The sequence below is a fragment of the Gambusia affinis genome, linkage group LG05 (genome assembly GCF_019740435.1).
Source record: "Gambusia affinis linkage group LG05, SWU_Gaff_1.0, whole genome shotgun sequence".
NCBI lineage: Eukaryota > Metazoa > Chordata > Actinopteri > Cyprinodontiformes > Poeciliidae > Gambusia > Gambusia affinis.
Genome location: NC_057872.1, coordinates 30327985 through 30566280, shown reverse-complemented (window position 1 = coordinate 30566280; position 238296 = coordinate 30327985). Strand labels below are relative to the sequence as shown.

At 40.6% G+C, this 238296-nt stretch overlaps 6 protein-coding genes and 2 long non-coding RNA genes across 23 annotated transcripts; 3 read left to right on the top strand and 5 right to left on the bottom strand.

The window, feature by feature from the left end:
- Nucleotides 1-2317: 2317 nt before the first annotated feature.
- Nucleotides 2318-15403, bottom strand: LOC122831858 (golgin subfamily A member 6-like protein 22). The gene is made up of 7 exons (XM_044118378.1): nt 15119-15403; nt 12617-12684; nt 10249-10344; nt 4575-6482; nt 3693-3856; nt 3295-3407; nt 2318-2499 (listed from the first exon to the last, which is right to left on the bottom strand). The coding sequence occupies exons 1-7, from the start codon at nt 15226-15228 to the stop codon at nt 2352-2354; spliced, it is 2607 nt and encodes an 868-aa protein (XP_043974313.1). The 5' UTR covers nt 15229-15403; the 3' UTR covers nt 2318-2351.
- LOC122831859 lies at nt 13842-18404 on the top strand. 3 transcript variants are annotated; one of them, XR_006370775.1, is made up of 4 exons: nt 13842-14198; nt 16917-17083; nt 17173-17223; nt 17384-18404. It is a non-coding gene; the product is annotated as an uncharacterized LOC122831859 (long non-coding RNA). The 3 variants fall into 3 exon arrangements; XR_006370774.1 differs by lacking the exon at nt 13842-14198 and adding an exon at nt 14238-14878; XR_006370776.1 differs by lacking the exon at nt 13842-14198 and adding an exon at nt 14238-14878 and having other exon boundaries at nt 17163-17223.
- A 5167-nt stretch (nt 18405-23571) lies between these two features.
- On the bottom strand, nt 23572-44306 carry LOC122831848 (trichohyalin-like). Of its 3 annotated transcripts, none has more exons than XM_044118353.1 (8): nt 44135-44306; nt 39517-39584; nt 38873-39010; nt 36012-36110; nt 31689-33527; nt 31103-31266; nt 25061-25176; nt 23572-23837 (listed from the first exon to the last, which is right to left on the bottom strand). In XM_044118353.1, the coding sequence occupies exons 2-8, from the start codon at nt 39581-39583 to the stop codon at nt 23690-23692; spliced, it is 2571 nt and encodes an 856-aa protein (XP_043974288.1). In that variant the 5' UTR covers nt 39584; nt 44135-44306; the 3' UTR covers nt 23572-23689. The 3 variants fall into 3 exon arrangements, with proteins under 3 accessions (XP_043974288.1, XP_043974289.1, XP_043974290.1); XM_044118354.1 differs by lacking the exon at nt 44135-44306 and adding an exon at nt 40748-41042; XM_044118355.1 differs by lacking the exon at nt 38873-39010 and having other exon boundaries at nt 44135-44303.
- Nucleotides 43754-69891, top strand: LOC122831854 (golgin subfamily A member 6-like protein 7). 6 transcript variants are annotated; one of them, XM_044118370.1, is made up of 7 exons: nt 43754-43894; nt 47483-47550; nt 57111-57206; nt 64234-65565; nt 66447-66607; nt 68410-68525; nt 69667-69891. In XM_044118370.1, the coding sequence occupies exons 2-7, from the start codon at nt 47484-47486 to the stop codon at nt 69815-69817; spliced, it is 1923 nt and encodes a 640-aa protein (XP_043974305.1). In that variant the 5' UTR covers nt 43754-43894; nt 47483; the 3' UTR covers nt 69818-69891. The 6 variants fall into 6 exon arrangements, with proteins under 6 accessions (XP_043974305.1, XP_043974307.1, XP_043974304.1 ...); XM_044118369.1 differs by lacking the exon at nt 43754-43894 and adding an exon at nt 45322-45436; XM_044118372.1 differs by lacking the exon at nt 57111-57206.
- A 3251-nt stretch (nt 69892-73142) lies between these two features.
- On the bottom strand, nt 73143-152734 carry LOC122831849 (golgin subfamily A member 6-like protein 7). The gene is made up of 10 exons (XM_044118356.1): nt 152716-152734; nt 150249-150333; nt 149966-150033; nt 143857-143952; nt 140360-141733; nt 139776-139939; nt 119319-119431; nt 75290-75416; nt 73302-73380; nt 73143-73177 (listed from the first exon to the last, which is right to left on the bottom strand). The coding sequence occupies exons 2-10, from the start codon at nt 150320-150322 to the stop codon at nt 73158-73160; spliced, it is 2115 nt and encodes a 704-aa protein (XP_043974291.1). The 5' UTR covers nt 150323-150333; nt 152716-152734; the 3' UTR covers nt 73143-73157.
- Nucleotides 76306-101125, bottom strand: LOC122831857. The gene is made up of 3 exons (XR_006370773.1): nt 100911-101125; nt 97631-97698; nt 76306-76419 (listed from the first exon to the last, which is right to left on the bottom strand). It is a non-coding gene; the product is annotated as an uncharacterized LOC122831857 (long non-coding RNA).
- Nucleotides 152735-168649: 15915 nt separating the features above from the next.
- Nucleotides 168650-202341, bottom strand: LOC122831852 (golgin subfamily A member 6-like protein 7). Of its 5 annotated transcripts, XM_044118364.1 has the most exons (8): nt 198367-198448; nt 197659-197726; nt 191988-192083; nt 177415-178770; nt 176834-176997; nt 171512-171624; nt 169389-169473; nt 168650-169237 (listed from the first exon to the last, which is right to left on the bottom strand). In XM_044118364.1, exons 1-7 carry the CDS (start codon nt 198438-198440, stop codon nt 169437-169439), a joined length of 1908 nt encoding a protein of 635 aa, XP_043974299.1. In that variant the 5' UTR covers nt 198441-198448; the 3' UTR covers nt 168650-169237; nt 169389-169436. The 5 variants fall into 5 exon arrangements, with proteins under 5 accessions (XP_043974299.1, XP_043974298.1, XP_043974295.1 ...); XM_044118363.1 differs by lacking the exon at nt 168650-169237 and having other exon boundaries at nt 169296-169473; XM_044118360.1 differs by lacking the exons at nt 168650-169237; nt 169389-169473 and adding an exon at nt 169977-170224.
- A 901-nt stretch (nt 202342-203242) lies between these two features.
- Nucleotides 203243-230984, top strand: LOC122831853 (golgin subfamily A member 6-like protein 22). 3 transcript variants are annotated; one of them, XM_044118367.1, is made up of 7 exons: nt 203243-203356; nt 204337-204404; nt 207117-207212; nt 221665-222942; nt 223339-223499; nt 229465-229580; nt 230758-230984. In XM_044118367.1, exons 2-7 carry the CDS (start codon nt 204338-204340, stop codon nt 230906-230908), a joined length of 1869 nt encoding a protein of 622 aa, XP_043974302.1. In that variant the 5' UTR covers nt 203243-203356; nt 204337; the 3' UTR covers nt 230909-230984. The 3 variants fall into 3 exon arrangements, with proteins under 3 accessions (XP_043974302.1, XP_043974301.1, XP_043974303.1); XM_044118366.1 differs by having other exon boundaries at nt 221665-222996; XM_044118368.1 differs by lacking the exon at nt 207117-207212 and having other exon boundaries at nt 221665-222996.
- The last annotated feature ends 7312 nt before the right edge of the window (nt 230985-238296 follow it).

Here is a 238296-nt window from a genome sequence, read left to right as displayed (position 1 = left end):
CCGGACCCTAAGCAGCTGTTACCGGACCGGACACAGAGCTACAGAACCACTTACCAGATCAGAGTCACATGAAGTCATAGAACACACAATTAAAAATTGAAGCATTACAAGAATGCTTCAAGTGTTGAAGCAATCAACATCATAATGTTGACTGAGGAAAAATTTTTAGGCTGACCTATAAATACACTGTTACAGTAATCAGTGTGACTAAAGATAAACACATGGTGAGTTTCTCTAGATCTTGCTGGGACGTTAGTCCTTTTACTCTGAAAATGTTCTGCAAGTGATAGAAGGCCGACTTTGTAACTGTCCTTATGTAGCTATGAAGGCTCAGGTCAGAGTCCATCACTACTTCCAACTTTTGGGCCTAGTTGCTGGTTTCTACATGTAACTACCTCTGCTAGGTATATATATATATATATATATTTAGAGAGAGAGAGAGAAATTGGTCCTGTTTTATTATTCAGGCCAGGTGATGGCGAGCTTAAAGTCCAGACCTAGAGCCCACAGAAAGATTTGCACCTTTGGGTGCTGGAAGACTTCTGCTCTCCTGCCAGGCTGGTAGGAGGCTCCTTGCAGCAAATGAACAATTTTGTCCCCACTCTCACTTGACTCTTGTCAGCCCAGGATGTGCAACAAGCACTTTAGTTATCCTCTAATCAACCCCAGCTTGGGGAAGATGAACTGAAGGGTGTGGGTTCATTTATGATGGAGCTGTGGGATTGATAAATTGTGGATTTTTTTTATTTAGTTTTTTTCTGTATTGCGCATTTTTATATGGCCATTTGGATGTTGTCACTGATCTAAATATGCATATAAATTTTCATACTATAAATACAAGGCATTCGCAAAAGCAACCTTCTAGTCTGTCTGCTCCTTCATGAGTCGTATCTACCTTCTGAGAAAACTAACCCATTGACCTCATTGGTCACAATCCATTTACATTGACTGAAAATATAGTATATTATTGATGGGTATTTTTCCTATATACCTAAATAAAAGAACTACAGACACGTAATATGAATTTTATGAAAAAGCTTTTGCAAAAGGAGAAGTCTCCGAAGCAGCTTCTCCAAGCTGTTTTTCAGAGAGTTCTGATTTCCTTTTACGCGAGCTCCTGTTTTATTGTCAAAGAAAAACAGTCAAAACAGTCAAAGGGGCAGAGGTCGTAAAAAGAACAGAGGTTGTAAACGTGTAGCCTAATCAACATGTAACCTAATCAACTAGAAAACTACTCAACTGCTCACATGAAGATAAACAGACATCCTGACCTCCACGTCAGAAAATACACATAAGGAAAGAGAACACTTTAATTAGACTGAATTTCACCTAAAGTAAAAACAAAATGATAATTCCGAAAATTCTCTAACATTTATCTTTACAAATATGCTACAACACTCATAAAAGGGATAATCATATCTTACTGTACTTGCTTAGCCAATTATTTTTATACATTTCTTTTCATTTAAAGGGATTTAAGGATTGAAGAATTGTTTTGTCATTATATTTCACAACAGATTGTGAAATATTAATATTAAAAGATTGTCTGCATAAAGCGATGCCTTATGTTCCACATCGTTGCTCTGAATGCTGGATTTGTCCTTACTGGTATTAATTGAAATGGTGACGGCCTCTGTGGCCAGGGGGCTCAGAGAGCAGCCCTGACAGCTGCCAGTTTATAATTTAAATGGTTTTGAGGTGTGAAAATTGGAACAAACTGTAGCAGACGGCTGATGGTACAATCATTCAATCCATGAAATGACTTTTCCCCAAAGCCAAATCTACTAAGGACTGCAACAGGATAGTCAGAGACAACACACTGTTAAGCAGCCGTCTAACTTTAAAATATGAGGCTGACCTTTAATGAAACATATTTGGCTTTTTGAAATAACTGATGGTAGAACGATTTCCAGCCTGCGACCAAATATTTTGGCTAAAACTTTGACGCCTGTATTCACAAGAGAAATAGGCCTGCATGAGGTGCAATCCGTTGGATCTTCCCCTTTTTGCAATAAGTGTGATACAAGCTTTGTAAAATGACTGAGGGACGGATCCTTGTTTAAAGAAATTGGTAATGGTGGCCAGGGTTGTACAGAAAGTAGGTTTGAGAATTGATTGAAAGATTCTGATGGGAGACCATCTGGACCTGGGCTTTTGTCAGATTGTATTGAGGCTGTTGCGAGGGAGACTTCGGACATCTTGTTTTCAAATTTTAGAAATAATGTCCCTTCAGCAGGGTTGCTAATGGTTTATCGGACTTGTCGCTGTGGACATAAAATTTAGATTTGTTGTTTAAAAGCAAAAATTGATGACAGAGTTGAGTGATCCTTGTTGAAACTTTAATAGAACAGTTAGTTATAGGGCCAAACGGTCATCGGACGCTCACAGATGAAACCGTTGTACTTTTTTTTGTCTTCTGCTCTCCAGCTCTCTGTGGCTTTACTTTGTGGCATATGCAGTGCTGCTCCTGAAGTATGGGCAATCCCTTTCATCCAGAAGCTTTAAGACAGAAACATAGATATCAGAACATTTATGATATAAAAATTGTACAGCAGCTTTTAGACATCAAACTGATATCTGTCTAAATGTGACAGTTATAGTTGTCTCTATAAAAAACGACACACTTGAAAAGACATTAAACTCACAGTAAATCAAAGGTGTTTTGCAAACTTGGAAGATTGGATTGGAGATCTAAATGTTTTAAAATTTCAAATTTTTAAAGGACTTTCTTGGCTCAGTGATCTTTATTTGACTTTGAATGGACAGGAAAGTGGGCTGTGAGGTAAAGGGAGGAAATATGAAAAAGGCCAACAGTCCTGGGAGATCCTGGAGTCGTTGTCACTCTCCATATTTTACTCTTCCACACGCTTGTGGAAAATATATTTAAATATATTTACATTTCTACCTATGTAACCTTTACAAACAATGTGTTCTACATCTTTGCTAAAACTGTCACCATGTTGTGACAGTTTGGTATGAGCTAGATGATCCATGTAAAGATCGACCCCTTCCACCTCCTCCATGACATATTATTGCACTCTGAAGAAATGCTCCGCCCCCTAAGAAGGTTAGGGTGATTGACAGCGCTAAGACCCGCCCCCAGGCTCTGATTGGTTGCTTCTAGTTAGCACTCAGAGCATTGGGAGAAGGCAGAGGAGCCCAATGTTTCCACATCTTATTAGTCTGATTCCATACTGTTAGGACATGATAGCAGTTTCAACAAATATGAAAAAATATTTTTATAAAAGTTACATACTGCAGCTTAAAATAATATTTTTAGATAACAGTTCTTACTCATGGGTTTTCTTTCGTCCATCAACCCAAAACCATCCGCCTGCTGTATGATGTAACCCTATCCAGAATCCTTTCGAAGTTTCATAGTATTTGATTTGAAGGGTGATAAATTCCTGTGAACAGATTTTATTTCTGACTTACTTCAGACGATCAATCAATCAACTTTATTTGTACAACACATTTCAACAACAAAGCAGTTCAAAGTGCTTTACATCATAGAAACAAATCTACAACGTAACACCTCCTCCTCTTATGTTTTCTATTGTGACTTAAAAAATTGTAATTAGGAGACGTTGATTCATCTAGCATGTATGATACAATATGGCCAAGGCATTAATCAACCCGAGACTTCCAGATTAGTTTTAAACTTAAAGAGTACAGGTGGCGTTTTGTTTTACCTGCTCCTCCAGATCATCAATTACAACCAAATCTGAACCATATAAATTGCACCACTTTCGACCTAGATCCCAGGTCATCAAACTTTTTACATCATCCTGAATCCAGTAGCAGTGTCCCTTGTATGATGGCTCTTTTACCCTGCAATCCTCACACTTTGGTCTCACTAGACAAGGGAAAAGAGCAGAATAAAGTGAAACTTTGGTAAAATAATCTCTAAAATAAAAAACATTTCTAGAAGAAATCCATCCATCCATTTTCTAACACCCTTGTCCCCAGTGGGGTCGGGAGGAGCTGCTGCCTCTCCAGCTGACGTCCTGGGTGAGAGGCGGGGTCACCTGGACAGGTCGCCAGTCTGTCGCAGGCCAACACAGAGACAGACAGGACGGACACACACACACACACACACACACACACACCTAGGGAGAATTTAGAGAAACCAATTAACCTGACAGTCATGTTTTTGGACTGTGGGAGGAAGCCGGAGAACCCGGAGAGGCAACAGTGCTACCAACTGCGCCACTGTGCAGCCATAGAAGAAATCCATGCAGACTTATTTAATATTTCAATCATCAAAATTATTCAAGCAAAGCTTTTAAAGGTAGAGTGCAGATCAATATTGGAAGGTGATTAAATTACGATATCATTCTAGTCAGAAGTAGTGTACCACAGTGTTCACTAAAAAAACAACAAACCAAAACTTGGCTGTTAACTTGTTGCTAATGAATCAATTTTACTGGCTCACTTTGTTGTCAGAAAAGTGACCTTCAGCACTCTACCTGTGCTAATAATGGTCAGCTACGTCATGAAAAACTGATAACTGAATAGTTCAAAAATAAAATGAATAATAAAGAGTTTCAAAGGTAATATAGAAATATAATTACTATCTAGAGGACACAGCTCTACAACTGGAAATCTTTGAAATTTCATGACGTAGTCGTAGAAGGTCTTCAGGGCATCTCTCTCTTTGCATTGATTCTCTGTCTCCATTCTCAATATGCTCAGCTTTCCTTTCTCTTTATTCAGCTCCTGTTTCTCTTTGTTCAGCTCCTGTTTCATTTTGATCAGATCCAGTTTTATTTTATTCAGGTCCGCTTTCTTTTCGTTCAGCTCCTTTGTCTCTTTGTTCAGCTGCTCTGTCATTTTGCTCAGATTCACTGTCTCTTTGCTTAGCTCCTCTTTCTTTTTGTTGAGATCCGTTTTCACTTTGTTCAGATCCACTTTATTTTTACTAAACTCCTGTTTCTCTTTGTTCAGCCCCGCTGTCTCTTTGCTCAGATCTGCTTTCTTTTTGTTCAGTTCCTGTTTCTCTTTGTCCAGCTTTGCTTTCTCTTTGCTCAGATCCACTTTCTTTTTGTTCAGATCTTCTTTCTCTTTGTTCATCTCCAGTTTCTTTTTATTCAGATCCTTTTCCTCTTTGTTAAACTCCTCTGTCTTCCTGCTCAGCTCGGCTTTCGTTTTGCTCTGGTCGCCTTTATTTTTGTCCAGTTCCTCTTTCTCCTTGTCCAGCTCCTTTCTCTTATTTCTCAGTTCATCATTTCCTTTGTTCAGCTCCATTTTTTTTTTGCTCAGCTTATCTTTGTATTTGCTCAGTTCATCATTTTCTTTGCTCAGCTCCTTTTTTTCTTTGCTCAGGTTGTCTTTGTACTTGTTCAGTTCATATTTCTGTTTGTCCAGTTTGTCTTTCTCTTTGTCCAGCTCCCTTTTGTTTTTGCTCAACTCGTCTTTCTCTTTGTTCAGCCCTTCTTTCTCCTTGCTCACCTCATCTGTTGTTTTGCTCAGCTCTGCTCTCTTTTTGCTCAGATCATCTTTGATTTTCTTCAGCTCCTCATTCTCTTTGTTCATTTCCTTTGTCAGCCCCGTTTTCTCTTGGCTCAGTCCTGCTTTCATTTTTTTCAGCTGATCTTTCCTTTTGTCCAGCTCCTCTCTTTTTTTGTTCAGCTCTGTTGTGTTTTTGCTTAGCTGTTCTTTCTTTTTGTTCAGCTCATCCTTCTCTTTGTTCAACTCCTCTGTCTTTTTGTTCAGCTCAGGTTCCTCTTTGCTCAGCTCCACTGTTAAATTCTTTAGGTCGCCTTCCTCTTTGAAAAGTTCCTTTTCATCTTTGCTCACCTTATTTTTGTCTTTGGTTAAATCATCTTTCTCTTTGTTAAGTTTGTCTTTCTCTTTGCTCAGCTCTTTCTTGTCTTTGCTTAGTTTTTCTTTCTCTTTGCTCAGCTCTGCTTTGTTTTTATTCAGCTGTTCTTTCTCTTTCCACAGCTCCTTTTTCTCTTTGTTCAGTTTCTCTAGCTCTTTTCTGAAATCCTCATTTCCTTTGCCTGGCTCTTTTGCATTTTTTCTCAGCTCCTCTTTCTCTTTATTCAGCTCCTTTCTATCTTTTATCAGCTTATCTTTCTCTTTGCTCAGCTCTTCTTTCTTTTTGCTCAGCTCCTCTTTTGCTTTGCTCAGTTCCTCTTTCTTTTGGTTCACATCCTCTCTCTCTAAGTTCAACTTCTCTGCCTTATCCTTCAGCTTGTTTTTGTCTCGGCTCACCTCCTCTTTCTGTTTGATCACCTCCTCTTTCTCTTTGCTCAGCTCGTCTCTCTCTTTGTTAAGCTCCTCTATCATATTGCTCAGCTTCTCTCTGTGTTGAGTAAGCCTCTCTCTGGCAAGCCTCGCTTTTACTTGGATCGACTGTTTGTCTCGGTTCACCTCCTCAATCTTTTTCTCCATCATTTTTCGTTCCTGAATCAGTTGGTTTTTTTCTGTTGCAAGGCTTGTGATATTTTCCTGCTGACTGGTCGTCGTGAAACTCACTAGAAAAACACACAAATTGGATATAAAGTCAGGGAAACTGTCATTATCTGAAAGCATCAATATTTTTCAGTTTCTCTCTCAAACCCTCAGAACATTTTCTCAGGATAGGTAGTCCTACTTTTTCTCAAAGACCAAACACAAGAGTATTAGGCTAACTGGTCTCACTAAACTGCCCGTAGGTGTGAGTGTGTGCATGGATGTTTTCTCTGATAGTATCTGTGTTGTCCTGTGATGGACTGGCGAACTGGCGCAGCAACAAATCCTGTCGTGAGGAACTACAACGCTCTGAGTGAATGGAGACGTTTGATTGTTGCAGTGGAAAATTACCTCGTCAAAATGCATCAACACAACAAATCTAATATGACATTTAAAAAACAAGCACTCGACTGAGTTTGGCTACATCGAGGTTCACTGCAGGAAAAAAGGACATCCGGAGCGGCCAGATCAGGGGTGGGCAGTCCTGGTCCTCAATGGCCAGAGTCCTGCAACATTTAGATGTCTCCCTGGTAGTGATGGTCTATCTGAAGCCAGGCTTCAATGCTTGTGTCGTCTTGCTGAAAACCACGTGACTGAAAACAAACGAGGCTTCGCTTTGCATGGGTCACGTGACTGCTTCATTTTGTGTGTCGGTTTTCAAAATAAAAGCGTGATGAGCCGCTGCTTGATCGCATCAGAGGATCAAGCAGCGGCCACTGCTGTCTTCAGCAGTGGCCGAAATAAAAGGAACCTTTTATAGTTCATGTGTATTAATGATTTGGATGATGGTGCTCATCAAAATGTAATGTTTGTTACCAGTTTTCTCAATGGTTGAGAAAACTGGCATGTTGTGGACAGGCGGAGCGTGGGATCACGTTGGGTTATTAGAGTTTATAGATCACCTGTTGTGCACCTGGGGACTGGAGTGAGTGGGTGATGGGGGAGGTTTTACTTTTTGCTGATCGCCGCGGCTGTAACGTCATATGTTGTCCTTGATCACTGTTAAACTGTCGGATCCGGTTTTTTATGCCTTTTGGACACCTTTCTGTCTTGGATGTCGATAAAATAAACCATCTTAAACTGCATTCTGGATTTGAGTTTTGATCAGCTGGCGCGTCAACAAAGATTCCCCTATTCAGCCGCTCAGCGACTTTGACAGTTGCTAATATGGCATATTCTGTGACTTTATATTTATGTGCTTTTATTATGTAAAACATTTTGAAACTGCACTGTTGCTGAAATGTGCTACACAAATAAACTTGATTGAAAAGGAGCCAGCAAGAAGAAAAAATCTGACATCAGGGAAAACTTGAGATGATCGATAAAATGATTCTTAAATAAAAATATTTAAACCTTTCACCTCCAAAATTCTCACCTTCTGGAAATTTCCACTATTTCTTTGTTCTGCAAAAATATATCAGTCTCTAACAGCAGAAACAGACTTAAAGCTGTTGGAAAAGTAAAATCCTGGCTGATGAGTAAAAATATAAGGGATCAGATCAGAGAGCCAATAGAAATCCAAGAAAAAGTGAATTTTTGAAGAATTTTAGATTTTCAGGAGGCAAATCAAAACTAAAAGAAAACTGTCTGCCCCAACAAGCTGCACTCTGAATTCACTAAAACAAATGTCTGTTGTTAAATCAGTCAGTGACAGAAGAAAACAGCCACTGACAGTCAACATATACCAGGATTGGCTACAAATCATTTTAATAACTAAAAAAGATTAGTTAAATAGGATGTAATTTACTCTCCTGTTACTAAACGTGAGTTTGACAAAAACTTTGTGACAATATTGCATTTACTAATTGTTTTTAAATATGTCTGTCTGAGTAACAAGGCTGTCACAGTTTCACCAGCAGATGTCACTAGTGAGGAATGAATGAAGCATCGAGTGATGAACCTTTGGGCAAAACAACGGACCGGGAAGCTTCATTGCTTCATGAGACTTCATTTGGTCATCACTGCTCCCTGGTCCAATACAGGTTCTCCAGAGTCCTGCTAATGACTTCATTATTTGACTCAGGTGTGTTGAAGTAGAGAAAAGTTTCAGGAGACCGGACCTCCAGGCCTAGAATTGGGCTAGACAGCAAGTAATGCAGTGCAGCTACCAACACTCACCCGGATTAGCATCACGGTCAGAAAGCTAAACAAATAACCCAAAAAATAATTAAAGTCTTTGAGCTGGCGGTGTAAGACACTGGTTCTGCCTACGCGCTACTGGTAGTAATATTTCAGACATAGTGCCTCTCAACCTCCACCAGACAGTGAACGTCTGCTTAAAGCTGCGTCATGTAACTTAAAAAAAAAAAAGGATTTTAGATATGCATTAAAATATGATATTATGTCTAAATTAGGTGAATGTATTGCCAGATAACAAAGAATCATTTATATCTAAAGTGAAAAATTAACAGCCATTCCAGGCGATCTGCAAAGATCGGTGATTGGCCGAGATCGGACTAATGAATGATTGGTATCACAATCTGCATCAAAAAATCCGATCGGAGCATCTCTACTAAAAAGTAGAGATAGAATTGTTCTAAAAAGTGAGTAGTCCACAAATGAAAGTTGTTTCTCTGGATTCTAAGTTTGTTCTAATTCCTTTTCTAGATTGAAATTGAGTACTCCACAGTTTCTAAATAATAAAAGGGGAATGAAATTAAAAGAGGAAAGGACACATTAGCGCGCATAATAACATTCAGACAAAACAAAGACATGACAAGAGTGAAGGCGGTGACATCTGGGACCATGAAACCACGTTGCTCAGTCTCCCTCCAGAAGTCCGATAAGATGTTGTTATCGAGGAATGTCCTTGGAAGAGCTCAGCTCCACAGCTGCATGGATAACAGGAGGGGGTGAGGAGGGAAGGAGCAATATATTTACATGTTGACAGGTTTCAGGCTGGGCAGCATTAAGTTGAACTGATTCTTGGTAACACTTCAGTGTCCCTGACTTTTTGTCAACCCTTAGAACTCCTCCTACTGCTGAACGCTTGCATCCCAATGCTTTAAATACTTGTTATAAAGGAAGCTACTTAAAATTTATTCTGTTGAAATGTGCGATGGAGGAGCCGTCACGAGCTCGGACTTAATTAGAGTCTGTGTCAGCATGCAGGCGCGCCCGCACATATACACACACACAATCACTGACTTACTTTTTGTTGCAGCTTAAACTGAGGCGGTTCATCCCGGGTGCACACGCGGTGTTCCTGCTTCAGTTAAACATTCATCCTAACCTGTTTTCAGCATCAAACATTTTGCCGGTTTTATTTTCAAGTAGGGTTGTTTCCAGATTGTGGCTTGCTGGGAGGGAGTCACCTGATGACTTGGTGATGTCATCAGAATGTACCAAGTGTTTTCTATTAAACTGAGTAATATATTTTTGTTTACAAGTTTATTTATGTATTTCTATTATTATTATTATTATCATTATTATTTTGTATAGTTTAAGACTTTATTTGAGTTGGAAGTAATTGCTCAGTTTTTGATTGTTTTGATTGTTCAGTGGGCGGAGCCTGTGGCTTTAAAAGCAGGGCTCTGCTCCACAGGCAGGCAGTCTGAGGTTAGATTCCTGGAGAAATCACACTGGAGGTGATAAACTGTTGATGGACTGTTGCACTGAAGGTACTGCTGGTTATTTGATTTTCAACCTGCTCTGGATATCTTTTGTGTGTGTCATGCACCTGCCATCTTTGTCCGAGCTGAATAAAATCCTCTAAAACGATCTCCGACCTGGACTAGTCATTATGTTTGACTAAATCATAATAGAACCCCGTCACAAAATGAAACTCACTGTAGACGATGTTTGCAGTCAGTACGGCACAAAGCAACCCCAAACACATCAACATCAGAGAAGAGAGGCGGACTGTTGATGATGCCACTTCTTCAGCTGAAAAAAACAACAATGGAATCAATAGATTATTGATTAATCAATCAATAAAGTTTATTTGTACAGCACATTTCAGCAACAAGGATGTTCAAAGTGTTTTACATCATGAAAGCCATCATAAACATCTTGCTGTAACAATTGTGAAAGCAGAAACACATTTTAAATTTTGCCAAGTTCAATCAATAAAATCATCAAAACACATTGAATGTGTTGGTCAATGTTCCAGTGATTGCTGGTCAATAGAAGCTTTAAATAGGTGGGGGGTTTATCCCTGTTTTAAATTAACTCAGTGTTTCAGGTGTGTTGCAGTTTTCTGGAAGTTTGTTCCAGATTTGTGGTGCACAGAAGCTGAAAGCTGCTTCTTCATGTTTGGTTCTGGTTCTGGGGATGAAGAGCAGACCAGAACCAGAAGATATGAGAGGTCTGCAAAGTTGATACAACAAGTCATTAACATATCATATTTTTCACACTATAAGGCACACCTAAAAACTTTCAATTTTCTCAAAAGCCGACAGTTCGCCTTATAATCCGGTGTACCTTCTTTATGGACCAATACTGAGCCACAACAGGTCTTGCAACTACAGTAACCAGCCGCCGACTTCATTTTACCCCGTAGAAGAAGAAGAACTCCAGCCGCTACATATCGGTGTCACAGGGCATCCAAAGCTAAACTGCAAACTGCGTGGGAACAGTAGATGACAGAAGGCGAACACACGTTGACCAAGACGGGGAGACGGCGCTGGACAACATGCGCCACTATCTGCCAGTGGATCGTAAATGCTTGGGCTGATAGATCATTTTTGGTCCGAGCTTTCAGGAAGGCAGGAATTATCACTGAACTGCTGGACAACAGCGACACTGACTCCATTAATGACGACTTTGACGAGACGGAGCCGGGCATGTTGGATGTATTCACCCAACTGTTTAATTCAGACACTGAAGAAGAAGAATTTGAGGGATTCGTGGACGAGCAATAAATTAATAAAATGAGCTTCACATGTTTATTTTGTGTGTTTACAGCTGACCAAAGGTTGGTCATATTGTGAATATGGACATTAACGTTTGAACAACGTTGAGTTGTTGATATATTGTTATTGATTTGCACTATTTAAGAATGTTACTATATTGTGATTGCACTAAGGTTTGATTTACCGTTACAGTATCAGACTGTTTTTACGTGTTCATTGAATCAAGGAAAAGTTCCCCTCCACTATGTGATATAAATGTTGCTCTACATGTTACCACGTCACTGACTTTACCTCGGGGAAAATAATAAAACAGCTGTTTATTCATTTTGGAAGTGAACGGAGATGTCAGAACGCTGGTTTGTGATCTATTAATAAAGTTTGACTGACCTATCTGACTGTTGTTGACATTTCCTTTAGTGCAGCTCCATTTAATGGATGAATAATGTAACCCCAGCCTCTACTGTAGCGTCTCTTCTATGCGCCTTATAATGCGGTGCACCTTATATATGAAAAAGGTTTTAAAACAGGCCATTTATGGAAGGTGCGCCTTAAAATGTGGAAAATACAGTAGCTTGGATGCCAAGCCTTTCAGTCTGTCTATCAACTAGCAGAAATCTTGAAAGTCTATTTTTTAAGCAACACTGAGCCATTGTAAGGACTTTAGAACTAGGTGATGTGCTCGATCCTCGTGGTTTTAGTGAGAACACCAGCAGCAGCATTCTGGATCAGCTGCAGAGGTCCAGACTGAGGCGCGCACACGCCGATGCAGCCTGTGGCCAGAGATACCGCCTGCTACCCCTAGACGTATTTTATGAATAAATTAATCAAAAAGGCTGAAAATGTCTTTTGGTGTTGTATCCCACCCCTTGATTTTGTTGAGGTCTTCCGAAACGGGTCGTAAGACAACATTAAAAACATGTTTGTTTAGAGTTGATATCAGATTATTCAGAATAATAAATTAAACATCACTAATTTTATACCACACTAAAATTGTGTTTATTTCTCCTTTATTGCACATCTGCAATCTAGCTATTCTCCATTTTATTGTTTTCATCATGTAAAGGACTTTGAATTGTTGCTGAAATGTGCTATACAACTAAACTTGGCTTGCAGAGAGATTTCTCAGATGAGAGAAGAAAATTAAAGCTTCAGGTTTACACTTGACATAAAAACAACTCCTGATACAACCCATGTTAAGAAACTATAACTTCCTACAGAGGGAATAAAAATGTATGAAATGCATTAGGGTAGTATTACTACTTTTTAATTCTCAAAAACCGTAAAATACTTAGAAAGTCACTTACATTTAGGAGGATGTTTGGCATTGTTGACATTGACAGTAGAAGAGTCTTCATCCCTGTTGTTCTCCATCCTTTGCAGGAAAAACAACAAAGATTTAGATATTATAAAATGTCCAACAGCTGATTGAGCGGTTTCAGCTGTAGCTCATGCGGATTCTTCTTCCTCTTCTTAAAAGTCGTCAGGATCTGATGCAGCATCTCTATCGCTGCTCTGTGGGTTATTTACTTTCTCAAACAGTTTTGGGAAACAAGTTTGCTTCTGTAACAAACCTTTCATGCCAAGAAGTTAGTTCTCACTCTGTCTCCTAAACGTTGCTGCAATTTTCCTGTTCTTGGTTGTAAAATATATCTATTCACTCCATAAAGAATTTACACTCTGATGCATATAATATGTTTTATATGTTTGCTCTTGTAGAAGATATATTAATAAATCAACCACAATTTCTCATTTGGTGATCAGACCAACTGTAAAACATTGACTTTGTCCAGCCAGCATAGAAAGAGAAATGACTAAGTGATCATTGGTATATAGAAGAACAAATAGTTCAGTGTTGGAAAATATATAAAAAGACACGACAAAGCCTAAACCTTTTAGTAAAAAATAACTGACTATTTCTACCCACTCTGCATGGTGTTGGTTCTTTTCACTGATGTTTCTAAAAGCATTTTTAGAAACATCAGAAAAAGAAAAACTAAAAAAAAGAAAGAACTATGTCTGCTGTGCAGACCAGCAGGCCGGTGTGTGTTAGAATCACAGCAGCAAAACAGAAAAAGACAAATAACTTTGCAGTTTTTTCTCCAGTGAGTTGAACAGATAATTTTAGCCAGATGATGACTGAGTTGAACAACAACAGGATAATAATTTTGTTATCTATGTTCAGATAGTACTAGTTACATTTACTTCAGCAGTTTCTAAAAGGACTTATGTGAAAAGGGAAAGTACTTTTACTACACTGTACTAATTACATTTACTCAAGTAATATTATAAATTTTTGATAATCTTGACTAGATTGATTTTCAGTAATAGAAAAAGACCTCAGAGATTGGAAACATTCGTTTCTTAGATTTCTGTAATGCATGAGCTGTTTATGCAAATATGAGTATAATTACAAAGCATTTTATACATGTCACTGTTTACATCATTATTTATTTTGTGTTAATGAACATGGTCATTTTATTTGAAAGGTTACATAAATGTATGTGTGTATTTACTACTTTAAAACCTTGTTTACTCTGCAGCATTCCTCCCACTGGGCATCTCTTCTTGAAATCCCAGAAGAATCCCAATCAGGCTATAAAAATCAGCTCAGCTATCTCTTCTTCTGTTGCCTCAGAAAAATGACAACGCGTTTCTGTTGTAAAGTTATGAGGCAGCATGTGGAATAGGACGTCTGGAGGTGGGGCTCAATACTCTCCACCGCCACGAGGTGTCGCCCTGCTACAGGCCCAGCAGGGTCTGTGAAAACCCGATCACTACGGAGGAGAGCGGAGCGAGGCCGGGTACGGTACAGCGGGACTGCCGAAGTAGAGCTAGGGGAAAAGACGCAAAAGTTGTTGACCTGCTCTGCTCATCTTCACTGTTACAGTTCATAATTTTTGTTGTTACTTTTCACAGCAGCAGCTCTGCTATTTCAGCGTTCTCAACCAGACATTATTCTCCTCTCTATAGTGCATAATTGCGCATTCAGGAGGCTGATTCTGGTTCTGCTGCGTTCAAGCGGATGCTTCACGGTTGTGTTCTGGACGGAACCAGTGAGGCATAGACTACATCCTGTTTTGCCTTTAACCCCACAGAAATAGCCTTAAATGACAAACCCTACTGGAAACAGCAATGGGCCTCACAGGTTCCTAAATAGATGGAGAATAAATCAATCTGGGAGCTGATTGTCCGCTCTGTGACCGTTATTTACACAGACCGGAAGGGCGTCCATTCAGCAGGTGGACTGAAGTTTTTCAGTGTTGCGCTGGGTACAAGGGGTAAAGCCACTAGCAACAGCCTTAATTTGGGATTAACACACAAGAAACGGATTTTACTGTTGAATATTGATATAATAGTGTAACTGTTGTCAGTCATTTCTATGGCAACGGGTCTGCGTAGCGTAGCAAACACAGGGACCGAGAAAAATGAACGAGTGGTTTGGAGCTGTTCTTCAACGGTTTTTCAGCGTTATTTTCCCTTGAAGCGGCGAACTGCCCTAAATTAATAATACCTACATCTCAATGTTTCATTTTATAAATGGAATTGTTTTGAGGCGGAAGCGGCAGGTAAACGGTTGTCTTTTTGTTCTCCAGCGTTGTGCGCATGCCCGAAATTTCTGGACGTAAACAATAACATGCAACGTGTCTATAGTAACGGTAGTTAGCATTTAGGCTAACCGGCAGTAACAAGTCACTTCTAATACACAAAAATATCTTAAAATATAATCGATGTGAACAAAACACTGTTTTGAACTTACAAATACTTTTTAAAATGAGACATATCTCTTACTTGTGCTCTTAACCCACCTGTGAAAACAGATATCAGTATTCAGTAATGGCTTTGCTGCGATGCTGACTTCTTCTTCTTCTTCTCTGATGGTTAGTGGCGGTTGGCAACCAACGAAATAACATTTCATACCGCCACCGGCTGGTATGAAATGTGGAACAGAATATCACTAAAAGATTATATTTCTGTTCATTCAATTTAGCGAAACATTATCTGATAACTTTAACTTTTCGAGTTGTTACTAAATAAGTCAATCAAACTTAGTTTAAGTTTCATTATTTAAAAAATTTTAAATCAATTGTTATTTTTCCAAGTGATAGCGCATGTTCTATTGTCTCATCATCCCCACTGTGTCTCCAGGTAGGGTAACGGAATTGTTTATTGTTAACGGAATTGTTTTGAAGCGGAAGAGGTAGGTAAACGGTTGTCCTTTTGCTCTCCAGCATTGTGCCCCTTCCCGAAATTAAACAATAACATGCAACGTGTTTCTTGTAACAGTAGTTAGCATTTAAGCTAGCGGCATTAAATAGTCACTTCTATCACAAAAAATATCTTAAAATATAATCTTTGTCAATAAAACAATAACTTGAACTTACAAAAACTTTTAAATATGAGACATATCTCTTACTTGTGCACTTAACCCACCTGTGAAAACTGATATCAGAGTCTTCAGTAGCGACTTTGCTGCGATGCTGACTTCTTTTTCTTCTTCTTCTTCTTCTTTGATAGTTAGTGGCGGTTGGCAAGCAACGAAATTGGTGTATTACCGCCACCGACTGGTATGAAAATATTACCTGATAAATTTGACTTTTCAAGTTATTAATAAACGAATAAATCAAGTCTAGTTTTGCTTTAATTCTATTAAATCTTAAATCAACGTATATTTTTTTCATCATAATTATGACAGCGTAATATGTTCTATTGTCTCATCATCCCCATTCCCCAATGTGTTTCCCTGAAACAAAGAGTGCTGTGTAGCCCAGTAAACCCCAATCTGTGGCGACAAGTAATTGTCTCTTCTCCTCGTCTTCCATTTACTTCTCATTTCTTTACTTTTCTATTGGATTATATAGAAGCAACATTCTTTTTTTTTCTTTCTCCCATTGCTTTTGCATTTTCACCTTTTGTTTAATTACAATTTTTATTTCTGTTTTACTAAAATGTAAAACTAATTCATTAATTTAGCTGCCTCTTTTGCAGCCTCATCAGTCATTTTGTTTGCTTACAATAATGATCTGGTGTCCATAAAAAGTTGATTAGGTCCATCAAATTTCTATTGTGAATGTTTGTTGAATTTCTATTAAGATATCTGGTCTGTTTTCTGAATTGTTGAATTGCAATCTGACTAGTGATGAACTGGAATCTGAACGAATTGCTGATCCTAATGGTATTTTTTTTTCCAATTAACTGAACGGCTGATAATATTCTGAGAATTTCTCATGTGTATCTGAAAGTGCATTTATTCTTTTTCCCTACTTTGATGTTAAACTCTGGTACAATTAAAGCAACTCCAACACTATTTTATAATTGATCATTTATTTATCTTGGTCATTTTTCAACTTTTCCAAATGTTAAACATGGGAAATGTCTAAAGAGAAAACATACAATGCTATAACAAAAAACAAATAAAATGAAAAAGTAAAAGCAACAAAAGAGACAAAACTAGTACAGAAATAGATATTTAAATTAATGTCAGCACAAGAATACAAAATGTAAATCAAATAAAGTGTACCAAGGAGCACAAGCTTATTACTTTTATACATGCAGCATCATCAACATTAAAACAAATTTTTTCTGAAACTTAATATCCTTATCTAGATATGTTGCTTTTCAACTGGCTTCACTGCAGTTGGCCTCTACCTGGCCTCTACTCGGCCTGGCCGGGCTGCTCTACTTCGGACTGAACGCGTTTCCTCAGCCCCGGCTCAGTCTGGAGCATCATTACGCAGCCTCCAGGCGCCATGCTTCATTACTGCACCACCAAAGTGAGTTGTTGTTTTTCCCAGACAAAGGAAGAAGAGAGAGCTGGGCTACTTTTTATAGCCTGATTGTGATTTTTCTGAGATTTTGGTAGGAATGCTGGGATTGTGGTGATGAGGACAGATGATCGCTGGTGGCGTTGCAGGTGAGCTAACGATGATTTTTGTTTTCCAACTACTAAAAGTTGCAATACAGTGGCATATATACATGCTCTAATTTTAATTTTAATAAAGGTGTTGGACATAACTTATGGAGTCAGAATGGTCACATGTTGGCATTCATAATATGTTCCAATGTGTTTTCAGATGTTGGTAAACTGCCGCTGCAGACCATCGTGGTTCTTCCTGCAGCCTCTGACTTGGAGGATGTCTCATCAGTGTCCATCTTCCTGACTGCCAGTCGGTGTTTACCTTCAGGATGTCCAGAGACCTTCCCCTTTCTGGAGCAGGGATCACATGAGCTCAAAGTGCCGATGAAACATTTCTAATAAAAAAAATGTGTCTGATGTTCTTACAGAGTTGAAGCGCATTAACAATCAGTTGTTTTTAACTTCCCAATACGTTTAATGAAGATTCATCTGCTGTTCAAATTATACTGACAATGAATAAAGCTGCATTCCTTATAATCTGAGCTTTCCTAGTTTTCCTAGTTTTAATCCTAGTTTTAAGCTTTCCTGTTTTCATATTTTGGTCACTAAGAATTGATTAGGGGCTTAAAAAGTTTAAATTCAATCTTGTTTATCACTAATTAGGTTACAAGTTTTAGACACATTTTCTCTTTCTTACACTGAAGATTCTCCAGAAAAACAGCTAAACAGTGAGTGGATAGAATGATGCTGCATGAAGTAGAAATGAACAAACATGATTTGTAATTTACTACAAATCATGTTAATAGCAAACCTGATAATACTGGCAAAATGTCTGGTTTGCTGAATAATTTATTCACTTTTGGATACCTTCATTCAGGGGCGGATCTAGAAAAAATATTTATGGGGTGGCAGCATATGCAATAAAAACTAGACAAAAACACTGATATTCTGTTTTTTCTCGCTTTGTGTCGGCATTACCCTACACACGGACCCGTTGCCATGGCAACCGACAGACAACAGTTAGAGCAGAGATTTCCGATCAGGAGAATCAAAACAAAAAAGTAGCAAAAACACCAAACCAGATCATTCGGTCTGTTACATTCTGTTGTCAGGCTTGATGTCTATATTGTCATTATTCATATATTTTCACCTGAACACAGCGGTGGTTGATTAGCTGATTTAAACACCTGCTCTACTGATGACTGGGTGTGCAGGTTGTCCTATTTTAGAGCTAACGGAACCAAAACACATCAAACTGCACAGCACATGTTAAGGTTATCAGAGTCAATAGCAGGCTAGCAACAGTTAGGTACTATAACTAACTCACTGCTCACGTTTTCAATATTTTCTCTAAATTAAAACTTTTTCCTTACCTGTTAAATGTGAAACGGTTGAACCTTGTTATCTATGGCTGTCATAGAGTTGAATTAACCGCTAAACATTACGTCCTTTTTTCAGATTCTTTGCATGATTGTGGTATTTCAACCAGTTCTCACTCCCAACTCATCATATATTGACGCATGGGACGTCTTTCCTCGTCACATATTGACGCGAGGGGTTTTACCTTATGCCTTACCGTAATTTTTGCCCTAAACCTAACCAATTTGTGGGGTTTTGAAGTGTCGGCAGTGTTTGCGAGGACCCTTCACGTGAATAATCCATGTCAAACATGTGACTTTCCGAAATCGTCAAAATCGTCAACATTTTACGGTGAAGGAACCTGCCCAAGTCGTCAAGTATTGCTACCCTTCGCATCAATACTTGACGCATGGTCAGACGGCGTACCGACTCGTCAATATGAGTTGCAACGGTATTTTCCTGACCACCGACAATCCTGACTCAATGGACAGCAATGGCGTGTGGCAACAGGGGTGGCGTGGCTCTCAGTTGGGGTGGCAGCTGTCACCCAGTACCACCCCAGTAGATCCACCCCTGCCTTCAATGTTAAATGTCAATGAAATATGTATATAATATTTTCACTGTCTAAAGCTCCTCACATTTTTGGGAGGATTGTCTTAGGACTTTGATGTCTTAAACTACAGTATGTACAATAATATGAGGAATGGCCTCTTGCCCAAAATGTCTCGCTGGACCAGCACCAATCACAATCAATGAGATCAAAGTTTCATACGCAGGCAACACAAACTTGAAGATTGTTCTGTATGATTTATTTTAGCAAGCAAATTACAAAGTTCAAACTTTTCATTGTTTTCCTGTTGCCTCTCCTGCTCTGGTAAAAACCCAATGCATGCTGGTTCTATACCAGTCCATATACTTACAGAAAAAATGGATCCACAGTTCTTCCTGTCTTACTTAGAAAATCTATTACAAAACTAATGAAAAATAAATAAATAAAATCAACAATCAAACTCCTTAAATAATGCAAAAAATATGAAGTAAACTAAGAATAAATTAACAAAATCCTAGTTGATAAAGAAATAAAGTATAAATAGCTCCAACATTAACAAAATATGTATTTGCTCAAGTGTACCAATGAAATATGCTTTTAAAGATACTTTGTGTATATTTTGAAATACATGCTCAAAGTAGAATTTTTTTTTAAATTCACTTAAAGCTTACTTTAAAAGTAAACTATTAAATATACTGAAATTTCAGAATGTTTTAAATTACATCTCAGTGTATACTTTAGGCTAATAGAGTATGCTTTCATAGGTGCCTTAATAATATTTTACTATTTTGTTAAAATGGCAAAGAATAAAATAAATGAACAATCCTTATAGTGGAACTTAATGTAATGTTGTTTAACAAAGTAAATAATGTGTTCATGCCTCAAAGCATCATCTTCAGTTTTTTTGAAAAGTGCCATAAAAAGAACAGCCATGAATCTGGTGAAGGTAACAGGCGCTGCTCAAATTTACCATTTTTACTCGCATAATCCTGCCTTAAAAGTAGAGAGGGCCTTGATAATAATTAGTAGTTTTGGTCAATTCAATGAACCTTGAGTCAATATGTCACTGTTTCACAATTTCCAATTTAAATCATATACCCAGTCCTATTTATTATATCTATTCTGTCACCTTCTGTTGAACAACTTAAAGTGACTGATTTCCATAGAGAAGCAAGCTTGTTTTTATCAGAGGATAAAATAAGAAACTTTTTTTTAGAATAAAAACATGATGAAGCAAATGTCACCCGGGTTTTAACATTACCTTTAAAATCTTAATTAAAAATCTTCTCACTGTACAAGTAGATGAGTCTGCTAAAAATAAAATTTGATATCAAATGGTCATTTATCATTATTGTTTTATAATTCTTTTGCAGTATTTGTCAAAATAGAGTTATCCAGTGCTGGTCACAGTCACATGTGTAACAGTTAAATTTTTTCTGAAATCATACCACTGCACAGCAATTTTGTTGCTGTTTTTCTTTTTTTTTTCTCCAGATTTTCTGCTCACTCAACGATCTATGTAAATAAAAGACCACTCTGTAAGTTTTCTTGGATTTATCTCTATTTTGGTTATAAACAAAACGTTTACCGTTTCTACAAAGTTTGAAAATAAGAAAAAAATCACTACATCTATTCACTATAGGCAGGACAATAAAGTGATGTCAAAGGTACATAATGCTTCATCAAACCCATCAAAGCCTCTCCACCCTAAGACCAGTCACTCCCAGTCACACTCATTCATTCTGTTCCTCCAGGACGCAACAGCAGCGTCAGGCTGACCGCAACTGGATGGGGGTTATTGACCACTCAACCAAAAATAAAGCAGCTTTATTCTCAGTAATTTAAGGTATATTTTCACATCAGTTGATCTTTACTTTCCAAATAGTCCATCTGAATTTTATCTTTTCAAGAACATCACCCAGAAGCATTAGTTCATTTCCTTATTTTACAGCATCTCAAAAGATTCTCATTTTACCTGTTTAAGTAATTTTTATTTTTTGTTTCTTACACTAACGTTTGGGACAAAGATATTTGTTAACTATGATTTTGGAGTTTCCCAGTTTTGTATTAATTTTGTTTACCAAATAATCAAAAGGTTGTTCTTCCTATTTACCTTCAAGCTAAAAAGTTTTGTTTGAAATTTTGCATGTAATTTTCCTTTTATATTCTTCTATTAAACATTATTGTAGCTTAGTTCTAAGATTGCTTTGTTTTGACCAATTCTATTTTAAATACTTCAAATTATTCATTCAATCTTTTTTTTTTTTTTGTAAACCATGAATTATACAATGGCCAATTTTTAATCTAGACTCCTTAATGGAGTCCCTTATAAAGGTTGCTACAATCGATAGTAGCCTCACAGGGACACCCAGTAGAAGGAAACAAACGCACCCAACACTTTCATTCTACTGGCTGAGAGGTTGCCAGGCAACAGTGCCAAAAGACGTTTCCAAAAGCGAGCAGACTAAAAGTGAACGAGAAGTTTTGAGCACAATCATTACAAGTTTTGAGAAGAAACACATGAAGTCCTGCTTCCAGAGTGAAAATGTGAGTACTTGGACTAGGACAAATAGTCCTAGTTTAATTTAACAGGGAAAATGTTAAATTCCCCTGTAGTTGTTCTGTGGACCGAAGTTAGATCAGCTGGTTTCTGTCTCCTGTCTTTGTCTCTTATGTTTGTCTTTATGTTTCTTTAGTGTTACACTTCTATACTGTTTTTTATTTTTATTTTTGCTGAGTAGGCAATTATCTGGGCTCTGATGTAGGCCTTCAGCCCAGTTCACATTGTATGATTTTTTGCCCTTACCAATAATTTTAACTGATCATCCTGTAGTGTGTGGTGTTATGGCTGATCGGGTCCAGTCAGTAGAACGTTGGGACCGCTCTGATCTAAAATCAGGAATATTCAACATGTTTGCCTTGACCCGGTGATCTCAGTGTGTGTGGTGGCCCCCACCTGGGAGCGAGAACGCAGCCTGTTGAGTGTGACAAGTAGTAAATGAGAAAAATTTAAAAAACAGAAAAATTGTAAACTTTTCGCACAGAGTTCATCTGATTTAGAAGCACATTCTAACGTTTGGTTGAAATGGCACATTTAATTTCTCTCCAGTAATAAATAGATAATAAAATACAGAAAATGTTATGTTGTGTCAACCTATTTGTAGTCTAAATAGAAGGGCAAATAGAGAAAAATAAAGGTGCAGAAGTTCATTAAACTGTGACAAGCGAAGTGCAGAAATATTGTGCAAGCGGCTCCAAGAGCGGCGGAGGTGAGGCCAGAAAATTTGCAATTCCCTCACCATGCGGTTTCAATAAATGGAGCTTGAAGACCTTCCATGATCAGTTGGGAAAAAATAAGTACAACTGGCATCTGGTTTTCTAAAAGCGAATACGCACAACATGCACTCTTCCAGCTCAATCTGCTCGGATCTTTCAATTATTCAGCTTTCTGAAACAAGGCCCAGTACCTGCACATATTCTACAACATCAACTTAAAGACGTATAATTAAACAGTTTCGGTTAACGAAACAACAGAGCAGAAAAGAAATTAAACCCAGTTTGTTACACAGGGGAAAAAATACAACTCACCTCCACATCGTAGTGCAACAAATATAACCCTTGATTGCGCTCTGATCTCCAGTTCCTAATCCAAAGCTTTAACTTTTTAAAAAAATAAACTACAGTTACTGCTTCAACGTGTTGCCCATGTTTGCTTACTCTAAATTCAGGTGTGGTATCGTGGAATTTTACGGGATTTCATCTCTGGAGTTGGAATGTTTATGAGTGAAACCACACTCTGAAATCAAACACGTTATACCTGCAATTTTAATCGGCTAGTGTGTCATCTCTCAAGTTCTGAAAATCAGCCGGCAATTCTAAAATCGTGCCTCGTTAACTGGGCTTTAAAGGCATTCCATACATGCTGGAGGCGTCTTGGGAGAAAGTCGCAAACAAGACATGTATCTCATCCTAAATGAACTTTAGGAAAGCGAGGAAGGAACAGGAACAGAGTGAGTGGGGCGCAGTCTGAAATAGGTATCCTTTGATAGCCACAGGAACGGATCTGCAGCAGGCATTTAGTATCAGTGATAAAATAATCAATTCTTCAATAACACGAGAGAAGTACAAGTACTCCCTCTGGTCGGGATTTAAAGTACATCACACAGTCTGCGTTCAGATAAAACAGTTTGGATGACCTCTGCAGACTTGCTTATGACATTCATTTTAATGATGAGAGGTTCATCAAGCCAACAGTTGAAACCGCCCACTAAACCAGAGTGTATTTATCAAGATCAAGTAAAGAAGAAAATAGTTGTTTAGAAAATACTCATCACCTGTATAAGGAGCATAAAGGTTTATGACTGCCACATTATCGGCCTGAAATGGAATATTCTGCTTTAACCTGACAAGGTTAATGAAAACATTGTCCCTTCCAGCATGCCAGGAGATGCACACCGCCACAACTTCTGATGTGAGTCTCCTGTCGAAACGCCACGTCTGTATTCAATCATTTAATGTGGGAGAAAACCTTCAGAAATTGTGCTTTCATTCATGACATTTGTCAAAAAATGGTGACACAGTAGAGTATTCCTCACTGAAGCTTTAAGAGAAGTTTTAGTTATAGGGCCAAACAGTCATGGGATGCTCACAGATGAATCTGTTCTTCACTGCATTGTCTTCTGCTTTCCAGCTCTCTTTGGCTTTTTTTTCTGGCATATGCAGTGCTGCTCCGGAAGTATGGGGAATCCCTTTTATCCAGAAACTTTTAAGACAGAAACATGAACCTCAGAACATTTGTAAAATAAAAAATGTACAGCAGCTTATTGACATCAACTGAATACTGCCAGCATGTGTTGTTGTCTCTACATAAATAAAGACACACTTGAAAAGAAACTAGACTTGTAGTAAATAAAAGGTGTTTTACAAACTTGGAAGATTGGATTTTAAAGCTCTAAATGCTTTACCAAAGATCTAGTCTTTTAAAGGATTATCTTGGATCTAGTCGTACTAATTTGACAAGAAATCATGTTGTGAGAAAGATGGAAGACATGCAGCAAAGGTCAACAGGTCGGGACTCAACCTGTGATAACTGATTAGACTGAGGAGTCGAACGTTTCACTCCAGCGCCACCGCCGCAACCTAAATGTTCTTGTTTCTACAGTTGAATCTAATTATTCAACTGCAACAGCAACTTAGGATTTTGATAAAACTGAAATTTTCTCAGATGTTTTCAAGAAATAAATGACACTTCAAGGAGTTAAACATTTAAATAAACCAATGAAACAACAATATTTTATCCAAATCCAACATAAAGAAGTACTTCCAAAGATGAAGTCTAAGAATTATTCATCCCTCTGAACAGAATGCTTCATGAGAGCATGTGTTTGCAAATCAGGGGTTTTTCTTGATCACCCCTCATTTAACCAATGAAGGCCTTCACCAATCCGGAGTGAGGAAGAACTTTGTGTTTCATTGCATGTTACAATAATGGCCTAGTCAAAGGACTTGCCATTAACAGAAGCAAAAAGGTAGCAAATGCCCTGAATGTTCATAGATTTACAGCTGGAAGAATAAACCCAACTTTAAAGTTAAAGGGACAATGGCTACGCCAGGAGGAGGGTCTTAACGTTGTCACTCAACCTCATCTAGATTCTGCTAAATGTGCTAACGGCAGAGAAACAACTTACTGTTACAGTAAAACTGTATCCGCTGCCATCAGTGGCTATGCTAACTAGCCTGAGCATTCACAGCTGGATCTGCTGATTGGGAAAAGCAGTAGCAGAGAGCAGCCGCACTAGATTGTGACTGACAGCGCTAAGACCCGCCCCCAGGCTCTGATTGGTTGCTTCTAGTTAGCACTCAGAGCATTGGGAGAAGGCAGAGGAGCCCAATGTTTTCACATCTTATTAGTCTGATTCCATACTGTTAGGACATGATAGCAGTTTCAACAAATATGAAAAATTATTTTTAGATAATAATTCTTACTCATGGGTGTTCTTACGTCCATCAACCCAAAACCATCCGGGTAACGTATGATGTAACCCTATCCAGTATCCTTGGTTTTTAGAATTGTAGGGTTTGGCGTGCTTGGTGATAAATTTCTGTGAACAGATTTTATTTCAGACTGTCATAAATCTTTTTTCCTTCAACCTGTCAATCCATCAAGTTTATTTGAACAACACATTTTAGCAACGATGCAGTTCAAAGTGTTATATCATAAAAATACAAAAATACAAAGTCATACAACACAGTTAACTGAAGCGTTACATTTTGTCAAGTGCCATCGTTACTAAATGGTAATCAAAATGTTTGTTTCATTTTAATGTTTTAAAGCAACTCTAAACAGGTGGGTCTTTAGATTTAAAGGAACTCAGTGTTTCGGCTGTTTTACAATTCTACAGAAGTTTGTTCCAGATTTCTGTTGCGTAGAAACTGATTGTTGCTTCTCATGTTTGGTTCTGGGGATGCAGAGCAGAACCAAAACCAGAACCTAAGGGTTCTGAAGGGTTGATATAACAGCAGCAGATCTTTCATGTGGTGCTAAACAGTTCAGTGATTTATACAGAGCTACATGGAGCCAGTGGAAGAACTGTAGAACTGGGTGATGTGCTCCATCTTCCTGGTTTTAGTCAGAACGCCAGCAGCAGCGTTCTGGATCAGCAGCAGCTGGAGGATTGACTTTTTTAGTCAAACTTGTAAAGCCTGTTTCAGTAATCAGTGTGACTAACAATAAACGCATGGATGAGTTTCTCTAGATCTGGCTGAGACATTACTCCTTTAATCCTGAAATTATTCTTCAGGTGATAGAAGGTCGACTTTGTAACTGTCTTTATGTGGCTTTTAATGTTCAGGTCTGAGTCCATCACTACTCTCAGGTTTCGGCCTGATCGCTGGTTTTTAGTTGTAATAACTGAAGCTGTCCGTTGACTTTACATCAGTGTTTTCCTACTCTGGTCCTCAAGGCAGACTGCCCTGCATATTTTAGTCTCCCTGCCTTTATACTCCTGATTCAGGTGATTGCAGTTCAGCAAATACCTGTTAATCATCCATCAATTGAAATGAGCTGGGCTGAAGCAGGGAAACTCCTAAAACATGCAGGGCAGATTCCCTTGAGGAGCAGGTGTGGGAAACACTGCTCTAGATCGTTCCTCTTTCGGCCCAAAGATGATAATTTCAGCTTTGTTTCTGTTCAGCTGGAGAAAGTTTTGGCTCATCCACACATTTATCTGTTCTAAGCATCTAATCAGTGACTGGATGGGTTCAGAGTCACCTGGTGACATCATAATGTAGAGCTGTGTTACTGACGTTGGACCACTTTTATTCACTAACAAGTAATCTAACGCGTTGCTATTTCAAATCCAGTAGTCAGATGACATTTACTTTTTGAAATCACTTTGCATTGTGTTACAATTTTCTTTTGTAGTTTAATTTTATTTCCTCTAGGTGTCTTGGGGAGTAACCGCCGTTTTTATGCGACAGTATGAGCAGCGACCCCAATGATGGATTCAAACTTTGGACTACGTGTTCCCTCGCCCGGACGCGGGTCACCGGGGCCCCACTCTGGAGCCAGGCCTGGAGGGGGGGCACGACGGCGAGCGTCTGGTGGCTGGGCTTTTACCCATGGAGCCTGGCCGGGCACAGCCCGAAGAGGAAACATGGGTCCCCCCTCCCATGGGCCCACCACCTGTGAGAGGGGCCAACGGGGTCGGGTGCATTGTGTTATGGGTGGCAGCCAAGGGAGGGGACCCTGGCGGTCCGATCCTCGGTTGTGGAAGCTCTTGGGACGTGGAATATCACCTCTCTGGTGGGGAAGGAGCCGGAGCTAGTGTGTGAGGCTGAGAGGTTCCGGCTAGAAATAGTCGGTCTCACCTCGACGCATGGCTCTGGTTCTGGAACCAGTCTCCTTGAGAGGGGCTGGACATACTTCCACTCTGGAGTTGCCCAAGATGAGAGGCATCGGGCAGAAGTGGGCATACATGTTGCTCCCCATCTCGGCGCCTGTACGTTGGGGTTTACCCCAGTGAACGAGAGGGTAGCCTCCCTCTGCCTACGGGTGGGGGGACGGGTCCTGACTGTCGTTTGTGCTTACGGGCCGAACGACAGCTCAGATTACCCACCCTTTTCGGAGTCCCTAGAGGGGGTACTGGAGAGTGCTCCACCTGGGGACTCCCTTGTTCTGCTGAGGGACTTCAATGCTCACGTGGGCAACGACAGTGAGGCCTGGAGGGGCCTGGTTGGGAGGAACGGCCCCCCCGATCCGAACTCGAGTGGTGTTCTGTTGTTGGACTTCTGTGCTTGTCATGGATTGTCCATAACGAACACCATGTTCAAGCATAAGGGTGTCCATATGTGCACTTGGCACCAGGACACCCTAGGCCGCAGTTCGATGATCGACTTTGTCATCGTTTCATCGGATCTGTGGCCGTATGTCTTGGACACTCGGGTGAAGAGAGGTGCGGAGCTGTCCACTGACCACCACCTGGTGGTGAGTTGGCTCCGCTGGTGGGGGGGGATGCCGGTCAGACCTGGCAGCCCAAACGTGTTGTGAGGGTCTGCTGGGAACGTCTGGCGGAATCCCCTGTGAGACGGAGCTTTAACTCCCACCTCTGGCAGAACTTTGAACACTTCCCAGGGGAGGTGGGGGACATGGAGTCTGAGTGGACCGTGTTCCGTGCCTCCATTGTCGAGGCGGCTCATCTGAGCTGTGGCCGCAAGGTTGTGGGTGCCTGTCGCGGCGGCAACCCTCGAACCCGTTGGTGGACACCTTCGGTGAGGGAAGCCGTCAGGCTGAAGAAGGAGTCCTATCGGGCCTTTTTGGCCTGTGGGACTTCGGAAGCAGCTGATGGGTACCGGCGGACGAAGCGGCATGCAGCTCGGGTGGTTGCTGAGGCAAAACCTTGAGTATGGGAGGAGTTTGGAGAGGCCATGGAGAAAGACTTCCGTACGGCTTCGAGGCGATTCTGGTCCACCATCCGGCGTCTCAGGAGGGGGAAGCAGTGCAGCACCAACACTGTCTATGGTGGGGATGGTGTGCTGCTGACCTCAACTCAGGATGTTGTGGGCCGGTGGGCAGAATACTTCGAAGACCTCCTCAATCCCACCGACATGCCTTCTATTTTGGAAGCTGAGCCTGGGGACTCTGGGTTGGGCTCTCCAATTTCTGGGGTCGAGGTCGCCAAGGTGGTTAAAAAGCTCCTCGGTGGCAGGGCCCCGGGGGTGGATGAGATCCGCCCGGAGTTCCTCAAGGCTCTGGATGTTGTGGGGTTGTGTTGGCTAACGCGACTCTGCAATATTGCATGGACATCGGGGGCAGTTCCCCTGGATTGGCAGACCGGGGTGGTGGTGGTGGAGCGGAGGGTGTGCTCCAATTATAGGGGGGTCACACTCTTAAGCCTCCCTGGCAAGGTCTATTCGGGGGTTCTGGAGAGGAGGGTCCGTCGGATTGTCGAACCTCGGATTCAGGAAGAGCAGTGTGGTTCTGGTTCTGGTCGTGGAACAATGGACCAGCTCTACACCCTCAGCAGGGTCCTGGAGGGTTCTGGGAGTTCGCCCAACTAGTCTACATGTGTTTTGTGGACTTGGAGAAGGCGTTCGACCGTGTCCCTCGGGGAGTCCTGTGGGGGTTCTCCGGGAGTATGGGGTACCGGGCTCTTTGATACGGGCTGTCAGGTCCCTGTATGACCGGTGTCAGAGTCTGGTCCGCATTGCCGGCAGTCAGTCGGGCTCGTTTCCGGTGAGAGTTGGACTCCGCCAGGGCTGCCCTTTGTCACCGATTCTGTTCATTACTTTTATGGACAGAATTTCTAGGCGCAGCCAGGGTGTTGTGGGGATCCGTTTTGGTAGCCTTAGGCTCAAATCTCTGCTTTTTGCAGATGATGTGGTCCTTTTGGCTTCATCAGGTTGTGATCTGCAGCTCTCGCTGGAGCGGTTCGCAGCCGAGTGTGAAGCGGCGGGGATGGCGATCAGTGCCTCCAAATCTGAGGCCATGGTCTTGAGTCGGAAAAGGGTAGAGTGCCTTCTCCGGGTCAGGGGGGGTGTCCTGCCCCAAGTGGAGGAGTTCAAGTATCTCGGGATCTTGTTCACGAATGGGGGAAGAAGGGAGCGGGAGATCGACAGGCGGATTGGCGCAGCGTCTGCCGTCAAGCGGGCACTGTACCGGTCCGTCGTGGTGAAGAGAGAGCTGAGCCAAAAAGCGAAGCTCTCGATTTACCAGTCGATCTACGTTCCCACCCTCATCTATGGTCATGAGCTTTGGGTCATGACCGAAAGAACGAGATTGCGGATACAAGCGGCCGAAATGGGTTTTCTCCATAGGGTGTCTGGGCTCTCCCTTAGAGAGAGAAGCTCAGTCATCCAGGAGGGACTCAGAGTAGAGCCGCTGCTCCTTCACGTCGAGAGGGGCCAGTTGAGGTGGCTCAGGCATCTGGCCAGGATGCCTCCTGGACGCCTCCCTGGTGAGGTGTTCCGGGCACGTCCCACTGGGAGGAGACCCCGGGGAAGACCCAGGACACGCTGGGCTGGCCTGGGAACGCCTTGGGATTCCTCTGGAGGAGCTGGTGGAAGTGGCTGGGGAGGGGGAAGACTGGGCCTCCCTTCTGAAGCTGCTACCTCCGCGACCCGACCCCGGATAAGCGGATGAAGATGGATGGATGTATGGATGGAGTATGAGCAGCGACAGAAACAAACAACGGAGGGCAGAGTGAGGTGTGCATTTTGTTCCTGGTAAAACAGGAACTATTTTGAGTTTTGCTCGCCAAGTCCGATTATCATAAGCAGCTTTGGGCTTGTTTTTTAGTAAAGTCGCTTGCAGATTTAATGAGTAGCAGGTTGCGGTTTTTGGGCTTGCAAATAAGCAGACATAAACCCCAGAATTTGTCTGACATCCAGTTAGTTTTAGTCAGTCTCTCTCTGTTCATCATTTCCCGGATGATCCGAACTGTTGTGTCTTTGTTAATGTCAAGTTAATATATTACCTGTGAATTATCTCGAACATCAAGACTAATATGAAATAAACGGGAAAACAGCCACAAATGAACGAGTCTGTAAAGTTCTGCCACTAAACGCCTCTATAATTATTAATATTAAGACAAGTGTCACAAATCTATGCAGCAGGACATGCGAGTTGTGGAGCCGCAGGTGGAGCCCTGACAGCAAACACAGGGCCGTAACACACAACCTGGACACCGGGGCTGGGGGGGGGAGCTAAAATTCTAGACAATACTGGAACACAGAAAAACATCCACAATTTACTAAAGTTTCTGTTCCAACCATTAAACCATCTCCTTTTCAGTTCTACCTTAAAAGTGGAGATACATTGTTGATGTTATCATTATAAATTAACTTGCAATTAAGTTTTGGCAAAAATCAATGTGATTTTCACAGGTGGTGGAGCATTGCTGAAAAGTTTTTAAAAAGTTACTTTTACTGTAACTGAGTTACTTTCCAATTCAAGTAATTAGTAAGTTACTTTTTCAAGGAGTAATCAGTAATCCGATCAGTTACTTTGCAAAGTAACTATGCCATCACTGGTTGTGTATCATCTGTGTAGTTATGGTAGCTGATCTTATTGGGAGTGAATACATGTTGAACCAGAGGGGACCTGGGATTCAACCTTGATTCCTTCCTAATGAATCACATATAGGCTTCAACGAAGCAGTAATGCAGACATTGTTAAACCGTCACAATTGGTGCATATAAGACATAAAACTCATTAAAGCAAATTAAGATGTTTTCCACAAATATTGGGGTTTTGCATAGTTAGTATCAGACCTTGTTTATGGTTTTTAACCCTAATCCCCAGATATTCAAAAGAGTGAAAATGACCTAAAAATATTTTTTTGCAATTAAAGAAATCCTTATGTATTAGGGCAACACCTCCTCCTCTTTGGTTTTCTATTCTCACTTGATTTTACTTAGGAGGTGTTGATTCAATTTATATGTGCAATTCAGTATTGTCAAGTTATCAATCTACCAGAAACTTTCAGATTAGTTTTCAATTTCAAGAGTAGAGGTGACGTTTTGTTTTACCTGCTCCTCCAGATCATCAATTACAACCAAATATCCACTATCAAACTGACAGAAATCTCGAGACATGTTCCAGAAGTTTGAATATCGTTCTGCATCAGAAAACCAGTAGCAGTGTCCCCTGAAGGAAATCCAGCCTTTCCTGCAATCCAGACATTTTGGTCTCACTAGACAAGGAGAAAGAGCAGAATGAAGTGAAACTTTGGTTAAATAATCTCAAAAGAAAAAAATATATTTCTAAAAGAAATCCATGCAGACTTATTTAATATTTCAATCATCAAAATTATTCAAGCAAAGCTTTTAAAGGTAGAGTGCAGATCAATATTGGAAGGTGATTAAATTACGATATCATTCTAGTCAGAAGTAGTGTACCACAGTGTTCACTAAAAAAACAACAAACCAAAACTTGGCTGTTAACTTGTTGCTAATGAATCAATTTTACTGGCTCACTTTGTTGTCAGAAAAGTGACCTTCAGCACTCTACCTGTGATAATAATGGTCAGCTACGTCATGAAAAACTGATAACTGAATAGTTCAAAAATAAAAGGAATAATCAAGAGTTTCAAAGGTAATATAGAAATATAATTACTATCTAGAGGACAGAATTTTTCAACTGTAAAGGACGGAAATGTCATGACAAAATTGTAAAAGATTTTCAGGGCATCTTTGTCTTTGCATCGATTCTCCGTCTCCTTTATCTGTACTTTCATCTTGTCTTTCTCTTTGTTCAGCTCCTCTTTCTCTTTGTTCAGGCCTGCTTTCTCTTTGCTCAGCATATCTTTCATTTTGTTCAGCTCCTCTTTCTCCTTGTGCAGAGCTACTGTCTTTTTGCTCAGCTCCTCTGTCTCTTTGCTCAGCTCTGCTTTCATTGTGCTCAGCTCTGCTTTCCGTTTGTTCAGCTGTTCTTTCTCTTTGTTCAAGTCCGCTTTCTGTTTGTTCAGCTCCTCTTTCTCCTTGTTCAACTTTCCTTTATTTTTGTTCAGCTCATCTTTCTCTTTGTTCAGATTCACTTTCAATTTGTTCAGCTCCTCTTTCTCCTTGTTCAACTTTCCTTTATTTTTGTTCAGCTCATCTTTCTCTTTTTCCATATTCACTGTCAATTTTTTCAGCTCCTCTGTTTTTTTGATCAGCTCTTTTATCTTTTTGCTCAGCTCATCGTTCTCTTTGCTCAGCTCCTTTGCCTTTTTGTTCAGCTCCTCTTTCTCTTTGCTCAGCTCTCCGTTTTTCTTGCTCTGCTCCACTTTCATTTCGTTTAGTTCGCCTTCCTCTTTGTTCAGTCCATCTTTCTCGTTGCTCAGCTTCTTTTTGTCTTTGCTCAGCTCGTCTTTCTCTTTGTCCAGTTTGTCTTTCTCTTTGCTCAACTCCTTTATCTCTCTGCTCATCTTATCTTTCTCTTTGTCCAGTTTTACTTTCTCTTTGCTCAGCTCATCTTTCTCTTTGCTCAGCTCTGCTTTCTCGTTGTTTAGCTCCATTATTTTTTTGCTGAGCTCCTCTATCCTTTTGATCAACTCTCCTTTCTCTTTGCTCAACTTATCTTCCTCTGCTTTCAGCTCGTCTTCCTCTTTGTTTAGCTGCTCTTTCTTTTTGATCAGCTCCTCTGTCTTTTTGCTCAGCTCATCTTTCTCTTTGTTCAGCGTATTTATTTCTTTGTTCAGCTCCTGTGTTTTCTTGCTGAGCTCCTCTTTCTTTTTGATCAGTGCCACTTTCATTTTGTCCAGGTCTCCTTTCTGTTTCTTCAGTCTGTCTTTCTTTTTGCTCAGCTCTTCTTTGTCTTTGCTCAGCTTGTATTTTTCTTTGCTCAGTTTGTCTTTCTCTTTTCTCATCTCCTCTTTCTCTTTGTTCAGCTCGTCGTTCCTTTTCTTCAGTTCGTCTTTCTCAATGTTCAGCTCCTTCTTCTCTTTGAGCAGCTTGTCTTTCTCTTTAATAAGTCCTGCTCTCTCATATCTTTCTTTCAGCTCCTCTTTCTTTTTGCTCAGCTCCTCCTTCTCATTGCTCAACTCTTTTTTCTCTTTGCTTAGCTCTTCTTCCTCTATTTTTAGCTTCTCTTTCTCTTTGCTCTGTTTCGCTTGCTCTTTACTCAGCTCGTCTCTCTCTTTCTTCAGCGCCCGTGTGTTACTAATCAGCTCCTCTCTGTCTTGGTTCACCTCCTCCCTCTTTATGTTCAACTCCTCTTTCTCTTTGCTCAGCTCGTCTCTCTCTTTCTTCAGCTCCTCTGTCTGTCGTTTCAGCTCCTCGGTCTTATTGCTCAGCTCCTCGTTGACTTGAGCAAGCCTCTCTCTGGTAAGCCTCTCTTTTAACAGGCTCAGGCGTCTGTCTCGGATCACCTGCTCAATCTGCTTCTCCATCATCTTTCGTCCGTCAACCAGTCGCTTTTTGTCTGTTATAAGGGTTTTGATATTTTCCACCTGATTGGCCGACGTCATACTCACTATAAACACACAAATTAGTCAGAAAGTCAGTGAATCTATCTGTATCAGAGAGCATCAAAATTTTCAGTTTCTCTCTTAAACCTTTTTAGGATATCAGACAATATTCTTAGGATAGAACCAAAGAACACTTAACTGATTTTAATATTTCATTAAGTCATTTATTTTTGGGAGCTGCCTGTTGGTAGCACAGTTGCCTTGCAGCAATAAGGCTCATTGACTGAGTCAGTGGGGTCCATATTTGCTGACTTTGCATATCCTCCCTGTTCATGTGTTGATGAACCCTGTTCTGCGGTACTTTGGCTTCTGAGAGGAAGCTGAGAGCCGACAGTCATGAGCCTGACAGCCTCATGACTGTCGGGCTAATTTCTCTCACTAAATTGTAATTTTCCTGTAGGCTGTTTAGTTTCAATACATTTTAGTGACCTCCACGGGTAGAAAATATAACAAGACATACATTTTTTAACTAATATGAGTTTTGATGCATGTTAAATGTGGGGTCATGTGATGTGCTCTGCAGGATAGATGCATGGTTGCTGGTCTCCTAATCTTCATGTGAAATATATCCTAACCAAGAACCTGGCAGTGGAGACTGTGTCTAAGTGTGTAGTGACAATGGAGATGTCTCAGTGTCCATTTCTTTTGCATGCTCAAGAAAGACGTCCAAAAGAAAAAGAAATAACCCAATGCCAAAGCTAAGCTAAGAAACCATGAAAATAGGGCAGCACTGGCAAACCGAGACTGGGAGTGGGACTTGTTTTTCTCCAATATATATATATACACAGACTACATGTGCGCAAACTAAGGCTAAAGCAAATGACATGTTAGGAGACACCCTCAAAGCTAAGGTTGAGGGAAATGACGCCTAGCTTAGACAGAGACTAACAAAAGGAAATACAAACTGTTGTTTGGTGCCATTTTGCTCTGCTAGCCCATAAGGACAGCATGAACAATGTATTTTAATATTAATAAATGGAATTCAACTCATTGACTCTTCCTCAACCTCACACATCAAGAACCTAGATGGAGAAAGGATAATTCTCCGAACAAGATGGAGGCACTGCTGGGATGTATGAAGGTTAGTCAAACTCTTGGTCGACCCACAGAAACAAAATGTACATAGAAATTTTTATTTGTGCAATTGAACTTAACCAAATTGAGAGGACTGGTGTTTGAGCTGTTCTGCCATGTAGTTTTATGGTGAAATAAAGGATTTAATGGAATAAAAGGAAAAAGGTGCATCTGGGCTTTGCAGCCCTGTGTCCGGCGAACCTGAAGCGGCCCGGCGGATGTGTCCTTCCAGGGCAGAGTTGGACACTGGAAGTCAAAGTGCAGCTCAGACATGCCTCTAATTTTATAGAGTTTCTGAGAAGCACCAACACTGATTATTTGGGATATGGTACCAATGAGGAGGCTGACCTCATCAGTGGACAGGAGATGCTGGCATGCTGACCCCGCCAATCTATCTCCTATGTGCGCATAACTTGTTTCAGTGTGTACAGTTATTATTTCATTTCTAAACATGAGCTTGCTGACCAGATTATCTGAATCTTTTTAACATACGCAGAAGCCATTTCTACTTTCTGCGTCTCTGCTTGCTTTTGGTGTTGAGGTGACCTCTGCGCTTGCTGTATGTTTGCGCTGCTGTAAGTTTTGTATGCTTGTTGTCTGTACATGGATGTACAAGGAGAGAAAGGAATACATTTGCGTGCAGCTGTGAACTTTGTGAGTTTTCATTAATAAATTTTGTGATTAGTGTATGCGCTTGAAAATTAGGAGAAATATGTGATTGGGAAAATAGATTATTGGTTATTTCCTAAATAAAATCAATACAAATTGGGAAACTCCAAATATATAGTTAACCAATATCTTTAGGCCAAACATTAATGTGACAAACAAAAATTTACTTAAACAGGTAAAATGAGAATCTTTAAAAAATGCTGTAAAATCAGTGAATGACGGACTGTTTTTGGGTCATGTTCTTAAAAAGATGTAGTTCAGATGGGCGATTTGAACATTAAAGATCAACTGATGTGAAAAAATATCTTAAATCACAGAGAATAAAGTTGTATTCTTTCTTTTATCAGGTGGTTGATAGTTCAATAAAAACCCTCCAACCAGTTTTGGTCAGACTGCAGCTGGGCTAACATCCTGTAGCTTCTTGGAACAGAAATGTGAGATTACTGGTGGGAGCAACCAGGCACTGGAGTGCTCATCTATGAAAAGCAATAAATTCCTGCAGTTCACAAGCCAGACATCCTCCTCTACTCAACTACACCTGAGCTCTTCCATAAAAACTTTAAGACCTTGACAGGTTTCAAGCTGGGCAGCATTAAGTTGAACTGATTCTTGGTAACACTTCAGTGTCCCTGACTTTTTGTCAACCCTCAGAACTCCTCCTACTGCTGAACGCTTGCATCCCAATGCTTTGAATACTTCTTATACAGGAAGCTACTTAAAATTTATTCTGTTGAAATGAAACTCACTGTAGATGAATTTTACAGTCAGTACGGCAGAAAGCAACCCCAAACACACCAACAACAGAGAAGAGAGCCGGACTGTTGATGATTTCACTTCTTCTTTAGCTGAAAAAAACAACAATGGAATCAATAGATTATTGATTAATCAATCAATAAAGTTTATTTGTACAGCACATTTCAGCAACAAGGATGTTCAAAGTGTTTTACATCATGAAAGCCATCATAAACATCTTGCTGTAACAATTGTGAAAGCAGAAACATTTTAAATTTTGCCAAGTTCCATCAATAAAATCATCAAAACACATTGAATGTGTTGGTCAATGTTCCAGTGATTGCTGGTCAATAGAAGCTTTAAATAGGTGGGGGGTTTATCCTTGTTTTAAATTAACTCAGTGTTTCAGTTGTGTTGCAGTTTTCTGGAAGTTTGTTCCAGATTTGTGGTGCACAGAAGCTGAAAGCTGCTTCTTCATGTTTGGTTCTGGTTCTGGGGATGAAGAGCAGACCAGAACCAGTCACTCTTAATATGGCTCTTTCAAATGTTTGCTCTCTCTTAAACAAATCTTTAATTGTAGATATCTTATTTTAGATGCTAAACTGGACTGCTTGTAATTATCAGAAACCTGGTTGGACACAGAGGCATCGGTTGTGCTCACTGAGGCCTGTTTTAAATTTTCTTTTTGTGTTCAAAGTGGCAGGAAAGGTGGTGGTACTGCTTCAATATTTAATAATTCACTGGGTGCTAAAGAGATTTCACTTGAGCAATACCCTCCCTTCTTTGGAGCAACATGGCTTTGTTTCTAGCAACTTGCAAATAGTTTGCTTTACTGTCTACAGACCCCATGGAGTTTTTATCTTTTATTCATGCTAAGTATAATAAGATTATTGTGACTGGTGATTTAATCTACACGTTGGTAGTCCATTTGACTCTGTCTAAACAGTTTCTAAAACATTAAACTGTATGAATTTTATCCCGCATGTCAACCAACCCCCTCACAACAGGGGGTCCTCTGTTGTTGACCTGGCTGTCTCACCATAACTGTGTGTTCTTTACTGTCACTGATTTGATTCAGTGTGAGACTACGGCTCGAACTGTTACGTGGCACCATCTTACCTCTGAAGTAATTGATCCTTTTATTTAGGGTGTTACCCAAAATTTCTCTGTTATTTCAGCTGATTCTTGTGATTCTATGGTCAGCCCATATTTCAACAAACTGAAATCTAACCTGGACCATGTACCGTAATTTTCGGACTATAAGCCGCGACTTTTGTCTCACGCTTTCGACCCTGCGGCTTATACAACGATGTGGCTTATTTATGATTTTTTTCTAACGGCCAGTAGGGGGCGCTGGAGCAGAAAAGGGAAGCCTGAAACAGCTGGAATATATCTGTAGAGGAAGACTAATGTAACATCGTGCTTTGTGCATGAATAAAATTAGCTTGAACAGACCCTCATCATGGAGAATGCAAGAAGAAATGCATATGATGCAACTTTCAAGTTAAAAGCAATCGAGCCGATAAAGAAGGAAACAGACAGTGAGGAAGAAGACTTCCATGGTTTCAGTGCACAGGAGGAAGGGGATGACGGCTCTCCGTGACTTTTAACCGTATGTTATTTAAACCAGCCCTGTTAGTGTTGTTTTGCTATATTGCTGCTGTTCAGAAAGAAAAGCTACAGCATATTATTAAAACTTTAAAAACACTTTCTGTGTACCGTCTTTCTTTGTAAATATCTCATGTTTCAATGTAGGCACATGTGGTTTATACACCGGTGCGGCTTATGTATGTACAAAATGTGTTTCCTTTAAAAATGTAGGGGGTGCGGCTTATAATCAGGTGCGCTCTATAGTCCGGAAATTACAGTACTTCTGTCAGTTTCAAAAAACGTTCTTAATAAACAACTATGCTCATGGAAAAATGAAGACAGAAAGAAATTCAAAAGAAACTGCAGGAAAGCAGAGAGAAAATGGAGAAACAAATTGACAATTGACTACCAAACTACTACTAAAATTGTTAATGGTGGCTGGGTTTGTTCTGCAGTCTGTAGGCTGGAACAGGCTTAGGAACTTTTACACTTTTTAATCGGAGGGGGTGTTTGGTTGTAGGCGCTAAATACGTGTTACACGGTTTCCCACAGTGCATTACAATCCTGGTGGGCCACCAGGCTTTCTTGTGCCCCCAACAGGCTTGGCATAGTTTTATTTTAGTTTTTTTAATTATTGTCTTTTTTTAAAGACTTTATAGTTGGTGTTTCAGTATTCCTCTTCCAGTCTTCCGATAATGCAGAACTGCCAAGTGACATTTTCAAATTTATTGTTAACTTTAAAAATATTTTAACTCAAAAACACAACGGGCCGCTGGATGAATGACTGCACCCAAACCACCTGGCTTAGCAAGTTTTCTGCAGGAAACCCTGATGCTATATTCCCTGGTTGGTCACTAAATGATGCTGTAGGCTCTTGGCCTACTACTTGAGCCAAAGGGCGACAAGAAGTAGACAGGTGATGAACCTGGAAGGGCAAACAAACAAGGTTTTGACCATTATACAGGAGTCTGTGTGAATACTGTTTAAATGTATTTTGAGAGGTGAGTAAATTACTCAATTTGCAATCCAAGAAGGACTTTGTTGTATCTGCTACAGCAAATATAATTTTTTACTGTTTAGGCTGTCAAAGCAAAGCAGCAACAAATCAACATGTCACTAGCACAGTATTAGACAGCCTAAGAGACCGTACATAAGGAGTGCTTGTTCCATTCATGGCATACACACAAACATTGTGGGGCGTGTCGGTCGCTTGACACGGTGTGGGACGAGGTCCTGTGGGAGCCAGTTCAGAGGTTCTGACTGAACACATGAGGGAGTATTGTACCTGACAGAGGTGTACCCCTGGGAGCAGTCTCTGGGGTCGGCCGGTCCATGTCTGAGGAAGACCAGCGCCTGACAGAGGACCAGACTGAGGCGCGCACACGCCGATGCAGCCTGTGGCCAGAGATACCGCCTGCTACCCCTAGACGTATTTTATGAATAAATTAATCAAAAAGGCTGAAAATGTCTTTTGGTGTTGTATCCCACCCCTTGATTTTGTTGAGGTCTTCCGAAACGGGTCGTAAGACAACATTAAAAACATGTTTGTTTAGAGTTGATATCAGATTATTCAGAATAATAAATTAAACATCACTAATTTTATACCACACTAAAATTGTGTTTATTTCTCCTTTATTGCACATCTGCAATCTAGCTATTCTCCATTTTATTGTTTTCATCATGTAAAGGACTTTGAATTGTTGCTGAAATGTGCTATACAACTAAACTTGGCTTGCAGAGAGATTTCTCAGATGAGAGAAGAAAATTAAAGCTTCAGGTTTACACTTGACATAAAAACAACTCCTGATACAACCCATGTTAAGAAACTATAACTTCCTACAGAGGGAATAAAAATGTATGAAATGCATTAGGGTAGTATTACTACTTTTTAATTCTCAAAAACCGTAAAATACTTAGAAAGTCACTTACATTTAGGAGGATGTTTGGCATTGTTGACATTGACAGTAGAAGAGTCTTCATCCCTGTTGTTCTCCATCCTTTGCAGGAAAAACAACAAAGATTTAGATATTATAAAATGTCCAACAGCTGATTGAGCGGTTTCAGCTGTAGCTCATGGAAAGCAGGCGGATTCTTCTTCCTCTTCTTAAAAGTCGTCAGGATCTGATGCAGCATCTCTATCGCTGCTCTGTGGGTTATTTACTTTCTCAAACAGTTTTGGGAAACAAGTTTGCTTCTGTAACAAACCTTTCATGCCAAGAAGTTAGTTCTCACTCTGTCTCCTAAACGTTGCTGCAATTTTCCTGTTCTTGGTTGTAAAATATATCTATTCACTCCATAAAGAATTTACACTCTGATGCATATAATATGTTTTATAATGTTTGCTCTTGTAAAAGATATATTAATAAATCAACCACAATTTCTCATTTGGTGATCAGACCAACTGTAAAACATTGACTTTGTCCAGCCAGCATAGAAAGAGAAATGACTAAGTGATCATTGGTATATAGAAGAACAAATAGTTCAGTGTTGGAAAATATATAAAAAGACACAACAAAGCCTAAACCTTTTAGTAAAAAATAACTGACTATTTCTACCCACTCTGCATGGTGTTGGTTCTTTTCACTGATGTTTCTAAAAGCATTTTTAGAAACATCAGAAAAAGAAAAACTAAAAAAAAGAAAGAACTATGTCTGCTGTGCAGACCAGCAGGCCGGTGTGTGTTAGAATCACAGCAGCAAAACAGAAAAAGACAAATAACTTTGCAGTTTTTTCTCCAGTGAGTTGAACAGATAATTTTAGCCAGATGATGACTGAGTTGAACAACAACAGGATAATAATTTTGTTATCTATGTTCAGATAGTACTAGTTACATTTACTTCAGCAGTTTCTAAAAGGACTTATGTGAAAAGGGAAAGTACTTTTACTACACTGTACTAATTACATTTACTCAAGTAATATTATAAATTTTTGATAATCTTGACTAGATTGATTTTGCAGTAATAGAAAAAGACCTCAGAGATTGGAAACATTCGTTTCTTAGATTTCTGTAATGCATGAGCTGTTTATGCAAATATGAGCATAATTACAAAGCATTTTATACATGTCACTGTTTACATCATTATTTATTTTGTGTTAATGAACATGGTCATTTTATTTGAAAGGTTACATAAATGTATGTGTGTATTTACTACTTTAAAACCTTGTTTACTCTGCAGCATTCCTCCCACTGGGCATCTCTTCTTGAAATCCCAGAAGAATCCCAATCAGGCTATAAAAATCAGCTCAGCTATCTCTTCTTCTGTTGCCTCAGAAAAATGACAACGCGTTTCTGTTGTAAAGTTATGAGGCAGCATGTGGAATAGGACGTCTGGAGGTGGGGCTCAATACTCTCCACCGCCACGAGGTGTCGCCCTGCTACAGGCCCAGCAGGGTCTGTGAAAACCCGATCACTACGGAGGAGAGCGGAGCGAGGCCGGGTACGGTACAGCGGGACTGCCGAAGTAGAGCTAGGGGAAAAGACGCAAAAGTTGTTGACCTGCTCTGCTCATCTTCACTGTTACAGTTCGTAATTTTTGTTGTTACTTTTCACAGCAGCAGCTCTGCTATTTCAGCGTTCTCAACCAGACATTATTCTCCTCTCTATAGTGCATAATTGCGCGTTCAGGAGGCTGATTCTGGTTCTGCTGCGTTCAAGCGGAGGCTTCACGGTTGTGTTCTGGACGGAACCAGTGAGGCATAGACTACATCCTGTTTTGCCTTTAACCCCACAGAAATAGCCTTAAATGACAAACCCTACTGGAAACAGCAATGGGCCTCACAGGTTCCTAAATAGATGGAGAATAAATCAATCTGGGAGCTGATTGTCCGCTCTGTGACCGTTATTTACACAGACCGGAAGGGCGTCCATTCAGCAGGTGGACTGAAGTTTTTCAGTGTTGCGCTGGGCACAAGGGGTAAAGCCACTAGCAACCAGTGGCAGCTGGCCAGTAGGGGGCGCTTGGGCGCCGCCCCCTTTAAATTGTTTAGATAATAAATGATTTCTGAACTGCAAAATACTTAGAAATGTATTTATTCATACTGTGTGTCCAATAGACATGTTATAATTTATTCAAATAGTAAATACATAATTCTATTTAATTGATCACATCGTGCACACTTCCTATCCTATGTGCAGGGCGCTGTTCTAATGAGAGTGTATGTAGGCGCATCAACTTTTGGCAAGCAGGTGATCTGAGGCTGACTTTTAATTGGTTATTTAAGGTTTTCCACAGGGCGCAGCGCTCTGTGTCCCAGACACACCCATTCTGTTGTGTCATTACTGGTAGAGTGTCAGTACTGGCTAATTTTTTTTAAAACATTGTGTGATTGGACAATCCCCGATTCGACTCATTAGCGCAGCTGCAGTTCGTTAGGTCGATTCACGTTTACGTTTGCAAAGTGGAGTAGTTTCAAAATGAGAGAAAATTCTGTTTTGTCTTTACAAAAAAATGCTTTTACAAAGCGTTCACTTGAAGAAAAAAACAGGATAAAGGAGCTTGGACCGGATCGTCCCAATTTACAAATTCAGCAGCGGGCAAGTGATCGTGGACGATCCTACACACGGGCTTTTTCCAGCTCTTCTTATGACAAGCGGAGTTGGCTAGCTGGATGTGATGTAAGCAATGCCTTTTACTGCTTTCCGTGTTTGCTATTTCAAAGTTCTGGCACGGAGGCAATGTGGACAACTGGGGTAAGAGACTTAAAACATCTTTCAGAAAAATGCAAACGGCACGAAAACAGCCGCAGCCACCTAGACAATGCAATGAAGCTAAGTTTTTGGGGGAAACTTAGCAATGCTCAACAGCTAGATGAAGGCTACAGGATTGCTGTTAGAAGGCACAATGAAGAGGTGACAAAAAATCAGCACATCCTTTCTAGAATAATAGACTGTGTTAAGTTTTGTGGAGCCTTTGAGCTGGCCTTGCGTGGTTGTAGTAGGCAGCCAGTGAAGAAGCGTCAGTGTAGAAGACCATGAAAGGATTGCTGCAGAGGTGAGTTGTGGTGGAAAATCACTGTTACACTGGTTTATAGTAGTGTTATTTAATATATTAGGAAGATGTGCGTTGTAGTTAGAAAAACCTTTAGTTGTGTCTATGCTGTGTAGGTATGTTGATGTAATGTTTGTCAGCAAAATATTTTATTATTTAAGTTGTACTGAAGTTTATGGGTAATGAGGAATAAAACATTTGGTTACTGAATTTTGTATAATCTTGTCCCACAAAAATGCTGTAACACATTTCATAACACAGCCTTAAAAAATGGCAGCAAATGTTATTAAAATCAGTAAGTTTATAAATAAAATGTGTTCCTTCTTTCTATGACTTAATAGAAAGGACAAAATAACATTTCATATTTAGAATGAAAAATGTGATTATAAAATCATAATCTTCATGTTTGTCCTTCTCTCTTAAGGTCTGTGATATCATACTGGAACACACCAGGGAGCGCTTTTCTTTCACAAACCACCTTGTTAGTGCCACACTCCTGCAGGGGGACAGATTTGAACAATACAACACAGCATTTCCTGAAGATGCACTGAGCAACACCTTAAAAGCCTATCCAGTGCTCAATCGAGGTAAGCTGAAGACAGAGCTTACTCTCATCTACAGCAAGGAAGAGTTCAAAGCCTGTTGTGGTGCTGTGGGCCTACTCCAGCTGTTTATGGAAAACAATGTAGAAGAAATCTTTTCAGAAACTGTCACGCTCTTGAAGATCCTCATCACCACACCCATGACCACAGCAGAAGCTGAAAGGTGCTTTTCAACTCTGAAAAGAATCAAGACTTTTCTGAGAAACTCAGTGACTCAGGACAGGCTGAATGCATTGGCCATGTTGTCAATGGAGAAAAGACTAGTCACAGAGATGACTGGCTTTAACAAGAATGTAATTGAGAAATTTGCAGGGCAGAAGGAAAGGAGGGCAAAATTCATGTTCAAATAGTGCTATTTTTTAACATTTGTTTTGTTTGTTTTTCATTTGTTTGTTTGTGTGCGCCCCCCTCAGTTTTTTTAGCACCAGCCGCCACTGCTAGCAACAGCCTTAATTTGGGATTAATACACAAGAAACGGATTTTACTGTTGAATATTGATATAATAGTGTAACTGTTGTCAGTCATTTCTATGGCAACGGGTCTGCGTAGCGTAGCAAACACAGGGACCGAGAAAAATGAACGAGTGGTTTGGAGCTGTTCTTCAACGGTTTTTCAGCGTTATTTTTCCTTGAAGCGGCGAACTGCCCTAAATCAATGATACCTACATCTCAATGTTTCATTTTATAAACGGAATTGTTTTTGAAGCGGAAGCGGCAGGTAAACGGTTGTCTTTTTGTTCTCCAGCGTTGTGCGCATGCCCGAAATTTCTGGACGTAAACAATAACATGCAACGTGTCTATAGTAACGGTAGTTAGCATTTAGGCTAACCGGCAGTAACAAGTCACTTCTAATACACAAAAATATCTTAAAATATAATCGATGTGAACAAAACACTGTCTTGAACTTACAAATACTTTTTAAAATGAGACAGATCTCTTACTTGTGCTCTTAACCCACCTGTGAAAACAGATATCAGTATTCAGTAATGCCTTTGCTGCGATGCTGACTTCTTCTTCTTCTTCTCTGATGGTTAGTGGCGGTTGGCAAACAACGCAATTGGTGCATTACCGCCACCGACTGGTATGAAATGTGGAACAGAATATCACTGAAAGATTATATTTCTGTTCATTCAATTTAGCGAAACATTATCTGATAACTTTAACTTTTCGAGTGATTACTAAATAAGTCAATCAAACCTAGTTTAAGTTTAATTATTTTTAAATTTTGAATTAATTGTTATCTTTCTAAGTGATGGAACATGTTCTATTGTCCCATCATCCCCACTGCGTTTCATTGAGTGCTGTGTAGCCCACTATCCCCAAATCTAAGGCGACAAGTAATTGTCTCTTCTCCTCGTCTTCAATTTACTTTTCTTTTCTCTAGTTTTCTTTTTTTTTTTTTTTTTTTTTTTTGGGGGGGGGGATTTTATAGAACTAATATTTCTTCCTATCTCCCATAGCTTTTGCATTTTCTCCTCCATTTTCTGTTTTATTAAAAAAATAATCTGTTTTTATAAAATGGAAATTTAAACCCACAAGCGAGTTTCTATCTGCCTCTTTTGCAGCTTCATCTGCCAGTTTGTTCCCTTGGACACCATGATGATCCGGTACCCATAAAATATCATTAGACGCATCATATTCTGTAAAATGCTTTTTGAATTTCTTTAAGATATTTGATCTGTTTTCTGAATTGTTGTATTGCAATCTGACTAATGAACTGGAATCTGAACGATTTACTGATCCTAAATATCTTTTCTTCAATTCACTGGCTGATAATATTTTGAGCATTTCTCATGTGTACCTGAAAGTTCATTTATCCTTTTTCTTAACTTTGATTAAACTCTGGTAAATGAAAGCAACTCCAACACAAAGTTATAATTGATAATTTATTTATTTAGGTCATTTTCATTTTTTCTCCAAGTTAAAAATTGGAAATGTCTAAAAAAAAAAATCTCCTGAAGAAGCAGACGTTTTATTGGCATAATTGGTTAAAGTTAGCAGAAGTAGTTAAACGCAGTAAAATGTGCGGAAGTCAGAAAATAATAAAGAAAAACAGGAAACTAATAGGTGAGATATTTCGCTCTCTTGAATTAACGGTTACAAAATCCTTGACTGACATTCAGTTCCACAATCACCAGTTGGTGGCGATAATGCGTTAATTTCGTTGCCTGCCAACCGCTAATAACCGTCAAAGAAGAAGACGAAGTCAGCATCGCTGCAAAGCCATTACGGAAGACGACTCCGATTTCTGTTTTCACAGGTGGGTTAAGTGCACAAGTAATAGATAGGTATCATTTTCACAACTGTTTTGAAGTACAGGACTTTATTCATATTGATTCTATTTTGAGATATTTCTGTGCATCGGAAGTGACAGTTAACTGCCGTTAGCTGAAATGCCAGCTACCGTTGTGCCCCTTTTTCACGGGATCAACTTTATCCGGCCTGTTTTGTGAGCGTCTCACTGTCAACTGCTGTTTTTCCAGTGGTTGACCTGATTTTAAGGTCCCTGCTTAAAATCAGGGACCTTAAGAGGAGAGTCAGTGACGTGCGGTGAGGTTCATAGCTGGTGAGGCACTGACGTCATCAGAATCAGATTTGCAAATAGATGCATAGATTGACAGCAGTTTACAGGTTATGTTTCACTTCTGCATCCTTACACATACAAACTGTAGCTCACAAAACACACATTTCCTTAAAAAACAAAACAAAATAAATGTCGAAAGTCGGGATAAGCGAGAGGAAAAAAATCACTATCTCTATTATAATCTATCGCTGCACTTGACTTGCTTCCCGAATCGTTTAGCCTAGCTCGCTGTCACTTACTCGGCAGTTGAGGAGTGAACAAGGCGTAACGTCCTGGGATCTTGATCGCCCCTGCCATGAGGCAAGAGAACTGCCTGCCTCACCTCGAACCTGTTCTCTGCCGTTTATAATCGCTCATTACACGAAACACGTTACACAAACACAGTTGGTGACAAAAAGCACTGTACATTATTTACATAAGCTAAATTATTGGAAATAAGTTCACATATTAAATGTGTTTAAACCATTTTATTGACGCCGTACAGCAACATGCTCTCTCCGCTTAGCAGCCAGCGCAGAGCCAGGGGTTGCGCAATCCAAGGTGAGGCAGAGCTCGCTGCTGCCTCACCGGCATCGCTTCCAAGCATTTGAATGGGAAAATAAGAAAATTCAGCGATTTTGAACAAATAAAAATCGAAATTGGTGAAGCTACATGAAAAATAAATATTTTTTAGTACAAACCACCGGATGAATATAACAATTTAAATTACTTTATGATTATATATTTTCTTTCTTTCCATGATGGCTGGTGAGGCACTGCCTCACCTGCCTCCCCTGACCGCACGTCACTGAGGAGAGTAGATACTTGATGGTTTGAAATAAACATCCTGGTTGGCCGTGATCAGCTGTGAAAGTAAAGAGAACAGAAAACAAACCGCCGCCGTTCTCCAAAGAGGGAAGCATGGAGTCCTCCCTAACTCTTTGAAGAATCTGAATTGATATGAGTTGTAACATTTAATTTCCATTTAGGATCAATGAAGTATTTTTGAATTTGGATGTCTTTTACAAAACCTTCCAGCACTGCCCTATTTGTCCTTTTATAGCAAGGATAATTTAGTCATTTATTTATTTTTCCTCTTTCTATGCTGGTAAGACAAAGGTAATGTTTTACAACTGGTCTGATCACCAAATGAGTCGATTTATCAAATATTATTGTACAAGTGCAAATACTGTAAAACACATACATCAGCTCTTGTGGTATGAATAGATGAATATGAATCCGCTTATATTTTATAACCAAGGACAGGAACATTGGGGAAGTGTGATGATCTCGGATTTTCTTGACACTATGCTGGCTGGACAAAGTCAATGTTTTACAGTTGGTCTGATCACCAAATGAGCAATTGTGGTTGATTTATTTACATATCTTCTACAAGAGCAAACATTATAAAACATATTATATGCATCAGAGTGTAAATTCTTTATGGAGTGAATAGATATATTTTATAACCAAGGACAGGAACATTGCAGAAAAGTTTATCAGACAGAGTGAGAACTAACTTCTTGGCATGAAAGGTTTGTTACAGAAGCAAACTTGTTTCCCAAAACTGTTTGAGAAAGTAAATAACCCACAGAGCAGCGATAGAGATGCTGCATCAGATCCTGACGACTTTTAAGAAGAGGAAGAAGAATCCGCCTGCTTTCCATGACCTACAGCTGAAACCGCTCAATCAGCTGTTGGACATTTTATAATATCTAAATCTTTGTTGTTTTTCCTGCAAAGGATGGAGAACAACAGGGATGAAGACTCTTCTACTGTCAATGTCAACAATGCCAAACATCCTCTTAGTAGTAAGTATATATTTTATAAGGATTAAAATCTAACAATATTACCCAAAAGCATTTCAGACATCTTTATTCCCTCTGTAGGAAGTTGCAATTTCTTGACACGGGCTGTAGAAGGAGTTGCTTTTATGTCACATGTAAACCTGAAGCCTTAATCGTTTTGTCTCATCTGAGAAATCTCTCTGCAAGCTAGGTTTAGTTGTATAGCACATTTCAGCAACAATTCAAAGTCCTTTACATGATGAAAACATAAAATAGCTAGATTTTAGTGGTAAAATAAAAGAAAAATTAACATATTTTGAAGTATGGACTAAAATGAACACTGTTTAATTTATTATTGTAAATCAGTCATTGTGAACTCTAAACAAAAATGTTGTTTGTTATTACGCAATAGCCAGCCACGCCCTCTCCTCACAACTCCTCAGGGCTGACTACTGACCAGTTCTCTGTCTAACAGGTCCGGAAAATCTCTAAGACCTGGGTCTTACCCTGAACAAGATCTATAAGAGATAATCTGTTTAAACCGGTGGCGAAAGGGACTCGTTTAGCTCTAACTACCTCTAATCCAGAAGTTACGACCCTTTTCAGTTACGAAACAATCAGCTGAGTAGCCCTCCCAGCTGCATAGCTTCAATAACCACTTCTGTTAACGGTAGCCCCCTTTCTAAAATAACGTGTATTTGGAACTGGCTAGATTATATTTAGTGATTTAGATTTAAGTCCCAGGGTCATTATTTACACTCACTAAAGGAAAGTCCGAAGCCACCACATTTCTGGAATCATGTACACTGGTTTTACCATAAATAGAAGAACCGTGATTCAAATGACTCAATTAATTTCAATGTCCACAAACCTCATCAGAATTTTAAAGTATATATATTTATTAAGCAAGCTTTAGCAGGGTAATTGACAAGCATATAAATTCATTGGAGATTACACCATCCATCCATCCATCCATTTTCTTTACACCCTTCTTCCCTAATGGGGTCAGGAGGGTTGCTGGTTCCTCTCCAGCTATGTTCTGGGCGAGAGGCGGGGTTCACCCTGGACAGGTCGCCAGTCTGTCGCAGGGCAACACAGAGACATACAAGACAAACAACCATTCACACACACACACACACACCTAGGGAGAATTTAGAGAAACCAATTAACCTGACAGTCATGTTTTTGGACTGTGGGAGGAAGCCGGAGAACCCGGAGAGAACCCACCATGCACAGGGAGAACATGCAAACTCCATGCAGAAAGATCCCGGGCCGGGAATCGAACCCAGGACCTTCTTGCTGCAAGGCAACAGCTCTGGAGATTACACCATTCAAATAAAATCAATATTATTTAGATCAATTTAATCTTTACCCAACAACCTCCCTACACTGTCAGCTATCTGTCAAATAAGGCTTTGGGGTGCAACTCTACTCATACCCATTGATGAAATTGGATCTTGGCAACAGAAGTCCTTGTAGTCCTTGGTCAGAGTCTCATTGTGATGGAGACCAGGGGCTCCATCCCTATTAATTGACATTTATTTATAGAATAGATACTTTTTGTTTCATTTCTGTATTTCAGTTGTGTGTTGTGTTAATTGAGGTTTACCTTCCAGGTGTGTCTCCTTAGAAGGGTGGAGCATACCATGTGAGCCAAGAAGGATAATGCTCTAAAGTTATATTAAGTTTGATTTAATTTCTTGATTGACTTTAGGATTAGTTGTTTCTAAGTTGCATGTATGTAAATATTTATTTGTACCATTTATTTTGTGTTGAGTTTGTAAATAATTTATTGTTGTTTGTCACCCCTTCACCTGGTGTGGGTGGAAGTGGCCAAAAGATAAAGCCAGCTGCTGTGCTTTGCAGTAGAGAAATGGGTGTCGGTGTATTGGTGAACTGCAGCACCAATAAAGTTTTTCCACCAAATCTTGTTGCATTGCCTCACCTCCTTCGAACGCAGTGCCACCCTCGGAGGGTGACAAGTGGTGTCAGAAGTGTGGCTTGGAGGAACAATGAGGTAATGATGACCAGAGGTGGAAAAAGAAATAATGAGGCTGAGACTCAAGACAGTACTACAACTATGAGTGGAGCTGAGGCTGCTCCTGGTGCTAGCACTGATGACAAATTGGATCAGCTGGCAAGCCTTGTCCAATCATTGATGCAATCTCAAACTGCCCAAGACCAGCAGGTTGAGAAGGAATCAGCACGCCAAGAAGTGAGATGGATGAATTTACAACATCAGTTTCGACAACTCCAGGCTCATGTGGAGGAACTGAAAGAGGAACGACAGCATGATGGTGACAACATGGAGGAAGATCCTCAAACTTATGATGATCAAGGAGATGACGATGAACAAAGTCAGATGTCCTACCAACTACCAGCTGTACAGAGGGAGCCACAGCTACTTCCACTGACTTCTGATGATGATGTGGAGCACTTCTTAACAACTTTTGAAAGGATGGCTAAGGTATGTCAGTGGCCTAAAGAAGAGTGAGCGGTCCGACTGGTTCCACTACTTACTGGGAAAGCACATAGTGCTTATGTGCTGATGGACATTGCACATTCTCACATTTATGACAAGGTGAAAGATGCCATATTGACCAAATATGAGATAACTGCCGACACCTATAGAAGGAGGTTTCGATCCCTGGACGTTCATCAGGGTGAGACACCAAAAGAACTTTATGTTCGACTCAAGGACATGTTCTATAAGTGGGTCAAACCAGAGAAGTCAACAGTGAAGGACATTTCAGAACTGATGATCATGGAGCAGTTCCTCAGGATGGTGAATCCAGACTTGGAGGTGTGGATCAGAGAACGAGCCCCAAAGTCTGCAGACGAGGCTGCAAGTTTGGCAGAAGTCTTTTTGTCAGCAAGGACGGGAGCCAGAAGAACCAACTTTGGGCGTGACAACTTTCCTACAGGAAGAAGTAAGTCTGATGGGGGTGAAAGGGGTGGTGCTATAGGTCAGACTAGGCGTTTTTCAGCTACAAAGTCATTTTCTGTGGCTAAACCCAATCCTGTTAAGAATTACTCCTCCTCAAAGCAAGATGTAAGGTGTTTTCAGTGCAACAGGACAGGTCGTACACAGTACACATGTCCTGCCACTACACGGAGTAAGCCCTCCCTTCTATGTTCGGTTCCCAGACCACCTTCCCCATCCCCCGCCCATGAACTTGCTCACACAGTCCCCGTGCTAGTAAATGGTCAACGTGAAACAGCTTTATTAGATACAGGAAGTTTCAAATCTGTAGTTCTTTCTAGCTTGGTGCCAAGAGAGCAGTGGAGTGATACTAAGACAAAAATAAGTTGCATCCATGGTGACGAAATGGAGTATCCTGTAGCTGAGATTTATTTAACTATAGGAGGTCAAACATTTTTATTACCTGTAGCATTAGCACCAAGGCTACCCTATGCTGTCATTTTGGGCTTGGATGTTCCCACATTAACTGATTTAGTGTCAAGCACAGAAGCTGAACATTTGACTCTCGTTAGAAGCCATGAGGACACACAGTTCAGGACCCAGAACACTGTACCCTTGCAGATAAATGTCCCCAAAATAACAGAAGCAGATCTTTCTTCTCCAATCTGGAGTTTGGTCACAACTAGAGCTCAGAAAGCACAGAACCCACTTCAAGAATTACCATTCTATGATGTGGGACCAGTAAAACCATCTAAATCCAGAGCTGAAAGGAGAAAGGACAAGTTTTCAGCTACAGTCAGAATGGAGGTGGATGAAAGGATGAAACCCTGCCCTTTATTTGACTTTGATATCCCTTCAGATATTTCTGCCTATCAGAGGTCAGACCCAACATTAAAACCATGGTTTGATAAGGTTACTGAAGTTGAGGGAAAGAAGCAGGGAAAAGTAAGTGTCTTGGAAGATGCAACTTATGTTGTGTGGAATGGTGTCCTTTATCAGGTCAAAGGTGAATCAGAAGCCATTGCTTTGCCACAGCAGCTGAGGGAAAAAGTGATGGAACTCGGTCATTCAGTTCCTTGGGCTGGGCACCTTGGGTTCCAGAAATCCCTTCATAGAATAGCCAGTCGGTTTGTGTGGCCAGGCATGTACACACAAGTGCAACAATTCTGCTCTTCTTGTCACACATGTCAGTTGACGACCAACAGAGGTGTAGAGCTCATCTACAGCCATTACCTATCATAGAAACACCATTTGAAAGGATAGGAATGGATGTTGTAGGTCCCCTGGAGAAAAGCTCCTCCAGTAACCGCTACATTCTGGTTATCTGTGATTACGCTACTAGATACCCCGAGGCTTTTCCTTTAAGATCAGTGAAAGCTAAACAAGTGGCTAACTGTTTGCTGCATCTGTTTTCACGTGTAGGCATCCCTAAAAAAATCCTTACAGACTGTGGGACTAATTTTCTGTCAAAACTCTTAAAGCAGGTTTATCAGTTGTTAGGTATAAAGGGTATAAACACCACCCCATACCACCCCCAGTCAGATGGACTGGTTGGACGTTTTAACCAAACGCTGAAGAACATGCTGCGGAAGTTTGTTTCAGAGACTGGCACAGACTGGGACAAGTGGCTGCCCTATATGCTTTTTGCATATAGAGAAGTTCCACAGGCATCAACTGGATTCTCTCCATTCGAGTTGCTGTATGGACGACAGGTGAGGGGACCATTGGATCTTCTTAAAGAACAATGGGAGAGCCCAAGTCCATCGGGTGAGCATGTGGTGTCCTATGTGATAAAAGTGAGAGAGAAACTGGAGCAAATGGCTGTATTGGCACATCAGCACATGAAAGCAGCTCAAACTAAACAGAAAACCTGGTATGATAAAAATGCCAGGGAGAGGAGCTTGCATCCTGGACAGCAAGTGTTGTTGTTGCTCCCCACTAGTGACAATAAGCTTCTTGCTAAATGGCAGGGCCCGTATGAGGTCACGCGACGTGTCGGGAAGCTTAATTATGAACTGTATATGCCTGAAAGGAAGAAGAAACATCAAACCTTCCATGTTAATCTTCTGAAACAATACCACAGGTCTCCACAACAGTTTGCTATGTCATCTGCTTCATAGTCATCTCAACAGGATCCATTGCAGAGTGAGGAGCATGCAGAGACTGTTTTGCCCCACCTCTTTGTGCGTGTGGTGGATGATGAAGAGGAAGATGAGCTATTTTTTCCAGCCTGTAGCTCTGTACCGGTTTCAATTTCTCTCTCTCATCTCCAGCATTCTCAGCAGCAGGACATAAAGCCCCTTTTGGATCCAGAGCTGTTTCAGGAAAAACCGGGGTTCACAAGCCTGATACAGCACAAGGTTCACCTCAGAGATGACGCTGCACCTCGCAGGAAGTTCTACAGGGTTCTAGAACGTCTTGTCCCACAACTCAAGAATGAGATGCAGTTCATGTTGGAGCTGGGGATCATTGAGCCCTCTGTGAGTGAATGGTGCAGTCCAGTAGTGCTAGTACCAAAAAAGGATGGCACTTTAAGATTTTGTATTGATTTTAGATACCTCAATAGTGTCTCTAAGTTCGACCCCTATCCAATGCCTCGCATTGATGAACTTTTGGAGAGAGTTGGGAGGTGTAATTTTATTACCACACTTGACCTCAGCAAGGGCTACTGGCAACTGGCCCTGGCATCAGAGGCGAAAGAGTTGACTGCTTTTAAAACACCTTTTGGGGTTTTCCAGTTCAAGGTGATGCCCTTTGGCCTACAGGGAGCACCAGCAACGTTTCAGCGCCTCATGGACCAGGTGCTGATGGAGGCCTCTGACTTTGCTGCAGCATACTTGGATGATGTGGGAGGAGCATGTTAATCATCTGCAGCATGTTTTACAGCTCATCAGATCTGCAGGGCTCACAATTAACCCTCACAAATGTAAGTTGGCTCAGAGGCAGGTAGAGTACCTAGGCTATGTAGTGGGACATGGACAAGTTAGACCTCAAGTAGGGAAAGTAGAAGCTATTCACGCATACCCAGTTCCTACAACTAAAAGGAAGGTCCGTGCTTTTGTTGGCTTAGTGGGGTGGTACAGTAAGTTCATTCCCCATTTTGCAGAGAGGGCTGCTGTTCTTACAGATTTAACAAAAGTCTCTGCACCAAATAAAGTCAAGTGGACTGAGGAGTGTGATAAAGCTTTTAAGGACCTGAAGTCTGCAATCTCCAGTGACTCTGTTTTCTACAGTCCAGACTTTGATGTCCCGTTTATACTGCAAACTGATGCCTATGGAGTAGGCCTTGGTGCAGTGTTGATGCAGGACATTGATGGTGAGAGACATCCCATTGTTTTTCTCAGCAGGAAACTTCAGGACAGAGAGACCAGGTATTCCATAGTTGAAAAAGAATGCCTCGCAGTTAAGTGGGCTGTGGAATCACTGCGGTATTATCTGTTGGGCCGCCATTTTACCCTTGAAACATAAATCCTCCTTGTAATTGAAACAAAGTGAACTGTCGTGTTATATCCAACCGCACAGCTCTTCATCACTTCAGTGACCTCTGTTCAGTTCCCCAAGTCTGTTGCAATGTATTTTGAGATCATCGGGTCGAGCACAATGTTGAAATCCAATCAGGAACCGAGGCAGTGGGTCGGTGGATCCCGTCCCTTTGCTCCAGCGTGACGTACTCCTTGTTCCCCTTGGCTCCAGGGTCTGGCTCTCAGCGCCGGGGACGAAGAACATCGTATCACCTCGTCCTCATGGTTTTATACTTTTCTCCCTCTCTATGGGAGTGTACCAAGAGAGAGAGAGAGAAAGAACATTGTGCGCAACTTCATGATGGCGCAACCAGGCCCCAACCATCAACTCAGGCCTCTGCCCTGGTGACTGAGGATGATTGTGAAATAATTCACTTGTGACCCGGTCCTGCTGGACAATACTTCTTTTTCGAGAAGTCTGCTGATTCTGAGCAGCCAGCTGCATCCTCCAAACTCACACCCTCAGCCTGAAATTTGCTGAACACGCAAAGTTGTTGAACTCGCACCCAAACCCTGACCTTACTTCTCCTTATGATTCTGTAATGCATTTAAACGTATAATCACCTTTAATCAATCAAGTTTCCTTTATATAAGTATTAATTCACTGCATTCCAACAATCATAGTTTATTTGGTTTTGGTTCATCGTCACAATATATTAAAATACAGAGAATACACATTATATAATCATTATTAATCAACATACAAGGCTGCGGCAGTCTCTCAAGCCTTTTATGATCTGTTTTTCTGCATGTGCCTGGACAGATCTCACTCCCACATGCCAGATTTCTTGACAATGTTTCTAACCTTGATTATAAAGAAGTCATGTTAAATAATGTTAAATAATTTTTCTAGTTTTTTGGAAGTTTATGCCAGTTTAGTGAAGAATAAAAACTCACAGCCACCTCTCCATGTGTGGTTCTGATTCCGGAGATGCAGAGTAGACCTTAACCTAAAGACCAGGGGCCACATGTATAAAGCGTGCATACACACTAAAATGTGTGGCACCATATTTTACTCACTAGTCAGCATGTATAAATTTAAAAGTGTCATGAAAGTTTGCGTAAATATACACAAACCTAAATATTTAAATATTGTTTTACCGATTGCACGTGTTTCTGTTGTCGCAGAATACTTGCTGCATTGTGCTTGCAAGTGTTCTGCATGTTTTTATCTACGTTAGATGATTTTATGGTCCTATTTTGACAGATCACATAGCATTTATGCCTCAAGAGAAATATTAACAGCCAATCCATGTGATCGGTATCGGAATTGGCAGAAAAAAATGTGATTGGAGCACCCCTAGTATATTGTGATTAATGGCATGAAAGGCTTTTTAACTTTATGCATGCCACACTTTTCAAACACTTGTAGACATGAGGTCCCAGGATATCGGCATGGAAAGTGGATAACTTTTGATCTTCAATGCCTCAAGGCTGTACTGATTGTGAAGCCTGTATGTCAAAAGCCGTACGAGGATTTCGCTCAGATTCATTAAGTGTAAAAAAGACAAAATGGTGGTTTTGATTCAAAATGGCCGACTTCCTGTGGGATTTGGGCCATGTGATAGGTTTTCACCATGGTTCCACGAGACTTTTAGGTTTGCCCTTACAAGATACACACGTGTTCTGAATTATGTAAATCTTGGTAAAAGTATGGCTTTTACCATTGTGGCAGATATTTTGGGTGCTTTGGAGAAATTAGACAACACCCACCAAATATTATACTGGATTTCTGTTGGGGGTTGGACTAGGACTAATGATGGTGAGTTTGGTGCAGTTATCCTGAAATATGTGCAAGTTGGAGCCAAATATATGTCAACGGCATGACCTCTGTCTTTGTCACACCAACTTGTGACCAACTTGTTATTTGTCAAATGACACAAGATCATATTTATTAGGTCAGGAGCATTCGAGGGGTTCCAAGGAAAAAAAGTGATTTCCTGCAGTTCAGTGTGAACCACAGTATAACCAGTAGCCACGCTTTTGGAGGTGGGTATTGAGTGTGCCATGAGAATGATATGTCTTTGGGAACAAAGAATTATGTGCGATGTGCATTTACGTCTCACTCATGCTGCCCAGCGTGTGGCTCTGTGTCTGCGTTGATGAAGTTCATGTTTGTGGTCCCGGTTAGCCGGTGCACTAGAACCACTGGTTTGGGCCTGTGGTTCAGGCCATGGAGGAAATACAGTCATGCAGCAAGTTGGTTTTACGTTTTTAAAATGTTTTTATTGCTATTGCAGTGAAACAATACATCAAACTGCTCCATATCAAATGCTTTGTCTACTTACAGTCAGGCAGAGTTGAGTCGCGCGGCCATAAATGTTGGGCAACCAAAACAGTCTCTGTGGCGCTTATTAATTTAAAATCTTTTAATGTATCTATGCTGAAGCCATTAAGTCGAATGTAACTCCATTGATATTGATAAACAGATGTTCCATTTCTGTGTCTGTGGTCTGTGTTAAAATGTCAGAAATTATGGGGCTCCTAAATGCCTGGAGGGACTTAAGCACCTGCTGACTTTATTTGGATTTAACAGAAGTGCAAATACTTTATATTAGTTTTATTTTCTTGATTTGTTGTGTCTGAGACTCTATAGTTGTTGGTCTAAATAGCATTTCCCCTAACATGTATAATAATCCAGAGATAATTTTACATTTCCTCTCAACTTATCATCTTTTAATACAAAAACATGGTGAACCGCCTCGGCGCCCCGACCACCAGGCTTAGCAAGTTTCCTGAGGGAAATCCCAGCAGCCTACATCACTCATGCCAAGTTTGATGCCAGTTGACCTTTTTCTGTGAAAGTTATGGCGTTTGCTTGTTTTGGCGAGTAGAGCATGTTCGATTAAAGTTCAGTTTGGTTAAAGCTTGAAAAGACTTCTGTTAATTTATGAATAACTGAACGACTTTGTACGGCACTACATTAAAACTCGTATCAACCTTCCAGACCACTCAGATCCTCTGGGTCTGATTCTGCTCTGCATCCCCAGAACCAGAACCAAACATGAAGAAGCAGCTTTCAGCTTCTGTGCACCACAGATCTGGAACAAACTTCCAGAAAACTGCAAAACATCAGAAACACAAACAAATAAACTTGATTGATTGATCAATAATGATATTGATTCCATTTTTTCTTTCAGCTCGAAGAGTTTTATCAGCAACAGACCAGCACTCTTTTCTGTTGTTGGTGTGTTTGGGGATGTTAAGTGTCGTGCTGTCTGCAAAAGTCGCTTACAGTAAGTTTCATTTCAACAGAATTAATTTTAAGTAGCTTCCTTTATGTGGAGTTTTTACAGGTTTAGAGACGATTTAGTGCAAACTTTCAGGCTGAGGACCACTTTACACATTTAACAAACACTCATGGACCAGCAAACTTGAAAATGTCCCACAATAACACAACCTGAAATGAAAATATTAGTGATGTGTTTATGATGGCTTCACGAAAATATTAGTGTCTTAACAATAACAGACTTATTGTTATTTTCTCTGTTCATTCTAATGAGAAGAGTGGTGTTGTTTTGTAAATGTGACTGGCCACAACAAAACAATGAACCCGTCTACCTGTTTTGACTTATTTATAGTCTGAAAGTGTGGATTCTAAGCTTTCCAATGATGTCAGACACAGTCAAAGAAGTTGTGTGTATTAATAACGTTTTAGGGATATTTGTAATTTAGAATCACAATAAGAGAAAAATGAACTTGAATTGCTTTGGCAGAAACAAAAATCTTTATCTGCACCAATAAGTCTAAAAATGTTCCACTAATTTCTATCAATTGTATTTGTTTACTGGTTAAATATTTTTTAATTAAATAAAAAAACCAGCTGATGTGTGAGCAGAGCATTATGAGCAAACAAAGTGGTAAAAAACAAAGACCAGCTCTCACTAATTGAGACTGGAGTCTTACCATTCAGCAAACAGAAAAGAGGAGGTTAACAAATAATTTAGTTCTTGGTAATATTTGCACATCTTCTCTCTCTCCTACCGATTGCTTATTTTGAAAACCTGTTGGAAATAAATAGTCAATCTAATCAAAGAGCCATTCAAATGAATCGAATCACTCATGAATGACACATCAGTGCTCTCTCAGCAGGTATGATGGCGCACCAGGTGAATGGCATGATGAGTGAAGATGGTGAGCGCCAATAAAAACAGGAAGCAAACTAATAAGAGAGAACCTAAAGAGGACAAAACAATAAACTTAATGAAAGAAAACTAAACGGAAATGCACAAAGAACCAAATGCATTTAGGTTTGGAAAAAATAATAAAACCTTCTCATTTCTGTCCTGGATTGATAGATTGTTGGATGTTTTTCTGGTGGTATAAAATTTAGTATTTGAATTCCTGCTCTGAATAAACTAAGAAACTAAACTAAATACAGAGGAATAAATCTATATGACTTAATGTTGTGTTTTATTGTTGATTCTATGTTGCATTGTGTTTTTGTGTATGATGTAAAGCACTTTGAAATGCCTTGCTGCTGAAATGTGCTATTCAAATAAAATTTGATTGATTGATTGATGACAAGGCCTTTAAAGCAAAAATTAATACACAGGCAAGAACAGACAGACACTGTTTTCAGATTAAAGGTAATGTTGTTGAAGTGCCATGGGTTTGTTGAGACCATAGCTAGTACTAAGAAGAATTATATTTTACCAAACATAACAGTCAGGAACTTATCACTTATTTATGTTTTTTTATGTAATTATTTCTTCAGTATTATTTTTCATGTTGGCGTTAATGTCATGATGTTGTTTAGTGACTCCATGACACTTTCAGTTCATTAGGATTTGATTAAGATTAAGATGCCACAGAGCTGGTTAATCTATTATTATAGATTAATAGTTTTACCTTAAAACTATAAATCTATAGACAGGTTTATTGAAAAATATCATCCATGTTTCTGTCCCATATTTGTGTGGCATTAAAAGGATCTGGAACGTTTGTTTTTCTACTGAAAGCTCTGGTTTGCACAGTAAATGCCATATGGGTGAAATTTTTTAGATGATACTCTGATGTCCCATTCTCCTGAAGGCAGCACAGAGCTGCACCACCAGAAATAAACACTGAAGATAAGAAGAGCTATGATTGATATCGTCGCAGTTCGATCCGTGTTTTAATGTTGCAGAGCAAAGTGTTTTCACAAATAGTTCAAAGTTTTAACTGGTGTTGTTGTACATCTTTTATCTGGCCATTTTGTGCAAGGTTTAGCAATTAACATCAGAAAAAGATGTTTTTTTTCCACTCTGATTGACGGCTGATAGGCCTACCGATTTTAAATTGAATGTTCCATGCGCGTTGTGAGGATCGAGCGAAGTGCGCTGTGAGGATCGAACGGGGGTGCGCTGTGAGGATCGAACGGGGAACGGGTGCGCGTTGTGAGGATCGAACGGGGCAGCGTTGTGAGGATCGAACGAAGTCGCGCTGTGAGGATCGAAGCAGAAGTCTGGCGTTGTGAGGATCGAACGAAGTGCGCGCTGTGAGGATCGAACGGGGGGGGGGTGCGCGCGCTGTGAGGATCGAACGGGGGGTGGGGGGGGGGTGCGCGCGCTGTGAGGATCGAACGGGGGGGGGGGGGGTGCATCTCGCATTTTTTCAGACGGGGTGCCGGCTTGCTGCGGGCCGGTTCTAATAATAAATCAAGATCATCCCAGGGGCCGTAGAAAATCTTCTCGCGGGCCGGATGTGGCCCGCGGGCCTTGACTCTGACATATGTGCCTTAGAGCTTGAGGCCCCACCAGTTTCTCAGATCTTGTTCTCCCACACTGAAGATAAAGTAACCCATCTCTAAGGATATAACCTTACCCATCAAGATGTCTAACGATTTCTCCATCTGTGATTGAAATTGCTTGATCAAAAACACCCATCAGTGAGTCATCATGCTGTTGTAGCCTCTCGAAGTGACCCTGTGAATCCACAATGTCCCCGTCAAAATCTGGCAATCCTTGTGATGTTTGTCTAACCGTGCCTGCCATTTTATAAAGCGTCTTTGTTGTTTGGTTTTTCTCACTTTATCTAAGCTCTCAGCAGGAATATCCTAGATAAAGAAGGGCAGTTCTTGTAGAGAATTTAGTTCATCAACAATCTCAGGTTTTGCTGGCCCGTTCCCATAGCATCAGCTATAGGTTCAGATGCATCATCCCAACTGTTTAGCCAGTCTTTGTGATCTGGTTGCAGCATAGACTGGCTGACAAGATTGGATCTGTTCTGGTAAAACTGGAACAAAATAATTTAAAAGATAAGTTTGGTTTGGAAGATCTAATGCTTAAAGGCAAGTTGTTCCACATATTAGGAGCAGTAACAGCTAAAGCCCGGTCCCCTCTGCTTTTCAGTCTGGTTCTGGGAATATGTCTGGGCAATTTATTATTTGACTAAAGTGTTCTAGAGACGGAATGGTTATGAAGAAGGTCTTGAAGATAAGCTGGGGCTAGGCTACGTGGAGCTTTAAAAACCAATAAAAGAATTTTATAATCAATCTGATAAGAAACTGGCAGCCAATGCAGAGACGCCAATACTGGCGTTAAATGCTCTGATTTCCAGGTTCCAGTTAAAGGTCTTGCTGCGTCATTTTGAATCATTTGGAGACACTGTTAAGAAGAGTGGTCCATATTTTTATGAGTTGCAATATCCATGGAGGCATGGATAAGTTTCTCAAAGTCTTTAGGAAAGAAGCGAGATGTAACCTTTGCTAGAAGGCGTAGATGAAGAAAGCTTGATTTGACAACAGAGCTCACCTGCTTATCCAAATTAAGACAAGTGTCAAAATGATACAGAGATTCCTAACGGAAGATTGATAATAGAAAGGAAAAGTGAAAAGATATATTAAATTTCTTAAAAATATGTCCAAGAGGCAGCAAATACAAAATAAATAAAATAGGGCCTAAAATTGAACCTTGAGGTCGTCCATAATTTAGAGGTGCTGCCACAGTGATCAACATGAACAGAAAAACTTCTGTCTTTCAAATATAACAAGAACCTATCTAAAACTGGACCCTTAAGACTAACACAGTGTGTCAATCGAAATAAAAGGATTTTGTGCTCAATGGTATCAAACGCTGCACTTAAATCTAACAACAATAAACCACAATGTCCCCTGAATCAACTGTTAGAGAGAGATCATTAAATACTCCAAGCAAGGCGGTTTCTGTACTTTGTCCACATTTAAAATTGGACTGAAATTTCTCAGATATATCATGATCTGTTAGAAAAGACTGGAGTTGAGTAAAAACAATCTTCTCTTAGCTAGACCATTGTGGACTAAGTTGGGTTTTTTAATAAGTGGGTCTACCACAGCATGTTTGAAAGCAGCTGGGACACATCCAGTCGAAAGAGAGGTATTTATTAAGGTGGCATGAAAAATATCTCAAAATAAGCGAGCAGGGAGACAATGGACAATTTGATGGCTGTAGATGTCTAACAAAGCGTTCGAAGGTAATATCACCTAGAGGTGTTTCCTGGGGATCCAACACTGGCAGAATAGTAGATGCCCCAAGGCTGAAATGTTGTCAGCGGACAATTCTAAGAATCTGTTACAAAGTTCAACAGAAGCTGTAAAAGCAGGTGCATTCGGTGGGGTTAATGAATTTATCTAAGACTTTATAAAGAACCTGAACATTCAATGACATTCACAACAAACATCAAATAGGACAAATGTATTTCATAAAGTATTCAACAAACAAATGGCTCCTACCAGGATAGGATACCCTAACCCTATACCTCAACCAGAAACCCTGGATGAACCGAGACGTTCATCTCCTACTGAAGGCCCACAACATCGCCTTCAGGTCAGGGGATGCACAGACTTACAGTGCAGCCAGGGCTAACCTGAAGAGGGGAATCAAGAAGGCCAAATACCACTACAAAAGGAAGGTGGAGTATCATTTTTCTAACTCCAACCCCGACGTATGTGGCAAGGCCTTCAGATTCTCACAGACTACAAGAACCCTAATACCAGCACCGCTTCGTCTGACTACCAAGCGGTAGTCAGACTCAATGACTACCGCTCGGTAGCCCTTACCCCCATCATTACCAAGTGGTTGGAGCGGCAGGTCCTAGCACACCTCGGCTCCTGTCTTCCTCCCACACTAGACCCCCACCAATTTGCATACAGGCAGAACAGGAGCAGACAGGATCCAGTCTCCATAACGCTACACTCTGTCCTTTCTCACCTGGACAGCAAGAACACTTACGCCAGACTGCTGTTCTTAGATTTTAGTTCAGGATTCAACACTGTCATTCCATCACAACTCATTACCGAACCCACAGACGTTGTGCAACTGGTTGCTCGGCTTCCTGACCTGTCGACCTCAACATGTCCGGCTGGACAACCACTTCTCATCCACCATCATCATAAACACCGGAGGGCCACAAGGCAGTGTGATGAGTCCCTTCCTCTACTCCCTCTTCACCTACAACTGCAGACCGGTCCACAGCTCATACGCCATCATCAAGTTTGCAGACGACACCACGGTGATCGGCCTCATCAGAGATAATGATGAGGCAGCTTACAGGGAGGAGGTAGATCATCTGGTTGAGTGGTGCGTCAAAAACAACCTGCAGCTGAACCCCGAGAAGACCAAGGAGCTTATCTTGGACTTCAGGAAGAACCACCTGTCCTCAGAGATCCTCACGAACTTCTACCGCTGCACCATTGAGAGCATCCTCACCAACTGTATTACAGCTTGGTTTGGGAACTGCTCTGTCTCCAACCGGAAGGTGCTGCAGAGGGTGGTGTAAACTGCCCAGTATATCGCCGGAGCACCGCTCCCTGCCATCAAGGACATCTACAGGAAGCTGTGTTTGAAAAGGGCCGGGAAAATCACAAAGGACTTCACTCACCCAGCACACACACTCTTTTCCCTCCTGCCCTCTGGGAGGCGCTACAGAAGTCTACGGACCAGAACCACCAGAACCATAAGGCACCGGAACAGCTTCTTTCGCACAGCTGTCACGCTTTTGAACGCCTCCTGACCATCAGCTCGCCATTGACCTGGCCTGCATAATAAAACAGGACCATCGTTTCAATAAATAGATGTAATCAAATTATTCCAGTCTTCACAAATTTGGCCGATTATGATTGGCGGCCAGTCGATCGTCACACCTCTAGTTTAAATTAACCAGTTACAAATGCAGGGATGCTAGGCGGGTTGTTGTTTTTCACGTGGTCACTGGGCGAGAGATAAGCTACACCTTTAACAAGTCATCAGCCTGTCAAATAGCAACACAGATACTGTTCTGCCCAAGGCTAGTAGTTAGTAGTATGCCTTAATAATTTAGTTTAAAAAACTTCTACAGTATTGGTTTAACTGTATTTTATGTTGAAGGGGAATTTTGAGGTAGCAGTGCATTGTGGGTAGCAGAGGCAGTGGCAGTTGGAACAAGTGTTTGCAGAAAGAAAGCCTGGATATTAATGTACAAACTTCGCCTCCTGTTTCCTTAAACTTTTCCAACACCTCCAAAAGCAATGGCTGTAAGTTTAATCTGTGTTCTGTTGGTGTTATATGTTTTATTAGAATTTATTTAGAGATCGTTTCTCAAAAGTGTTTATTCCAGTAATTAGCCATGTCCCAATCGGGTTTTTTGCATTGTAATGATTGTGACTGTTTCTTAACAACAGCTAAGATTAATTGTAATTAATGTTTTGTGATATTAGAAGTTTATTCTGTGCATTTAGAGCTGATGCATATTTATTTTCTGTTTCTGTTTATAGTTTCACTCAACGCTTTCATTGAGCTTCTTACAATTATATAAAAATTGTAAGAAGACGGTAATAAAGGAGCAAGACGTTCGGCTACCTGGCTCAGGAAAATTGAGTTTGGCTTGCTGTTAATCTACGTTAACATACACGGTATATCCAACACGTAGGGATAACAGTATAGATAGTATCGGGGCAAGCAAACTGTGCACACACACATTCCTGACGGCAGTTTAGAGAGACGGCTTATAGTCGTGTGTTTGGGCTCTGAGAGGAAGCCAGAGTACTCAGAGAAAACCTGCACATCAACCCGGAGGACATGCAAACTCAACACATATGGACTTGAGGGTTTCAATCAATAGACCTTATTGCTGCAAGGCAACAGTGCTATCACAATGCAGTCACCAACAATAAACAAGTTAATCAAATATTACAGTTTACTGTCCTTTGGTTCTACCCTAAGAATACTGTCTGAGATATAAATGAAAAGGACTGAGAAACTGAAAATGTTAATGCTTCTCTGATAAAGATAGTTTGAATGACTCTGACTAATTTGTGTGTTTTTATAGTGAGTGTGATGACAACCAAGCAGCATGAAAATATCAGCAACCTTACAACTGAAAAACGTCAACTGTTTGAGGCAAAACAGGTGATGAAGAGCCAAATCAACCAACTGGGCGAAGACAAAAACTGGCTCTTGGTCAGAGAAAAATTGCAACAACTCAGAGAGAAGCTTACCAAAGACAGAGAGAAGCTGGGCAGAGAATTACTATGGATGGCCCAAGAGAGAGAGAAGCTGAGCCAAGAAAGAGAGGAGTTGAGACTAGGCTTAAATGAGCTGATCACAGACAGAGAGAATCTGACCCAAGAGAGAGAGAAGCTGGCCCGAGAGAGAGAGAAGCTGACCCAAGACAGAGAGAAACTGAGCCAAGACACAGAGAAGATGAGCCTAGAAAGGGATGAGCTGAGTCGAAAGAGGATGGAGCTTAGCAAAGCAGAAGAAGAACTGAACAAAGAGAAAGAGGAACTGGACCGAAATATAGACAATTTGAAAAAAGAGAAAGACAAGCTGAGGAAAGAGAAAGGTGTTCTGAACAAAGCAATAGATAAGGTAATGAGTGATAGAGAGAGAGTGAGGAAAGAAAGAGAGAGGGTGAGACAAGAGCAAGAGAAACTGGGCTCATACAAGGAACTACTCAATAGAACAGTGGACCTGGAAAAAGAGAAAGAGAGACTGGAAAAGGAGAAAGAAGAGCTGAGGAAAAACAGAACAGAGATAAACAGCCAGAAAGAGGAGCTAGAGAAAGAAAGACAGAAACATAACAAAGCTGTAGAAGAACTGAAGAAAAGGAAAGAGGAGCTGAACAAAAAGAAAGAAGAGCTGAGGAAAAAGAAAGAGGAGCTGAACAAAAAGAAAGCAGAGCTGATAAAAGCGAAAATGGAGCTGTACAAGAATGAAGATCAGCTGAACAAAAAGAAAGATCGGCTGGGAAAAGAGAAAGAGAGGCTGAGCAAAAAGAAAGAGAGGCTGAGCAAACAGAAAGAGGAGCTGAGCACAAAGAAAGAGAAGCTGATCAAAACAAAAGAGGAGCAGAACAAAGAGAAAGAAGAGCTGAACAAATTAAAAGTAGAGCTTGCCATAAAGACAGAAGAGCTGAACGAAAGGAAAATGGAAATTAACCAAGGGAAAGAGAGGCTGCTGAAAAACAAAAATGAGCTGAGCAAGATGGCAAATGAGCTGAACAAAGAGGAACAGGCGCTGAATGAAGAGCGTCAGAACCTGAGAGAATTGATAAGAAAGGAAGGCGATCGATGCAAGGAGAGAAACTCCCTAAAAGTCTTCAAGAGTGACATCTTGAAGTTTAAAGTATTTCCAACTGCAGAATTCTGTCCTCCAGATAGTAATTATATTTCTACATGATCTTTGAAACTCTTCATTTTAATTTTGAAATATCCTACTATAAATTGTTTTTCAAGACACAGATGACTGTTATCATCACAGGTAGAGTGCTGAAGGTCACTTTTCACCAAGTGAGTCAGCTGTCACAATAACGAATTTTGCTGAGCGAATAATTGTCTCAAAAACTATTGTGATAAACAATAATATTGTTTGAAGACCTTTGTACACTGATTTAATGGAAATGACATAATGCATGCTATTTCCTGCCAAAGATAGATACACTTTATTTTCAAAAGAACATTTAACACTGGAACTGATAAAATAAACAAAACAATCAAAAATAAAATGGATTCTCAGTCTCCATTAACAAAAATGTACTTGAATAAAAACACCAAAGTGTAAATAAATACTGGATTCAACCAAAAGAGTTCAGATTATGAAGTCTGTAAACCATATAGTCCTTCAGTAATCATTAGATTTAAATAGAGAAGATGGAACATCGACTACCTGATGCAATAGTTCACACTACACGTTAGTGGAGCGGAGTTGAGCCTTTTTTCATTCACTGTCATCAACAGAAAGAGAAAAAGGCTGGAAGAGACGATAATGCCTATAATTAAAATGACGTCGATAGTTTTAATTTATCATACGATTAATTTATCGTTTATTGCGACAGGCCTACTCATTAGCAATAGGTTAACAGCCAAGTTTTGATTTCAGAGAATATTTCTCACTAAAATGATATTGTAACTTAATTACCTTCCAATATTGATCTGCACTTTAAAAGCTTTGAGTAATTTTGACAACTGAAATATTAAATAACACAGATTCTCTATATATATATACATTTTCCACTTTATTCTGCTCTTTCCTCTTGTCTAGTGAAACCAAAATGTCGGCCTTGCAGGGACGGATGGCTTACCTTCATGGAACACTGCTACCTTATTTATACTGGACAAGATTGGAAGTCTTGGAATGAAAGTCGAGAGATCTGTCAGGAAAATGGTGGAGACTTGCTTATAATTAATTTTCTGGAAGAGCAGGTAAAATATAATGTCACCTGTACTCTTGATGTTTAAAGCTAATCTGGAAGATTAATAGGTTGACAACTGGAATCACACATACTAGATGAATCACTGTCACCTAATTTTTTAAGACACAATAGAAAATATAAAGGAGGAGGAGACGTTGCCTCAATACATAAGAACTTCTTAAATTGCAAAAAAAGAGAAAAAACTTCAACTGTTAGGTCATTTTAACTCTTGAATGTCTGGCAATTGAGGTAAGGGGTTAGGGTTAGGGTATACATGAACTCGGATACTAACTCAGTCCAAAACCCCAACGTCTTTGACTTTAATGAGCTTTTATCTCTTACATGCACCAATTATGACTGTTTAATAATTGTGGGAGATTTTAACATCCATGTTGACAAGCCCAAAGACAGAGGCAACAACCTGTGATATTCTTAATCATTTTGGTCTAATTCAGCATGTTAAACAATCAACACACAATCTAGGAGACACTGGACGTGATTATCAGTAAGGGTGTGAATATTTCCAGTGTCTCTGTAACTGATGTCATCCTGTCTGATCATTTTGCTGTTATGTTCTAAAAACATCACACCTGCTCCTCAAGGGAATCTGCCCTGCATGTTTTAGGAGTTTCCCTGCTTCAGCCCAGCTCATTTCAATTGATGGATGATTAACAGGTATTTGCTGAACTGCAATCACCTGAATCAGGAGTATAAAGGCAGGGAGACTAAAATATGCAGGGCAGTCTGCCTTGAGGACCAGAGTAGGAAAACACTGATGTAAAGTCAACGGACAGCTTCAGCTATTACAACTAAAAACCAGCGATCAGGCCGAAACCTGAGAGTAGTGATTGACTCAGACCTGAACATTAAAAGCCACATAAAGACAGTTACAAAGTCGACCTTCTATCACCTGAAGAATAATTTCAGGATTAAAGGAGTAATGTCTCAGCCAGATCTAGAGAAACTCATCCATCTGTTTATTGTTAGTCGCACTGATTACTGAAACAGGCTTTACATGTTTGACTAAAAAAGTCAATCCTCCAGCTGCTGCTGATCTAGAACGCTGCTGCTGGCGTTCTGACTAAAACCAGGAAGATGGAGCACATCACCCAGTTCTACAGTTCTTCCACTGGCTACCTGTAGCTCAGAGAATAGACTTTAAAATACTGATGTTAGTTTATAAATCACTGAACGGTTTAGCACAGTGCTTCTCAATTCCAGTCCTCAGGCCCCCCTGCCCTGCATGTTTTCGGTGTTTCCCTGCTGCCACACACCTGAATTGAATCTATGAGTGATTAACAGGCTTCTACAGTACTTTTTTTTTTTCCCCTCCAGGGGTCTTTTGTGGGCTCTAGTGTCTCATATGACAGTAGGCTGACAGGAAAGGGTGAGAAAGAGGGGGTAAGACATGCAGCAAATGTTGCCGGGTCCGGGAATCTGCTCTGCATCCCCAGAACCAAACATGAGAAGCAACATTCAGCTTCTATGCAACAGAAATCTGGAACAAACTTCTGTAGAATTGTAAAACAGCCGAAACACTGAGTTCCTTTAAATCTAAAGACCCACCTGTTTAGAGTTGCTTTTAAAACATTAAAATGAAACAAACATTTTGATTACCATTTAGTAACGATGGCACTTGACAAAATGTAACGCTTCAGTTAACTGTGTTCTATGACTTTGTATTTTTGTATTTTTATGATAAAACACTTTGAACTGCATTGTTGCTAAAATGTGTTGTTCAAATAAACTTGATGGATTGACAGGTTGAAGGAAAAAAGATTTATGACAGTCTGAAATAAAATCTGTTCACAGGAATTTATCACCAGGCACACCAAATACTACACGTCTGTGGAGCACGGATACTGGATAGGATTATATTACATGACAGGCATGTGGTTCTGGGTTAATGGAAATAGGAACTTCCATGAGTAAGAACTATTATCTAAAGATATGTATATTTAAATCTGCAATATGTAACTTTCATGGAAAATAATTTTTCATATTTGTTGAAACTGCTATCATGTCCTAACAGTATGGAATCAGACTAATAAGATGTGAAAACATTGGGCTCCTCTGCCTTCTCCCAATGCTCTGAGTGCTAACTAGAAGCAACCAATCAGAGCCTGGGGGCGGGTCTTAGCGCTGTCAGTCACAATCTAGTGCGGCTGCTCTCTGCTACTGCTTTTCCCAATCAGCAGATCCAGCTGTGAATGCTCAGGCTAGTTAGCATAGCCACTGATGGCAGCGGATACAGTTTTACTGTAACAGTAAGTTGTTTCTCTGCCGTTAGCACATTTAGCAGAATCTAGATGAGGTTGAGTGACAACGTTAAGACCCTCCTACTGGCGTAGCCATTGTCCCTTTAACTTTAAAGTTGGGTTTATTCTTCCAGCTGTAAATCTATGAACATTCAGGGCATTTGCTACCTTTTTGCTTCTGTTAATGGCAAGTCCTTTGACTAGGCCATTATTGTAACATGCAATGAAACACAAAGTTCTTCCTCACACCGGATTGGTGAAGGCCTTCATTGGTTAAATCAGGGGTGATCAAGAAAAACCCCTGATTTGCAAACACATGCTCTCATGAAGCATTCTGTTCAGAGGGATGAATAATTCTTAAGACTTCATCTTTGGAAGTACTTCTTTATGTTGGATTTGGATAAAATATTTTTGTTTCATTGATTTATTTAAATGTTTAACTCCTTGAAGTGTCATTTATCTTCTGAAAACATCTGAGAAAATTTCAGTTTAACCAAAATCCTAAATTCCTTTTGGGGTTGAATAATTTATGTATGTCCTCCATCTTTCACACAACCCAGTTTCTTGTCAAATAAAGACCACTAAATCCAGGACAATCCTTTAAAAACTTTGATCTTTAAAATATTTAGATCTTCAAAATAATATCTATAAAGTTTGTAAAACACCTTTTAATTACAAAGCATTGTCTTTTCAAGTGTGTTATTCATATAGAGACAACAACACATGCTGACTGATATCAGTTTGATGTCAATAAGCTGCTCTACAATTTTTATTTTATAAATGTTCTGAGGTCCATGTTTCTGTCTTAAAGCTTCTGGATACAAGATATTGACCCTACAAGAGGAGCAGCACTGCATATACCAGAAAGAAACCCCAAAAGCAGCTGGAAAATGACTCTTAACACAGATCTCAAGAACAGATACATCTGTAAGCATGACGTGATTAACCTTGTCTATCACTGACACAGTTCTCAAGTTTCAATGAGGAATACTCAATTGTTTCTTCAGTTTTTCTCATAAATAAAAACATAATCTCATCTGTTGGACTGTTGAAGCAATTTTTTAAGATTCCTAAACTTCCTCTGTTTCCTGTTTGCTCATCTGAACAAACTGTTAAAATTAATATCTCATCATTTAGTTTCTTAATTTTGTTTATTGTATTAAATTTAGGGCCTCATTTATTTTTTTTATTTAAATGCAGGCACTTTTTCATGTGCTTAAGAAGTATTTAACACATTGGGGCTGTGTTCACACTGCAGGTCTTCATGCTCACTTCAGATTGTGTCATAAAATCAGATTTGTTTGGTTGTGAACATTCCAAATATATGCAACTTGTATGTGATCCTCCATGTGAACCGCAAACGACGTAAAAGTGACCTGCATGCACAGTAAAGAGCGTGTTCAGTATTTGTGGAAGTAAAGATGGATGCTCATGGTGGAGCCTATCTGGTGATTTTAAAGTTGTTGTCCAACCGGAGCCATCACATTAACAACTTAATCCTCATTATCGTCCACCGTGGTTGTTGTTTTTCTAACGTTTTCCACGTATCAGAACACAGAATAGTGGAGTATCAGTAATGTTCAGGTCGTATGAATGTAACCTGCCAGTACAGACACAGGTCACATTCAAAAGGAACAGATACGAATTGGATTTAGAACCAAATATCCAAATTGCCTGGGTTGCATTTGTGAAAATCAGATCTGTGTTGTTGAGACTGTCATAAAAAGATCAGGTGCAGGTCGCATTTAGGGAAAAAAATCAGATTCGGTTGACTTCAGGCTGCAGTGTGAACGTAGCTTAGGAGAAATATTCTATGCGTTTAATATCAATAGTAGTACTATAGTGCTAGTTTAATTTAAAACAAAACCACAATGCAACATAGAATCAACAATAAAAACACAACATCAAGTCAGACGTGATTTAGACCAAATGTTCCTCAGTATCCTCTCAAAGCAGAGGCTGAGGCAGGAATTGAGCCAGTTTTCCACTCCCTGTTGGAAGCTGGAGTGATTGTTCCATATACCAACTCACCAGTCAGAACTCCAATTTTTCCTGTGAAAAAGATCAGGGATAAACCTCCGGATGAATGGAGATTTGTCCAGGATCTCAGACCAGTAAATGCAGCTGTACATGTCAGAGCACCTGTTGTTCCAAACCCTTACACCATCCTATCACATATTCCAGCAGGCAGTAGATATTTCACAGTTGTTAATTTGGCTAATGCATTTTTTAGTGTTCCAGTCCACTCAGATATCCAATTCTGGTTTACATTTGAGTTCAAAGGTCGTTCCTATACATTCACCAGGCTCTGTCAAGGTTACTGTGAATCACCCACCATTTTTCACTAGGCTCTTAATGATAATCAGGTTTTACACTAACAGACACATGTTCTTTGTTGCAATATATTGATGATCTACTTCTAGCAGCACCCACTGAAGAAGCCTGGAGCTCCTAATTTTCCTAGCACAAAATGGCCATAAGGCCTCCAAAACGAAATTGCAGTTTGTGCAAGCCACTGTAACATTTGTGGGACACATGATCTCTCGTGAAGGCAGGGACATTGCTGAGAGCAGAGTGAAAGCTATTGTCTCTCTGCCATTGCCTGAGACTACAAAACAGCTGATGTCCTTCTTAGGACTTTGTGGCTATTGTAGGCATTTCATTCCAAATTATGCTGAGTTTGAGAAACTATTAAGAGAAGTGTGCCATGAAAAAGGGTTACAAATGAGCTCAAGGGTTACATGGAAGTCTGAAGCATTAACATCATTTGAAGCGCTGAAAAAACAACTGCAATGTGCTCCCACTCTGGGTATTCCCGATCCATCTAGTCCGTTTATGCAGACAGTGGATGAGCGAGGAGGTTGCATGACTTCTGTTTTGCTCCAAAAACATGGTGACAGATTGAAATCAGTCGCCTATTTTTCTTCCAAATTGGATGCAGTTGCAGTAGATCTGCCACACTGCTGTAGCATCCAGGGACATCGTGGGATATTCTGATCTGACCCTACTCGTTGATGACTTGTTTCGTTTATGACTTGTTTCGTTTATGACTTGTTTCGTTTATAACTTGTTTTGTTTATGACTTGTTTTGTTTATGACTTGTTTTTTCATCCTTATGCACAACCCATCAAATAAAGTGTTATCAAAATGGTAATATATTGAAAGCCCAATGTAATTAGTTTACCTGTAAAGTGTTGTAATTGATATTTCTGTGTTCTGGTGGCTGATGTGTTTGCAGTTCTGTAGTGTGTATGAAGCATTAATGTACAAAGTGGCAAAGCAGAATAATAAGACATTAAGTAACTAAAACATTACTTCATTAGCAATTATAATAAACCCAAAGTGTAATTGTACCATACTGTAATCACACTACTAATAAATATAAAATATGTTACGGCCGGCTCGGCTGGCTGCAACAAAAAATAGGGAGGACACGGAAACCAGACAAAGTTTTAGCCTTTTAGAGGCATTTTATGTTAAAAGAACCTAATTGTCTATGGGATCCATAGAAAGCAGCCCAAGATGTGATAGACCCGCGCTCCTTCAACCTGGAGCCTCCCCACCTGGGAGTCCGGTTCTAGGCGAGGCCTGGATCTCCGTGTTGTCTGCGTCTGGTACTTGCATCGGCCAACCTGCAGCTTGACCAGTGGAACGGCGCTCCTTATATACCATCCAGGTGTCCATGTAATTAGAAGCACCTCCCACAGTCGAGGACCTAATTGATAAACAGTTTACCGCTACAGAGCGCGCACAGGACCGCGCAGCAGGGGCCGTCACAAATATGAAATGTCAATATAATGGAAATACATTCTAAGCATATTTTAAATGTAATTCTATGACAAAAATGGCATACTCAAAATATACTAATCAAGCACATTTATATTACATAAAAAGCAATAAACTTAAAGTATACTAAGTTCAACTTAAGTTGTCCAAAAAAAGTATGTTAATGTACACTTAGTACACTTTAAATTGTGCTTTAATACAATTTACTACTAAAATACACTAAGCACAAAATTAGTTGTTCCAAAATGTCAGTTAACTAATCCTAAGTGAACTTGAAATGTACTTATGATTAGTCTGCAATGTTAAAATTTAACATACTTGGTAGATTAATTTTTCACCAGGGAACAGATGATCAGATAAATAGTTTATTTTAACAATGATGAAAAGTGAGATTGTGTGGTTCTTGTCTTTGTGGATGGCAACCAGGGTCTGTACTCTGAAGAAACGGTGAGAATGAAGTTGTCGGAAAGTGAAACTTCAGGAAGAATTGGACTGATCTTACTTGAGAATATTATTCTACCTCTCTGCACCCACGACTGTAGCCAAACACACACCCAAACAATACCATCATGATGGAAAACAAAGATAATGATAATGTGATGAAACAATGGGTTAGATCTCTTAACTCGTTTAATTGCTGGAGGAGGTGAGACCACTTACAGTGGAAGTGGAACGACTGTCTGGTGCACCACCAGCAACCTCTGTTTGAAAACCTCCCAGTTGAAGGAACTGATTCAGCCTATCATGATAAATAGGAACAAAATGTCACAAAAACATTATTGAAAATACTGTCCCAACAACTTGCATAGCATTGAGTGGTCTAAATCAAGATCCAAAATCAATACCTATACATGTCAAATTTGAACAAAAAGTGTGATGTGTCAACCAAATTAATCTATGTTTATCTTGAAAAATAAATACAAGAATATATTTTTAATTTTACAAATTGGATCATGTCTGAAGTCGTACTTCAAGACGAGGCAGTTTGTTTGTGGCCTATAGCACGTTAGCCAGTGGTGGACCTTGAGCCGGGGAGTTTCCTCTGAGACTTGAGGAATGGATTCCAGGAATTTGTCGGAGTAGTGATGGGCCTTCTGAAGCCAGGCTTTGATGATTGTGTCATCTTGCTGAAACCACGTAACTGGCAACAAACGGTGCCTTGCATTGCATGGGTCACGTGACTGCTTCATTCTGCTTGTGGGTTTTCAAAATAAAAGCGTGAAGAGCAGTGCTTCTTCATGGCATGGGTTATTGTATTTGATCGCATCAGAGGAGTATTTGTCTTCAACAGTGGCCCAGGGGTAGCAGCTTCAGAAGGGAGGCCCAGACTTCCCTCTCCAGCCACTTCCACCAGCTCCTCTGGAGGAATCCCAAGGTGTTCCCAGGCCAGCCAAGAGACATAGTCCCTCCAGCGTGTCCTGGGTTTTCCCCAGGGCCTCCTCCCGCTGGGACGGGACCGGAACTCCTCACCAGGGAGGCGTCCAGGAGGCATCCTGACCAGATGCTCCTCAACTGGCCCCTCTTGACGATAAGGAGCAGCGGCTCTACTCTGAGTCCCTCCTGGATGACTGAGCTTCTCTCTCTAAGGGAGAGCCCAGACACCCTGCGGAAAAAAACAATTTCGGCCGCTTGTATCCGCGATCTCGTTCTTTCGGTCATGACCCAAAGCTCATGACCATAGATGAGGGTGGGAACGTAGATCGACTGGTAAATCGAGAGCTTCACTTTTTGGCTCAGCTCTCTCTTCAACACGACGGACCGGTACAGCGCCCGCTTGACGGCAGACGCTGCGCCAATCCGCCTGTCGATCTCCCGCTCCCTTCTTCTCCCATTTGCAAACAAGATCCCGAGATACTTGAACTCCTCCACTTGGGGCAGGACACCCTCCCTGACCCAGAGAAGGCACTCTACCCTTTTCCGGCTCAAGACCATGGCCTCGGATTTGGAGGCACTGATCGCCATCCCAGCCGCTTCACACTCGGTTGCGAACCGCTCCAACGAGAGCTGCAGATCACGACTTGATTAAGCCAAAAGGATCACATCATCCGCAAAAAGCAGAGATGCAATCCTATGGCCACCAAAACGGATCCCCTCAACACCCTGGCTGGTCCAGAGACTCTGTCCATAAAAGTAGTGAACAGAATCGGTGACAAAGGGCAGCCCTGGCGGAGTCCAACTCTCACCGGAAACGAGCCCCAACAAGCTGCACTCTGAATTCACTAAAACAAACGTCTGTTGTTAAATCAGTCAGTGACAGAAGAAAACAGCCACTGACAGTCAACATATACCAGGATTGGCTACAAATCATTTTAATAACTAAAAAAGATTAGATAAATAGGATTTAATTGACTCTCCTGTTACTAAATGTGAGTTTGACAAAAACTTTGTGACAATAATACATTTACTAATTGTTTTTAAATATGTCTGTCTGAGTAACAAGGCTGTCACTTGTCACTCAGTGGCAGCTTTGTCAGTGATATTCAGATGAGAAAACAGGAAACAGAGGAAGTTTAAGAACCTTAAAAATTGCTTCAACAGTCCAACAGATGAGATTGTTTTTATTTATGAGATTTACCAAAAACTGAAGAAACAGTTGAGTATTCCTCATTGAAACTTTAGAACGGTGTTAATCAGGAAAGCCAATTAACCTTCTCATTCTCACAGATGAATCTGTTGTGCATCCTTTTATGTGTTGCTATCCAGCTCTCTTCAACTTTTTCTCCTGGCAAATGCATTGCTCCTCCGAAAATAAAGATAACTTTCTTTTTCCAGAAGCTTTAAGACAGAAACATGAACCATTAGAACATTTATTAAATAAAAATTGTACAGCAGCTTATTGACATCAAACTGATAACTGTCAGCATCTAAATGTGTTGTTGTCTCTATATGAATAAAGACACTTTAAAAGAAGTCAGACTCAAAGTAAATAAAAGGTGTTTTACAAACTTGGAAGATTGTATTTTAAAGATATAATGTTTTAAAAAAGATCTAATTTTTTAGATTTTTTTTGGCTATAGTGATCTTTATTTGGCTTTCAGTGGAGAAGAAACCAGGTTGTGAGAAAGATGGAAGACATGCAGCAAAGGTCAACAGGTCGGGACTCAACCTGTGATAACTGATTAGACTGAGGAGTCAAACGTTTCACTCCAGCGCCACCGCCGCACCCTAAATGTTCTTGTTTCTACAGTTGAATCTAATTATTCAACTGCAACAGCAACTTAGGATTTTAATAAAACTGATTAATCTAGATTCTGCTAAACGGCAGAGAAACAACTTACTGTTACAGTAAAACTGTATCCGCTGCCATCAGTGGCTATGCTAACTAGCCTGAGCATTCACAGCTGGATCTGCTGATTGGGAAAAGCAGTAACAGAGAGCAGCCGCACTAGATTGTGACTGACAGCGCTAAGACCCGCCCCCAGGCTCTGATTGGTTGCTTCTAGTTAGCACTCAGAGCATTGGGAGAAGGCAGAGGAGCCCAATGTTTTCACATCTTATTAGTCTGATTCCATACTGTTAGGACATGATAGCAGTTTCAACAAATATGAAAAATTTGTTGAAATAAAATTTTTTATTATAAAATTATGTAACTTTTATAAAAGTTTAGAAGTCATGTATAAGTCATGCAGCTTTAAAAATGCATATTTTTAGATAATAGTTCTTACCTGATGGTGAGCGGTTGTCCATTAACCCAACGCCAACTGCCTTGACTATGATGTAACCCTATCCAGTATCCATGCGAAGATTGGTAGAATTCGGTTTGATGGTCGATAAATTCCTGTGAACAGATTTTATTTCAGACTGTCATAAATCTTTTTTCCTTCAAGCTGTCAATTCATCAAGTTTATTTGAACAACACATTTTAGCAACGATGCAGTTCAAAGTGTTACATCATAAAAATACAAAAATACAAAGTCATAGAACACAGTTAACTGAAGCGTTACATTTTGTCAAGTGCCATCGTTACTAAATGGTAATCAAAATGTTTGTTTCATTTTAATGTTTTAAAAGCAACTCTAAACAGGTGGGTCTTTAGATTTAAAGAAACTCAGTGTTTCGGCTGTTTTACAATTCTCCAGAAGTTTGTTCCAGATTTCTGTTGCATAGAAGCTGAATGTTGGTTCTGGGGATGCAGGGGTGTCTCTTTCTTTTCCACGACAAAATATCCATTGACAGGCAGTCAATATCGAACAGGCTACAGCTGAAGTTTGCCAGATTGACACAGTGCATATTGGAACAACCCAAAATATTGACTTGAGTGGGTTTGGTGGAATATTAATATTCCACGACTCACACAGGGTCTTAAATACGTTCTCCAGAAAGCCTGCAATCTTTCGCATTCCCAGAGCGTATGACCGAGTGTGTCTTTCTCACTCTTACATCTTGGGCAAGCCTCATCTGACCCTGGAAACAACTTTGCAAGTTTACTATCTGACAAATAGAGCCTGTGAACAACCTTACACTTGATACCCCTAGTGCCCTTTCTGAGCTTTTTTTTCTTAAATTATTTTTATCTGTGTGTGAGGAAGCATGGTTGAGCCCCTCAACAATAATATTTAGCTAACGATAATAATTTAGCAAAAATAAATGAGTCTGGCTGCCTTCAGTCTAATAATGATTCTCAGTTCCTCCATGTTGCTCAGACTCAGGGCCCATAGTGAGGAGGAGGGGGGCGGATCTGCGCCCTCTAAATATCCAATTATGGGCAAGAATATATTTCTTTCCTAACATACACTTGTTTATGAATAAAAATGTAGATCTGATGTTGAAGTTAGAAAAACAGTTTCTATTTATGTTTTATAATTTTTTGATCGTGCAGAACAGACGATCAAAAAATAGAGACGCATTACAGACGGGTTACGTCTGAAGAGACACTAAAAGCTCTAGAAGCGGAGTTGTTGGTCTACGATTGGAGATTAATATATAAAATGAATGATGTGAATTCAGCATATGAAGAATTTGTAAAAACATTTAAAATATTATATAATAAGCACTGCCCAATCAAACAATATAACAGGAAAAGCAATCAAAAAAATGAACAGTGGATCACAAAAGGAATACAGAAGGCATGTAAAAAGAAAAACAAACTTTACAGAGAATTTTTAAAACATAGAACGTCTGAATCAGAAAACAAATATAAGAAATATAAAAATAAGTTAACTAATATTATAAAAACATGTAAAAAGGACTATTATCATAAATTACTGGATAGGAATAAAAACAACATTAAGGAAACATGGAATATTTTAAATAGAGTTATTAGAAAAGCTAACAATAATAACTATCCAGACTATTTTATAGATAAAGAACAGAATATTACTGATTTGAAAAGTGTCGTCAATAAATTCAATAGATTTTTTGTTAATATAGGACCTCAATTAGCAGAAAAAATACCGACTACAAAAACTGCAACTCAGCAATATCTAATTGAGAATAATCCCAGCTCCTTATATCTCAACCCTGTACTAGAAGAAGAAATCATAAACATTGTGAATAACTGTAAAAATAAGACTTCCACTGACTGTGATGATCTGGACATGAAAACTATTAAAATAGTAATTAAAGGAATCTCAAAACCACTAACCTTTATTTGCAACTTATCATTTCAAACAGGATCATTTCCCAACAAAATGAAAATAGCGAAGGTCAAACCAATGTATAAAACTGGCAACAAACACCTCTTCACTAACTACAGGCCTGTTTCTCTTCTCCCACAATTTTCTAAAATCCTGGAAAAACTCTTTAAGAAAAGACTGGAACAATTCATAGAAAAACATTCGCTACTTATCAGCAGTCAATATGGATTCAGAGCAAACCGGTCAACATCGCTGGCCGTAACTGACTTAATAGAAGAAATAACCAACGCAACAGATAGTAAGAAACTGGCAGTAGGAATATTTATAGATTTAAAGAAAGCTTTTGATACAATAAATCATGAAATCCTACTTAAAAAATTAGAACGCTATGGAATTAGGGGAGTAGTTTCTGACTTGTCAAGAAATCTGGTATGTAAATATGAGATCTGTCCAGGTCCATGCAGAACAACGGATTATAAAGTGCCTAGGAGATTGCTGCAGCCCTGTATGTTGATTAAAAATGATTGCTTATTGTGTACTCTTTGTATGAGAATGTGTTCTCTTACTTCAATCATTAAAATCATATAAAATATTAGTACACTAGATGATTCGATCCTATTTTCTTGTTACAACATCAATAGAATACAACTTGTATGATTAAAGTTAAGTATAGAACAAGGAGAAGTAATGTTGGGGTGTGGAGGCTGACACATGCTGTTGTTGCAACTCGGAAAGTCCCAAAAAGTCCTAGGCTATGACACATACCACTATAGCAACTCGGAAAGCCCCAAAAAGGCACACACACATAGTTTCGCAATAGGGTCATTGTGTCTCAAGTTGGAGTCTATTGCTCTTGGAAAGTCCCAAGATTCACAAGCACATTACCTCACGAGTGAGTCATCGTGCCTAAATTTGCAGATGGGCGGGTTGCGCAACTATGAAGTTGCGCACAAACTGTTCTTTGTCTTTCTCCCTCTCTCTCCCTCCCTCGGTGTACTCCCCAGGGAGGGAGAAAAGTATAAAAACATGAGACCGAGGTGATACGATGTTCTTCGTCCCCGGCGCTGAGACTCGACACAAGAGCGGCAAGAAGACCAGCAGAGGACTACGCCCTGGAACCAAGAGAGCAAGAAACACCGAGGATCATCTCACGCCGGACAGAGGACAAGTTCCACCGACCCAATCTCTTGGTTCCTCATTGGATTTCCACACTCTGCACTCAACTCCACGATCTCAAAATACATCGCAACGGACTTGGGGAACTGAACAAAAGTCACAGGATTGATCGCGAGCTGTTCGGCTGGATGGCAGACAGTTCATTTTGTTTCGGTTCCGAGGAGGATTTTATGATTTAAAGACAAAGATTCTTACCAAGGACTACAAGGACTTCTGTTGCCGAGATCTAGTTCCACCGAGGGGTATGAGTTATGCCGCATCCCAAAGCCTCATTTAACTGATAGATGACAGTGTAGGGAAGTTTTTAGAGAAAGGTTGAATTAATCTAAATTTTATTAATTTCTTTTGTATGGTAATCCTAGAGCAGATTCTGTATGCCTGTCTTTTCCCCTGCTAAAGCTTGCTTAATAAATACATACATTTTAAAATTCTGATTAGGTTGTGGACATTGAAATTAATTGAGTCAATTGATTCAAAGTTCTTCTGTTTATAGTAAAATCAGTATGCATGATTCTAGTAAAGTGGTGGCTTCGGACTTTCCTTTGGTGAGTGTAAATAATGACCTTGGGGCTTAAATCTTAGCCACTAAATAAAATCTAGCCGGTAACAAGTGCCCGTTGCAATTTAGAAAGAGAACTACCGTTAACAGAAGTGGTTATTGGAATTATACAGCTGTGAGGGCTACTCAGTTGGTTGTTCCTTAACTGAAAAGGGTCATAACTTCTGGATAGGAGGTAGTCAGTGCTAGACGAGTCTCTTTCGACACCAGTTTAAACAGATTATCTCTTATAGATCTTGTTCAGGGTAAGACCCAGGTCTTAGAGATTTTCCGGACCTGTTAGACAGAGAACTGGTTCAGTAGTCAGCCCGAGGAGTTGTGAGGAGAGGGCGGGGCTGGCTATTGCGCAGTAACAAACATGAGGAGTTATTTAAAGAGCCGGAAACAATTTGGGAAATTGGGAGATGTGGAATCTGATTGGCAGGAGACTGTCTGTGGAGTACCACAAGGATCAGTATTGGGACCAGTTTTATTTAATCTTTATATAAATGATATCAGTAAAGTGTCCAATGTATTAAAATGTATCTTATTCGCTGATGACACAAATATTCTAGCCTCAGGAGACAATTTAGAGCATCTTCTCTCAACAGTCACTTCAGAGATTAGTAAGTTAAAGATATGGTTTTACCATAACAAATTATCCCTAAATTTGGACAAGACGAAATTCATGGTCTTTGGGAACTGTTATAAAAATACTGAAATCCAAGTTCAAATAGAGGACGCAACTCTAGAAAGGGTTTTTGCTAATAAGTTCCTCGGTTTAATAATAGATGACAAAATCAGTTGGAAACCTCATATTCAACATTTACAGAGTAAACTCAGTAGAAGTATATCCATATTGGCTAGAGCTAGACATGTATTCAATGCTAAATCACTTCATATTCTATATAACTCTCTGATTTTACCATATCTATCATATTGCTGTGAAGTGTGGGGAGTTAATTACAAGAGCTCTTTACATCCGGTAACCGTCCTGCAGAAATGAGCCATTAGAATCATCCATAATGTCGGTTATTATGAGCATACAAACCCGCTCTTCATAATATCCAGAATTCTCAAATTTGACGAGCTTGTAGAATTTAAAATGGCTCAATTTATGTTCAAGGTATCTAAAAAGTTGTTACCTGAGCACATACAGAGCACGTTTTCTGAAAGAGAAGGGGGGTATAACTTAAGGGGTCACTCAAACTTCAAGATCCGCAATTTTAGAACAACAAGAAAAAGCTTCTGTATTTCAATTAAAGGTGTAAAGTTATGGAATAAGTTACATGAAGATTTAAAACAAAGCAATAGTTTAACACAATTCAAAAGAAAGTACAAAGAGGTAATTTTCAATAGATACTCATATGGGTGACAGAAAGCAATAAGGTGTGTATTGCAGATAACTTGGTGTAAGGGTTTAGAAAGATAAACCAGTATAAAATGGGAAAAGGTATGGTAAATGTTAGTAACTTCAACTTCTGACTGCCATCTTGACTTTGTTTTTGATTTTTTAATGACAGTAGGACTTTAAAGTCTCAAGTGTTTAGGGGTAGGAGTTTATAAGTTCTTACTTCTTCCTACCCCATTTTGAGCATGATATGTTAACTGAAATAAAAAAAAATCGGTATTTTCTTTCTTTTTTATGCACTTCTTGCTACTGTGCACTATTTTATTTTTATATTTGTATCATGTTCGAATAAATTCTTTTTTAATTCTTTTTAATAATTGTCCTGGGAAAAACCCTCCTTGCCCCTAAACACAGAAATGCTTTGGCTTCAGAGAAAACTTCCAACTTTAATTTCATCATTCTGCTCCAGTGGCGGACTAAATTCTTGGTTCGCTACAGGCAGCCTGAATCGGTCCAACCACTGCTGGTCAGAACCAGATAACCGGATATAAAGAAACGATACCAGATTGTCACCGCAATGCAGCTCAAAGCTCCGGTACCACCACCCGGTACCACCACCCTGTACCACCACCCGGTATCACCACCCGGTACCACCCTGTACCACCACCCTGTACCACCACCCGGTATCACCACCCGGTACCACCCTGTACCACCACCCGGTACCACCACCCGGTACCACCCTGTACCACCACCCGGTACCACCACCTTGTACCACCACCCGGTACCACCCTGTACCAGCACCCGGTACCACCCTGTACCACCACCCGGTACCACCACCCTGTACCACCACCCGGTACCACCCAGTACCACCACCCGGTACCACCACCCGGTACCATCCTGTACCACCACCCGGTACCACCACCCTGTACCACCACCCGGTATCACCCCCCGGTACCACCCTGTACCACCACCCGGTACCACCACCCTGTACCACCACCCTGTACCACCACCCGGTACCACCCTGTACCACCACCCGGTACCACCACCCGGTACCACCCTGTACCACCACCCTGTACCACCACCCGGTACCACCCTGTACCACCACCCGGTAACACCACCCGGTATCACCACCCGGTACCACCCTGTACCACCACCCGGTACCACCACCCGGTATCACCACCCGGTACCACCACCCTGTACCACCACCCGGTACCACCACCCGGTACCACCCTGTACCACCACCCGGTACCACCACCCGGTATCACCACCCGGTACCACCACCCTGTACCACCACCCGGTACCACCACCCGGTATCACCCAGTACCACCACCCGTTATCACCACCCGGTACCACCACCCGGTACCACCCTGTACCACCACCCAGTACCACCCTGTACCACCACCCGGTACCACCACCCGATACCACCACCCGGTACCACCCTGTACCACCACCCTGTACCACCACCCGGTACCACCACCCTGTACCACCACCCGGTATCACCACCCGGTACCACCACCCGGTATCACCACCCGGTACCACCCTGTACCACCACCCGGTACCACCACCCGGTATCACCCAGTACCACCACCCGTTATCACCACCCGGTACCACCACCCGGTACCACCCTGTACCACCACCCAGTACCACCCTGTACCACCACCCGGTACCACCACCCTGTACCACCACCCTGTACCACCCTGTACCACCACCAAGTACCACCACCCGGTATCACCACCCGGTACACCACCCTGTACCACCACCCTGTACCACCACCGGTACCACCACCGGTATCACCACCGGTACCACCACCCTGTACCACCACCGGTACCACCCGGTATCACCCCGTACCACCACCCGGTATCACCACCCGGTACCACCCTGTACCACCACCCGGTATCACCACCCGGTACCACCCTGTACCACCACCCGGTACCACCACCCGGTACCACCACCCGGTACCACCCTGTACCACCACCCGGTACCACCCTGTACCACCACCCTGTACCACCACCCGGTATCACCACCCGGTACCACCCTGTACCACCACCCGGTACCACCACCCGGTACCACCCTGTACCACCACCCGGTACCACCCTGTACCACCACCCGGTACCACCCGGTACCACCACCCGGTACCACCCTGTACCACCACCCGGTACCACCACCCGGTACCACCCTGTACCACCACCCGGTACCACAACCCTGTACCACCACCCGGTACCACCCTGTACCACCACCCGGTACCACCCTGTACCACCACCCGGTACCACACTGTACCACCACCCTGTACCACCACCCGGTATCACCACCCGGTACCACCACCCGGTACCACCACCCGGTATCACCCAGTACCACCACCCGTTATCACCACCCGGTACCACCACCCGGTACCACCCTGTACCACCACCCGGTACCACCCTGTACCACCACCCGGTACCACCACCCTGTACCACCACCCGGTACCACCACCCTGTACCACCCTGTACCACCACCTTGTACCACCACCCGGTACCACCCTGTACTACCACCCTGTACCACCACCCGGTACCACCACCCGGTATCACCCAGTACCACCACCCGGTATCACCACCCGGTACCACCACCCGGTACCACCCTGTACCACCACCCGATACCACCACCCGGTACCACCCTGTACCACCACCCTGTACCACCACCCGGTATCACCACCCTGTACCACCCTGTACCACCACCCGGTACCACCACCCGGTATCACCACCCGGTACCACCACCCTGTACCACCAATCTGCACCACCACCCGGTTCCACCCTGTACCACCACCCGATACCACCACCCGGTACCACCCTGTACCACCACCCTGTACCACCACCCGGTACCACCACCCGGTACCACCACCCTGTACCACCACCCGGTATCACCACCCGGTACCACCACCCGGTATCACCACCCGGTACCACCCTGTACCACCACCCGGTACCACCACCCGGTATCACCCAGTACCACCACCCGTTATCACCACCCGGTACCACCACCCGGTACCACCCTGTACCACCACCCAGTACCACCCTGTACCACCACCCGGTACCACCACCCTGTACCACCCTGTACCACCACCTTGTACCACCACCCGGTACCACCCTGTACCACCACCCGGTACCACCACCCTGTACCACCACCCTGTACCACCACCCGGTACCACCACCCGGTATCACCACCCGGTACCACCACCCTGTACCACCACCCGGTACCACCACCCGGTATCACCCCGTACCACCACCCGGTATCACCACCCTGTACCACCCTGTACCACCACCCGGTACCACCACCCGGTATCACCACCCGGTACCACCACCCTGTACCACCACCCTGTACCACCACCCGGTATCACCACCCGGTACCACCACCCGGTACCACCACCCGGTATCACCACCCGGTACCACCCTGTACCACCACCCTGTACCACCACCCGATACCACCACCCGGTACCACCCTGTACCACCACCCTGTACCACCACCCGGTACCACCACCCGGTACCACCACCCGGTATCACCACCCGGTACCACCCTGTACCACCACCCGGTACCACCACCCGGTACCACCACCCGGTACCACCCTGTACCACCACCCTGTACGACCACCGGTACCACCACCGGTACCACCACCACCTGTACCACCACCGGTATCACCACCGGTACCACCAGTACCACCACCAGGTATCACCACCCGGTACCACCCAGTACCACCACCCGGTATCACCACCCGGTACCACCACCCGGTACCACCCTGTACCACCACCCGGTACCACCCTGTACCACTACCCGGTACCACCACCCGGTACCACCCTGTACCACCACCCGGTACCACCACCCGGTATCACCACCCGGTACCACCACCCGGTACCACCACCCTGTACCACCACCCGGTATCACCACCCGGTACCACCACCCGGTATCACCACCCGGTACCACCCAGTACCACCACCCGGTACCACCACCCGGTATCACCCAGTACCACCACCCGGTATCACCACCCGGTACCACCACCCGGTACTACCACCCGGTACCACCACCCGGTACCACCTGCTGACTATTTGCTCTGCTTTACGTTTCTACCAGGCAGGTTAAAGCCGCTGTTGACGGGATCTGGGCTGGAGGTTTGCGGCTGTCAATAAAAGTTACTGCAGAACCTCAAAGATTCGGCCCGTTGGGTTTGGAGCTCACAAAACATCCCATAAACATCAACAAGAATACTGTAGCAATAATTAGAACTGCAGCATGAAGCCAAACATGCTACAATTAAACAAATCAAAATGTCCTAAAAGCATTGGTGGACTGACATAGAGGCCACTGGGGGATTCCAGGTAGATTCCAGGTAGATTCCAGGTAGATTCCAGCTCAGAGATGCAGCGGCTCTTCATGCAGGGCTGGCCCAAGGTAATATGGGGCCCTGGGCAGAATCATAATTTAGGCCTCTGCCCCTCCTACTAAGAACCTCAGCATGAACTTTTGACAAAAAAGTTACAGATCATTGACTTTTTTCCCTTTTAGTAAAGTTAATTCCGAAGTAATTACTTCACACTTATATAATTACAATAATAAACCTTTACTGTCTAAAAGAAAACTTGACAGTTGGTTTGTCGTAAAAACAAAAGTGTAATACTGTTGCTCATCTTTTTGTGTTGTGTAACAAAAAATACATGATAAAAATTGAATTGATAAATAACAGATTGTTTCATTATGCAAAATAGATTTTGGATTTCAAATTTATGTAAGCTGCTTTATTTTGGGGCTTTTGTTAGGGCGGGTCATTTTGGACCTGTAGGACAAGGGGAGTAGACAGAAAATTAAGACTGTACAAGTATTAAAAGTGTTGAAATCAAATCTGACAGAGTTAATTTGAGCTTGATGGATTTGCTGTGTTTGAATCGTTCTGGGTCTGCCGATTTTAGTCATTTACATTTTTGTTTCTTTAATCTGGACTCATCCAGGGTATTTTTATTTTGTAATTTTTATGTTAAATGCACCTATTTTCAGCAGTGTGCAAAAGACTGTTAATTATTTGTTTTCAGTCCTCTAGTTTTCCTTCATCAAGGTGTTTTATATGTGGTATTTATTTTCCGTCACTAAGTAGCTGCTCTCGGCTATCAACACAGCAGGGTTTCCCCCAGTGAATTATAACCTGGTGGTCAGCCAGGCTTTGCTTGCCCACCCACCAGGTTAAGCGTTGCTTGGTTTTGTTTTAATTAAAAAAGCAGCTGGGTCTGTGAAGTTTACCTTGGTGTGGAAAGCGTGCGCCTCCTTCCACAGGCTGACCTATATTGATATGAGTGTCAGCCCTCGGCGAGGACTCATGCTTCTTTGCAGAATTTTCCATTAAGGTAATAATTGATACTCATTTTAGTTAGATTTTCTTAATTTCTTTTTAAGACTCTATAGTTGCAGGTTTAAATAGCATTTCACTGACAATGTCTTCCTGTAACATTCAATCACCCAGTAATATTTTTACATTTCCGGTCAACTTAACATCTATTAATAGAAAACACGGTGGGTTATTGGTGGACCGCCTCGTGTCCCAGACACCCGGCTTAGCAAATTTTCTGGGGGAACCCTTGAACACGGACATCGTTTATTACATCTTCTCAACTGTGTGCATCCATTCAAAGTAAGTAATGCTGTTGGAGATTTAGCTCTGTCTTTTAAATGCCAAACAGCTGTTTTGCACTTTATATTGTAGAAAATTATGGTCATTTTGTTGCATGTTAGAGCCATAAATAAGAAATATTTAGATTATTTGTAAAATGCTTTGTCTTTTAATTTAGTCATTTTTAGTAAAGAATGTTAATATTTGATCAGAACTTTATTTTATTTTCAAAGTTTACTTCCTGTTGAACCTCATATTTCATTAGAAAAACACACAGACGGAAGAAGAATTGCATAATCACGGAGCAATACAGTTTTTGACCGTGTATGCCGTGTATTTTTTGGAACGAAAGAAAAGGAATTGTATAACTGATTTTGTATGGTCATTTTTTATTTACTTTTTTTTTTTTAAATCATTTTGTTAAATTTATGGTTTTGCACGAATTCTTTACTTTTTTCCTAGAGTGTCCACAGAATGACACTCTGAGGTATCGGGTCTGTTTTCATAACAGTGTAGTTTATGCATACTGTGAAGAGTTAACAGCTAGTCGTTTAGCATTACATAATTAGGCTCGGTTTAATGTAATTTGATGCAGCTGTTTGTGGTTCTCATTTTCCAATTGAAATGCCTTATTTTGCTTTTATATTTTATCGTGTGACACATTAGCAGGATTGGTAATTATTTATGTGCCATAAGGATTTACATTTTCATAGTTAAGTATTAAACAGCTTTTAGCGTTGTTACAGACTTCAAGCACATGTTAATTTTTGGTTGTCTTTGTGAAAGGAGTATTTTCAGACTAGTACTTATAATTTGTATTTGTTTATTTATCTTTATAGAAACCACACACACACATTCATCCACTAACTGACCATCTTCAGTTTTCATTACAAGCTGTTTGCGTTTCTGTGTTGATTCTTGCTTGGTGATTTTTATGTATTTATTTTTATCTTGCTTATTAAAGGTCTAGTGTTGACCACAGAAAGAGGCAGTGGTAGTAATTTCAGTAGTGAAAAATATCTTTGTGCAACTGATGATTACAATAAAATATTTACAGTTATTCTGATTTTGTATGCAAATGTAAAAAAAAATAACAGCCATTAATGGTCCATTTGAAAAGAGTACCCCAGAAACATTTTACATACTACATAGCTTAAAACAACTGCAGATTTAAAAATATTGTGATATATTTATTGTGTATCGTAACATATATACTGGGATATTAGATTTTCCTCATATCGCCAAGCCCTAGCACAATGAAATCAATGATATCTGAAACTTTGGAATGGAGGTTATTTACCAACACATCTTCATAGTTACAGCACAAATAAAGTGAAGACGTATAACTGATTAAACGTTTCTGCTGTCTGTGAAAGAACATTTTGTGATAGTGGCTGTTTTACTAAGTGAGTCGATGGAGAAAGAATTTTAGAACATAACAGCAAAATGATCAGACAGGATGACATCAGTTACAGAGACACTGGAAATATTCACACCCTTACTGATAATCACGTCCAGTGTGTCCTAGATTGTTCAACATGCTGAATTAGACCAAAATGATCAAGAATATCACAGTTGTTGCCTCTCTGTCTTTGGGCTTGTCAACATGGATGTTAAAATCTCCCACAATTATTAAACAGTCATAATTGGTGCATGTAAGAGATAAAAGCTCATTAAAGTCAATAATATCATATTGCATATATGTTGAGGTTTTGTATAGTGAGAGTCAGACCTTGTTTATGGTCTTTCACCTCAATTCCCAGCTATTCAAAAGTTAAATTACCTAAAAAGTTGTTTTTTCTTTTAATTGAAGAAATTCTTAAGGATTAGGGCAACACTTCCTCCTTTCTTGTTTTCTATTCTCACTTAAAAAAATTTCATTAGGAGGTGTTGATTCAATTTACATGGGCAAGTCAGAATGGACCTTCCTAAGCTCCGCCCACAACCGACCCACGTGACCACAAGTCTCACAAACAAAGCCTGGCAGCGCGTTGTTTCTATGGAAACATGACCGGATTAGTGCATCATTTCTACCGGATTTTCACAATATATCAGCTACTAGAATGAACAGAGGAACTAACAAGTTCATGTCATCATCTGGGAGGAGGTTACTGGTTTCTCAGTCACAAGATGCTTGCAAACCTGAGGCCAGCAGGTGTCAGGCAGTTATGGTAGATCTGAACTTTGACCTCAATATGAGAAGCTACAGACTAATAGGAGGAACCAAAGAGCTCTGTAAAGGTAAAGGCAAATCTTCTGAAGTTGGGATATCATTTATTTAATTTCACATAATTATTGCGGTAGAAGCCACTTGTTTCTTAAAATTTGATGAAATCTATTTGTTCTACTTGATGTTTGTCGTCAATGATGTAAACTCACAAAAGAACGAGGTAATTAGTCCAACGTTTAGGAACTACAGCGGCTGTAATGAGCCACAGCAAAGGTAAACAAAGGTAAAATAACCCAAACAGGTGATCAACTCAAAACCACTCCTAACTTTTTAATCTCTCTCTCTTAAGCACACCTGTTACCGTGGCAACCGCCTGCGTCCCGCAAGGCGAGCAAAGATTACGTTAAAAACAAAACATTCCGTCCGTTACGATACCAAGTTTATTTCTGGATTATTAATCGTTGGTTCCCTGAACCCAGCGATGGTTGACTGACCAGCTGTACTTGGTGCTAGAGAGGCTAACAGGAGGAACAGTTTAGTCCAAAGCATTTTCTGCTAAAATAAAATCTTCAGTGTGTGTCAGATACACGTTGCATATTGATCTGTTTAGCTAACGTGAGACTGTAGCAGACAGGCTACAAGGTGTAGAAGTTGTATCAGTGCTATTTTGCTGTACTTAGCTAACAGGAAGCCTGTTTGTGAGACGGCCAATCACGTGATCACATAGAACGGGCATCAGCCAATGAAAAGCGGCCCCTCTGGTAAGGTCCATTGTCAAGCCATTAATCTTCCAGAAACTTTCAGATTTGCTTTAAACTTCAAGAGTAGAAGTGGCATTTTGTTTTACCTGCTCTTCCCGATCATTAATTATCACCAAGTCTGCAGCATTATCCTGGCAGTACCGTCGACTATCGTACCAGTTAAACCAAAAAACACCCATTTCATAAAACAAGTAGCAGTTCTCTCTGAAGGAAAGCCATCCCATCCTGCAATCCAGACATTTTGGTCTCACTAGACAAGGGGAAAGAGCAGAATGAAGTGAAACTTTGGTTAAATAATCTCAAAAGGAAAAATAAATTCTAAAAGAAATCCATGCGGACTTATTTAATATTTCAATCATCAAAATTATTCAAGCAAAGCTTTTAAAGGTAGAGTGCAGATCAATATTGGAAGGTGATTAAATTACGATATCATTCTAGTCAGAAGTAGTGTACCACAGTGTTCACTAAAAAAACAACAAACCAAAACTTGGCTGTTAACTTGTTGCTAATGAATCAATTTTACTGGCTCACTTTGTTGTCAGAAAAGTGACCTTCAGCACTCTACCTGTGATAATAATGGTCAGCTACGTCATGAAAAACTGATAACTGAATAGTTCAAAAATAAAATGAATAATCAAGAGTTTCAAAGGTAATATAGAAATATAATTACTATATAGAGGACAGAATTCTTCAACTGGAAAACTGTTATGGCTCAGGATGAAAGTGTAGAGACGTTTTAGGATATCTTTCTCCCTGCATCGATTCAATGCCTCATGTTTCGCTAAGACCAGATTCTCTTTCTCTTTATCCCTCTCTATTTTGTCTCTGTCCAGCTTTGCTCTTTTTTCCTTCAGCTCCTCTCTTTTTCTCTCCAGCTCCCGTTGCGCTTCCATCAGGGCCGCTTTCTCTTTGTCCAGCTCTTCGCTCTCTTTGGCCAGCTCCTCCTTTTTTTTGTTGAGCTCTTCTTTCTCTTTAGTCAGCTCATCTTTCGTTTTTCTGAGCTCCTTTTCCCTTTCCCTCACCTCCTCTTTCTCTTTCCTCAGCTCAGCTTCCCTTTTGTTCAGCTCCTCTTCCTCTTTCCTCAGCTCAGCTTCCATTCTCCTCAGCTTCTCTGCCATTGTTTTCAACTTTTCTCTTGCTTCTCTCAGCTCCTCTTCCTCTTTGTTCATCAGCTCTACCTGCTTGTCCAGCTCTGCTGTCTGTGTTCTCAGCTCATCTGTCGCTTTGTTCAGCTCATTTGTCTCTTCGCTCAGCTCCTGTTTCTCTCTTCTGAGTTGATCTTGTTGATTGATAAGCTCATCTATTTCTTTGTTCAACTCATCTTTTAGTTTTCTCAGTTCATTTTCCTTTTTTCTCAGCTCCTCTATCATATTTCTCATCTCCTTTGATGTATACAACTCCTCTCGCTCTCTTTCCAAGGCCTCTATTTCTTTTCTCAGCTCCTCTTGCAGTTTTTTCAACTCCAATTGCTCTTTTCTCAGCTCCTCTTTGTCCTTCTCCAACTTCTCCATTTCTTCATTAAATTTCTGTTTCTCTTTGATCAGCTCCTGTTTCTCTTTGTTTAGCTTCTCTGTCTTCTGCCTCACCTCCTCTTTCTCCAGTGTCAGTTGCTCTCGGTCTTTGTTATACTTCATTATCTTTTGATTCAGCTCCTCTTTCTCTCGGTTCAGCTCCTCTCTGTCTCGCCTCAGCTCATCTTTCTCTCGGTTCAGCTCCTCTCTGTCTCGCCTCAGCTCCTCTTTCTCTCGGTTCAGTTCATCTCTCTCTCGTCTCAGCTCCTCTTTGTCTTTTCTCATCACATCTATGTCTTTTTTCAGTCTCTCTTTCTCTCGTTCCATTTCCTCTAACTCTTTTTCCAGCTGCTTTAAATCTTTGATCAGTTCCTCGTTTTCTTTGTCAATTTGTTCTCTCATCCAGATCGACTGTTTCTCTTCTGCCAGGATCTTGATCTGGTTATTCATGGCCATTTGTTCATCAACCAGTTGACGTTTTTCTGTTGTAAGGGTGTTGATATTTTCATGCTGCTTGGACATCATTATAGCCACTGTAAAAACACACAAATTAGTCAGAAAGTCATTCAAACTATCTTCATTAACATTTTCAGTTTCTTAGACCCTTTCAGGATTTTAGACAGTTTTCTTATGGCGCATTCAAAACTGAAGATACCAGTGGAAAGAAATCAATGCCAGGACTGTAGAATCTCGAATCATCAAACCAAAGTGGTGAAAACTTATTTTCCCATGGCGAAGCGCAAAATGACTAGCTAGTCTCAACACGTTAGGCGGTTCCAACACAACGCATGCACACAGCAGCTTGGAGTCCTGCCAGTACGATAGTACTAGAGGAAGCCAAGTTATACCTGCTGAGAGAGCACTGATGTGTCATTCATGAGTGATTCGATTCATTTGAATGGCTCTTTGATTAGATTGACTATTTATTTCCAACAGGTTTTCAAAATAAGCAATCGGTAGGAGAGAGAGAAGATGTGCAAATATTACCAATGTCAAGAAAATTCGAGATCATCCCACTTCCCCATGCTGGAGATTTTAGTTTAACAGTAACAATAAATAGTTATCTTTAAAATTAATTACTCAAGTGAAATCTAGACCCAACAGTAGACTTAAATGTCAATAAAATGAATGTGGTTGTGTGTTGTTTTAGTCTCCTGCAAACTTTGCTTTAATTCTACTTTTTTCTATTTAATCATAAGAAATCATAGTCAAGACAGTAAGAGTCATGAAACAGGAAAAGTAGGTTTCCTGGAAAAAGAGGAAGTAAGTTTCCAGCCTGCAGATTTATAAAAATAGTTCAGACTATTACTTATCTCAAAGCATGAAAGTTTTAAAGAAAGAAATCTAAACATTGTGAGTAATTGTATAAGATTCAAAGTAAAATACTTATATTAATATTGGGTTACTTGTAATAATACTTACACTTACCACTTACATTAGTGGGAACTCTTACAGGTAAAACAAGTAACTGTAACTTTGATATCAAATAATAAGAATCATGAATTATTCTTGGTTTCTTTTCAGAAAACATTTGTAATAACTCACATTAAGATTATAATAAGAGTAACTGATAAATTATGGTTATCATAACATTATAAATGAATGATAAATCAGAAAAGCTAAAGAAGTTATAAATGTGATTTTTACTCTGAACTTGAAATGGTGTAAAAGGTGTAACTGCAATTTAACATCACTGATATGTTTGAGGTGGATGGTAGGTGAAAGGTTAAGGGAAAAAGGGGAACTAACAGGAGAGCAGAGATGGTCAACGCCTTATTTGGAAACAGGTTTTTAAGCAACCTGAGACATTAGTACAGACATCAGGACACAATGTCTCTAAGACAGTGATGGATATGAGATCATCTGTCCAAGCAGTCAGCCAATGAAATAAGCACAGCAACAGTGCTAGCCAATGCAAATGAACCAAAATCAAATCATCTAATGTAATGACATTTTTATATAATCTTATTGATTGAAGGTACTTGTATGGTTAAATTTAGTATAGAATCAAAGGAGAAGTAAGGGTGTGGTGCAAGTCGCAAATGTCACAAGTATGCCTGCTGCTGACAGGAAGTGGGTTTAGGTGTGCAGCTGCCTGTTGCTGTTTCTCGGAAAGTTTCCACAGTCACAAGTGTCACAAGTACATTATCTCGCAAACGGGTCATTGTGACCCAAGTTACAAATGTCACAGGAACGTTATTGCAATCTTCAATAGATACACTCCCATAGAGAGGGAGAAAAGTATAAAAACATGAGACCGAGGTGATACGATGTTCTTCGTCCCCGGCGCTGAGACTCGACACAAGAGCGGCAAGAAGACCAGCAGAGGACTACGCCCTGGAACCAAGAAAGCAAGAAACACCGAGGATCATCTCACGCCGGACAGAGGACAAGTTCCACCGACCCATTCTCTTGGTTCCTCATTGGATTTCCACACTCTGCGCTCGACTCAACGATCTCAAAATACATCGCAACAGACTTGGGGAACTGAACAAAAGTCACAGGATCGACCAAGAGCTGTTCGGTTGGATATAACAGACAGTTCATTTTGTTTCAGTTCCAAAGGGGGGTCATTTTACACGGAGAAGGATTCTGACCAAGGACTTCCGTTGCCGAGATCTAATTCCATCGATGGGTATGATTTGTGCCGCACCCCAAAGCCTTATCTAATAGATAGATGACAGTGTAGGTTAAAGTTAAATTGATCTAAATTTTATTGATTTTCTTTGTATGGTAATCTCAAGTAAATTCTGTATGCCTGTCATTTTCCCTGCTAAAGCTTGCTTAATAAATACGTATATTTTAAAATTCTAATTAGGTTGTGGACATTGAAATTAATTGAGTCATTTGAATCACAGTTCTTCTATTTATAGTAAAACCAGTATACATGATTCTAGTAATGTGGTGGCTTCAGACTTTCCTTTGGTGAGTGTAAATAATGACCCTGGGACTTAAATCCTAGTCACTAAATAATATCTAGCCGTTAACAAGTGCACGTTGCAACAGGAAGGAAACTACCGTTAACAGAAGTGGTTATTGAAGCTATGCAGCTGTGAGGGCTACTCAGTTGATTGTTTCTTAACTGAAAAGGGTCATAACTTCTGGATAGGAGGTAGTTAGAGCTAGACGAGTTCCTTTCGCCACCAGTTTAAATAGATTATCTCTTATAGATCTTGTTCAGGGTAAGACCCAGGTCTTAGAGATTTTCCGGACCTGTTAGACAGAGAACTGGTCAGTAGTCAGCCCGAGGAGTTGTGAGGAGAGGGCGTGGCTGGCTATTGCATAGTAACAAACACCAAGAACTAAATTATTTGTTAACCTCCTCTTTTCTGTTTGCTGAATGGTAAGACTCCAGTCTCAATTAGTGAGAGCTGGTCTTTGTTTTTTACCACTTTGTTTGCTCATAATGCTCTGCTCACACATCAGCTGGTTTTTTTATTTAATTAAAAATTATTTAACCAGTAAACAAATACAATTGATAGAAATTAGTGGAACATTTTTAGACTTATTGGTGCAGATAAAGATTTTTGTTTCTGCCAAAGCAATTCAAGTTTATTTTTCTCTTATTGTGATTCTAAATTACAAATATCCCTAAAACGTTATTAATACACACAACTTCTTTGACTGTGTCTGACATCATTGGAAAGCTTAGAATCCACACTTTCAGACTATAAATAAGTCAAAACAGGTAGACGGGTTCATTGTTTTGTTGTGGCCAGTCACATTTACAAAACAACACCACTCTTCTCATTAGAATGAACAGAGAAAATAACAATAAGTCTGTTATTGTTAAGACACTAATATTTTCGTGAAGCCATCATAAACACATCACTAATATTTTCATTTCAGGTTGTGTTATTGTGGGACATTTTCAAGTTTGCTGGTCCATGAGTGTTAGTTAAATGTGTAAAGTGGTCCTCAGCCTGAAAGTTTGCACTAAATCGTCTCTAAACCTGTAAAAACTCCACATAAAGGAAGCTACTTAAAATTAATTCTGTTGAAATGAAACTTACTGTAAGCGACTTTTGCAGACAGCACAACAGTTAACATCCCCAAACACACCAACAACAGAAAAGAGTGCTGGACTGTTGCTGATAAAACTCTTCGAGCTGAAAGAAAAAATGGAATCAATATCATTATTGATCAATCAATTAAGTTCATTTGTACAGCACATTTTAGCAACAATGAAGTCTTCTACACCAGCTTATACATCTCTCTAAAGCCTGCTTTAGGGTAATACTCAAAGGTTTAGAGGTTTTCCGGACCCGTTAAGCGGAGAGCTGGTCAGCAGTCAGTCCCTGGATGTTGTGAGGTTTAGGGCGGGGCTGGCTATTGCGCAATAACAAGATGGTTTACATCGTGAAGCCATCATAAACACATCATGCTGTCACCAATTGTGAAACCAGAAACAGATATTACATTTTGTCAAGTTTCATCATTAAAATCATCAAAACACATCAAACATGTCGGTCAATGTTCCAGTGGTTACTGGTGGGGGTCCAGACGGGCCTCAAAGGAACTCAGTGCTTCTGAGGTTTCACAGTTTTATGGAAGTTTGTTCCAGATTCGTGGTGCACAGAAGCTGAAAGCTGCTTCTTCATGTTTAGTTCTGGTTCTGGGGATGCAGAACCAGAACCAGAACCAGAACCAAAACCAGAACCAGAACCAGAACCAGAACCAGAGGATCTGTTAAAACCTGTTGATATAACAGGTTTTAAAGTAGTGCGGTACAAAGCCATTCAGTTAGTCATAAACTAACAGAAGACGTCTGAAGTCTGTTCTCTGAGCTACAGGGAGTCCATTTAAGGACTCAGAACTGGAACCAGATGTGCTCTGTCTTCCTGGTTTTAAGTGAGAACGTCAGCATCAGCATTGTGGATCAGCTGCAGCTATTTAACTAACTGTTTAGTCAGACCTGTAAAGAAACTGTTGCAGTAATCAATACAACTAAAGATATGCATGGTTAGTTTCTCCAGATCTTGTTGGAAAATTGGAAATATTCTCCAGGTGATAGAAAGGCGACTTTGTAACTGCCTTTATGTGGTTCTGAAGGTTCAGCGCTAAGTCTATCACTTAGGGGTGGACAATATTGCCAAAAGATTATATTGCAATATATTTTTTAAATACCTTGATAATTTGTGTATTTTTTTGTCACTACATAAAAAGAATCACATATAAATATGTTCATAATACACCTTATGTTTAATGCATCAAAGAAAACTAGGTTACAGCAAACTTGGTGTGAAAACATACAGTCCCCAAGGCCAAATCTGACCCATGCATACTTAGTTTTTCTGCTGGTTCTCTTCCTTTTTACTCTACAATTCATAAAAATTCGAAGATGTGTTTAATAACAACATCAGGCTAAATCGTTCTCTGAACACTGGCTGGTGGATGAAACATGTGGGTGTGGCTGAATGGTGGATTCCAATACCACTTTCCTCAAGACTAAAAGTGTTTGAAAAGTGTGGCACACGTAAAGTTAAAAGGCCTTTGATGCCATTGCTCACATTATATTGCTAGAAAAGTTATGTTAACACTGTATAGAGGCCTTAAATATGAATGGATCTCCAATTATTTTGAAAACAAAAAAGTAGAGTTGTAGAGATAAACAATGTCTGATCTGACTCACATTATATAAACTGTGCAGATTTTACTAACATTTACTAACATTAAAAACTATTTCAAAGAAAAACATCTCAACAGACCAAGTTACATGGTTACAAGGTTTACATGTGACATGATGTTACGGCCCTGGGCCTTATGGGCTGAGTTGCAGGTGCCTTGTTGTCTGTCTTTGTGCTCCTCCCCTTTACAGATGCTGCTGATTAGTTCATTTGGAGCACAGATCATTTAAACCTGGTCGTCTTCACCTTCTGTCGCCTTGGCGTCCGCTCTGCCGCTTGACGCTTGTTGTGTTTTGGTGCCAGGCCTCAGCTCCTCCTTCTGCACATTTAAGTTTGTCTTTGTTTTTGCACTTCAACACTTCCATATGCACTCATGCACCACATCCAAACATTTGCATTACACCACTGATACCGACATTCACAATACATTGTTGCTTTTGTTAATAAATATTTCTTGTTGAGCACTTTAACCACTGCATGGTCTCCCATTTTTGTTATGACCTTGAGCCAGTCGTAACACATGAAAACAATTCCTGTTCCAGCCCATGTTAAGAAACTATAACTTCCTTCAGAAGGAATAAAAATGTATGAAGTGTATCTGAATAGCATTGTTATTTTTAAATCCGCATAAAATTTTAAATATGTATAGAGTCACTTACATTTAAGAGGATGTTTGGCATTGTTGACATTGACTGTAGAAGAGTCTTCATCCCTGTAGTTCTCCATCCTTTACAGAAAAAAATAAAGATTTAGATATTATAAAATGTCCAACAGCTGCTTGAGTGATCTCAGCTGTATCTCATGGAAAGCAGGCAGGTTCTTCTTTCCTCTTATTAAAGTCATTAGCGTGTGATTAAGAACAGCTGAATACAGATCGGCGATTATTAAAACACTGTGTTTGTATGAAGGTTTGTCATTATTACATCATTTGTGTGAACGCACCAGTAGCAGGTTAAACAGTTGTCCAACCGGGTGTTGGACTCTTCAGTTCGCCAAACCACACACAAAGCTCATAAACGGTGACCTGCCAGAATCGTGAACACGGTAAAAAGCTCTGGCAGGATCTAAACGACAGAGCTTTTTACCGTGTTCACGATTCTGGCAGGTCACCATGAAAACCTCAAGGTCCACACAGTGCGTACAGCTGCAGGCGTCCCTCTGCTCAACTACTTATTTCAGGACCAAAATATGCACGATACAACTATGCCGAGGACAGATCGATATGACAAAAGTCCTGACTGGTCAAATATTTGAACATAATAATAAAACAGAAGTTAAATATTCTCCAGCAATATCAATTTAGAGCAGCAACCTAATGGTTCCAGTGCATTATCACGTTCTGGATGTTGTGGGTCTAACACCAAAAGGCAGCGCAGATTATATTTGCTGCCTGTTCCACAAATTGTGGGGGAAAAAGATATCTGAGAGGGACAGATAACCTGCCAGACAGCTGACGATATTTCTGCATTACAAACAAAATTAAAAACACCATGAATAAACTTTAATGTGCTTGTTACTTAGCAGACAAAAATAAATTTCAACAGCCAACAGAGACTTGAAAACTGTCAGTAGCCATTGATATTTATGGCTACTGATAGTTGATTGGTTTTTGGAAGAGCCAGGAGGAAACAAAACACATTCAACCAATTATTTTTCGACCTGACCAAAAATGATCTGCTCTGGGCAAAGTGTGGGTGAGCATTTGGTCCGGACCTGTAAACGGTCATGGGCCTGATGTCCTTTTTTTCATCCCAACGCCATTAGAACGAAAACATTGTCATACTTTTATAAATGGTGACAAATACAGAAATCTCATTTAATTTTTAGGCAGAATTGGTTCAGACGTGGACCGGATCAGAGTCAAAGCCTTTTTTCTGACGTCAGACCAGTTCATGATCCCAATCCGACCCGGAGCTGCCGCATTTGCGTAAACCTTTGGGTGACAGTTATTTGCTCTGGAGTCTTAGATTTGGTCCAGATCTCAATGCTGTAGGTTTTATCTGTACCTCTGTCTGCATATAAACACAGAGAGATGTCAGTCATGGATTGTGAGAGTTGCTTGCAGCCTGTGTAATGTCTAGCGGGACCAGCGGCCGGGCAGGGCAGGGCTGTGAAGTGGGGGTTGGGGGGGCAGTGGCCCCCTGGGCCCCCACTATTCCGGCGCCTATGGTCTCTTGTTATAAAATATATCTATTCACTCCATAAGGGTTCACAGTCTGATGCATATAATATGTTTTACAATCGACCACAGTTACTCATTTGATGATCAAACCAGATGTAAAACATTAACTTTGTCCTGCCAGCATTGAAAGAGAAATCTATGGCTCTGTTTACATGACAACAAAATGGAAGTTTTGTTGTGTTTGTGCTGCATATTTACACAAAAATAGCGAATGTTTCCTTTGACAATGGCACGATTTGAGAACGGGTTCCAGAGTGGTTCTAAAACATTCTGGTGTCCGTTATCTTGTAAACAGAATAAATGGATCTTTTCTGAAAGCAGCTCATGCGTACTATGATTCAAAACATATTATCTTCCTACAATCCACAGAAGAAGAAACTACCGATAATGCCAGATACCAGAGTATTGTTTGTGCTTCTGATTCTTATGAGGCCTCATTGGGTGTATGGCACATTTCCCATACTGTGTCGACATTGTGTTGAAACTGTGTTGTTGTGTCACTTGCAGTGACATCTTCTGGATTTAAAAAGTAATTGCAGGCAAATTTATTAAAGACTGGGAACAGACTGAGCAAAGTTCGTTCACATTTTTTATTTAGAAACATCAGCTGCTGTAACAGCTTTGGGCTGAGGCGATTGTGCCATTTACAAACTATTTCATTGTAATTACGTAGAGTGATTTGCAAGAATAATAAAATACAAATAAATACAATTAGCAATCATGATAAACCTGAACTGGGTGCAGATGGTTGAGTTGAAGGTCCAGTTAAATTGCCTGCTTTCTGTAAAAACCAGAGTTCACCTAAGGAGTGTTAAGCGGTTCATCCCCCTCATACCATAAGTTGTTGACCTGCTCTGCTCATCTTCACTGTTACAGTTCATAATTTTCGTTGTTACTTTTCACAGCAGCAGCTCTGCTATCTGGTTATCGTTCTCAACCAGACATTATTCTCCTCTCTATAGTGCATAATTGCGCATTCAGGAGGCTGATTCTGGTTCTACTGCGTCCAAGCGGATGCTTCACGGTTGTGTTCTGGACGGAACCAGTGAGGCATAGACTACATCCTGTTTTGCCTTTAACCCCACAGAAATAGCCTTAAATGACAAACCCTACTGGAAACAGCAATGGGCCTCACAGGTTCCTAAATAGATGGAGAATAAATCAATCTGGGAGCTGATTGTCCGCTCTGTGACCGTTATTTATACAGACCGGAAGGGCGTCCATTCAGCAGGTGGACTGAAGTTTTTCAGTGTTGCGCTGGGCACAAGGGGTAAAGCCACTAGCAACAGCCTTAATTTGGGATTAATACACAAGAAACGGATTTTACTGTTGAATATTGATATAATAGTGTAACTGTTGTCAGTCATTTCTATGGCAACGGGTCTGCGTAGCGTAGCAAATACAGGGACCGAGAAAAAGCGTTATTTTATTCAGCGTTATTTTCCCTTGAAGCGGCGAACTGCCCTAAATCAATGATACCTACATCTCAATGTTTCATTTTATAAACGGAATTGTTTTTGAAGCGGCAGCGGCAAGTAAACGGTTGTCTTTTTGTTCTCCAGCGTTGTGCGCATGCCCGAAATTTCTGGACGTAAACAATAACATGCAACGTGTTTATAGTAACGGTAGTTAGCATTTAGGCTAACCGGCAGTAACAAGTCACTTTTAATACACAAAATATCTTAAAATATAATCGATGTAAACAAAACACTGTCTTGAACTTACAAATACTTTTTAAAATGAGACATATCTCTTACTTGTGCTCTTAACCCAACTGTGAAAACAGATATCAGTATTCAGTAATGGCTTTGCTGCGAAGCTGACTTCTTCTTCTTCTTCTTCTTCTTCTTCTCTGATGGTTAGTGGCGGTTGGCAAACAACGAAATTGGTGCATTACCGCCACCGACTGGTATGAAATGTGGAACAGAATATCGCTGAAAGATTATATTTCTGTTCATTCAATTTAGCGAAACATTATCTGATAACTTTAACTTTTCGAGTGATTACTAAATAAGTCAATAAAACCTAGTTTAAGTTTAATTATTTTTAAATTTTGAATTAATTGTTATCTTTCTAAGTGATGGAACATGTTCTATTGTCCTATCATCCCCACTGCGTTTCACTGAGTGCTGTGTAGCCCATTATCCCCAAATCTAAGGCGACAAGTAATTGTCTCTTCTCCTCGTCCTCCATTTACTTTTCTTTTCTCTAGTTTTCTTTTTTTTTTTTTTTTTTTGGATTTTATAGAACTAATATTTCTTCCTATCTCCCATAGCTTTTGCATTATCTCCTCCATTTTCTGTTTTATTAAGAAAATAATCTGTTTTTATAAAATGGAAATTTAAACCCACAAGCGAGTTTCTATCTCCCTCTTTTGCAGCTTCATCTGCCAGTTTGTTCCCTTGGACACCATGATGATCCGGTGCCCATAAAATATCATTAGACGCATCATATTCTGTAAAATGCTTTTGAATTTCTTTAAGATATTTGGTCTGTTTTCTGAATTGTTGTATTGCAATCTGACTAATGAACTGGAATCTGAACGATTTGCTTGTAGCCCGTGTTATATTTTGGGTTCATTCATTTCAATTCATGTGGAAGTTAAATATTTAAAAACAGGTTAAGATGTTTAAAAACGTTTAAAAAGCAATTTCCAATCAATAGTAATATTCCTATGTCAAATGCCTTTGTTATGTACAATTTTGTATTTTATTTCTGTATTTAATAATTGCTAAATTATTTTACTAATTTCTAATTGGTTAAGGATACTGATCCGTAGAAGGAAATAATAGAAAAGATTTGGTATTAGAAATTCATCATATTTTATTTAGATTATATAGGGGTGGCATTGATGTTTGGTTTTGTTGGGTGCCAGCACATGAAGGAGTAAAAGGCAATGAAAATGCAGATAAATTAGCTAAAAGGGCTTTAGAGGGGGAAATAACAATTTCAATTCCTTTTGGGAAAGGGGAAGGGAAATCACTTATTAAAAGTAAAGAAATGGAGGAATGGCAAAAAATTTGGAATGAAGATAAGAAAGGAAGAAGATTATATGAAGTGCAAAAGTCAGTTCAAATTCGAAGCATTAATGAAAGAAACAGAAGAGAAGAAATAATAATTAGTAGATTAAGAATACCTACTTAAATGACATGCTTAATTTAATAGGGAGGAAAAATAGTGATAAATGTGAGAGATGTGGAGAAAAAGAAAATGTAGAACACATACTGATGAACTGTAAGTCATATGAACTTGAAAGGGAAGAATTAAAGAGAATAGTTAGAAGTATAGGGCATGAATGGAATCTTAAAGGTATATTAGGAAATAAAGGAAACATAACAGATATTCATAAATTAAGGAAAGCATTGTTTATCTATCTTAAGAATACAAAATTAAAAAATAGAATCTAATAGATGTGAAGTAACGCTGCTACACACTCATGCACAGTAGGTGGCAGTATGCACCTTAAAGTTGCTTGTGATCCGCCATAATAGAAAAGAAGAAGAAGATACTAATCATTGAACTGTTGCGTAATTGGAAGGGGAGGGGAAAAAAGAGAGAGTTCGACGGAGGGTGGTGAAGGAGACGGTCTGCTCGGTTGTTCCTCCCAGTTAGCAAATGCTAAGCTAAACTTTTCCCAGCTAAGGAAAGGCAGCTGCAGTCAAGTGTTCGGCCAGGACATTTATAAAAGCAGTGGACTTTAGTTATGTGCGGTGGGACACTTTTCCTCTGTTTTTTTCAAGAAGTCGCAGCTTGGACTGTTGTGAAAACTGACGACACGCGCGAGAGCACGCTAGGTTAAAAGACAGCGAGGAGGGTTGGCTACCAAGTTGGTGAGCTACACGACTGCTGTTCTTTGTGAACTTGGAGGCGAGAATCGTCTTGGACACCGGAGGAGTTGTGGTTTCGTTTGGAAAAGAAGACCGAGATCAACTACAAGGTGGGGACCGGGAGATTCAGTGCTGCGTGAGTCCATGCAGGAGACACGTGCGGAGCCACGAGCCACGACAGGTCCACGCTGTGAGCACATGAACGCTCTACTCTTCACTTCCAAACGCAACGAGTCAGGTACAGAGTCAATTTATTTTGTTTGCTTATTGAGTGAAGCGGCCAGTGTTTAAGTTTCCAGGCCCCAACGCACCCAAGCGACGTTCAGGCCTGCAACGGGTACTTTTTTTTGGGTCATTTTAGTTATTATAAAGCCGGCATAGCTTAGGATTTACTAGTGACTGATGTTTTTGCTTATTGTGTTTGTTTGTTAATGCCCTGAAAGTGACTGATGGACACCGAGGGTTTGATTTTTGAACTTTAAAGGGAAACTTTAATTGTAAGGTTTTGAGTTAAGACACATTCTTTATTGACTGTACATTGCTATACAGGTATTTTGAGTTATTTTAAGTTGTGCCCACTTCTTCGAGTGTGTTTATGGTTTATTTACAAATGTAAGGTATTTCATTTTACTAAATTCAGGGTAATTTCATTTGAAATATATTTTCATAAGTAAAAAGAAGAAAGACATTTACTGTTTCAATTCATCATTTCATTAACAGATTTCTCCTTGGGTAAAAGAAAGGTATATTTATAAGGGAACTCATAACTAATCCGATAATAACGACTACAGTTTTATCACCTTTTAATGATAAGAACTCAGGGCGCCCCATATTTGGTTATTTTACATGATTTTGGATGTTTTGCCAGTAATGTAGGCAAAGGGGCGCTACACACTGATCCTAAATATCTTTTCTTCAATTCACTGGCTGATAATATTTTGAGCATTTCTCATGTGTACCTGAAAGTTCATTTATCCTTTTTCTTAACTTTGATTAAACTCTGGTAAATGAAAGCAACTCCAACACGAAGTTATAATTGATAATTTATTTATTTAGGTCATTTTCATTTTTTCTCTAAGTTAAAAATTGGAAATGTCTAAAAAAAAATCACCTGAAGAAGCAGACGTTTTATTGGCATAATTGGTTAAAGTTAGCAAAAGTAGTTAAACGCAGTAAAATGTGCGGAAGTCAGAAAATAATAAAGAAAAACAAGAAACTAATAGGTGAGATATTTCACTCTCTTGAATTAACGGTTACAAAATCCTTGACTGACATTCAGTTCCACAATCACCAGTTGGTGGCAATAATGCGCTAATTTCGTTGCCTGACAACCGCTAATAAGCGTTGTTAAGGAAGCTTAATATAAAATTAATTAACTTTGGAAAAAAGTTTGGCTCTCTCTTCCTAATGATCCCAGGTCCTCTCGGCGGGCGACGTGTGGCCACAAAGAAAACAACAATGCGTGATGACGTCACAGAATTACAGAGTTTAATCCCATACAAAGCAACGTATGAATTAATAACAAAACCGCAGAATTACAGAGATATACATTCTTTACCTGAGACAGAAAAAAGATAGAGAAAGAAAAGACAAAGAAAAGTAGGCAAAGACATGTCTGTGGAGAGAGCTCGTGCCAAAAAAGGCAAAATAGTGGCAGCTATCTGAATTATTATTCCTGTGCTCGAACTCTTATACTGAAGGTGTTTCCTTCCTTGTTAATATATTCAATTAAGGCGTACCTCTGGTTGACCAACCAGAAGCTACCTTGGACACTCAGAAAAACTTAGAACTCCCCCTAATTTACGCCAAAGATCAAAGGCCATCTGCTCTCTGGTTTAACAAAAGAGCAAACAGCTGCATCCTGGCCTTCTGGGTTCTACGGTAATTTGGGTAAAGAAAAACATAAGATAAGATTTCACAGATACCTGTGGAATCCGGAGTCTCTCCCGTTATCTCTCCTTACATAAATTCTCAGGGCAAACTTAAATCCAGTAATTTGGTTCAAGGAAAGGTTATCTTCACAAAACCCAGTTTTGCTCTTCTGCACTCAGGACCTCAAAAGATTGAGTCTTGCCTTAAATAACACATAAAATCAACAGAACAAAAATGGGGTACAATTCCTTTTCTAACCTATGAAACATAATATTCAATCCTAAGTATACAAGTTAACACAATCATTTTCCAAAACCCCATTTAGCATAAATCCTGAGCAATTTTCTAATACTAAACAAAACATTTTCATTCAAACATTTTCCATTTGATTCTGATATTGTCACAGATAGTACAATTTTCAAATACATTCATCATTTAGTACTTAGAAAAATGTCTTAGAAATTAAATGTTAGTGGTTTTAACATTCTATGTTGTATTCAGTTTTAAACCATCCCAGATGTTGGTTCTGGGAGACTTTTGATGTTCTGTGAACCAAACAGACTTCTCTCCTCCAGGCTCAAGTGATACTGCCCTCCAGAAGATGCTAATTTCATGGCCTCCTGCCCTCTGATAACACAACAAGAGCCTCATTGAGAGATCCCCTTTGATCTGCATCTGGTTCCTGTACTTTGAATACTTAGCCATCAATAGTTTAGTTTTAAATCCTTAACACAAACCTGTACAAAATTAAGAAATTTGTTCAAAATAAGAATGTTCAATATACTTTTTACACATGCCGTAAGATTAACTGTATTAAGCACTAAAAATAATCATTTTTCCTCAACACCGTCAATGAACAAGACGAAGTCAGCATCGCTGCAAAGCCATTGCGGAAGACGACTCCGATTTCTGTTTTCACAGGTGGGTTAAGTGCACAAGTAATAGATAGGTATCATTTTCACAAGTGTTTTGAAGTACATGACTTTGTTTTATTCATATTGATTCTATTTTGAGATATTTCTGTGCATCGGAAGTGACAGTTAACTGCCGTTAGCTGAAATGCCAGCTACCGATGTGCCCCTTTTTCACGGGATCAACTTTATCCGGCCTGTTTTGTGAGCGTCTCACTGTCGACTGCTGTTTTTCCAGTGGTTGACCTGATTTTAAGGTCCCTGCTTAAAATCAGGGACCTTAAGAGGAGAGTAGATACTTGATGGTTTGAAATAAACATCCTGGTTGGCCGTGATCAGCTGTGAAAGTAAAAAGAACAGAAAACAAAGAGGGAAGCGATGGAGTCCTCCCTAACTCTTTGAAGAATCTGAATTGATATGAGTTGTAACATTTAATTTCCATTTTGGATCAATGAAGTATTTTTGAATTTGGATGTCTTTTACAAAACCTTCCAGCACTGTCCTATTTGTCCTTTTATAGCAAGGATAATTTAGTCATTTATTTATTTTTCCTCTTTCTATGCTGGTAGGACAAAGGTAATGTTTTACAACTGGTCTGATCACCAAATGAGTCGATTTATCAAATATTATTGTACAAGTGCAAATACTGTAAAACACATACATCAGCTCTTGTGGTATGAATAGATTAATATGAATCCGCTTATATTTTATAACCAAGGACAGGAAAATTGCAGAAAAGTTTATCAGACAGAGTGAGAACTAACTTCTTGGCATGAAAGGTTTGTTACAGAAGCAAACTTGTTTCCCAAAACTGTTTGAGAAAGTAAATAACCCACAGAGCAGCGATAGAGATGCTGCATCAGATCCTGACAACTTTTAAGAAGAGGAAGAAGAACCTGCCTGCTTTCCATGAGCTACAGCTGAAACCGCTCAATCAGCTGTTGGACATTTTATAATATCTAAATCTTTGTTGTTTTTCCTGCAAAGGATGGAGAACAACAGGGATGAAGACTCTTCTACTGTCAATGTCAACAATGCCAAACATCCTCTTAGTAGTAAGTATATATTTTATAAGGATTAAAATCTAACAATATTACCCAAAAGCATTTCAGACATCTTTATTCACTCTGTAGGAAGTTACAATTTCTTGACATGGGCTGTAGAAGGAGTTGTTTTTATGTCACATGTAAACCTGAAGCCTTAATCTTTTTGTCTCATCTGAGAAATCTCTCTGCAAGCTAGGTTTAGTTGTATAGCACATTTCAGCAACAATTCAAAGTCCTTTACATAATGAAAACATAAAATGGGGAATAGCTAGATTTTAGTGGTAAAATAAAAGAAAAATTAACATATTTTGAAGTATGGACTAAAATGAACACTGTTTAATTTATTATTGTAAATCAGTCAAAGTGAACTCTAAACAAAAATGTTGTTTGTTATTACGCAATAGCCAGCCACGCTCTCTCCTCACAACTCCTCAGGGCTGACTACTGACCAGTTCTCTAACAGGTCCGGAAAATCTCTAAGACCTGCGTCTTACCCTGAACAAGATCTATAAGAGATAATCTGTTTAAACCGGTGGCAAAAGGGACTCGTTTAGCTCTAACTACCTCCTATCCAGAAGTTATGACCCTTTTCAGTTAAGAAACAATCAACTGAGTAGCCCTCACAGCTGCATAGCTTCAATAACCACTTCTGTTAACGGTAGCCCCCTTTCTAAAATAACGTGTACTTGGAACCGGCTAGATAATGTTTAGTGACTAAGATTTAAGTCCCAGGGTCATTATTTACACTCACCAAAGGAAAGTCTGAAGCCACCACATTTCTGGAATCATGTACTCTGGTTTTACTATAAATAGAAGAACTGTGATTCAAATGACTCTATTAATTTCAATGTCCACAAACCTCATCAGAATTTTAAAGTATATGTATTTATTAAGCAAGCTTTCGCAGGGTAAATGACAAGCATATAAATTCATTGGAGATTATACCATTCAAATAATATCAATATTGTTTAGATCAATTTAATCTTTACCTAACAACCTCCCTACACTGTTATCTATCTGTCAAATAAGGCTTTGGGGTGCAGCACAACTCATACCCAATTGGTGGAATTGGATCTTGGCAACAGAAGTCCTTGTAGTCCTTGGTCAGAGTCTTATCCTTGAAACATAAATCCTTCTTGGAATTGAAACAAAGTGAACTGTCTGTTATATCCAACCGCACAGCTCTTCATCACTCCAGTGACCTTTGTTCAAATCCCCAAGTCCGTTGCGATGTATTTTGAGATCGTTGGGTCGAGCGCAGAGTGTTGAAATCCAATAAGGAACCAAGGCAGTGGGTCGGTGGATCTCGTCCTTTTGTTCCGGTGTGAAGTACTTCTTGTTCCCCTTGGCTCCAGGGTGTGGTGCTCTGCTGGTCTTCTTGCTGCACTTGTGTCGAGTCTCGGCGCTGGGGACGAAGAACATCGTATCATCTCGTTCTCATGGTTTTATACTTTTCTCCCTCTCCATGGGAGTGTACCGAGAGAGAAAAAGAACATTGTGCGCAACTTCATGATTGCGCAACCAGACCCCAACCATCAAATCAGGCCTCTGCCCTGGTGACTGTTGAAGATTGCGAAATAATTCACTTGTGACCTGGCCCTGGTCACGTCGACCTGGTCACGTAGGACACGACTCCTTTTCCGAGAAATCAGCTGATTCTGAGCAGTCAGGAAGTCATCTGACTCTGAGCAGGCAGCTGCATCCTCTAAACTCACACCCTCAGCCTGAGAGTTGCTGAGCTCGCATATTTGTTAAACTCGCACCCACACCCTGACCTTACTTCTCCTTATGATTCTGTAATACATTTAAACATATAATCACCTTTAATCGTATATAAAACATCAATTCACTGCATTTCAACAACCATAGATTATTTGACTTTGGTTATCGTTACAACATATTAAAATACAGAGAATACACATTAAGTAATAATTATTAATCAACATACAAGGCTGCGGCAGTCTCTTAGGCCTTTTATGATCTGTTTTTCTGCATGAGCCTGGACAAATCTCACTCTCACATACCAGGTTTCTTGACATGTTGTAATTAGTGGGTTGGAAATCAAGCCCCGATCATATGTCTGGGCCGTGACAGTTATATTCTTCATAAAGAAGCTAATGCTGTTTTAAATTGAAGCCCGCTGCAGTTGCTAAGGGAATTCCCGGGCTTCGGAGTTTCAGAGCTGCTGCAGAACAGACACATGCTAGTCAGCGTGGCTTCTGCATATCATCTGACTTCTATGCCTCTGATGTTTTCCTGCTAGCGCATTGTTCTGAGAAGAGCGTTGGGAGGTGTTCAAGTGCCTGCAGAGGAGAAAGAAGAGGCTCCTGAGTTTTTTTTCGTGCTTGTGGACACCGGCTGCCATCATCATTCTGGGTCCCTATCCCAGTCAAGACAGCTTTTTCCTTAGTATGCACCAGACACAAGGACCTTGTTACACTCATGTTTGGAGTGAATGTTTTGTTTTGTTTACAAGTAGGCTCTGATCGAGTTGAGATGAATTGAATGTATTTCAGTTCAGTAATATGTAATAAACAAACTGGTTGATAGTAAACTGCTATCTGAACCCGACTAAATTCTATTCCTTGGTTACATCCAAAGTAGTAGGAAAAAATTGGTGCCCGAACAGGGACTTGAAAGGCATTCATCTCATCTCTAATATTTTTGAACAAACTATATTTTCACAAGTTAACGTCTGAGTCGGAAAAAAATAAAAATAAAAAATGGAGTTTTGCGAAATATATGGTTTTGACCCTGAGTACACTGTAATTCTTAAGGGTGTCCCAGGTACAACTAAACTGGATGATGTGAAAAGGGCCTTTGTAGCCCTTGATGATGTTATCAAAATGCAATGCATTGACAGTCTCCCTGATTCCATTCTGTGCCAGTTCGGTGAAGGTATTACTCCTATGTTGTTGGACTGTGAGTACTCAGTTGCTCATTCATTATGGGAGGTTGTACAGATTGATGACTACTGCTCCCCTAAATGTGAAAATGAGTCATTCAGTCAGGGTGTAGTACCTCTTGCACGTGCCATTGGTAACATGACCACGTGTTTTCAGGAACAAGTGCACGAGTTGGCCTTAACATACAAAATGGACCCTGCTACAATAAGTCAGGTAGCTGCAAGTCATATTTGTGGAAAACATGAATTTAGAAACATTGTATCATCAACTCCAGCATCTGCAATCAAAACCCAGCCAGTCACTCATTCAAGACCAGCTGTTGCAGATGATAACCATACCTCAAATCGTACACAGGCAGCAAACGAGACTGTATTAATCAGCCCTCTGCCTGCTGATGTCCAAAAATTATAGTAGAACATATTGTAAAACATGACTCACCAGTGCACCAGTCTCTTCCAAGAGAGCTTCAACTTTTCTCTGGCAACTCTCCAAAACCTCCAACAGAAGTAGATTTTAGCATATGGTGGCTTCGAGCTAAGCAAGTGATAAACGACATTAGCCTATCAGAAGGGCAGCAGCGCCTTATGATACTCAATAGTTTACTTACCCCTGCCTTAAATGTGGCTCTTTTCATTGGAGCCCAGGCCACACCAAGTGCTTATCTTCAAGAATTAGAGAAAGCATATGGTAATGTAACAGGAGGGGAAGAGCTGTATATGCAGTTTCTAGAGACTCATCAGAACAGTGGGGAGAGGGTGTCTGACTACCTCCGTCGACTTCAAACTCTGCTGCAGGAAGTTGTAGAAAGCAACGGTGTGGCCGAGCAAGACTACAGAGATATACATTCATTACCAGAGACAGAAAAGGGGGCAAAGACGCGTCTTTGGAGAAAGCTGGTGCAAAAAGCAAAATAGGGCAGCTATCTGAATTATTATTCCTGTGCATGAACTCTTATAGTGAAGGTGTTTCCTTCCTTGTTAATATATTCAATTAAGGTGTACCTCTGGTTGACCAACCAGAAGCTACCTTGGACACTCAGAAAAACTTAGAACTCCCCCTAATTTACGCCAAAGATCAAAGGCCATTTGCTCTCCAGTAGAAGAAAAGAAGTGAGCAGCTACATCCTGGTCTTCTGGGTTCTAGGGCCATTTGAGCCAATAAAAGCTTAAGATAAGACTTCACAGATACCTGTGGAATTCGGAGTGTCTCCCATAAATTCTCAGAACAAACTTACATCCAGTAATTTGGTTCAAGGAAAGGTTACCTTCACAAAACCCAGTTCTGCTCCCCTGCACTCAGCCCTTCAACAGATTGAGTCTTTGCCTTAAGCCAAAAATTAACACATAAAATCAACAGAACAAAATGAGGTACAATTCCTTTTCTAACCTATAAAATATAACATTCAAACAATTTCCATTTCATTCTGATATTGTCACAGATAGTACAATTTTCAAATACATTCATCATTTACTAGATTAGTAGTTCTAAAATTAGATAATACCCTTTTAGTTAAACACATGCTATTAATACTTAGAAAAATGTCTTAGAAATTAAATGTTAGTGGTTTCAACATTCTGTGTTGTATTCAGTTTTATACCATCCCAGATGTTGGTTGGAAGACTTTTGATGTTCTGTGAACCAAAAAGGCTTCTCTCTTCCAGGAGATGCTAATTTTATGGCCTCTTGTCCTCTGATAACACAACAGGAGCCTCATTGAGAGATCCCCTTTGATCTGCATTTTCCTTCCTGAATTTTGAATACTTACCCATCGAATAGTTTAGTTTTAAATCCTTAACACAAACCTGTTCAAAATTAAGAAATTTGTTCAAAATAAGAATGTTCAATATATCTTTTACACATGCCGTAAGATTAACTGTATTAAGCACTAAAAATAATAATTTTTCTTCAACAGTAGCTAGTGATGTAAAAGTAGCACTAACATCTGAAGCTCTCGATCTAGACTTTGGTGACAGCCCCATATCACCCCAATTAAAAGAACACATGCAACGTAGAATCCACACTGAAGTTGCTAGGGCCTTTTCTAGGCATGAGCTAGATGTTGGTAGCGTTGTAGGTGTCTCTCACCGTATTGAACTAGAACCTCATGTGCCCTTCAAAGAGAGAACAAGACGGGGCTCACCAGCAGACTTTGATGATTTGAAACGGCATCTTCAAGATCTTCTGGCTGTGGGTGTAATAGAAGAACCTCATAGTCCCTATGCCTCTCCCGTTGTTTTAGTCCGTAAAAAGAATGGAGAGTTGCAAATGGTGGTGGATTACCACAGACTGAACAATTTAACTAAAAAAGATGCTTACCCATTACCTCAGATAGAGGAGACATTTTCGCTGTTGTCAGGTTCAAAGTGGTTCACTGTGTTGGATCTTAAAAGTGGGTATTATCAGCTGGATGTTGAACCTGGAGATGGACCAAAAACAGCATTCACCACGCCCTTTGGTACCTGGCAGTTCCGCAGAATGCCACAAGGTTTGACTAACTCTCCAGCCACATTTCAGTGAACTATGGAGAAATGATGGAAGGAATTAACCTCTGGGAGGTTGTTGCCTTCTTAGATGATCTTATATTCTCAAGTTTGATTGAAAAACATGAGGAGAGATTAATGAAGGTCCTCAAACGCATTGCTGGTTTTGGCCTCAAACTGTCCCCTTCTAAATGCAAATTCTTTCAGACTTCTGTGAAGTATTTGGGGCATGTGATATCTGCCCAGGGGATAGAACCCGATCCAGAAAAAGTAGCTGCTGTGAAAGAATGGCCTCAACCTAAAACAGTTAAAGAGCTGCGGTCATTCTGAGGTTTCACTGGCTATTACCAACGTTTTGTTAGGGATTATGCCAAAGTGGTTAGACCTCTGAATGATTTGTTGAAAGGAGACTGGAGTCCTAGGCATAAAAATTTTAGCCATTGGCCTCGCAAACAGTCACATCCACTTGGGGACAGATGGACCCCTATGTGTCAAACTGCATTTGAGCTCATCACTGAAAAGCTAACATCAGCTCCTGTGCTTGCTTTTTCCAACTGGCAGCTCCCATATCTGCTTCATACAGATGCTAGCATGACAAGGTTAGGCACAGCTCTTTATCAGGTTCAGGACAGTCAGACCAGAGTGATAGCTTATGCAAGTCGTGGTCTCTCTAAAAGTGAAAGAAATTATCCTGTGCACAAATTAGAGTTTCTCGCACTTAAATGGGCGGTCAGTGAGAAGTTACATGACTATTTGTATGGGGCTAGTTTCAAAGTACTGACAGATAATAATCCTTTAACATACGTGCTGACCAGTGCAAAGCTTGATGCCACAAGCCATAGGTGGCTTGCAGCATTGTCGTTGTACAACTTTGACATTCATTACAAGTACGGCCAACATAATGTTGATGCTGATGGGCTCTCTAGGAGGCCCCACGAGCCACCTCAAGATGATGATGAGTCTCAAGAGATAGACAGGAGAATAACTACCCTATTGGATCGTGCCAGCCCATCCTCTGATGAGTTTAAGGTTTTGGACAGAGAATTAGTGAACAGTTTGTACATGTGCCTTGGGGTGACAGATGTTGCAGATGCAGAGGATAGGCAGGGAATGGATGGGGAAATACGTGCAGTTGAGACACTTTTGTGTGATGAAGGTGCTGTCCCAGAGGACCTGGAAGACCCAGTCTTAAGGCCAGGTCTCAGCATTGCCTGAAATTTCTAGAGAGGATTGGTATTATTTGCAAAGAAATGATCATTCTTTGGCTAGGGTTATCCATTTTCTAGAAAATGAGCCCGATGCTACAACACTAAACACGGTTGAAGAGTCAGAAGTATCTTTACTTCTGCGGGAGAGGTCAAAACTAGTTTTGATGGAAGGACTATTGTACCGTAAAGTTTTCAACAAAAGAGGTGAAACTTTTCATCAGCTTGTGCTGCCCAGCAGCCACAGAGAAAGAGCTTTTGAAGGTGTCCATACAGAGACTGGGCATAGAAAGAACTTTTGAGCTTGCTAGACCAAGATTTTTCTGGCAAAAGATGGCTAAATACATTGAGGCAAAGTGTAAAATCTGTGAAAGATGTGTGAGGAAAAAGGCAAGGCTACAGAAAGCATCTAAATTAGTAAACATCAAAGTCAGTTGTCCTCTTGAACTTGTTTGCATGGATTTTTTTGTCTTTAGAACCTGACTCCAAAGACACTCGAAATATTTTGGTGATAACAGATCACTACACCAAATATGCTCAGGCATATCTGACTAGAGATCAGACTGCCAAGACTGTCGCTGCAGTGTTGTGGGAGAATTTCATCAGTCACTATGGCTTTTCCCGCCGGCTGCATAGTGATCAGGGAGCCTGTTTTGAGTCTGAAGTTGTTGCTGAGCTCTGCAAACTTGCAAAATTTCCAAATCTCGAACTACGCCCTACCATCCAAGAGGTAATCCAGTAGAAAGATTTAACAGAACTCTGCTCGACCTCTTGGGGACATTGGACCAGCCTAACTCTGTGACTACCAGGTTGGCCCTAAAGTTCATCATCAACAACACAACTTATGTTCCCCGACACAGCAGACACTGGTTTGTAGTTTTTTGGTGTCCTTGCAACAACAACTTGCAGGGTTAGTTCAGTCCCTGACTACTGGTAGTGATGTGGACATCACATTTTATGTGGGGGAGGATGTAACCCTGCTGTATTTGTATATTTTGGGGGTATTTTGTATTCTTTTATTTTATGGGTAGTGTCCCTTTAAGAGAACTGAACAACATTACTTTACGGCAGCATTCCCGCTGCAGTTGCTAGGGGAATTCCCAGGCTTTGGAGTTTCAGAGCTGCTGCAGAACAGAGACATGCTAGTCAGCGTGGCTTCTGTATATCATCTGACTTTTATGCCTCTGTTTTCCTGCTAGGTGAGCATTACTGGAGATTTGTGATGTTGTATATGTTCTAATTTTATGTAATAAGTTTGTCGTTAATGCGGTAATATTTTAGAAACCAATTTCCTGTTCTACCATGGGTATTGTGAGTTAAAATGACTGTTAAGTTTGTCATGTTAAGTGAAAAATGTAATTTTCATTTATGTTAATAAGGTGCATATTATTTTATGGAGTTATATTCTTCATAAAGAATCTAATGCTGTTTTAAATTGAAGCCCACTGCAGTTGCTAGGGGAATTCCCGGGCTTTGGAGTTTCAGAGCTGCTGCAGAACAGAGACATGCTAGTCAGCGTGGCTTCTGCATATCATCTGACTTTTATGCCTCTGATGTTTTCCTGCTAGCACATTGTTCTGAGAAGAGCGTTGGGAGGATGTTCAAGTGCCTGCAGAGGAGGAAGAAGAGGCTCCTGAGTTTTTTTTTTCGTGCTTGTGGACACCGGCTGCCATCATCATTCTGGGTCCCTATCCCAGTCAAGACAGCTTTTTCCTTAGTATGCTAGTATGCTTAGTATGCTTCATTTTGCTTGTCGGTTTTCAAAATAAAAGCGTGAAGAGCAGTGCTTCTTCATGGCATGGGTTATTGTATTTGATCGCATCAGAGGAGTATTTGTCTTCAACAGTGGCCGAAATAAAAGGAACCTTTTATAACTCGTGTATTAATGATTTGGATGATGGCGCTCAGAATATTTTATTTGCTAGTTTTGGAAAAAGTTTGGCTCTCTCTTCCTTCCTGGTTCCCAGGTCCCCTCAGCGGGCGACGTGTAGCGACAAGGAAAACAACAATGCGTGATGACGTCACTGAATTACTGAGTTTAATCCCATACAAAGAAGCGTATGAATTAACAAGAAAACCGCAGAGTTACAGAGATATACATTCTTTACCTGAGAGAAAAAAGATAGAGAAAGGAAAGACAAAGAAAAGAAGGCAAAGACATGTCTTTGGAGAAAGCTGATGCCAAAAGGCAGAATAGGAACAGCTATCTGAATTATTATTCCTGTGCACGAACTCTTATAGTGAAGGTGTTTCCTTCCTTGTTAATGTATTCAATTAAGGCGTACCTCTGATTGACCAATCAGAAGCTACCTTGGACACTCAGAAAAACTTAGAACTTCCCCTAATTTTACACCAGAGATCAAAGGCCATTTGGTCCCTGGTAGGACAAAGGAGCAGGGGCAGCTGCATCTTGGCTTTCTGTGCTCTAGGGCCATTTGGGCAAATAAAACCATAGAATAAGACTTCACAGATGCCTGTGAAATTCGGAGTGTCTCCCGTTATCTCAGAACAAACTTAAATCCAGTAATTTGGTTCAAGGAAAGGGTACCTTCACACACTCAGTTTTGCTCTGCTGCATCCAGCATCTCCAAAGTGAGTCCTTACCAAAAATAACACAGAAAATCAACAGTACAAAATGAGGTACAATTGCTTTTCTTAACCTATGAAACATAACATTCAATCCTAAGTATTGTTAACACAATCATTTTCCAAGACCCCATTCAGCATAAATCCTGAACAATTCTCTAATACTAAACAAAACATTTTCATTCAAACATTTTCCATTTGATTCTGATATTGTCACAGATAGTACAATTTTCAAATACATTCATCATTCAGTACTTAGAAAAATGTCCTAGAAATTAAATGTTAGTGGTTTTAACATTCTATGTTGTATTCAGTTTTACACCATCCCAGATGCTGGCCCTGGGAGACCTTTGACGTGCAAACCAAAAAGACTTCTCTCCTCCAGGCTCAAGTAATACTGCCCTCCAGGAGATGCTAATTTTATGGCCTCCTGTCCCCTAATTTAACAACAGGAGCCTCATTGAGAAATCCCCTTTGATCTGCATTTTCCTGTTCTTTGAATACTTACCACAAACCTGTTCGAAATTAAGAAATTTGTTCAAAATAAGAATGTTCAATATACCTTTTACACATGCCGTTAGATTAACTGTATTAAACACTAAAAATAATAATTTTTCCTCAACAGTAACAAGTGGCACCATTAGGTGTCGCTCCCTCCACAGCCTGAACTTCTACAAAAGGGAAGCTGGAAGGTGGTGGCCAAGTGTTAATTTCCTGTGTGTGAGACCAGGTGTGTGTTGGGCCCATGCTGTTTGCTGGCTGTGGTAGTTTTGGAGGAAAACTGTTTTAAATTGATCCTCTGAAATAAGTTTGTGCTGCTCAGATGTTTTTATACGGGGCTGCATTGTTAATGACGTTCCGGTGGCAGCGTTATCCTGGCATGTGGTTGTTCGACGCCACAGGTAGGCTTATATATTTCTCTTTTATCCATCCATCCATCCATCTTCTTCCGTTTATCCGGGTCAGGTTGCGGGGGTAGCAGCTTCAGAAGGGAGGCCCAGACTTCCCTCTCTCCAGCCACTTCCACCAGCTCCTCCAGAGGAATCCTAAGGCGTTCCCAGGCCAGCCAAGAGACATAGTCCCTCCAGCATGTCCTGGGTCTTCCCCGGGGTCTCCTCCCGCTAGGACGTGCCCAGAACATCTCACCAGGGAGGCGTCCAGGAGGCATCCTGACCAGATGATCCTCTCGACGTGAAGGAGCAGCAGCTCTACTCTGAGTCCCTCCTGGATGACTAAGCTTCTCTCTCTAAGGGAGAGCCCAGACACCCTGCGGAAAAAACCCATTTCAACCGCTTGTATCCGCGATCTCGTTCTTTCGGTCATGACCCAAAGCTCATGACCATAGATGAGGGTGGGAACGTAGATCGACTGGTAAATCGAGAGCTTCGCTTTTTGGCTGAGCTCTCTCTTCACCACGACGGACCGGTACAGCGCCCGCTTGACGGCAGACGCTGCACCAATCCGCCTGTCGATCTCCCGCTCCCTTCTTCCCCCATTTGCGAACAAGATCCCGAGATACTTGAACTCCTCCACTTGGGGCAGGACACCCTCCCTGACCCAGAGAAGGCACTCTACCCTTTTCCGGCTCAAGACCATGGCCTCAGATTTGGAGGCACTGATCGCCATCCCAGCCGCTTCACACTCGGTTGCGAACCGCTCCAACGAGAGCTGCAGATCACGTCCTGATGAAGCCAAAAGGATCACATCATCCGCAAAAAGCAGAGATGCAATCCTATGGCCACTAAAACGGATCCCCTCAACACCCTGGCTGGTCCAGAGACTCTGTCCATAAAAGTAATGAACAGAATCGGTGACAAAGGGCAGCCCTGGCGGAGTCCAACTCTCACCGGAAACGAGCCTCAACAAGCTGCACTCTGAATTCACTAAAACAAACGTCTGTTGTTAAATCAGTCAGTGACAGAAGAAAACAGCCACTGACAGTCAACATATACCAGGATTGGCTACAAATCATTTTAATAACTAAAAAAGATTAGTTAAATAGGATTTAATTGACTCTCCTGTTACTAAATGTGAGTTTGACAAAAACTTTGTGACAATAATACATTTACTAATTGTTTTTAAATATGTCTGTCTGAGTAACAAGGCTGTCACTTGTCACTCAGTGGCAGCTTTGTCAGTGATATTCAGATGAGCAAACAGGAAACAGAGGAAGTTTAAGAACCTTAAAAATTGCTTCAACAGTCCAACAGATGAGATTGTTTTTATTTATGAGATTTACCAAAAACTGAAGAAACAGTTGAGTATTCCTCATTGAAACTTTAGAACGGTGTTAATCAGAAAAGCCAATTAAGCTTCTCATTCTCACAGATGAATCTGTTGTGCATCCTTTTAAGTGCTGCTATCCAGCTCACTTCGACTTTTTCTCCTGGCAAATGCATTGCTCCTCCCAAAATAAAGGTAAGGTTCTTTGTCCAGAAGCTTTAAGACAGAAACATGAACCATTAGAACATTTATTAAATAAAAATTGTACAGCAAGCTTATTGACATCAAACTGATAACTGTCCGCATCTAAATGTGTTGTTGTCTCTATATGAATAAAGACACTTTAAAAGAAGTCAGACTCAAAGTAAATAAAAGGTGTTTCACAAACTTGGAAGATTGGATTTTAAAGATATAATGTTTTAAAAAAGATCTAATTTTTTAGATTTTTTTTTGGCTATAGTGATCTTTATTTGGCTTTCAGTGGAGAAGAAACCGGGTTGTGAGAAAGATGGAAGACATGCAGCAAAGGTCAACAGGTCGGGACTCAACCTGTGATAACTGATTAGACTGAGGAGTCGAACGTTTCACTCCAGCGCCACCGCCGCACCCTAAATGTTCTTGTTTCTACAGTTGAATCTAATTATTCAACTGCAACAGCAGCTTAGGATTTTAATAAAACTGATTAATCTAGATTCTGCTAAACGGCAGAGAAACAACTTACTGTTACAGTAAAACTGTATCCGCTGCCATCAGTGGCTATGCTAACTAGCCTGAGCATTCACAGCTGGATCTGCTGATTGGGAAAAGCAGTAACAGAGAGCAGCCGCACTAGATTGTGACTGACAGCGCTAAGACCCGCCCCCAGGCTCTGATTGGTTGCTTCTAGTTAGCACTCAGAGCATTGGGAGAAGGCAGAGGAGCCCAATGTTTTCACATCTTATTAGTCTGATTCCATACTGTTAGGACATGATAGCAGTTTCAACAAATATGAAAAATTTGTTGAAATAAATTTTTTTATTATAAAAGTAATGTCACTTTTATAAAAGTTTAGAAGTCATGTATAAGTCATGCAGCTTTAAAAATGCATATTTTTAGATAATAGTTCTTACCTGGTGGTGAGCGGTTGTCCATTAACCCAGCGCCAACTGCCTTGACTATGATGTAACCCTATCCAGTATCCTTGCCAAGATTGGTAGAATGGGGCTTGATGGTTGATAAATTTCTGTGAACAGATTTTATTTCAGACTGTCATAAATCTTTTTTCCTTCAAGCTGTCAATTCATCAAGTTTATTTGAACAACACATTTTAGCAACAATGCAGTTCAAAGTGTTGCATCATAAAAACACAAAATACAAAGTCATAGAACACAGTTAACTGAAGCGTTACATTTTGTCAAGTGCCATCGTTACTAAATGGTAATCAAAATGTTTGTTTCATTTTAATGTTTTAAAAGCAACTCTAAACAGGTGGGTCTTTAGATTTAAAGAAACTCAGTGTTTCGGCTGTTTTACAATTCTCCAGAAGTTTGTTCCAGATTTCTGTAGCATAGAAGCTGAATGTTGGTTCTGGGGATGCAGGGGTGTCTCTTTCTTTTCCACGACAAAATATCCATTGACAGGCAGTCAATATCGAACAGGCTACAGCTGAAGTTTGCCAGATTGACGCAGTGCATATTGGAACAACCCAAAATATTGACTTGAGTGGGTTTGGTGGAATATTAATATTCCACGACTCACACAGGGTCTTAAATACGTTCTCCAGAAAGCCTGCAATCTTTCGCATTCCCAGAGCGTATGACCGAGTGTGTCTTTCTCACTCTTACATCTTGGGCAAGCCTCATCTGACCCTGGAAACAACTTTGCAAGTTTACTATCTGACAAATAGAGCCTGTGAACAACCTTACACTTGATACCCCTAGTGCCCTTTCTGAGCTTTTTTTTCTTAAATTATTTTTATCTGTGTGTGAGGAAGCATGGTTGAGCCCCTCGACAATAATATTTAGCTAACGATAATAATTTAGCAAAATAAATGAGTCTGGCTGCCTTCAGTCTAATAATGATTCTCAGTTCCTCCATGTTGCTCAGACTCAGGGCCCATAGTGAGGAGGAGGGGGGCGAATCTGCGCCCTCTAAATATCCAATTATGGGCAAGAATATATTTCTTTCCTAACATACACTTGTCTATGAATAAAAATGTAGATCTGATGTTGAAGTTAGAAAAACTGTTTCTATTTATGTTTTATAATTGTCCTGGGAAAAACCCTCCTTGCCCCTAAACACAGAAATGCTTTGGCTTCAGAGAAAACTTCCAACTTTAATTTCATCATTCTGCTCCAGTGGCGGACTAAATTCTTGGTTCGCTACAGGCAGCCTGAATCGGTCCAACCACTGCTGGTCAGAACCAGATAACCGGATATAAAGAAACGATACCAGATTGTCACCGCAATGCAGCTCAAAGCTCCGGTACCACCACCCGGTACCACCACCCGGTACCACCACCCGGTACCACCACCCCGTACCACCACCCCGTACCACCTGCTGACTGTTTGCTCTGCTTTACGTTTCTACCAGGCAGGTTAAAGCCGCTGTTGACGGGATCTGGGCTGGAGGTTTGCGGCTGTCAATAAAAGTTACTGCAGAACCTCAAAGATTCGGCCCGTTGGGTTTGGAGCTCACAAAACATCCCATAAACATCAACAAGAATACTGTAGCAATAATTAGAACTGCAGCATGAAGCCAAACATGCTACAATTAAACAAATCAAAATGTCCTAAAAGCATCGGTGGACTGACATAGAGGCCACTGGGGGATTCCAGGTAGATTCCAGGTAGATTCCAGGTAGATTCCAGCTCAGAGATGCAGCGGCTCTTCATGCAGGGCTGGCCCAAGGTAATATGGGGCCCTGGGCAGAATCATAATTTAGGCCTCTGCCCCTCCTACTAAGAACCTCAGCATGAACTTTTGACAAAAAAGTTACAGATTATTGACTTTTTTCCCTTTTAGTAAAGTTAATTCCGAAGTAATTACTTCACACTTATATAATTACAATAATAAACCTTTACTGTCTAAAAGAAAACTTGACAGTTGGTTTGTCGTAAAAACAAAAGTGTAATACTGTTGCTCATCTTTTTGTGTTGTGTAACAAAAAATACATGATAAAAATTGAATTGATAAATAACTGATTGTTTCATTATGCAAAATAGATTTTGGATTTCAAATTTATGTAAGCTGCTTTATTTTGGGGCTTTTGTTAGGGCGGGTCATTTTGGACCTGTAGGAATAGGGGAGTAGACAGAAAATTAAGACTGTACAAGTATTAAAAGTGTTGAAATCAAATCTGACAGAGTTAATTTGAGCTTGATGGATTTGCTGTGTTTGAATCGTTCTGGGTCTGCCGATTTTAGTCATTTACATTTTTGTTTCTTTAATCTGGACTCATCCAGGGTATTTTTATTTTGTAATTTTTATGTTAAATGCACCTATTTTCAGCAGTGTGCAAAAGACTGTTAATTATTTGTTTTCAGTCCTCTAGTTTTCCTTCATCAAGGTGTTTTATATGTGGTATTTATTTTCCGTCACTAAGTAGCTGCTCTCGGCTATCAACACAGCAGGGTTTCCCCCAGTGAATTATAACCTGGTGGTCAGCCAGGCTTTGCTTGCCCACCCACCAGGTTAAGCGTTGCTTGGTTTTGTTTTAATTAAAAAAGCAGCTGGGTCTGTGAAGTTTACCTTGGTGTGGAAAGCGTGCGCCTCCTTCCACAGGCTGACCTATATTGATATGAGTGTCAGCCCTCGGCGAGGACTCATGCTTCTTTGCAGAATTTTCCATTAAGGTAATAATTGATACTCATTTTAGTTAGATTTTCTTAATTTCTTTTTAAGACTCTATAGTTGCAGGTTTAAATAGCATTTCACTGACAATGTCTTCCTGTAACATTCAATCACCCAGTAATATTTTTACATTTCCGGTCAACTTAACATCTATTAATAGAAAACACGGTGGGTTATTGGTGGACCGCCTCGTGTCCCAGACACCCGGCTTAGCAACCCTTGAACACGGACATCGTTTATTACATCTTCTCAACTGTGTGCATCCATTCAAAGTAAGTAATGCTGTTGGAGATTTAGCTCTGTCTTTTAAATGCCAAACAGCTGTTTTGCACTTTATATTGTAGAAAATTATGGTCATTTTGTTGCATGTTAGAGCCATAAATAAGAAATATTTAGATTATTTGTAAAATGCTTTGTCTTTTAATTTAGTCATTTTTAGTAAAGAATGTTAATATTTGATCAGAACTTTATTTTATTTTCAAAGTTTACTTCCTGTTGAACCTCATATTTCATTAGAAAAACACACAGACGGAAGAAGAATTGCATAATCACGGAGCAATACAGTTTTTGACCGTGTATGCCGTGTATTTTTTGGAACGAAAGAAAAGGAATTGTATAACTGATTTTGTATGGTCATTTTTTATTTACATTTTTTTTTTTTAAATCATTTTGTTAAATTTATGGTTTTGCACGAGTTCTTTACTTTTTTCCTAGAGTGTCCACAGAATGACACTCTGAGGTATCGGGTCTGTTTTCATAACAGTGTAGTTTATGCATACTGTGAAGAGTTAACAGCTAGTCGTTTAGCATTACATAATTAGGCTCGGTTTAATGTAATTTGATGCAGCTGTTTGTGGTTCTCATTTTCCAATTGAAATGCCTTATTTTGCTTTTATATTTTATCGTGTGACACATTAGCAGGATTGGTAATTATTTATGTGCCATAAGGATTTACATTTTCATAGTTAAGTATTAAACAGCTTTTAGCGTTGTTACAGACTTCAAGCACATGTTAATTTTTGGTTGTCTTTGTGAAAGGAGTATTTTCAGACTAGTACTTATAATTTGTATTTGTTTATTTATCTTTATAGAAACCACACACACACATTCATCCACTAACTGACCGTCTTCAGTTTTCATTACAAGCTGTTTGCGTTTCTGTGTTGATTCTTGCTTGGTGATTTTTATGTATTTATTTTTATCTTGCTTATTAAAGGTCTAGTGTTGACCACAGAAAGAGGCAGTGGTAGTAATTTCAGTAGTGAAAAATATTGTCAAGAAATCTGGTATGTGAGAGTGAGATCTGTCCAGGCTCATGCAGAGAAAGAGATCATAAAAGGCCTAAGAGACTGCCGCAGCCCTGTATGTTGATTAATGACGATTACTTAATGTGTATTCTCTATAGTTAATGATGATTACTTTTTTTTTTTAAGAAATATTTTTATTGAATTTTATAACAAAAGAAAGAGCAAGTGACAGTGATACACTTAACACAGATTCTTATTAAATAACTTGGTCCCCAAAGCAAACAAACACAAATAAACAATAATGAACAATGAGAAAAAGAAAAAACAAACAACAAAAACAAACAAACAAAACAAAACAAACAAAAAAAACCCCAGCAATCTCTGCACAGTTCTCTTAATGTCCTTTGTAACGTTTCAGAAACTCGGTCAACGGTGACCATGTCTTTTCAAATTTCGCTCCTTTTCCTCTGACAATATAAGTGAGTCGCTCCATAGCCATACAGGATGACATCTCCTTCACCCACATGTGCTTTGATGGTATATCTATTTTTTTCCAGTATAGAGATATTAATCTCCTGGCCTGCAGGAGTCCAAAGTCAATCAATTTTAACTGTCTGGAATTAAAAGCACAGTTCTCTGAATAAATACCCAAAACACACAATTTGGCCTCAGCAGGTACATTCACTCCAACGATCTCTGACAAAGTTTTCGTAACCAAGTTCCAATATTGTTGTAACTTTGGACACTCCCATACACAGTGAAAGAGAGTACCCCTTCCAACCAAACATTTGCAGCAAATATCTGGGATGTTAGGTGACCAGTGGTTCAATTTGACTGGAGTGATGTAAGTTCTCATCAACCACTTGTACTGAAGGAGTTTCATGCTTGTATTGATCGATTGCTTTTGGGCCTTTACACATTGTTACGGAAAATTATTATTTTGGAGTGCTTAATACAGCTAATCTTACCCCAGATGTAAAGGTTATAATGAACAGTCTGATTTTGAACAAATTTCTTAATTTTAAACAGGTTTGTGTAAAGGATTTGAAACTAAAACTACTCTATCGGTAAATATTTAGAAGTAGGTCAAATCTGTGATCTCTCTGTGAGGTTCCTCCTGCTGTGTTATCAGAGGTCAGGAGGCCATAAAATTAGTATTGCCTGTGAAACAGAACTCGGTTGGGTTCACAGAACATCAAAGGTCTTTTAATCACATCTGGTATGGTTTAAACTAAAATGCAACATAGAATGTTGAGATCATTAACATTTTTCTAAGTATTAATAGCAAGTTTTTAACCAAAGTGTATTTAAGTTTAGAATGGTGAATGCTGAATGTATTTGAAAATTGTACTGTCTATGATAATTTCTGAATCAAATGGAAATTGTTTCAATGAAAATGTGCTGTTTAGTATTAGAAAATTGTTCAGGATTTATGTAATAAGGCAAAGATTCAAATCTTTTGAGATGCTGAGTAAAAAACTTGGTTTGTGAAGATAATCTTTCCTTAAACTAAATTACTTGATTTGGCCGGGAGGCACTCCGAATTCCACAGGTATCTGTGAAGTCTTATTTTAGGTTTTATTTGTCCAGGTGCCCCCAGAGCCCAGGAAAATCAGGAAGCAGCTGCTTGCTCCTTTGTTTTATAGGAGACCAAAAGGGCCTTTGATCTTAGCTTGAAATTAGGGGAAGTTCTAAGTTTTATTGGCGTCCAAGGTAGCGTCTGATTGGTCATACAGAGCTACGCCTTGATTGAATACATTAACAAGGAGAGAAACGCCTTCACTATAAGAGATCGAACACAGTGATAATAATTCAGACAGCTGACCTGTTTTTGCTTTTTGCATCAGCTTTCTCCAAAGACGCATCTTTGCCTTATATTTTTGTCTGTCTCAGGTAATGAGTGTGTATCTTCGCTGCTTTGCAGCTTGTGTTGTTACTTCATTGTGGTTTTCTATTGGATTAAACGCTGTAACTCTGTGACATCATCACGCATTGTCGCTCCTGATTGGCACACGCTGCTTGCTGGAAGAACCCGGGAAATAGGAAGAAATAGAGAGAGCCAAGCTTTTTCCAAATTAAGCTAACATAGTAATTCTTCCTTCAATAACATGCAGTATTCCAGTCCGATATTTGTATCTCTTCTCGAATGTCAGCTCTCCATGCATCCAATTTATCTGCAGTGGATTCTTCATCGTGCCTTAGTAAAGCTGTATAAAATAAAGAAATATGACCTATCCTCTCTAAGTTTCCTAGCACAATATTCTCTAGGTATGATAGTGGTGGTTTGGATTCAATCGTTTTATGTTTTGACATAATAAAATGTTTAATTTGTAAATACTTATAAAAGTGTTTCTGTGATAAGATAATTTATTATATTCAGTTCTCAAACGTAACAATTGTCAAGAAATCTGATATGTGTGTATGAGATCTGTCCAGGCTTATGCAGAAAAACCGAGCATAAAAAGGCCTGAAGAGATTGTTGCAGCTTTGTAGGTTGATTAATGCTGTTTATCAAATGTGTAGTCCCTTATTTACTTGATATGTAGTCCCTCTATTGATAAAGAGAAAGGAAAAGTTATAATGATGAACTAAAATCAAATAATCTATGGTTGTTAAAATGTAATGAATTGAGGTTTTACACAGGAGGAGAAATAACCCTTTGCAGCGACAGGAAGTGGTTAGAAGTCAGAGCGTGTGCGGATTCTCAGAGAGTTCTAAATATTCATTAAGAAACGGCAGATTTATAAAAATAGTTCAGACTATTACTTAGCATGAGAGTTTAATTATAAATTTTATGATAAATTCTAGTTATCATAACATTATGAATGATTGATAAATGTAGAGGAGGAGAACGGCTGAGTTGTGTGTGCACGGAGCTGCTGACATCCTGTCAGTTGCAACAGGGAGCAGCAACAGGAAGTCAGCGAAGGTGCTTGTTGCCGCTGATTCTCCAGTTTTTAAATAGAAACGAAATGTCATTTGTCAAGAAAAAGTCTAAGTCAAGAAGATGCTGGAGATTTTAGTTAACAATAAACAAAGTTATCTTTAAAATGAATCATTTAAGAGGAATTTATACTCAACAGTAAACTTAAAGTTTAATAAATAAATATTCTGTTTTCAGCCTGCAGATAGGAAAGACTATTATTTCCAAGCATGAAAGTTACAAAGAATGAAATCTAAAACATTGTGAATAATTGGATAAGATTCAAAGTGAAATGCTTTCATTAATATTGGTTTGCTTGCAGTAAACATTTACTCTTGTATTGAAACAAGTAACTGTAACTTTGATGTCAAGTAATTAGAATTATGGATTATTCCTAGTTTCTTTTCAGAAAACTTGTAGTAAGCTCACGTTAAGTTACAACTGATGAATTATGGATATTATAATGAATTGGTAGATGATGAATTGGAGAGGTAGAATAAGTTATAAATGTTATTTGTACTCTGAACTTGAAATGGTGGAAGGATGCAGCTGCCTGTGAAAGATCAGAGGAAGGGCGTGAGGTGTGAATGGAGCAGATCTCGGGTTGCAGGTGTCACAAGTGCATTAGTTCAACCGCCCACGTGGAAAAAGAGACACGTGGAGAGTTGGGGCCTGGTTGGGCCACCGTGGGTTGCATGCGCAGATGTTCTTTGTCTTGGAGAGAGAGAAAAGAAAGGTATAAAGCCACGAGACTGAAGGAACACGAGGCTCTTCGTCCTCCGGCTGAGACTCGACAAGTGCAGCACCGGCAGAGGACCACATCCTGGAACCAAGTAAATCACCTCTTAAGGAGTACGACGGAGCACCTCACGCCGGATTAACAGGACGAAGATCCACCGACCCACTGCCTTGGTTCCTCATTGGATTTCCCTACTCTGCACTCGACCCAGCGATCTCAAAATACATCGCACAGACTTGGGGAATTGAACAAAAGTCACAGGATTTACTTTTTTAAAGATAAAGATTCCGATCAAGAGCTGTTCGGTTGGATATAACAGACAGTTCACCTTATTTCAATTCCGAGGAAGGATTTACTTTTTTAAAGATAAAGATTCCGATCAAGAGCTGTTCAGTTGGATATAACAGACAGTTCATTTTGTTTCATTTCCAAAAAGGATTAATTTTTCACGGTCACAAGTGGAAGGATTCTAACCAAGGACTTCTGTTGCCGAGATCCAATTCCATGGATGGGTATGAGTTTGCTGCACCTCAAAGCCTTATTTGATAGAAAGATGACAGTGTAGGGAGGTTATTAGGATCTAAATTTTATTGATTTTCTTTGTATGTTAATCTCAAGTGAATTCTGTATGCCTGTCATTTACCCTGCTAAAGCTTGCTTAATAAATGCATATAATATAAAATTCTAATCAGGTTGTGGACCTTGAAATTAATTGAGTCATTTGAATCAAAGTTCTTCTATTTATAGTAAAACCAGTATACACGATTCTAGTAATGTGGTGGCTTCAGACTTTCCTTTGGTGAGTTTAAAATCATGGCCTTGGGACTTGATTAATCCTAGTCACTAAAGATTATCCAGCCGTTATCAAGTACTCGTTACATTTTAGAAAGAATACTGCCGTTAACAGAAGTGGTTATTTAAATTATGCAGTTGTGAGGGCTATTCAGCTGATTATTTATTAACTGACGAAGGCCATAACTTCTGGACGAAGGTAGTGAGAGCTGGACGAATTTCTTTCGCCACCAGTTTAAACAGATTATCTCTTATAGATCTTGATCAGGGTAAGACCCAGGTCTTAGAGATTTTCCGGACCTGTTAGACAGAGAACTGGTCAGTAGTCAGCCCCGAGGAGTTGAGAGGAGAGGGCGAGGCTGGCTATTGCGTAGTAACAAACACAATTCACTCTGCTTTGTTGGGTCATCATTGGTATTTAATTCTAATTCCAAGAATTTTATTTGTTTATCCAAAATTTCCATTCGCTTCTTTAGTTGTTTGTTATTTTTACTTGTATAGCTAAGAATTTCACCTCGAATGTATGCTTTGAATCCTTCCCATCTCACTGAGGCGCAAGTCTGATCTGTATTTAATTCAAAATAAGTATTTATCTTCTCCCCTATCAATCTGACAAAGTTTTGATCTTGTAGCCATTTTGCTTGAAACCGCCAACGAGGTGTATTATGCACCAACTTTTCTATGTGAATATTCAGTGAGATAGGTGAATGATAACTGATCACTATGCTGTCATACTGACTAATGATGATTACTTAATGTGTATTCTCTATAGTTAATGATGATTACTTAATGTGTATTCTCTGTAGTTTAATGATGATTACTTAATGTGTGTTCTTTGTATTTTAGTATGTTGTAGCAATGAACCAAAATCAAATAATCTTAACAAACATGTAAGTTAAAGGATGCAGCTGCCAACGAATTGATGTTCTATGTGAGGAAAGGTTAGGGTGTGGATGCGACCTTTATAAACATGTAAGTTCAAGGATGCAGCTGCCGGATCAGAATCAGATGACTTCCTGTAAGGAAATGTCAGGGTGTGGGTGAATGGCAAGGAGTTATGTGGAAAGACCAGGGCCCAGGGAATCATGTAATACTCCACCCTATCTCGGACTGGCCACCGTGAGAGGGGTGGTTGTAATTAGAAGAACAACTTCAGGGATTTGGACAGGAAGAGCCCTGAAGAAATTGGAGTGGGCCAAAAATGGGATCCTGTCGACGGAGAAAGAAATGGTGATGTGGAGTGGAACTAAGAACTGCTGCCCTGTTTGTTTAACGGCCAACCAGCTCCCTACCACCTGGGAAGGACCAGGCCGTGACAAACCCAGGCGACAGGAGGCAACGGCGGGGGTACTGGACTCCCTTCCTGTCTCTCCGGTCGTCGTTTTGAGCACCATGATCTGCGGGAACTGCCGGATAGGCTACCTGCCCCGGCTTACGGTGATGGCCCAATGGGGATGGCAGGAGGAGGAACTGAAAGGATGTCAGTGCATGTGGGACGGTGAAGAACTGTGCTACTGTGCTGTCTGTTATGACCTGATTCAGAGGGCAGGAGTGTCTCCAACGGGACAGGCTGAAGGCTGGCAGGTAAAGAGATACTACAGCGCCCTACGCCTGTTTAAATCGAATGGCGGTGCACGGTCGACTTATGAGAGCCCCATACCAGCACCCCCTTGGTTCCCCGGACCTTCTGCTCCTCCTAATACTCCAGAGGACCCGACGGGGACAGAAGAAGGGGTGTGGAAGAAAGCAGAGGGGCCCCATGATGACTTGTGGGCATCTGTTCAAGCTGCCTGGCCATATGACCCTTCTCGGACGCATGTACCGTTCCTACCGGTAGGCACCCAACATTCCCCAGTGATTTTCCGGGTGTATCGGCCTCATTTGAATCACCCTGCCGGAGAGTTAAATCTACTCCCAGATGACACCAAAGTGCAGGCTGTCAACGGGGGGTGGACAGGCCCTTGGGAGCTGACCACCTGGGCACATCTAATCTTGGAAATCATCAATGACTGCACCGTCCCGGTAACAGATCTACCAGACGTACCAAGGGAGAGTGGAGTACGCACGTCGAACGTATACTACTACAACACCGAGCTGGATGGATGGGGCAGTAATGCCTCGAGACCCAAGGAAAAGTCATCTCTTTTCTGGGTGACAGCAGTCATCTTTCCGTGATGGAGTACTGCAAGTTCCCGGAGGCGTGGCTCATAGGGTGAGAACGCCCTCCGACTCAAGCACCACCCGTCAAGTTCAACTGTCGGTGAGGATGGTCATCATCCCTTATAAGGGGATCTACTCAGTCGGAGCAACACTCAAGACGGTGCCGGATGAACAGGTTTATGCCATCGTGTCCGGTACTGAGCCGGAGCCACCTCATAAGAAAATCAAGACCAGCGCCTGGCAGGCACTCACCTCCACATTACCATGGAAGAAGAAAAGTCAGAAATAACGGACACACAGGCAAGAGGAACACGAGTCGTCAAACCTAAAGGTCAGCAAAGAAATGAAAAACGAGATGGAAAGAAATATTTTGTAAGTAAACTATTTAAAGTAGGCACGGGGGCTTGGTCAGGGACCTCAAAAAGAGGGCCTTTTTTGAAACTCCCCCAAGGCTCCGTTTTATTAGATAAACCAAGAGAAGATTTCACTACTTCGTTCCCACTTTCTGAAGCTTATTATTTCCAACATTTGATCTACCTACGCCCAACCGATCTTCAGGAAATAGGGAAAGTGGGAGATGGCGATGAAAAGGTGCCGAGATCATGGCACAGCATGTATTACTTTTCCCCGTCAGAGCCTGTGGTCTGGAGGGGGCGAGAAATGACTAGTGTGGTGAAACAAGCAGAGATTTCCCCGGACTGCCGGAGACATCTCCCCTGGATCTTCAACACTGTATACTGGATGTCAGCAGGAAAGGAAGTAAGAATCAGATGGGGACCCCATTACTTGGAGCCAGTACAGGGATTATTCTGTGAAATTGCGTTGAACGGCTGCATCATCTGGGCATCATCCCCCGGCATGGCTAAAACTCTGGTGAGGATGGAGGGTGACCCGGACCGTTTCATCTTTAACAACACTCGACTGCCGCTGAGGCTGGAGATAGACAGGGTCTACCCCAATCCTCCACATCAGAGGATTTTTACTCCACCACCTATGGGGTACCACACCCGGCTCACGCTGCAGGGCCAATCTTTGTGCACATACATCACCGTGCCAATCCCCGTGGGGCACAAGCATGGTGCCTGGAAGGATAAGGCGTTAACAAGCGGTAGTGCACAGGGCCCACTTCCCAGGCCCGACTGTTGGAGGATGTTCTTATGGAAGTGGGTGTGGAGGGGGTTGGAACCAGATTTGCCCTACCCCTCTCCAATATATACCACGCTGCAGCGAGGAAGAACCATTAGACGGGTTGCGAGGAACCCTGCTGCCCAGCGACACACCAACGCATTAAAGAAGATCGGCGTAACTCCAAGTGAAGCAGATCCCAGAGAACAACTGATTCATCACATGATAGAACCGAAATGGAAGACATCCATCTGAAAAGAATGCCTACAGAACCAAATCTACTGGCCGACATATCATCTCCAGAAGACTCTGATGACGACGACTCGGAAACCTCTGAAGGACCCCTGCTACGGAAAACGACTACGATTATGAATAAATCCCTTTGTTGTAAAAGCTTTCTTACGCTCTTCGCCCTGCTAGTTGCTTCTGCTACTCTCATCACTATCCTATACTTCGTTGGAGTTGGGCCATGGCATCTTACACACTCAAGAGTCACCTATGGTCACTCCAAGTATGCTACCTTCAATTGCTGGAATATAAGTACAACATCCATTTTCGTACCATGGGAAAAAGAGACTTCTACCAAGAACATGACCGCCGTATTTGCCAAGGATTATGGCAAAAAGTATATGGAAAGTCGAGCATTCAGCTTGAACGATTCCAACATTGATGTTCTCATGAATCGGACCTGGGAAATCTACAACTACAACTTCCTCACTGATGGAGTGCTCTGCTGGATAAGGATCCTACACCACAAGGAACGTCGAACCGTCCGATGCAACTGGATCCACCCAGACCTAGGGGTGCCAGAATGGCACTGCAACATGGCTTGTCGACCTTTGATCCTGTTGCCACTTCAAGGATACTGGGATACAGAAGTAGTCTATGCGGCCCCGCATAGATCCTCAGGCTGCCGAGCCTGGCTCCCACGATGGGACTTCTGGGGAGATTACCACCTGAACTGTGTGAAAGATGTTGTCACCAGACGACCACCTGTGGTAAGACCTCCAAAGAACAAGACGCAACCACGTCCTACATCAGAAAGTTTTATGAACATCACTGCTTTTCTGATCAAACAAGGTCCCAGACGATTCATGTTTCAAGTAGACCAGATGGACTGTTATAGACATAAGTTTAATTTGTTATCCAGTTGCTTGTGGAACAAATACGTGAAATGTAACGGCAAAAATTACATGGTTTCAGGCATAGAAGAATACCAGTCTGTCTCATGGATTCGTGCGAGAGTAGTCCGCACTGAGATAGAAACCTGGTTGAACAACTCGTTCCCATGGACTGAAATAGCAGTGGACCAGCCATACTTCATTGGAGATTTTCCCGAGGGAGCTGGCCGTTCTCCCACCGGGCTAAAAGGACCATATATTGCCAACCTACGCACACAACGGCTCCCGACTCCTGACGATCTTCTAAATGATCCTAAAGATCAGTTTGCAAAAATTGACAAGTGTGTAGCCAAAAAGATTTTTGATAGCCTCAACGACACCACCTTTGTGAAGACACTCTCCTCCCCACGATGCGACATCTGGCAGACCATTAACACCCTTTACGCCACATGGACCTATCACTGTCCCGACCCTGAAGTCGTCCCTACAGCGAAACTTGCTCTACAAGGCTGGTATGAGGATTACCATCGGGAGTGGGATTGGGAATTTTGGGGGTTCCAACGAAAGGAGTTTCAAGCCTGGGTGTTACCTTGCCTCAGTCAGTCAAACAATTATTGGATAAAGTATCAGTATGTTGCCACTGTCTACTCCAAGGAGGTCACCATATGGCCGTGAGTTTTTTGGAGACCCGACCCATATGTGAATCCGAGACCCTGGCGCATGACGTGTCGACGCAACAACACTGAATGTGTCATAGGACTGGCTAGGAAACCCTGCCAAACCGTCTTGGGTTGGGAAGACTACTGCAAAGACCATTATGCAGATGAGTATGATACCCATTCCTCAGAGGTTACTTGGAGGAAAATTAATGGAGTATGGCGGAGGGCAATTGTAAGTGGAAAAACATGTACTGATGCAATCCTGGGCTATCACCTCCAGAAGCGTAAAAGCATTCTTAACGCCCCGGTTCCCTTCATCCCACATCCCCTCATCACCATTGCAGAGGGGCATGCATTCCGGAAAAGTCTGTGCAAGGGGGAAGTAGACCACAGGTTCGACTGGGTTGGACCTAACCTTCTGTATTCCAACCTCACCTGCTATGTAACCAAAGAGACATGGCAGCAGTGCGGAGATGAAAAACATCGGCATGATTGTTACTGGTATGAGGTCCTAGGCTCCACTGTGGTTACCACAGTCACCGACGTTGTGGAAGGAGTTGCAGACGTGGTGGGAGGAGGGCTCTCGATTGTCGAGGGTTGGATACTCAGTGCCCTGAGTATGTTGTGGCCATATTTGCTAGGCCTCCTGGGCGTCGCCGTGGTTTTGATCATGGGCAAAGTCGTCTTGGAGGTGTGGCTAAAGGAACTCTGTCGTTGCAGGGGGAAGGACTATAAGCCCCTCCCCCCTAAGGAGGAGCGTAAATCCGCATAAAAGACAGCTGCTGTGTGCCAACGAGCCATTCCTCTTCACGGCTGCGGTGGGGACCTGACCTAAAGAACGACCATCATCAGAGATCATGGCATCTAACTCACCTGCTAACTCCTCTGCTCCGACATCACTCTTTGCGCCCATTCAAGTGAGTACCGTGGAGCAAATCAGTGTCATCTTTGCCTGGGTGGTTTACTGCCACACCGGTTCCTGGTCTACTGAGCAGCCACTAAGGGTAGTCGTCGCTCTGCAAGGATATATGAAGATCATCCTACGACCCATCCTTCTCCAAAGATGGGATTGTGCTCTATCCCTCTTTGCTTGTTATTTAATGGGCCGGACCCGGATCAACTGGCGCAAAGGTATCGTCGCATGTCTCTGGCTAACCCTGGACACGGCTGCCATGGTGGTGGAGTTGGTGTGTGGAGGAGCTCATGCCACCCGGGCCGGTCCTCTCAAAATCATCACTGCTATCGTAGAGGGGCTCTTGGCTGTCTACATCCTCGTCTACCTGGCACACCAGGCTTATTCCATCAAGGGTAGCAGCAAGCGTTGTTGGCTCCAGAGATGGGCACTTCTGGTCCTTTGGGCAGTATGCTGGGGGGTCCTGGTGATCCTTTATTGGATAAAGAAGACCTCTACATTGCCCCTCATTGCATGGCTCATGACCTACTCTGCCATATTTCATGATTCCATTCAGGAGCCTCAAGCCCCCATCTACGATCCCCCCGTGATCAATTCCCCATGGCTCGCAGCTCAATCTGGCACACCAGCTTAGTCTAGTTCACATCTTTCTTCTCTGCTTTGGCATCTTGGCTAATTATTTGTGTAAATATTTTAATCAGTTGCAACTAATCATGAAGTTACCTGGGTTGCTATTTCTCTCTAGGTACCGATCTGCTGTGTGGGGTGTGGAATCCCCGCAGAATCCTATGGATTCCTTTGGGTTGCATCGTCAACTCGGTGGTGTCACAAGTGCGTGCACACCCATTTCAGTTATGTAACAGCACTCTTCTGCGTCGAAGGACGGGGGGCGCCGTACATTGCGGCTTCCACATCTAGAAACCTGGAGCGAGAACACAAGATCGTGTGGACCTCTGCCTTGGGCCAAGACGACGACGAGTTATCATCGTCCAAACTGGGCAACGGGTGGCTGTACCCCATAGTTAGGAAATTGTGGGAGAACCAAGTATCCCGTCGTTGCCTACCTACTCTTCATCTGTTGAATGGCAAGGTGGTGGCAGTAGGAGAATATATTCCCCCTGTTTGTCCAGTATCCCCGGATATGTTCATCGACGTCGGTACCCAAACCAGCATAGCAACACAAGATCAGTGTTCCCAAACTGAGCCTCTCAGTTCATCTCACCAACCCTGCCAGACGACTGACACTGGTTCTTCATCGTCCACCTACGAGGAAGAATTCCAGGAGCTGTTGGCGGAGTTATGTTTCCCCACACCTCCCCAAGAGGTGAATGCGACTGGTTCTGCTCCAGCTCCTCCACCTCGGCTGAGTCCACCACATCCTCAGTCCCAGCCCTGCTCTACATCTGGCGAGGATATGGACACGGATGTCTGGCTCCCACCACCATCGAATCTGATGGGGTACGACGTTGTGGACGCGTGGACACCGTCTCCTTCTCCTACGGTCGACAATGAAGAGGATGTTCTCTTTCTTTGCTGTGATGATGGACTGGACGACGGCCTTGATCTATTTTGAGTAGGACTGTGCGGGTTCTGCTGAGCACTGTCCGATCTCAAGGAGGGGGTGTTAAGAAATCTGGTATGTAAATGTGAGATCTGTCCAGGTTCATGCAGAACAACGGATCATAAAGTGCCTAGGAGATTGTTACAGCCCTGTATGTTGATTAAAAATGATTGCTCATTGTGTATTCTTTGTATGAGAATATGTTCTCTGTATTTTATTAATGTTGTAACGAGAAATTAGGATCAAATCATCTAATGTACTAATATTTTATATAATTTTAATGATTGAAGTAACTTGTATGATTAAAGTTAGTATAGAACAAGGAGAAGTATAAGGTTGGGGTGTGGAGGCTGACACATACCGTTGTTGCAACTCGGAAAGTCCCAAAAAGTCACAAGCCATGACACATGCTGCTGTTGCAACTCGGAAAGTCCCAAAAAGGCACAAGCACATAGTTTCACCATAGGGTCATTGTGTCTCAAGTTGGAGTCTATTGCTCTCGGAAAGTCCCAAATTTCACAAGCACATTATCTCACAATCGAGTCATTGTGCCCCAAGTTGCAGATGGTCAGGTTGCGCAACCATGAAGTTGCGCACAAACTGTTCTTTATCTTTCTCTCTCTCTTCCTCCCTCGGTGTACTCCCCGGGGAGGGAGAAAAGTATAAAAACATGAGACCGAGGTAATACGGGGTTCTTCGTTCCCGGCGCTGAGACTCGACACAAGAGCGGCCAGAAGACCAGCAGAGGACTACGCCCTGGAACCAAGAAAAGCGCCTCACAAGGAGGACAACGGAGCTCCTCACGCCGGACCAAAGGGCGAGATCCACCGACCCACTGCCTTGGTTCCTAATTGGATTTCCAAACTCTGCACTCTACCCAGCGATCTCAAAACCACATCGCAACAGACTTGGGGAACTGATCAAAAGACAAAGGATCGTCTAAAGAGCTGTTCAGCTGGATATAGCAGACAGTTCATTTTGTTTCAGTTCCAAGGTGGATTTATGTTCAAGGATAAAGACTCTGACCAAGGACCACAAGGACTCCTGTTGCCAAGATCCAATACCACCGATGGGTATGAGTTGTGCCGCACCCCAAAGCCTTATTTGATAGACAGATGACAGTGTAGGGAGGTTGTTAGGTAAAGGTTGAATTGATCTAAATTTTATTGATTTTCTTCGTATTGTAATCTCGAGTAAATTCTGTATGCCTGTCATTTTCCTTGCCAAAGCTTGCTTAATAAATACATATATCTTAAAAATTCTGATTAGGGTGTGGACATTGAAATTAATTGAGTCATTTGACTTAAATTTCTTCTATTTATAGTAAAACCAGTATACATGATTCCAGTAATGTGGTGGCTTCGGACTTTCCTTTGGTGAGAGTAAAATAATGACCCTGGGACTTAAATCCTAGTCACTAACCAAGTTACGACAGGAAGAGAACTACCGTTAACAGAAGTGGTTATTGAAATTATGCAGCTGTGAGGGCTACTCAGTTGATTGTTTCTTAACTGAAAAGGGTCATAACTTCTGGATAGGAGGTAGTTAGAGCTAGACGAGTCTCTTTCACCACCAGTTTAAATAGATTATCTCTTGTAGATCTTGTTCAGGGTAAGACCCAGGTCTTAGAGATTTTCCGGACCTGTTAGACAGAGAACTGGTCAGTAGACAGCCCGAGGAGTTGTGAGGAGAGGACGGGGCTGGCTATTGCGTAATAACAAACATGGCATCCCTGGGTGGGCCCAAGTCCAACGGAGTCGGAGGGCCTCAGGTACTAAGTCAGTAAAGACAGATGTGATTCTGAATAGCTCACTTAGTGGCTAGCTCTTAGGGAGAAGAGCTAGTGGTGACTGATAAGGCCGTCAGTCACAACCCTTGCAGTAACTGTATGGCATACAGGTGAGGGAAAGCTTCTACTGAGGATAAATGACCAGATCCAGACAGTGAAGCCAGTAGCCAAACCGGCTTAGACCCATCCCTGCTCGATAACGTTAAGAGAGGCTTTGGGGGATAGGCAACTCGAAGACAAAGAACAGACATGGATAATAAAGAAGATGGATACTCGAAAGTTAAACCGATGCAAGAAAATCCACAAGGAAGTGGCTCTGGCCACGAAGATGGTGGACAAAGTAGAGGAGGGGAGCGATCTATGCTCTCCAAATCCCAACTACAGAGAACTCCAATGAAGTTGCTGCTGCTTGGTGATGGATTCGGTACATGGACCGAAGTAAACCAGCGTATGTTTTATGATCATCACTACGCACTCAAGCGGGACAATCTACCGGAGTTCATGAAACTCCTGGTGGACACCCAAGGCATCTACAGCTGTTACAAACTGGACCATGGCACTCGGCTGGGTGTTGTTTCGTGTTCAGTGGGGGTCAGCAAAAAAGGTGAGGAGCCCGTGGGACATCAAGGGTGATGGACTGATCGCGTTCACCAACTACAAGTACATGATTCACAACCGGGAGTTCCAAGAGGACCTCAGACCTTTGTGCAACTGATGATTACAATAAAATATTTACAGTTATTCTGATTTTGTATGCAAATGTAAAAAAAATAACAGACATTAATGGTCCATTTGAAAAGAGTACCCCAGAAACATTTTACATACTACATAGCTTAAAACAACTGCAGATTATAATAACTGCAGATTTAAAAATATTGTGATATATTTATTGTGTATCGTAACATATATACTGGGATATTAGATTTTCCTCATATCGCCAAGCCCTAGCACAATGAAATCAATGATATCTGAAACTTTGGAATGGAGGTTATTTACCAACACATCTTCATAGTTACAGCACAAATAAAGTGAAGACGTATAACTGATTAAACGTTTCTGCTGTCTGTGAAAGAACATTTTGTGATAGTGGCTGTTTTACTAAGTGAGTCAATGGAGAAAGAATTTTAGAACATAACAGCAAAATGATCAGACAGGATGACATCAGTTACAGAGACACTGGAAATATTCACACCCTTACTGATAATCACGTCCAGTGTGTCCTAGATTGTTCAACATGCTGAATTAGACCAAAATGATCAAGAATATCACAGGTTGTTGCCTCTGTCTTTGGGCTTGTCAACATGGATGTTAAAATCTCCCACAATTATTAAACAGTCATAATTGGTGCATGTAAAAGATAAAAGCTCATTAAAGTCAATAATATCATATTGCATATATGTTGAGGTTTTGTATAGGGTTAGACCTTGTTCATGGTCTTTCACCTCAATTCCCAGATATTCAAATGTTAAATTACCTAAAAAGTTGTTTTTTCTTTTAATTGAAGAAATTCTTAAGGATTAGGGCAACACTTCCTCCTTTTTTGTTTTCTATTCTCACTTAAAAAAATTTCATTAGGAGGTGTTGATTCAATTTACATGGGCAAGTCAGAATGGACCTTACTAAGCTCCGTCCACAACCGACCCACGTGACCACAAGTCTCACAAACAAAGCCTGGCAGCGCGTTGTTTCTATGGAAACATGACCGGATTAGTGCATCATTTCTACCGGATTTTCACAATATATCAGCTACTGGAATGAACGGAGAAACTAACAAGTTCATGTCATCATCTGGGAGGAGGTTACTGGTTTCTCAGTCACAAGATGCTTGCAAACTTGAGGCCAGCAGGTGTCTGTCAGTTATGGTAGATCTGAACTTTGACCTCAATATGAGAAGCTACAGACTAATAGGAGGAACCAAAGAGCTCTGTAAAGGTAAAGGCAAATCTTCTGAAGTTGGGATATCATTTATTTAATTTCACATAATTATTGCGGTAGAAGCCACTTGTTTCTTAAAATTTGATGAAATCTATTTGTTCTACTTGATGTTTGTCGTCAATGATGTAAACTCAAAAGAACGAGGTAATGAGTCCAACGTTTAGAAACTACAGCGGCTGTAATGAGCCACAGCAAAGGTAAACAAAGGTAAAATAACCCAAACAGGTGATCAACTCAAAACCACTCCTAACTTTTTAATCTCTCTCTCTTAAGCACACCTGTTACCGTGGCAACCGCCTGCGTCCCGCAAGACGAGCAAAGATTACGTTAAAAACAAAACATTCCGTCCGTTACGATACCAAGTTTATTTGTGGATTATTAATCGTTGGTTCCCTGAACCCAGCGATGGTTGACTGACCAGCTGTACTTGGTGCTAGAGAGGCTAACAGGAGGAACAGTTTAGTCCAAAACCTTTTCTACTAAAATAAAATCTTCAGTGTGTGTCAGATACACGTTGCATATTGATCTGTTTAGCTAACGTGAGACTGTAGCAGACAGGCTACAAGGTGTAGAAGTTGTATCAGTGCTATTTTGCTGTACTTAGCTAACGGGAAGCCTGTTTGTGAGACGGCCAATCACGTGATCACATAGATTGGGCATCAGCCAATGAAAAGCGGCCCCTCTGGTAAGGTCCATTGTCAAGCCATTAATCTTCCAGAAACTTTCAGATTTGCTTTAAACTTCAAGAGTAGAAGTGGCATTTTGTTTTACCTGCTCTTCCAGATCATTAATTATCACCAAGTCTGCAGCATTATCCTGGCAGTACCGTCGACTATCGCGCCAGTTCAACCCAAAAAAACTCATTTTATAAAACAAGTAGCAGTGCTCTCTGAAGTAAAGCCATCCCATCCTGCAATCCAGACATTTTGGTCTCACTAGACAAGGAGAAAGAGCAGAATGAAGTGAAACTTTGGTTAAATAATCTCAAAAGGAAAAATAAATTCTAAAAGAAATCCATGCAGACTTATTTAATATTTCAATCATCAAAATTATTCAAGCAAAGCTTTTAAAGGTAGAGTGCAGATCAATATTGGAAGGTGATTAAATTACGATATCATTCTAATCAGAAGTAGTGTACCACAGTGTTCACTAAAAAAACAACAAACCAAAACTTGGCTGTTAACTTGTTGCTAATGACTCAATTTTACTGGCTCACTTTGTTGTCAGAAAAGTGACCTTCAGCACTCTACCTGTGATAATAATGGTCAGCTACGTCATGAAAAACTGATAACTGAATAGTTAAAAAATAAAAGGAATAATCAAGAGTTTCAAAGGTAATATAGAAATATAATTACTATCTAGAGGACAGAATTCTTCAACTGGAAAACTGTTATGGCTCAGGATGAAAGTGTAGAGACGTTTTAGGATATCTGTCTCCCTGCATCGCTTATATGCCTCATGTTTCGCTAAGACCAGATTATCTTTCTCTTTATCCCTCTCTATTTTGTCTCTGTCCAGCTTCGCTCTTTTTTCCTTCAGCTCCTCTCTTTTTCTCTCCAGCTCCCGTTGCGCTTCCATCAGGGCCTCTTTCTCTTTGTCCAGCTCTTCGCTCTCTTTGGCCAGCTCCTCCTTTTTTTTGTTGAGCTCTTCTTTCTCTTTAGTCACCTCATCTTTCGTTTTTCTGAGCTCCTTTTCCCTTTCCCTCACCTCCTCTTTCTCTTTCCTCAGCTCAGCTTCCCTTTTGTTCAGCTCCTCTTCCTCTTTCCTCAGCTCAGCTTCCATTCTCCTCAGCTTCTCTGCCATTGTTTTCAACTTTTCTCTTGCTTCTCTCAGCTCCTCTTCCTCTTTGTTCATCAGCTCTACCTGCTTGTCCAGCTCTGCTGTCTGTGTTCTCAGCTCATCTGTCGCTTTGTTCAGCTCATTTGTCTCTTCGCTCAGCTCCTGTTTCTCTCTTCTGAGTTGATCTTGTTGATTGATAAGCTCATCTATTTCTTTGTTCAACTCATCTTTTAGTTTTCTCAGTTCATTTTCCTTTTTTCTCAGCTCCTCTATCATATTTCTCATCTCCTTTGATGTATACAACTCCTCTCGCTCTCTTTCCAAGGCCTCCATTTCTTTTCTCAGCTCCTCTTGCAGTTTTTTCAACTCCAATTGCTCTTTTCTCAGCTCCTCTTTGTCCTTCTCCAACTTCTCCATTTCTTCATTAAATTTCTGTTTCTCTTTGATCAGCTCCTGTTTCTCTTTGTTTAGCTTCTCTGTCTTCTGCCTCACCTCCTCTTTCTCCAGTGTCAGTTGCTCTCTGTCTTTGTTATACTTCATTATCTTTTGATTCAGCTCCTCTTTCTCTCGGTTCAGCTCCTCTCTGTCTCGCCTCAGCTCATCTTTCTCTCGGTTCAGCTCCTCTCTGTCTCGCCTCAGCTCCTCTTTCTCTCGGTTCAGTTCATCTCTCTCTCGTCTCAGCTCCTCTTTGTCTTTTCTCATCACATCTATGTCTTTTTTCAGTCTCTCTTTCTCTCGTTCCATTTCCTTTAACTCTTTTTGCAGCTGCTTTAAATCTTTGTTCAGTTCCTCGTTTTCTTTGTCAATTTGTTCTCTCATCCAGATCGACTGTTTCTCTTCTGCCAGGATCTTGATCTGGTTATTCATGGCCATTTGTTCATCAACCAGTTGACGTTTTTCTGTTGTAAGGGTGTTGATATTTTCATGCTGCTTGGACATCATTATAGCCACTGTAAAAACACACAAATTAGTCAGAAAGTCATTCAAACTATCTTCATTAACATTTTCAGTTTCTTAGACCCTTTCAGGATTTCAGACAGTTTTCTTATGGCGCATTCAAAACTGAAGATATCAGTGGAAAGAAATCAATGCCAGGACTGTAGAATCTCGAATCATCAAACCAAAGTTGTGAAAACTTATTTTCCCATGGCGAAGCGCAAAATGACTAGCTAGTCTCAACGCGTTAGGCGGTTCCAACACAACGCATGCACACAGCAGCTTGGAGTCCTGCCAGTACGATAGTACTAGAGGAAGCCAAGTTATACCTGCTGAGTGAGCACTGATGTGTCATTCATGAGTGATTCGATTCATTTGAATGGCTCTTTGATTAGATTGACTATTTATTTCCAACAGGTTTTCAAAATAAGCAATCGGTAGGAGAGAGAGAAGATGTGCAAATATTACCAAGAACTAAATTATTTGTTAACCTCCTCTTTTCTGTTTGCTGAATGGTAAGACTCCAGTCTCAATTAGTGAGAGCTGGTCTTTGTTTTTTACCACTTTGTTTGCTCATAATGCTCTGCTCACACATCAGCTTGTTTTTTTATTTAATTAAAAATTATTTAACCAGTAAACAAATACAATTGATAGAAATTAGTGGAACATTTTTAGACTTATTGGTGCAGATAAAGATTTTTGTTTCTGCCAAAGCAATTCAAGTTCATTTTTCTTATTGTGATTCTAAATTACAAATATCCCTAAAACGTTATTAATACACACAACTTAATCAAAGCGGCATGGGAAGAGGACTTGGGTTTTCTGTTTCCAGATGACTTGTGGGATAGAATTCTTTACCGTGTCCATGGTTCGTCACTGTGTGCCAGACATGGACTAATTCAGTGTAAGGTCCTGCATCGCACTCACTGGACTAAGGCCAGGCTTTCTAAAATATACCCAAACGTTAGTCCGGAGTGCGATCGTTGCCATCGAACACCTGCCTCACTGATCCATATGTTTTGGTCATGCCCATCACTAAAGCAATATTGGACAAACATTTTTGCAGCCTTGTCTGAAGTAGCTCATATGTCCATCCAGCCTGATCCACTAACTGCATTGTTTGGTGTACTTTCTGAGACGGTTTCTTTGTCAAGACTTGAGGCTGATCTGGTTTCATTTCTCACTTTGTTGGCGAGGCGTAGAATATTGCTGTGCTGGAAATCAGCTTCACCTCCCTCATTTGAAATCTGGATTAAAGATGCTTTACACTTTAGTAAACTTGATAAGATTAAATTTACCCTACGAGGTTCCACAACTAAATTTTTAAAGATTTGGCAGCCGTTTTTTGATTTTGTTCAGACATTGCCGTCCCGTATGGTGCCCAACTAAATTTTGCTTTTGCCTGACCTTTTTATTTACATTATCATATTATTTGTCAAATTATTTATTTTGTCATTAATACCCATTGATGTGCCTTTTTTTTTTTTTACTCCTTCCCTTTTATTTCTTCTTCTAACATATCTACTTTTTGTTTTTTGTTTTTTCTTGTTTTTTTTTTCTTATTCCTCTGGATTTTATTTGGGAAGGCTTATCCATGTGTTCTGTACGACTTATGTTCGGTTCTGTTATAGAAAAAACTCTACATATGTTGTTCATATATTTTTGCACATTTTGTATTTTGATGTTAAAACCTAATAAATAAATAAAAAAAAAAAAAAAAAAAAAATTAATACACACAACTTCTTTGACTGTGTCTGACATCATTGGAAAGCTTAGAATCCACACTTTCAGACTATAAATAAGTCAAAACAGGTAGACGGGTTCATTGTTTTGTTGTGGCCAGTCACATTTACAAAACAACACCACTCTTCTCATTAGAATGAACAGAGAAAATAACAATAAGTCTGTTATTGTTAAGACACTAATATTTTCGTGAAGCCATCATAAACACATCACTAATATTTTCATTTCAGGTTGTGTTATTGTGGGACATTTTCAAGTTTGCTGGTCCATGAGTGTTTGTTAAATGTGTAAAGTGGTCCTCAGCCTGAAAGTTTGCACTAAATCGTCTCTAAACCTGTAAAAACTCCACATAAAGGAAGCTACTTAAAATTAATTCTGTTGAAATGAAACTTACTGTAAGCGATATTTGCAGCCAGCACGACACTTAACACCCCCAAACACACCAACAACAGAAAAGAGTGCTGGACTGTTGCTGATAAAACTCTTTGAGCTGAAAGAAAAAATGGAATCAATATCATTATTGATCAATCAATTAAGTTCATTTGTACAGCACATTTTAGCAACAATGAAGTCTTCTACACCAGCTTATACATCTCTCTCAAGCCTGCTTTAGGGTAATACTCAAAGGTTTAGAGGTTTTCCGGACCCGTTAAGCGGAGAGCTGGTCAGCAGTCAGTCCCTGGATGTTGTGAGGTTTAGGGCGGGGCTGGCTATTGCGCAATAACAAGATGGTTTACATCGTGAAGTGTTAAGGAAATATGACTATTTTGAGTGCTTAATATAGTTAATCTCATGCCATGTACATTTAGGTAGAATGAACATTCTTATTTGGACAAATGCTAAACAGATGTAAGCCAGCCAGGAGACAGGAGATAAATATTCTCTTGGAGGAGTTTAACCAAAACACTATTCTCTTGAAAGGCTTTAAATCAGGTAGGCCATAAACCATATCCTCCCTGGCTCAGAAGTCAAAGGTCGGGGGTTTCTCAGAGAGGAGAGCTGCATCTGGAGTTGATCACAGCCTGGAATTTTAGGAACTTCTGATTTTTTAATACATTCTTAAATATTAATAGCGTGTGTTCGATTAAAGTATATTACCCAAGTTAGAAGTATTAATCTAGTAGATGACGAATGTATTTGAAAAGTGTATTATCAGTGATAATTTCAGAATCAAAAGGAAAATTGTTTGAATTAGAAAAGGAATTCTACCTCATTTTGTTCTGTGACAAGACAAAAATTTAAGTTTTTGGAGATGCTGAAAACAGAAAAGCAGAAAACTAAGTTTGATGAAAATAACTTCTAATTTTAACAAGTAGTAAATGACTTTTGATTTCTGCCGTAAATTTAGGGGAAGGTCTAAGTTTTTCCAAGGTAGCTTTTGGTTGGTCAAAACAGGGAACGCCCTATTTGCATATATTAACAAAAAGAAACGCCTTCACTAGAAAAGTGAATGCTCAATAATAAGAAGTCAGATAGCTGCTCAATTCTGCTTTTCCTGCATCAGCTCTCTCCAAAGACATGTCTTTGCCTTTTCTTTCTCTGTCTTTCTTTCTGTCTTTTCTTTTCTTTTAATTCTCTGACTCAGGCAAAGAATGTATATCTCTGTAACTCTGCAGTTTTCTTGTTAATTCATACGGTGTTTTCCTATTGGATTAAACTCTGTAAAACTGTGACGTCAGCACGCCTCGTTGTTTCCTGGCCGACGTGAAGCCATCCGCTCAGGGACCCGGGAAGGAAGAGAGAGAGAGCCAAACTTTTTTCCAAAATTAAGCTAACTTAAAATATCTCTTTCTTAATAGAAGCCATCATAAACACATCATGCTGTCACCAATTGTGAAACCAGAAACAGATATTACATTTTGTCAAGTTTCATCATTAAAATCATCAAAACACAGAATGAAATAATGACATCAGACATTACAGAAAAAGAATTGAAAAACACAATAAGTAGATTAAGACCATGTAAATCACCTGGGTCGGATGGATACACGGCAGAATTTTATAAGGAATTTCAGAAAGAGTTGATTCCAATCCTCCTCCCTTCACTAAATTGGATTCTGAAAAAAGCTCAAACACCTCCGAGCTGGAAGGAGGCAATTATCTCAGTAATACATAAAGAGGGCAAAGACAAACTGGATTGTGGCTCATACCGACCGATATCTGTTTTAAATATTGATTACCGACTTTTTACTTGTATAATGGCCAGACGATTAGAAGAATTTCTCCCTTTCGTAATACATAACGATCAAACTGGTTTCATACGACAACGCCAAACACAGGACAATATAAGAAGGACGCTACATGTTATAGATCACATACAAAAAAATAAACTGGAAGCCATTATTATCAGCATAGATGCGGAAAAAGCATTCGATTCAGTGGATTGGAATTTTCTCTTCAGGGTTTTACATAGATTTGGACTACATATTACAATAATAAAAACAATACAAGCATTATACAATAATCCCACAGCGAGGATTAAAGTTAATGGATATTTATCAGACAGAATTAACTTAGAAAGAGGGTCAAGACAAGGTGTGCGTGGTCACCATTACTGTTTGCATTATATTTAGAGCCATTAGCCCAATCGATAAGACAAAATAAGGACATCAAAGGAATAATTATCAAAGGGATAGAACATAAATTGGCTTGTTATGCAGATGATATATTGATTTATATGGAACAACCCACCCACTCCCTCCCAGCCTTGCTGCAATTATTCGAACAATTTGGTCGACTATCAGGATACAAAATTAATATTAACAAAACTCAGTTACTGTCTTATAATTATACTCCAACTCAGGAAATCCAGAACAAGTACCCTTTAACCTGGCACACTGACCACTTCAAATATCTAGGCATTACTATACCAAAGGACCTTGGAAAACTATTTGAATATAATTATGTCCCCATACAAAAAAGAATTAAAGAAGATATCACAAGATGGAATCTTACTCCTTTTCTAAGTTTTAGCTCAAGAATTAACTCGATTAAGATGAACATACTGCCCAGATTGTTATATTTATTCCAAACTTTGCCAATTGAAATAAATCCAAAAGTTTTTCATGAATGGGACAAACTACTATCAAGATATATTTGGCAAGGTAAAAGACCTAGAATTGGATATAAGGTATTGCAACTGGAAAAGAAAATGGGAGGTTGGGGTTTGCCTTCCCTTAGAGATTATTATTTAGCAGCACAAGCAAGAACATTGATATACTGTTGCGACCCAACATATAATGCTCAATGGAAAACTATTGAAACAAAGGCGACACCCATTCCTGTGCAGGCAATTCTAGCTGATGCAAATCTACAGGGTTTCATAAATAATATAGATAACCAATGGATGAAAACAACCCTTAGAGCATGGAAGACTATTGTTAAAGAAAATGCACTTGAGAACGACTTGACAATCATAAAATGGATCGCATATGATTCAGACTTCAAACCAAACAAACTGGATGCCAGATTTAAGGAATGGACAGCCAAGGGAATCACTGCTCTGTGCACAATAATGAACAACAACATCTTAAAAGATTTCGAAACACTCAAAAGAAAATATTCTTTGGACAAACAGGACTTTTATCGATATTTGCAAATAAGGAATTTTGTTAACTTAAAAATTAAACCAATCACTGACAAGAAGATGAACTTAATGGAAATTTTTATTAATGCCTATAAATCAAAAATTAAAGGGAAAATTATCTCGCTTATTTATAAAAACCTTATAGACCTAAAAAACAATTCAACCCTACATATCAAAACAAGATGGGAGAGAGAGGGCAATTTGACAATAACAGAGGAGGAATGGACAATAATATGGAGATATCAATGGACATATAATAAATCACTACAATGGCAAGAATTTGGATGGAAAAATTTGGTAAGATTCTTTATCACACCTGTTCAGAAATGTCACTATGATGGAAATCCTCCTGCATGTTGGAGAAAATGTAGAAATCAAAATTCAAACCATTATCATGTCTTCTGGGACTGCCCAATTATAAAACATTACTGGAAAGAGATAAAAAGTGCTCTACAAGACATTTTTAAGCAAAACATTCCTTTGGAGTTCAAGCTTATGTATTTAGGTATAATTCCTCAAGACGCCATAAAAAGAAACAAATATCTGATGACTATTTTATTAACAGCAAGTAAGAAAAACATTACAAGAAAATGGTTATCACATGACAAACCAACATTAGACGACTGGATTAACATAACATTCAACATCTATGAAATGGAAAAAATAACAGCCTCTCTCAATCACAGGACTGAACAATTCGATCAGTGTTGGAAGATTTGGGTAGACTATGTAAAACCTAAAAGACCTGATTTCATTTTTAAAGACCAAACTTGTTAAACTTCCTCAGCAATCCACTCTCCTAGAATAGCCACGCTTTATAATTATTTTATATTATAATGTTTTGTTACTGTATTCCCCTTTTTTTTCTTTCTTCTTCCTTAGTTTTTTTTTTCTTTCACACTTTCTTTTCTTTATAATCACTTTAAAATCTTTCTCAGAGAAGTGTAGTTACATTTTTGATTTGACTGTTATAAGGCAATGGTCTATATGTTCATCTTATTTCAAATGTTGAAGTTAGTTTGGTGATGCCTATTGTCATGTAAATGATACTTTCTCGAGAATCAATAAAGATATAATAAAAAAAAAAAAAGAAATCATCAAAACACATCAAACATGTCGGTCAATGTTCCAGTGGTTACTGGTGGGGGTCCAGACGGGCCTCAAAGGAACTCAGTGCTTCTGAGGTTTCACAGTTTTATGGAAGTTTGTTCCAGATTCGTGGTGCACAGAAGCTGAAAGCTGCTTCTTCATGTTTAGTTCTGGTTCTGGGGATGCAGAACCAGAACCAGAACCAGAACCAGAACCAGAGGATCTGTTAAAACCTGTTGATACAACAGGTTTTGAAGTAGTGCGGTACAAAGCCATTCAGTTAGTCATAAACTAACAGAAGACGTCTGAAGTCTGTTCTCTGAGCTACAGGGAGTCCATTTAAGGACTCAGAACTGGAACCAGATGTGCTCTGTCTTCCTGGTTTTAAGTGAGAACGTCAGCATCAGCATTGTGGATCAGCTGCAGCTATTTAACTAACTGTTTAGTCAGACCTGTAAAGAAACTGTTGCAGTAATCAATACAACTAAAGATATGCATGGTTAGTTTCTCCAGATCTTGTTGGAAAATTGGAAATATTCTCCAGGTGATAGAAAGGCGACTTTGTAACTGCTTTTATGTGGTTCTGAAGGTTCAGCGCTAAGTCTATCACTTAGGGGTGGACAATATTGCCAAAAGATTATATTGCTTTATATTTTTTAAATACCTTGATAATTTGTGTATTTTTTTGTCACTACATAAAAAGAATCACATATAAATATGTCCAAAATACACCTTATGTTTAATGCATCAAAGAAAACTAGGTTACAGCAAACTTGGTGTGAAAACATACAGTCCCCAAGGCCAACTCTGACCCATGCATACTTAGTTTTTCTGCTGGTTCTCTTCCTTTTTACTCTACAATTCATAAAAATTCGAAGATGTGTTTAATAACAACATCAGGCTAAATCGTTCTCTGAACACTGGCTGGTGGATGAAACATGTGGGTGTGGCTGAATGGTGGATTCCAATACCACTTTCCTCAAGACTAAAAGTGTTTGAAAAGTGTGGCACACGTAAAGTTAAAAGGCCTTTGATGCCATTGCTCACATTATATTGCTAGAAAAGTTATGTTAACACTGTATAGAGGCCTTAAATATGAATGGATCTCCAATTATTTTGAAAACAAAAAAGTAGAGTTGTAGAGATAAACAATGTCTGATCTGACTCACATTATATAAACTGTGCAGATTTTACTAACATTTACTAACATTAAAAACTATTTCAAAGAAAAACATCTCAACAGACCAAGTTACATGGTTACAAGGTTTACATGTGACATGATGTTACGGCCCTGGGCCTTATGGGCTGAGTTGCAGGTGCCTGGTTGTCTGTCTTTGTGCTCCTCCCCTTTACAGATGCTGCTGATTAGTTCATTTGGAGCACAGATCATTTAAACCTGGTCGTCTTCACCTTCTGGGTCGCCTTCGGCGTCCGCTCTGCCGCTTGACGCTTGTTGTGTTTTGGTGCCAGGCCTCAGCTCCCCTCCTTCTGCACATTTAAGTTTGTCTTTGTTTTTGCACTTCAACACTTCCATATGCACTCATGCACCACATCCAAACATTTGCATTACACCACTGATACCGACATTCACAATACATTGTTGCTTTTGTTAATAAATATTTCTTGTTGAGCACTTTAACCACTGCATGGTCTCCCATTTTTGTTATGACCTTGAGCCAGTCGTAACACATGAAAACAATTCCTGTTCCAGCCCATGTTAAGAAACTATAACTTCCTTCAGAAGGAATAAAAATGTATTAAGTGTATCTGAATAGCATTGTTATTTTTAAATCCGCATAAAATTTTAAATATGTATAGAGTCACTTACATTTAAGAGGATGTTTGGCATTGTTGACATTGACTGTAGAAGAGTCTTCATCCCTGTAGTTCTCCATCCTTTACAGAAAAAAATAAAGATTTAGATATTATAAAATGTCCAACAGCTGCTTGAGTGATCTCAGCTGTATCTCATGGAAAGCAGGCAGGTTCTTCTTCCTCTTATTAAAAGTCATTAGCGTGTGATTAAGAACAGCTGAATACAGATCGACGGTATTAAAACACTGTGTTTGTATGAAGGTTTTGTCATTATTACATCATTTGTGTGAACGCACCAGTAGCAGGTTAAACAGTTGTCCAACCGGGTGTTGGACTCTTCAGTTCGCCAAACCACACACACAAAGCTCATAAACCGGTGACCTGCCAGAATCGTGAACACGGTAAAAAGCTCTGGCAGGATCTAAACGACAGAGCTTTTTACCGTGTTCACGATTCTGGCAGGTCACCATGAAAACCTCAAGGTCCACACAGTGCGTACAGCTGCAGGCGTCCCTCTGCTCAACTACTTATTTCAGGACCAAAATATGCACGATACAACTATGCCGAGGACAGATCGATATGACAAAAGTCCTGACTGGTCAAATATTTGAACATAATAATAAAACAGAAGTTAAATATTCTCCAGCAATACCAATTTAGAGCAGCAACCTAATGGTTCCAGTGCATTATCACGTTACGGCGCAGCAGCGCTATCTGGATGTTGTGGGTCTAACACCAAAAGGCAGCGCAGATTATATTTGCTGCCTGTTCCACAAATTGTGGGGGAAAAAGATATCTGAGAGGGACAGATAACCTGCCAGACAGCTGACAATATTTCTGCATTACAAACAAAATTAAAAACACCATGAATAAACTTTAATGTGCTTGTTACTTAGCAGACAAAAATAAATTTCTACAGCCAACAGAGACTTGAAAACTGTCAGTAGCCATTGATATTTATGGCTACTGATAGTTGATTGGTTTTTGGAAGAGCCAGGAGGAAACAAAACACATTCAACCAATTATTTTTTGACCTGACCAAAAATGATCTGCTCTGGGCAAAGTGTGGGTGAGCATTTGGTCCGGACCTGTAAACGGTCATGGGCCTGATGTCCTTTTTTTCATCCCAACGCCATTAGAACGAAAACATTGTCATACTTTTATAAATGGTGACAAATACAGAAATCTCATTTAATTTTTAGGCAGAATTGGTTCAGACGTGGACCGGATCAGAGTCAAAGCCTTTTTTCTGACGTCAGACCAGTTCATGATCCCAATCCGACCCGGAGCTGCCGCATTTGCGTAAACCTTTGGGTGACAGTTATTTGCTCTGGAGTCTTAGATTTGGTCCAGATCTCAATGCTGTAGGTTTTATCTGTACCTCTGTCTGCATATAAACACAGAGAGATGTCAGTCATGGATTGTGAGAGTTGCTTGCAGCCTGTGTAATGTCTAGCGGGACCAGCGGCCGGGCAGGGCAGGGCTGTGAAGTGGGGGTTGGGGGGGCAGTGGCCCCCTGGGCCCCCACTATTCCGGCGCCTATGGTCTCTTGTTATAAAATATATCTATTCACTCCATAAGGGTTCACAGTCTGATGCATATAATATGTTTTACAATCAACCACAGTTACTCATTTGATGATCAAACCAGATGTAAAACATTAACTTTGTCCTGCCAGCATTGAAAGAGAAATCTATGGCTCTGTTTACATGACAACAAAATGGAAGTTTTGTTGTGTTTGTGCTGCATATTTACACAAAAATAGCGAATGTTTCCTTTGACAATGGCACGATTTGAGAACGGGTTCCAGAGTGGTTCTAAAACATTCTGGTGTCCGTTATCTTGTAAACAGAATAAATGGATCTTTTCTGAAAGCAGCTCATGCGTACTATGATTCAAAACAAATTATCTTCCTACAATCCACAGAAGAAGAAACTACCGATAATGCCAGATACCAGAGTATTGTTTGTGCTTCTGATTCTTATGAGGCCTCATTGGGTGTATGGCACATTTCCCATACTGTGTCGACATTGTGTTGAAACTGTGTTGTTGTGTCACTTGCAGTGACATCTTCTGGATTTAAAAAGTAATTGCAGGCAAATTTATTAAAGACTGGGAACAGACTGAGCAAAGTTCGTTCACATTTTTTATTTAGAAACATCAGCTGCTGTAACAGCTTTGGGCTGAGGCGATTGTGCCATTTACAAACTATTTCATTGTAATTACGTAGAGTGATTTGCAAGAATAATAAAATACAAATAAATACAATTAGCAATCATGATAAACCTGAACTGGGTGCAGATGGTTGAGTTGAAGGTCCAGTTAAATTGCCCGCTTTCTGTAACAACCAGAGTTCACCTAAGGAGTGTTAAGTGGTTCATCCCCCTCATACCATAAGTTGTTGACCTGCTCTGCTCATCTTCACTGTTACAGTTCGTAATTTCCGTTGTTACTTTTCACAGCAGCAGCTCTGCTATTTCAGCGTTCTCAACCAGACATTATTCTCCTCTCTATAGTGCATAATTGCGCATTCAGGAGGCTGATTCTGGTTCTACTGCGTTCAAGCGGATGCTTCACGGTTGTGTTCTGGACGGAACCAGTGAGGCATAGACTACATCCTGCTTTGCCTTTAACCCCACAGAAATAGCCTTAAATGATAAACCCTATTGGAAACAGCAATGGGCCTCACAGGTTCCTAAATAGATGGAGAATAAATCAATCTGGGAGCTGATTGTCCGCTCTGTGACCGTTATTTATACAGACCGGAAGGGCGTCCATTCAGCAGGTGGACTGAAGTTTTTCAGTGTTGCGCTGGGCACAAGGGGTAAAGCCACTAGCAACAGCCTTAATTTGGGATTAATACACAAGAAACGGATTTTACTGTTGAATATTGATATAATAGTGTAACTGTTGTCAGTCATTTCTATGGCAACGGGTCTGCGTAGCGTAGCACATACAGGGACCGAGAAAAAGCGTTATTTTATTCAGCGTTATTTTCCCTTGAAGCGGCGAACTGCCCTAAATCAATGATACCTACATCTCAATGTTTCATTTTATAAACGGAATTGTTTTTGAAGCGGCAGCGGCAAGTAAACGGTTGTCTTTTTGTTCTCCAGCGTTGTGCGCATGCCCGAAATTTCTGGACGTAAACAATAACATGCAACGTGTTTATAGTAACGGTAGTTAGCATTTAGGCTAACCGGCAGTAACAAGTCACTTCTAATACACAAAATATCTTAAAATATAATCGATGTAAACAAAACACTGTCTTGAACTTACAAATACTTTTTAAAATGAGACATATCTCTTACTTGTGCTCTTAACCCAACTGTGAAAACAGATATCAGTATTCAGTAATGGCTTTGCTGCGAAGCTGACTTCTTCTTCTTCTTCTTCTTCTTCTTCTTCTTCTTCTCTGATGGTTAGTGGCGGTTGGCAAACAACGAAATTGGTGCATTACCGCCACCGACTGGTATGAAATGTGGAACAGAATATCACTGAAAGATTATATTTCTGTTCATTCAATTTAGCGAAACATTATCTGATAACTTTAACTTTTCGAGTGATTACGAAATAAGTCAATAAAACCTAGTTTAAGTTTAATTATTTTTAAATTTTGAATTAATTGTTATCTTTCTAAGTGATGGAACATGTTCTATTGTCCTATCATCCCCACTGCGTTTCACTGAGTGCTGTGTAGCCCATTATCCCCAAATCTAAGGCGACAAGTAATTGTCTCTTCTCCTCGTCCTCCATTTACTTTTCTTTTCTCTAGTTTTCTTTTTTTTTTTTTTTTTTGGATTTTATAGAACTAATATTTCTTCCTATCTCCCATAGCTTTTGCATTTTCTCCTCCATTTTCTGTTTTATTAAGAAAATAATCTGTTTTTATAAAATGGAAATTTAAACCCACAAGCGAGTTTCTATCTGCCTCTTTTGCAGCTTCATCTGCCAGTTTGTTCCCTTGGACACCATGATGATCCGGTGCCCATAAAATATCATTAGACGCATCATATTCTGTAAAATGCTTTTGAATTTCTTTAAGATATTTGGTCTGTTTTCTGAATTGTTGTATTGCAATCTGACTAATGAACTGGAATCTGAACGATTTGCTTGTAGCCCGTGTTATATTTTGGGTTCATTCATTTCAATTCATGTGGAAGTTAAATATTTAAAAACAGGTTAAGATGTTTAAAAACGTTTAAAAAGCAATTTCCAATCAATAGTAATATTCCTATGTCAAATGCCTTTGTTATGTACAATTTTGTATTTTATTTCTGTATTTAATAATTGCTAAATTATTTTACTAATTTCTAATTGGTTAAGGATACTGATCCGTAGAAGGAAATAATAGAAAAGATTTGGTATTAGAAATTCATCATATTTTATTTAGATTATATAGGGGTGGCATTGATGTTTGGTTTTGTTGGGTGCCAGCACATGAAGGAGTAAAAGGCAATGAAAATGCAGATAAATTAGCTAAAAGGGCTTTAGAGGGGGAAATAACAATTTCAATTCCTTTTGGGAAAGGGGAAGGGAAATCACTTATTAAAAGTAAAGAAATGGAGGAATGGCAAAAAATTTGGAATGAAGATAAGAAAGGAAGAAGATTATATGAAGTGCAAAAGTCAGTTCAAATTCGAAGCATTAATGAAAGAAACAGAAGAGAAGAAATAATAATTAGTAGATTAAGAATACCTACTTAAATGACATGCTTAATTTAATAGGGAGGAAAAATAGTGATAAATGTGAGAGATGTGGAGAAAAAGAAAATGTAGAACACATACTGATGAACTGTAAGTCATATGAACTTGAAAGGGAAGAATTAAAGAGAATAGTTAGAAGTATAGGGCATGAATGGAATCTTAAAGGTATATTAGGAAATAAAGGAAACATAACAGATATTCATAAATTAAGGAAAGCATTGTTTATCTATCTTAAGAATACAAAATTAAAAAATAGAATCTAATAGATGTGAAGTAACGCTGCTACACACTCATGCACAGTAGGTGGCAGTATGCACCTTAAAGTTGCTTGTGATCCGCCATAATAGAAAAGAAGAAGAAGATACTAATCATTGAACTGTTGCGTAATTGGAAGGGGAGGGGAAAAAAGAGAGAGTTCGACGGAGGGTGGTGAAGGAGACGGTCTGCTCGGTTGTTCCTCCCAGTTAGCAAATGCTAAGCTAAACTTTTCCCAGCTAAGGAAAGGCAGCTGCAGTCAAGTGTTCGGCCAGGACATTTATAAAAGCAGTGGACTTTAGTTATGTGCGGTGGGACACTTTTCCTCTGTTTTTTTCAAGAAGTCGCAGCTTGGACTGTTGTGAAAACTGACGACACGCGCGAGAGCACGCTAGGTTAAAAGACAGCGAGGAGGGTTGGCTACCAAGTTGGTGAGCTACACGACTGCTGTTCTTTGTGAACTTGGAGGCGAGAATCGTCTTGGACACCGGAGGAGTTGTGGTTTCGTTTGGAAAAGAAGACCGAGATCAACTACAAGGTGGGGACCGGGAGATTCAGTGCTGCGTGAGTCCATGCAGGAGACACGTGCGGAGCCACGAGCCACGACAGGTCCACGCTGTGAGCACATGAACGCTCTACTCTTCACTTCCAAACGCAACGAGTCAGGTACAGAGTCAATTTATTTTGTTTGCTCATTGAGTGACGCGGCCAGTGTTTAAGTTTCCAGGCCCCAACGCACCCAAGCGACGTTCAGGCCTGCAACGGGTACTTTTTTTGGGTCATTTTAGTTATTATAAAGCCGGCATAGCTTAGGATTTACTAGTGACTGATGTTTTTGCTTATTGTGTTTGTTTGTTAATGCCCTGAAAGTGACTGATGGACACCGAGGGTTTGATTTTTGAACTTTAAAGGGAAACTTTAATTGTAAGGTTTTGAGTTAAGACACATTCTTTATTGACTGTACATTGCTATACAGGTATTTTGAGTTATTTTAAGTTGTGCCCACTTCTTCGAGTGTGTTTATGGTTTATTTACAAATGTAAGGTATTTCATTTTACTAAATTCAGGGTAATTTCATTTGAAATATATTTTCATAAGTAAAAAGAAGAAAGACATTTACTGTTTCAATTCATCATTTCATTAACAGATTTCTCCTTGGGTAAAAGAAAGGTATATTTATAAGGGAACTCATAACTAATCCGATAATAACGACTACAGTTTTATCACCTTTTAATGATAAGAACTCAGGGCGCCCCATATTTGGTTATTTTACATGATTTTGGATGTTTTGCCAGTAATGTAGGCAAAGGGGCGCTACACACTGATCCTAAATATCTTTTCTTCAATTCACTGGCTGATAATATTTTGAGCATTTCTCATGTGTACCTGAAAGTTCATTTATCCTTTTTCTTAACTTTGATTAAACTCTGGTAAATGAAAGCAACTCCAACACGAAGTTATAATTGATAATTTATTTATTTAGGTCATTTTCATTTTTTCTCCAAGTTAAAAATTGGAAATGTCTAAAAAAAAATCACCTGAAGAAGCAGACGTTTTATTGGCATAATTGGTTAAAGTTAGCAAAAGTAGTTAAACGCAGTAAAATGTGCGGAAGTCAGAAAATAATAAAGAAAAACAAGAAACTAATAGGTGAGATATTTCACTCTCTTGAATTAACGGTTACAAAATCCTTGACTGACATTCAGTTCCACAATCACCAGTTGGTGGCGATAATGCGCTAATTTCGTTGCCTGACAACCGCTAATAAGCGTTGTTAAGGAAGCTTAATATAAAATTAATTAACTTTGGAACCGAGGCAGTGGGTCGATGGATCCCGTCCCTTTGCTCCAGCGTGAAGTACTTGGTTTCCCCCTCAGTTCCAGGGTGTGATCCTCTGCTGGTCTTCTTGCTGCACTTGTGTTGAGTCTCAGCGCCGGGGACGAAGAACATCGTATCACCTCGTCCTCATGGTTTTATACTTTTCTCCCTCTATGGGAGTGTACCAAGAGAGAAAAAGAGAGAGAGAGAGAGAGAAAGAACATTGTGCGCAACTTCATGATGGCGCAACCAGGCACCAACCATCAACTCAGGCCTCTGCCCTGGTGACTGAGGATGATTGTGAAATAATTCACTTGTGACCCGGTCCTGCTGGACAATACTTCTTTTTCGAGAAGTCTGCTGATTCTGAGCAGCCAGCTGCATCCTCCAAACTCACACCCTCAGCCTGAAATTTGCTGAACACGCAAAGTTGTTGAACTCGCACCCAAACTCTGACCTTACTTCTCCTTATGATTCTGTAATGCATTTAAACGTATAATCACCTTTAATCAATCAAGTTTCCTTTATATAAGTACTAATTCACTGCATTCCAACAATCATAGTTTATTTGGTTTTGGTTCATCGTCACAATATATTAAAATACAGAGAATACACATTATATAATCATTATTAATCAACATACAAGGCTGCGGCAGTCTCTCAAGCCTTTTATGATCTGTTTTTCTGCATGTGCCTGGACAGATCTCACTCCCACATGCCAGATTTCTTGACAATGTTTCTAACCTTGATTATAAAGAAGTCATGTTAAATAATGTTAAATAATTTTTCTAGTTTTTTGGAAGTTTATGCCAGTTTAGTGAAGAATAAAAACTCACAGCCACCTCTCCATGTGTGGTTCTGATTCCGGAGATGCAGAGTAGACCTTAACCTAAAGACCAGGGACCACATGTATAAAGCGTGCATACACACTAAAATGTGTGGCACCATATTTTACTCACTAGTCAGCATGTATAAATTTAAAAGTGTCATGAAAGTTTGCGTAAATATACACAAACCTAAATATTTAAATATTGTTTTACCGATTGCACGTGTTTCTGTTGTCGCAGAATACTTGCTGCATTGTGCTTGCAAGTGTTCTGCATGTTTTTATCTACGTTAGATGATTTTATGGTCCTATTTTGACAGATCACATAGCATTTATGCCTCAAGAGAAATATTAACAGCCAATCCATGTGATCGGTATCGGAATTGGCAGAAAAAAATGTGATTGGAGCACCCCTAGTATATTGTGATTAATGGCATGAAAGGCTTTTTAACTTTATGCATGCCACACTTTTCAAACACTTGTAGACATGAGGTCCCAGGATATCGGCATGGAAAGTGGATAACTTTTGATCTTCAATGCCTCAAGGCTGTACTGATTGTGAAGCCTGTATGTCAAAAGCCGTACGAGGATTTCGCTCAGATTCATTAAGTGTAAAAAAGACAAAATGGTGGTTTTGATTCAAAATGGCCGACTTCCTGTGGGATTTGGGCCATGTGATAGGTTTTCACCATGGTTCCACGAGACTTTTAGGTTTGCCCTTACAAGATACACACGTGTTCTGAATTATGTAAATCTTGGTAAAAGTATGGCTTTTACCATTGTGGCAGATATTTTGGGTGCTTTGGAGAAATTAGACAACACCCACCAAATATTATACTGGATTTCTGTTGGGGGTTGGACTAGGACTAATGATGGTGAGTTTGGTGCAGTTATCCTGAAATATGTGCAAGTTGGAGCCAAATATATGCATGACCTCTGTCTTTGTCACACCAACTTGTGACCAACTTGTTATTTGTCAAATGACACAAGATCATATTTATTAGGTCAGGAGCATTCGAGGGGTTCCAAGGAAAAAAAGTGATTTCCTGCAGTTCAGTGTGAACCACAGTACAACCAGTAGCCACGCTTTTGGAGGTGGGTATTGAGTGTGCCATGAGAATGATATGTCTTTGGGAACAAAGAATTATGTGCGATGTGCATTTACGTCTCACTCATGCTGCCCAGCGTGTGGCTCTGTGTCTGCGTTGATGAAGTTCATGTTTGTGGTCCCGGTTAGCCGGTGCACTAGAACCACTGGTTTGGGCCTGTGGTTCAGGCCATGGAGGAAATACAGTCATGCAGCAAGTTGGTTTTACGTTTTTAAAATGTTTTTATTGCTATTGCAGTGAAACAATACATCAAACTGCTCCATATCAAATGCTTTGTCTACTTACAGTCAGGCAGAGTTGAGTCGCGCGGCCATAAATGTTGGGCAACCAAAACAGTCTCTGTGGCGCTTATTAATTTAAAATCTTTTAATGTATCTATGCTGAAGCCATTAAGTCGAATGTAACTCCATTGATATTGATAAACAGATGTTCCATTTCTGTGTCTGTGGTCTGTGTTAAAATGTCAGAAATTATGGGGCTCCTAAATGCCTGGAGGGACTTAAGCACCTGCTGACTTTATTTGGATTTAACAGAAGTGCAAATACTTTATATTAGTTTTATTTTCTTGATTTGTTGTGTCTGAGACTCTATAGTTGTTGGTCTAAATAGCATTTCCCCTAACATGTATAATAATCCAGAGATAATTTTACATTTCCTCTCAACTTATCATCTTTTAATACAAAAACATGGTGAACCGCCTCGGCGCCCCGACCACCAGGCTTAGCAAGTTTCCTGAGGGAAATCCCAGCAGCCTACATCACTCATGCCAAGTTTGATGCCAGTTGACCTTTTTCTGTGAAAGTTATGGCGTTTGCTTGTTTTGGCGAGTAGAGCATGTTCGATTAAAGTTCAGTTTGGTTAAAGCTTGAAAAGACTTCTGTTAATTTATGAATAACTGAACGACTTTGTACGGCACTACATTAAAACTCGTATCAACCTTCCAGACCACTCAGATCCTCTGGGTCTGATTCTGCTCTGCATCCCCAGAACCAGAACCAAACATGAAGAAGCAGCTTTCAGCTTCTGTGCACCACAGATCTGGAACAAACTTCCAGAAAACTGCAAAACATCAGAAACACAAACAAATAAACTTGATTGATTGATCAATAATGATATTGATTCCATTTTTTTTCTTTCAGCTAAGGAAGTGGAAGCATCAACAGTCCAGCACTCTTTTCTGTTGTTGGTGTGTTTGGGGATGTTAAGTGTCGTGCTGTCTGCAAAAGTTGCTTACAGTAAGTTTCATTTCAACAGAATTAATTTTAAGTAGCTTCCTTTATGTGGAGTTTTTACAGGTTTAGAGACGATTTAGTGCAAACTTTCAGGCTGAGGACCACTTTACACATTTAACAAACACTCATGGACCAGCAAACTTGAAAATGTCCCACAATAACACAACCTGAAATGAAAATATTAGTGATGTGTTTATGATGGCTTCACGAAAATATTAGTGTCTTAACAATAACAGACTTATTGTTATTTTCTCTGTTCATTCTAATGAGAAGAGTGGTGTTGTTTTGTAAATGTGACTGGCCACAACAAAACAATGAACCCGTCTACCTGTTTTGACTTATTTATAGTCTGAAAGTGTGGATTCTAAGCTTTCCAATGATGTCAGACACAGTCAAAGAAGTTGTGTGTATTAATAACGTTTTAGGGATATTTGTAATTTAGAATCACAATAAGAAAAATGAACTTGAATTGCTTTGGCAGAAACAAAAATCTTTATCTGCACCAATAAGTCTAAAAATGTTCCACTAATTTCTATCAATTGTATTTGTTTACTGGTTAAATATTTTTTAATTAAATAAAAAAACCAGCTGATGTGTGAGCAGAGCATTATGAGCAAACAAAGTGGTAAAAAACAAAGACCAGCTCTCACTAATTGAGACTGGAGTCTTACCATTCAGCAAACAGAAAAGAGGAGGTTAACAAATAATTTAGTTCTTGGTAATATTTGCACATATTCTCTCTCCTACCGATTGCTTATTTTGAAAACCTGTTGGAAATAAATAGTCAATCTAATCAAAGAGCCATTCAAATGAATCGAATCACTCATGAATGACACATCAGTGCTCTCTCAGCAGGTATGATGGCGCACCAGGTGAATGGCATGATGAGTGAAGATGGTGAGCCAATAAAAACAGGAAGCAAACTAATAAGAGAGAACCTAAAGAGGACAAAACAATAAACTTAATGAAAGAAAACTAAACGGAAATGCACAAAGAACCAAATGCATTTAGGTTTGGAAAAAATAATAAAACCTTCTCATTTCTGTCCTGGATTGATAGATTGTTGGATGTTTTTCTGGTGGTATAAAATTTAGTATTTGAATTCCTGCTCTGAATAAACTAAGAAACTAAACTAAATACAGAGGAATAAATCTATATGACTTAATGTTGTGTTTTATTGTTGATTCTATGTTGCATTGTGTTTTTGTGTATGATGTAAAGCACTTTGAAATGCCTTGCTGCTGAAATGTGCTATTCAAATAAAATTTGATTGATTGATTGATGACAAGGCCTTTAAAGCAAAAATTAATACACAGGCAAGAACAGACAGACACTGTTTTCAGATTAAAGGTAATGTTGTTGAAGTGCCATGGGTTTGTTGAGACCATAGCTAGTACTAAGAAGAATTATATTTTACCAAACATAACAGTCAGGAACTTATCACTTATTTATGTTTTTTTATGTAATTATTTCTTCAGTATTATTTTTCATGTTGGCGTTAATGTCATGATGTTGTTTAGTGACTCCATGACACTTTCAGTTCATTAGGATTTGATTAAGATTAAGATGCCACAGAGCTGGTTAATCTATTATTATAGATTAATAGTTTTACCTTAAAACTATTAATCTATAGACAGGTTTATTGAAAAATATCATCCATGTTTCTGTCCCATATTTGTGTGGCATTAAAAGGATCTGGAACTTTTGTTTTTCTACTGAAAGCTCTGGTTTGCACAGTAAATGCCATATGGGTGAAATTTTCTAGATGATACTCTGATGTCCCATTCTCCTGAAGGCAGCACAGAGCTGCACCACCAGAAATAAACACTGAAGATAAGAAGAGCTATGATTGATATCGTCGCAGTTCGATCCGTGTTTTAATGTTGCAGAGCAAAGTGTTTTCACAAATAGTTCAAAGTTTTAACTGGTGTTGTTGTACATCTTTTATCTGGCCATTTTGTGCAAGGTTTAGCAATTAACATCAGAAAAAGATGTTTTTTTTCCACTCTGATTGACGGCTGATAGGCCTACCGATTTTAAATTGAATGTCCATTGCATTTTTCTTACACAACTTTAAAAATTATTTCTATTCACATGGCTTTTTATTCAGTAATCTGTTTTTCTTTAAAGGCTTTTTGTTGATAAATAAAGACACAACAATACAAATCAAGATGGCAACAATAATGATGGTAATATTAATCATAAAATAATATTCAGCGCAAGTAGCCTACAACTTCTTTGATGGGGCAATAAGGGGCCACTGATAATGGATAGGCAGGCGCTGGTCCAAAAAAGGTTGAGAAGCACAGCGACCTCTCTCTCCATAACCAGCTGTCTGACAAGCATACTTTTCTTTTTGTATGAGCCATGTTATATAAGAAACCCTGTAATATGTGCAGAACCTGGCACAAATTCGGTCATAGAGCTTGTTAAAACCCATGTGTCCTGCCCAGGGAACACCGTGACCCAACTTTAGCACTTGTCCCCTTAGAGCTTGAGGCCCCACCAGTTTCTCAGATCTTGTTCTCCCACACTGAAGATAAAGTAACCCATCTCTAAGGATATAACCTTACCCATCAAGATGTCTAACGATTTCTCCATCTGTGATTGAAATTGCTTGATCAAAAACACCCATCAGTGAGTCATCATGCTGTTGTAGCCTCTCGAAGTGACCCTGTGAATCCACAATGTCCCCGTCAAAATCTGGCAATCCTTGTGATGTTTGTCTAACCGTGCCTGCCATTTTATAAAGCGTCTTTGTTGTTTGGTTTTTCTCACTTTATCTAAGCTCTCAGCAGGAATATCCTAGATAAAGAAGGGCAGTTCTTGTAGAGAATTTAGTTCATCAACAATCTCAGGTTTTGCTGTTCCCATAGCATCAGCTATAGGTTCAGATGCATCATCCCAACTGTTTAGCCAGTCTTTGTGATCTGGTTGCAGCATAGACTGGCTGACAAGATTGGATCTGTTCTGGTAAAACTGGAACAAAATAATTTAAAAGATAAGTTTGGTTTGGAAGATCTAATGCTTAAAGGCAAGTTGTTCCACATATTAGGAGCAGTAACAGCTAAAGCCCGGTCCCCTCTGCTTTTCAGTCTGGTTCTGGGAATATGTCTGGGCAATTTATTATTTGACTAAAGTGTTCTAGAGACGGAATGGTTATGAAGAAGGTCTTGAAGATAAGCTGGGGCTAGGCTACGTGGAGCTTTAAAAACCAATAAAAGAATTTTATAATCAATCTGATAAGAAACTGGCAGCCAATGCAGAGACGCCAATACTGGCGTTAAATGCTCTGATTTCCAGGTTCCAGTTAAAGGTCTTGCTGCGTCATTTTGAATCATTTGGAGACACTGTAAAGAAGAGTGGTCCATATTTTTATGAGTTGCAATATCCATGGAGGCATGGATAAGTTTCTCAAAGTCTTTAGGACAGAAGCGAGATGTAACCTTTGCTAGAAGGCGTAGATGAAGAAAGCTTGATTTGACAACAGAGCTCACCTGCTTATCCAAATTAAGACAAGTGTCAAAATGATACAGAGATTCCTAACGGAAGATTGATAATAGAAAGGAAAAGTGAAAAGATATATTAAATTTCTTAAAAATATGTCCAAGAGGCAGCAAATACAAAATAAATAAAATAGGGCCTAAAATTGAACCTTGAGGTCGTCCATAATTTAGAGGTGCTGCCACAGTGATCAACATGAACAGAAAAACTTCTGTCTTTCAAATATAACAAGAACCTATCTAAAACTGGACCCTTAAGACTAACACAGTGTGTCAATCGAAATAAAAGGATTTTGTGCTCAATGGTATCAAACGCTGCACTTAAATCTAACAACAATAAACCACAATGTCCCCTGAATCAACTGTTAGAGAGAGATCATTAAATACTCCAAGCAAGGCGGTTTCTGTACTTTGTCCACATTTAAAATTGGACTGAAATTTCTCAGATATATCATGATCTGTTAGAAAAGACTGGAGTTGAGTCAAAACAATCTTCTCTTAGCAAGACCATTGTGGACTAAGTTGGGTTTTTTAATAAGTGGGTCTACCACAGCATGTTTGAAACATCCAGTCGAAAGAGAGGTGTTGTGACTTTTTACACTTATATGTTAAGCATAATTTACATGATGATTATTATTAATTGTATTGAACATGATTGTATATAATTACAAAGGTGAAGTGAAATATATTTGAGTGCAAGACATGATTTATTTGAATAGAGGAAGTCCTTTAATTTGAAGAATTCTTAAGGATCTGTTACTGTTTTGTCACTATCTTGTTTTGTTGACTTTTGGTTGCTGTTGGTTACGAACGTTGTTTGGACCGTTTTTTACTTTCACATCTTCTCTGCTGAGGTCGTTCTTTTTCTCTTCAATAAATACTGAACGGAAAGGTTCAGTAAAAGAAATACGAGACTCCGTCTTGTTTGAGAAGAAGCTTTACTCCGTAACAAGAGGTATTTATTAAGGTGACAGGAAAAATATCTCAAAATAAGCGAGCAGGGAGACAATGTCCAATTGTCCAATGGACAATTTGATGGCTGTAGATGTCTAACAAAGCGTTCAAAGGTAATATTACCTAGAGGTGTTTCCTGGGGATCCAACACTGGCAGAATAGTAGACGCCCCAAGGCTGAAATGTTGTCAGCGGACAATTCTAAGAATCTGTTACAAAGTTCAACAGAAGCTGTAAAAGCAGGTGCATTCGGTGGGGTTAATGAATTTATCTAAGACTTTATAAAGAACCTGAACATTCAATGACATTCACAACAAACATCAAATAGGACAAATGTATTTCATAAAGTATTCAACAAACAAATGGCTCCTACCAGGATAGGATACCCTAACCCTATACCTCAACCAGAAACCCTGGATGAACCGAGACGTTCGTCTCCTACTGAAGGCCCACAACATCGCCTTCAGGTCAGGGGATGCACAGACTTACAGTGCAACTCATCAAGAAGGGGCATCAGCGCCTCTTCTTCATGAGGACCCTGAGGAAGAACCACCTGTCCTCACAGATCATCACGAACTTCTACCGCTGCACCATTGAGAGCATCCTCACCAACTGTATTACAGCTTGGTTTGGGAACTGCTCTGTCTCCAACCGGAAGGTGCTGCAGAGGGTGGTGTAAACTGCCCAGTATATCGCCGGAGCACCGCTCCCTGCCATCAAGGACATCTACAGGAAGCTGTGTTTGAAAAGGGCCAGGAAAATCACAAAGGACTTCACTCACCCAGCACACACACTCTTTTCCCTCCTGCCCTCTGGGAGGCGCTACAGAAGTCTACGGACCAGAACCACCAGAACCATAAGGCACCGGAACAGCTTCTTTCGCACAGCTGTCACGCTTTTGAACGCCTCCTGACATAAAACACAAACTATAAGGACTGTGCTCCCCTATCCTCTCAAACAACAGTAACACATGGACTATCCTCACACACACACACACACACACACACACACACACCACGGGCTGTTCTCCTCACACACATATACAATCTGTAAATCTTATCTGCCTTTATTTATCTTGTATTATAAACCTACTAATACATATATAATCCATTTCCTAACATTCTTGTATATTCTGTATAATCTGTGCATATAGCTCCCATATTTATATTTATATTTAGTCTTGTACACCTGTAAATAAATATTTATATCCTGTATAGCACTTTGGCCGATTATGATTGGCGGCCAGTCGATCGTCACACCTCTAGTTTAAATTAACCAGTTACAAATGCAGGGATGCTAGGCGGGTTGTTGTTTTTCACGTGGTCACTGGGCGAGAGATAAGCTACACCTTTAACAAGTCATCAGCCTGTCAAATAGCAACACAGATACTGTTCTGCCCAAGGCTAGTAGTTAGTAGTATGCCTTAATAATTTAGTTTAAAAAACTTCTACAGTATTGGTTTAACTGTATTTTATGTTGAAGGGGAATTTTGAGGTAGCAGTGCATTGTGGGTAGCAGAGGCAGTGGCAGTTGGAACAAGTGTTTGCAGAAAGAAAGCCTGGATATTAATGTACAAACTTCGCCTCCTGTTTCCTTAAACTTTTCCAACACCTCCAAAAGCAATGGCTGTAAGTTTAATCTGTGTTCTGTTGGTGTTATATGTTTTATTAGAATTTATTTAGAGATCGTTTCTCAAAAGTGTTTATTCCAGTAATTAGCCATGTCCCAAACGTTGTTGTTTTTTGCATTGTAATGATTGTGACTGTTTCTTAACAACAGCTAAGATTAATTGTAATTAATGTTTTGTGATATTAGAAGTTTATTCTGTGCATTTAGAGCTGATGCATATTTATTTTCTGTTTCTGTTTATAGTTTCACTCAACGCTTTCATTGAGCTTCTTACAATTATATAAAAATTGTAAGAAGACGGTAATAAAGGAGCAAGACGTTCGGCTACCTGGCTCAGGAAAATTGAGTTTGGCTTGCTGTTAATCTACGTTAACATACACGGTGTATCCAACACGTAGGGATAACAGTATAGATTGGCGGTTTTCAAAGTGTGAGGCGCGCCTCCCCTGGGGGGCGCCAGAGCAATTTAGGGGAGGCGCGGTGCGAGGGAAAAAGTAAACCGGAAAAGCTATCTGCTTGCTGTCTACTGATGTGAGAGAAACGTCTTTTACGCACACGATCAACTCTGTGTATTTAGGAAAAAGTTGGTACTGTGGGGTGCGCGTGTGGAGCGGGGATCAGTGGAAATGTTTCCCCCCTTAGAGGATGTTTTGGCCAGTGATGTCAGTAACGTTATTGACGTCGGATCACTTTTTTCAGTAACCAGTAATCTAACGCGTTGCTATTTCAAATCCAGTAGTCAGACTACAGTTACTTATCAAAATCATTTTTGCGTTACTGCGTTACTATTTTCTTTTGTAATTTAATCGTATTTCCTCTACTCGTCTTGTCGAGTGACCGACGTCTCTATGCGACAGAAATGTAAACAATGGAGGGAGATGCGCATTTTGTTGGTGGAAAAACTGGAACTATTTTCAGTTTCTGTCGCCAAGTCCGATTATTATAAGCGGCTTTGGGCTTCATTTTTTAAGTCGCTTGCAAATTTAATGAGTGACGGGTTGCGCCTTTTTGGGCTCGTTTTTGAACGTGAAGTTGCTCATTTGGGTTTGGAAATAAGCAGAGACTCATAATAAATCCCAGAATTTGTCCGTCATTAAGGTAGTTTTAGTGAGTCTCTCCTTGTCCATCATTTCCCGCTGTGTCTTTGTTAATGTCAACTTAATGTTTTACCTCTGAATGACGTCGAGCTTCGCGTTGCGCTCCAGAAAACTGCAAACATCGAGACTAATATGAACTGCGCAATAAACGTGAAAACAGCCACGAATAAACATGTCCGTAGTTGGCAATAGTTATAATGACAAGTTAGCACCGTTATAATTATTAATATTACGGTAAGTGTCGCAGCCATCTGAGCTGTGGAGCTGCAGGAGGAGCTCTGTGCGCTGCGACATCAAACTCAGGGCCGTAACGCAGAATCTGGACGCTGGGGGAGGGGGGCTTTAAAATCCTTCTTAGAGTTTTCCAGACAACAGTGGACCACACAAATTACTCACGTTTTTTATTTTTTGTACTGTTTATTGTACAATCTCCTCTTCAGTTCAATCTTATAAGTGGAGACACATTGTTGATGTTACCATTATAAAATAGCTTACAATTAAGTATTAGCAAAGATCAATGTGATTTTCACAGGAGGTGGAGTGTTGTTGTTAGCAGCTGCTGAAAGTAACTAAAAAGTTACTTTTAGTGTAACTTAGTTACTTTCCAAGTCAAGTAGTCAGTAATCTAACTAAGTTACTTTTTCAAGGAGTAATCAGTAGTCCGATTAAAGTTACTTTTTCAAAGTAACTATGCCAACACTGGTTTTGGCCAGATGTCAGTAGTGCAACAATAATGGATCCAACTTGCTATTAAAATCTAAAGAAGTCCTGAGCCAGGCCTACCACACCTAATCATCAGATTTTGTCAGTATAAACCGAAATGTCAAAAAGAAATATGAAGCAAAACCGATCAATGACAGAGGAAGAGTTTGAGGAAATAAAGAAATCCTTAAATTTTATGTCTGAGATATCAAAAATCTCACAGCAACAAAAGCAAATAATGAACTTAATGGGGGAGGTTAAAAAGTTGAAGAGACAGAATGTTGAGAAAGACAAGCAACTAGCTCTCCTGGAACATCGTGTGGCTGACTTCGAACAAAACAGTTGAATGAATGATGTTTTAATTAGTGGGTTGGAAACCAAGCCACGATCATATGTCTGGGCCGTGACAGAGGCAAACACTAATGAAGAAAGGGATGAAGGTCAATGATCTCTAAATAGCAGATAACATTATATAGCAAGACGAGCACGTTTTCTCAGTAAACAAAAGAAAATACAGCCAACATGGGCCTCAAACTGCAAGATTTACATCAAATTAAACGGTTCACCGGAGGAAGCCAAGGTCCTGCCCATCAGACAAATGGAAGAGCTGGATAAATATCAGAGAAACTAGAAGACAACAAGGCAACTTCTGCTGTAAAATCCAGTAATAAATCAAAAATATACACATGATTATAGACAGATATTGATCCAGACAAGCATTTCCTTGATTATTTGAACAACTGCCATTACTACACTGATAACTATATCCAATGCTTTAATTCAGATCAAGAAAGGTCAATTTTTCATCTCAGCAGCCACAGCCTTTATGTTAACTATCAAAATATCAAAGAATATTTATATCAACTAAAAAAGTCCTTCAGTGTTATAGCAATATCTGAATCCTGGCTCACCTCTGAGAAGGCAACAGATTTTCCAATGAAGGATATGAGTTCAATTATATTAACATAAATAATAAAAAATGGGAGGTGTAGCTTTGTACATAGATAATTAATTAAAATACAAGGTGGTATTAGACATGTCAGTGTCAATTGATGATGTAATGGAATGCATTACTATTGAAATCCAGTTTGAGAAGCAGAAAAATATTATAATCAGTTATGTGCACAGAGCAGCAGCATCTGACACTGAAGTCTTCACAAACTACATGGAAACATTGTTTGCTAAGATTTACCAAAAGAGAATTGTCTTCTGTGGAAACTTGGATACACTGAATCCAAACAAGGTTAAAGGGACAGATAACTTTATTGATACTACGCACAGTTTTGTTAGGATTCAGTTTGGTGTGAGAACTCTTCCCATAGATGATCTTTGTGGGAGAGTTCTGACGGGCTGGCGCACCTGAAGCGGATTCCACCAATCGGCTGATGACCTCTTAAGAAGCGGTGGAGCTGTCAGTCGTCGCTCGATGGTCCCCACTTGTTGGTCAGAGTCAACCTGAAGATCTTGTCACAGTTATTTCAAGTTATTCTGTCTTCTGCTATCCACAGACCCCGATTGTCGGTCTGGATCCAGCCCGGAGCCCCGTCAAGCCAAGGCTCGAATCACGGACTGATCACCGCCTCCAGCCCGGAGACTTGGCACCTACCTGCATCCTCTCCTCTTCCTCTGCGCCCCCCTCCGCCTGGGAAACCCGTTAAGCCGGCGAGCCGCTCACGACTCCAGAGAGCGATCTGGAATAAATCCGATCAAGGCTGATTGTAATAAACTTCCGAAATAAGAAGTCTCTGGTCTGATGTGTGAACCTGCATGTCAAGAAACTTAAATCCAACATGACAAGTTTAGGTTTGTATCCATTAGTTAGTAGTGCATACAAACATGATGGGTCCTAGTTTCTTTACCCACATAGAGAACACCACCAGGAGAACCCTAGTAAAGAAAGTATACTTTAGTATATTTCAAACATACTTACATTTGTGAAAGTATATTTTGAGTATGCTAAGTATTAAGTGTACTACCTATAAATATATATGAAGTGTAGTAAAAGTATGCTTGTACCAATTTTGACATTATAACTTTAAACACACTTAAATATAACTGGACCCATTTACTAATTGTTTTTAAATATGTCTGTCTGAGTAACAAGGCTGTCACTTGTCACTCAGTGGCAGCTTTGTCAGTGATATTCAGATGAGCAAACAGGAAACAGAGGAAGTTTAAGAACCTTAAAAATTGCTTCAACAGTCCAACAGATGAGATTGTTTTTATTTATGAGATTTACCAAAAACTGAAGAAACGGTTAAGTATTCCTCATTGAAACTTTAGAACGGTGTTAATCAGGAAAGCCAATCAACCTTCTCGTTCTCACAGATGAATCTGTTGTGAAATTCCTTAGAATATGATACCCAGCTCTCTTTGAATTTTTTTCCTGGCATATGCAATACTCCTCCTCCCAACATAAAGATATGTGCCTTTGGAAGGAAGCTTTAAGACAGAAACATGAACCATTAGAACATTTATTAAATAAAAATTGTACAGCAAGCTTATTGACATCAAACGGATAACTGTCAGCATCTAAATGTGTTGTCTCTATATGAATAAAGACACTTTAAAAGAAGTCAGACTCAAAGTAAATAAAAGGTGTTTCACAAACTTGGAAGATTGGATTTTAAAGATATAATGTTTTACAAAAGATCTAATTTTTTAGATTTTTTTTTGCTATAGTAATCTTTATTTGGCTTTCAGTGGAGAAGAAACCGGGTTGTGAGAAAGATGGAAGACATGCAGCAAAGGTCAACAGGTCGGGACTCAACCTGTGATAACTGATTAGACTGAGGAGTCGAACGTTTCACTCCAGCGCCACCGCCGCACCCTAAATGTTCTTGTTTCTACAGTTGAATCTAATTATTCAACTGCAACAGCAGCTTAGGATTTTAATAAAACTGAAATTTTCTCAGATGTTTTCAGAAGATAAATGACACTTCAAGGAGTTAAACATTTAAATAAACCAATGAAACAACAATATTTTATCCAAATCCAACATAAAGAAGTACTTCCAAAGATGAAGTCTAAGAATTATTCATCCCTCTGAACAGAATGCTTCATGAGAGCATGTGTTTGCAAATCAGGGGTTTTTCTTGATCACCCCTGATTTAACCAATGAAGGCCTTCACCAATCCGGTGTGAGGAAGAACTTTGTTTCATTGCATGTTACAATAATGGCCTAGTCAAAGGACTTGCCATTAACAGAAGCAAAAAGGTAGCAAATGCCCTGAATGTTCATAGATTTACAGCTGGAAGAATAAACCCAACTTTAAAGTTAAAGGGACAATGGCTACGCCAGGAGGAGGGTCTTAACGTTGTCACTCAACCTCATCTAGATTCTGCTAAATGTGCTAACGGCAGAGAAACAACTTACTGTTACAGTAAAACTGTATCCGCTGCCATCAGTGGCTATGCTAACTAGCCTGAGCATTCACAGCTGGATCTGCTGATTGGGAAAAGCAGTAGCAGAGAGCAGCCGCACTAGATTGTGACTGACAGCGCTAAGACCCGCCCCCAGGCTCTGATTGGTTGCTTCTAGTTAGCACTCAGAGCATTGGGAGAAGGCAGAGGAACCCAATGTTTTCACATCTTATTAGTCTGATTCCATACTGTTAGGACATGATAGCAGTTTCAACAAATATGAAAAATTATTTTTTATAAAAGTTTAGAAGTCATGTATAAGTCATGCAGCTTTAAAAATGCATATTTTTTGATAATAGTTCTTACCTGATGGTGAGCGGTTGTCCATTAACCCAGAGCCATCTGCCTTCACTATGATGTAACCCTAACCAGTATCCATGCCAATGATGGTAAAATTCGCCTCGAAGGGTGACAAACATCTGTGAACAGATTTTATTTCAGACTGTCATAAATCTTTTTTCCTTCAAGCTGTCAATCCATCAAGTTTATTTGAACAACACATTTTAGCAACGATGCAGTTCAAAGTGTTATATCATAAAAACACAAAAATACAAAGTCATAGAACACAGTTAACTGAAGCGTTACATTTTGTCAAGTGCCATCGTTACTAAATGGTAATCAAAATGTTTGTTTCATTGAAAGCAACTCCGGGCCGTGCTGTGGTGGCGCAGGGGGTTAGCACGCCCCACGTTTGGAGGCCTCAGTCCTCGACGCGGACGTCGCGGGTTTGACTCCCGGTCCCGGCGACCTTTGCCGCATGTCTCCCCCCCACTCCTTGCCCTCATTCCTGTCTGTCTACTGTCGCAAAAATGAGCCACTAGCGCCGTAAAAACTGTTCAGAGAAAAAACTGGGAAAAATAAATAAATGACTGAATGAATTAATAAATAAATTATTGTTTATGTCACAATAATAATTTTAAAAAAGCAACTCTAAACAGGTGGGTCTTTAGATTTAAAGGAACTCGGTGTTTGGGCTGTTTTACAATTCTCCAGAAGTTTGTTCCAGATTTGTGCTGCATAGAAGCTGAATGTTGCCTCTCACGTTTGGTTCTGGGGTTCAGGTTTAAATAGCATTTCACTGACAATGTCTTCCTGTAACATACAATCATCCATCCATCCATCTTCCGTTTCTCCGGGGTCGGATCGCGGGGGTAGCAGCTTCAGAAGGGAGGCCCAGTCTTCCCTCCCCAGCCACTTCCACCAGCTCCTCCAGAGGAATCCCAAGGCGTTCCCAGTCCAGCCGAGAGACATGGTCCCTCCAGCGTGTCCTGGGTCGTCCTCGGGGCCTCCTCCCAGTCGGACGTGCCCGGAACACCTCACCAGGGAGGCGTCGAGGAGGCATCCTGACCAGATGCCCCTCAACTGGCCCCTATCGACGTGAAGGAGCTGCGGCTCTACTCTGAGTCCCTCCCGGATGACTGAACTTCTCACCCTATTTCTAAGGGAGAGCCCAGCCACCCTACGGAGAAAACGCATTTCGGCCGCTTGTATCCACAATCTCGTTCTTTCGGGAACGTAGATTAACTGGTAAATCGAGAGCTTCGCTTTTTGGCTCAGCTCTCTCTTCACCACGACGGACCGGTAGAGCGCCCACTTGATGGCAGACACTGCGCCAATCCGCATGTCGATCTCCCGTTCCCTTCTTCCCCCATTCGTGAACAAGATCCCGAGATACTTGAACTCCTCCACTTGGGGCAGGACACCCCCCCTGACCCGGAGAAGGCACTGGGTGATTGTATCTCCTTGGGCTGCCAACTTATCGTGGTGGAGGGGTTTGAGTGCCCCAATGATCCTGGGAGCTATGCTGTCTGGGGCTTCATGCCCCTGGTAGGGTCACCCAAGGCAGACAGGTCCCAGGTGAGGGGTCAGAGAAAGTGCAGCCCGAAGATCCCGATGATGAGTAAAAACATTGGACTTGGCGTTCCCTCGCCCGGACGCGGGTCACCGGGGCCCCACTCTGGAGCCAGGCCTGGAGGGGGGGCACGACAGTGAGCATCTGGTGGCCGGGCTTTTACCCATGGAGCCTGGCCGGGCTTAGCCCGAAGAGGAAACATGGCTCCCCCCTCCCATGGGCCCACCACCTGTGAGAGGGGCCAACGGCGTCGGGTGCATTGTGTGTTGGGTGGAAGCCGAGGGAGGGGACCCTGGCGGTCTGATCCTCAGTTGCAGAAGCTCTTGGGACGTGGAATGTCACCTCTCTGGTGGGGAAGGAGCCGGAGCTAGTGTGTGTGAGGCTGAGAGGTTCCGGCTAGAAATACTCGGTCTCACCTCGATGCATGGCTCCGGTTCTGGAACCAGTCTCCTTGAGAGGGGCTGGACATACTTCCACTCTGGAGTTTCCCAAGGTGAGAGGCATCGGGCAGAAGTGGGCATACATGTTGCTCCCCATCTCCGCGCCTGTACGTTGGGGTTTACCCCGGTGAACGAGAGGGTAGCCTCCCTCTGCCTACGGGTGGGGGGACGGGTCCTGACTGTCATTTGTGCTTACGGGCCGAACGACAGCTCAGATTACCCACCCTTTTCGGAGTCCCTAGAGGGGGTACTGGAGAGTGCTCCACCTGGGGACTCCCTTGTTCTGCTGGGGGACTTCCAACACTCACGTGGGCAATGACAGTGAGGCCTGGAGGGGCGTGGTTGGGAGGAACGGCCCCCCCGATCTGAACTCGAGTGGTGTTCTGTTGTTGGACTTCTGTGCTCGTCATGGATTGTCCATAACGAACACCATGTTCAAGCATAAGGGTGTCCATATGTGCACTTGGCACCAGGACACCCTAGGCCGCAGTTCGATGATCGACTTTGTCATCGTTTCATCGGATCTGTGGCCGTATGTCTTGGACACTCGGGTGAAGAGAGGTGCGGAGCCAACTCACCACCTGGTGGTGAGTTGGCTCCGCTGGTGGGGGGGGATGCCGGTCAGACCTGGCAGGCCCAAACGTGTTGTGAGGGTCTGCTGGGAACATCTGACAGAATCCCCTGTGAGACAGAGCTTTAACTCCCATCTCCAGCAGAACTTCAAACACGTCCCGGGGGAGGTGGAGGAGAGTCTGAGTGGACCGTGTTCCGTGCCTCCACTGTCAAGGTGGCTCATCTGAGCTGTGGCCGCAAGGTTGTGGGTGCCTGTCGTGGCGGCAACCCTCAAACCCGTTGGTGGACACATTCGGTGAAGGAAGCCGTCAGGCTGAAAAACGAGTCCTATGGGGCCTTTTTGGCCTGTGGGACTCCGGAAGCAGCTGATGGGTACCGGCGGGCGAAGCGGCATGCGGCTCGGGTGGTTGCTGAGGCAAAAACTCGGGCATGGGAAGAGTTTGGAGAGGCCATGGAAAAAGACTTCCGTACGGCTTCAAGGCGATTCTGGTCCACCATCCGGCATCTCAGGAGGGGGAAGCAGTGCAGCACCAACGCTGTCTACAGTGGGGATGGTGTGCTGCTGACCTCAACTCAGGATGTTGTGGGCCGGTGGGCAGAGTACTTCAAAGACCTCCTCAATCCCACCGACATGCCATCTATTGTGGAAGCGGAGCCTGGGGACTCTGGGTTAGGCTCTCCAATCTCTGGGGTCGAGGTCGCCAAGGTGGTCAAAAAGCTCCTCGGTGGCAGGGCCCCGGGGGATGAGATCCGCCCGGAGTTCCTTAAGGCTCTGGATGTTGTGGGGTTGTGTTTGTTAACACGACTCTTCAATATCGCATGGACATCGGGGGCAGTTCCCCTGGATTGGCGCAGCGTCTGCCATCAAGTGGGCGCTGTACCGGTCCGTCGTGGTGAAGAGAGAGCTGAGCCAAAAAGTGAAGCTCTCGATTTACCAGTCGATCTATGTTCCCACCCTCATCTATGGTCATGAGCTTTGGGTCATGACCGAAAGAACGAGATCGCGGATACAAGCGGCCGAAATGGGTTTTTTCCGCAGGGTGTCTGGGCTCTCCCTTAGAGATAGGGTGAGAAGCTCAGTCATCCAGGAGGGACTGAGAGTAGAGCCGCTGCTCCTTCATGTCGAGAGGGGCCAGTTGAGGTGGCTCGGGCATCTGGTCAGGATGCCTCCTCGACGCCTCCCTGGTGAGGTGTTCTGGGCACGTCCCACCGGGAGGAGACCCCGGGGAAGACCCAGGACACGCTGGAGGGACCATGTCTCTCGGCTGGCCTGGGAACACCGTGGGATTCCTCTGGAGGAGCTGGTGGAAGTGGCTGGGGAAGGAAGACTGGACCTCCCTTCTGAAGCTGCTACCCCCACGACCCGACCCCAGATAAGCGGAAGAAGATGGATGGATGGATGGATAAGAGATAAAAGCTCATTAAAGTCAATAATATCATATTGCATATATGTTGAGGTTTTGTATAGTGAGAGTCAGACCTTGTTTATGGTCTTTCACCTCAATTCCCAGATATTCAAAAGTTAAATTACCTAAAAAGTTGTTTTTTCTTTTAATTGAAGAAATTCTTAAGGATTAGGGCAACACTTCCTCCTTTTTTGTTTTCTATTCTCACTTAAAAAAATTTCATTAGGAGGTGTTGATTCAATTTACATGGGCAATTCAGAATGGACCTTACTAAGCTCCGCCCACAACCGACCCACGTGACCACAAGTCTCACAAACAAAGCCTGGCAGCGCGTTGTTTCTATGGAAACATGACCGGATTAGTGCATCATTTCTACCGGATTTTCACAATATATCAGCTACTAGAATGAACGGAGGAACTAACAAGTTCATGTCATCATCTGGGAGGAGGTTACTGGTTTCTCAGTCACAAGCTGCTTGCAAACCTGAGGCCAGCAGGTGTCAGGCAGTTATGGTAGATCTGAACTTTGACCTCAATATGAGAAGCTACAGACTGATAGGCGGAACCAAAGAGCTCTGTAAAGGTAAAGGCAAATCTTCTGAAGTTGGGATATCATTTATTTAATTTCACATAATTATTGCGGTTGAAGCCACTTGTTTCTTAAAATTTGATGAAATCTATTTGTTCTACTTGATGTTTGTCGTCAATGATGTAAACTCAAAAGAACGAGGTAATGAGTCCAACGTTTAGAAACTACAGCGTCTGTAATGAGCCACAGCAAAGGTAAACAAAGGTAAAATAACCCGAACAGGTGATCAACTCAAAACCACTCCTACCTTTTTAATCTCTCTCTCTTAAGCACACCTGTTACCGTGGCAACCGCCTGCGTCCCGCAAGGCGAGCAAAGATTACGTTAAAAACAAAACATTCCGTCCGTTACAATACCAAATTTATTTCTGGATTATTAATCGTTGGTTCCCTGAACCCAGCGATGGTTGACTGACCAGCTGTACTTGGTGCTAGAGAGGCTAACAGGAGGAACAGTTTAGTCCAAAGCCTTTTCTGCTAAAATAAAATCTTCAGTGTGTGTCAGATACACGTTGCATATTGATCTGTTTAGCTAACGTGAGACTGTAGCAGACAGGCTACAAGGTGTAGAAGTTGTATCAGTGCTATTTTGCTGTACTTAGCTAACAGGAAGCCTGTTTGTGAGACGGCCAATCACGTGATCACATAGATTGGGCATCAGCCAATGAAAAGCGGCCCCTCTGGTAAGGTCCATTGTCAAGCCATTAATCTTCCAGAAACTTTCAGATTTGCTTTAAACTTCAAGAGTAGAAGTGGCATTTTGTTTTACCTGCTCTTCCCGATCATTAATTATCACCAAGTCTGCAGCATTATCCTGGCAGTACCGTCGACTAGCTTCCCAGTTCAACCCAAAAACACCTATGTGCTTAAACCAGTAGCAGTGCTCTCTGAAGGAAAGCCATCCCATCCTGCAATCCAGACATTTTGGTCTCACTAGACAAGGGGAAAGAGCAGAATGAAGTGAAACTTTGGTTAAATAATCTCAAAAGGAAAAATAAATTCTAAAAGAAATCCATGCAGACTTATTTAATATTTCAATCATCAAAATTATTCAAGCAAAGCTTTTAAAGGTAGAGTGCAGATCAATATTGGAAGGTGATTAAATTACGATATCATTCTAGTCAGAAGTAGTGTACCACAGTGTTCACTAAAAAAACAACAAACCAAAACTTGGCTGTTAACTTGTTGCTAATGAATCAATTTTACTGGCTCACTTTGTCAGAAAAGTGACCTTCAGCACTCTACCTGTGATAATAATGGTCAGCTACGTCATGAAAAACTGATAACTGAATAGTTCAAAAATAAAATGAATAATCAAGAGTTTCAAAGGTAATATAGAAATATAATTACTATCTAGAGGACAGAATTCTTCAACTGGAAAACTTTTATGGCTCAGGATGAAAGTGTAGATACGTTTTAGGTTATCAATCTCCCAGCATCGCATATATGCCTCATGTTTCGCTACGACCAGATGTTTCTGTTTCTCTTTATCCCACTCTATTTTGTCTCTGTCCAGCTTCGCTCTTTTTTCCTTCATCTCCTCTCTTTTCCTCTCCAGCTCCCGTTCCGCTTCCATCAGGGCCGCTTTCTCTTTGTACAGCTCTTCGTTCTCTTTGGGCAGCTCCTCCTTTTTTTTGTTGAGCTCTTCTTTCTCTTTAGTCAGCTCATCTTTCGTTTTTCTGAGCTCCTTTTCCCTTTCCCTCACCTCCTCTTTCTCTTTCCTCAGCTCAGCTTCCCTTTTGTTCAGCTCCTCTTCCTCTTTCCTCAGCTCAGCTTCCATTCTCCTCAGCTTCTCTGCCATTGTTTTCAACTTTTCTCTTGCTTCTCTCAGCTCCTCTTCCTCTTTGTTCATCAGATCTACCTGCTTGTCCAGCTCTGCTGTCTGTGTTCTCAGCTCATCTGTCGCTTTGTTCAGCTCATTTGTCTCTTCGCTCAGCTCCTGTTTGCCTTTTCTTAGTTGACCTTCTTCATTGATAAGCTTGTCTTTGTCTTTGTTCAACTCATCTTTTAGTTTTTTCAGTTCCTTTTCCTCTTTTCTCAGCTCCTCCTTTGATTTATCCATCTCCTCTCGCTCTCTTTCCAAGGCCTCTATTTTTTTTCTCAGCTCCTCTTGCTGTTTTTTCAACTCCAATTCCTCTTTTCTCAGCTCCTCTTTGTCCTTCTCCAACTTCTCCATTTCTTCATTAAATTTCTGTTTCTCTTTGATCAGCTCCTGTTTCTCTTTGTTCAGCTTCTCTGTATTCTGCCTCACATCCTCTTTCTTCAGTGTCAGTTGCTCTCTGTCTTTGGTATTATTCATTATCTTTTGATAATTTAGATTCTCTCGGTTCAGTTCATCTGTGTCTCGCCTCAGCTCATCTTTCTCTCGGTTCAGCTTCTCTCTGTCTCGCCTCCGCTCCTCTTTCTCTCGGTTCAGTTCATCTCTCTCTCGTCTCAGCTCCTCTTTGTCTTTTCTCATCACATCTATGTCTTTTTTCAGTCTCTCTTCCTCTCGTTCCATTTTCTTTAACTCTTTTTGCAGCTCCTTTAAATCTTTGTTCAGTTCCTCGTTATCTTTGTCAATTCCTTCTCTGGCCCAGATCAACTGTTTCTCTTCTGCCAGGATCTTGATCTGGTTATTCAAGTCCTTTTGTTCCTCAACCAGTTGACGTTTTTCTGTTGTAAGGGTGTTGATATTTTCATGCTGCTTGGTCGTCATTATAGCCACTGTAAAAACACACAAATTAGTCAGAAAGTCATTTAAACTATCTTCATTAAGATTTTCAGTTTCTTAGATCCTTTCAGGATTTCAGACAGTTTTCTTATGGCGCATTCACACCAAATGCAATTTGAGCATCATGGGTATCTGTTTTACATTCAAAGCCTACATATAGAGGTGCGCCGTGGTGCATTTTGCACTCCTACTGCTCCACGTTTTAAGCATTTCAGGCATGAGAAGCACGTCCAAAGCCAGAGTTGGAAAATCTGAAATTCTGCTGCTGGATGCGGAGCGTAAACCGATCAGAGAGACTCTGCTCTGCGCCGTAGTGCTCTGCAGTTCATGTGCTGCTAGGACATGCAGGCACCGATGCGGGTTGGCAGGTTGTCAAATGGCTCGGGTGAGACGAAAATAGAGCTGATAGCGACTATCGTTACTGCCCAGCTAGCTTGTGAAATACACCAAACTCATAACATCTCTGAATTATCTTACAATTTCAAACACGTTGCTGACGACTGTTGCTTTTAGTAAATAAAGCCAAGTCACTCAATATTTCATCCGCCATTTTTCAAAGTAACCGGGGAAAAACCGGGATACGGAAAAAAGTTTCTTAAATCAAAACTGAACACAAAATGTTCACCAAAGATATCTGAGCCTCCACTATGAATGCAGGAGCTATCACTACGTAATATTTTGGTGACACTCTCTCAATTTCATCCATCATTGCACAACAAAACTGGCAACGGAAAACAACAGCTCGTTCCAACGCAACGTGAACGTTCGTTAGGATAGAACAAAAGTTAAGTTAACTGATTTAATATTTCATTAACTTGTTTATTTTGGGGGGTTGCATGGTGATAGCACTGTTGCCTTGAGGTCCATTAATTGAATTATGTTTATTATGTCCAGGGATTCAACACCCATCCATACTCAGGTGTAGAGTTTGGATGATCTCCCCGTTGGTGTGCAGGTTCTCTCTGGTATACTCTGGCTTCCTCTGAGAGCCCAAACACATGCCTATTAGGCTTTTTAGTCTCTCTAAGCTGCTCTTAGGAATGTGTATGTGGATGTTAGTATCTGTGTAGCCCTGTGATGGACTGATGGCCTGTCACAGGTGTCTGTTGCCCATCGATCACTACAAACATGCACCAGCCTGCCTAGCAACCGGTTAACTTAAACCTCATTAAATATGATTTGGTTCATAGAAATCACCATAGAAATATAGGACAAGTGATTCATAGAAAATAAATAAATAGAGAATTTATGGGTATCAAGACAGTTAAGAGAATCATACAGACGCTTTCCAAAAAATTAGAGACTCATGGAAAAGTTGTTTATTTCTCATAATTCCATTCAAAAAGTTAAATTTCATATGTTATAGATTCAGAGCTCACAGTTTAAATGATTTCAAGTATTTGTCTGTTTATTTTTACAGAATTTGGGCTTCCAGCTCATAAAAGACACAAAAACAGAAATTCAAAAAATTTGAATACTGGGAAGAAATATGCCCAAACTACTTAGTTTCTGCAGAAGAAAATGAAAGAAATTAAATTCAAACATTTTGTTTTTAAATGACATGTTTAAAAAGTATATGTATATTTTCAATACTTAGTTGGCAAATCCCTCTGCCTTAATCACTGCCTCTGTGTGAAGTAGCATTCAAGCAATCAGTTTGTGGCATTGCCTGGGAGTTTTGGAAGCCCAGATTTTCTCTGATGCTTGCTGTCAGCTCTTCTATGTTGTTGGGTCTGGTGCCCCCCATTTTCCTCTTGAGAATACCGCAGAGAAGTGCAATGGGGTTTAGGCACAACGAGTTGGCAGGCCAGTCAAGCACTGTGACACTGATAATCTGAATCTGAATCCCCCTCCCCTGGCCAAGACTCCGTTTCCAACCTCCTTCCTCACTTCTTTACTGACTCTGCTGCATAACATTGCCCTGCATATTTTTTAATGACTTATTTTGTAATAAATTATTGTCAGTCTTTAACTGGCTCATTATTAAGACTTCCTCACACTTGCTACAGTTTTAATTATATCAATATTACCACTCGGGTCCTACACTACCAATATCTGAGCTCTGTTAAGGAAGAGTATTTTAAAATTAGCTTAATTTGGAAAAAGTTTGGCTCTCTCTTCCTTCCTGGATCCCGGGTCCTCCCGGCGGGCGGCGTGCAGCGACAAAGAACAACAATGCGTGATGACGTCACTGAATTACAGAGTTTAATCCCATACAAAGCAGCGTATGAATTAACAAGAAAACCGCAGAGTTACAGATATACATTCTTTACCTGAGACAAAAGAATTAAAAGAAAAAGAGAGGGACAAAGACGCGTCTTTGGAGAGAGCTGGTGCAAAAAGCAAAATAGGGCAGTTATCTGAATTATTATTATTGTGCATGCACTCTTATAGTGAAGGTGTGTCTTTCCTTTTTAATATATTCAATTAAGGCGTACCTCTGTTTGACCAACCAGAAGCTACCTTGGACACTCAGAAAAACTTAGACCTTCCCCTAATTTTACGGCAGAAATCAAAAGTCGTTTGCTACTTGGTAAAACAATGGAACAAGCAGCTGCATAAATTCTCAAGACAGAGCTACATCCAGTAATTTTCACAAAACCTAGTTTTCTGCTCATCTGCTTTCGGCATCTCCAAAGACTTACATCTTTGCCTTGTCACATAAAATCAACAGAACAAAATGAGGTACAATTCCTTTTCTAACCTATAAAACATAACATTCAAACAATTTCCATTTGATTCAGATATTGTCACAGATAGTACAATTTTCAAATACATTCATCATTTACTAGATTAGTAGTTCTAAACTTAGATAATACACTTTAGTTAAAAACATGCTATTAATACTTAAAAAGATGTCTTAGAAATTAGATGTTAGTAGTTTTAACATTCTATGTTGTAATTAGTTTTATACCAGATGTTGGTTCTGGCAAACTTTTGACCTCCTGTGGTCTCTTGTGAATCAACCAGCTCAAATGTTACTGCCCCTCAGGAGATGTTAATTTATGGCCTCCTGACCTCTGATAACCCAACAGAAACCTCATGAGAGACCCCCTTTTGCTCTGCATCTGTTCAACATTAAGAAATTTGTTCAAATAAGAATGTTCAATATACCTTTTACACATGGCGTAAGATTAACTGTATTAAGCACTAAAAATAATCATTTTTCCTCAACAGCTCCTTGCCTCAGATATTGTGCTGCCTGGATTGTGTATTTTGTCACTTATCATTAAATCATCAATTCTCTCACTTCAACCTGGGTCCACTGCGTCTACCTCACCGCCTACTACCGCAATTCTTGACAAATTGTCCACAACATCTTTTAGATTTTTCTTTAGGCAATGTTTTGGGTCAGAACAGCTTATTTCAGTGTCAGAAATAATTAAATGATAAAAATCACTCTTCTTAACCTAACCCTTTACTTTCCTAATGCTGAGACAGAGAGCTAAAAAGAAGCTTTGAGAGATGGAGTATGGAATTTGAACCCCAGCCTGATGATGAAGAATGTGTCCCCGCAGGAGGAGGCTCATAGCACTGACTGATGCAGGTCTGATGAGCTTCCCCCCATGTGGATGATGAGGTTACTGTTGAGGAAAAATTATTATTTTTAGTGCTTAATACAGTTAATCTTACGGCATGTGTAAAAGGTATATTGAACATTCTTATTTTGAACAAATTTCTTAATTTTTGAACAGGTTTGTGTTAAGGATTTAAAACTAAACTATTTAATCGGTAAGTATTCAAAAACAGGAATTAAATGCAGATCAAAGGGTATCTCTCAATGAGGCTCCTGTTGTCTTATTAGAGGACAGGAGGCCATAAAATTAGCATCTCCTGGAAGAGAGAAGTCGGTTTGGTTCACAGAACATCGAAAAGTCTTCCAACCAACATCTGGCATGGTGTGACGGCCCTGCTGTGCGGTCCGGTATGAATGTGTGCTATGCTGTCAATTAACCTATCAATTAAGGTCCTCTAAGTGGGAGGTGCTTCCATCATCCGGCCACCTGGGTGGTATTTAAGGAGCGCCGTTCCATTCACGACAGGCTCTCGTCCTCCGCAAGTTTGCCCACTGCGCGCGTCCTCTGGTAGCGCGTCCCCAGAAGCAAGCCCGCCGCAGACAGCCATCCAGTCCAGATTGGGTTGGGGTCCAGACTTCCTGGTGTGAAGGGACCGAGCATGGTCGCCCCATCCAAGCTGCCATTTGATTCTGATGCCTAGACATTTTTTGACCTTTTATATGACCTTTTATATGCTTAAAACACTGCCTGTTTTCCGAGTCCCCCCAGTTTTTTGTTGCGACCAGTCGAGCCGGGTCGTAACAAATGGGGGCTCGTCAAAAACTAAATTTATAAGTTTGTAAATTTGTTTGTTTGACTACATGACGTGTTTCATTCATCTTGTTCCTATTTGTAGGAGTGAGCACTGACATCACCGTTGTGGGTGGGGCACGGCTTTGTTAACCAGTTTGTTGTGAGCAGCTGTGGCATGTTTGGTTGAGTGATTCAATATGCAGGTGAGTGAAATGTTGTGCATCAATGTTGGGTCTGTTTTAGTGACTGTGTCTCCTGCTAGGCTAAGTGGTGCTGTCGCTTTAGACTTCACCTGTTTGTTGTTTTGGTAGTGTCGTGGGGGTTTGCGGTTGGCGTTCACTGCGCAAGCAGTGATCTCGGGGGCAATCCGTGAGATTAATTTCTTACTGGTTTGGTGCTTAATAAACCCGCCGCCGATCCACGTGAAGAGCCAGGAATCAGTTAGGCAGGTGAGTCGTGTCAGGCAGGTAAAGTATAGTGGGGACATGGTTGCGTTGGGCCCGTTGTGCACTTGTTTCAATTTGCTTTCACTTTACACTGTTTTTGCCGTTTAACTTGGGTGTTTTCCTGTGGCGCTTGACTACAGTTTTGCATAAAAATGGAGTTTGATCTGGATGGTTTTGTAGCTGAACCTTCTTTGGAGAAGTTTATTGGTGCTACTAAAAACGATCTCATAGCTATTGCTGCTCAGTTTGAAGTACCTGTGGTTAAACAGGAGAAAAAGGAGATTATAAAAAGGCGACTGTATGTGTTTTGCCACCTCCCGAACCAACCACCCAAAGTGAAGTTGGGGCGTCTAACGCTGAGGTGCGTAAAATGGAGTTGGAGTTGGAGATGCGTCGTTTGGAGCTCCGAGAGAAAGAGCTGCAGCATCAAGTTGAAATGCATAATTGGAATTAGGCAGCTGCTGCCAGGCCGATTTTGGCAGCGTTTCTGTTGATCAGGCCGGCAATTCTGCTGGGGCAGAATTTGACATTAACAAATGTATTCGCTTGATTCCACCGTTTACTGAATTAGATGTAGATAAATATTTCATCTTCTTTGAACGTGTGGCAAAGACACTGAAGTGGCCTAGGGAGGTTTGGCCGCTGCTTTTGCAGTGTGTATTTACCGGTAAAGCGCAGGAAGCCTATGCCTCGCTGTCACCTGGTGACAGCTTAAATTATGACAAAGTGAAGAGTGCAGTCGAAAAAGCTTATGAACTTGTGCCTGAGGCATATAGACAAAAATTTTGCCGCTATAAAAGAGCCTACAATCAAAGTTACACTGAATTAGGTCGTGTTAAAACTGCTTTATTTGATCGGTGGTGCTCTGCACAAGATGTTAAAAACTTCGATCAGCTCCGCGATCTGATTTTGTTGGAGGAATTTAAAAATGGCTTACCGGAAAATATAGCAACCTACATTAATGAACAGAAAGCTAAGAACATCTCAGAGGCTGCAGTGCTGGCGGACGAGTTCATGCTGACTCATAAGGATTATTCGGGTCCTGCGAGTCTTAAACAACATTTTGGTCAAAATGTGAGCCACAGTGATCGGGTTGGTGTCGCTAAGCAACTGGAGGTGAGACAGTTTAAAAATCCGCTGGTTCGCAATGATGAGCGGGTTTGTCATTTCTGTCACAGACGCGGACATATTAAAGCAGATTGTCATCGGCTGAAAGTTGAAACGAAAAAGTTTCAAACTGCTCCTAAAGGAGTAGGTTTGGCTGCACCGGTGCGGAGTTCTTTGGAGGACACGAAGGAAGATCGTTCTTCTGAAGTGGGTGTCTCGTATCTGCCTTTCATTCGTGAGGGTTTTGTGTCGCTGCCAAACTGCGAGGAAAAGGTTCGAGTTAAGATCCTGAGAGATATGGGAGCGTTTGACTCTTTCATTAGAGCTGACGTGTTGCCGTTTTCGGCTGAGTCTGAGACGGATGCCTGTGTCCCGATTCGGGGAATGGGATTAAATGTAATGTTTGTTCCGTTACATAAAGTGTCTCTAGAGTGCGAACTGTTTACTGGTGTCACACAATTGGCTGTCCGCCCTGCTTTGCCAATTGACGGCGTTTCTGTGATTTTGGGAAACGGTTTAGCTGGAACGCGTTTGTGGGCAGATTCTGTGCCGTTAGATGGGCTGGTTACATCGGACCCCATTGAGCAAGTGATTTCTCAGTCTGAGAATAACGGAGAATTCGCAGATGTATTTACCGCATGCGCGGTTACGAGGGCCATGGCGCGCGCTCAAAGCGAGAAAGAGGACAAATGTGCAAGGAAAATTAAATTGCTTTTGTCTAATTTTCCGATCTCTCTATCTCGCAGTGAGTTCGTCGCGGAACAGCAAGCCGATGTTTCTTTGAAGAATCTTTTCGATCAGGTTCGCCCGCTGAGTGAAATAACGGACTGTGCATGTGGATACTTCCTGCAGGACTCGTTGTAGGTGAGGAAATGGTTACCACATGTTGACATTGTGGGGGAACCGGTGTTTCAAATAGTGGTTCCCATTAAACTTTGCTCCGCAGTGTTAAAAGTTGCTCATGACGAGTCTGGCCATTCTGGTGTACGTAAGACGTATGAAAGAGTTCTGAGAAATTTTTTCTGGCCACGTCTGAAAAAGGACGTTTCATCTTATGTTAAAATGTGTCATGTCTGCCAGGTTATTTCCAAGCCTAATCAGGTTTTGAAACCGTTCCCTTTGAGCCCAATTATTGCCGCATCTGAGCCATTTGAGCATTTGATAATCAACTGCGTGGGCCCGTTACCCCGCTCAAAGGCTGGGTCATCATATCTGCTCATGGTGATGTGTCAAACTACACGTTACCCAGCAGCTTATCCATTACGTACAATAACAGCTAGGTCGGTGGTACGTGCACTCACTCAGTTCTTTTCGGTGTTTGGGATCCCTAAAGTAATACAGTCTGACCAAGGCACTTACTTTTCATCACATTTGTTCACTCAGGTTCTGAAACAGCTACGGGTGCGACACAGTAAAGCGACAGCGTATCATCCAGAGAGTCAGGGGGCGTTAGAGCGCTTCCACCAGACTCTGAAGTCTCTCCTGCGCGCTTACTGTACAGAACTGGCGGGTGACTGGGAGGAAGGATTGCCTTGGCTGATGTTGGCCGCCAGGGAGGTAACCCAGGAAAGCACCGGATTTAGCCCAAATGAATTGGTTTTTGCACATACCGTGAAGGGTCCGTTGGCTGTGGTGGCGGACGGGCTGAAAGAGCCTGTTCCACCGAAAAACTTGGTGGATTATGTTAATGGTTTTAGAAGACGCTTGTATCTGGCACGGGAACTCGTTAAAGAGAAGTTGACTGTGACGCAGAAAAAAATGAAAAGCTTGTTTGATCGGCGTGCGGAGGTGCGCGCATTTCTGCCGGGTGATCAAGTGTTGGCTTTGTGTCCAGTTATGACTTCTCCTTTTCAGGCAAAATTCACTGGTCCATATACAGTTCTGGAGCGGGTTTCCGATCAGAATTATTTAATATCTATGCCAGAGCGGAGAAAGAAAACCCAGTTATGTCATGTCAACATATTAAAACCATATTATGCTTGTGATGATTTATTTCAGTCACAGGGTGATGTTGCCACGCCTGTATGTGCCGTAAACAACCTTGCTGGGAGAAGCGAGACTTTCAGCACCACGGACAGCGCACTGTCACCTGTGGGGGATGACAGTGACGTGAATGTGTTGGACAGCTCTCTGATTCATGGGCGTCTTAAAAATTCTGAAACTTTGGGCAAATTGGACACGTTGTTGGCTCATTTACCTGCAGGACGTGCTAAACAGTTAGCAGAGTTGATAGGGGATTTTCCATGTCTATTTTCGGACACGCCTGGTCGCACACATTTGATCGAACACGATGTGGATGTGGGCGACTCTAAACCAATAAAGCAGCGGTTTTACAGGGTGAATCTGGAGAAGCGTAAGCACTTGGATGCTGAAGTGGATTATATGCTTCAAAATGGGATTGCAGAACCAAGTATGTCCAGTTGGGCATCGCCATGTATTCTAGTCCCCAAGTCTGATAACACTTTACATTTCTGTTCAGATTTTCGTAAGCTTAATGCTGTTACAAAACCAGATTGTTTTCCGTTGCCAAGAATGGATGATTGCGTCGACCAGGTGGGTTCTGCTAACTTCGTCAGTAAATTTGACCTTTTAAAGGGTTACTGGCAGGTGCCATTGACAAAGCGCGCACGTGAAGTGTCGGCATTTGTTACACCTACAGGCTTGTATTCTTACACTGTAATGCCGTTCGGTCTGAGAAATGCGCCGGCGACGTTTCAAAGACTAATGAATAGAGTGGTTGGTGACATGACTGGTTGTGCGGTTTATTTGGACGACGTGGTGGTGTACTCTGACACGTGGGAAGAGCACGTGGAGCGCATACGGGAGCTTTTCACTCGTTTGGCGGGGCGAGGTTAACGGTCAACCTGGCCAAATGTGAGTTTGGAAGGGCAACTGTTCCCTATTTAGGTCGTGTGGTTGGCCACGGTGAGGTCCGCCCTGTTGCAGCAAAGGTTCAGGCGGTAGAGCAGTTTCCTGTTCCAGCTACAAAGAAGGAGCTAATGCGTTTTCTTGGGCTGGTGGGATATTACAGATGTTTTTGTCGAAACTTCTCATCTGTGGTGGTGCCGCTAACAAACTTGCTGCGCAAAGATGTAAAGTTTGAGTGGTCTACCCTTTGTCAACAGGCTTTTGAGCAGGTGAAAAGGCTCCTCTGTGCTGCTCCTGTATTGGCTGCACCACGTCTTAAACATCCTTTCCAACTTTACGTGGATGCCAGTCACGTGGGGGCTGGAGCTGTCCTTAAACAGACTGATGATCTGGGTATTGTCAGGCCGGTGAGTTATTTTTCAAAAGAGTTCAATAAGCATCAGTTGAAATACTCCGTGATCGAGAAGGAGACGTTCGCCCTGATCGTAGCCCTAAAACATTTCAATGTTTATTTAAGTGGTGGCGCTAACATCGTGGTGTTTACAGATCATAATCCGCTGACGTTCCTGTCTTCCCTGAAATGTCCAAATCAGCGTTTGATTCGCTGGTCATTGTTCCTGCAGTCGTACAATCTGGATATTCATTACATTACAGGAAAAGACAACGTAATAGCTGATGCGTTATCTCGCGCTCCACTCTTGTAGCACGTGTTGTTTTTTTGCGCTTGTTTTTGTCCCTGTTTCGTTTCTATGTGCCTTAAAGACACTTCTGAGTGCACCAGTTGCTGGTCTAGAGAGTGAGCAGAGGGAGAAACCTGTACATTAAACGAATCCGGCTGAGTATAACGTGGGTAAGAGCAATATGTTAAGGGTGGCTGGGTTTACTTTACACGTTTGGTGAATTTGGCACAGGGTTCCATATAGAACCTGCTTTTTTATGGGCGGGGGTGTGACGGCCCTGCTGTGCGGTCCGGTATGAATGTGTGCTATGCTGTCAATTAACCTATCAATTAAGGTCCTCTAAGTGGGAGGTGCTTCCATCATCCGGCCACCTGGGTGGTATTTAAGGAGCGCCGTTCCATTCACGACAGGCTCTCGTCCTCCGCAAGTTTGCCCACTGCGCGCGTCCTCTGGTAGCGCGTCCCCAGAAGCAAGCTCGCCGCAGACAGCCATCCAGTCCAGATTGGGTTGGGGTCCAGACTTCCTGGTGTGAAGATGGAAGTGTTCATGGTCGTCCCATCCAAGCTGCCATTTGATTCCGATGCCTAGACATTTTTTGACTTTTTAAAATAAATGCCTTTTATAGGCTTAAAACACTGCCTGTTTTCCGTGTCCCCCCAGTTTTTTGTTGCGACCAGTCGAGCCGGGTCGTAACACATGGTATAAAACTGAATACAACACAGAATGTTGAAACCATTAACACTTAATTTCTAAGACATTTTTCTAAGTATTAATAGCATGTTTTTAACTAAAGTGTATTATCTAAGTTTAGAACTACTAATCTAGTAAATGATGAATGTATTTGAAAATTGTACTATCTGTGACAATATCTGAATCAAATGGAAATTGTTTGAATGTTATGTTTTATAGGTTAGAAAAGGAATTGTACCTCATTTTGTTCTGTTGATTTTATGTGAAAAGGCGAGACTAAATCTTTTGAGAGTGCTGAGTGCAGATGGGAAAAAACTGGGTTTTGTGAAGGTAACCTTTCCTTGAACCAAATTACTGGATTTAAGTTTGTTCTGAGAATTTATGGGAGAAACTCAGAATTCCACAGGTATCTGTGAAGTCTTATCTAATGGCCCTAGAAACCAGAAGACCAGGATGCAGCTGCTTGCTCCTTTGTTTTACCGGGGAGCAAATGGCCTTTCATCTTTGACATAAATTAGGAGGGAGGTCTAAATTTTTCTGAGTGTCCAAGGTAGCTTCTGGTTGGACAGCCAGAGGTACACCTTAATTGAATATATTAACAAGGAAAGAAACACCTCCACTATAAAAGTTCGTGCACAATAATAATAATTCAGATAGCTGCCCTATTTTGCCTTTTCGCCATCGGCTTTCTCCAAAGACATGTCTTTGCCTTTTTTCTATCTTTTCTTTCTCTATCTTTTTGTCTCAGGTAAAGAAAGTATATCTCTGTAACTCTGCGGTTTTCTTGTTAATTCATACGCTTCTTTGTATGGGATTAAACTCTGTAATTCTGTGACGTCATCACGCATTGTTGTTTTCCTTGTCGCCACACTGGGAACCAGGAAGGAAGAGAGAGAGCCAAACTTTTTCCAAAAACTAGTTAATAAATTATTCTTCCTTAACATTACTCAGGGCTTGGATGTTGGCAAGTCTCTGGCCCGATCCTCAGCTTATTTTTTTGCCCCTGTACTTCGAAACTTGAGGCACTGAATATCCAGGGCAGGTGCTCCAGATTTCAGGGTAAAATAGTTTCCAGGTCCTGGGGGAAAGTGTCTCTTTCCATTTGCAGATTAAAGTTTGATAAGGGTGGAAAAACAGTTCATTTTGGATGCAATCCATTGTGTAGGGCACAGTTAAAACTAAATGCATTTAGTTTGCAATGTCGTACTACTGTAAGCAAGTCATTATTTGGCAGTTAATCAGAACAAAATACATTGTTTTTTGGGCTATTTTGTCCTTGTATTTTAAAATATTTTAGTTTAATTACACTCTTTTTTATTATTAAACTTTGATAAATAGATGTTGGTAGCAATACTATGTGGGATTGAAGCTGTGTAATGGCAGTGTAATATTAATCATATCCTATCATTTCAGGAGTAACCTGTGCAGTTCAGTGACTCATCGTGGCTGCATCTGATTACAGACATACAAAGTATTAATGTGCAACAGTTGCAGTGATCTGTATTTGTCTGTGTTTCATTTAATTCCAATAAAAACATATTTCCCTTGTCAGATACTGTTTTATTCTTACAAACACCTTTGTATTCAAAACATTTTTTACCAGGTAGGATATTCTAGTAAAAGGATTAGTGCATACATCTACAACTTTTCATTTTAAACGGGTAGGATATTCAGATGAAGGAATATTCTTGTGATTTCATCATGTATGTCAATTATTCCATTGCTATGCTAAGCTTCCACTCCTGTCCCGTCACTCCAATAATGTTATCCAATACATTTAACATTAACAAAACCCGCTATAGCTTTCTGTTTGTAAACATGACGGTAGCAGTTTTGGATGTGAAGCACTGACAGATAGACTTAGCTATCTATGTGTGCTACGGTAGGAAAATCTGATGAGGTAGCACTGATAAACAGAACACCGGTGTTCTGTTTATCAGTGCTACCCGTAAATCCGTCCTACCTCGTGGTAATGCGCACATTGATACTACGTCACATACTGATAACTCAGCAGATTTCTTATAAATACATTCTACCTGTGGAAGTTTCGTTTCATGTTTTTTATTTCATCACAGATTACGGTAAGCTTTATTTAATTTATTTTAGACAGATTTCATTAAGCTGCTGTATTACTTCATGGTTTTAGTTTACATGACAGGCAGCTTGTAAATATATTTATATATATATTATACAACCTGATGCTTGTGTAGCAATTTTTTGTTGGAAGTCTTGACAATAATTGGACTGATTTTCCATCACTCATGAACAAGATGCCAAGATCCTTAAGCTCCTCCACTTAAGGCAGATACTGCACTGAACTGAGAGCATGCAGTGCAGAATCATGGCCTCAGACTTAGAGGAGTTTACTGTCCAGTGCATGGTGGAAACCATGGCCAGAACAAACCAAAAGAACCACATCATCTTAGAAAAGCAAAGATGAGATCCTGAGGTTCACAATTAGTGAGAGCTGGTCTTTGTTTTTTACCACTTTGTTTGCTCATAATGCTCTGCTCACACATCAGCTGGTTTTTTTATTTAATTAAAAATTATTTAACCAGTAAACAAATACAATTGATAGAAATTAGTGGAACATTTTTAGACTTATTGGTGCAGATAAAGATTTTTGTTTCTGCCAAAGCAATTCAAGTTCATTTTTCTCTTATTGTGATTCTAAATTACAAATATCCCTAAAACGTTATTAATACACACAACTTCTTTGACTGTGTCTGACATCATTGGAAAGCTTAGAATCCACACTTTCAGACTATAAATAAGTCAAAACAGGTAGACGGGTTCATTGTTTTGTTGTGGCCAGTCACATTTACAAAACAACACCACTCTTCTCATTAGAATGAACAGAGAAAATAACAATAAGTCTGTTATTGTTAAGACACTAATATTTTCGTGAAGCCATCATAAAGACATCACTAATATTTTCATTTCAGGTTGTGTTATTGTGGGACATTATTAAGTTTGCTGGTCCATGAGTGTTTGTTAAATGTGTAAAGTGGTCCTCAGCCTGAAAGTTTGCACTAAATCGTCTCTAAACCTGTAAAAACTCCACATAAAGGAAGCTACTTAAAATTAATTCTGTTGAAATTAAACTTACTGTAAGCAACTTTTGCAGACAGCACGACACTTAACATCCCCAAACACACCAACAACAGAAAAGAGTGCTGGACTGTTGCTGATAAAACTCTTCGAGCTGAAAGAAAAAATGGAATCAATATCATTATTGATCAATCAATTAAGTTCATTTGTACAGCACATTTTAGCAACAATGAAGTCTTCTACACCAGCTTATACATCTCTCTCAAGCCTGCTTTAGGGTAATACTCAAAGGTTTGGAGGTTTTCCGGACCCGTTAAGCGGAGAGCTGGTCAGCAGTCAGTCCCTGGATGTTGTGAGGTTTAGGGCGGGGCTGGCTATTGCGCAATAACAAGATGGTTTACATCGTGAAGCCATCATAAACACATCATGCTGTCACCAATTGTGAAACCAGAAACAGATATTACATTTTGTCAAGTTTCATCATTAAAATCATCAAAACACATCAAACATGTCGGTCAATGTTCCAGTGGTTACTGGTGGGGGTCCAGACGGGCCTCAAAGGAACTCAGTGCTTCTGAGGTTTCACAGTTTTATGGAAGTTTGTTCCAGATTCGTGGTGCACAGAAGCTGAAAGCTGCTTCTTCATGTTTAGTTCTGGTTCTGGGGATGCAGAACCAGAACCAGAACCAGAACCAGAACCAGAACCAGAACCAGAACCAGAGGATCTGTTAAAACCTGTTGATACAACAGGTTTTAAAGTAGTGCGGTACAAAGCCATTCAGTTAGTCATAAACTAACAGAAGACGTCTGAAGTCTGTTCTCTGAGCTACAGGGAGTCCATTTAAGGACTCAGAACTGGAACCAGATGTGCTCTGTCTTCCTGGTTTTAAGTGAGAACGTCAGCATCAGCATTGTGGATCAGCTGCAGCTATTTAACTAACTGTTTAGTCAGACCTGTAAAGAAACTGTTGCAGTAATCAATACAACTAAAGATATGCATGGTTAGTTTCTCCAGATCTTGTTGGAAAATTGGAAATATTCTCCAGGTGATAGAAAGGCGACTTTGTAACTGCCTTTATGTGGTTCTGAAGGTTCAGCGCTAAGTCTATCACTTAGGGGTGGACAATATTACCAAAAGATTATATTGCTTTATATTTTTTAAATACCTTGATAATTTGTGTATTTTTTTGTCACTACATAAAAAGAATCACATATAAATATGTCCAAAATACACCTTATGTTTAATGCATCAAAGAAAACTAGGTTACAGCAAACTTGGTGTGAAAACATACAGTCCCCAAGGCCAAATCTGACCCATGCATACTTAGTTTTTCTGCTGGTTCTCTTCCTTTTTACTCTACAATTCATAAAAATTCGAAGATGTGTTTAATAACAACATCAGGCTAAATCGTTCTCTGAACACTGGCTGGTGGATGAAACATGTGGGTGTGGCTGAATGGTGGATTCCAATACCACTTTCCTCAAGACTAAAAGTGTTTGAAAAGTGTGGCACACGTAAAGTTAAAAGGCCTTTGATGCCATTGCTCACATTATATTGCTAGAAAAGTTATGTTAACACTGTATAGAGGCCTTAAATATGAAGGGATCTCCAATTATTTTGAAAACAAAAAAGTAGAGTTGTAGAGATAAACAATGTCTGATCTGACTTGTAGCATATTTGTAAGAATAACAATATCCTATATTATCATTCAATATAATTGGATTTTGACCAATTAAGTAAATGGGTAGTTTTTTTCTCAAGAGAAAAGTATGACTCAAAAAGGAGCAGGTAAGCTAAAAGTTGCAGTTGCGAGTGTTTTTATATTTGAAATGTGAATAATATATATACATATTTACAACAACACTGGGAACATCCAAATGGCCATTGACAAAACATGGGGGAGAAAAAAAAATAAATAAATAAAAACACAACAACAAAGGAACTAAATCAATCAATTGTTCCCAAAGTTCTACAATTAAGAGCCCACACCTGTTAGTCCATTAATCCCAAATTGGGATTAATTAGGGCTCTCAACCAATAAAATCCTGCAGTGCTTGATTAGAGTCCTGGGTGAACAAAAGTCGGATCCAAGTAGAAAGAGAATCATTCGTTTGGTACCAAATTGAAGTACCAAATTACTTCAATTTGGTAATTGAAGCAAAAGTCTTCAATTACCAAAAAGTGAATTCTTTCCTGGGCTCTATGTCTGGTCTTCTAGCTCGCCATCAACCTGGCTTGAATAACAAACAGGACCATTTCCTTAATATATATATATATATATATATATATATATATATATATATATATATATATATATATATATACATATATATAATCTAAATATTCCTAGTGTATACACAATCCAATAAATGGCACTCTTTATACTATAAATAATTCTAAATAATCATGTTTAGTCAATTACAATAAATCTAAGATTCAGTATAAATTACATTCATGAAATATTCAATAAATATACACATAATAATCAATAACCATGAAATGTAAAAATTTAATTTAAACCAGTGCTTAATAAATATTTAAGCCACCTCTTTATCAACAGGAGTGTACAATCAATAATTTAACGGCTATACAATAGCAGTGATTATAAAGTCACTGACGAAAACACTCACCACTTCCGCCGTTTTATCTCACACTACTGGGTTTTTTTCCTCTCCCTTCTGACTCACACCAGTTGGCTCCTATGGTTTAACACAGGGGTCACCAAAGTCAGTCCTCGAGGGCCGGCATCCAACACGTTTTAGTTCTCTCCCTGGTGGCACCAACAACCTTTTCAGCATGTCAATGTTCTTCTTAGGTCTTCTAACGAGCCATCATCTGATTCAGGTGCGTTAAACCAAGGAGAGAACTAAAACATGCAGGAGGCCGGCCCTCGAGGACCGAGTTTGGTGACCCCTGGTTTAACACATTAAGTGAACATTGTACCGATTTACGAGAAATGAGTAACATGACGCTTGACTGACCTGCAGCTCTGCTCCCTCCCACATGTTCTAACCTTCATACTTCCCGCTCCAGCCAATATAGCTAGCAGGTAATACTGCAGTGGTACACATGAACCCAATACTCAATCGCAATTGGCTAATTAATAGTCTCACGAGAGTCGCTAATCATTCTATTAAAAACATTGTGAAGTTTGAGATAAAAGGTTAAAAGACTGGAAAATCGGAGAAAGAGGAAATAAAGCTTAAAATTTACACCCGGGTTACAGGACCCCAGGGGTCAGTCATTGCAGCAAAACATTTTATTTTATACATCAATGATCTATTTCACGTACCTACACATTTTAATAGTATTCTCTGTGCAACTGACACCACTTGTTTCTGTTCTGGTGAAAAGCTGATAAATGTGTTGGATGTAGTGGTGTGCCGATTAGGGATGGGTACCGAATTTGATACTTTGATAAGTACCGATCAAATTCTGTCGGTACTACAGAGTACCTATTCACAGAAAATCAAACGGTACCATGTCTCTGTTTCAGTGCATCACTGTGACAGAATGGATGAACAGTGGGGGATTTTCCATGCTTGTCCTTAACGCAGCATAGCACGTGCAAAAGTGAAATGACGTTAGCAGCCGCCCTTCAGTAAACAAAGCAAGCATAGCTGGTAGAAAATGCTCAAAGGCAGGGCTCCACTTTTCGAAATGAGAGCCAAATTATGCTCGTTGTAATATTTGCGATGCTAAATACAAGGCCAGTGGTGGAAACACATCTAGTTTGAGAAAGCATCTATTAAGCACAAGATTTTTTTTAAGGGTTAAGAGTGCACAATTTTCCACAGCCCACAACTCCCGCATTAGCCTCCCTGGGCATGCCTGCATCTATCAGAGACTCTCCATCTATAGCAAGCAACATGGAAGAAAAAATGTTTAATACATTTGGTGACATTTACAATGAACGTGAAGGAAAAAACAAATAGGAATACATGGATTTTAATTTGGGAAGGAGCTGGAGCTCGTGTGTGAGGTTGAGAGGTTCCGGCTAGAAATAGTCTCACCTTGATGCATGACTCTGGTTCTGGAACCAGTCTCCTTGAGAGGGGCTTTGGGGAGTCCTCAGGAGTATGGGGTACCGGGCCCTTTGATACGGGCTGTCAGGTCCCTGTATGACCGGTGTCAGAGTCTGGTCCGCATTGCCGGCAGTAAATCGGCCTCATTTCTTGTGAGACTTGGACTCTGCCAGGGCTGCCCTTTGTCACCGATTCTGTTCATTACTTTCATGGACAGAATTTCTAGGTACAGCCAAGGTGTTGAGTGGATCCGTTATGGTGGCCTTAGAATCGCTTCTTTGCTTATTGCGGATGATGTGGTCCTGTTGGTTTCATCAGGTCGTAATCTGCAGCTCTCGCTGGAGCGGTTCGCAGGCGAGTGTGAGGCAACCGGGATGAGGATAGGGCCTCCAAATCCGAGGCCATGGTCTTGAGCCGGAGAAGGGTAGAGTGCCTTCTCCGGGTCAAGGGGGGGTGTCCTGCCCCAAGTGGAGGAGTTCAAGTATCTCGGGATCTTGTTCACGAATGGGGGAAGAAGGGAGCGGGAGATCGACAGGCGGATTGGCGCAGCGTCTGCTGTCAAGCGAGCGCTGTACCGGTCCGTCGTGGTGAAGAGAGAACTGAGCCAAAAAGCGAAGCTCTCGATTTACCAGTCGATCTACGTTCCCACCCTCATCTATGGTCATGAGCTTTGGGTCATGACCGAAAGAACGAGATCGCGGATACAAGCGGCCGAAATGGGTTTTCTCCGTAAGGTGCCTGGGCTCTCCCTTAGAGAGAGAAGCTCTGTCATCCAGGAGGGACTCAGAGTAGAGCCGCTGCTTCTTTACATAGAGAGGGGCCAGTTGAGGTGGCTCAGGCATCTGGACAGGCCCCGTGGGAGACCTAGGACACTACATTTCTCGGCTGGCCTGGGAATGCTTCGGGATTCCCTGGAGGAGCTGGAATAAGTGTCTGGGGAGAGGGAAGTCTGGGCCTCCTTTCTTAGGCTGCTACCCCCAAGACCCAACCCCAGATAAGATGGATGGATGGATGGATGGATGGATGGATGGATGGCAAACAAAACACTTAGTTGCTCTGAAGAGTTTTCACTTTAAAGACATTTGTTAAATAACTGTGATGTTACAATGTAAGAGTTGGATCTTGACTTGATATAACTGTTAAATTTTATATATTTACAAATAAATATGTTAAATGAAAAAAATTATTTATTATTACAAAACAACACACACAGAAGTACTGAAGGTTGAGTACTGACACCGAATCCCAGGTACCGGATATTGGAACCGAACCGATTCAAGTGTCAAAGGTATCCATCCCTAGTTGTGATTAATCAGCTACCAATCATAATCGGGCAATTTTTGTGAAAAATACAAACTACTTTTTTTCAAAAATAAACTCAAAACGCACTCTTCCAAATTACTATGCACAGCAGATTTTCAAAACATTTTATGGATTATACAGAACTGCAAATGGTCAATCTTTGAATGTGCAGCATTAAGTGGTCACATTTACTAACATTAAATCTATTTCAAAGAAAAACATCTCAACAGAGCAAGTTACATGGTTACAAGGTTTACATGAGACATGAAAACAATTCCTGTTCCAGCCCATGTTAAGAAACTATAACTTCCTTCAGAAGTAATAAAAATGTATGAAGTGTATCTGAATAGCATTGTTATTTTTAAATAAATAAAATTTTAAATATGTATAGAGTCACTTACATTTAAGAGGATGTTTGGCATTGTTGACATTGACTGTAAAAGAGTCTTCATCCCTGTAGTTCTCCATCCTTTACAGGAAAAAATAAAGATTTAGATATTACAAAATGTCCAACAGCTGCTTGAGTGATCTCAGCTGTATCTCATGGAAAGCAGGCAGGTTCTTCTTCCTCTTATTAAAAGTCATCAGCGTGTGATTCAGCAGCTCTGCCCAAAACTGTTGCACAAACAATTTTGGAAAACAAGTCTGCTTCTGTAAGAAACCTTTCATGCCAAGAAGCCAGTTCCCACTCTGTCTCATAACATTTCTGCAATTCTCCTTGTTACGCACTTGTTCAATTGACATGATGGCACCTGTCAATCAATTTGGTGGGTTTGCCGCAATTTGTCCCGAAGTAAACAGTAAACAGCTCTTTTGGGTCTACCATGTGCTGCGGTCTGGCTAGATTTGATGATTGTTAGCTAGTAAATGCGCTGTGGTCATAGAGATTTGGTGGAAAATAATCAGAAAAAAATGTTAAAAGTTTTCAGTGGGGAACATGCAAAAGGCAGCTTTTCATAGAACATTTATATATATATATATATATATATATATATATATATATATATGCCTGCAGCCGACCTAAGAACAGCTGAATACAGATCGACGGTATTAAAACACCGTGTTTGTATGAAGGTTTTGTCATTATTACATCATTTGTGTGAACGCACCAGTAGCAGGTTAAACAGTTGTCCAACCGGGTGTTGGACTCTTCAGTTCGCCAAACCACACACACAAAGCTCATAAACCGGTGACCTGCTCTGGCAGGACCTAAACGACTGATCTTAGAACTAAGGGAGGATTCAAACGCCGCTTATTCATTTTTAGCTCATAGAAAAAGCGCCAAGCCGCCAAATTTACAAAAGTACACTAACCGATAACATTTAGCCTTTAGCATGCGCACCTCCACGGACTCACAGACTCGCTACGTACAAGATGTTTTGACACAATAGATCTTTTTTTCTCCTAAATGTTGTTAATAGTAAAAAGGGTTAGATAATAAATTCAAAAATTATTCTTTTCTTTTATTCAAAGGAAAACCTCAAGGTCCACACAGTGCGTACAGCCGTACAGCTGCGGGCGTCCCTCTGCTCAACTACTTATTTCAGGACCAAAATATGCACGATACAACTATGCCGAGGACAGATCGATATGACAAAAGTCCTGACTGGTCAAATATTTGAACATAATAATAAAACAGAAGTTAAATATTCTCCAGCAATACCAATTTAGAGCAGCAACCTAATGGTTCCAGTGCATTATCACGTTACGGCGCAGCAGCGCTATCTGGATGTTGTGGGTCTAACACCAAAAGGCAGCGCAGATTATATTTGCTGCCTGTTCCACAAATTGTGGGGGAAAAAGATATCTGAGAGGGACAGATAACCTGCCAGACAGCTGACAATATTTTTGCTTTACAAACAAAATTAAAAACACCATGAATAAACTTTAATGTGCTTGTTACTGAGCAGACAAAAATTAATTTCAACAGCCAACAGAGACTTGAAAACTGTCAGTAGCCATTGATATTTATGGCTACTGATGGTTGATTGGCTTTAGGAAGAGCCAGGAGGAAACAAAACACATTCAAACAATTATTTTTTGACCTGACCAAAAATGATCTGCTCTGGGCAAAGTGTTGACATTGTGTTGAAACTGTGTTGTTGTGTCACTTGCAGTGACATCTTCTGGATTTAAAAAGTAATTGCAGGCAAATATATTAAAGACTGGGAACAGACTGAGCAAAGTTCGTTCACGTTTTTATTTAGAAACATCAGCTGCTGTAACAGTTTTGGGCTGAGGCGATTGCACCATTTACAAACTATTTCATTGTAATTACGTAGAGTGATTTGCAAGAATATCCATCCATCCATCCATCTTCTCCTCCACTTGAGGCAGGACAACCCCCCTGACCCGGAGAAGGCACTCTACTCTTTTCCGGCTCAAGACCATGGCCTTGGATTTGGAGGCACTGATCACCATCCCAGCCACTTCACACTTGGCTGCGATCCGCTCCAGTGAGAGCTGCAGATCACGTCCCGATGAAGCCAAAAGAACCACATCATCCGCAAAAAGCAGAGATTTGATCCTAAGGCCACCAAAACGGATCCCCTCAACACCCTGGCTGCGCCTAGAAATTCCGTCCATAAAAGTAATCAATAGAATCGGTGACAAAGGGCAGCCCTGGCGGAGTCCAACTCTCACCGGAAACGAGCCCGACTTACTGCCGGCAATGTGGACCAGACTCTGACACCGGTCCTACGGGGACCTGACAGCCCATATCAAGGAGCCCGGTACCCCATACTCCCGGAGAACCCCCCACAGGGCTCCCCGAGGGACACGGTCGAACGCCTTCTCCAAGTCCACAAAACACATGTAGACTGGTTGGGCGAACTCCCAGAACCCTCCAGGACCCTGCTGAGGGTGTAGAGCTGGTCCAGTGTTCCACGACCAGAACCAGAACCACACTGCTCTTCCTGAATCCGAGGTTCGACAATCCGACGGACCCTCCTCTCCAGAACCCCTGAATAGACCTTGCCAGGGAGGCTTAAGAGTGTGACCCCCTATAATTGGAGCACACCCTCCGCTCCACCACCACCACCCCGGTCTGCCAATCCAGGGGAACTGCCCCCGATGTCCATGTGATATTGCAGAGTCGCGTTAGCCAACACAACCCTACAACATCCAGAGCCTTGAGGAACTCCGGGCGGATCTCATCCACCCCCGGGGCCCTGCCACCGAGGAGCTTTTTAACCACCTCGGCGACCTCGACCCCAGAGATTGGAGAGCCCAACCCAGAGTCCCCAGGCTCAGCTTCCACAATAGAAGGCATGTCGGTGGGATTGAGGAGGTCTTCGAAGTATTCTACCCACCGGCCCACAACATCCCGAGTTGAGGTCAGCAGCACACCATCCTCACTGTAGACAGTGTTGGTGCTGCACTGCTTCCCCTCCTGAGACGCCGGATGGTGGACCAGAATCGCCTCGAAGCCGTACGGAAGTCCTTCTCCATGGCCTCTCCAAACTCCTCCCACACCCGAGTTTTTGCCTCAGCAGCCACCCGAGCCGCATGGCGCTTCGCCCGCCGGTACCCATCAGCTGCTTCCGGAGTCCCACAGGCCAAAAAGGCCCGATAAGACTCCTTCTTCAGCCTGACGGCTTTTTTCACCGAAGGTGTCCACCAACAGGTTCGAGGGTAGCCGCCACGACAGCCACCGACAACCTTGTGGCCACAGCTCAGATGAGCCGCCACGACAATGGAGGCACGGAACACGGTCCACTCAGACTCCATGTTCCCCACCTCCCCCGGGACGTGTTTGAAGTTCTGCCGGAGATGGGAGTTAAAGCTCCGTCTCACAGGGGATTCCGCCAGACGTTCCCAGCAGACCTCACAACATTATTAAAATACAAATAAATACAATTAGCAATCATGATAAACATGAACTGGGTGCAGATGGTTGAGTTGAAGGTCCAGTTAAATTGCCTGCTTTCTGTAAAAACCAGAGTTCACCTAAGGAGTGTTAAGCGGTTCATCCCCCTCATACCATAAGTTGTTGACCTGCTCTGCTCATCTTCACTGTTACAGTTTGTAATTTTCGTTGTTACTTTTCACAGCAGCAGCTCTGCTATTTCAGCGTTCTCAACCAGACATTATTCTCCTCTCTATAGTGTATAATTACACATTCAGGAGGCTGATTCTGGTTCTACTGCGTCCAAGCGGATGCTTCACGGTTGTGTTCTGGACGGAACCAGTGAGGCATAGACTATATCCTGTTTTGCCTTTAACCCCACAGAAATAGCCTTAAATGACAAACCCTACTGGAAACAGCAATGGGCCTCACAGGTTCCTAAATAGATGGAGAATAAATCAATCTGGGAGCTGATTGTCCGCTCTGTGACCGTTATTTATATGTTGCCCTGGGCACAAGGGGTAAAGCCACTAGCAAAAAGCCTTAATTTGGGAGTAACACACAAGAAACGGATTTTACTGTTGAATATTGATATAATAGTGTAACTGTTGTCAGTCATTTCTATGGCAACGGGTCTGCGTAGCGTAGCAAACACAGGGACCGAGAAAAATGAACGAGTGGTTTGGAGCTGTTCTTCAACGGTTTTTCAGCGTTATTTTCCCTTGAAGCGGCGAACTGCCCTAAATCAATGATACCTACATCTCAATGTTTCATTTTATAAACGGAATTGTTTTTGAAGCGGAAGCGGCAAGTAAACGGTTGTCTTTTTGTTCTCCAGCGTTGTGCGCATGCCTGAAATTTCTGGATGTAAACAATAACATGCAACGTATTTATAGTAACGGTAGTTAGCATTTTGGCTAACCGGCAGTAACAAGTCACTTCTAATACACAAAAATATCTTAAAATATAATCGATGTGAACAAAACACTGTCTTGAACTTACAAATACTTTTTAAAATGAGACATATCTCTTACTTGTGCTCTTAACCCACCTGTGAAAACAGATATCAGTATTCAGTAATGGCTTTGCTGCGATGCTGACTTCTTCTTCTTCTCTGATGGTTAGTGGCGGTTGGCAAACAACGCAATTGGTGCATTACCGCCACCGACTGGTATGAAATGTGGAACAGAATATCACTGAAAGATTATATTTCTGTTCATTCAATTTAGCGAAACATTATCTGATAACTTTAACCTTTCGAGTGATTACTAAATAAGTCAATCAAACCTAGTTTAAGCTTAATTATTTTTAAAATTTGAATTAATTGTTATCTTTCTAAGTGATGGAACATGTTCTATTGTCCTATCATCCCCACTGCGTTTCACTGAGTGCTGTGTAGCCCATTATCCCCAAATCTAAGGCGACAAGTAATTGTCTCTTCTCCTCGTCCTCAATTTACTTTTCTTTTCTCTAGTTTTCTTTTTTTTGGATTTTATAGAACTAATATTTCTTCCTATCTCCCATAGCTTTTGCATTTTCTCCTCCATTTTCTGTTTTATTAAAAAAAATAATCTATTTGACACCATGATGATCCGGTGCCCATAAAATATCATTAGACACATCATATTCTGTAAAATGTTTTTTGAATTTCTTTAAGATATTTGGTCTGTTTTCTGAATTGTTGTATTGCAGTCTGACTAATGAAGTGGAATCTGAACGATTTACTGATCCTAAATATCTTTTCTTCAATTCATTGGCTGATAATATTTTGAGCATTTCTCATGTGTACCTGAAAGTTCATTTATCCTTTTTCTTAACTTTGATTAAACTCTGGTAAATGAAAGCAACTCCAACACGAAGTTATAATTGATAATTTATTTATTTAGGTCATTTTCATTTTTTCTGTAAGTTAAAAATTGGAAATCTCTAAAAAGCAAAAAAAATCACCTGAAGAAGCAGACGTTTTATTGGCCTAATTGGTTAAAGTTAGCAAAAGTAGTTAAACGCAGTAAAATGTGCGGATGTCAGAAAATAATAAAGAAAAACAGGAAACTAATAGGTGAGATATTTCGCTCTCTTGAATTAACGGTTACAAAATCCTTGACTGACATTCAGTTCCACAATCACCAGTTGGTGGCGTTAATGCGCTAATTTCGTTGCCTGCCAACCGCTAATAACCGTCAAAGAAGAAGACGAAGTCAGCATCGCTGCAAAGCCATTACGGAAGACGACTCCGATTTCTGTTTTCACAGGTGGGTTAAGTGCACAAGTAATAGATAGGTATCATTTTCACAAGTGTTTTGAAGTACAGGACTTTGTTTTATTCATATTGATTCTATTTTGAGATATTTCTGTGCATCGGAAGTGACAGTTAACTGCCGTTAGCTGAAATGCCAGCTACCGTTGTGCCCCTTTTTCACGGGATCAACTTTATCCGGCCTGTTTTGTGAGCGTCTCACTGTCAACTGCTGTTTTTCCAGTGGTTGACCTGATTTTAAGGTCCCTGCTCAAGAGGAGAGTAGATACTTGATGATTTGAAATAAACATCCTGGTTGGCCGTGATCAGCTGTGAAAGTAAAGAGAACAGAAAACAAACCGCCGCCGTTCTCCAAAGAGGGAAGCGATGGAGTCCTCCCTAACTCTTTGAAGAATCTGAATTGATATGAGTTGTAACATTTAATTTCCATTTAGGATCAATGAAGTATTTTTGAATTTGGATGTCTTTTACAAAACCTTCCAGCACTGCCCTATTTGTCCTTTTATAGCAAGGATAATTTAGTCATTTATTTATTTTTCCTCTTTCTATGCTGGTAGGACAAAGGTAATGTTTTACAACTGGTCTGATCACCAAATGAGTCGATTTATCAAATATTATTGTACAAGTGCAAATACTGTAAAACACATACATCAGCTCTTGTGGTATGAATAGATGAATATGAATCCGCTTATATTTTATAACCAAGGACAGGAACATTGCAGAAAAGTTTATCAGACAGAGTGAGAACTAACTTCTTGGCATGAAAGGTTTGTTACAGAAGCAAACTTGTTTCCCAAAACTGTTTGAGAAAGTAAATAACCCACAGAGCAGCGATAGAGATGCTGCATCAGATCCTGACGACTTTTAAGAAGAGGAAGAAGAATCCGCCTGCTTTCCATGACCTACAGCTGAAACCGCTCAATCAGCTGTTGGACATTTTATAATATCTAAATCTTTGTTGTTTTTCCTGCAAAGGATGGAGAACAACAGGGATGAAGACTCTTCTACTGTCAATGTCAACAATGCCAAACATCCTCTTAGTAGTAAGTATATATTTTATAAGGATTCAAATCTAACAATATTACCCAAAAGCATTTCAGACATCTTTATTCCCTCTGTAGGAAGTTACAATTTCTTGACACGGGCTGTAGAAGGAGTTGTTTTTATGTCACATGTAAACCTGAAGCCTTAATCTTTTTGTCTCATCTGAGAAATCTCTCTGCAAGCTAGGTTTAGTTGTATAGCACATTTCAGCAACAATTCAAAGTCCTTTACATGATGAAAACATAAAATAGCTAGATTTTAGTGGTAAAATAAAAGAAAAATTAACATATTTTGAAGTATGGACTAAAATGAACACTGTTTAATTTATTATTGTAAATCAGTCAAAGTGAACTCTAAACAAAAATGTTTTTAACCTTGATTATAAAGAAGTCATGTTAAATAATGTTAAATAATTTTTCTAGTTTTTTGGAAGTTTATGCCAGTTTAGTGAAGAATAAAAACTCACAGCCACCTCTCCATGTGTGGTTCTGATTCCGGAGATGCAGAGTAGACCTTAACCTAAAGACCAGGGACCACATGTATAAAGCGTGCATACACACTAAAATGTGTGGCACCATATTTTACTCACTAGTCAGCATGTATAAATTTAAAAGTGTCATGAAAGTTTGCGTAAATATACACAAACCTAAATATTTAAATATTGTTTTACCGATTGCACGTGTTTCTGTTGTCGCAGAATACTTGCTGCATTGTGCTTGCAAGTGTTCTGCATGTTTTTATCTACGTTAGATGATTTTATGGTCCTATTTTGACAGATCACATAGCATTTATGCCTCAAGAGAAATATTAACAGCCAATCCATGTGATCGGTATCGGAATTGGCAGAAAAAAATGTGATTGGAGCACCCCTAGTATATTGTGATTAATGGCATGAAAGGCTTTTTAACTTTATGCATGCCACACTTTTCAAACACTTGTAGACATGAGGTCCCAGGATATCGGCATGGAAAGTGGATAACTTTTGATCTTCAATGCCTCAAGGCTGTACTGATTGTGAAGCCTGTATGTCAAAAGCCGTACGAGGATTTCGCTCAGATTCATTAAGTGTAAAAAAGACAAAATGGTGGTTTTGATTCAAAATGGCCGACTTCCTGTGGGATTTGGGCCATGTGATAGGTTTTCACCATGGTTCCACGAGACTTTTAGGTTTGCCCTTACAAGATACACACGTGTTCTGAATTATGTAAATCTTGGTAAAAGTATGGCTTTTACCATTGTGGCAGATATTTTGGGTGCTTTGGAGAAATTAGACAACACCCACCAAATATTATACTGGATTTCTGTTGGGGGTTGGACTAGGACTAATGATGGTGAGTTTGGTGCAGTTATCCTGAAATATGTGTAAGTTAGAGCCAAATATATGTCAACGGCATGACCTCTGTCTTTGTCACACCAACTTGTGACCAACTTGTTATTTGTCAAATGACACAAGATCATATTTATTAGGTCAGGAGCATTCGAGGGGTTCCAAGGAAAAAAAGTGATTTCCTGCAGTTCAGTGTGAACCACAGTACAACCAGTAGCCACGCTTTTGGAGGTGGGTATTGAGTGTGCCATGAGAATGATATGTCTTTGGGAACAAAGAATTATGTGCGATGTGCATTTACGTCTCACTCATGCTGCCCAGCGTGTGGCTCTGTGTCTGCGTTGATGAAGTTCATGTTTGTGGTCCCGGTTAGCCGGTGCACTAGTGAACCACTGGTTTGGGCCTGTGGTTCAGGCCATGGAGGAAATATAGTCATGCAGCAAGTTGGTTTTACGTTTTTAAAATGTTTTTATTGCTATTGCAGTGAAACAATACATCAAACTGCTCCATATCAAATGCTTTGTCTACTTACAGTCAGGCAGAGTTGAGTCGCGCGGCCATAAATGTTGGGCAACCAAAACAGTCTCTGTGGCGCTTATTAATTTAAAATCTTTTAATGTATCTATGCTGAAGCCATTAAGTCGAATGTAACTCCATTGATATTGATAAACAGATGTTCCATTTCTGTGTCTGTGGTCTGTGTTAAAATGTCAGAAATTATGGGGCTCCTAAATGCCTGGAGGGACTTAAGCACCTGCTGACTTTATTTGGATTTAACAGAAGTGCAAATACTTTATATTAGTTTTATTTTCTTGATTTGTTGTGTCTGAGACTCTATAGTTGTTGGTCTAAATAGCATTTCCCCTAACATATATAATAATCCAGAGATAATTTTACATTTCCTCTCAACTTATCATCTTTTAATACAAAAACATGGTGAACCGCCTCGGCGCCCCGACCACCAGGCTTAGCAAGTTTCCTGAGGGAAATCCCAGCAGCCTACATCACTCATGCCAAGTTTGATGCCAGTTGACCTTTTTCTGTGAAAGTTATGGCGTTTGCTTGTTTTGGCGAGTAGAGCATGTTCGATTAAAGTTCAGTTTGGTTAAAGCTTGAAAAGACTTCTGTTAATTTATGAATAACTGAACGACTTTGTACGGCACTACATTAAAACTCGTATCAACCTTCCAGACCACTCAGATCCTCTGGGTCTGATTCTGCTCTGCATCCCCAGAACCAGAACCAAACATGAAGAAGCAGCTTTCAGCTTCTGTGCACCACAGATCTGGAACAAACTTCCAGAAAACTGCAAAACATCAGAAACACAAACAAATAAACTTGATTGATTGATCAATAATGATATTGATTCCATTTTTTCTTTCAGCTAAGGAAGTGGAAGCATCAACAGTCCAGCACTCTTTTCTGTTGTTGGTGTGTTTGGGGGTGTTAAGTGTCGTGCTGGCTGCAAAAATTGCTTACAGTAAGTTTCATTTCAACAGAATTAATTTTAAGTAGCTTCCTTTATGTGGAGTTTTTACAGGTTTAGAGACGATTTAGTGCAAACTTTCAGGCTGAGGACCACTTTACACATTTAACAAACACTCATGGACCAGCAAACTTGAAAATGTCCCACAATAACACAACCTGAAGTGAAAATATTAGTGATGTCTTTATGATGGCTTCACGAAAATATTAGTGTCTTAACAATAACAGACTTATTGTTATTTTCTCTGTTCATTCTAATGAGAAGAGTGGTGTTGTTTTGTAAATGTGACTGGCCACAACAAAACAATGAACCCGTCTACCTGTTTTGACTTATTTATAGTCTGAAAGTGTGGATTCTAAGCTTTCCAATGATGTCAGACACAGTCAAAGAAGTTGTGTATTAATAACGTTTTAGGGATATTTGTAATTTAGAATCACAATAAGAGAAAAATGAACTTGAATTGCTTTGGCAGAAACAAAAATCTTTATCTGCACCAATAAGTCTAAAAATGTTTCACTAATTTCTATCAATTGTATTTGTTTACTGGTTAAATATTTTTTAATTAAATAAAAAAACCAGCTGATGTGTGAGCAGAGCATTATGAGCAAACAAAGTGGTAAAAAACAAAGACCAGCTCTCACTAATTGAGACTGGAGTCTTACCATTCAGCAAACAGAAAAGAGGAGGTTAACAAATAATTTAGTTCTTGGTAATATTTGCACATCTTCTCTCTCTCCTACCGATTGCTTATTTTGAAAACCTGTTGGAAATAAATAGTCAATCTAATCAAAGAGCCATTCAAATGAATCGAATCACTCATGAATGACACATCAGTGCTCTCTCAGCAGGTATGATGGCGCACCAGGTGAATGGCATGATGAGTGAAGATGGTGAGCGCCAATAAAAACAGGAAGCAAACTAATAAGAGAGAACCTAAAGAGGACAAAACAATAAACTTAATGAAAGAAAACTAAACGGAAATGCACAAAGAACCAAATGCATTTAGGTTTGGAAAAAATAATAAAACCTTCTCATTTCTGTCCTGGATTGATAGATTGTTGGATGTTTTTCTGGTGGTATAAAATTTAGTATTTGAATTCCTGCTCTGAATAAACTAAGAAACTAAACTAAATACAGAGGAATAAATCTATATGACTCAATGTTGTGTTTTATTGTTGATTCTATGTTGCATTGTGTTTTTGTGTATGATGTAAAGCACTTTGAAATGCCTTGCTGCTGAAATGTGCTATTCAAATAAAATTTGATTGATTGATTGATGACAAGGCCTTTAAAGCAAAAATTAATACACAGGCAAGAACAGACAGACACTGTTTTCAGATTAAAGGTAATGTTGTTGAAGTGCCATGGGTTTGTTGAGACCATAGCTAGTACTAAGAAGAATTATATTTTACCAAACATAACAGTCGGGAACTTATCACTTATTTATGTTTTTTTATGTAATTATTTCTTCAGTATTATTTTTCATGTTGGCGTTAATGTCATGATGTTGTTTAGTGACTCCATGACACTTTCAGTTCATTAGGATTTGATTAAGATTAAGATGCCACAGAGCTGGTTAATCTATTATTATAGATTAATAGTTTTACCTTAAAACTATTAATCTATAAATCTATAGACGGGTTTTTTGAAAAATATCATCCATGTTTCTGTCCCATATTTGTGTGGCATTAAAAGGATCTGGAACTTTTGTTTTTCTACTGAAAGCTCTGGTTTGCACAGTAAATGCCATATGGGTGAAATTTTTTAGATGATACTCTGATGTCCCATTCTCCTGAAGGCAGCACAGAGCTGCACCACCAGAAATAAACACTGAAGATAAGAAGAGCTATGATTGATATCGTCGCAGTTCGATCCGTGTTTTAATGTTGCAGAGCAAAGTGTTTTCACAAATAGTTCAAAGTTTTAACTGGTGTTGTTGTACATCTTTTATCTGGCCATTTTGTGCAAGGTTTAGCAATTAACATCAGAAAAAGATGTTTTTTTTTCCACTCTGATTGACGGCTGATAGGCCTACCGATTTTAAATTGAATGTCCATTGCATTTTTCTTACACAACTTTAAAAATTATTTCTATTCACATGGCTTTTTATTCAGTAATCTGTTTTTCTTTAAAGGCTTTTTGTTGATAAATAAAGACACAACAATACAAATCAAGATGGCAACAATAATGATGGTAATATTAATCATAAAATAATATTCAGCGCAAGTAGCCTACAACTTCTTTGATGGGGCAATAAGGGGCCACTGATAATGGATAGGCAGGCGCTGGTCCAAAAAAGGTTGAGAAGCACAGCGACCTCTCTCTCCATAACCAGCTGTCTGACAAGCATACTTTTCTTTTTGTATGAGCCATGTTATATAAGAAACCCTATAATATGTGCAGAACCTGGCACAAATTCGGTCATAGAGCTTGTTAAAACCCATGTGTCCTGCCCAGGGAACACCGTGACCCAACTTTAGCACTTGTCCCCTTAGAGCTTGAGGCCCCACCAGTTTCTCAGATCCTGTTTTCCCACACTGAAGATAAAGTAACCCATCTCTAAGGATATAACCTTACCCATCAAGATGTCTAACGATTTCTCCATCTGTGATTGAAATTGCTTGATCAAAAACACCCATCAGTGAGTCATCATGCTGTTGTAGCCTCTCGAAGTGACCCTGTGAATCCACAATGTCCCCGTCAAAATCTGGCAATCCTTGTGATGTTTGTCTAACCGTGCCTGCCATTTTATAAAGCGTCTTTGTTGTTTGGTTTTTCTCACTTTATCTAAGCTCTCAGCAGGAATATCCTAGATAAAGAAGGGCAGTTCTTGTAGAGAATTTAGTTCATCAACAATCTCAGGTTTTGCTGGCCCGTTCCCATAGCATCAGCTATAGGTTCAGATGCATCATCCCAACTGTTTAGCCAGTCTTTGTGATCTGGTTGCAGCATAGACTGGCTGACAAGATTGGATCTGTTCTGGTAAAACTGGAACAAAATAATTTAAAAGATAAGTTTGGTTTGGAAGATCTAATGCTTAAAGGCAAGTTGTTCCACATATTAGGAGCAGTAACAGCTAAAGCCCGGTCCCCTCTGCTTTTCAGTCTGGTTCTGGGAATATGTCTGGGCAATTTATTATTTGACCAAAGTGTTCTAGAGACGGAATGGTTATGAAGAAGGTCTTGAAGATAAGCTGGGGCTAGGCTACGTGGAGCTTTAAAAACCAATAAAAGAATTTTATAATCAATCTGATAAGAAACTGGCAGCCAATGCAGAGACGCCAATACTGGCGTTAAATGCTCTGATTTCCAGGTTCCAGTTAAAGGTCTTGCTGCGTCATTTTGAATCATTTGGAGACACTGTAAAGAAGAGTGGTCCATATTTTTATGAGTTGCAATATCCATGGAGGCATGGATAAGTTTCTCAAAGTCTTTAGGAAAGAAGCGAGATGTAACCTTTGCTAGAAGGCGTAGATGAGGAAAGCTTGATTTGACAACAGAGCTCACCTGCTTATCCAAATTAAGATAAGTGTCAAAATGATACAGAGATTCCTAACGGAAGATTGATAATAGAAAGGAAAAGTGAAAAGATATATTAAATTTCTTAAAAATATGTCCAAGAGGCAGCAAATACAAAATAAATAAAATAGGGCCTAAAATTGAACCTTGAGGTCGTCCATAATTTAGAGGTGCTGCCACAGTGATCAACATGAACAGAAAAACTTCTGTCTTTCAAATATAACAAGAACCTATCTAAAACTGGACCCTTAAGACTAACACAGTGTGTCAATCGAAATAAAAGGATTTTGTGCTCAATGGTATCAAACGCTGCACTTAAATCTAACAACAATAAACCACAATGTCCCCTGAATCAACTGTTAGAGAGAGATCATTAAATACTCCAAGCAAGGCGGTTTCTGTACTTTGTCCACATTTAAAATTGGACTGAAATTTCTCAGATATATCATGATCTGTTAGAAAAGACTGGAGTTGAGTAAAAACAATCTTCTCTTAGCAAGACCATTGTGGTCTAAGTTGGGTTTTTTAATAAGTGGGTCTACCACAGCATGTTTGAAAGCAGCTGGGACACATCCAGTCGAAAGAGAGGTATTTATTAAGGTGGCATGAAAAATATCTCAAAATAAGCGAGCAGGGAGACAATGGACAATTTGATGGCTGTAGATGTCTAACAAAGCGTTCGAAGGTAATATCACCTAGAGGTGTTTCCTGGGGATCCAACACTGGCAGAATAGTAGACGCCCCAAGGCTGAAATGTTGTCAGCGGACAATTCTAAGAATCTGTTACAAAGTTCAACAGAAACTGTAAAAGCAGGTGCATTCGGTGGGGTTAATGAATTTATCTAAGACTTTATAAAGAACCTGAACATTCAATGACATTCACAACAAACATCAAATAGGACAAATGTATTTCAAAGTATTCAACAAACAAATGGCTCCTACCAGGATAGGATACCCTAACCCTATACCTCAACCAGAAACCCTGGATGAACTGAGACGTTCGTCTCCTACTGAAGGCCCTGTTTGTTATTATGCAATAGCCAGCCTCGCCCTCTCCTCACAACTCCTCGGGCTGACTACTGACCAGTTCTCTGTCTAACTGGTCCGGAAAATCTCTAAGACCTGGGTCTTACCCTGTACAAGATCTATAAAGATAATCTGTTTAAACCGGTGGCGAAAGGGACTTGTCTAGCTCTAACTACCTCCTATCCAGAAGTTACGACCCTTTTCAGTTAAGAAACAATCAACTGAGTAGCCCTCACAGCTGCATAGCTTCAATAACCACTTCTGTTAACGGTAGTTTCCTTCCTGTTGTAACGTGCACTTGTTAACGGCTAGATATTATTTAGTGACTAAGATTTAAGTCCCAGAGTCATTATTTACACTGACCAAAGGAAAGTCTGAAGCCACCACATTACTGGAATCATGTATACTGGTTTTAATATAAATAGAAGAACTGTGATTAAAATGACTTAATTAATTTCAATGTCCGCAACCTAATCGGAATTTTAAAATATATGTATTTATTAAGCAAGCTTTAGCAGGGAAAATGACAGACATAAGAATTCACTTGAGATCACACCATACAAATAAAATCAATACAATTTAGATCAATTTAACCTTTACCTAACAACCTCCCTACACTGTCATCTTATCTATCAAATAAGGCTTTGGGGTGCGGCACAACTCATACCCATCGGTGGAATTGGATCTTGGCAACAGAAGTCCTTGTGGTCCTTGGTCAGAGTCTTTATCCTTGAAACATAAATCCTCCTTGGTGTTGAAGCAAAGTGAACTGTCCGTTACATCCAATCGCACAGCTCTCAATCACTCCTGTGATCTTTGTTCAAAACCCCAAGTCTGTTGCGATGAATTTTGAGATCGTTGGGTCGAGCGTTGAAATCTAATGAGGAACCAAGGCAGTGGGTCGGTGGATCTCGTCCTCTTGTCCGGTGTGAGTCGCTTTCATTGGTTCCAGGGTGTGGTCCTCTGCTGGTCTTCTTGCTGCACTTGTGTCGAGTCTCAGCACCGGGGACGAAGAACATCGTATCACCTCGGTCTCATGGTTTTATACTTTTCTCCCTCTCTATGGGAGTGTACCTGTTGAAGATTGCGCAATAACGTTCCTGTGACATTTGTAACTTGGGTCACAATGATCCGATTGCGAGATAATGTACTTGTGACACTTGTGACTGTTGGAAACTTTCTGAGAAACAGCAGCAGGCATACTTGTGACATTTGTGACTGTTGGAAACTTTCTGAGAAACAGCAGCAGGCATACTTGTGACATTTGTGACTGTTGTAAACTTTCCGAGCAGCAGCAGCAGGCAGCTGCACATCTTAACCCACTCTCACATCCTGACCACATCCTGACATTTGCAACTTGCAAGCACACCCCAACCTTACTTCTCCTTTGATTCTATCATTCATTTATAATGTTATGATAACCATAATTTATTAGTTGCTCTTATTGTAATCTTAATGTGAGTTATTACAAATGTTTTCTGTAAAGAAACCAAGAATAATCCATGATTCTTATTATTTAATATCAAAGTTACAGTTACTTGTTTTACTTGTAAGAGTACCCACTAATGCAAATGTAAGTGTAAGTATTATTACAAGCAAACCAATATTAATATAAGTATTTTACTTTGAATCTTATCCAATTACTCACAATGTTTAGATTTCTTTCTTTAAAACTTTCATGCTAAGTAATAGTCTGAACTATTTTTATAAATCTGCAGGCTGGAAACTTACTTCCTCTTTTTCCAGGAAACCTGCTTTTCCTGTTTCATGACTTTCTCTCTTGACTATGATTTCTTATGATTAAATAGAAAAAAGTAGAATTAAAGCAAAGTTTGCAGGAGACAGAAACAGCACACACAACCACATTGATTTTATTGACATTTAAGTCTAATGTTGGGTCCAGATTTTACTTGAGTAATTAATTTTAAAGATAACTTTATTTATTGTTACTGTTAAACTAAAATCTCCAGCATGGGGAAGTGGGATGATCTCGGATTTTCTTGACAGCCCACAACATCACCTTCAGGTCAGGGGATGCACAGACTTACAGTGCAGCCAGGGCTAAGCTGAAGAGGGGAATCAAGAAGGCCAAATACCACTACAAAAGGAAGGTGGAGTATCATTTTTCTAACTCCAACCCCGACGTATGTGGCAAGGCCTTCAGATTCTCACAGACTACAAGAACCCTAATACCAGCACCGCTTCGTCTGACTACCGAGCGGTAGTCAGACTCAATGACTACCGCTCGGTAGCCCTTAACCCCATCATTACCAAGTGCTTGGAGCGGCAGGTCCTAGCACACCTCGGCTCCTGTCTTCCTCCCACACTAGACCCCCACCAATTTGCATACAGGCAGAACAGGAGCAGACAGGATCCAGTCTCCATAACGCTACACTCTGTCCTTTCTCACCTGGACAGCAAGAACACTTACGCCAGACTGCTGTTCTTAGATTTTAGTTCAGGATTCAACACATTTCATCACAACTCATTACCAAACCTACAGACGTTGTGCAACTGGTTGCTCGGCTTCCTGACCTGTCGACCTCAACATTTCCGGCTGGACAACCACTTCTCATCCACCATCATCATAAACACCGGAGGGCCACAAGGCAGTGTGATGAGTCCCTTCCTCTACTCCCTCTTCACCTACGACTGCAGACCGGTACACGGCTCATACGCCATCATCAAGTTTGCAGACGACACCACGGTGATCGGCCTCATCAGAGATAATGATGAGGCAGCTTACAGGAAGGAGGTAGATCATCTGGTTGAATGGTGCGACAAGAACAACCTGCAGCTGAACCCCGAGAAGACCAAGGAGCTTATTTTGGACTTCAGGAAGAACGCTGACCTACATCCACCCATCCACATTAAGGGGACAGTGGGGGAGTGTGTGGACACCTTTAAGTTCCTGGGAGTCCACATCTTCAAGGACCTGACTTGGATGACCAGCTGCTCCAAACTCAAGAAGGCGCATCAGCGCCTCTTCTTCATGAGGAAGAACCACCTGTCCTCAGAGATCCTCACGAACTTCTACCGCTGCAACATTGAGAGCATCCTCACCAACTGTATTACAGCTTGGTTTGGGAACTGCTCTGTCTCCAACCGGAAGGTGCTGCAGAGGGTGGTGTAAACTGCCCAGTATATCGCCGGAGCACCGCTCCCTGCCATCAAGGACATCTACAGGAAGCTGTGTTTGAAAAGGGCCAGGAAAATCACAAAGGACTTCACTCACCCAGCACACACACTCTTTTCCCTCCTGCCCTCTGGGAGGCGCTACAGAAGCCTACGGACCAGAACCACCAGGCACCGGAACAGCTTCTTTCGCACAGCTGTCACGCTTTTGAACGCCTCCTGACATAAAACATAAACTATAAGGACTGTGCTCCCCTATCCTCTCATACAACAGTAACACATGGACTATTCTCACACACACACAGTGATGGCATAGTTACTTTGAAAAAGTAACTTTAATCGGACTACTGATTACTCCTTGAAAAAGTAACTTAGTTATATTACTGACTACTTGATTTGGCAAGTAACTAAAGTTACACTAAAAGTAACTTTTTAGTTACTTTCATCAGCTGCTAACAACAACGCTCCGCCTCCTGTGAAAATAACATTGATCTTTGTCAATACTTAATTGTAAGCTATTTTATAATGGTAACATCAACAATGTGTCTCCACTGATAAGGTTGAACTGAAGAGGATATTGTACAAAAAAAAACGTGACTGATTTGTGTGGTCCACTGTTGTCTGGAAAACTCTAAGAAGGATTTTAAAGCCCCCCCCCCCAGCCTCCAGGTTCTGCGTTACGGCCCTGCGTTTGATGTCGCAGCGCACAGAGCTCCTCCTGCAGCTCCACAACTCGGATGGCTGCACAGATTTGTGACACTTATCTTAATATTAATCATTATAAAGGTGTTAAGTTGCCATTATAACTATTGGCAACTACGGACATGTTTATTCGTGGCTGTTTTCACGTTTATTGCGCTGTTCATATTGGTCTCGATGTTTGGAGTTTTCTGGAGCGCAACGCGAAGCTCGACGTCATTCAGAGGTAATACATTAACTTGAAATTAACAAAGACACAGCGGGACGGATCATCCGGGAAATGATGGACAGGGAGAGACTGAGTAAAACTACCTTAATGACGGACAAATTCTGGGATTTATTTTGAGTCTCTGCTTATTTCCAAGCCCAAATGAGTAACTTCACGTTCAAAAACGAGCCCCAAAAGGCGCAACCCGCCGCTTATTAAATTTGCAAGCGTCTTTAAAAAAAATGAAGCCCAAAGTCGCTTATAATAATCGGACTTGGCGACAGAAACTCAAAATAGTTCCAGTTTTTCCACCAACAAAATGCGCATCTCCCTCCATTGTTTACATTTCTGTTGCATAGAGACGTCGGTCACTCGACAAGACGAGTAGAGGAAATACGATTAAACAACAAAAGAAGATAGTAATGCAAAAATGATTTTGATAAGTAACTGTAGTCTGACTACTGGATTTGAAATAGCAACGCGTTAGATTACTCGTTACTGAAAAAAGTGGTCCGACGTCAGTAACGCGTTACAAATTAACGTGTTACTGACATCACTACACACACACACCATGGACTGTTCTCCTCACACACATATACAATCTGTAAATCTTATCTGCCTTTATTTATCTTGTATTATAAACCTACTAATACATATATAATCCATTTCCTAACATTCTTGTATATTCTGTATAATCTGTGCATATAGCTCCCATATTTATATTTATATTTAGTCTTGTACACCTGTAAATAAATATTTATATCCTGTATAGCACTTTGGCCGATTATGATTGGCGGCCAGTCGATCGTCACACCTCTAGTTTAAATTAACCAGTTACAAATGCAGGGATGCTAGGCGGGTTGTTGTTTTTCACGTGGTCACTGGGCGAGAGATAAGCTACACCTTTAACAAGTCATCAGCCTGTCAAATAGCAACACAGATACTGTTCTGCCCAAGGCTAGTAGTTAGTAGTATGCCTTAATAATTTAGTTTAAAAAACTTCTACAGTATTGGTTTAACTGTATTTTATGTTGAAGGGGAATTTTGAGGTAGCAGTGCATTGTGGGTAGCAGAGGCAGTGGCAGTTGGAACAAGTGTTTGCAGAAAGAAAGCCTGGATATTAATGTACAAACTTCGCCTCCTGTTTCCTTAAACTTTTCCAACACCTCCAAAAGCAATGGCTGTAAGTTTAATCTGTGTTCTGTTGGTGTTATATGTTTTATTAGAATTTATTTAGAGATCGTTTCTCAAAAGTGTTTATTCCAGTAATTAGCCATGTCCCAAACGTTGTTTTTTTTTTGCATTGTAATGATTGTGACTGTTTCTTAACAACAGCTAAGATTAATTGTAATTAATGTTTTGTGATATTAGAAGTTTATTCTGTGCATTTAGAGCTGATGCATATTTATTTTCTGTTTCTGTTTATAGTTTCACTCAATGCTTTCATTGAGCTTCTTACAATTATATAAAAATTGCAAGAAGACTGTAATAAAGGAGCAAGACGTTCGGCTACCTGGCTCAGGAAAATTGAGTTTGGCTTGCTGTTAATCTACGTTAACATACACGGTATATCCAACACGTAGGGATAACAGTATAGAACAGGGGTTCCCAAACTTTACCATGCCAAGGCCCCCCTACACCAGTACACTTTCAGCTGAGGCCCCCCTCAGCTGAAAATGAGCTGAGGGGGGCCCCCCTCATTTCATGCGAGTGTTTACGCATGAAACATGCGTAAACACTCGTGTAAGTTACAACAGAATTAAAAAATGAGTGAACAAACCATCTAAATAAAAACACATTTATTTTGTAAAGATGAAGTCACAATTATATTTTATTAACCTTTAATTAATTTAATGAATAAAATATAATAACATAGGCCCACCACTTAAATTTTAATAACCTTTTTTTAAACAATGAACTTCTTTATACTGTTGAGGAAGAGAATTACTAAGTTAGCTTAATTTGGAAAAGCTTGGCTCTCTTCCTTATGGTCCCGGATACCTGGCTCTTCCGGCAGGGCGGCGTGTGGCAGCAGGAACAACGATGCGTGATGACGTCACAGAATTACAAAGTTTAATCTCACAACAAGCAACGTATGAGTTAACAAGAAAACTGCAGAGTTACAGAGACATACATTTGTTACCTGAGACAAAAGAATTAAAAGACAAAGGGACAATGACAGAGAAAGAAAAGGCAAAGACATGTCTTTGGAGAAGGCTGATGCCAAAACGGCAAAAATATAACAGCAATCTGAATTATTAACATTGTGCACTAACTTTTATAGTGAAGGTGTTTCTCTCCTTGTTAATGTATTCAATTAAGGCGTACCCCTGGTTCAACCAACCAGGAGCTCCCCTGGACACTCAGAGGAACTTAGACCTTCCCTTAATTTCACGCAAGAGATCAAAGGCCACTTGCTCTCTGGAAGAACAATGGAGCAAGCAGCTGCATCCTAGTCTTCTGGGCTCTAAGGCCATTTGGGCAAATAAAAGCATAAAACAAGACTTCACAGATACCTGTGAAATTCGGAGGGTCTCCTTCACAAAGTTAAGCTCAGTAAAAGATTATCTTCACAAACCTAATTCTGGTCTACTGCATTCAGCATTTTCTCCAAAGATTTAAGTCCTTGCTTTATCACATAAATCCTGAACAGTTTTCTAATACTAAACAACACATTTTCATTGAAACAATTTCCATTTGGTTCAGATATTATCATAGACAGTACAATTTTCAAATACATTCAGCATTCACCATTCTAAACTTAGATAATGCACTTTGATTAAAACTTGCTATTAATACTTAGAAAAATGTTAATGATCTCAACATTCTATGTTGCATTTTAGTTTAAACCATGCCAGATGTGATTAAAAGACCTTTGATGTTCTGTGAACCCAAAAGAGTTCTGTTTCACAGGCAATACTAATTTTATGGCCTCCTGACCTCTGATAACACAGCAGGAGGAACCTCACAGAGAGATCACAGTTTTGACCTACTTCTAAATATTTACCGATAGAGTAGTTTTAGTTTCAAATCCTTTACACAAGCCTGTTTAAAATTAAGAAATTTGTTCAAAATCAGACTGTTCATTATAACCTTTACATCTGGGGTAAGATTAGCTGTATTAAGCACTCCAAAATAATAATTTTCCGTAACAATACCTTGCAAAAACAGAAAGATTTGTGAACAAAATAAAAGTTTGTCCCAAAGTAAACATGCAGGCATTTTATATAATGCAGACCTAACAACAAATGTAGGCTACATGAGAGAGAGAGAGACAGAGATATACCATGCTAATGGGTGCAGTGGGCCTGATGGCTTCTACACAGTTTGTCAAGTCTGGGCTTGATGTCTGTCAGAGCAACACGCATGTCATTCTCCACATTCAAACGTGATCTGTGTTTAGTTTTCAGTACTTTTAAAGTTGAAAAGCCAGACTCACACAAGTAAGTAGTTGCAAATTGAAGGAGACATTTCAGAACCCTTTCAGCTAGGGTGGAAAACTCTTGTCTTACATACAGCCAGAAGTTTGGGAGAGAAAAGGTTTCAAATTTGACTTTTAAGTCCCATGAGGTGGACATATCAATCAGTTCCTCCTGTGCTTTTAAGTCCAGAGAAGAGCCAACATCATTGGCAAAGGGGGTCCTGACCCAGTTTAGCTGAGAGTTGTCAAGGTCAGGGAAATAGTCTCTGAAATATCACTGGAGGTGTTCCAAGTGTGACAGTATCAAAGGGGAAATGGTGTCCAAATCACCACCAGATGACAACTCTTGGTGTAGTTGTGGGACCATTTCTGTAGTCCCTTCTTGCACCTTGCTTGCCCATAGGTCGACTTTCATGGAAAACCCACGTAGTTTGTCTTGCAGATGCAGTATGTATGTTTCACGTCCTTGCATGCTTTGGTTCAGTACATTTAGATGGTGAAATATGTCTGCCAAATATGCAAGCTTGAGAAGCCATGGTGCATCTGTGAAACGGCTTGCCAGCTGATGTTTTTCAGACTCAAGGAATTCAGCGATCTCTGTCCGCATCTCGTATACACGGTTTAAAACTGCCCCTCGAGAAAGCCAGCGTACATTTGAATGCAGCAGCAATCCTTTAAACGGAGCTCCCATTTCGTCACACAGAATGCCAAAGAGTCGGTCCTTCACGGGGTGACTTTTAATAAAGTTAACCACCTGCACGGTCTCCTGCAGTACTTGGTTAAGCTCGTCATCAATGCGTTTAGCCACAAGGGCTTCGCGATGGAGCATACAGTGTGTGAAAATGACGTGTGGGGCTTTCTGTTTTATTAGCGCAGTCACTCCGCTGTGTCTCCCTGTCATAGCTGCAGCCCCATCCGAACATACTCCAACACAACGGGACCAATCAAGTCTATTTGTCCTCATATAATTGTCCAAGACACCAAAAATCTCCCTCCCTGTGGCCCTACGTTCAAGCGCTTTGGAGAACAGTATTTCCTCTGCAAACTTTTCTCCTTGAAGGTACCTAACGTAGACGAGCAGCTGCGCGGCATTAGCCACATCAGTGCTTTCGTCCAGTTGCAATGCGAAATAGTCACTTGCTCGTACCTGGTCCAAAAGTTGATTAGAAACGTCCCCTGCCATGTCACTTATTCGCCTACACACCGTGTTGTCCAAAAGTGGTATAGCATCCATTTTCTTTGCCGCATCCTCACCAAGCATTTCCCGAACCATGTCTTTGCATGCTGGAAGTAAGAAATCTTCTCTGTCGGTGTGGGGCCTCTTTGCCCGAGCTATGTGGTACGATGCCGCATAGGATGCTCTCAGTGCTCTCTCGGGGACGTTAGCTTGCTGCACAAATGTTGTCGTCTGCTTCGTTATTTGTTCCTCCTTGCGTTTGAAATATTCCACTGACTTTTCAGCCTGCGCTGGATGTTTCTGTTGTAAATGCCGTTTAAGTTTGGACGGTTTTAAGCACTCGTTTGAAAGAATTTCGAGGCATAGCACACATTTAGGGCACTCCTGTCCATTTTTGTGTGTGACTGTAAATCCATAGTTAATATAGACCTTTTCATACTTCCTCAACCTTTTTGGCCAGTTGCAGCTCCTGTGTTTGATCAGATGTTTGTGGATTGGTGGGGTCTTCGCCAGGTCTTTTTCTTTTCAAAAACTTGACCATGTTAACTGTTTGCCTCCTATCTGTTTAGCACTATAATTTTCACGAAGATAATGTCGGCGCAAGCTAGTCAGGTTTGTTTACAAGTGCGTCATGGTCATGGCTATGCCAACCAATTAGAAAGAGATGCAAAAAAGAAAAAAAAAGAAAGAGATGCATTATTTAAAAATATTATTTGTAAGCTTTATGTGAATGATTTTCATAATGCAGTTATACCCAGACAGGAATATTTTAATTATTTTTATTTTATAAAATAATTTCATGTATAACTTTTTTTCTTCTTCTCCGTCTTCCCACGGCCCCCCCAGGCACGGCCCCCACTTTGAAAACCACTGGTATAGATAGTATCGGGGCAAGCAAACTGTGCACACACACATTCCTGACGGCAGTTTAGAGAGACGGCTTATAGTCGTGTGTTTGGGCTCTGAGAGGAAGCCAGAGTACTCAGAGAAAACCTGCACATCAACCCGGAGGACATGCAAACTCAACACATATGGACTTGAGGGTTTCAATCAATAGACCTTATTGCTGCAAGGCAACAGTGCTATCACAATGCAGTCACCAACAATAAACAAGTTAATCAAATATTACAGTTTACTGTCCTTTGGTTCTACCCTAAGAATACTGTCTGATATCGTAGAAAAGGACTGAGAAACTGAAAATGTTAATGCTTCTCTGATAAAGATAGTTTGAATGACTCTGACTAATTTGTGTGTTTTTATAGTGAGTGTGATGACAACCAAGCAGCATGAAAATATCAGCAACCTTACAACTGAAAAACGTCAACTGTTTGAGGCAAAACAGGTGATGAAGAGCCAAATCAACCAACTGGGCGAAGAAAAAAACTGGCTCTTGGTCAGAGAAAAATTGCAACAACTCAGAGAGAAGCTTACCAAAGACAGAGAGAAGCTGGGCAGAGAATTACTATGGATGGCCCAAGAGAGAGAGAAGCTGAGCCAAGAAAGAGAGGAGTTGAGACTAGGCTTAAATGAGCTGATCACAGACAGAGAGAATCTGACCCAAGAGAGAGAGAAGCTGGCCCGAGAGAGAGAGAAGCTGACCCAAGACAGAGAGAAACTGAGCCAAGACACAGAGAAGATGAGCCTAGAAAGGGATGAGCTGAGTCGAAAGAGGATGGAGCTTAGCAAAGCAGAAGAAGAACTGAACAAAGAGAAAGAGGAACTGGACCGAAATATAGACAATTTGAAAAAAGAGAAAGACAAGCTGGGGAAAGAGAAAGGTGTTCTGAACAAAGCAATAGATAAGGTAATGAGTGATAGAGAGAGAGTGAGGAAAGAAAGAGAGAGGGTGAGACAAGAGCAAGAGAAGCTGGGCTCATACAAGGAACTACTCAATAGAACAGTGGACCTGGAAAAAGAGAAAGAGAGACTGGAAAAGGAGAAAGAAGAGCTGAGGAAAAACAGAACAGAGATAAACAGCCAGAAAGAGGAGCTAGAGAAAGAAAGACAGAAACATAACAAAGCTGTAGAAGAACTGAAGAAAAGGAAAGAGGAGCTGAACAAAAAGAAAGAAGAGCTGAGGAAAAAGAAAGAGGAGCTGAACAAAAAGAAAGCAGAGCTGATAAAAGCGAAAATGGAGCTGTACAAGAATGAAGATCAGCTGAACAAAAAGAAAGATCGGCTGGGAAAAGAGAAAGAGAGGCTGAGCAAAAAGAAAGAGAGGCTGAGCAAACAGAAAGAGGAGCTGAGCACAAAGAAAGAGAAGCTGATCAAAACAAAAGAGGAGCAGAACAAAGAGAAAGAAGAGCTGAACAAATTAAAAGTAGAGCTTGCCATAAAGACAGAAGAGCTGAACGAAAGGAAAATGGAAATTAACCAAGGGAAAGAGAGGCTGCTGAAAAACAAAAATGAGCTGAGCAAGATGGCAAATGAGCTGAACAAAGAGGAACAGGCGCTGAATGAAGAGCGTCAGAACCTGAGAGAATTGATAAGAAAGGAAAGCGATCGATGCAAGGATGCAAACCCTCTAAGAGTCTTCAAGAGTGAGATCTTGAAGTTTAAAGTCTTTCCAACTGCAGAATTCTGTCCTCCAGATAGTAATTATATTTCTACATGATCTCTGAAACTCTTCATTTTAATTTTGAAATATCCTACTATAAATTGTTTTTCAAGACACAGATAACTTTGTCTTGAAAAACAGGTCACTTTTCACCAAGTGAGCCAGTAAAATTAACTCATTAGCAATAGGTTAACAGCCAAGTTTTGATTTCAGAGAATATTTCTCACTAAAATGATATTGTAACTTAATTACCTTCCAATATTGATCTGCACTTTAAAAGCTTTGAGTAATTTTGACAACTGAAATATTAAATAACACAGATTCTCTGTATATATATATATACATTTTCCACTTTATTCTGCTCTTTCCTCTTGTCTAGTGAAACCAAAATGTCGGCCTTGCAGGATCGGATGGCTTACCTTCAAGGAACACTGCTACCTTATTTATTCTGGACAAGATTGGAAGTCTTGGAATGAAAGTCGAGAGATCTGTCAGGAAAATGGTGGAGACTTGCTTACAATTGAAGATGTGAACGAGCAGGTAAAATATAATGTCACCTGTACTCTTGATGTTTAAAGCTAATCTGGAAGATTAATAGGTTGACAACTGGAATCACACATACTAGATGAATCACTGTCACCTAATTTTTTAAGACACAATAGAAAATATAAAGGAGGAGGAGACGTTGCCTCAATACATAAGAACTTCTTAAATTGCAAAAAAAGAGAAAAAACTTCAACTGTTAGGTCATTTTAACTCTTGAATGTCTGGCAATTGAGGTAAGGGGTTAGGGTTAGGGTATACATGAACTTGGATACTAACTCAGTCCAAAACCCCAACGTCTTTGACTTTAATGAGCTTTTATCTCTTACATGCACCAATTATGACTGTTTAATAATTGTGGGAGATTTTAACATCCATGTTGACAAGCCCAAAGACAGAGGCAACAACCTGTGATATTCTTAATCATTTTGGTCTAATTCAGCATGTTAAACAATCAACACACAATCTAGGAGACACTGGACGTGATTATCAGTAAGGGTGTGAATATTTCCAGTGTCTCTGTAACTGATGTCATCCTGTCTGATCATTTTGCTGTTATGTTCTAAAATTCTTTCTCCATTGACTCACTGTTAGGTCTAATTTACCTAAACACAGACACAAAGAAGAAACAAGAGTCAGAATTTAGTTTTATCTGCAGGGAGAATACAGTTGAAACCCAGTTACAGATTTCGGCCTATTTTCTGAAGCTTCAACTGAAGTCTTCTCACGCTTTTATTAGAATTGGGAACCCCCTAGTTACAGACAGTGGGCAGCCCTGAAGGGAGGGGGAGCAGAAAACAGCTGCACACTCCCATGAACACAACTCACTTATACAATCTTCAAAAGCGTATTTCATAAGATAAGACTATAGATCTGCAGTTCCTCTGGGCAATCAACTCCGGAATGCCTCGTTCATGGTATCCTCCTTTTCACTCCTCAGCAGGCCGCTTTCAGAGATTCTGCAAACGCTTCAAAACACTCAAAGCACATCATTAAAATGCAAATACAAAGGTAAATGAATGGATGGTAATATAAAATAAAGGTAAAGCAAATAAATGATAATAAAATATAAAATTCTCATGCTGTGACCATGAAGATGAGTTTGCAGATAACTTTCATTCTAAAATTTAAGACATTATTGCATTGCTCCCATTAAAGTAAAGTTTGTGTGTGGCAGGAGCAGGTCTTCATGGAGATATGTGCAGGTAGATGTGCAAGAAAACTTTGTTGTAGGGCTGAACCTAAATCACGTAACACTGAACTTCATGATTGTAATGAAATCGACAATGAAAGACTGCAAAGCTATCACTCCACACTAAAACATGCAAGGGAAACATTCTTTGCAAAAACATTAACAACGCTCTGTCATGCTGGTATTTAATCTTCTGACCCACAAGCACAGACACTCTCAGGAGACAGGTAAAACTTAAAGATTTATTACTATAATGAATAATTACTCTCTGGCTGGTCCGGAAGAACCTGAAAGGCAGGAATCAGAAACACTACGATGAGAGGAGATTGGGTTCGATGGAAGAAATGTGAAATGATCTTATTTAAGGTGGAGAGAAGGTCTTTGTCCTGGTGTGTTGATGATGGCAGAAGTTTATTGGGCTGGACAGGAGAGACAGCAAATGCTAGGAGGTGGGATTTGTGAGAGGACGGACAGATAAAGCACTCAGGAGGAGGATGATGAAAGTGAGTAAAGGCTGCCAGATGTGGAGATGATGTCCAGAATTTATGCCAGAGACAAAGTCTTGAAGAAGGTAATTTCAAAAGCTCAGAAGGGGACCAAAGAGCACAGCAATCCTGGAAATGGAGAAAATTCAGCTTGAACAGGTTCAAAAGAACAAGGAGAATTTTTGCAACTTTTTGCAACATGTGACTCATTACATCCATAAAGCTCCTTGAGGATAGAAATGATTTTAGTCGGATGCCCTCGTTCCTGACTAGAGCGATATATGATTTCATCCCTTTCCTTCTAAATGGCCATACAAAAAGAAGGCCTGATCTTCTGCTGACAAATTTTGTGCCCGCATATATGTCCGTACCTCCTCAACCCACTCGCTCATACTAATCCCCATCCGTCCCCTAAACATAGGACACTTACAATCACGTGGGACAAACACTAACCTGTCCGTTACTTGGGCAGCGGGGAGTGCAGAAGCTGAAGACGGCCCAGCACTGGAGCTAGATGTGTAAGGCGAACGCTCTGCAAGCAGCTTCTCATTGTCAGCCTTTAATTGCGCAACCAGGGTCTTCAATTCCACTAGCTCTTCCTCCATTACTACAAATAACCAGCTCAAGAAAATAAATGAACCGCTGCTGTTTGTCTTTAGCACACCCAAAAAATAAATAAAAATTTCTGCTTGAGAATAAATATCACAAAATACAATAAAATTGTGAAAGAGTCTCAGCCTCAAGACTGTAAAAAAAAAGGTCTTGCTCTCAGCGCCAGAATGTGACGGTACCTGTGTTTTCCAAATTGGCAACTTGAATTTTAAGATCACTAATTTAATAAATATAAGGTTTCAATAATTCTACTTAAAAAGTTACCTTTAAGGCACACAGGTCCGCTACAGATGAGGCTTGAGACAATTCCGCCCAATCCAATCAGTTTATTTATTGCACAATTGTTGAATAAAAAAATATGCTAATTTAAAACCACTCACACATTAAAATAACAGTTATGGCTCAACTCAAAGATGGCAGGGCAAATCAGGGTAGTGACCTGCAAAAGAAACAAACAAACAAGAATAAATGGAAATCGTGCACCAAACCAAACAGAGTACCACCACCCGGAAAGTCCACCACCAACACCATGAGCTGGCCGTTCCTGTCAAAATAAAAGAGACATTCAACTTGCATACATTATTTCATAGTTATGCAGTCCAGTCCAAACCAAATCAAGCAGTAACAGTCCAAGGTAGGAATCTGTCCTAGGACGAACCGCCACGCCGCAGCAGACGCTGCCCAGAGCAGCGCTAGAAGGGTCAGTAAGAGCTGGTCACAAACCAGCCCGAATCGGCCACATTGGACGAGGGACAGGAGCCCGCTTTACGCCGACCAGGACGGCGAGCATTAAGCCAACAACCAGAGCGACGGGTAGGCAGCCGACGACGGATAACCGAGATAACAGGCGGACCGCCAGCCAGGAACAACAGGCAAACAGCCGGCCAAGGACAAACGGCAGTGTCTATCAATACATGTCAGAAGTAGAATCATGTCAAGGACAAACGGCAGTGTCTATCAAACATACATGTCAGAAGTAGAATCTGGAAGCATACAAGGAAAGAGCTTTTCACTTACCACTGAGCTCTATGTGTAGAGCCTCTAGCAGGGAGGAGAATCAGGCAGCTTGTACGGACCGCCTGGGTATACAGGTAAAGCTGAGCTAAGGCTAGGCTAACAGACATTAAGGGTGTGAGAATCTTCTTACCACAAGAAGGCTCGATCAGCAATTAGTGTCGTTTAAGCGCATCATTCAAGCGTGCATTAGTGTGCGGCTGGAGTGCAGCGCTAGCAAACACAGAGGTCTAACCGGAAGGAAAACATGATGTCTACCAGGTCAGGGAGGGCCCTTTATATACAAACAGTGCCACAACCAATTAAATTCAGGCAGCTGTGTGGTGCGTTCAGAGCCCACAGGGCATACTGTCACACAATCACTGATTAGATGCTTAGAACAGATAAATGTGTGGATGAGCCAAAACTTTCTCCAGCTGAACAGAAACAAAGCTGAAATTATCATCTTTGGGCCGAAAGAGGAACGATCTAGAGCAGTGTTTCCCACACCTGCTCCTCAAGGGAATCTGCCCTGCATGTTTTAGGAGTTTCCCTGCTTCAGCCCAGCTCATTTCAATTGGTGGATGATTAACAGGTATTTGCTGAACTGCAATCACCTGAATCAGGAGTATAAAGGCAGGGAGACTAAAATATGCAGGGCAGTCTGCCTTGAGGACCAGAGTAGGAAAACACTGATGTAAAGTCAACGGACAGCTTCAGCTATTACAACTAAAAACCAGCGATCAGGCCGAAACCTGAGAGTAGTGATTGACTCAGACCTGAACATTAAAAGCCACATAAAGACAGTTACAAAGTCGACCTTCTATCACCTGAAGAATAATTTCAGGATTAAAGGAGTAAAAAAAGTCAATCCTCCAGCTGCTGCTGATCTAGAACGCTGCTGCTGGCGATCTGACTAAAACCAGGAAGATGGAGCACATTACCCAGTTCTACAGTTCTTCCACTGGCTACCTGTAGCTCAGAGAATAGAATTTAAAATACTGATGTTAGTTTATAAATCACTGAACGGTTTAGCACAGTGCTTCTCAATTCCAGTCCTCAGGCCCCCCTGCCCTGCATGTTTTCGGTGTTTCCCTGCTGCCACACACCTGAATTAGGGTGACCAGATTTGGATTTCTGAAAAGGAGGACACTTTTTTTTTTTTGTTGTTGGGGGGGAGGGGTTATAAAGTACCCCCCTCTCCCCCCAAACAAAAAAAAGAAAAAAATTGTGTCTCGTTACTAACTTTATACTGCCTAACAGTATGGAAAGCAAAGCTGCCTTCTGCTGCAGTGACGGCTGCACTGTCTGACTTTGTCACAAAGAAATCTGTGACTTTAGCCGAAGAGCTTTCGCCTCTGGCTGCTTTCGCGAGCTTTGCTGAATTCACTGTACTTGCAGGTCGTTGGCACCTTTATTTGCCACAGACACATAAGTGCCTGCCTTACACGTCAAACACTCCGCCTCATAGGAATCACGACCTTGACGAAAGCACGGGAATCTTTTCTTTAATTCCTCCGTAAACACTTTCGTTTAGGCATTTTTGCCGTAGAATCGGCGGACACACATGTTCTATCGCCTGTCACACTTAAGGTTTAACTAGTCTAGCGGCCGGTGTACAAGTCAACTCAGCTATCTTTACTTTTCCTACACACTCGCACACATAATGCAACGTGATTGGATTTGGGGAGAAGGGCGTGACTAATTTGCCATACAAAGAAACCTGGAATGGAGTAGTGGAACGGAGTGGCAATGTAATCACAATGCACTGTAAGCTATGTAATGTGTTTTGAGGCAGTTGACCAAAATCCCGGATGATTTTTAAATTCCCCCAGAACATTTTTTTAGCTCTGAAAAGTAGGACATGTCCGGGAAAAAGAGGACATCTGGTCACCCTACCTGAATTGAATCTATGAGTGATTAACAGGCTTCTACAGTACTTTTTTTTTCCCCTCCAGGGGTCTTTTGTGGGCTCTAGTGTCTCATATGACAGTAGGCTGAAAGGAAAGGGTGAGAAAGAGGGGGTAAGACATGCAGCAAATGTTGCCGGGTCCGGGAATCGAACCCGCAACCGTTACAGAAAAAGGACTCAAGGCCTCCAAATGTGGGTCGCGCTATCCCCTACGCCACCACAGCACACCCAGGCTTCTACAGTACTTGATGCCGGCAGAACAGGTAATGCAATCATTTGGATCAGCTGTTCAGAAGTAGAGACACATCTAAAACATGCAGAGCAGGGGGGCCTGAGGACTGGAATTGAGAAGGACTGGTTTAGCACCACATGAAAGATCTGCTGCTGTTATATCAACCCTTCAGAACCAGAACCAAACATGAGAAGCAACAATCAGTTTCTATGCAACAGAAATCTGGAACAAACTTCTGTAGAATTGTAAAACAGCCGAAACACTGAGTTCCTTTAAATCTAAAGACCCACCTGTTTAGAGTTGCTTTTAAAACGTTAAAATGAAACAAACATTTTGATTACCATTTAGTAACGATGGCACTTGACAAAATGTAACGCTTCAGTTAACTGTGTTCTATGACTTTGTATTTTTGTGTTTTTATGATATAACACTTTGAACTGCATTGTTGCTAAAATGTGTTGTTCAAATAAACTTGATGGATTGACAGCTTGAAGGAAAAAAGATTTATGACAGTCTGAAATAAAATCTGTTCACAGGAATTTATCGCCAGGCACGCCATATACTACACGACTGTGGAACACGGATACTGGATAGGATTATATTACACGACAGGCATGTGGTTCTGGGTTAATGGACATAACAACACCCATAAGTAAGAACTATTATCTAAAGATATGTATATTTAAATCTGCAATATGTAACTTTCATGGAAAATAATTTTTCATATTTGTTGAAACTGCTATCATGTCCTAACAGTATGGAATCAGACTAATAAGATGTGAAAACATTGGGTTCCTCTGCCTTCTCCCAATGCTCTGAGTGCTAACTAGAAGCAACCAATCAGAGCCTGGGGGCGGGTCTTAGCGCTGTCAGTCACAATCTAGTGCGGCTGCTCTCTGCTACTGCTTTTCCCAATCAGCAGATCCAGCTGTGAATGCTCAGGCTAGTTAGCATAGCCACTGATGGCAGCGGATACAGTTTTACTGTAACAGTAAGTTGTTTCTCTGCCGTTAGCACATTTAGCAGAATCTAGATGAGGTTGAGTGACAACGTTAAGACCCTCCTCCTGGCGTAGCCATTGTCCCTTTAACTTTAAAGTTGGGTTTATTCTTCCAGCTGTAAATCTATGAACATTCAGGGCATTTGCTACCTTTTTGTATCTCTTTCCTAGTTTGAGTAAATTAATGGGCTTCTCTGAACCTTCTGACATTGCCTTTGACTAGGCCATTATTGTAACATGCAATGAAACACAAAGTTCTTCCACACTCCGGATTGGTGAAGGCCTTCATTGGTTAAATCAGGGGTGATCAAGAAAAACCCCTGATTTGCAAACACATGCTCTCATGAAGCATTCTGTTCAGAGGGATGAATAATTCTTAGACTTCATCTTTGGAAGTACTTCTTTATGTTGGATTTGGATAAAATATTGTTGTTTCATTGATTTATTTAAATGTTTAACTCCTTGAAGTGTCATTTATCTTCTGAAAACATCTGAGAAAATTTCAGTTTAACCAAAATCCTAAATTCCTTTTGGGGTTGAATAATTTATGTATGTCCTCCATCTTTCACACAACCCAGTTTCTTGTCAAATAAAGACCACTAAATCCAGGACAATCCTTTAAAAACTTTGATCTTTAAAATATTTAGATCTTCAAAATAATATCTATAAAGTTTGTAAAACACCTTTTAATTACAAAGCATTGTCTTTTCAAGTTTGTTATTCATATAGAGACAACAACACATGCTGACTGATATCAGTTTGATGTCAATAAGCTGCTCTACAATTTTTATTTTATAAATGTTCTGAGGTCCATGTTTCTGTCTTAAAGCTTCTGGATAGCAGATATTAACCCTACAAGAGGAGCAGCACTGCAATTACCAGGAAGAAACCCCAAAAGCAGCTGGAAAATGACTCCTAACACAGATCTCAAGAACCCGTACATCTGTAAGCATGACGTGATTAACTTTGTCTATCACTGACACAGTTCTCTTAAGTTTCAATGAGGAATACTCAATTGTTTCTTCAGTTTTTCTCATAAATAAAAACATAATCTCATCTGTTGGACTGTTGAAGCAATTTTTTTTTTTTTATGAATTATGTTTATTAGGTATTTTTGAACGTTTATACAAAAACAAAAAAGAAAATAACATTAACAGGGCAAAACTTATACAGCACAGATACAGAAAACAAGACAAAATCAAAAACGGAGGCATGTACATAAATTACAGCTTCATATAAGAAACAACCAATTTATACATACAAGTCATTCAGATTCACATTACTGGTTTTTTATTTTTGAAATTTTGAAGTATTCAATAATACGTTCCCATCTTTTTTTAAAAGCATAAAATTTCCCCTTCATACAATATCTCAATCTCTCTAATACAATAACTTCAGAAAGCAAATTTTTCCATAGCTGGATTGAAGGGGCATCAGAACCAACCCATTTAAGCATTATTGATTTTCTGGCCAACATCAATAGAAATTGCACAGTTTCTTTGTGAGTGTCCAGATGTCTGGGTATGAACCCAAGGAGACACATGATTGGACCAGGGAGAAGTGTTTGTCCTATAGCGGAGCTAATTTCTCGACATACTGCTCGCCAGAATGCCTCTATAATTTTACACTCCCATAAACAGTGAATTCTAGTCCCTGTAGTTATTTTACAATTGGGACAATTTGGAGAACTGCCTGGTGTGTACTTGCTATATATATATGGAGATATGCATACATTATGTAAAATATTATACTGCATTTCTTTGTAACGGTTGCATACTGAGATTCTAGAAGGCAGAGTCAAAATGTCTTCCCATGCCTCTGAATTAATTGGACTTTTCAGAGTTGTGTTCCAGGTTGATCTCAAATTCTCCAAATTATCTTTCCTTAGGGTTTGTAGTTTAGCATAGAATCTTGACACAAATCTCCCACGTTTATGACAATCAAGAATACTGTTTTCAAGTAAATAATAATCCCCTGGGAACTCAAGTGAGTCCATTTTGGCCTTAACATAGTGCCTTTCTTGAAGATATTTATAAAAGTCCCTGGAGACAATGTCATATTGTGTTCTTAAGTCCTCAAATGTCTTGAAGTTTCCATTATTCCATAGATCGTGTATTCTGGTAATGCCGGCCTCCTGCCAAGACCTGAGATCAGGTCCAGCGCCCTCTACTGTCAGATCCGGATTGTCTACCAATGTTGTCAGAGATGAAAAATTTTTGTTCTGACCAAACATTTTCCTCAAAATGCCCCATGCCTTAATTGTATTAGTAATTAAAAAATTATTTTTGACCATGAGTGGCAGTTCTCTGTTTTGTTTATTTAACATATTTATAGGGCGACAAGGTTTACAAACACTTTCGTCGATCTCAAGCCATGGATTAGTGTGTTTTTGGGTAGCCCACAGTGAAATAATTCTTGCATGTATAGACAATATATAGTTCTCAACCTTGGGCAGACCCCATCCACCCGAGGTTGGTGGAAGTTGTAAAACCTCCATTTTAATTTTAGGTTTCCTGCCTGCCCAGATAAATTCTGATATTGCTTTATTGATTCCAGATAAGTCTTTAGGGTCAATAAACAAAAACAGCATAGACACTGGATAGATTAACTTAGGGAGAATTATCATCTTAATGAGGTTAACTCTCCCCAAAAAAGACATGGGGAGCTTCTTCCATCTCAGAACTTATCTTTAATATGAATAATGATAGGATTGATGTTTTCAGCGTACAGCTGGCTGGTTCTAGGTGTAATGTGTATTCCTAGATATTTTAGTCCTGTAGGAGCCCATCGAAATGGTTTGATGAACGTTGAAGCAATTTTTTAAGATTCCTAAACTTCCTCTGTTTCCTGTTTGCTCATCTGAACAAACTGTTAAAATTAATATCTCATCATTTAGTTTCTTAATTTTGTTTATTGTATTAAATTTAGGACCTCATTTATCTTTTTTATTTAAATGCAGGCACTTTTTCATGTGCTTAAGAAGTATTTAACACATTGGGGCTGTGTTCACACTGCAGGTCTTCATGCTCACTTCAGATTGTGTCATAAAATCAGATTTGTTTGGTTGTGAACATTCCAAATATATGCAACTTGTATGTGATCCTTCCTGTGAACCGCAAACGACGTAAAAGTGACCTGCATGCACAGTAAAGAGCGTGTTCAGTATTTGTGGAAGTAAAGATGGATGCTCATGGTGGAGCCTATCTGGTGATTTTAAAGTTGTTGTCCAACCGGAGCCATCACATTAACAACTTAATCCTCATTATCGTCCACCGTGGTTGTTGTTTTTCTAACGTTTTCCACGTATCAGAACACAGAATAGTGGAGTATCAGTAATGTTCAGGTCGTATGAATGTAACCTGCCAGTACAGACACAGGTCACATTCAAAAGGAACAGATACGAATTGGATTTAGAACCAAATATCCAAATTGCCTGGGTTGCATTTGTGAAAATCAAATCTGTGTTGTTGAGACTGTCATAAAAAGATCAGGTGCAGGTCGCATTTAGGGAAAAAAATCAGATTCGGTTGACTTCAGGCTGCAGTGTGAACGTAGCTTAGGAGAAATATTCTATGCGTTTAATATCAATAGTAGTACTATAGTGCTAGTTTAGTTTATTTAATCTGATATACTGAGATATACCGACTAGTTGTTAAAATAAAAAGTTGGAAAAACTATTTATGACTCCCTGGTGGAAATGGTTACCACCACCAGACCAACCCTGTTTGAACTCAAAAGAAATTCTCATCGCCATCTATGGAATTATAGTTGTTTCCCGCCTTGGAAAGTCTTTTGCATGAAATTACAGACTATAACAATGCGGCCAACAACGACTACACTGGTGTGATCACTGGATTTGAAAACCCCCTGATTCAAACCCTACCTATTAACCCATAGTACAGCGCCAAAAAAGACTGTTCAAAGACCAAATGAGAAACCAAATGAATACTACCAGCGACTTCTGGAAGTGTTCAAAATTCACTCTGGCATCGAAGAACCCAATAACTGGGCAGATGCTGGAAGACCAGGACCCTTTGAGACCATCCTATGCCAAGCCTTCCTGGAGGGTCTCCATGAAGACGTCTGAGCTGCTGTGAAGCAGTCTTACATTGGTTGGAATGACCAATGCAGAATGGTTACCCTGAGACAACATGCAAACCATGCTTATTAGAATCATCAAGAGAAAAAAGGAAAGTCCAAAAAGAGAAAATATAAGCTCATGGAAGATGCTCAATTGACCCTCCTGCAAGCAGCAACTAGTTCTATGAACATTTGACCTGCCCCTAGGTTCCAACAGCAACAAAGAAGAGAGCCACTCCCAGATCAATATGCCCATCAGTCAATAGGATCCCCTGGGTCATGTTTCATCTGCGGAGCCACAGATCATTGGGCTAGCCCCTGCCATACCAAAAGGTTCGAGGGAAGCCGAGGAAGACGTTTCCGTAGGCAGAGACTGAACTTTGACCGCAGAGGCCCACATGGTGGTTTCAGCTCCCACGACAGAAGATTTCAACCCTGGGGTGGCTACCATCATTCAGACAGAGGAGGATACTCTACCTGACTACTTTCGGTGCCATTGGAGCAACAGTAGTCAGCCTCCAGCTCAAAAAACCGCAAGTATATGCACACATATACCATATGATGTTCAAACTTATAGGAAAATTTCCTCATATGCTCATCAGTTGTTACCCATGCTCACAGTGCAAATTGCAGGACATAACATTGACTCTGGAGCTATTCAATCCTTAAAAATTAGAAAATGTCTCCCACAAGCTCCTCTGTCAGGGAAAACTTTCACTCAACTGGTGCATCAGGAACAACTATCCCTGAACCAGATCCAAAACCACTCGGTGATGGATCCCACTCACATCAATTTTTGCTGTCCAGTAACTGTTCTATTAACTTACAAGCCAGAGATCTAATTCTAAAAATGTTCCTTCAAATTGAATGTTCTTCACAAGGCCTCAGAATCTGTAAACAGCCTGAGACAGTAACATCATTCCTGAACATACCTACACTACTCTACATTTTTGAGTGGTTAGTGTATGACAGGCAAACTGAATATCTTCTTAGAAAAGCACATGGCAGGGTGCCTCCAACAGCATCCTATATGTCACAACAGCATTTGCACTGCACAGTAAGAGTAACAACTGATCCCAATGATCAACTTGGAGATGACTTCCTCATCTCATCCACCACATCACTCCATGTCACACACATGTGTTGGTCTGATGAAACATAATTTCTCCTGGTGTTGTTACATGGAACTCAAGAAGTTTATTTCTCATTTCCTGAATCATTTCCTCAAAGATGGAAATCTTTGGGCCCACTGGCTCTCAAGGCCTTGGTAGTAGCACTCAGACATCTATTTTTCTCCTTATCTGAAAATGTACAGAGATACAATGAATCTCTATTTGACAGCAATGCCATTCAAAGTAATTGATGACAATAATCGACTGCAAATGGTGTCTGATGTCATTCCTGACCTTTCAAGAGTGCCAGAGTACTTCTGGGCCAGTTCCAAATATGATGTGGGACTAATTAAAGGTCAGGAACCAGTCCACATCACATCTAAATCATCCTTTATCAATCAAATTTTATTTGTATAGCACATTTCAGCAGCAAGGCATTTCAAAGTGCTTTACATCAAATCAAACACAAAAACACAATGCAACATAGAATCAACAATAAAAACACAACATCAAGTCAGACGTGATTTAGACCAAATGTTCCTCAGTATCCTCTCAAAGCAGAGGCTGAGGCAGGAATTGAGCCAGTTTTCCACTCCCTGTTGGAAGCTGGAGTGATTGTTCCATATACCAACTCACCAGTTAGAACTCCAATTTTTCCTGTGAAAAAGATCAGGGATAAACCTCCGGATGAATGGAGATTTGTCCAGGATCTCAGACCAGTAAATGCAGCTGTACATGTCAGAGCACCTGTTGTTCCAAACCCTTACACCATCCTATCACATATTCCAGCAGGCAGTAGATATTTCACAGTTGTTAATTTGGCTAATGCATTTTTTAGTGTTCCAGTCCACTCAGATATCCAATTCTGGTTTACATTTGAGTTCAAAGGTCGTTCCTATACATTCACCAGGCTCTGTCAAGGTTACTGTGAATCACCCACCATTTTTCACTAGGCTCTTAATGATAATCAGGTGTTACACTAACAGACACATGTTCTTTGTTGCAATATATTGATGATCTACTTCTAGCAGCACCCACTGAAGAAGCCTGGAGCTCCTAATTTTCCTAGCACAAAATGGCCATAAGGCCTCCAAAACGAAATTGCAGTTTGTGCAAGCCACTGTAACATTTGTGGGACACATGATCTCTCGTGAAGGCAGGGACATTGCTGAGAGCAGAGTGAAAGCTATTGTCTCTCTGCCATTGCCTGAGACTACAAAACAGCTGATGTCCTTCTTAGGACTTTGTGGCTATTGTAGGCATTTCATTCCAAATTATGCTGAGTTTGAGAAACTATTAAGAGAAGTTTTTTCTTCCAAATTGGATTCAGTTGCAGTAGATCTGCCACACTGTTTGCGCACAATGGCAGCCGCTGAAAAAGCTGTAGCATCCAGGGACATCGTGGGATATTCTGATCTGACCCTACTCGTTCCCCACGTTGTTACACTCATTTTAAATTAACAAAAATCAGCTCACCTATCCACAACAAGGTGGCTAAGGTACCATTCAGTATTATTGGATATGCCAAACATAACTATCAAACATTGCAACATTCTGAACCCATCAACTCTATTACCCACACCTGAGGAAGGCCAACCTCATGACTGTGTGGCAGAACTAGACGTCCTCTTTTCTCCCCGACCTGATTTAAAGCAGAAACCCCTGTCAGATCCAGATTTAGAACTCTTTGTGGATGGCTCTGCATTCAGAGATCCACTCACAGGTCCATTAATAGTGGCTATGATGTGGTTACCCAAAGGGAGGTGCTAGAAGCAAACCCCCTTCCCCACTACTCTGCACAAGCAGCAGAACTAGTCGCCCTCACAAGAGCATGCATTTTAGCCTCTGAAAAAACTGCTAACGTCTACACTGACTCCCGCTATGCATTTGGCATGGTCCATGATTTTGGTGCACAGTGGAAACAATGTTTATTTTAAGATCTGATGGAACACCCATTTTAAATCACCATCTAGTAGATGACCTACTACTGCCATAACATTGCCCTCTGCTCTAGCCATTGTGAAATATGCTGCTCACATAAATGCTTCTGACCCAATTTCAACATGAAATGCCAGAGCTGACCAAGCGGCAAAAGCAGCTGCTCTGTTACCCCTGCCAACAGCTCAGCAACTCTCCCTGCAAACCACAAGGGAAGAAACTGACCTGTCACTCTCTGGCCTCCAAAGTTTTGCCTCACCAGTTGAAAAACAGCACTGGAAGACAGCTGGAGCCAAATTTATTGATTGTGTTTGGATTGGTCCGAATGGTAATCCATGTCTCCCTCATCATTTCTTCAGGCCATTCTGTGTATTGACACATGGAGTTGACCATGTGTCAAAGGGAGGTATGTTAAGAGAAATGGACCACAACTGGTACACCCCAAATTTTTCCAAAGTAGCAGATTTATACTGCTCAAATTGCTTAATTTGTGCTGAAAAAAATGTCTCAAAAGGCACAAAAATTCAAGGTCAAGGTGCTCACCCACAGGTAACAGCACCTTTTCAACATCTAATGATTGATTTCATTGAATTAACCCCTGTTGAAAAGAAAAAATTCTGTTTGGACATTGTTGACCTGTTCTCCAAATGGGCTGAAGTATTTCCTGCCCAGCATGCAACAGCACAGACAGTAGCAAAAATTCTACCCAGACATCATTTGCAGATGGGGCGCCCCTAGGAAAATTTCCAGTGACAATGGTGCACATTTTGCAAATCAGATCCTTACACACATCTCAGATATGGTCAATATCAACCTGATGAAACACTGTTCCTATCACCCACACAGTGGAGGAGCTGTGGAAAGAGTAAATGGGACCTGAAAGAATAAACTATCCAAAATATGTGAAGAAACAGACCTGAACTGGGTAGAAGCATTACCTCTAGCACTTATGTACATGCACCACCGTCAGAGAAATTACCTCAGACCTTTTGGAATCCTTTTTGCAGGTCCACCAAATATGGGAATGGGACCACCCAACCGCCCAGGAGAAGACACCACACTTTGTGAGGAAAAAGTGCTTAACTACTGTGCTTCTCTTACACAACAACTGAAAATCATCAGACAGCAGGTCCAAGGAGGCCAACCAGTACCAGCTTCTAAACCTTTGCATGATTTACAACCAGGAGATTTTGTGTTTATTAAAAATTTCAGGAGGGGGGGCTTGCTGTGGTGGTGCA

Bases quoted from the DNA above. Each gene is read 5' to 3' on its own strand.
- LOC122831849 (XM_044118356.1), bottom strand. From the start codon at position 150,322: ATGAGCTTTGTGTGTGTGGTTTGGCGAACTGAAGAGTCCAACACCCGG. The intron at 119,432-139,775 runs GTAAAACAAAAT...ATCTGTTCACAG, and splicing joins TTAATGATCTGGAAGAGCAG to AAATTTATCAACCATCAAGC. The intron at 73,381-75,289 runs GTTAATTGGCTT...TTATCATGATAG, and splicing joins TCATCTGTGAGAATGAGAAG to GCTGAATCAGTTCCTTCAAC.
- LOC122831848 (XM_044118353.1), bottom strand. From the start codon at position 39,583: ATGGAGAACAACAGGGATGAAGACTCTTCTACTGTCAATGTCAACAAT. The intron at 39,011-39,516 runs GTAAGTGACTTT...AAATACGTCTAG, and splicing joins TGCCAAACATCCTCCTAAAT to GGGTAGCAGGCGGTATCTCT. The intron at 25,177-31,102 runs GTAAAACAAAAC...ATCTGTTCACAG, and splicing joins TTGATGATCTGGAGGAGCAG to AAATTTATCACCAAGCACGC.
- LOC122831854 (XM_044118370.1), top strand. From the start codon at position 47,484: ATGGAGAACAACAGGGATGAAGACTCTTCTACTGTCAATGTCAACAAT. The intron at 47,551-57,110 runs GTAAGTATATAT...TTTTTCTTTCAG, and splicing joins TGCCAAACATCCTCTTAGTA to CTCGAAGAGTTTTATCAGCA. The intron at 68,526-69,666 runs GTAAGAACTATT...TCTGTCTTAAAG, and splicing joins GGAAATAGGAACTTCCATGA to CTTCTGGATACAAGATATTG.
- LOC122831853 (XM_044118366.1), top strand. From the start codon at position 204,338: ATGGAGAACAACAGGGATGAAGACTCTTCTACTGTCAATGTCAACAAT. The intron at 204,405-207,116 runs GTAAGTATATAT...TTTTTCTTTCAG, and splicing joins TGCCAAACATCCTCTTAGTA to CTAAGGAAGTGGAAGCATCA. The intron at 222,997-223,338 runs GTAATTATATTT...CCTCTTGTCTAG, and splicing joins AGAATTCTGTCCTCCAGATA to TGAAACCAAAATGTCGGCCT.
- LOC122831858 (XM_044118378.1), bottom strand. From the start codon at position 15,228: ATGAAATGTTATTTCGTTGGTTGCCAACCGCCACTAACCATCAGAGAA. The intron at 10,345-12,616 runs GTAAGTGACTTT...TGTTTTTTTCAG, and splicing joins TGCCAAACATCCTCCTAAAT to CTGAAGAAGTGGCATCATCA. The intron at 6,483-10,248 runs GTGAGTTTCATT...GTGTTTTTCTAG, and splicing joins GACTGCAAACATCGTCTACA to TGAGTTTCACGACGACCAGT.
- LOC122831852 (XM_044118360.1), bottom strand. From the start codon at position 198,440: ATGAGCTTTGTGTGTGTGGTTTGGCGAACTGAAGAGTCCAACACCCGG. The intron at 176,998-177,414 runs GTAATTATATTT...CCCCTTGTCTAG, and splicing joins AGAATTCTGTCCTCTAGATA to TGAGACCAAAATGTCTGGAT. The intron at 170,225-171,511 runs GTAAGAACTATT...TCTGTCTTAAAG, and splicing joins GGACAACCGCTCACCATCAG to CTTCCTTCCAAAGGCACATA.